The sequence below is a fragment of the Bubalus kerabau genome, chromosome 10 (genome assembly GCF_029407905.1).
Source record: "Bubalus kerabau isolate K-KA32 ecotype Philippines breed swamp buffalo chromosome 10, PCC_UOA_SB_1v2, whole genome shotgun sequence".
Taxonomy (NCBI): Eukaryota; Metazoa; Chordata; class Mammalia; order Artiodactyla; family Bovidae; genus Bubalus; species Bubalus kerabau.
This window is the reverse complement of record NC_073633.1, coordinates 90,776,670-91,032,547: the sequence shown is the minus strand read 5'-3', so window position 1 is coordinate 91,032,547 and position 255,878 is coordinate 90,776,670. Positions and strand designations below refer to the sequence as shown.

Here is a 255,878-nt window from a genome sequence, read left to right as displayed (position 1 = left end):
AACACAGCCGGTGGGAGTGTAAATTGGGATGACCACTCTGAAATACTGTGGCACTATCTAGTAAAGCTGAGCAGCCCCAGAGCCTATGACCTGGGAATCCCACTCCAACAAAGCATATAACCAACAGAAATGCAGCAAACACTACTTGTAATGACTGAAAACTGGAGAGCAACACAAATGTCCACCTGCACTAGAATAGATAATCAAATTTGTATATTTTACAAGGAAATACAAAACACCAAAGAAAGAATGATCCAAAACTACATGAAACAAACTCAAATGAATCTCACAATGTTGAGCAAAAGCAGCTAGACAGAAAAGAATATATACTGTATGTTTGCACATATATACATTCAAAAATAGGTAAAACTGATATATAGTGTTGGAATTTAGGACAGTGGAGGGACAGTGACTGAAGGGGGCAGAAAGGGACTTGCTGATGCTGATTCTTCATCTGGGTGCTGGTTGCATATCTAGGCTGGGTTTATGAGCAATTCATCTATACTATTTTTTATTTGAACACTTCACTGTTTGTATAATTCAATAATGTACCTCCAGGAAGACTGTGAAAGACAGAAGTTCCAAAGAATATTTACTGTAAAATTGACTTTACAGATTGTTCAAAAATAGGCAAAATGAAATCGTAATGTTGAAGTGAAGATAGTGCCTTTGGGGAGAAGGATAATGTTAGTGACTGGGATGGGTCACAAATAGGGTTTTTTATTTTGTATTTAATATTTACTTATTTATTTGGCTGTATCTGGTTTTAGGGTCAGCAGGTGGGATCTTCCTTGCTGCATGCAGAATCTTTTTGTTGCAGTATGTGGGCTTCTCCAGTTGCAGGGTGACTTATGGGATCTTGTTCCCCAACCAGGGATCAAACCCACGTCCCCTGCATTGGAAGCATTGGAAGGTAACCACTGGACTGCCAGGGAAGTCCCATAGGTAGGGCTTTAAAGGGCTAACAATGTTCTAATTCTTGAACCAAGTGGTAATTATGCAAATATTTCCTTGTTAAAACTTACTGAGCTGTAAATTTATCCTTTGCCGCTTTCTGATTGTGTGTTTTATACCTCACAAGTTTTAAGTTTTTAAAAGAGTGGGAAGGAGAAGAAAAGTGATGATAGTGGTAAACTGAGAAAGATGAGATTAGATGGCGAAAGGTGGAAACCTTTCTCTTGGCCTTTTCCTTTCCTACCTGGCATGGTAGATTCTTGGTCAGGCCATCTATCCAGAACCCCTCCCTCAACAGGGGTCTTTCATCTCTTCCACAAGGGGAAACAGCACTGATGTTTAAAACAGGTCCTTCCACATTTCAACCTCATTGTTTTGAGATAAATTTCAGCATTGTTCTAGATGCTAAAGGAAATCTTATCCCCTACATTCTTACTCTGGGGGAACTAACATACAGTTGGCCATTCCAGTCTTGTAGCTTGCGCAATTAATTTTCAGAAGTCACAGCAATCTTCATTATACAGAACTCCTGTCTCCAGAAAATTCTTTAAAGGAAGCCTCATTGTTTGTGTGATACTCTTCTCATGATGTTTTAATAACATTGATTTCACATTATATGACCTACCTCAAGCCCATTTTTTAGAGACTAGTTTTACTAATCTAGAATGCAAAGAGTAAAGAACAATAAAAACGTGGTGGTGGTGGTTTAGTTGCTAGGTCGTGTCCAACTCTTATGACCCCATGGGCTGTAGCCCGCCAGGCTCCTCTGTCCAGGGGATTTTTCAGGCAAGAATGTTGGAGTGGGTTGCTATTTCCTTCTCCAGGGGATCTTCCTGACCCAGAGATTGACCCATAGCCTCCTGCAATCCAACCCCAAGCCCGTTTTTTAGAGACTCATTTTTCTAATCTACATACAAAACCTAAAGACCCATATTGCCAACATCTGCTGGATCATCAAAAAAGCAAGAGAGTTCCAGAAAAACATCTATTTCTGCTTTATTGACTATGCCAAAGCCTTTGACTGTGTGGATCAAAATAAATTGTGGAAAATTCTGAAAGAGATGGGAATACCAGACCACCTGACCTGCCTCTTGAGAAACCTATATGCAGGTCAGGAAGCAACAGTTACAACTGGACATGGAACAACAGACTGGTTCCAAATAGAAAAAGGAGTACATCAAGGCTGTATATTGTCACCCTGCTTATTTAGCTTATATGCAGAGTACATCATAAGAAACACTGGGCTGGAGGAAGCACAAGCTGGAATCAAGATTGCTGGGAGAAATATCAGTAACCTCAGATATGCAGGTGACACCACCCTTATGGCAGAAAGTGAAGAAGAACTAAAGAGCCTCTTGATGAAAGTGAAAGAGGAGAGTGAAAAAGTTGGCTTAAAGCTCAACATTCAGAAAACTAAGATCATGGCATCTGGTCCCATCACTTCATGGCAAATAGATGGGGAAACAGTGGAAATAGTGACAGACTTGATTTTTTGGAGCTCCAAAGTCACTGCAGATGGTGACTGCAGCCATGAAATTAAAAGACGCTTACTCCTTGGAAGGAAAGTTAACGACCAACCTAGACAGCATATTCAAAAGCAGAGACATTACTTTGCCAACAAAGGTCCGTCTAGTCAAGGCTACAGTTTTTCAGTGGTCATGTATGGATGTGAGAGTTGGACTATAAAGGAAGCTGAGCACCAAAGAATTGATGCTTTTGCACTGTGGTGTTGGAGAAGACTCTTGAGAGTCCCTTGGACTGCAAGGAGATCCAACCAGTCCATCCTAAAGGAGATCAGTCCTGGGTGTTCGTTGTAAGGACTGATGTTGAAGCTGAAGCTGCAATACTTCAGCCACCTGATGCGAAGAGCTGACTCATTGGAAAAGACCCTGATGCTGGGAAAGATTGAGGGCAGGAGGAGAAGAGGACGAAAAGAGGATGAGATGGTTGAATGGCATCACCGACTCGATGGACATGGGTTTGGATGACTCTGGGAGTTGGTAAGGAACAGGGAGGCCTGGTGTGCAGCGGTTCATGAGGTCGCAAAGAGTCAGACACGACTGAGCGACTGAACTGAACTGAACTGAAAAGAGCCATAAAACCATAATCTTATTCAAAATGAAGTAAGGGATGAGTTAAAGCACAAATCACATGGGAGGTTCTGTGTGGGAGATTCTAGAGGAAGTCAGCTGTTAATTGCCAAGGCTGTCAAAATCAACACGAGTCTTCTCTGGCTTAGGTTTATAATCCAGCTGCACTTCTCTCCTTATGTTTCATTCTTGCTGTTACTAGGGTGAGGGCTGGGATGAGAAGATAACATTTGATTGGTTAGTGGTTTGAAGCTGTATTCTGATTGGCTAGTGACTTGCATATTATTTTGTGGAATAGAAATCCCTGCTACCCTCTTAGCAGTTTGTACTATTCTAAACAGGATCTAAAAGCAAATTATCTGCTATTGGATCTATGCACCCTTAAGACTTGGGAAGGATAGTGTGTATACTCAGGTTAACCTGGTCATACATAACCTTGACAATATGAGTACTTCTTCCCCTTCTTATAACCATGATGTTATGCTTTCACTTTATTCTAAAAAAAAACCCCATAGGTGTTCATGTGTGCGTGCTTCAGTCATGTCTGACTCTTTGCCTGCCAGGGTCCTCTGTCCGTGGGATTCTCCAGGCAAGAATACTGGAGTGGGCTGCCAGGCCCTCCTCCAGGGGATCTTCCCAACCCAGGGATCGAACCCCTGTCTCTTATGTCTCCTACCTTGACAGGCAGGTTCTTTACCACTAGTGCCACCTGGCAAGCCCCATAACTGTTCATAAATAGTCTCAATTGCATGTGGTCAGTCCTCCATTTCCAATAGATCTGCACAGTTTAGGAGAGCCTGTTACCTGTATCTGTTACAGTTCTTTGGATGTTGTCCATAACAGCAGCTAAAACTTTAAAAGAAATGTGTTTGGAAAGATATTGTAGAAGGCACAGAATAGACAAGAAGGCCATTACAACTAGGCCTAGGAGCAAAAAGCCAAGCCAGGAGCTATCCACCTATTAAAGCACTGGATATTGTACAGAACAAGGTTAAACTCTATTATTTTCCCCGTTCAGCAACTCAATGCCTGCTCAGATCTGTGGGGGTGGTGAAAGGAAGGATCTGGAAGAAGGAGCCTCCAGTTCTCTCTTCAGCCTCTATGGTGAAAAGATTGGGCTTTCTGATATAAATCCTAATACAACTGCACACAATTTGGGAAAGTGTTAATACCCCAAGAAAAAAAGTCTAGGTACAGTTAGGAGGAGTGGATATGAGCAAACAAAAGCAAGAAATACCCACTCCCCTGGGGGAAGGGCCTCCATTTTCAGGCAAATGGACTCAAAGTCCAGGCAAAAAAAAAAAGATATTAGCATTATCAATCAAATGCAAAAAGAACACCACCAAAAAGATCTTCAGAGAGAATAAACTCAGGCTTTCTGAGCAAGGGTAAACCAGGAATGATTTTTAAATATGTATAATATTAATATATTAATTAAGAAGTAGTCTAAACTCCTGTAGCAATGAGAAACTGAAGTACCGTAGGTTAAACCAAAGTTCATTTTCACTCATAGAACAATTCAGAGGTAAGCAGTCCATAGTTGTCATCTTCAGCATAAAGCTTCCATGTCTGGGTTCAAAGTGGCTGCTCTGGCTCCTGGCAGCAAATCTGCCTCTAGTCCATGGGGAGGTAGAATGGGTTAGGGGTGCATACCTTTAAGGAGCTTGCCTTTTAAGGTCATAATCCAGAAGAGATACTTAGACCTAGCTGTCACTCCCTCAGCATTAGTAAGTTCTTGATCACTTCTTATCCCAGGACTTTGCCATCTTGCTACTCTTGTGGCAAGTGTATCCCTGCTTGTGTTTATGTACGATTTCTAATCTTGCCATAGCTGTTCAACTCTCCATGTCTTGAGATCTAAGTTCCCCAAAGACAGTCTCTGTTTCCTTAACCACCAATCTCTATGTTAGATGTTTGTGGGTAAGATGCCCTACCCTTGGCTCAATTAATAGTAGTTGAGTTTGCTGATTATTGCCGTGGTCCATGTGTGGGTTGGAAGAGAATTTCCAGACACCAGGCAGAGTGAGAGGAGAATAAAGTTTATTAGAGGGGGAGAGCCAAACCCTCTTGCAGGCTAGCAGCCGACTTTTATAGCCTCAAGACAGAGAAAATTCCTACTGGAATGGTGGCATTAGGTGATTAGTTAGGATGCTATAAGGTGGATAATAGGGTGGGTATTTTACATAGTATGGGATCAGGAAATGGGCTAGTTTAGATCCAAAGGATCATGGCAATAGTTGCTATGGGGCTTGGTCTGTTCCAGAGATTTTTATTGTGTGACCTTGGTACAGGGCTCCACACCTGTGACCTTGGTGTAGAGCTCCACCATCATGAAGTACCAATCTGGCAATTAATATTGAAGGTGATTGCTCTGTAGGTTTATTATTCATGCTAGCTTTCTGTTCAATACACAGATGGATAACCCACTGAACAATTTAGGCTCAAAGTTCTTTTACCATGTCAGTCTCAAAATCTTTATCACAATCGGTACCCATAATACAGGATTAGTCCTTATCTTTGCTGGAATAGTTCCACTTCTACTATCTTATATTCTAATTACCTATCTCAATCTTTTATTTATATAGCCCTCTCATTTCCTAATTTTTAATATATCTGTTCACCAACCGTCTTGAGCCTCCTGTCCCTTGGCTGATTCCCCTTTTCGCAATCAACACTCTTCTCACAGTTTCACTTTCCTATTAATTCTTTTTTAAAAATAATTTTAAAATTTATTTAGCTTTGACTGTGCTGGGTCTTCGCTGCTGTGCACGGGCCTTCCCTAGTTGCAGTGAGCGAGGGCTACTTCTCTGGTGGCGATGCTCAGGCCTCTCGCTGCAGTGGCTTCTCTTGTTGCCAGGCACAGGCTCTAGGATGTGTAGGCTTCGGTAGCTGCAGCATGTGGGCTCAGTAGCTGTGACTCCTGGGCTCTGGAGCACAGGCTCAACAGTTGTGGTGCACTGGCTTAGATGCTCAGCCGCATGTGGGATCCTCCCTGACCAGGGATCGAACCCATGTCTCCCTCACTGGCAGGCAGACTCTTTACCACTGAGCCCCCAGGGAAGCCCCCTGTCAATTCTGGAACCTGTGTTATATCCATTCAACCTCTCTTGCATGCATCCTCAACTCTTTTTTCTACTGTCATGCTTGCCCTGTAAACTCTCAAGTGTAGTAGTTCATTCCACCCATCCAGAAGGATTTTGTTAAATACGTCTGTGGAAACTACAAAACACACAGTTGGCACCACTACTAATCCAGGTTCTGCAGTTCTGCCTGGGTATTCAACATTACTTTGCCATTTATGCGTCATTGGCATCTCTCATTTACCGCATGGCTATTTCAATCCTTCACCACTACCCCAAGCTTTGTCCCTCAATAAGTGGCCATGTTTTCAACATCACAGAGTTGAGATCAACATGATCAACGTGATGTTTTCAACATCACATAGTGGAGAAAGTTGAGATCAGTAGGCACAAACTCCTACTTCTTCTCACACACACTAATTTTTCCTGCCTCCTAGCCTCTAGTTTCAGAGTGGCTCTTCTGTCCCAAGTTAATCCTGGCCTTTATGCTCTAGATCCCATCTCTTGACCCTACTTTGTCAATTATCTTTTTCTCTCTACTATATTTTTCACTTATTTTTTTCACCAAATTTTTTATTTTCAAAAATGCCAACCCTGTGGAAAACTTGTCAGAATAAGTAAATACGGTAACTCTCTGGTAATCCAGTGGTTAGGACTCCACGCTTCCACTACGAGGTCACAAGTTTGATCCATGGCCAGGGAACTAAGAGCCTGCAAGCTTCAAGGTACAGCCAAAAAAAAAAAGCACCCTATACCCTTCATCTAGGCATAACATTTGTTGATGTTTCACTGCATTCTGTCTCTCCCTCCCTCTTTCATCTATCTATCTGCTTTTCCCCAAACCATTAAACAGTTACTTGAAGATATTGTGACCCTTCACAGCTAAACGTTCAGTGTATTTCCTAGGATGGAGGCTATCCTCACATGCAATTACCACAGGGCTTCCCTGGTGGCTCAGACAGGAAAGAATCCACCTGCAATGCAGGGACCTGTGTTCGATCCTTGGATTGGGAGGATCACATGGAGAAGGGATAGGCTACCCAATCCAGTATTCTTGCATGGAGAATTCCATGGACAGAGGAACTTGGCAGGCCACAGTTCATGGGGTTGCAAAGAGTCACGACTTAGTGACTAAGCACTCACGAAATTCTACAGGCAAGAATACTGGAGAGGGTTGCTATTCCCTTCTCCAGGGTACCTTCCTGACCCAGGGAGCAAACCCACAGCTCTTGCATCTCCTGCACTGGCAGGCGGGTTCTTTACCACTAGTGCCACCTGGGAAGCCCCAACATAATATTCATGCTAAAGAAATTTAACACAAATGCAATTACATTATCTAACAATCAGCCCATTATTTAAATTTCCTTAATTGTCCCAATAATATCCTTTACAGTTTCTTATTAAATTCAGACTGTAATCAAGGATCACACACTGCATTTAGTTGTCATGCCTACTTAGTCCTTTTAATATAAAACCGTTCTCTAGCCTTTTTTTTTTTCTTTCATGACACTGACATTTTTTAAGACTCCAAGCCAACTGTTTGACAGAATGTACCTCAATTTTGGGTTTCACAGTTTCCTCACAGTTAGGTTTCTTTTTTTAACTTGGGTGTGGAAATACACATAATTAATGTATCCTTCTGTACCTCACATCATGATGTACATTATATCAATTTGTCCCATCAGTAATGATATCAAGTTTGATCATTTGGGTAAAGAAGTGTTTGTCAAATTTCTCTATTGTAAAGTTTCCTATAATAATCTATGGGGTAATACTTTGAAGATCTGAAAATACCTTGTTCCCTACAGTTTTTCACTAGTGGTTCTGGCATCCACTGATGATTCTTGCCTGAATCAATTATAATAGTGGTGATTGTAAATTATTTTATATTTCTATCATCCCTTCTACATTTATTAGTTGTAAAATTCCTATTCAAAAAAACTCCTCTATCTCTTCCATTTTCTTTATTTATTCTAGTATCTTATGGACACGTGGATTCCTTATTAAAAATCAATGTATCATACACCTTACATTTATACAAGGTTATACATCAAATATATATCAATAAAATTAAAAATAGTCATGATAATCCACTACTATCATTATTTTGATCCTTAAATTGTCTTGAATTTGGCCAGCATGAGCCTTTTCAAGCTGGTTCCTATTTCTTTTGGCAAGTCCCCATTAGTTTTTGAGTATTTCCTTGCATTTTTCTATAATTAAAAATTTTCTTTATTATGAAGAGGGACAAAGAGAGTGATAGAAGGCTCCTGAACTTCCTTCCTTCCTTGGACACACAGAATGTACAACCACACACAGAGCAATTCCCTCTGAGAAAAATCCAGAAACTAGCCCAGTGACTTCTGCACACTGAGTAGATAATACCTCAAAATGAGTAGGAAAGGCTGGGATACACTCTACCATAAATCTCACTCTCAGCCCAGTGCCATATAGTTGAGAGGAACCCCCAACTCCCAGCTTCTGCCTGAGGAGTGAAGGGTTTGGATCCACATCTAGTACGCCAACTTTTAAACAATTCCCTGGGATGGGTCCCTAAAACACCTAGCTCTGAAAGCCAGCAGGGCTTGGGTCCATGAGTCCCACAGGACCGTAGCAAACAAAGAAACAGTTCTTAATGGGCATGTGACTTCATTTGATCATTAAACTTTCTTTTCTCACTGAGCATTGCTTTGATCTTATGATTTTTTTGTTATTGTAGTAAAAGTTGTATCACATTACATTTGCCATCTTTATAATTTTTAAGTGGATATTTCAGTTGCTTCCACTTCTTCGTTATTGTGATAATGCTGCAATGAACATAGGTATGCACATCTCTCTCTGAGATTCTGCTTTGAATTCTATTGCACACACACAGAAGTAAGATCGCCAAAGTGAAAGTGAAAGTGAAGTCGCTCAGTCGTGTCCGACTCTTTGTGACCCTGTGGACGGTAGCCTACCAGGCTTCTCTGTCCATGGGATTCTCCAGGCAAGAATATTGGAGTGGGTTACCATTTCCTTCTCCAGGGGATCTTCCCGACCCAGGGATCAAACCCGGGTCTCCTGCATTGGAGGCAGGCGCTTTAACCTCTGAGGCACCAGGGAAGCAAGACTACCAAATCATACAGTAATTCTATACTTTTTTTGGAAAAACTACTATTTCCCATAGCAGCTGTACCATTTTACATTTCTAGTGCAAAGTGTTCCAGTTAATAAGTTGTTGGCCATGTCCTCACCAAAGTTTGTTCCCTTTCTGTTCTTTTGACAGTGACTATCCTAATGGGATATATAATACCTCTTTGTGGTTTTGATTTGCATTTCTCTCATGATCAATGACGTCAAGCATCTTGTTCATGTGCTTGTTGGCTATATGTGTATCTTCAGAGAATGGTCTGTTCAAGCCTTTTATCCATTTTAAAAATCAGGTTGTTTTTTATTGTTGTTGAGTAATGGGAGTTCCTTATAAATTCTGGGTATTAATCCCTAATCAGATATATGATTTCCACATATTTTATCCATTTCCATAGATTGCTTTTCACTCTCTTCGTTTCGATATACAAAAACTTTTTTAAGTTTGATGTAGCCCCATTTATCTAGTTTTGCTTTTGCCGTCTATACTTTTGGTGTCACATCCAATAAATCATTGTTAAATCCAATTTTCTGAAGTGTTTTCCCTATGTCTTCTAGTTTTATAGTGTAGATCTTTAATCCACTTTGAGTTAATTTTTGTGTTGAGCATAAGGTAAGAGTCTAAATTCATTCTTTTCCATGTGGTTATTCAGTTTTCTGAATACCATCTGTTGAAGAGACTGTCCTCTTCCCATGTGTGGTCTTGGTACCCTTGTGGAGTATCACCTGGCAATATGGTCAGCCCTCCACATCTGAAGGTATTGTACCTATGGATTCAAATAATCGGGGATAAAAATATTTGGGAGAAAAAAGTCCCAGAAAATTTCAGTAAGTAAAATTTGAATTTGCCAAGCACTGACAACCGTGAACAGAGAAGCCTCATGTGCTGCAGTCCATGGAGTCACAGAGTCAGATACGACTGAGTGACTGAACTGAACTGACAACTATTTACATAGCATTTATGTTGCATTAGGTATTATAAGTAATCTAGAGATGATCTGAAGTATACAGGAAGATGTGTGTAGGTTGTACACAGATCACCCGTTTATATAAGGGACTTGAGCATCCACAGATTTGGGCGTCTGAGGGGTCCTGGAACTAATCTCCTGCTAATATGGAGGGATGGCTGGCATGTGTGTGGGTTTATTTCTGGGCTCTTTATTGCTCCATTGGTCTATATATCTGTCTTTATGTCAGTACAAAACTGTCTTGATTACTTCTTGGCTTTGTAGTATGTTTTGAAATCAGTAAGCCTGAGGCCTCCAAATTTGTTCTCCTTTTCCAAGATTGTTTTGGTGGTTTGGGATCCCTTGAGATTCCATATCAGTTTTAGCATTTTTTTCCTTTCTGTTTCTGCCAACAAATGTCATTGGGATTTTTTTTAAGATTGCATTGAATTGCTCTGGGTGGTATGGACATTTTATTGCTATTGAGTCTTCCCATTCCTTTGTATCTTCTCTGATTTCTTTTAGCAATATTTTGTAATTTTCAGTGTACAAGCCTTTCACCCCCTTAGTTAGGTTTACTCCTAGGTATTTTATTCTTTTTGATGTTATAGCAAATTGGATTGTTTCCTTAGTTTCATTCTTTCTTTGATTCTTCTTTTTTTTTTGGATTGGTCTTTGCTAGTGTACTGAAATGCAACTGATTTTTCCATGTTGATTTTGCATCCTGAAACTTTGCTGAAATCATTAATTAGTTGTTAACACATTTTACAAATGGTTTCTTTAGGGTTTTCTACCAATAAGATCATGTCGTGTAAAGTGAGATAATTTTACTTCTTCTTTTCCAATTTGAATGCCTTTCTTTTTCTTTTCCAACTGTTCTACCCCAGACTTTTCAACATGTGCTTTATCAGTTGGTGTAGGCTAAGTTATGCTGGAGTAAAAAACAAACAAACAAAAAACCAACCCAAATCTCAGTGGCTAAAAGAACAAATGCTTATTTATCATTTACCCTAGTGTTCCCATCATTTGGTTCAGATGTTCTGTGGGACCCAGGCAAAGCAAGGTTGCATAGCTCAACCCATAGTGATCTTTTCAAAAAAATGTTACTTTCTAGTATGAGCCTCTGATCACACGTGAGGCTTCAATAATTTATGTTTTTACTGTACTGGATTTCTGTTGCTGTGCAGGCTGTCCTCTCTTTGCAGCAAGAGGGGTCTACTCTCCAGTTGTATGTGCGCTTCTCATTGTGGTGGCTTCTCTTGTTGCTGAGCTTGGGCTCTCGGGTCTGTGGGCTTCAGTGGTTGTGGCTCGAGGGCTCAGTAGTTGTGGTTCCTGGGCTCCAGAGCACAGGTTCAATAGTTGTGGCGCAGGGGCTTAGTTGCTGTGAGGCATGTGGGATATTCCTGGATAAGGGATCGAACCTGTGTCTCCGGCGCTGGCAGGGTGGATTCTCCAGCACTGAGCCACTGAGGAAGCCCCACATAATGACTTTTAAAACTTCTACCTAAATGACATATGCCATCTTCACTCACTTTGCCACACTTCACTTCAAAGGTGGTGGAGAAACGCCTTCCTACCCTGGGTTCATAAATAGCAGAAAGCCAGAAATATTCGGTGAACAGCACAAACAACTGCTACACTCTGCCCTTCTAGTTACCAAATGTTGATCTCACTTTATCTTCCACAAGTCAGGTATACACCATAGAACCCCCTCCCCCGCACAGACACTCTCACAGTCCTGTCCAATCACAACATCATGTTCAAAGTCCAGGATATCGAGGTGCATGTGGCACAGCAGTCTCTACAGCAAGGGGTGCATGTAGTAGTAACAGAATTGGGAGCTGTGGCTTGTTTTGATCAAGAGATTTCTGTACCCAGAAGGCAAATTATCTGCCTCCATACTCCAAATATGGGCTTCCCTGATGGCTCAGGTGATAAAGAATCCACCTGTGATGTGGGAGACCTGGGTTCAATCCCAAGATTGGGAAGTTCCCCTGGAGGAGGGCATGGCAACCCACTCCAGTATTCTTGCCTAGAGAATCCCCATGGACAGAGGAGCCTGGCGGGTTATAGTCCATGGGGTCACAAAGAGTCGAATATGACTAAGCGACTGAGCACATATACCAAATATACAGTTGGTGAAATACGACAACCACAGTGAACACTCCTATTCAGAAAAGGAAACAAAAGAAAACACACAGAAGTGACTAGTCTCTAGCAATTCTGACTACAAGATGAACCATGCAAGGGCACCTTTAGCTTTTTTGGAAAAGCTAAACATAGAAAGACAGGCAGAAGTATATAGGCATACAAAATAAAAAGTTTTAAAACAATAAAATAAAAAATTTTAAAGTATATAAGGCAAATGCATTACAAAAAAGAAAAAGCAAAAATCCTGTTCTTATTAATATTAGAAAGAATAGAATTCTGGCTAAAGAGCATTAAATGAGACTAAAAGGTTACACTATAATGCTAAAGGCTACAATTTACAAAAAAGTATATTAGTAACTAGTATACATGCACAAAACAACACAGTAGCAATTTCCAACAAGTGGAAACTCTAAGAAGTGGAAGGAGAAATAGACAAAATATATTAATATTAGAAAACATTTTTTCTCAGTGTGAGACAGATCAAAGAGTTAAAAACAAATATAAAGATACTGAAGACTAAAACAATCAGGTTAATCTTATGGGTAAATATCAAACCTTTTACCCTGATAACACCAGGTAATACAGAATACATCTCATTTTCAGGTGTACATGGAATTTTCATGAAATTGACGTTAGGCTACAAAGAAAACCTTATTATTTTCCATATTGTATATTTAAGCAGCATATTGTTTTTGCATAACTTTTCCCATCTTTTAATTTACTGAGGTGTAATTTACAAATAGAGTTCCTGCTGACGGTGACTGTAGCCATGAAATTAAAGGACACTTGCTCCTTGGAAGGAAAGCTATGACAAACCTCAGTTCAGTTCAGTTCAGTTCAGTCACTCAGTCGTGTCCGACTCTTTGCCACCCCATGAATCGCAGCACACCAGGCCTCCCTGTCCATCACCAATTCCCGGAATTCACTCAAACTCACGTCCATCGAGTCAGTGATGCCATCCAGCCATCTCATCCTGTCGTCCCCTTCTCCTCCCGCCCCCAATCCCTCCCAGCATCAGAGTCTTTTCCAATGAGTCAACTCTTTGCATAAGGTGGCCAAAGTACTGGAGTTTCAGCTTTAGCATCATTCCTTCCAAAGAACACCCAGGACTGATCTCCTTTAGAATGGACTGGTTGGATCTCCTTGCAGTCCAAGGGACTCTCAAGAGTCTTCTCCAACACCACAGTTCAAAAGCATCAATTCTTTGGCACTCAGCCTTCTTCACAGTCCAACTCTCACATCCATACATGACTACTGGAAAAACCATAGCCTTGACTAGACGGACCTTTGTTGGCAAAGTAATGGCTCTGCTTTTGAATATGCTATCTAGGTTGGTCATAACTTTCCTTCCAAGGAGTAAGCGTCTTTTAATTTCATGGCTGCAATCACCATCTACAGTGATTTTGGAGCCCCCAAAAATAAAGTCTGACACTGTTTCCCCATCTATTTGCCATGAAATGATGGGACCAGATGCCATGATCTTAGTTTTCTGAATGTTGAGCTTTAAGCCAACTTTTTCACTCTCCTCTTTCACTTTCAAGAAGCTCTTTTGTTCTTCTTCACTTTCTGCCATAAGGGTGGTGTCATCTGCATATCTGAGGTTATTGATATTTCTCCCGGCAACCTTGATTGCAGCTTGTGCTTCCTCCAGCCCAGCATTTCTCATGATGTACTCTGCATATAAGTTAAATTAGTAGGGTGACAATATACAGCCTTGACGTACTCCTTTTCTTATTTGGAAAAGGAGTTATTGTTCCATGTCCAGTTCTAACTGTTGCTTCCTGACCTGCATATAGGTTTCTCAAGAGGCAGGTCAGGTGGTCTAGTATTCCCATCTCTTTCAGAATTTTCCACAGTTTATTGTGATCCACACAGTCAAAGACTTTGGCATAGTCAATAAAGCAGAAATAGATGTTTTTCTGGAACTCTCTTGCTTTTTCGATGATCCAGCGGATGTTGGTCATTTGATCTCTGGTTCATCTGCCTTTTCTAAAACCAGCTTGAACATCTGGAAGTTCATGGTTCACGTACTGCTGAAGCCTAGCTTGGAGAATTTTGACAAACCTAGACAGTGTATTAAAAAGCAAAGACGTCACTCTGCCAACAAAGGTCCATATAGTCCTAGGAATGGAGTTATTGGGTTGTGTGCAAAGTGTATTTTCTAATTAATTCCAACAATTTTGTGTCATTCTGATTTAGGCACATCTTGTAAATACTATATAGCCACAAGATTTTAAAAACATCCAATCTGAGTATTTGTCTTTAATAAGGGAACTTTAGTCACATTCATCATGGGTACTGTTTGGACTCCTTCCTACCAACTTTTGTTTTCTATTTACCGTTGTTTCTTCTTCTCTGATTCTGCATTTCCTTTTAAAACTTACATATAGTGAAATATACAGATCTCTAGTGGTGTATTCTGCTTTTTTTTTTAATCTATTTATTTGGCTGATCAAATGTTAGTTGTGGCATGTGAGATTTTAGTGCCCTGACCAGGGATGAAACCTTTATCTCCTACATTGCAGGGTGTAGGGGACCACTAGGGAAGTCCCAGAATTTCCTTCCTTTTTAAAACTGCATACTTTCCATTGTGTGTATATACCACATTTTGTTTATTCATTCATCTGTTGAGGACACTGGCATTGCTTTGTCCTCTTGACTACTGTGAATAGTGATGCTAATGAACATGGGTATACAAATATCTCTTTCAGATCCTGCTTTCAATATTTTTGTATATATAACCCAAAGTGGAATTGCTGGATTATATGGTAGTTCTATATAAAATTTTTTTAGGAACTGTTACTATTTTTCATAGCAACTGTACCATTTTACATTTCCATCAACAGTACACAATAGTTCCAGTTTCCCCATATCCTTGTCAACACTTGTTATTTAGTTATTCTTAACCGCAGCCATCCTAATAGGTATGAGGTGGTAACTTACTGTGATTTTGATTTGCAATTCCCTAACGATTAGTGATATCGAACATCTTTTCATGTGCTTTTCGGCCATCTGTATGTCTTCTCCAGAGAACTGTCTATTCAAGTCCTTTGTCTTACTTTTAAATCTATCTCGTTGTTTTTAAGTGCTTATGACATTCCATGGTATAAATGTAACAGTTAAAACTTTCAGATGGATATTTACATTCTTTTCAATTTTTCTGTTATAGTGGTGCAGTAAACCTCTTTCTATGCACTTCCTTGTACACACATGTGAAATTTACATTTATCATGCATTTATCTCACACTGATGATGTATTTTAAAGGAAATCACCCATATGATACCTATAAACTAAAAGACAGAATTAGGCTCACATGACATCTGTCATTTTTATTTTAATGGATCCTAGTGAAGTGAAAGTCAGTCAGTCATGTCCGACTCTTTGCGACTCCATGGACTATACAGTCCATACAATTCTCTAGGCCAGAATACTGGAGTGGGTAGCTTTTCCCTTCTCCAGGGGATCTTCCCAACTCAGGGATCGAATCCAGGTCTCCCACATTGCAGGTGGATTCTTCACCAGCTGAGCCACAAGAGAAGCCCAAGAACACTGGAGTGGGTAGCCTATCCCTTCTCCAGGGGATCTTCCCAATTCAGGAATTGAACCAGGATCTCCTGCATTGCAGGTGGATTCTTTACCAACTGAACTACCAGGGAAGCCCAAAGGATCCTAACTGCTGTCCAAAATGGTTTTCCTTATTTGCCTTCTTGTCAGCACTACAGGACTACCCATGTCCTTACACCCTTATTATATACATTGGAAAATTTTGTCAGTCATTTGTCTTAATTTTGGGGGAGATTCTTTTTTGCAGATAAATCTAATTTTAATGTATCCACACTTATTTTTTCTTTTATGGCTTTTACATTCTTCTTCAAGAATTTTGCTGCTAAATCACTTCAGTGACACGACTTCAAACAGTCATGTCCAACTCTTCAACCCCATGGACTGTAGCCTGCCAGGCTCCTTTGTCCATAGGATTCTCCAGGCAAGAATACTGGAGTGGATTGCCATGCCTTCCTCCAGGGGATCTTCCGAGCCCAGGGATTGAACCTGCGTCTCTTACGTCTCCTGCCCTGGCACGCGGGTTCTTTACCACTAGTGCCACCAGGAAGCCCTCTTTAAGAATTCTACTCAGAGCTTATATACATTTTCCTTTTTCTTTTCCTAATACTTCCATGTTGGATGGTATCATCGATTTGATGGACATGAGTCTGAGTGAGCTCTGGGAGTTGGTGATGGACAGGGAAGCCTGGAGTACTGCAGTCCATGGGGTTGCAAAGAGTCGGACAAGACTGAGTGAACTGAGTTGAATGCTTCCACACTTCCCTGGTGGCTCAGACAGTAAAGCATCTGCCTGCAATGTGGGAGACCTGGGTTTGATTCCTAGGTCGGGAAGATCCCCTGGAGAAGGAAATGGCAATCCACTCCAGCACTCTTGCCTGGAAAATCCCATGGACGGAGGAGCCTGATAGGCTATAGTCCATGGGGTCACAAAGAGTCGGACACGACTGAGCGGCTTCACTTCACTTCACTTCATGGCTTAAAAAATATTTAGACTTTGATCCACTTGAAGGATATGAGGATCTCATGAAGGATATGAGGTAGAAATATAAACTTTTTTTCAAGTGGATAGTCAACTTGTTATTATAATACAGTCATCACTAACATTTACTGAATAACACTTCTGCCGGGTACTATTCAATTTAATACTATCTTTTTGGGGTTGTTTTGAGGCTTAAATAAAACATTTTATTTTTTCTATTTTTTGGCTATCCCTGGTGCCGGGGTCCAGCCCCGGCTGATCCAGGGTCTTCGAAGGAGAGACGGCTAGGCGGCCTATTCAAATGTTAATTAGATATAATAAAGAGGAATAGAATGAGGATAGCTCAGTAGGAAAATTCAGTGGAGAAAAGAAGCTGAGTGGCTTGGTTTACGCGGAAAATCAATATAACCCGTGACACCAGGTTAGCTCTGACCACGGAGGCCGCAGGCGCCCTCTCGAATAGCGGAAGGTGCCCCACCTTAGACACCTTCTCGAGTGGGTCTTAGAAGCCCAGGCAAATAAATGGTCGCAGAGGACATCCACGCTCCAGATGGACACTCAGCTAGAAGTTAAAGGGAAGAATGACATGGGGAGACCAAGCGTTGGTGAGCAAGGCCCATAGCTTTATTTTCAACAGGGGCTTTTATACCCTAAGTTACACATAGAGGACAATAGGGGATGCAAAATCAGCAGTCTTTGATGCTTATCAAAAACCAGGGTTTCTTTCCTGCAGATTTATCGTATACAAATGGTTTAGGTGATTTACATCATCTTCTGGCCAGAGGCCTATTAACATTTTATGACTCTTGACAAGGACTTATCAACAAAGACTTATTTTCTCTAAGAGTAATTATTTTAAGGTTTGGCGCCATCCTCCGAAGATAAGATTACGTTCCTATAGGGTGGATGTGTAATGGGTTTACAAAGGAAAGAATTTACTACCTTAAGGGTCTAAAGTTACTAACACCAAGGCCACTACTTATTTTTTCTACATACCAACTATATTAATTAATGCACATTCAAGGATACAATTCAAGGGATGTGAAAACTTGGCAACAAACATTGGCTCATCAATGAAATCTTTTACTAGCTTTATTCTGACAGTTTCTAATTCTCTGAGAGGCTCTAAGCTATTTGAATATCTTAAGCTTCCCGTGCCTCTGGAGGCTGGGAGACTGTAAACAATCGTATGCATAGCTGTAGGTGTCCGGGTAAACTTGTCAGGCGAGTTAGAGAGCCATCTGAGGGGTTTGGATTTAAACACTCCTAATTGCCCAGGAACTTTATTAATTGGAGCTATAAGTTAACTCTTTGACAGAGAGAGTGAGATGGTGGTGGGGGACAGCCCCCAGTAAAGTCAGAGGTGAGAGCACAAAGCAATAAAGTAGGCAGACTCTGGTTTTTGGGGGGTAGATGCTCGAGAATATCCGGGGGCACTCCCGAGGCTCGATCCCGCCTTTGCGTATGCCGAGCCCCCTTCCTCATGACCTTTGTCACGAGTGGAATGTCTCTCGCCGGCTCCCAGCACCCTGGCATACAAGATCTTAGTTCCTCAACCAGGGATTGAACCCAGGCCCCCTGCAGTGAAAGTGCAATGTCTTAACTACTGGACTGCCAGGCAAGTCCCTAAATAAAACATTTAAAGGGAAGCAAGGAAAGCATCAAATGCTTATGTAATTTGCCCAATTCATACAGATATTAACTGCTGAAGTCAGGATCCTAACCCTAGTGGGATAATCCCACAATATTTGGCCTTCTAATGCAATTTCCTTTTCCCACAGATTTTTAAATTTTTTAATACCAGCTTTATAACATACTAAATTACCATAAATACTATTTATGGTACTTTTAAATAAATAGGTCTATTTATGGACTTTGTAGTCTGTTTCAATGATCTATTTGTTTGTTCTTATACTGTCTTGTGATCATGTAAAACATCTAATCTGATCATGTTATCCATCCTAATTAAAAATTTAATGACTCCCGGTTGACCTCAGGATTAAGTCCAAACCCTTCAGCCTGTCATATAAAGCCCCCTCCCTCCCACCTCCTACCTCTGGAGTCTCAGATGTGAGCACAGCCTCCTCCCCTCTATGTTCTCGCTCTCTTCAAGATTAACTCAAACATAACTGCCTTCAGTCCTTCTTCTCTCCCTATCCCAACCAAGGAGAAAGAAATCATTCTTTCTACCTATTTGTCTACTCCCTCATACTTTTATCCTAGCATCATTATTTTACTGTATTTTTTCATCTACATGTCTTTCTTTTACCATAATATGAATATCTTGAGGATAAGAGCACATGTTATTAAATGCTTAGCATGACCTTAAGAGTTGGACACGACTGAGCGACTTCACTTTCACTTTTCACTTTCATGCATTGGAGAAGGAAATGGCAACCCACTCCAGTGTTCTTGCCTGGAGAATCCCAGGGACGGGGGAGCCTGGTGGCTGCCGTCTATGGGGTCACACAGAGTCGGACACGACTGAAGTGACTTAGCAGCAGCAGCAAATCAATATAAAATGACCATCATATCATGTGAGAAATTTTCTGATTTATAAAAAGATGCGGCAAATTTTAAAATGACACAAAATATAATTTTAAAAACATTAAAAAGTGAGTATATTTAACTATAACTCAGCTCATTATAGAGCAAGTGGGTGAGTGCAATAGTAATTCACACTATAGCATGTTTAATGAACTTGCATAAGAGAAAACAGGTCAAAGGAAGGTGGAGAAAGTTTCCCTTTTCATTAGAACCGAGGGGCTCCGTAATCATCTGGCATCCGCTCGATGTTGTACCTGATGAGGACAAAAAATTAACACTGGTTAGAAACGTGTGTCCAGAACCCACCTTAAAAGCCCATCCTTACTGATTATATCACTCTCACCTCCTGCTGTGAATCCTTTTTGTCAGTGGGAACATTTTAAAGGCCTATCATAATGAATGATTTACAGCAAAATGCTGACTATATTATCTTTATTCTTCAAAGTGGAGAAACAAGTTGGAGAGCCAGGTATGGAGTCCAGGTGTGCCCAAGCCCCTCACCCATATTCTTCCCATTTTGCTGTGTTTGTCCCGGGATAAAAAGTTGGCCAATAACAGTCTGAGGACTGACACAGGAATATCAAAGAAGGATAAAAAGCAGCTTTTGTTTTCTTTTTTTTTTAAATAAACTTTCAGTTTCCCAAATAAGATGCTAATCACCTGCACTAGGTTTTCAAAAAAAAAAAGTATTTCTAGCCAAAAAAATAAGCTTAAGTTACTGCTCTGTATCAATATTTAAGGCCACACATTTCCCTATTCCTGCTAGTGATCTTACTGTAGCAATGTGAATTTCTGCCTCATTCCTAAATCCTAGCTTTATCTTTTGTCTGTGTTCTTGTCATTAACACTTTGTCTCATTTATTCAAATAGAACTATGTAAACATTTGATACATCAAATTTTTTTTCTCCAAATCCTTCTATATCTTGACATCAACTATATACAGTTAATCACTTTTCTAAGAGAAACTTCTCACCTATGGTTAGAAATGTACATGATGGGAACTCCAGGGATCTTCCGGATTCTTCGTTTAAGGTCCCGGTCAACTGTGGCCACAATGTAACACTTGTGCTGGAAAAGACAGGGTTGGATGTTCCACAGAGCTCACCAAGTGATGCTGGATACAATCACTGGTCAGTCTGAAGAATCACTAATTTTTACAGTAAACAGGAAAGGAAAGGCTAAAACAAATTGGTGAGTAGTTTCTAGATTGAGGAGCTCATATTTATCACATAAAACATAACAAGTTGCCTGGGCTGATTGTAGCTCTAAGAATCTTGAGGGGGAGAAGATAGAAAAACTAGTCAAAAGCTGCAAATTGTTTTTCTGTCTCATAAGTGGAAGGGATTTTCATATCTAGGGCAGACAATTCCTTGGTTTTCGGAAAACACCCTTAGAAAGACAATGTAAAGGCAGAGTTACAGCCTTAGATCCGAAGGCACAGCTTTTGCTTTTAGAAGGATCTCCGGGGAAAATCCCGTGGATGGAGGAGCCTGGTGGGCTGCAGTCCCTGGGGTCGCGACTGAGCGACTTCACTTTCACGCATTGGAGAAGTAAATGGCAACCCACTCCAGTGTTCTTGCCTGGAGAATCCCAGGGATGGGGGAGCCTGGTGGGCTGCCGTCTATGAGGTTACACAGAGTCAGACACAATTGAAGTGAGTTAGCAGCCGGGGCTGGTCCTACTCTGGAGGCCTCCCCGTGGTGGAGGTAGGCTATCTCCTGGGTTCTGAAGCCAGAACAGGAAGATCTCCAGGACAAGGCGGAGTCAAACAGCTCTGAAAGCACTAATATTTAGCAACCCATCTGGAACTAATTTGTATTATATTGATACTTTACTTCCATCCTACCCAAATCTCTTGCTGAGTTTTATAAAGAGTTGTAGATTGGGGCCAGCCATGTTATGGGGAATTAAGGGAAATGCTGGCCCCACTCAAGGGATGAAGTGGCTCAAGGGATGGCAGTGTGGTCACTACATAGAGATGATTCTTTTCAGCAGAGACAGGCTTTTTAAGGTCAATCAGCAATAGAAGTTCTTGCAGTGTTTGACAAGGAAGAACAGATGAATCAAAAACCTACTTATTCTAGGGTATGTGTGAAATAGCACCCTGGGAGACTCAGATGTAACAAAATTCCTACATAGGGAATAAATGGAACTTTACTCAATTATTTATTTTTTGGCCGCACTGCATGGCATGTGGGATCTTAGTTCCTCCATCAGGGATCCAACCTGTGCCCCCTGCATTGGAAGTGCATAGTCAACCACTAGACCATCAGGCAAGTCCCTGGAACCTTCTTTTAGATTCACAGGGAGACAGAACCTGATATATTAGTATGTCTGCACTCACCTACTTAAACCATATTACAGAGGAGATTTGTGGAATAAAGAATCAATAAATGCTCCAAATTACACCTCCAATACATGCAGATGCCAAGATCTGAAACCATGTCTCCTCCCCAAACCCATGATCTTTCCATTATGGTTACAGTATACACTTCCATTCCACTCTCTCAAGTAAATGAGGACACCGACACTTCCCATGAAGGGATTCTATATAAATTTCTTTTTTATCATTTATTTTCCTAGATACTTTACATGAACATTCAGGAAATAATAGCTTATCTTTTTTTTTTAATAGCACAGAGTAAATATTAAAAAATGATGATACCTGAGTTACTCTTTGTACTAAGCAGTCATCTGCATAGGTTCCTTTGTGTGTACACGGTAATCGTTCAAATCTTGGATCCTTGGCAATCCTATACGGATTATAGGATTATAAAAGTAGATTAATAAAGGCATTCAAGCAACTGAGTAACTTTACAACCTTCAATCAGTGAAATAAGAGTAATGTGATCTATGTGGAGATTTCAAGACACTGTTCTCCCCTTGAAGCTTATCTCCTATAATAATTGGAAAGACAATTTATAGAAAAGGGAATTAAAGCTTACTGACTGAGAGCTGCCAAGCCTTACATCATGTACTTGTTACAGAAATCTGAATTATTCTATTTCCGTTTTACAGATAAAGTAGAAGATTCAGAGAGTTTGATTAATTTGTTCAAAGCTACACAGCTGGGAAAAGTCAGGATTCAAAACTACATCAAATTAAACCTAACCATTTTGCTTTTAGGAAGTTGTTTTACACAAATACACAAGAATACAGGTGCAAGGATGGTCACTACAAAATGGTTTACAGCAGTGGAAAACTGGAGATAATCTGAATATCCATCAGCAAGGTAAAAGTTAAATACATTTTGGTCCTTCTAGCCTATTTTAAAAAATGAGGTAGAGCTGTATGTACCAACGTGGGAGGACATATAATAAACAAAGCAGACACAGACACATACACGTATATAACATTAAAAAAACCACATTCATCAATGTTTTCACTGGTCTCAATAGAAAGGTCCTTAGCATTAGGAATGTGATTAGCTTATGATTTTCCCTAACTCAAAATCAGTGTCTGTCAGTTGTTCTTCACATGAAAATGGTATTTCATGAAAAAGCAGCTCATTCAGCTCACAAATGCTTCCCTTTGAGACATTGTTCATCCTTTGCTCTGTTTCCCGTCTCCTTCCAGTTTTACTGAGATGGAAGTGACATACAGCGCTGTGTGAGTTGAAGGTCCACGGCACGGTGACTTGGTTTACACATGTTATGAAATGACCACTGTGGAAAGGTGAAAGGCGCGCCCACCAGCAGAAATGCTCTGTGTGCACTTCTCACTGCACCACAAGGAACACTGATGTGTATTCCAGGGTTGAGATTTAACACTTTAATGAATTTTACTGTTCTATTAAGGATATTCTTAAGTGACTCCAGTATTAAAAAAAACCAAAAACCTGCCAGTGAAGAATAAAAAAAACTACTAGTATTATCTGGGCCCAATGTCTTGATTTGTACTGAGGTAATGCCATTTTTTTGCATTCAGTGCAAATGTCAGTACAGTGACAAAGGCAACACTTTGGTATTATTAAGAAAATAGTTTTGCAAACTCCCTGCAAAGGTCTCTGGGACTCCGGGGGTGGAGGAGGGTTGCCACACTTTGGGAATCACTAAACTGAAAGGCACTTTCTAAACTCAAAACTTCTTGTAGTAAACTGAAAACTGTTTAAGTGTGAGAGTCTGAAGAAGATAGCCAGATAACAAACTAATAGAAAGACGCTTTCTAAGTGAAAATCCAGAGGAACATACAAGGAGGCCCAGGAGACCTGTGTGACTAAGGAAGTTTAGTTCAAAAAGCTTCAGCTGGAAAACTCTAACCTTCAAATGTCTGCTTTCTAAGTCATGCATAGTTAACTAGTTTTGTACGATTTCTATTTAAACTAACCAGACAAGAAACCTTTGGAGCAAACAGAAGAAGTGGGGGTCAAAGAATCCTCAGTGCACCAAACAAATCTAGATCAGCTCATCCTACCTTAAAGCCACTCTATATTTCTGCCCCAATTTCTCAATTTCAGCCATTACGCAGTCAGTTATACAAGGGATACCTGCCAGGAAAAATAAAATTAGTAACAAACTTGTGAAGGAACTGATTTTACTCTCTGAATTATATCCTGTTGAAAGTCTTACCACTGGACCACCAGGAAATTCCCTGAATTATACACTTTAAATGAGTGACTTATATGGTATATGGATTGAATCTTAAAGATGTTAAATAGCATGAAGATGAAAAAGTAAATAATGCATGATCTATTCTTATTCATGAACAAAAATAACCTCACAGAATGAGGTTATTTATTATGAACAAAATTACCCCATAGAAACTGCATATGAACTTTTTAAAACTGCCCCTTTCTGAGGAAAGGCATAACAGGGAACTTTCATTTTCTTCATGCTAGAGTATTAATTTTTTTCACAAGTATACTAACACTCTTGAGAACAAAGTTAAGACATCTTAAACTAAAATACAATGCCAAGAAGAAAAAGCAGTTGTAAAATGGAGGGAAGAAGATAGGAGGAGCAGATAGTCATGGAATTCGAGGGCAATACATGCCTTAAAAGGGTCGATTTCAGGGCCATGCAGCACTGAAACAAAAGCTTGCGTCTGGAGCAGGGAAATGGGTTCAGGAAGATCACTACAAAGAGGACTCTCAGTAGAAAAGAAAGCCCATAGGTAGCTAACCGTCCTCCTCTGTTGGAGTGTCAAACAGGGGCCAAGAGCTATGCAAAGGTCAAAGGGGCAGCTCCAAGCCAAAAGGAAGATAAAGGCCTTCTTTTATGAATATACCAAGTAAAAAAAAATAAGCAGAGCTTAAAACAGTTGAGGAATCTCCTAGGTAACTGAACTTGTAATGCACTTGAATGTTTCTTCTGCCTTTGCTCTGAGATCACACAGAAAAGTGTCACACAGAAAAGTGGCATTTTACTTAGTAAGTTTTTTCTTTCAGAAAAGGCACTGTGAGAGCAATTCACTGTATGCATTATAGCTGTACGCTATGGTATCCACAACTGGAGAAAGACCTAACTATAAGGCCAACGCTATCCCAAACAATCATCTTTTTTTTTTGGCCATGCCACGCAGCTTATAGGATTTTAGTTCTTCAACCAGGGATTGAATCTGCATCCTTGGCAGTGAAAGTGCCGAGTCCTAACCACTAGACCACCATGGACTTCCCCTGAACCATTTAGATAATAGTAGTGGAGCTAGAGAGCCAAGAAAGCAATGAAAGGGGCCATGCTTAAACCCTCCATCCATTTCGTTCATAAATAGGTCACAGCATTCCTGGAGAAGCAGCTAAGACAACTATAAGAAACACTATGGGAATAGAAGAAGTCCACCAAGATCAGTTTCTTCCCTCATACAGGCCACCTTAGTCCACTTTTAGGCATGGTCATGCTCCAACTTCAGACAACTCTTTATTATTCCTAAGAGACTTAAGAAATTTTTTTTCTAAGTATTACAAGTACATAGCTTTAAAAAAATACAAAAAGGCCTATATGACAAAATAATGATCCCTTGATCTTTTCCCATTCCACCAATTCTGAGAGTTGGACTATAAAGAAGGCTGAGCACTGAAGAATTGATGCTTTCAAATTGTGGTGCTGGAGAAGATTCTTGAGAGTCGCCTGGACAGCAAGGAGATTAAACCAGTCAATCCTAAAGGAATCAACCCTGAATATCATTGGAAGAACTGATGCTGAAACCGAAGCTCCAAAACTCTGGTCATATGGTGGAAGAGCCAACTCATTGGAAAAGACCCTGATGGGAAAGGCTGAGGGTAGGAGAAGGGGGAGACAGAGGATGAGATGGTTGGATGGCATCACTGACTCAATGGACATGAGTTTGAGCAAACTCTGGGAAATAGTGAAGGACACGAAAGCCTGGTGTGTGGCAGTATGTGGGGTAGCAAAGACTCAGACATGACTGAGTGACTGAACAAATTCTGATCCTTAGAGATGACTATTTTAATTTCATTGGCTGTTTTTCTCACTTGGTGGTTACATGCATAACTTGATATAATAAACTTATGCAGTTAATTTTTATATTAATTTTAGGCATTTAAAGAATTGACCTCTCTTACCTATCACACATCCCTTATCCCATCTTGCTAATTTTAATAAATCAATAAACAGCAGTCACATTACTATCACTCTGTAAATGTTCACTATGTAGTATCTTTTATATATATTAAAGGAGGTATGAAGTTTTTCCTTTGATTCCAATAATTTATTCTTTATGGCAAAGTGTAAGTTTAATTTTCATTTGTACCTTTTACTAGATGACTGGAAAATGTGTGAATATAAACCCACCACAAAATATAACAGATCTCACTATTAGGAAGTTACTCCCCTGTACTTGTCCTAAACTATCTTTTTCCTCCTCATGGTAGGAAAAGAAGACCATTTGAAGGAGGAGACACCCAAACATACAAGGAAATCTGTTAATGGTAAACTACATGTCTAGGTGTAAATAAACTACCTCAGATCCTTTGTGGTACAAATAAACACCAGACTGAATAAACTCAGGAATAGTTCCCCATAATCATTTCTAGTTCTGTGATTGTAAATGGCAAAATGTCTTATTTAGCTTTTCCACACTGAAGTGGACAGGAGAATGTTTCCTTCCTACTTAATGTAAATAATATATATAGTGAGAAATGAAATAAATTTTCATTTATCCAGAATTTTAAAATCCAAAATCCTAAAACAGAAAATTCCCCATCTATTTTCTAAGTTGATGTCTGTAACGATGGTCAAAATATACTAAGTGTTTTCTCAACTGTGAAAGTTTAATTATTCCCAGTCAAGTTTGCATTATATTTCAATTCATTGAAAAGGGTCCTTGCTATAGTGAGCAAATTAAATGGCCAGCAATTCAGTAAACTAAAACCCCATTTCCCTCTTTTTATGTACTTGGGTAAGTATGATTACTCTTTACAAATGTCAGAGAAATGGAAAAGTCTGATACTCACACTTGGCATACAAACAGTCCATCATTGACTGCACTAAGTCCAGTTTGGCCTTAATGGAAAAGTTGATAAAGTTGGTATCGACCAGGATGTGGTAAGGTGGGCCCAGCTGTGTGTTATATTGGAAGAATAAGCAGGAAGGGTGTTGGGGGCTGGAAGAAAAAGAAAAAATACACGAAGTAATGTCTACACTGATATTCTGGTATAAACAAACAAATAAGAAGTCTCTGCGTGGAATAGTTTGTTCCTTTCCCCCCTGTTAATTCAAAGTAAATCCTGTGATGATATATCCATCACCAATCTAGGGCAAAATGAGAAAAATAAGAAAAATGGGATGAGGTTTCATAAAGTTAAATGTACTTACTTAAAAGGAATAACCTTTATCCTGAAACTATGCCTTTACTACTTTTTGGTGATATGCCGTCTCTTTTATGAAATGCGGGTATGTTAAAACAATTAACAATCTTCAATTTTATTTTGAAAGTTCCTTGGCCAAAAAAAAAAAAAAAATGATACTAGATTTAATCCCCAGGATTTTAGGGAAACTTTTACTGCTCCATGAAGTCCAAAAACCTTTGAACCATTAGAATTGGTTTGTGCTCATCAATATCACTTCATTTGCACAGCTATGCCAGACTTACAAATGACTGAGCAAATCAGTTCAGGGGATGCCTGAATTTCTCAGAGGTCTATAGTTTTAGAATCTTTCTTTTAGTTTTAAAGGAAAACTTGAAATTTTTGATTACTCACACTTCTCTTTCCTTGAGTGCACTGGGATCTTTCTTTTCTTTCTTTTTCGGTTTTAATCTATCCTTTTCTTTACTAGAAAAAAAAAAGAAAATTCAATGTAGGAGAGAAAAAATCCACAGCAGTAATGATAATTAAAAGTTTCTTCTTTTTTGTCTACAAAGGAAATCCTATTTTGTGAGATCATCATATTAATATCAGCATAGGCTTCTTGTGCATAAATAACTGCGAAGGAAGTACCCTGGAATTAACACAGTTAATCAGTAAAACCTAATTAAATTTTAAAATCATTAGCTAATAATCCATATAAATTATTAGTGGATAAGTAAATGTTGGTTATATTATTTCTTTCTTTGTCAGAAGCTCTCATATCAAGGATAAAAATCCACTTCCAAGCAGTGGATGAACAGGCTGACATTTATCCTCTGAAGACTCAGATGCTTCAACAGCAGGAAGAAAAGGGTTCTCCCACATGTCTCTTATAAAAGGCTAAAATGTGACTATATATATATACACAGAATTTAACCTTAACTAGAAACAAAATATTATTAGTGGGCCAAATTTCCTTAAAATTACATAATAAATACATACTAAAAGTCAAGAATACAATTTAACCACAATGAAGGCTCTAAGGACTACTTTGTACTGAGACTCTAAAACACAATGAACCCCAGTCTTTATTTAATAACTCCATCCATTCTTAACCAAGCTGGCAAGCTGTTTAGTTTCTCGTTATACTAGGGAGTATCATTCTACTCTCTTCCTCCACAGTCATAAATCTTGTAAGATTTATCAAATGGAGACACCTAGGTGTTTTCCCCAGAGAAGGCAGTGGCACCCCACTCCAGTACTCTTGCCTGGAAAATCCCATGGATGGAGGAGCCTGGTAGGCTGCAGTCCATGGGGTCGCTAAGACTTAGCGACTTCACTTTCACTTTTCACTTTTCTGCATTGGAGAAGGAAATGGCAACCCACTCCAGTGTTCTTGCCTGGAGAATCCCAGGACTGGGGAGCCTGGTGGGCTGCCATCTATGGGGTTGCACAGAGTCAGACATGACTGAAGCGACTTAGCAGCAGCAGCAGCAGCAGGTGTTTTCCCATTTTTTCTTTCAAAAATACTTGAGTTATCAGGTGCTCGTACACAAGACAATGATAATCTCTGTCTTTCAAAAATTAAAACAAATCCCCCCACCCCACCCCTCCCGGGGAATGTAGCAGTGTAATGACAAAAACTTAAAGAAAATCCTACCTACCTCACAGAACAGTCAGGAGGCTTCAAAGTGATATGGCACACACAGTATATAGAAACAGTGATACAAATTGAACACTTAAGAGATGCTGAATTCCCAACCCATTCACCAGTGTACCTGCTCAGCAGCTAAGCCACTGTTGTACCTTATTACCCTATAATAATCCAAGACATAACACCAAAAGTAAACAAAACAACAAAAATAACAACACAAACTTTTACTACTTATCCCCTCGTGATTTCTATAGCTCTGGGCAGTCTAGGAACCCAGGTGATTCCAGACACTCACAGCCTCTGATCTCTGAGACTAAGCATTCGCTTCATGGTCGCATACTTCCGTGTTTTCTTTTGCTTCCCCTTGAAACAAAAATTTTAGAGTTAAAAGGAGTTGGAAACACACCGCATATTCCTGAGTTCCTTTTCTTTTGTCCACATCCTTCTTCCCTCAAATACCCAATTCCTCCTATCTGCCTCAACCAGACTTTATTTTCTTGGGCTCCAAAATCACTGCAGATGGTGACTGCAGCCATGAAATTAAAAGACGCTTGCTCCTTGGAAGAAAAGTTACGACCAACCTAGACAGCATATTAAAAAGCAGAAACATTACTTTGCCAACAAAGTTTCCTCTAGTCAAAGCTATGGACCCAGTAGGGTCACGTATGGCGTTGGACTAGCGCGCAAGAATTGATGCTTTTGAACTGTGGTGTTGGAGAAGACTCTTGAGAGTCCACTGGACTGCAAGGAGACCCAAACAGTCCATCCTAAAGGAAATCAGTCCTGAATATTCATTGGAAGGACTGATGCTGAAGCTGAAACTCCAATACTATGGGAAGAACTAACTCATTTGAAAAGACCCTGATGCTGGGAAAGATTGAAGGCAGGAGGAGAAGGGGACGACAGAGGATGAGATGGTTGGATGGCATCACTGACTAGATGGACGTGAGTTTGAATAAACTCCGGGAGTTGGTGATGGACAGGGAGGCCTGGCGTGCTGCAGTCCATGGGGTCGCAGACCCGGACACGACTGAGCGACTGAAGTAAACTGCCTCAACCCATCCTCCCAACTCGCTAAAACATAAGCAGTTTAAAAGGTGAGATCGGAATGAAAATAAGCAAGGAGACTTTCGTGGAAGTTTGGCCAAAGGCCACTCCCTCAATCTCCTCCCAGACGTGGTCTGACAATGCCAGTTCTCGGACTCCCCGGGGCCTCACCATGTTCACGCCGCGCTCTTGTTTCTTCCGGAATTACCGGCGGCGCGGCTCGTTTGCATCATCCGTACGCCACTTCCGGCAAAGGCTAGCCCGGAAGCGGAAGCCGTTTTGGGAAACGGAAAAGCCCAGCAGCGGGTTCCCTGCCGCCGGGCTGGGCAATCTGTACTGGGTACTCTTGAGTGGGAGGGTCTAGGGCCGTATTTTCTGTTGGTGTTGCCGCCGCCTCCCAGGGTAGCAGAGCTGCGACTTCGCCGTGCTGCACCCCCAGTTTGGGTAATGTTTCCCTCTTGCATCACTCCAGCACGAGGCAGAGCTCAGAGGACCTGCCTGCATTATATAGAGTTCTAGAGAGAGGGAGGACCAGGGTAGAGGGGACGACATTCTGGATTGCCCAGTAGGTTTGGGGAAAACACGTTCTCCTCATCCTTCAGCGGCGGGCATCAGGTCTTTATCGTGTTTCGCGGAGGCTCTGGTTCCTCCTTGGTTCTCCCAACCGGCATTGTGCTTGGGGTAGCCGAGTGGACGATTCTCGTGATTTCCCCCGAGTGCATACCGTGTATTCGTCTTGGTGAAGCCAAGAGGGATGAGGGAAGGGAGGGATGAGGGATGGAGCAGCATTTGAGGGCTTTGAGGGCTTTCTTTGGACTGTCTCTAGAAAAATCGAGGCAGACACTTGCCTGTGTTACTAGTTACCAAGCTAGTAAAATGTTGGGAAATAATTAGCATTGTATTCTGAAGCCTTGGTGTGTTATCTTTCATGGGAAAGATGAGAGTTTTTGAGAACAAGAAGGGTAAGATAACTTACTTTTTTTTTTTTTTTTTGAGTACCTTTTTAGGTACTCTGGTGGTTCTTAACCTTTCGAAGATCCAGGGACAGTTCTTTAATAAATGGGTACACGTTGCAATATTTGTCACACGATTATGAGACTGGTGACCTCAAAGCCTGTCTGAACGCTCTAGGTCTGCGCTTGACGTTAAGAACCCCGATTCTATATATGGTATTAGGCATTTTAACTGTATTACCTTCTTTGACCTTCACAGTGATTTCAATACCCCCATTTTACATAATGGGAAGCTGAAGCCTAGACTTTGTTCAGGGGTTTGTTTGGGTCTAATTCCACAGTCTGTCCTTACTTCACAAAGCTGTCCTGATGTTTGAAATCCAAAAAGGTTATGAGGTTAAAGAAAAAAAAGCTGACCATAGCAGCATAAGCCTTATTATGAAACATAGTGTATTAAAATGGACTTTGGAGTCTGACTGATGGGGTTTTAAAAATCCCTGTACTGCCCTCTAATTACTTGTATGTTATTGGGTGATTTTATCTGTGCTTCAGTATATTTGTAAAATGAATAGTATCTATCTTACAGGAATGTCTGTCAGTAATCAGGACTAAGTGAGTTAAAGCATGAAGTTCCTAGAAGAGTGTTCACCATGAGTAAACCCTATTAAACTATTTTCTGTTATTGTGTGTCTTCTGTCAAAGTATGCCAATGATATTTTAATATAGTTGTTCAGTTTTGGAACTTGAGTGTGTTATAACTTCAAGAACTTGATTACATTTTCAGTTCTTGAAAAGCTCCTTTGCAGGATGATTTCTTGAGTTGATTTGAGTACACAATTTTCTTCCTGCTTTCCCTTTGAGGCATGCATGCATGTAGCTAGCTTTGTAGGGCACATATTTGACTTTGTAGGCTCTGAATTTTTGACATTGAAATAATTTTGTTATGGAAGCATCTACAGATCCTGTGTATGCCTCCTGCTTTACCCCATTTGTGGTTTACTAGAAGTTCCTAATCTTTAGGGAACAGCCTTTCTGCCAAGCTGTCATGGTAACATGATAGCCACAACTTTTTTGATGCATTAGAACCTCATGGTGATTAGGCAATAAGCTTTTTAAGTAAACATGATCGGTGTGTTTATTTTGAACATTTGGAGACTGATTAGTATTATATATAGGTTTAGAGAGAAAATTGCATATAATTAAATAGTAATTTGCATTTAAATCCAGGCACCGACAGAAAAACACTCTCTTGGTAATGTGTACCCTGAATTTTGAATTCCATGAACAATAACAAATTAAAAAAAACAAGCAGTGTGTAATATCTCTTCTGGGACTTTTCTGATTTCCTTGATTGTTAAAGCTTAGTAGGGAGCTAAATTAGTGTGGGAACACTATGGAGGATGAGAACATACTTAGGAAAATATGGTTTTGTTTTGTTTTGTTTTTTGCTTTGTAATTTTGTTCCAATCCAAGATTCTTATGTTCTAAGATTCATAAAGTACCAGGATATCCTATAGCATATTTTGGTAGTTATGGGAGGGACAGATGGTGTTGCTTTGTGTTGGGTGGGAGCAGAAAGTAATCGATTTTGATTACATACTTGTGAGAAAAATAAGTGATTTTAGTCCTTCTCAGCAGTCAAGAGGGTTGTTTGGTTCTCTTCTGCAGTCTTGAAGAGAAAGAATTGCTCAAGGCATTTGACCCACAGTTTGAACACATAATTGGGCTTGGATTTCATTCCATTCACTAATTGGCCTAACTTACTAATGTAAGTTGTTAACAAATTGCTTTTTAAAATTTTGGAGGATGAATCTTGTAGGTCAGTGTTAGAAAGTTCGATGTGTATTCACTTTGTGGCCATTAAGGAAAAAAAATCACATATATTTTCTTCCGTTTCAAGTTAGTTTTTACACTTTTTAAAGAAGATGTCTCTCTTTCTTTACTTACTTATTTGACTACCTCAGGTCTTAGTTGTGGCATTCAGGGTCTTCGTCATGTCGTGTGAGATCTTTTGTTGCAGAGAACAGACTTTCTAGTTGAGCTGTGAGGGCTTAGTTGCTCCAAAGCATGTGGGATCTTAGTTTCCTGAGCAAGGATTGAACCTGTGTCCCATGCGTTGCAAGGTGGCTTCTTAGCCACTGGACCACTAGGAAAGTCCCTTTACACTAACTTTTATGTCTCATGAGATAGGAGTTTTTCCCCCAACAAACATTAGTTGCTGTTAGTTATTTTTCAGTTAGCTCGACTACATCTAAATGTGGTAGCATGGTATGTGTACAGCAGTCCCTGTTTGTAAGATATCGATATTGAACTGGTTTGTCAGGATACCTGAGAAGTACGTTACTGCTGCATGTTCATTCATTCAGAGGCATTTATTGGAGGGCCTGTTCTGCTGCAGCAAATGTGCTGGTTATTCTTCAAGAACTCAGGCCTGTATTAGAGAAAGAGTTGTGAACAGGTAAATTATGGTAGGTGGTTGAACCAAGGTATGCAAATTGAAATACTTTATTTTTTTAAACTATAAAACTTTTTATTAAAAATTTTTTTTTTATTTTGTATTGGGGGTAGCGAATTGAAATATTTTAGAGAATTTATTCTACCTGTTCTTCTTTCCGGAAATGGACCAGGTCAGAGTACTGTCGTGTAATATTTATTTAGTGCTATAACATATAACAGATTGGATTTTATGACTATAATGGATTCTAGTATGTCAGTTTATCTTTTAAATGACTTTAGTCATTAAATAGTTTAGATGTAAATTTCAGTTATCTTTCTTTTGTTTCTTCGTTTACGCTTCACTAAAGCATCTGCTTACAATGCGAGAGACCGGGGTTCAGTCCCTGGGTTGGGAAGATCCCCTGGAGAAGGCAGTGGCAACCCACTCCAGTACTCTTGCCTGGAAAATCCCATGGACTGAGAAGCCTGGTAGGCTACAGTTCATGGGGTCGCAAAGAGTCGGACACGACTGAGTGACTTCACTTCACTTTTCCAAAGTTCTGAGGTTGTTTAACCTTATTGTAGCGTGTGTATATGTGAGCATGCCTGAGTCTTGATACAGTGTCATGTCTCTATGACATTTTCCTGATGGGACTCTTGAAGCCTATACTACAAAATGTGCTTTAACAGAGGGAGATACATATTTATCTGGTTATTAGAAACCAAACAGTTATGGTAGGTATATGGCTTGCCATTTAGCCTGAATTGGAACAGTATCATATGATTTTAATATGTATTTTTGTTACCTTGAGAAGTTGAGGAATTTGTACCATGTTTTTTAGAGCTTTTAGCTGAAGCATCCATTTCACTGCAGTTTGCATTTTGGTGTTGAGATGCTAATTGTCAACATCTGTTCATTGTATTTTTTAAAGTACTGACACAATACATTTTACTAAAAGATTAAATGGTCTAGTGTATTCACTCAACTAATGGTTTTGAGATTCCTTCTCACTTAGGTACTTTTAAGATCTTATACGGTGTTCCTGTGTGATTCCTACCTTCTCTTCCCAATGCATATCCATCTATTTTTATCCTTTAACAAATAGTTCTTCTTTTTGGACTAGCCTTAAAAACAAAGAATGAAATAAAACACTTTAAAAAGCATTTAAAATACATTTCTACCATGAAAAATTGGGATTGACTTAACTAGATGACTTGTCTTTATGCTTCTGTATGTCTTCAAGGCCATCTGATTCCACCTGAACCATTCAAGGAACCTGAATTTGGTGCGCCACACATCCTACCCACCAGACACGAAGCCCACTACTCTTAGATATCTACCAGCCATGCTTCTGGTTTGTTTGTTTGTTTGCACTTGTATAAGCTCCCTTGTCCACCCCAAGAACTTTGACTAAGAGAAAATACACGTGCTAGCAAAAGTAATCTCATTGTAAAAGTTGCTTTTACATTTAAAATTCCTCAATTGCTAGCTTACTGTGATTATAAAGTGCAGAGGATTCTTTTTGTTGATTTCTCCACCTCCCTACCCCTAGCATCCATTTCCTCCCAACAGATTTTCCCCCATGTATTCTCTCTCCTCTCTTGCAGCCATGTGCTTCAGGGGAAGCCAGCCACATCTTCATGCCAAAGAATGGGCCTGGTTGGCTAAGAATAATTCCATCCATCTTTACCAGTGTCTAATTTAGGAGAAGAAATGTGATTCAATTTTGGTCAATGAGAGATTTAAGTTTGCTCTTGGCTTCTTTAAAAGTCCTTCCTCATGCTTTCATTGTGTTTTCTATTCATTATTCTTTTTGGTCAGAGATTAGGTAAAGGTAACTTATTAATACACAACATTTACTATTGTGTCCCTCCCTTTGTTTTTATCCAGAGATCTAGCCCAGGTTATTTAAAACCCCTGGCTTGTCCACTTAGGGAAGTTTAACTCCAAGGATTGTTGTTGTTGAGTTGCTAAGTCATGTCTGACTCTTTGTGACCCCATGGACTGCAGCACACTAGGCTTCTCTGTCCTTCAGTAGCTCTTGGTGTTTTGCTCAAACACATGGTCATTGAGTCAGTGCTGCTATCTAACCATCTGATCCTCTGCCGCCCTCTTCTCCTTTTGCCTTCAGTCTTGCGCAGCATCAGTCTTTCCCAGTGAGTTGGCTCTTTGCATCAGGTGGCCAAGGTATTGGAGCTTCAGCTTCAGCATCAGTCCTTCCAATGAATATTCAGGGTTGATTTCTTTTAGGATTGACTTTGTTTGCTCTCCTTGCTGTCCAAGGCACTCGTAAGAGTCTTTTCCAACACCATAATTTGAGAGCATCAATTCTTCAGCGCTTAGCCTTCTTCATGGTCCAACTCACATCTGTACATGACTACTGGAAAAACCATAGCTTTGACTCTAAGGATCTTTATCGTCACAGTGATGCCTCTTTGCTTTTTAATACGCTGTCTGGGTTTGTCATAACTTTGCTTCCAAGGAGCAAGTGTCTTTTAATTTCATGGCTGCCAGTCACCATCCTCAGTGAATTTGGAGCCCGAGAAAAGAAAATTTGTCACTGCTTCTACATTTTCCTCTTCTAGCCATGAAGTGATGGGACCAGATGCCACGATCTTAGTTTTTTTAATGTTGAGCTTCAAGCCAGCTTTTTCACTCTCTTCTTTCACCCTCATCAAAGGCTCTTTAGTTCTTCTTCACTTTATGCCATTAGACTGATATCATCTGCATATCTGAGGTTGTTGATATTTCTCCCGACAGTCTTGATTCCAGCCTGTGATTCATCCAGCACAGCATTTCGCATGATATACTCTGCATATAAGTTAAATAAACAGGGTAACAACATGCAGCCTTGTCTTACTTCTGTCCCAATTTTGAACCAGTCAGTCATTCCACATAAGTTCTATCTGTTGCTTCTTGACCTGCATACAGATTTCTCAGGAGGCAGGTAAGGTGGTCTGGTATTCCCATCTCTTTAAGAATTTTCCACAGCTTGTGATCCACACAGTCAAAGGCTTTAGTGTAGCCAGTGAAGCAGAAGTAGATGTTTTTCTGGAATTCTGTTGCTTTCTCTGTGATCCAGAGAATTTGTCGTTAGTTTGATCTCTGGTTCCTCTGCCTTCTCTAAACCCAGCTTGTACATCTGGAAGTTCTTCGTTCATGTACTGCTGAAGCCTAGCTTGCAGGATTAGCTCCAAGGATACCCCTTGGTGTATGTGGTAGAACTTAGGAAAACAGTTAAAACTTTCCAAGTGTGATTTGGTTTTTCATATCCTGGTGAAGAAGGAAACCTGGCTGGGCTACATAAATGGTTTATAGAAAACCATTTAAACAGATAAGGTTTTGAAAAACGTTTTAAGCAAGCATTACCTGAATTGGAGCAATGACTTGGGAGGCATGATCAGAATCCTAAGGGGGAGTGTGAATGGAAAGTGGGGAGCCATATGTACTTTTTTTAAACCCAGATTTTGTTTTGGAATCATTTTAGGTTTATAAAAAAGAAGCAGAATAGTACAAGGAGTTTCTGTTGTACCTTTTACCCAGATCTCTCCCTAATGTTAATGTCTTACATAATCGTGGTAACATTTTGTCACATCTAAGAAGTTAACATTGGTATGAATTGAACTGCAGACTTTATTTGGATTTCACAAAACTTTTCCACCAATATCCTTTTTCGGTTCCAGGATACCACACTGCATTTAGATAATGTATGATTTTGATAAATAGATTGGGGTTTTCAGTGAGCTTTTTCTGTGCCATGTATGTGGTCCAGTAATCCTCTCTGACCAGTGCTGAGGAAAGTCATTGACCTTGAGAATAAACAGTACCACATAGGTGGTTTTTGTAGCCTTTGATGCTCAAAGCACTGTTAAGCCAGTGGAAGAGTTGGCTTTGCTCCCAGGAGGGTGGTGTGACGTTTCCTGAGAAGCTTAAGAGCTGATCCTGATTGTGGGTCCCTTCTTAGCTTCTACTAAAACCGTGTGTATACCTCATAGATTTTACTACATGGAACTATCCCCAATTATTTCTTGTCTTCCTCTTTACTAAATTGTGTGTCTCCAAGGGGTCAGGAACTATCTTACTTATTTTGGAATCTAGGAGGCCTGGCCTGCTGCAGTCTGTAGGATCGCAAAGAGTCAGTCACGACTTGGCAACTGAACAAGAAGAAGCATCCAGCATATTGCTTGGCATGTAGTAAGGTCTTAATACACATTTGAAATTAATAAGTCCTCGTTTGGTAACATTGATTAGTTATTAGGTCAACAGAAGTTATGTTTTGAATGCCATGTGTTGAGTTTCTCCAAATTGAGCCCTCTTAAGTGGCCATTTCTGTGCCTAGTTGAGTTTTTCTTCCCAGAATTTTAATCAGAGAAGTATAAAATACTCATTTAAGGTTGCTCTTTCTTCTGATTATATAAACAATTTATTTCCCTTAAAAAAATAAGAGTAGGATTGAAAGTAATAGCAGTGTATGTGTGTGTGTATGTATGTGTGCGTGTGCGTGTATGCATGTGCTAAGTCACTCAATGTGTCTAACTCTTTGTGACCCCACGGATTGTAGCCCACCAATCCTCTGTCTATGGGATTTCCCAGGCGGGAATACTGGAGTGGGTTGCCACTTCCTTCTCCAGGGGATCTTCCCGACCCAGGGATCAAACCCATGTCTCTTGGTCTCCTGCATTGACAGGTGGATTCTGCACCACTGCGCCACCTTGGAAGCCCAATAGATGGTAGTAGAGGTAGAAACTGGGTTAGCTTTTGAGTATATGTGTGATGGTTGCAGTTTCACCCCACTGGGCTGTAGATCTGGCCGTTTGCCTGCCATTTCATGCACAGTTAATGAAATAAAAACTTCCTAGACTTATTGAGGGAGACGGCTTGTCAGATTCAGAGAATTAGTTTAAAATTTTTCCTGTTACAACCAAGATTCGGTGGCCCAGGGTCACCTAAGCATAAAAGCTGCCATGGTATGGGAACACAGGGGTCTGTTCTAAATCTGTGGATCGGGTACAGTAGATCAACTTGGTAAATAGGAAAAAAACATCAGGGTAAGAGGGAGTTGTAAATCAGAGCTGCTGTTTTCTTGATTTAAAGTCTGTGACAGGGGCCTTGATGAGCCAGTTTTCTATTTTGTTTCTCTCCAGATGTTCTGTGAAGTTAGGAAATGAGCAATGATAACTTCTCATTTCATTTCTCCGTTTTAGTCACGTTAGCTTTGTGTACCTTTTTCCTCCTTTCTATGAACTATATTTTATTCCAAGGGGCATAGAATAGAAATTCGTATACCCTGTTCATTTAATTTTGAGTCTGAAGAACTCTGGCTTATTTTAAAGAGACTGATGTAATGGAATCCAAGTTGAATTAAGAAATGTAAAGTTACTTTTAAGAACCAACGTCAGGGGTTCAGAAGTTTTATGTCAATTTGAAGAGACCCGAGGGACTAAAATCTTGCCTACATTTAGAAATGCCATTTATTAGATTGAAGAAGGGGAACATCTGTTAAAAGATAAAAATCTTTCCAATTCTGAAATAGACTATAACTTCAATAGTGCTTGGTAATGTGGGAAGTTGATTTTAAAAGAAACAAAGGGAGAATAAAATTGTGTGACTAATTATGAGATAAATGGAATGCAGGCGTTTTAAAGAAAAGTCTTGTTAAAAACTTTGACGAGGTTTTCTTAGATGAAGCTTTTAGATAAAATTTCTAGAAGAAAATCTTTGTGACCTTGAGTTAGGCAAAGATTTTTAAAGAATTTTTTAAGATAGGAGAAAGGACAAACTGTAGAAGGAAGAAAAAATGTATAAGTTAGATCTCATCAAGTTAGGAAAGTTAGGAGCTTTTACTCATTAAACAGCATTAAACAGCACCGTTAAGAGAGTGAAAACGCAAGTCACAGCAAATACTTGCTGAGTGTGCATCTAATAAAGGACTTGTATTCATAACTTAAAAGAACTTTTACAACACGACAGTAAGAAGGCAGCTCAGTTTTTAAAAATGACAGAAGATTTGGATACCAGAGAAGCTTTATAAATAGCCAACAGGCCCAGGGAAAGATGCTCAGTATTGTTAGTCCTCGGGGACTTTAAAACCACAGTGAGATACCACTTCACACCTATTAGAATGGGTAAAATTTAAAAGATTGATAATACCAAGCATAGGTAGATACAGTAACTGGAGCTCTCATACATTGCTGGTGGAGATGCAAGGTAGTACAGCCACTTTGGAAAACAGTTTGCCAGTTTCTTATAAATTAAATGTATACTTATTACATGACTTGGCAGTCCCACTTTTAGCTGTTTATCCAAGAAAAATGAAAACGTATGTCCACATTACACTTGTATTTGAATGTTTACCCATAATAGCCCCGCCCTGGATAGAATCCAAATGTCCTTTCCTGGGGAATGGATAAACAAACTGTATGCCCGCATCATGGGTGACTACTACAAAGGGGAATGAACCACCAATACAAATAACAGCATGTATGGAGCTCAAAAGTGTTGTATCACACACGAAAGACTGTATTTTCTATGTGATGTCATTTATAGGCATTTTGCAAAAGGCAAAACTATAGCAAAGTAAAGTACATCAGTGGTTGTGTAGGAGGGTAAAGGACTGCAAAGGGTCTTGAGGAACTTTGGGGGGTTATGAAATGCTCTGGATCATGATTGTATTTTACCTGTATCATTACCTTATACAGTTGTCAAAACTCTTAACTGTATGCTTTAAATTGGTGACTTACTACATGCAAATAACACTTTAGGGAAACTGATTTTGACAAGAGATTGGACAAAGGTTTTTTTTTTTACTAGTGATTTATATATTTGGAGAAGGCAATTGCACCCCACTCCAGTACTCCTGCCTGGAAAATCCCATGGACGGAGGAGCCTGGTAGGCTGCAGTCCATGGGGTCGCTCAGAGTCGGACAGAACTGAGCAACTTCACTTTCACTTTTCACTTTCATGCATTGGAGAAGGAAATGGCAGCCCACTCTAGTGTTCTTGCCTGGAGAATCCTGGGGACGGCGGAGCCTGGTGGGCTGCCGCCTATGGAGTCGCACAGAGTCAGACACGACTGAAGCGACTTAGCAGCAGTAGCAGTAATTTATATAGGATTAAAGAATGCTTTAAAGTTTGCATCTGAATTTGTTATAGACATTAAAATAATTTTGAAATAATAATATCACTGAACTGAGTTGCAAAGAGCTTACTAGTTATGTTAGGTCAAGTTTAAATTAATATTATTTGTAAAAATAGATAGAGATAAAATATAAATTTTACATGAAGAAGTTGCTGTATCAGAGAATGAGAGTTCCATATAAGGAAAAAAAATGTGAGGGCTGATTTTGAATTCCCCACTCTGGCCTAAATCTTTACTTGGTCTAATACAATTCACCATCACTTTGGAGGAATAGTCACTTCCTTTTGCCTCCAATAAATTACTTAAAAATTTTTTCTCCTCTGAGTTTCTTCTCAGTTTGATTTGCTAGCTCCTCTGAGGAAGCAAGGGCAGGATATATCTAAAGTTGGTCCCCTCTAGCAGTCTCTCCCCATTCCCCATGTCTTTTGACTGCCCTCCAGATCCTGGTGTCTCTAGCTTCAGATGCTGATTTCCACTTGTCTTGTGGATTTTCTCATCTGGATATGTTCTGTCTATGTGCCTGCTCAGTTGCTCAATCGTGTCCGACCCTGGGACCCCATGGACTAAAGGCCGCCAGACTCCTCTGTCCATGGGATTCTCCAGGTAAGAATACTGGAGTGGGTTGCCATTTCCTCCTCCAGGGGATCTTCCCAACCCAGGGATCAAGCCCACGTCTCCTGCATTGACAGGGGATATCCTGTAGACGCTTTAAATTTAAGTTCACTTCTGCACTCATTACCTTCCCTCCATATCTGCTCTGCCTCCTTAATTCTCTGTCATTATTCATCCAGGCTCCCAAGCATAGAAAATCCTGACTTGTCTTTGGCTTCTTGCTCCCCTTGGGCTTTTTGTCTCGAAGATCACTGATCCTGTTGCTTCTAACAGAAACAAAGCACACTCTAGTCTCTTCCTGTCTAGTTATGACCAGTGCCTAGAAGCTTCCTTGGACAGTATCCTCTTGTCTCTCAGCCATTGATCTTTATCTTCGGAGTCTCTTTCACATTGCCCCCAGAGTTACTTCTCTTTAAATGTGTGATCCTGTTACTCCCTTAGTTAAAGAACTTCTCTTGTGGCTTTGTTGCTGTTTAGAGTCTAATCAAATGAAGTCATATTCCTTTAAAGTTCCAAATTAAATACTTCTGAGCTCTCTTTCTTCCTATTCCAAGAATGTCTCTCCCTCCCCAACCCTTTTGGAGGTTCTTGATGCATCAGTATTCCTGGATAAGAAGGTAGGCTCTGGGATCACATTGCCTGGTTCCTTCAGTTGTCAACTTAGTGACCACAGACATGTTATTTTAGCTGTCTGTACCTCCGTTTCCTAATCTATAAAATAGGCATCATAATACAGTTACCTTATACGGTTGCTGAGAGAATTAAATGAGATGATCCATGAAATACTTCACACAGTGCTGGCACATAGTAAGTTCTCAGTAGAGGTGGATTCTTGTTTTTATCATCATACTGGAAAAAGAATTCAGAAAACTTAGTGTTTTGGATTGTTGCTGTCATTGGTTCAAAATGAGATTTCTCTGGATCTCTGCATCTTTCCTGATGAGGAGAGAACAGAAATGAAAGCTGTGTAACTTGGCTGAACCAGATTCCCTCAGGTACACTCAGTGCTGTCTTCCTCATTTATTTGGGTTGGGTGGCTTGGGCACAAACCGCCATCATAACCTGGCAGGCCCGAAGCCTGGGTAGCACATCAAGCCATATCCCCTGGGGCTCTCCTGTGGTGCCAAGTCACCTGGGCCTAGTTTCCAGTCTCAACCGGTCTTCCCTTCCCTTATAGTCCAAGTCTTGCTCCCCAAGGGCAGCTGAATTCCTTCCTTTTCTCAGTGCATTTCCATGTTATACCCGAGGCAACAGAAGAGAAGCTAAATAGCTTGTTCAGGATCACTTAATTGTAAAATTCATGCTCTTAACCACTGCACTGTGCTGTACTTAGTATCAGGCACCCTGGTTTAGCCCCATGGTTTTCCAAACACTTTGCTTTCATAATGCTTTTCATTACTCTCTCTTGACTCAGTACTTTTACTTAGGCTGTTCCTTCTACCTAGGATACTGGTTGTTGTTGTTGTTGTTGTTTCCCTGCCTTGCAAATGGCCTACTCATTGTTAGGTAACAGCCCCACTCAGGCAAGATAACCTCTCTCCTTCCTTTGCCTTCCACACATTGTTTTTCTCCTCTTTTGTACACCTGCTACGTTGTATTATCTACCTCCCACATTGGACAGGGTTAATGGAGGTTGAGAAAAGACTTTGTCTTACTTATCCTTGTGACCTTAGCTTTTAGCACACAGTCTTAAAAAATGAAATGAATGAAGAATGAATGATACAGAAGAACCTAAAGATGTTAGTTTGCCAATAAAGGTCCAGCTAGTCAAGGCTATGGTTTTTCCAGTAGTCATGTATGGATGTGAGAGTTGGACTGTAAAGAAAGCTGAGCGCCAAAAAATTGATGCTTTTGAACTGTGGTGTTGGAGAAGACTCTTGAGAGTCCCTTGGACTGCAAGGAGATCCAACCAGTCCATCCTAAGGGAGATCAGTCCTGGGTGTTCATTGGAAGGACTGATGTTGAAGCTGAAACTCCAATACTTTGGCCACCTAATACAAAGAGCTGACTCATTTGAAAAGACCCTGATGCTGGGAAAGATTGAGGGCAGGAGGAGAAGGGGGCGACAGAGGATGAGATGGTTGGATGACATCACCGACTCAGTGGATATGAGTTTGGGTAAACTCTGGGAGTTGGTGATGGACAGGGAGGCCTGGTGTGCTGCAGTCCATGGGGTCTCGAAGAGTCGGATACAACTGAATGACTAAACTGAACTGAACTGAGAGATATTAGTAGTGAATTTGCTAAAACTGCGTTTAAGGTAAGAGAAAATACAGATGTCTAGGGATGGAGGAACATAGAAAAAATGTGAGTATATGAAATGAGTGGTAATGGGTAGTATACCAGTAAGTTGAATGGGGGTTGTAGTGCTTTTCAGAATTTTCAGCTCAGGTACCTCTAATGGTAGAGGACAGTGGGTGTGTAACCCTTTGGGGGCTGGGAACAGAGCCTGAAGTCGCCTTTCTGCCTCAGTGACAAAAAGCATATGAATGTTTTGAACATGTCCATGTTCGTGTCCATGTTTTATCTTTAGAAATTCATGCATGTTTTGCATTCTATTTTACTATCTAAATGAGTTTGTTATAACATGAAAATACTTTTTTCTCCCCATCCACCTCATCCTCTGATAGCTGGATGCAAGTGGGAATGTGTCCATTTATCCTCTGTCTCCTACCACATTCTGGCATGACCCAGTGCCCAGATCAAGGAAGCACGGAATGGGTTATAGTCTAATACAGCAACGTTCTAGCTTTCTGTTTGGGGGGATCGTCTGCTTGGGAGTATTATGTCATGGAACCGAGGAGGGTGAGCTCACCCTGTTCTGACTAATGAGGCTGTTCCTGGAGGGCTGCAGTCATTTGGAGGCACCTCATTACCAGATCGCTGGGGAGCAGCTGGAGAGAGTTCACAGAAGACCCACAGGAATGATTAAGAGACTGGAGGGGCTGATGGATGAGGAAAGAATACAAATGAAAACTATAACTTGGCTGAACCAATGTCACAGGAATACACAACTGTATAAATATCTCAAGAGTATAAACTTGACGGGGGAGGGTGGTCTTTTATGGTGGGATTTAGTGGTGGGGAGAATAAACCAAGGGTGAAATTTAAGCAAAGGAAAAGGTAAACTAATATTCTCAAGTGTCTGATAGCGCACTTTATTTCTTGGAACATCCTCAGTTGGGCCACTCTAACTTGTGGGCCTTTGGCTAATTGAATGATCTGTGTTTTTTATTCGACTTCCGTGGACTTGAGGTCGTCACTTCTCTGTGTAGAGAATGCCGGAGACTAACATCTTACAAAGCACACATCTTTCTCTTGTCCCGACTCATTCTGTGGGACTCAGTGGTTATTATTTGGTACTCCTATGTGCTGCCTATCTCTTTATCCCTTTATGTACCAGAATTCTGAAGTGGACTTTCACATACTTTTTTTAAATTAATTTTTTATTGGATTATAGTTGATTTACAATATTGTGTTAGTTTCAGGTGTACGGCAGAGTGGATCAGTTATACATGTACATCTATCCACTGTTTTAGATTTTTTCCCCATGTAGGTCATTACTGAGTCCTGAGTATAGAGTTCCCTGTGCTATACAGGGATCACAGCTTTTTAGAACAGCACTTTAAAAGTAGCGACAGAGTCAGTATGTGTGGCGATAATTTTAGAAACCCAGGTACAGTATTTGGTCCCTGAGGTACTCGTTGGTTTTAGGAAATTGTAGCCTTGATGAAATCTAAGCATGATTGTATGAAGCACATACTTTGGGAAATGGTTGTATAAAATGCCTATTTGGGGTATGGAAGGCATAAAACTTTTAAATGACAGTTGAAATTAGCCAGGAGACATATTTGCATAAAATCGCCAGTTTTATAGCTGTTTTCTTAAGTAGGGACAGTAGAACTGGAAGGTGATTTTTATGCCTTTTTTGATACATAAAAATGAGTTTATTAATACTACACATTTATGTAACTTTAAAACTAAGTCGTCTATACCAGAAGTGGATAAACTTTTTTTGTAGACAGTCAGATAGGAAAGCTTTGTAGACCATACATCTCTGCTGCAACTACTCAACTCTGTGTTGTAGTTCAAAGGCAGTCAAAGATAGAATGTAAACGAAGGAACTTGGCTGCATTCATTCTTTCTGACAAAACTTTTTTTTTTTTTTTAAACAAAACCCAGTGACTGTCTGGATTCGGCCTGCAAGCTGTAGTTTGCCAGCTCCTCCTGCTGTAGACCCTTGCTGCTCCTGAAAGCATGGTCTGCAGACCAGCAGCATCAGCATCACCTGTGAACCTCATAGAGAGGTGCAGAATAGTAGGTGCCTTCTCAGGCTGGCTGCTCTAGAGTTGAGGCCATGCTTCCTGAATTTTAACACACATAGGAATCACCTGGGGAACTTGTAAAAGTATGGACTCTGAGATGACTTTGAATACCATGTTAGTCACTGGGAGGCAAAGATGAGTAAGACCCAGTAAGTGTCCTCAGGGAGTCTACAGTTCATTAGGAGAGACTACTGTATAAACAAATAATTACAATACAGACTAATAAATGCTTCAGTAGAGGTATCTTCAGCATAGGAGTATCACAAATGAGGAAGTGATTGGTTCTGCCTGGTGTGGGGAGTCCTCAGAGGGTCTTAGGAATTGGACCAGGAAAGGGGCTGGGGGCTTGAATTGAGTCTTGAAGCTCACTAGAAGCACTGAAGCATGGGGAACAGAGGTAAGTGTGGCAGTTCATTGTTGGGCACCATAAAGATGATATAAGATCTAGGAGTTACATGATTTAATAATCGAATAGCTGATCACAGGGTTGGAGACCCACTGAGATCATTATGAGTAGAAATAAAAGTTCAGTACATTCTATTATATTTAACTAGTTTTAAAATACTGTTTCCTTGGTTGAAAAATAAAGATCTCTTGCCTGTTCTCTCCCTTTTTTAGAAGAACAAAACAAAACACAGTATTTGTTCAGAAATAGAAACTTCTTATATATTTTCCTATCATTAAGAATTTGGGGGACTTCCCTGGCAGTCCAGTGGTTAGGACTCTGCTTCTACTGCAGGGGACACGGATTCAATCCATCCCACATGCCTCATGGTGAGACCAAAAAAAAAAAGAGAATTTGGAAAACACTAAAAGGTACAGTTAGAAAAAAATGTCTGTAATTCCAGACACCAAAAAATGACCACTATGAACATTTTTATGTTGCTCTTCCCAGTCTTCTTTATATAATGTAATATTTTAACAATTGGACTCATGTAAATAATTTTGTGTTTGCTTTTTCATTTAACATTTTATTTGTGAGTGATTCACTGGGTTGTTATTCCTTCAAAGTATCATTTTTTAAATGCTTATATTACATTCTGATGGATCTCTTATAGTTTATGTAATTCTTGTTTGTGGCTCGTTTGAACTGGTTCCAGTTGCTAGTTGACCCAGGTTTTGGCTGATGTACTTGGCAAGTCTGTCACCATATTTTAAAATAATAACACATGCTTATTTATTTTTAATTATAAGAGTTTGCCAACTTGTTTGATCTGGTGGCTTTCACCCATTCTGTTCTTTGGCTCTTGTTAGCATTTTTTAATTTTGTTTCTTTGTTTCCCATTATAAAAAGGCAGCAGAGTGGTCATCCAAAGCATGGCATCTGAGTCCAGGTTGTCTGGGTTTGACTCAAGTCTACTATGTACTGTGGTGATCTTGAGAAAGTTCCTTGAGAAAATGCCTCAATTTCCTAATTTGTAGAATAGAGATAGTTGTATCTGTGTCTGAGGGTTGTGAATTAATACACGTGAAGGACTCAGAACAGCTTCTGCCACGTGGAGAGGTCCTGTCTCTTCACTTAGTGATCAGTAGTTTCTTGTTGTACGGTGGCTGTTCTTGCTAGAACCCCCTTTCTGCTATATTTAGTTCATGAATATCTTTGGTCAGTAAAGATTGACTTTACTCAACTTTATTACTCAGTGTCTTTATCTTGAATGTTCACAGAAAACTTCCCCTCACCTGTAGTAGCAAATTTTAGTAAAATTTTAAAGTCAGTACTAAAAGTAAACATAAAGTCAGTATTGTTTAACCCTGTCTTGGAAATGCATACATAGGCACAAAGGGAGCAAACTGTATATAGGCTGACTGATCAGGTTATTTTTTAATTTACTTTTTAGTTGGATGATTAGGTTTTCAAGCTCTTGGGTGGTTTCCCCTTTCCAGCTGAGTGTTCCCTTGGTTCCTTTTTCATGGCTTATAAGGCCCGCTGCAACCCAGCCCCACTGTCGTCTCCTTTCATTTCTCTTCACCTTGTTCCCTGTCCCATTAAAGTGAAACTGGTTGTGTGGTTGGGAGGAGACTCAGTCTTAAGTCTGTGCTCTGGTTTGCTTCTCCTGAAGGGTTGGAATCAACTGAAGTGCCAGAGCTCCTTTCTGGGAAGTGACCAGCTAAGGCGGTGAGATCGCCTCTTGGCTTTTCTCGTGATTTTAATTGGGAAAAGCTTGGTCAGAGGTTCACCTGCCTTTGGTTATTTTTGGTGCCACAGGGTTTCCACTGCCTATTCTGTGCCTCTTGTTTGTTGTTTGCTGGGAGTTCTCTTTGAGAAATGAAAACCTATCCCACTGACTCCTTTTTTTCTTTGTAGGATAGGATCCTAAGACAGCAGACCCGATGCACCCTTCTGCAGCTGACTGCACCCTGCATTAGAAAGAGGTCCAGAGATGATGTATTTGAGGATTATGTTTCTCTACCCAGGAATTCAGGCAGTTCATTCCAGAAACACTGACCCTCTGCTTGTGTGACACACCCTTCCTAAAGATCTGATGGACACTTTCTGTTGACCTTGCAGCTGTTTTTTCACGTGGAAGTTGGAAGACAAGGTGAAAGTGGCCGAAAGGTACCTGCTTTGGTGAATAGACGTGCTCCCCTCGGTTCTTAGAACATGGGACCTCGTTTAAAGGTAAGGTGATAGGCTAGTTAAGGTTCACTTCTTATTAGGATGGAGAATATGGACTCAGTGACCAGTTTCTGAGTTCTCTCAGCAAGGCCTAGCTGGCATTGACATGCGCAGTTGCAGTCAGAATTGACTTTATTCCCAGCAGGGCATATTCAAGTATGAAGAAATCAATTCTCCATTTCTGGGAATTGACTTTTTCACACTGGATCTTCAATGTTAGGGCTAAAATTTATTTGATACTGTAATTATAAATCTTTGTACTAAAAAAAGGCAAAGAGTTTTAGAATATGTGTCAGTCAACTTTCTAACATTCCCCTGAGACAAACAGCTTCAAGTATTTCCCCTTTCCCTCTTTTGTAGATAATGTGAGCCAAAGTGCTGTAGTATTAAGCAGCTTGCCCGGGATCTTTTAGTAAGCAAGCGATATTTCTGCATTAGATAATCGGTACTGCATTCCATTTTCCTTTGTAATGCTTTATTTTTATTTCAAAAGATTAAAAAGGAGGCCATAAACATTTATCTTTCTAATTTTAGCCTTGGTAAGATTGGGTAATGTTTTTCATACTTCTTTTACCTGTTTTCTTAAATCTTTTCTCTCCCCAAATACTTCACTAGTCGTATGACTCCACTCTTTTTTCGTGATTCATGATTCACAGTTACATGAGGTTAAGAACATTGGGCTTCAGAGTTAGACATGGGCTTGAGTCACTTATCCTGCTGGGAGATGTTCAGCAAGTCAACTTTTCCAACCCTAGCTTTTTTTTTTCAAGTCTTTAAAATGAGAATAATAATGCTTATTTTGCCAAGTTGTATTGGTGACAATTATTTAGGCTAACTTGTGAAACACTTAGTACACTGTTGGCCTGTGGTAATGACTCAGTAAGGGGAGTTGCAACCTATGGGTTTACTGCTGTGAGGTGGGACGGGAGGGGAGATGGGGCAGAGAGCACACCAGAGGTACAGTAAGAGGACAGAACTGCCACAGAAGAAGTGAATCTGGAATAAAAGTGATTTGAGGGGTCACCCTAAAAGGAAACCCTGTATCCAAAGGCATGGAGGCTTTGTGACAGCATCCAGAGGGAGAAGATGCAGAAGGCAAGTTTAGAATGTGACCATGGAATAAAATTTAAAAAAAAAAAAAAAATTATTTTAAAATAAAATATAAAAATATTTCAAAAAAAAAAAAAAAAAAAAGAATGTGACCATGGGCAAAATTGAGAGCTGGGTAAAGTATTGTTGGGGGGGGGTGGTTTTGGAATGGGATTGTCGAGAAGTGGGATAGTTCATAAAGATCACATTAATGAGTGATGAATTGACAGAGCTAATTCCCTGGTCACAAGGTGGCTTCATGGAAAAGAGAGTTTAAAAAAAAAAATTGGTATGCTGAGTTTTAAATAATAGAGGAAATTGGAATAGAAAAGTAGAATTGATGTATTAGAAAAGGTGTAGGTGATCTAGATCAGTGGTGGTGATGATTTGGTTGAGCAATAAGTGAATGGGGAGAAGATGGACAAGGTTTTAACAAAGTCAAGTTTATTATCATCAGCCATGAGGACTGAGACTATGGCTGTTGTATACCATTCCCCCAGTATCTGGCGTATGAAGTAGGTACTCACTATTTGTTGGATGAATTATTTTAGTATGAATTTTTTTAAACTCTTGATTATAAAAGTTTTCAAACATGAAATTAGAACAGTATAAAGAATGCCAGTGTAGGCAGAGGATTTAAGTATGATTAGGAAGGCTTAAGGAAGCCTTTCTTTTTGTAGTTCTGATGCGTTTCTCGTTGAATGAAGTGTGACCCTATAGAGGAGTTCCCTCAGTTTCTTATTGGCTCTGAAGCAAAGAAGCAGTGATGCTGCTACTACTGTTGATAATAGTTATAGTAATAGTTTTAAAACTGAGAACTCACTGGCCCCATTCTAGGTTGTTTACAAGTATTAACCCTTTACACGTATTAACCCTTTTCATCCTCACAGTACCCCAATGAAGTACACACAAATATTAGCCCCATTTGATAGATAAGGAAACTGGCAAATTATAGAGAAATTAAATAAGTTGTGAGTGGCAGAGAATGGATTTGAATGCAGGTAGTCTACCTTTAGTCTAGGTATACCCTCATTCTCTGTATTATTTTTTTTTGCTATACTTTTTAAGAGTCTTGATAGTTGTGGAGAGTTATATGGAAGTCCTATCACACTAAAGGAGATGGTACCATAGGAATTATTAAACCTCAACCCTTTTTACAGCAATGTGAACTCCGAAGCTTAGACAGGTCATACAATTGCAGCCTGGAACTGGTCTCTTGGCTCTGACTTACTGCTTGTCAGCTGCCTGTCACAGAAATGTTGTAGTTGTCAGAGAGATAGTACATAGGAATTTCCCCAGCCCTCATAATGTGTGCCATAAATTTAGTGTTGCTTTTATTCCTCCAGGGAGTAAGAGACTTAAGACACAAGTCTGTAGCATCACCTACATACACTTCATTTTCTACTGAGTGCTGTAACTTTGCTGAGGACTAAATGTTCACATCCAGGATCAGATTGAATGACATCCAACTGAGAGAGTGTCTGAGACAATTAAACTGCTGGTTTTGGTTCCACCAAGTTGCCTGGTACATCCTGTAAGGCACAGACAGATGCTTTTAGAGAGATGATAACAGCTTTTCAGCCTCGGAGATGAGATATTTGTTTGGAAAGGAGACTCCCTAGCTGTGATCTCAAATTTTGAGTTAGTGTATTGTCTCTGTAGACCCTTTGGAGAGCAGTGTAACCCATGTGTATTGATACCGCTAATGTTCCATATGTAGATTTCTTTTCTGATGGGACTTGAGACACCAGTCTCAATAGTGATTTCTAAGAAAATTGACATGGTCACTCCTCAGATTACCTACTCCTTATGGTCTCCATTGGATATATTGTTATCAAAGGATCTAATGGCCATTTTCAGCCACTCTTTCTCCTAAATTTTCCCAGCACAATTAGACATCAAAGCACAAGCTGTTCAAAAAAAAAGTGATTTGGTTCGTCTCAAATCTGAGCATAGAAATTTTCATATGTCTTATCTCTAAGTTATATATTAGTGGTGACGAAAGGTGCTGGCTTGAGATCACATTGATAACCTTAATATCTATTGACTTTAAAGAGTGACTTTAGTGCACTGTGAACTGGAGAGCACGTATAGCCTGCTAAGGTCAGAACTCAGGGGTGAGATAGGAATGTCAGTGTGCATTGCATTTTTCCTTGGCAGTACCTTGGGTGGTTCAAATGAGTAAGAAGATTGAAGTCTTACTCTGGAATAACTCTACTAATAGTGAAAGTTTCCCCTCAGACTCTGGCCCCTGTCTGAATTGTTCTGACCTTGGCAGACATCACTTGGGATGAGAAGTCCAGTCTCCTCCTCTGGTTCCTCTCCTTGGCCTCTGCTGGGCTCATCTTTCACAAGGCCCATTAGTTTGTCTGATTGGTAACAGCAAAAAAAAAAAAAAAAAAAAAAGCCAGCTTCTCTTACATGCCCACCGCTTATTATTGAGATGACCCAGAGTTCATTTTAATTACATAATGCCAACATGATGATAATAATCCTTGCTTTAAAAAAAAAATCCACATTTTATATAGCTATTTCTACTTAGATGAATTACTTCCAGAAGGCAAATGTAAGGGGAAAGTGACTCCATTATCCTCTTTGCTTGTGTTAATTAGCACTACTTTGCATGGGGGAGGGAAACTGTCTTGGGGCTTCCAGGAAGATGAAAGCCATGTTACTGCATTTCGTAATTAGAAGTGGCTGTTTGTGGTATTCCTAGGGTGGTCGGTAGATTGGAAATTTTTCGGGGCAATGATGCAGTCTGTTTCTCTGCAGTGTTGTAGGGCACCTGTCAAGCTAGAGAGAGAGCAGGGACAGGAAGGCCAGAGATGGTTGGCTCAAGCCACATGCTCTGCTTTGTCTCTCCCTGAGACGGCTGCAGGGAAGAGTCAGGAAAAACTCAACACGTTTTCTTTTGCAGCTGCAGCTGTGATCCTCGGCTGTCTGTTGGCACTGAAGGGACCTGATGTTTTACGTTATTGGTACGTCACGGAGAGAGCCCTCTCTCATTTTTTTGGTTAGGGTTGCTTATATCCTTTTCTGCTTCCCTCTTTGTCCTTGAAAAGAGACTTAGAAATATTTCTAATCATGCCAGAATGTACCTTCACAGAGTTAGCAGCGGAATTCATTCACTTGAGAAATATTTATTGAGTAATTATAGCCAGTGCCAGACACTGTTTCCTGTCGAGTCAAAGTCAAATAAGGCAAAAATCGGCCTCCATGAAGTTCGTAACACAAAGGGGAGAAACGTTGAGTAGATGAATCAATGTACAGGAGTTTGAGGGAGCCCAGAAGGAACCCCTGACTGTGGGGGGGCTTTTGCCAAGTGGACAAGGAAGGGGAGGGCTTCCAACTGGAGAGAGCAGAACACCCATTCTTTTTACTACTCTTGTCAGGGCCCAGCACGGGCAGGGAGCTTGTGGGTAGGCATTGTATATGGTCCATGGTATAGAACAAGGGTTGGCAGACTTCTTCTGTGAAGGGCCAAAGAGTAAATATTTTCAGCTTCCCAGGCCATACACTCTGTGTCCCCACTGCTGAACTCTGTGGTTTTAGGGCAAAACCAGCCCTAGACAATCGTAAATGAGTGGGTGGGGCTGTGTTTTAGTGGAATTTTATTTGCAAAAACGGGTAGTGGGTGGAATTTGGCCCAAGGACCTTCGTTTTTGACCCTGGTACGGAAGGAAGTTCCTGTCTTCACCCACAGAGGTGGTGACCCAGTAGAGTGGGTCTTTGGACTTCTCCCCTGACTGATGGCTGGCCTGTTCCATAAGGAGAAGCTGTAATGTGTAACTGGAAGGTGGTGTGTGTTCTCTCTTTCACATAGGTGGCATCACAGTGTCTGTGGTTGCATTCTTCTTCACAATTAAGTTCCTCTTTGAGCTTGCCGCACGAGTAGTCAGCTTCCTTCAGAATGAGGACCGCGAACGCCGAGGGGACCGGACTATATATGACTACGTGCGGGGAAATTACCTGGATCCCCGGTCTTGCAAAGTCTCCTGGGATTGGAAGGACCCCTATGAGGTGGGCCACAGCATGGCCTTCCGAGTGCATGTAAGGGAATGTTTCTGTCTCTGTATGCACTGGGGTTTCTGAGTCAGTTGCCTTCCAGAGCCCAGTCCGGTCTGGCCTGGACTGTTAGTATTTTCCCTTGTTTTTCAATTCCCCCCATCTCGCCCCCCTACTCCCACCAGGAACTTGGGAATTGTTAACATCTAAAGAGTCAATTTTTCTATCATTTGGCTTTAATAGGTACTCAGCTTAGAAGAAGTATAAAGCTTAATGTTACATTTTCACAATGAGAAAAATGTTACTGAAGAGGGTAGGTGTTGTAGATTAGGGGTTGGCAAACCATGGCCCAAGGGTTAAATCAGGCTCACTTCCTGCTTCTATAAATACAGGCTTATTGGAACACATTCGCACCTATTCATCTTCCTGTGCTGCCTATAGATGCTGTCACATTTGAGACGTTAATCACAGCTGAGTAACTATGTACGACCTGCTAACTAACAGTATTACTCTCTGGCCTTTTGCAGAAAGTTTGCTGCCTCTGCAGTGACTTCTGCACTGCAGCCTTCTTCTTAGTTTCATAGTCCGAAACCCCCAGCCTTGCCTAGAGCTTCTGTTTACTCAGTGCCAGTGATACCCACTGACTTCCCCTTATGTTTGAGCTAGCAGTGATAAATGTAAGAAAAAAGGGTGAGTAAGACAGGGGAGGCGGCCTCTGTGGTTCATTAAGTGTCAAGTTGAAGTGGATTCAATAGTATATTTCACCCCTTTCCTCTGAAATGGTTAAGAATCTGTCTGTGATTAATGGTTTTCTTCGAAGCATGGAGAGAACTTGTTTCTCCTTGTGTGAGCAGGACTGTAGGATTAGGTGGGTGTGGGGATTTACCAGCCACCCCCTCCCACCCCACACACTCTCAAGTTGCACAGCTGTTATCCCCCTGCTCACCAATGGGTGTCCCTCTTCTCCCCACCACAGTTATTCTATAAGAACGGGCAGCCCTTCCCTGCACACCGGCCTGTGGGACTAAGAGTCCACATCTCTCATGTTGAGCTGGCAGTGGACATTCCAGTGACCCAGGAGGTCCTCCAGGAGCCCAGTTCCAATGTGGTCAAGGTGGCTTTCACTGTGCGCAGAGCTGGGCGGTATGAAATCTCAGTGAAGCTCGGTGGGTTAAACGTGGCCTATAGTCCCTACTACAAGATTTTTCAGCCTGGTAGGTTTTTTGTTTCTCTCTCCCTCCATTCCTTCCTTCCTTTTTCTTTTCCTTTTTTCTCCTTTGCTTTTTAAATAGTGCCTTTATTGAAATTTAATTCACATGCTTTATAATTCATTCATTTAAAATACACAATTTAATGGTTTAAAAATGTATTGCTGGGTGGTATTATTGCCTGGTGTGAGTATACCATACTCGATTTAATCTTTCACCAGTTAAAGAACATCTGGGTTGTTTTCCAGTTTGTGGCCATTATGAATAGTGGTTTTAGTCTGCATGTCCCTAGTGGTTAACAGTGTCGAACATCTTTTCATGTGCTTATTTGCCATCTGTGTGTCCTTTTCGATGAAATGTCTTTTGTCTGTTTTCTAATGGGATTTTTTGTTTTTTACTATTGAATTTTGAGAGTTCTTTAAGTCCTTTGTTACAGATGTGGTTTGCAAATATTTTCTCTCAATCTTTAGCTTTTCTTTTCATCTCCTTAATGGGGTCTCTCACAAAACAAGTTTTAATTTTGATGAAGTCAATTTATTAATTTTTCATTTTATGGATCATGTTTTGGTGTCTGAGAACTCTCTGACTAGTCCTAGGTTCTGAAGATATTCTCCTGTGGTTTTTTTTTTTGTAAAATTTTCCAGTTTTAGTATTTAAGATTGTAATCCATTTTTAGTTAGCTTTTGTAATTTAGGTCCGTATTTTTCTTATAAATGTCTAGTTGCCCCAGTGTCGTTTATTGGAAAGGCTATCTTTCCCCTAGTACATTGGTTTTGCGCCTTTGTCAGGGCTCTATTGGGCATATTTGTGGTGACCTATTTCTGGGTTCTCGTTCTGTTCCTTTGGTGTAAGTGTCAGTCCTTCCACCAATACCAGAGTCTTAATGATGCAGCTATGTAGTAAGTCTTGAAACTGGGTAAACTGACTCTCCACTTTTCTCTTTTAGAATTGTTTTAGCTTTTCCAGAACTTTTGCCTTTCTATATAAATTTTATTTTATTTTTTAGTTCTCAACCTGTTTAATGTGTAAAAGGGGAAAAAAGAGGAGGTAGGCAAAGTTTTGGTCTGAATACATTCTCGGAATGCTGGCCAACCAGAGCATCATTCTGAACAGCTGATTATCTTCTGTGACTCAAGAGTTTCCGTTTCGAAAAGACCTAATTCCATGGAATTATGGTGACTCATTTATCATAAGAATTAAATACAGAAATTTAAAGGCTCTGAGCAAACAGCAGGGGTGGGACTAATATGACAGTAATAGATGGAGTTGATGGGGCAAGAGGCAACCAATCATAAAATTACTTTTCCTTTGTAACAAAGGGTTCACACTTTTAACATGAATTATACATTCATTATGGTTTTTAAAAACAGTCAAGCCTAAATTCTTCATACCATCGAGAAAAGATACACACACTGAAAACCTGCTTAAGTACAGAACTTTTCATTTGACAGCTCTTGGCCAGGGCCACGCACATTTTATAGGGAGCTTTTGCTTCTCAAGCTTAGTAAAAGTCTGACAATCATTTTGTATAAAAATAAGACTTAAATTTAAAACCTCACCAAACTAGGAATCTGATGTAGAAAATCAGTGACACCGGAACGGCTAAAGCTGGTAGTTCTCAGACTTCAGCCCTTGTCCCAGTGACCTGTGAGGCCCCGCCCCACGTGTCCGAGGCCTGGGCGGGCCCAAGTCCCTGAAGGGCCAGCGGGTTCCCCCGAGGGGAGCTGCGCTGCTGCTCCAGGAACCCTGGCTCAGAACCTCTGCTCACCGCAGACCGTGTCCACACTCTCGTCAGCCGTGGTTCCTCTGCGGGCGACAGCAGGAGGCAGCGCTCTGGAGTGACACCACCGCCCGCTGCTTTATGGTCAGAAGAGAGAGGTCCCGGGCTTGCGGTCAGGTTGCATGGAGTGCTGCTCTGCCAGCATGTGATGCGGTTTACAACTAAAGCCACAGACGATGTGTTTGAGCGTCTGGCACTCAGTCACGTCTGATTCTGTGACTACGTGGACGGTGGCCCGCCAAGGCTCCTCTGTCCATGGGGGTTCTCCAAGGCAAGAATACTGGAATGGGTTGCCATTCCCTTCTCCAGGAGATCTTCCTGACCCAGGGATTGAACCCAGGTCTCCTGCATTGCAGCTGGGTTCTTTACCATCTGAGTCACCAGGGAAGCCCCCAATATACTTGAAGTGTATATTTAATGCTGGAAATTCACCCCATGGGACAGACAGAAGGCTGTGAAAGGAAAAGGCACCATAACTAAGCTGTCCTTGGAAATACTGAGGTGTTTTTTTTTTCTTTTCTGTCTCAAATACCTTCCCTTTAATGTAACTTCAAGCCCAACACTCTGGGAGGTAAACAGTCTGGTAATTACGAGGGATGAGAGGCAGCATGAGCCCCAGGACGACAGGAGGAGCACTGGGGTCTGGCCACTCCACTAACTCTACAGCAGGGCCTTGACACGAGAGCCCTGGGCAGCTGGAAGACACACGACTCCTCAGGTTCCCACCCGTCATGAAAGGGTGCCCCTGAGAGCCGCTCTGAACTGGGCTGGGCAGAGCCACGCCATAGTCTGGCTCAAAACGGCGACCCAGAGAAACGGTGCCCATGCCTCGAGGCCACAGGGGTCCCTCTCGCCTAGCCCAGCGCCTGACACCACACAAGACAAGACATGTGGCCAGTCTCAGAGAAAGAGGGGCTTGCCACTGGGGTGAGAACCCTGGAAGGAGCTGACCCCAAACCCAGAACTCTCAACTCGGGAAGTTTATTTAAAATGAGTTATTCCAAGTAAAACGCACGGCCAAATTCTAAGTGCAGCAAGAAGCAGCCTCAGGGGAGGAGGCTCCGGGTTCTGCCAGTCTGCACTGGGCCCCAGGTCCCCCCTCCCTGCCCCAGGCCCTGCAGTGAGCTCCCGGTGGCCGGACTGGGGGGGCTACGGCCTCCAAGTGCCACTGCCAGCCATCGTGGGGAAGCTCAGTTTGGCCAAACTGTTCAACACCAGATTCCTTCCGGCAAGTCCCTATGGATGCCCATCCCACTCTTCCCCAGCCTCTTCTCCTGCCCAGCCCAGCGCCCTCCACCTAAAGTGCCACCTGCCTGACACTGAGGGCAGCTGCGGCAGAGCTCAGGTCATGGGGGTGAGCCGGCAGCTGGCAGGGAAGGGCTCCTTTCTGCCCATCTCACAGTCCTGTACCATTGGGAAGAAACAAAAAGAAATGCAGATTTCCTGATCTCATCATCATATGCTCCAAACTGAACACTTAAAGGCAAATCATCATCTTAAAGTACTACATTTAGTGATTCAGTTACAATATACACGTGTTTTGTCTTCCCCTTGATCCAACTGTTGCTATTGCTTCTTCAGTTCAGTTCAGTTGCTCAGTCGTGTCCGACTCTTTGTGACACCATGAATTTGCAGCACGCGAGGCCTCCCTGTCCATCACCAACTCCCGGAATTAACTCAAACTCATGTCCATCGAGTCGGTGATGCCATCCAGCCATCTCATCTTCTGTCGTCCCCTTCTCCTCCTGCCGCCAAATCCCTCCCAGCATCAGAGTCTTTTCCAATGAGTCAGTTCTTCGCATGAGGTGGCCAAAGTATTGGAGTTACAGCTTTAGCATCAGTCCTTCCAAAGAACACCCAGGACTGATCTCCTTTAGAATGGACTGGTTGGATCTCCTTGCAGTCCAAGGGACTCTCAAGAGTCTTCTCCAGCACCACAGTTCAACAGCATCGATTCTTCAGCACTCAGCCTTCTTCACAGTCCAACTGTCACATCCATACATGACCACTGGAAAAACCATAGCCTTGACCAGACGGACCTTTGTTGGCAAAGTAATGTCTCTGCTTTTGAATATGCTATCTAGGTTGGTCATAACTTTCCTTCCAAGGAATAAGTGTCTTTTAATTTCATAGCTGCAATCACCATCTGCATTGATTTTGGAGCTCCAAAAAATAAAGTCTGACACTGTTTCCCCTGTTTCCCCATTTATTAATAGGACCTTAAAAAGAATTGATACCCTAAAAAAAGAACTCGATTTGTTTAAAAAGAAGTGCAACAACGTGGGATCGGGGTGGGGGTGGGGGGCCGGAAAAGCGTTTACTCTTCCCCTCCCGCCCACCCCCTTTTCGTTTTGGCTCACAAAGCTTTTTTTCACCCCCCCCCCCCTTCGCTGTGGTGGAGCTTCAGGGTGGCGGGCTTCAGGAGGCGTCCCTGGATATCCACCTGCTTTCAGTGAGGAAGTTCAGGATCCTCTTCTTGAGGACTTTGTCCAGATAGCTGGGCAGGCGGCTCTCGGAGGGGATGCCCTCGCGCTTCTGCAGGTGGTCCTTGATGATGATGGTCTTCACGGCCACGTAGCGCGCGGGGCTCAGGTTCAGCGTGCTGCATAGCACCTTCTTGTGGTCCAACAGGAGCTCGAAGCCTGGCAGGTGCTGGATGGCCGTGAACTCGCCGTTCCAGCCGTCCTCCTTGCCGCGCTTGGCGCTCCCCGCTGCTGCTGCCGCCCTGTGTTTCTTGCGCTTGTGTTTCTCGCGCTTGAGGCCGACTCCTCCATCCTGGTGATGCTGTTGAGCCGGTCCGCTCGCGGATCTTGGCATGCAGCATCTTGTGCATGTTCTTGAACAGGTCCTTGAACTCCTTGCACGACATGAACTGGTAGAGCGGCCGCAGCTCCTTCTCCTCCTTGGTGACCTTGCGCCACGCCACCTGCTCCTTCTCCTAGTCCTTGCCCAGGAAGGCGGGCACCAGGTTGTAGTCGCGCACGATGTTCTTGCGCCGCTTCTGCTTGCGGAGCTTTCGCAGTACATGTCCGTGTGCGCGCGTTTCAGCTCGATCTCCCCAGCGTTGTCATCATAGTTGACCGAGAGCCCGATGATGAGCCTCTCGGTGTCCTGGTTGTACTCGATCTCTTAGTCGTCCCGCAGTGGCATGTAGCCCAGCTGCTGCTGCTGCTCGGCCACCGAGGTGTCTAGGGGAGGCAAGTGGGTAATGAGGCTGGGAGAGAGGGGGCCCCCACTGGGGCAGGTGGGGATGGTGTTGGGGATGCAGACCTTCCCCAGGTTTCCGTGGATGTACATGCTTATTTAATGCTCCATCACTTCCTGGGGGTTCCGGGAAGCGCCGACCTGAGCTGCCGTGTCCTCAGCCAGGCAGTACACGCAGTACTTCTTGCAGAGCTCCACCATCTTCCGCCGCCGAGGCCCCGCCACCCCGTGCTCCAGTGAAACCGCCGCGGCCGCCGCCGCAGCCACCCCCCTAGATAAATTTTAGAATAATACTGCCTAAACTTACCAAAAAATCTTAATGAGATTTTGATAAGAACTGTGTTAAACCTCATGCGAAGAGTTGACTCATTGGAAAAGACCCTGATGCTGGGAGGGAATGGGAGCAGGAGAAGGGGACGACAGAGGATGCGATGGCTGGATGACATCACCAACTCGATGGACATGAGTTTGGGTGAACTCCGGGAGTTGGTGATGGACAGGGAGGCCTGCGTGATGGACAGGGTGCTGCGATTCATGGGGTCGCAAAGAGTCGGACACAACTGAGCGACTGAACTGAACTGAACTGTGTTAAACCTAGAAACAAAGAACGGTGTTAAACCTCATATCATTTGGGGAGAATTGGCATCTTTACTATGTTGAGTCTCTGAATTCATAAACATGGTATGCCTCTGAACTTATTTCTTTAATCAGCATTTTGTAGTTTTCAATATACAAGTCTTCCATGGGTTTTGTTAGATTTGCCCCTAAATATTTAAAATTTGTTTGTGTTACAGTTATTCACTTATTTTTAAGGCCAGTTTCACTTGTAGGTTCCCAGTGGGATTCTAGGCACTATATCTGTAACTCTCACTTCTGTTTCCTCCAATTTATTCTCTCATGTGGTTAGTGCTTGGAGTGGATAGGAATTTGTAAAAATGAGTTCCCAAAAGTTCATTTGAGTTAATCTCTCTGTTTTCTTTCTTTCTCTCTGGCTCATAATGGTATTGTTTATCCCTAGGAATTGGGCGGGCACCCAGCTTTCTCGGACTCACTGACTGAGTAGATCTCTGTGTCCTGAAAATCACCTCTCTGACGTTACCTTCCTTTGTCTTTATTCCAGGAATGGTGGTTCCTTCCAAGACCAAAATTGTGTGCCATTTTTCTACCCTGGTGTTGACCTGTGGGCAGCCGCACACCCTTCAAATAGTGCCCCGAGATGAGTATGACAACCCTACCAACAATTCCACATCCTTGAGAGATGAGCACAACTACAGCCTGTCCATTCATGAGGTGAGCAGGCTCCCATCTAGGTCACTTCAATCCATCTCCTTCTCCCTGACCCTGGTGCCGGCCTTCTGAGACTCAGATTAGCTCAAAGTAGGAAAGTTCTTTGTAAATTTCTGCGCAAGCAGGGAAAATTATATGTGGTTGGTGATGGCTTCGTTTTCCTCCTGTAGCTTGGTCCTCCGGAAGAGGAGAGTACCGGTGTCTCATTTGAGAAGTCAGTGACATCCAACCGGCAGACCTGCCAGGTATTCCTGCGGCTCACCCTGCATTCTCGAGGCTGCTTCCATGCCTGCATCTCATACCAAAACCAGCCAATCAACAATGGTGAATTTGACATCATTGTCCTAAGTGGTGAGTTGAGAGGAGAGCTGTGAATTAGTCCTCTTCCCAAGCCACTTGTCCTTTGCACATCTGCAGTCATCTAACCCCCCCCACCCCAAATATTTGGTATTTGGACCAAAACTTGGTTTAGAGACCTGTGGACTGAAGGTCTGGTGATGGGCAGTTTCCTCTCCTGTCATGCACTTTAAACCTTATTCCTTGTTGCACTTCAGAGAATGAGAGGAATATTGTTGAACGCAACGTGTCCACCTCAGGAGTGAGCATTTACTTTGAAGCTTATCTGTATAATGCTGCCAGCTGCACCAGCACGCCGTGGCACCTCCCGCCCATGCACACGAGCTCTGCCCAGCGCCGGCCCTCCACAGCTCTGGAGGAGGAAGATGAAGACTCGCCCTCTGAGTGTCACACCCCTGAGAAGGTGAAGAAACCGAAGAAGGTGTACTGCTACGTGTCACCCAAGGTTGGCACTCCCACTCTTGTCCCCTGCCCGAGCCTGCTCATATTTGGTAACAAAGCCCACCCAGCAATGGTCTGAGAATCAGGGTGCAATCATCACCTTGTGGGGGTTCAGGGATACTAAGAGACGGCTTTCCATTGAGCAAAAGGCTGTACCGCCTCTTCTGCCTGTTTCAGGCTTGGACTGAATTACACCTCTGTCCAGAGAGTCTGTGCCTTGGTACTTTCGAGCACCTCGGGCGTTCTGCTGTTTGATCGCTCCTGGGAAGATTTTTCAAGGCACGGCTCTAGAGTTTTAAAGAAAACTACTTTTAACCATTAATAATTTCTCACTAGGGTAAAATTACTGTTGGCCCTTTGTGCCGTTTGGGAACAATTTGATCTTTCATGCTGTGATTTGTGAAACCGCAAGAGATGTCATCATCGGGGTACAGGGTTAGAATACAGAAATTTTGGCAGAGACAAGGGAGGTGAACTTCCCAAGGCCCCTGAGTTGAGAGACGCTTTGTGTTAGGGAGTTTCTTTTTTAGTGTTTGTATTTTGCTTATTTATACAGACCTCAGAAAAACGAGACTCGAACCATCCCATTACACTCCTTTAATCTCATAGCAGAAACTGAGTTCTAATTCTGTTCTACTTCAGAACGTTTCACTGTGTACCATTCATCATTTAAACATCTAGCCCTCATTTGTCCTGGAGAATGGCAATGAGGGAAATGGTAAGGTAGAGATGAAGTGAGATTGGCTATGAATTGATTATTGTTGAAGCTGGTGATAATTTATTGTACTGTTTTCTTTAGTATGTGTTTGAAATGTTCTTTAATGAAGAATTTTTTTAAAAATCAAGAAAAAAACCTGACCTACTGTTTGTTCAGATAACAGAGGGGTCTTTTTAGATTAAAAAGTTATTGCATTGTCTTTTCTTTTTTTTGAATGGCAAGAGACTTCTTTTTATTCTTACATATAGGTTTTGTGAACTCTTCTGTATGCGACTCCCCCCACCCCCCGACACCATCATCCCCAGCACATCCTTGCTGGCATTCTGATAGGGATAAAGCAGTGGGCAGGGGCCACTGGTGTTCCCAGTCCACTGATTTGGAAGAAGTCTCTCTGAGAAGTATCTGGCTAAACAGGAGGAGAGTCTGATTGTAGTGAAATGAAATGTTGATTTTGAAATGTTCTCTACTTGTAAAGTGAAAACCTGATCTCAGATATTTGGAAATGGTAGTAAGACCTGAGTATTAAGGTTATGAGACATCTTTGTGAAATTGCAGTGTGACAACAATATTTTAAATTTGCCTGTTTTAAGGTGGAATTGATGTTTTCTATTTGATTTCAGTCCTGACTAAATTATCCTCCTTGTTTAGAGAGGAAAAGGGCTATCATGGAAAATACAGATGGGGACAGGTATTTGAAATACAATACCCAAACAGAACCTCTTAGTCATTCATTTCATTTTCTGTATGTTGGTCCTCCAGCAATTCTCAGTGAAGGAGTTCTACCTGAAAATCATTCCCTGGCGCCTTTACACCTTCCGGGTATGCCCTGGAACCAAAGTAAGTTAAACCTTACATCCGGTTCATGTAGAACAGGCTTCAGCCTCCAACATCTCAACCTTTCATTTTTTCCCAGAAGGGCTTTTGGTGTCTCTGGAAATTCTCATTGTGCACACAGGATTCATTGCCAAATAAAGAAGCAGATGCTACCTCCTCATGAAGGCAATAGTTGTAGGAGGACACATGCCTACAGAAACAGTAGTTAGTAGAAGTCAAAATACTTCAACAGTTCTCTCTTGCCCCTAAGACTAAGCTAATGGAGAGGGTATTGGAGCTCTGACCTGAACTTGGCTTCCTAATGTGCCAAAACTAACTGTTTCAGCACCAGTAGTCGCATCTATTAGAAAAAAAAATTTTTTTTTTTTTTTTTAAATTTCTGAGCTTTTGAAATCTACTGGCAAATCATTTTCCTCCAGCCAGTTTGCCCAACCTATTCAGGTATTCATTTGCTGTTTTACATATCCTTACGGCTTTCACACTTCTTATATTTTATGTTTGAAAGTCTGTAGTATTACCTGTGTTCCTTACTTACCTTGCCTGTGATCCTTACAGGTGGTCTCTATGACTCAGTTTAAAATAAAATCTGAATCATAGCTCATGCTCCATCACTCAGTTGTGTCTGACTCTTTGTGACCCCACGGACTCTAGCCCATCAGGCTCCTCTGTCCATGAACTTTTCCAGGCAAGAATACTGAAGTGGGTTGCCATTTCCTTCTCCAGGGGATCATCCCAGGCCAGGGATCGAGCCCCCGTCTTTTGTATCTCCTGCATTGGCAGGCGGGTTCTTTACCACTGGCACAGTGGTAGAGGACAAAGTCTCAAAATGGAATCAATGCCTGGAGGTTCCGGGGATGAAACCCAGGCCTCATACATGCAATGCATGTGCTCTACCACAGAGCTGAGTGAAAAACAAGGAAACGTACTCCTGGTAGGTACTTACTTGGATAAAATAGGCTTAACTTGTTTTTGTTGGTTGGTGCAGAAGGGTAGGGATGTGAAGGATTTTTGGTGGATTTGAGGGCTTCATAGAGTAATTCTTTCTTTTTTTTTCCCTTTTGTTAGTTTTCATACCTTGGCCCTGACCCTGTCCATAAGCTGCTCACCCTTGTGGTGGATGACGGCATTCAGCCTCCTGTGGAGCTCAGCTGTAAGGAGAGGAACATCTTAGCAGCCACGTTTATCCGCTCGCTCCACAAGAACATAGGTGAGGTTGGACAGGGAGTCTGATGGGGAAGGCAGCGACCCCAGATACCCTGAGTACATGAGGGTGTTGGGGTGGCCTGCACAGGGGACTTGTAAGGAGGCTGTAATTATGATGGATCTTGCTGCTCCTCAGGAGGCTCCGAGACCTTTCAGGACAAGGTGAATTTTTTCCATCGAGAGCTTCGGCAGGTACATATGAAAAGACCACATTCTAAAGTCACCCTGAAGGTCAGCAGACATGCCTTGTTGGAATCGGTGAGTAAAGTTTCTTTCATGTCAGCAGTTGAACAGTTATCAAAATTTTCCAGCTAGAAACCTCTGTGCTATTTGGTTATATCCTGCAGGTTATTGTTTTTATGAAACACACATCTTTGTCTTCTTTAAACATGTTAAGTGCTGTCCTTTGTGTTTGGCTATACTGAATTTGAGGCAGATTTGTTGGAGGTATGTTAATTGAGGGGAGAGACTAGTTGACACATTGGCTGTAAAATCTGTTCTTGACTAGTTCCCGAACAATCTCATGGACTTCCTATGGAAGGCAGGTATTAAGTTGTTGTTATAGAAGAAAGTTCCTGTTATTGAATCCCAGGATTAAGAAGAGCTCTTATGAGATTAAAAGGAAATGATTTTTGTTGTCAGTCTGGTCTGATGGAAAAGGACACCTGATGTGTTTCTGTCTCCACTACACAGACACTGGCATAGTTCTCACATTCCTTGACAATGAGAAGGCTTTGGTCCCTGTCCAGAAAGTGTTTGTGATGTTTGGCTCTGGCAGGTGTGACTGGAAACCCCTTTTCTCAGCCACTTTCTCCTTGTGGCATGGCTCCCTGTCTGAACCTAGCCTTGTGGATTAAGATGTCTAGTGGGTAGACTGTACTTTACTGAAAACCAAGACTTCTTGGTTCTCTTGCTGACAGCTTACTGATTTGAGCCATTTTTCTTTCTTTTAAGAGTTTTCTCATTAATAAAATGAGGACTGTTAAGAAATAAAGTTTCAACTTTACAGTCAGGCAATAGTATAAATATGAATTTGATTTTTTTTATCTTAAATTTCTTCTGGAGATACGTGCATTTTAAATTTAAGATGGTATTATTAAAGCTTATTTTTGAGTAACATATTGCTTCCAAATACTTCTGACTATTAAATGGACAGTGGTAATGTTCTTGTGTTTTTGTCTTTAACACCCAAGAGGCACTGGCCAGTGTTCTGACAATTTCTTTTCTTTTACTGCTTTTCAGTCTCTGAAAGCCACTCGGAATTTTTCCATCTCAGATTGGAGCAAGAACTTTGAAGTGGTTTTTCAGGATGAAGAAGGTCAGTTTTGAAATTTCCCACTCATCTTTTTTAACTCTCCTTCCCACTCCTCCCTATCTCCTTACACGACATCCACAGAAACTGAAAACAACCCTCCTACACATGCTGCCACCCCTGTTCCAGCTTCTTTTTCCCTGGGAAAAAGAAGTCATGAGTCAAGATCAAAAGGGTGGTGTTTACTGGCTAGATGGCTTGGTTGAGCTTGTAGAACACAGACGGACAAGGATTTGGAAGGTGAGCTCTTATGAGTTTGAAGCAGAAGGGCAGAGTAATCTTTGTAGTACCAAGAGAAGCAGCAGTTCCTGGGATCTCTGATCTGTGTTTCCATGCTAGAGCGCATCAGCTTAGTGATCAGAATACCTTTAATCCTACAGAATGAGGTGGGATTTCAAAAAAAAATGTCCACAGTTAAGGTGGGTTGGAATATTGGACACCAAGGTGGTGGAATGGAGGGAGGAAGGATCAGGGAGTATAAAATAATGAATAAATGAACAAAAATGATAAAAGGTGATAAGCCAGCATCACTTTTTATTTTTATTGTACTTTCCAGCTCTGGACTGGGGAGGGCCTCGTCGGGAATGGTTTGAGTTAATCTGCAAAGCACTATTTGACACCACCAATCAGCTCTTCACCCGATTCAGTGACACCAACCAAGCATTAGTGAGTCTGTGACTTCCCCGGGGGTGGGAGCAAAGTGTGGATTGTGTTATGATGGAGAGACTAGTAAGAATTTGAACTAATCAGATTACCTCCCTCCTCTTTGTCTTCCTTATTTCATCTCTAAGAGAAAATGCAGACAGGTGAATAAAAAGCATTATAGTGCAGAGGCTGTTCTACTCCTTAGTATTTTAATAATTAAGCCACTTTTTTCAGAACATCCCTGAAGCAATTGAACTCTGTACAAGGTCTTTGACTAGGGGAGTAGAGAAGTAGACTCTGGCTGAAAGAGGTTCTGGTTTAGGGAAGAGGCATTATATCATCCACTGATTGACTTCTGTTTGTAGCCAGGGACCACAAAATCAGTAGAAGATTCTTCAGTTTATTGTAAGTCCATATTTGCCCTTTATCCTCCAGTCACTTTGAATTACTCAGTGGTGGCTACCAAAAATGCCATTTGGATGGGCTCCTTGATCCCAACACTGAAATTCTTGTTTCCTTGGGATAGAGTTATGGAGGGAGAATCTTTCCAGAACTAGGCTTGAAGAAAAACGATCCAGGACCTTTTATCTCTCTTTGACAGGTGCACCCTAACCCTAATCGCCCCACTCATCTGCGCCTAAAGATGTATGAGTTTGCAGGGCGCCTGGTGGGCAAGTGTCTCTATGAGTCCGCTCTAGGAGGAGCCTACAAGCAGTTGGTCCGAGCTCGCTTCACCCGTTCTTTCTTGGCCCAAATCATAGGACTACGTATGCATTACAAGGTAAGGTCTTGGATGTGTGTTTCCTGCTAAGTCCCCTGGCCATTAACTCTGGAATCTCTCCACCCTCTGTTTATTATTTTTGAGGTTTGAAGGGGTAAGTGGTTCCAGGCAGTTACAAATTTTATTTCTGGGTGATAGTGGTCATGTTGTGTTCTGTGTCTTTCTGTCTCCTCAGTACTTTGAAACAGATGACCCAGAATTCTACAAATCTAAAGTTTGTTTCATCCTCAACAATGACATGAGTGAGATGGAGCTGGTCTTTGCAGAAGAGAAATATAATAAATCAGGTCAATTGGATAAGGTGAGACAGAGAACTGAAGCCTGTGGGTCCCATTTCTCAGCCTCCTCTGTATCAGGGCTGTCTAGTAGAGCTTTCGCAATGATGAAAGTGATCTCTCTTTGTACTTTTGAACACCCAAAATGTGTCTGGTATGACCAAATACCTGAATTTCTAAATTAACTACCTGTGACTAGTGACAGCTGTATCGGACAGTGTAGCTCTGGGGCACTGTATCCCACATTGTATGGCCTTGGCCTGTTTAAATGGAACCAGAGACACATATACCATCCATCCCCCTAATCCCTCCTTTCCAGTAGAAAAAGAACGAAGTGATAGTGAAGTGTCACTGCACAGGCAGTTTTGGAAGGGATGACAGTGTCTGTCTCAACATTAGGGGCAGGGAGGTAATTGACTTCCATTTTAACACTGTGCCTGTTTATTTTTAAGGATTTTATTAGAAAACAGCCAAAAGTATTTCTGATGCACATGTGATTTTGTTTGCATTCTGGGGTTAAATAATATCAAATGATCATGGCAAACCTGAAATTGCAGTTATAAATAATTGAAACCAAAATAGCAATGACTGAAAGTTTGTGATCACTGATAGCACTGAACTGATAGTCAGATACCCTTGTGAGCCCTGTGAGGGTCTTAGCTGCTGGCCTTCACACCTGTATGAGTGGAGCCTGTTTTCTTGACCCAGCGCTGCAAGGCATCTCGAGTCAGTAGAAGACTGAATTAGGGTCTGCAGGCCTAGGGCAGTACTGATTTTAATTGGATTTGATATGAATACTAAATCTTAGTCATTTACTACTTAGGCTAATAGTTAGAAGTGCTTGCTACTGCTGCTGCTGCTAAGTCACTTCAGTTGTGTCTGACTCTCTGTGATCCCATAGATGGCAGCCCACCAGGCTCCCCCATCCCCGGGATTCTCCAGGCAAGAACACTGGAGTGGGTTGCCATTTCCTTCTCCAATGCATGAAAGTGAAAAGTGAAAGTGAAGTCGCTCAGTTGTGTCCGACTCTTTGCGACCCCATGGACTGCAGCCTATCAGGCTTCTCCGCCCATGGGATTTTCCAGGCAAGAGTACTGGAGTGGAGTGCCATAGAAGTGCTTACACACGTAAAATAAAAATAACCGGAACTGTGCACAATAATAGAAAAAGTCTTACATGTTTAGATCCATTGAGAATCTTTGCTCTGGACCAAAGTTCTGTCCCTCCCATGCCATGGTCAGGACCTTAAAATCTGATTTTGTAACTAAATGGAGGCCTTCACTCACCTCTGAAGACAATCTTGCTCGTTGGGCACAGGTTTTCCAGGGTGGCTTTAAACTGTGTTTCAGGGCTTCCTCAAAGCTCCCTTAGGAGTTGCTTATTGGAGGAGGGTGCCAGTTCTATTTGAAAATCATACAGTTCAGCCTTTTCTTCGCAGATAGAAAAACCGGGAGTCCAAATAGCTAAGTGACTGAAACCCCATAGCAAGTTAGTCTCCAAGTATCAAGCCATGGCTTTTTCTATTGCCTCACGTTAGAAATAGAGGAGTGTAGAGAAACATCTGTGCACGTCTTGGGATTTCTGAGATTATGCTTCTTTACTACTTATCTGGCTTTATAGAGAGCCTCAGTTGTCTCAAGGGTTTAAGAGAAGAGGTCAGTAATGGTTTAATTTTGGACCAGAGGAATGTTAAAGTGTTGCTAACAAGGGAACATACATATCTTCCTGTTGCATCACCACTATTTGACTAGGTCGGAGAAGACTCCCTGAGAGACCCGCTTCAGAAACAGTAGTGAGTAGAATACAGCAATAGTGGTAGGAACCCTGACGTTTAGTTACTGAGTAAAACCAAGTGTGTTGAAAACCTGAATGCAGAGCAGGAGCGTGTGACCGCAGTGCAGTTCAGCAATGTGCTGTTTGTGGGACATGCCGGGTCGCTGTCGTCTTTTAAACTCCCATCCACACGCTCTCCCTGTCTTTTGCTTCTTCTTTCAGGTTGTAGAGCTTATGACAGGTGGAGCTCAAACTCCCGTCACCAATGCGAATAAAATCTTCTATTTAAATTTGCTGGCCCAGTATCGACTGGCCAGCCAAGTGAAAGAGGAGGTGGAACATTTCCTAAAAGGTGGGATTCTGTTGACTCTTGGCTTTGAGGTGTAAATACCTGTATCACATGGTGTGGATATAGCTTTAACTTGGATATTTTGTTTCAGGCCTGAATGAGTTAGTCCCTGAAAACCTCTTGGCTATTTTTGATGAGAATGAGCTTGAGGTAAGTGCTTACAATTGGAACTCCCTGTCCCTGGCTTGCTATTTTATTATGCCCATAGGAAGCAGCTTCCTGCACCTTCTGTTATGAGATGCAGTAGGAAAGCCCTTTGGGAGTTGGTTTCACTTTTGTTACTGTTCCATGCATTGACCCTTTCTCCAGCTTTAAAAAAATTCGAATGTGGAATAACTATTGATGAATAGTAATAATGACTATTTACTCATCAAATATTATTGATACTGGTTGAATGTTGGTATCTTGTACAGTCTTTGTAACTCCTGTGACCTTTTAAGTTGATTTAAGGCGTTAGAAGCATTTATTTGTTCAGAGACTATTTATATCGAGTGCCTCCTATATGGCATGTGCTTTTGAGGAACTGGGGGGCTCATGGAGCCACATTCTCGTGAAGGAGACAATCCAAAGGATGTGAGGCCTGTCATAGCTTTGGGTGACAACACTACAGAGTTAATATATTCCTCCTTTAGATCCTGTGACAACCAGAGTGCACTGCAAGATGGTAAATACCTTGCTATAATGAGCAGACTTGAAGTTCCATGAACTTTGGGTGTAGGCCAAAAGTAAAACCGGTTTGTTTTTACCTGCTGCTCACACATGATACATGTAATGCAGGTTATTAGCTTTAACGTCCCATAGCCTTTATTAAAGTTTCTCTAAACTGTTTGCTACAGTGAGGAAGTTCTTTAAAATTGGGGAGACAGGGGACTTCCTTGGTGGTCTAGTGGTTACGACTCTGCACTCCCAAGGCAGGCGGCATGGATTTGATCCCTGGTTGGGGATCTAAGATCCCACATGGAGGCCATGAAGTATGCCCCCTCCCCCTCTACCCCCCAAAAAAGGAAACAGGAGTTTGAGTTTCAGGTGGTCTTGCACCATTTTTATTCTTATTAACCGAACTGGCTTTGAGAACAAGAATCAACGTCTTACATAATTTTCAACACATTTTGTACCTTTAGGTATAAAATCCAAATAATGCAGTCCCAAAGTTTCCGGCAGACCTGTTACCTAGTGCCAGCATTTTCTGGGCTGAGAAACAGCTACTGGTGGATTTTATCCTGAAGCAAAATGTTTGTTAACAATTGGTAAAGTGTGTAGGAGGAAGTCGCAGCCTCTCAGGATTGCTCCCCTTCCTGCTCTTAGTTACTTGTTAGCAAGTTCTTTTTGAAGAAACCAAGCTTCTCAGGCTTCATTTGGGCTTCTCTTGTCTCTTGATTAGGACTGCCTTTACAGCTATTGGATGAGTACTCACAGTCTGCTAAGTAACTTGCTGGATCCTGAACCAAATTAGGACATCAACAAGAAGTTTAGGGCTCTGATGTCATTCATGTTCTCATTTTTTGGCATTCTTTTTCATTTATCTGATCAAGTAGAGGTAGAGCTAAAGGGACAGTAGTAAAAGTTCAGTCCATAAAAGAAAGGGTGGATTTGGGGGAAAGGAAGGGCCACCTAACAAATTCGTAAATGGGGCTGGGGTCTTCATCGAAGGGGAAGGGCCCACTTTCCCCCCTGGTATTCCCAGGCCACATCCAGAGCAGTCAGTAAACACTTGCTTCCCTTTTTGACCTTTGTTTCATCAAAACAATATATATAGCAGCAATTCTTAATGAGGGGTGCCCATCAGAAACACCTGGGAGACTTTTTCAACATTTGTAACCTGTCCCTAGAGATTCTGATTCACTAGGTTTGGGGTAAGGCCACAGGCATCTTATCTATCTCTATATTTTAAAGCTCTGTGAGTTTTACTGCACTGGTTAGGAACCATTGACCTATTATAATTGATTTTCCTAAAGTAGTCTTCTTGGATTATGACCTCACCATACATCTTTTTATTGATGTTTCTGTAGTCCACATTTTTCATGTTAACATATTTTGACCTTATGATGGGACTTCACCCCTCTGACTGTCCCAGTAAACACCTGACTGTCTTCTCCAGCTGCTGATGTGTGGGACTGGGGACATCAGTGTGTCTGACTTCAAAGCCCACGCAGTGGTCATTGGTGGCTCTTGGCATTTCAGAGAAAAGGTAAGTGAGCCAAAATTCTTTCAGTTGAATTTGTACCATATTATACAGAAGAAGTTTCAGAGGGAAAAAGCTGAGAAGCAGACATGTCAACTGGGAAAAAGCGATACATGGCGGGGAATGGCAGATGGTCATCCAGACAGATGGGAACCCTCGTCCTTAAGGGCTATTCATGCTGCATCCACAGAGGCAATAATGTTGAAAAGGCGGACAGAGAGAACCGAGCAGTCAGGGACCGCCCTGCTAGCTGGGTGTCTGCATCACTCCCTTTTAAGTTGATTCTAGCTGCGTGCAAATAAACCCACCTCCCACTTCAGAGCATCTGTTCCTTCCCCCAGGCGTCAGATCCGCAGCAACACCTGGGTGTGACCCCAGCCTCGTGCTCTTCCCACAGGTCATGAGGTGGTTTTGGACCGTGGTTTCCAGTCTGACGCAGGAAGAGTTGGCTCGGCTACTGCAGTTCACCACAGGCTCCTCTCAGCTGCCACCCGGAGGCTTTGCTGCCCTCTGTCCCTCCTTCCAGATTATCGCGGCCCCGACCCACAGCACGCTCCCAACTGCACACACGTGGTGGGTATCCGATGGCCTGGCGCAGGCTGTCACAGGGTTATCTTTGCAGCCCTCGCTGGCATGGTCTGCTCGTGTAAGTTAATCACTCCCCTCCCCTCGGCCTTGCAGTTTCAACCAGCTGTGCCTCCCTACGTATGACTCCTACGAAGAGGTGCACAGGATGCTGCAGCTGGCCATCAGCGAGGGCTGCGAGGGCTTCGGCATGTTCTGACCACTCTCCCTGCCATCTGCTTGGCTCCCGTGGCTTCCCGGAGCCTCCAGGCGGCGCGCGCCACAGACGCGACCGCTGACCCTGACACAGAACCATCAGCCAGAAGCTGCCGTGTGACCCCCTGCAGTGTGTGGAGGAGTCGGTCACCCCCCAGCTTCGTCCTTCCCTCGCCCCCTCCCTTCCCCCCAACAGCCCCCTTTGGCAGGCCCCTACCCTGAGCAGCTCGCTCAGTCGCAGAGGAGGGTGGGGCCCGCTGCGCTCGCCCTCGGTTCTCAGAGGAGCTCAGAGGTGGGAGCTGCCCCAGCCACTGAGGGGAGGCGACACGGAGGCTCGGCCTTTCTGGGAGCGCTGCGATCCTCGCCTCGCCCAGCCTCCTCTGCCAACGCTCTGCAGGGGTTCCCTCCGTGTCCCCTTGACCCAGGGTCTGTGAGTCCCTCTCAGGAACAGGTGACTGTGTCTGCTCGCCAGGAGAACAGACCGGAGGTGGCCCACAGTGACAGACAGCCTTGAGTTTTGTCTGTCTGCACAACGGCCGGTGCAGGCAGGGGACTAGCTCACGTGATTACTGATAGCACCGAAGGGTCCTTTTTTTCTGTGGCGTCAGAACTGGAAAATGAGCTTTTCCATGCAAGCGTTTCTGGAAATGATCATATCGTTCATAAAGAAGAACTCCCTAGTAAACTTTTTTTTTTTTTTTTGAGTATAATAAACCTGTGAGACAGACCTAAGAATGTGAAAGCTTAGCTGGGCTGCGGCTTCCAGTGCTGAAGGCGATTCTCCTTTAGGGTTGTGGGGCATTTCTTGGCATATGACTGGCTTGAAGACTACTGATGCTTGTCCCTGAGTTTGTTCTTTACACTGAGATGTGGCTGGCCCTGGCTCCTTACCTCCAACTTGTGCTGTCTGCTAAGAGCTGGGCGTTCTTTATGTTTCCACTGAAGAAAATTTTGGAGCAAGAAATTAGGACAGTTCGATAGCATGCCACTGGTCCCTGGTTCTCTCTGCTTGGTGTTCCCTGGCAGCACTAAGGCAAGGGAGAAGGGATCAGTAATTTAATTGCTTCTCAGAGGTCCTTAGGGTCAGGACACAAGGAACACACATCGAGGAGCTGTGTCAGACGATAAACGCCTTGCTGTCCCAGTGACTTCCTGTCACTCCCTCAGTTACCAGCAAGGGCACCTCAGGAGGGAGGAAGACAACTAGGTTCACTGTGGCCTGACTGAAGAGAGCCTGCAGCCGTTGCTTGGAAGATGGCGACAGCATTTTCCATTAACGATTTGAATGAAGACATTTTCGAGACTCAGAATCTCATCGATTTCCGAAGTTTCTGTTTCTAAGAAGGCTTTGCTGCAAGCGACCATTCCCAATGGGGCATTCGACTCTGAGAATATTAACAAGCCATCTTTATAGCCAAAACCAGCAAGTACAAAGAGTCCAGAGATGAGGCAGGACTTGAGGCCATGCCTTGGCCTGCTGGAAGCACGTCTGAGCCCTCCTGTTCCCAGGGATCATGAGGAACATGCCTTCCTGAGCTGCTACAATTCCTGCCTGACCTCACTCCTTCGCAATTGTCATTTGTCCTTGGCATGGGTGCTGACCTCACTCACCCTTGGGGTCCAGGGTCCAGCATTGGGGCCCTCTGTACCCCAGGGTCCTCCACGCCACACGGTCACTGCTCTCCTCAGGGACCAGGACAAGGTGCTGCCCTGTGGGATTCGTACAGGCAAGTGTCATCATCCCCCTGGGAAGCACAATGCCGCCCTTTGGGCCCAGAGAGGGATTCCAGCTAGGGGCACGTGGGCTGGCTCTGCTGTCTTTGGCCGTTGTTCCTCTTCCAAATCCTGTGTCCCCCGTCCCCTCCCCCCCTTGCCCCTCCAGAGACTGATGCTGGAGCGTGAGTTGATTTTCTTGGCTCGATCTGTCCTTTCTGAGCTCTAGTCATAGCACTTTTCAGAGCATCCTGGGTACCATGGCAGCGCAGCTGCAGCCTGCGGTGGTCCTTAGCCCCAGGGTCTTTGTTTCACAAAACCCTTTGGTACTGTTGTGGTTTTGTATTCTTCTAGAGTTCTCTCTCTCTGTCTCTCCTAACTATTCAAAAGTATCTTTGCTCTTTTGCCCTTTCCTTTGACCTTCTGTTCTAATCCTGCTTTGGAATTAGCCGGTGTGGGGAGAGGTACACCATGTCGGAGAGAAGAAAGAGTGCCTGTTACTGGAAGTGTTTCCTTTTCACGTTTCTTATTTTGCTCAGTTCTTTTTATTTATGCCCTTGTGGCCCAGGTACTTGGGCAGCCAGCTAACCTCCTGGCTAGTGAAGGAGACCAGGCACAAAGTGAACACCAAGGAAAGTGTCGTGTGTTTCTAGAACTCCAGCAGAGACCAAGCCCTGCTGCAAATTTGTCAGGCCAGACCAAAGGGCCACACAGTTGCTCAGTAGTGTAAATATTTTGTACAGTGAATAAATGAATGTTTAAAAGGACTAAGAAGCAAGTGACTGCTTTATGTGATGATTCAGGGCTTAAATTGGAGGTGGGGAAGGAAAAGAAAAATGTAGAAATGTTTTTGCATTTCCCCAGTAACCCTTCAGAAGCAGTCAACTTGGGGTAGAATGGACTCCCGGAGCCCTGGCCTGGTCCAGACCTGCTTGCCTTCTCACCCTTCCCTGATTGCTGTCCGTGGTGCCAGGCAGGACCTCGGTGCCTCCTTGCACAGAGAGCTAACAGCTGGGACAAGTGCTTGTACTCAGCTCCAGAGGGAGAGACCAGTTTGGCAAAAACAGGATGTCTGTTCTCATCAGTCTATTAAATGTTAAGTCCTTATTGTTTTACTACACAAGAAACTCAGTGTAGAAAATTTGGAAATTAAAAAAAAAAAGTACAAGAAAATAAGTTACTTGCCATCCAGAGGGAAGAACACTTTGGTGGGTGGTCTTATTTGCATATGGCACATGTATTTCTCAATGTCCTCTCAACCCTTGACTCTCCCACAAGTGCTTTGAGTATGGGGGAAAAAAACCATAAAACCTGCTCCTCAAGAATTTTGGGGTAGCAGGTAGGATGAATTCTTTTTCCAACCATAGATAAGCTTGGCAGAGAAAACCAGACCTCTGATACAGGCCTTACAGGAGAACCCTGGCTTTCTTGAGGAAGTTAGTTTGTTTTCTTTGACATTGGTTCCCATTCTGGAAAATCAAAACAAATTCCCCTTTGTAATTGTGTTTTGTTGTGCTTTCGTCATGTTTTGCTTGTTTTGTCTTTTTGGCCACGCCGCATACCTTGCAGCTTCTTAGTTACTCAAGCAGGGATTGAACCCAAGACCCAGCAGTGAAAGCACCAAAGCTTAACCACTGGACTGCTGGGGAATTCCCCTGTAATTGTTTTTAAAAAAAAAGATTTTTTTTTTCCCTTTCTGCCCCCACCTCCCAGACTCAGCAAATTGGAATCTTAACTTGAAAATTACTCTTTTAGAGTGCATTCAATCCACTCCCACCTCATCAAGCTCTCTTGAGTGGTATGAGATGTGTTAAACACACAAAACAAAATTCTCTCCCTCTAGCTTTACACTTTCAGGTTATCTAACGGTCTTGAGTCTTTTACACTTGCTGCTCTTATGCTTTGACTGGGTCACTATGAACATTCACCACCGAGGGACTTCGTCCCCTCGTGAAGTTACTCATACGACTGAAGAGGCTGGTAGAATTGTTCTTGAATTAACACGATAAAATGCTGCCTTCAGCTTCTCATGGTGTTACCTCTGAGCCACAGCAGCTCAAGCTCTGAGATCTCTGCCCAGCCACACTTCTCTTAAACAGGGGAGGTTCTCCAGCAGGTGGCTTGACCAGAGGGCTCCTTACCTCTGCTTTGATTTCACTCAGACCCTCAAGCATAACAGACCAGCTCCAGGTATCCTGTAATATACTTTCATTTAAATAATTCCTCTTTTATTTGGAGGTGAACATATATACCAAAAAGGCATGCAGCATATACACTTGAACAAATAATTACAAGGGAAGTGCATATGCAACCATCATCCAGGAAAGAAAGAAAGAAAGTGTATTACAGCACTGCAGAGCAATTACCTCACCCTTCTGGAGGTAACTGTTTTCCTGACTTTTAGGATACTTTTTTCACCAATTCCCTTTTCAATGAGCCTGTCCCAAAAATCACAGTGGAGAGGAGGGTGGGAAATGAGTCCATGTGGTCTCTTAATAAGATGCTAACTAAGGTCAATTTCTCCACAGTTCGTTTCAAAAGTCATCTGAAACCATCACTGTCCCATGAGAATCTAGTTCAGATCAGATGATGCTGAATCTGATGAATCAGTCGTATTCAAAGGCTATCGGTTCAGTTCAGTCGCTCAGTTGTGTCCGACTCTTTAAGGACCCCATGGACTGCAGCATGCCAGGCTTCCCTGTCCATCACCAACTCTTAGAGTTTACTCAGCTTATGTCCATTGAGTCGATGATGCCATCCAACCATCTCATCCTCTGTCCCCTTCTCCCGCCTTCAATCTTTCCCAGCATCAGGGTCTTTTCAAATGAGTCAGTTCTTCACATCAGGTGGCCAAAGTATTGGAAAAGACATCTGGAAAAGACCCATTTTCATTCCATCTGACCATCCAAATTTCCAGATACAATGCATCAATTCTTCAGCACTCAGCTTTCTTTATAGTCCAACTCTCACATCCATACATGACAACTGGAAAAACCATAGCTTTGACTAGACGGATCTTTGTTGGCAAAGTAATGTCTCTGCTTTTGAATATGCTGTCTAGGTTGGTCATAACTTTTCTTCCAAGGAACAAGTGTCTTTTAATTTCATGGCTGCAGTCACCATCTGCAGTGATTTTGGAGCCCCCCAAAATCAAGTCTGTCACCGTTTCCATTGTTTCCCCATCTACTTGCTGTGAAGTGATGGGACCAGATGCCATGATCTTAGTTTTCTGAATGCTGAGTTTTAAGCCAACTTTTTTACTCTCCTCTTTCACTTTCATCAAGAGGTTCTTTAGTTCTTCGCTTTCTGCCATAAGAGTGGTATCATCTGTATATCTGAGGTTATTGATATGTCTCCCAGCAATTTTAATCCAGCTTGTGCTTCATCCAGCCCAGCATTTCTCATGATGTATTCTGCATAGAAGTTAAATAAGCAGGGTAACAATATACAGCCTTCATGTATTTCTTTCCCGATTTGGAACCAGTCTGTTGTTCCATGCCCGGTTCTAACTTGCTTCTTGACCTCCATATAGATTTCTCAGGAGTCAGGTCAGATGGTCTGGTATTCCTACCTCATGAAGAATTTTCCACAGCTTGTGATCCACACAATCAAAGGCTTTGGCATAGTCAGTAAAGCAGAAATAGAAGTTTTTCTGGAACTATCTTGCTTTTTCGATGTGTCAGCAGATGTTGGCAATTTGATCTCTGGTTTCTCTGCCTTTTCTAAATCCAGCTTGAACATCTGGAAATTCATGGTTCATGTACTGTTGAAGCCTGGCTTGGAGAGTTTTGAGCATTACTTTGCTAGCGTGTGAGATGAGTGCAATTGTGCGGTAGTTTGAGCATTCTTTGGCATTGCCTTTATTTGGGATTGGAATGAAAACTGACCGTTTCTAGATATTTGACCATCCAAATTTCCAGAAATTTGACCATTTCAGAGACCATCAAGTCTCTGCAAAGGTTCCTCCAGATATTCTAAATTGGATAATTTATTCAGGATGAAGCCTGTGTATGTAGTTGCTACTTCTTGGAGTCCCCAGTTAGCAGGCCAGTATGGCTTTTGTGGTCTTTGATGGCTGTGAATGCCTTAAACTATGTTCGGCTGGCCAACTAAGCAACTCTTTGAGTGAGCAAGGTCTTAGGACTTCATTTCTTAGGGGTGATCCTAGGAAGAAGTCAGTCTTGGACTACTCAAGAAGCTAGGCAAAGATACAAATTTCTTTTCTAAATGTTGTTGTATCCTAGACCAAGTGGCTCTTCCTGACGCTGGGAACCTACTTGTATTCTGTTTCTGACTCCAGCACTCCTGGGCCTCCAGCCTTCCCTATGGGAGAGGCCTCTCCTGTCATTTGGCCTTTTCTCAAAGAAGATGCCCATGAATCCTTTTGCATCAAGTGTGCAGAATGGAACCCTCAAAAGAATAGAGAGCCATGAATTGATTTTAACTCTCATGGTTCAACTTTGGGCAAGACAATCTTTTAACATTAGTTTTCTGACCTGCAAAATGATGCTGTTAACTAAAGGAAATTGGCTAATAACTTGGAGCCCTTGGAAAAAAGTTTTCCTACATAGGTGTGTGTGATAACCATATTGATTATAGCTCAGTTCAGTTGCTCAGTCACGTCTGACTCTTTGCGACCCCATGGACTGCAGCATGCCAGGCTTCCCTGTCCATCACCAACTCCCGGAGCTTGCTCAAACTCACGTCCATTGAGTTGGTGATGCCATCCAACCATCTCATCCTCCATCGTCCCCTTTTCCTTCTGCCTTCAAACTTTCCCAGCATCAGGGTCTTTTCCATTGAGTCAGTTCTTGGCATCAGGTGACCAAAGTATTGGAGTTTAGCTTCAGCATCAGTCCTTCCAATCAATATTCAGGATTGATTTCCTTTAGGATTGACTGGTTGAATCTCCTTGCCATCCAAGGGACTCTCAAGAGTCTTCTCCAAGACCACAGTTCAAAAGCATCAATTCTTCAGATTTGATTATAGCTCAGGGCCCTTGTAATTGCCAGAGTAGGAGGTGATACGGATCTGGGGGCAGCAGGGGATGCTAAAGTGGATGACTGGTATGGGATGGGGTTCTTTTCCCAACCTTGCCATGTCCAGGCAGGCCAAAGACAATGAGCATTCAGGGACGAAGACCCCGGGTCACAAGAGACCTCCTCTCTCTCCTTCAAATGAACCTCCAAAGGCCAGAGGAAGTATGTGAGGGGCCTGCATCTCAAACCACATTCTGTGGTAGGCAACCTAATCCCTTTGGCTTTCTTTAACTCTCTGATGACTGAATCATGAAGGCAGCATCCATATTTTTAGCTCTTCCCTGACACTCGGAGCTTTAACATATCTTGTCTCATGTTGACGATAACCCTGCAAGGTAAGTTGTTTTCTCCACTCTACGTGAAGCAGTTCAGGCTCAGAGAAGACAAGCAGCTGCCAGGGTTCCTTAGTAAGTGGCAGAGCGGTATTTGAACATGGGTCTTTCACATCAAAGCCCAAACTCTTTCCACATGGCTGGTTTGTGTCAAGCTTACACTAAGGTTAGCTTAGACTGAGAAACAACCCAGGCACCTGGGCCACCTGTGTTCACTGATTCTGTCTCACATACACTTGGTGACACTGTGTGACAGATGAACACTTTGTTTACTTGTCAGTTGTTTGAGGATTTGGGATTTCTGAGGAGAAGGCCTATTGATTGAGCAGAACTTCTAAGAGATTCAGCTATTGGCAGTAGCTTTAAAATCTTTTGTGTTTGAAAGTTCCATAGAATACCAACTAATGACTTGAGTGAATTGACGTCCAAGTTTAAATGAATCTTGCATAAAGTGTACATGACACTCATGAGGCTATAACTGAAGAAGAAAAGCCTCAAGTTTTAATATCCCCACTTTGGATGAAAATCCATCGATTGCACGCAAATGAAATGTTAGAATGAGGTCAGACATGGTGTACAATACCCTGATGTTTATCTCTTGGTAACAAAGTCTGCAAAAAAAGACTCATTTAAATCTTTTGTCTCTAAACTCCCCTTATATGAAACACAGCACTGTTCAGCAAAGGCCAAATCTCTGGTGGTTATCTTGCTGAGGAAGCAAGCATTTTCAAGAATGCCAGAGTTAAAGGGAGACACACACCTCAAATAAGACTGATTCTATTGGGACTATAAGTATAGTATCTTCTGCAGGGTGAGGGGTCCTGTACCTCTAGGGTGAGGTCACTGTTTCAACCACTGCCACTTCATCTGCATTATGGATTTGCACACAGAGAAGTTTCTGAATCTTCTCATCTTTTGATGGAACCACAATCAATGCTCGCTCTATACTCAGAACTCCCACTCCAAAGAGTTGCCAAGACATTCTTCTATTTGCCCATAGAAGAATGTCTTGGGACAGAGTCAGGGATAACAGTATCTGCAAGCCAGCTGGAGATCCTTTGATGGTTTTTATGTTATGTTGAAAACAAAATGCTGTGTTATTGTATGAGAGGAAGATTATGTGTGTCATCATTTTGTGCTAGTTCTCATAAATCCTGGGTCTCATTCTACTCTTGTCACTTCATTTCCTTTAAATGTGCCTCCCTTGCTGCCACGATCAAAAACAAATCTGATGTTTCTGTTCCTTCCCTGGTTTTATAGCTTTGCTTTTCCCTTCAGTACTTTGCATCTCTGCATTTCAGTAAACATCTGTGGATCAGGCACTGGGCAGGGAGCTAGGGACACACACAACAGAATGTGATCATTGCTTCTGAACAGCTCACAGTCTCGGAGGGGAGACAGACATATAAACAATTCGTTTTCCTGAGAGTTTCCATCCCTCAAGGCTTAAGTGCCCCAAACCATCACCACCCACTCCCATAGTTTCTGTCATTCCTGTTTAATTTAAGTGGGGAGGGGGGATATTTCTGCTTATGCATTTGGAGGTCTTACTTTAAGTGTCGAGTAACAGCTGTAAGTGAAATTTGTTGGGTATGGGTAGGGAGGGAAGTTCATCTCCCTGTTGATTTTCAAAAAAGCAAGAATCCTTGCAACATGGATTCCAAACTGAGAGCCAAGGAGCAAGACCCTCATTGTGCCATAAACAAGCCATCGCACCTGAGCAGATCCAGGGAAAGGCTGGGAAAGGGAAGTCCGTCATCTTGGGACCAGCTTCCCCTTTAACTTACTCTCCCAGACAAAGCAGACCTGAGGTGTTGATTTTGGCAGCCCAGGGCTGGCCTGCAGATCGGTGAATGAAATTAAAATCTTGAGTGAATGGGAAGAAGGATGTATCTCCAACACTAACAGCAATCAAAGGGTTCCCGCTGTTTTCAGAATAACTAGGGGGTGGCAGAGGAAAGACAGTTGTTATTTTCCAGGAACCCAGAGGCTTCACGAGTAGCCATGGAGTTGGCTGTGGCCACAACAGATGGAAACATGGCTTCACTCCGATTTCCCTTGATGCTTATCAAACCCAGGACATTGGAGTCCTTGGTCATCTCTTTGTAGGGAGCTGCAGCTGATGCTTAGTTCTTTCTGGGGTTTGGGCGGCTCTTAAAGTGGATCCCCCAAGCTTCTGGGCTGGATCACAGCTAGATGGGCCATTGCCTTGAGGAAAAATTTCAGCTCCTTTCCCCAGAGGGATTTCCCTGACACCTTGTCGTGATGATGCCAGCCCACGTCTCCTCAACAAGTCAAAGCTGCGGAAAGACCCTCAGATGTTCCCCTCCAGGTCTGACACTTGCTATCCCAGTCAAGGTAGACAGATGTTGCTGGATCTTGGCAGGATAATGTGTGCCTCTCTTGGAGATGGCCAGACTGGGTGTGGATACTACAGCCATGCATTTGCCTGCTCCATGAAGGCCTGGTTTTAACAATTCCGACTGAGATCCCCCTCCACCTTGAAAGTTCTATTGTTTTAGCATCCAAACTGTGTCTTCCAGACAGCCTCTCACACCTGGAAGCAGCATGAAACTCTTGTCAGATCGTATCTTGAGTTTGGGCTCCAAAAAATGTCATCCAACCATGAGAAGATGAAAAAATAAAAATAAAGCCAAACTCCAGTCCTGACTTTTGGGGGGTCAGACTGGGCTCAGGGGCTTGGTGTGGTGGGAAAAGGGGGCCAAGAGAGTGGTTGGCACAAGGTTATGGAGAACTCTGGAAGCAAAGCCAGAGACTGAGGATTGAGGCCCAGGAAAGTCTGGCAGCAATAGACACTGGGTATTTAACCAGGAACAGTCGTTCTATTTTTCTCAGCTTTGGCAGTAGGTCAGGGCAACAAGCAGTTCTAGCGGGGTCCACATCCTTCCTATTGTCTCCACCCCAGCCTCGCTCCTCGTCCCAGACATCTGCTTCAGATTTGGGCCCTTGCTTTCTCACCATTCCTGTACCAAACTGCGGGTGGCAGGGCCGAGGGGGCAGGTCTGCAGGTGTGGGGCGTGGCAGAAAAGGAGAACTCTGGGGAAAGCTGCTGAAAGGTTTTGCTTCAGGTGCCGCAGAAGGGTCTGACTTTTTTTTTTGTTTGTTTAATGTGCCTATGTATCACCAAAATCTAACCAGTTAGTTGTCTTCCTCTCGGGGTAGATGGAGCAACCCAGGGCAGGAATGAGGACCAGCTGGGGAAGTCTCCAGGCATCACATGGACAGTTTTCAAAGGTAGCTCCGAGTCACTCCAGAAGGAACAAGTGATTAGTGCCTACAATGAGCCGTGGGGAGGTGCTAACGAGGTATTAAACAGTTCAGCTAGCAGCGTGGATGACAGGCCGGGAACCAGAGCAGTGGGACCAGCAGCTTAGGACTGGAGGTGGCAGAAGAGGAGAAATGAGCCTGTGCTGGCAGCCGGCCCCAGCAGCCTCGGAACCACACTAGAAGGGATTTCAGTTTCTCTGGTATTTACCCTGAAATCCCAATCCATTTTAAGTGACAGAAACACCCCAAGAGAAAACGCTGGGGCATCTAGGGGAGTAATCTCAAAACTTATTAAAAAAATAATAATAGCCAGCATCTAACACTAGGCCTAGCCCTGCCTGCTATGCCTAAGCACTGCCTGTATTAACTCATTTAATCTTCACCTCAGTCTATAAGGTAAAGCCAATTACCATTCCCATTTTAGAGATGAGGAAACTAAGGCACAGAAAAAGACCCACCAAGGGTACATGTCCAGTGATGAGTCTAAGTTGTCAAGCAGGCCCTGACACCTTACATCACACAAGGTCAATGAAAATGGAGTTTGGGAGCAGGACAGTCAAATCCAGAGTGTTCTGTTCATCCTGCAAACCAGAGACAGAGTGTGCGGGCCTTTGACTTCTGGGGCCACAGGGAGCCTGTCTGGCAGGTCTTCTCCAGCCAGTGCTCCGCTTCCCCCCAGTTCTGGGCCCTCTCAGGCTTCTGCTGCCCTTGGAACCTTCACTCTCCACCTCTGCCTGCAAGGCAAGTGGCACTCTTCCACCTCCAGACCCAAACCAGCTGCAGGAGTTTCCTCCGGGAGTTGCCCGGGCTCCCGGCCCCTAGTATGGAGTAGAAGAGGAGCTACATACAGGGCAGGAGCTGGCCACCACCCGAGGACCAGGAGTCCCATTAAACTCCAAAGCCCTGGGGTGGGCGCCAGGCCCATTGCTTGACTGGAGAGTTCAGGGCCTCACTGAAATCCAGCTCGCCCTGGTAGGCCTCCGTTTTGCTTATGACAGGCCTCAGGCCTCTGCCAGCTGCTGAGCTGTCTGAGGAGGCCCACCTGACCAGGCTGGAGGCCCGAGGACAGTGGCTCTGCAGCCGTGGTAACTGGGGTCTGACCAGGCTCGGCTCACCCTGCTAGGCCAGTGGCAGGGATGAGGTCATCCTAAGGGGCAGGCGTGGTGCAGGCAGGGGGTTCAACCAGCGCCAAAGCCCCCCGAGAGCGAGACGCCAGAAGGTGGAATGGCAGTGCCAGCATTTGTAGCAGGTTCTGTGATTCACAAAATAGTGTTCACAGCCTTTATCTCATTTGAGGTTCACACTCCCTCTGTGGGGTGCACCGTGTGCTTGTTAGAACCTATCTTTTCAAGTTAAGAGAGATTGAGCAGTTTATCCAGAGTAGAAGTGGCAAGGTCAGAATTTGAACCCAGATCTTCCAAATTCAAATCTGCAATAAAGCCAAAGATAGCTGTGGAGCTCTGTTTACCATTGTTAATAATAACGATGATGTTGATGCCTCGCTGAATACGTGTCAGGCTGTGCTAGTGCTTTTCACAAATTTTCACGAAGCCTCACATTCTCTGACACAGGCGGGTTTGAAGGACAGGGACGCTGAGTGGGACGAGAAGGGTGGTAGTCCTCTTGGGGCCTAGCCTGGGGATGGCTAAGTCCCTTGGTCTTTCTAGTCAGCAAAAACAAGCATGGAATTTTTTTCAGAAGAAGCTTTGGTTTAAAAAAAGAAGGCGGTATATAGCTGATTCATTTTGCTGTTCAACAGAAACTAACACCACATTGTAAAACAACTGTACTCCAGTAAAGATTAATTTTAAAAAATGGAGGTAAATGAAACGAAGCAAATGCAAAAGAGGAGGAGTAAGTGGACTTACTAACATTGATGTCTCCTGCTATGAAGTCCTAACTCAGGGGTCAAATTCACTGTGAGCCCTGACCACAGGCCTCAACCTTGCCTGGCAGATTTAGCGTTGAGAGGCAGCAAAGAAAGGAGAGCCCAGAACAACAGCAGGCGAAGCTCCTCACACACACACACACTCGGGGTGGGGCTGAAACCCACAGACCTTACAGTGTTACAAGAGTCTGGCCACCAAGGCCAGATGTCCTGAGAAGCTAACGAGGCTTATACTTAGGGCCTCTCACTTATGAGTCCCTTCCAAGATTATGTAATTTTTCAAGGTCATAAATTTTTTAACGCTTGGAAAGTAAGGTTTTTATACTGTAGTAGGTTTAGACCATTGTCTGGACCCCAGGTTCTCATCTGTCACACCTCCCTTCACGTCAGGTGAGGGGATGTGGCTGTGGCATTTGGAGGTGTGACTAAGGGAATTTGAGTTGGGAATACATCCAGTTGGGTTCACTTGCATATACTCATTGGTTATGCTGGGAAAATATACATTTGGGTCATGTGTAATGCATTTATGTCGTGTAATGTATTTATTGCCAGCCAGTTTGGTTGGAAATGGCTTTCTTGGGGAGCTTGTCCTGCAGACCAGTGGTTAAGACTCTGCAGGGGGCACAAATTTGATCCTCAGTCAAGGAACTAAGATACTGCATGCCGCTCGGTGTGACCAAATAGAAGAAAGAAATGGCTTTTCTAGAATATTCCAATCACACACTGTGAGGACTCACCTGACGCAGTGACAGGAGCAGGGGCAGAACCTTATCACATCTGGCCCCAGAAGTGTGCAGGTGGAGGAACAAGGGTTGAGGTGGACGGGGCCAGGAGCCTGTCTGGGAGACATTCTTCCACGCGACAGATGGTCAGAGTGCATTGAGATTTTCTCTTGTCTGCAGCTTGTAAAATTTGAGGAGCCCACTTTAAGAAAAACAATAAAAAGTTAGGTACGAAGGAGAATATTTACTGAGACTAAGAAAAAAAAATCACAAGTCACAAAGTGTTAAGAAGCTAGCAAATACCACAAACCTCACAACGTCCAGAAAAATAATCCAGACCAGCATCTGGATCCGCCCCTGCCAGCACTGCATGTAGGTCTGCTGTTTCTCCTCTGATGGGATGTGAGCAGAGGGACAATAAGGATATTTAACTTCAGCAGGACTTCCCTGGTGGTCCAGTGGCTAAGATTCAGTGCTCCCCATGCAAGGGGGCCTGGGTTCCATCCCTGGGTTCCATCTGTTGAACTAGATCCCACATACCACAGCTAAAGATCCTGCATGCCACAGTGAAGACAGATGATCCTGTGGGCCTCAGCTAAGACCTGGTTCACCCAAATAAATTAAATAAACATTAAAAAAAAAAAAAAAGATCTAACTTCAGCTTACCCATTTGGAGTTCCCAGGAGAGAAATATGGCAATAATCAAATATGAATTTTAGCCATCTTTTGGCACCCTGTGCAGGCCCTGGGGGTGGACACAGATACTCCTGAAGTCAGCAGCTCAGACGGTTTCCTGAACTGAGGGCTAAGAGCTACAGGCACGCTTCCCATGGCCCTGGCCTTTGCTGAGCTCAAAGAGAGGGAGCAGAGATCGCCGCAGAGTCAGAAGGCTACTGGGACTGATCCTTAGGAACTCTGGAGGACCCCCTTGGGCCAGAGGGAGGCTCTTCAGGAAGACTGGCTCCCACAGTGCAGGGGACATCTCCTAATGTTTACTTGGCACTTGGGTGTTTACTGCACCCTGCTTCCCCAGATGCAGGCCCCGCAACAAGGATTTGTGTGAAAGTGGAATTCTTCGCGATCTTCCCAGGAGTGGGGGAGGGAGATTGAGAAGAGAGAGAGGCCGAGCTAGCAGGGATGGGAGGTCCAGCAAGAGGCCACAGGAGGTGGGAGGGGAGTGGCCCAGCGTGCAGGGAGCTTGGGAGACGGAGGTGTTTGTAGCCCTCACCACAGCTGGGGGTTAGGGGCTGCCCACAGGGACTGAGGGGCTTCCCAGATGGTAAAGAACCCACCTGCCAATGTAGGAGACACAAGAGACACGGGTTCAATCCTTGAGTCTGGAAGATCCCCTAGAGGAGGGCATGGCAACCCACTCCAGTATTCTTGCCTGGAGAATGCCACAGAGGAACCTGGTGGGCTACAGGCCATGGGATCACAAAGAGTCAGACACAACTGAAAAAGTTAGCACATGGCACACACAGACTGAGGAAAGCCACTTCCCAGGCACTTCCCTGACCTCCACGCAGGCAGCGGGGGACAGGTTGCAGCAGCCGGGGACAGGTGCTGACGGGGGTCCTGGAGTGACACGGGGCCCCCAGGACACGTGGACAGGGCGCTGACAGCGCATGCTCTGCCCCCGCCCCGTCTGCTGCTGCTAACCCCTCTAGCTGCCTGGTCCTTACTCGCGGTTTGTTATCACGACCAGTCACCATGTACTGATTATCTCAGACTCCTCAAAACAACTCCATATTCCCCCCATGTCATGGGTGAAGCAACTGAAGTCAGAGACCGCTGCGGTGACCCACCCCAGGCCCTTCCTGCCCACCACCTCGGGCCTCTCCGCCCCGTCTAGTTTCTCCCCGAGCCGAGGCACTCTGTCTGGGTTGCTCACTTCCCCTACCCACTGCCTAGCGCAGCATGGGCACAAAATAGACACCCAGTTCATAAAGGGTTCCAGAACTAAGGGCTCGGCCATCTCACTAAATGCCAGACCTCCGGGGACTGTGCCTCCTGATACGGCACTGTGGTGATGCCCCTCAGCACCAGCCCAGGGATGAGAGGGCACCCCTGCAAAAAAGTGAAGTTGCTCAGTCCCCTGAGCAGAGGCTTGGAGAGTGCTGGCGGTGGGGGGCTGGGGGGGGGAGGGGGACGGGCCCCAGCTGTATTCTGACAGCACCCTCATTCACATCCCATAGGAGCGTTTGTGAAATTGCCCTCTAACCATCCCGGTCTCCTGGGATCGACAGCAGCCTATTTGGGGATGATTTTCAACACATCCCTCCAGCTCCCTCCAAACCACATGTAGCATTCTCAGCCAGTATGTGAGTTTTTAACATCAGGGTAGGAGGTCACGAGCGGTCTCTGGAATGTTCCCCCAGTGGTCCCAAGGTCCTGCCTGCCTGAGAGCTCAGAGGGCTGTGGACGGCCCCATAAAGGAAAATGAGGCAGCTGGAGGTAGAGCCATAGCAATTGGATAAAGTATTTAGACGGCATACAAGCCAAAGGAAAAGCACATTGGCCTTTGGAGACTGTCTGAGGCCCTGCCGGGGTTGAGAGGGACGTGTTGCTCCCAGATCTTGGGAGGGCACTGACGGATACCAAGCCCACCCCATCTGGTCCTGCCTGCCCCTCACCTGGATCTGTGTCCTGGGTGGGGGGAAAGAGCGACCCTGGCACCTGGCTGTGCCACCTCTCAACTGCTGCTGGAGTTGGGGGCTGGGGGGGTCTGGGCCAGGAGGCAGAGGGAGATGTCACCCCGAAGGGGACCCCGAGCTGGGGAAGGGCCGCAGCCAAGCTGCGCTTGCAGCCTAGCTCCAGGCCGGTTGCCACCTGCCCTCCCCAACTCAGACTAAATATCCAGCCCTGCGGGTAAGTGAGAAATTCTTGGCCTCAGCCTGCCCAGGCCTCCCTGGCTTCAAATCGCTTTCCTTCATGGAACAGGGGCCGCAGTCTGCCCTTGGCCTGCTCTTCCTGTCCCTCACTCCAGGGGCCACCCTGACGGGCAGACTGGTCCAAGCAGGGAGGGCAGGGGCACTGGGGCCTTGGGAGGCAGCCAGGGAGTGGGTGGGAGGGCAAAGCAGAGCGAGGGCAGACATGGAGTCAGAGACTGTCTGAGAGCAAGACACGGGGAAAGGCAGGCCGTGAAATGAAGATGAAGGGATGGGATGAGAGAGACAGAGAAACTGGGGCACGCGGGGGGTGGGGGTGTGCAGAGAGAAAGAGAGGCAGAGGCAGGGAGAGGGACAGAGGAGAGGTGGGGAAACAGAGACATCTCATGGGGATGCCAAAGAAGGAGAAATGTGGGGGAAGGAGAGACAGAGGACGGGGCCCTGAGCTGAGGCTCCCACGTCTGAGTGCAGCCGCGCCCATCAGACCTCTGCAGGGAAAGGACCGAGCTCTCCAAGGTGGGCCTGAGGGGTGGGCGCGGCGACGGCACCATCTGCTTCCTGGCTGCACCCCACTCATGGCGGACGTGCACCCCCCAGGCCTTGTCTCCAGAGCCACAGTCCACTCCAGACAAACCTCAGCTCTGCATTGGGAGCTGTAAATCCACGCGGATGGCCCGTGGCTCTCGAGTTGTGTGCGCTCGCGTCCCGTAGGTTCTGGCAGTGCCACTGTGGAATCAGGTAAGAGCAGGGAGACGGTGGAGAAGGGGAGGAGAGACAGCACCTCCCTCCCTGGCTCTGAGCTGGAGAGGACTGGGAGTCTGTGTGAAAGGCTTCAGCAGGTACCCCCAGACCCCTGGACCTCCCAGGGCCCGACCACACTGTGGCCAGCTGTCCTCCCGACATCTTGGGGAGCGATGCGTGAGAGCGGAGCCCCCAGCAGTCCAGACTGGCCAGGGCAAAGCAAGAGGCAAAATGTTCTTGACAAACAACACTTATATGAGAAAAAAAAGAAAAAGTTTGGAAAGCTAATAAATGGGCTCTGTAAATGAGTCCAGGCCCAAGCCCGGCGTGTCTCCCTCCCACTATTCTTCTGTGGTAGCTACCCATCCTCTTTCGAGTCTCCTTGCTCTGCTTCTCCCCTCCCTGGGCCCAAGCCCCACCCTCTCTGTAGGAGTATTTTGATCCAGTCTTACCACTGCCTCTTCTTATTAGTCTATTCATTTAGTCATTCACTCACTCATTTCACCATCCATCCAATAATTCATGTATTCAGGACTTGCCTGGTGGTTCAGTGGTTAAGACTCTGCGCTCCCAGTTCAGTGGGCCTGGGTTTGATCCCCACTTGGGATCCCTGGTTAGGGAACTAAGATTCCACGCAGCTCTCAGCACAGTCAATAAATAAATAAATACAAATAATAATTTATGTATTCAACCACTGATTTCTTCATTCAGTGTTCCTTGAACAGTCCCCTAAGTTTACAGTCCAGTTGCTGCAGACCAGATGTTTGTGTCCCCCCAGAATTCATATTTTGGAGCCCTAATCCCCAGTTCGATGGTACTTGGAGGTGGGTTTGAGAGGTAGTTATGTTTAGATGAGGTCTTGGAAATGCGATAGAGGGGAGGTCACATGATGGAATCAGTGTCCTTCTAATAAGAAGAGGCCAGAGCTCGCTCACCCTCTCTCTCTGCCGTGAGGACACAGTAAGAAATCAGGAAGGGAGATCTCACCAGACCCTGGATCTGCTGGCCCTTGAGCCCTGACTTCGCCACCTCCAGGCTGTGAAAAATAGATTTCCATTGCTTGAGCCACCCAGTCCGTGGAATTTCATTACGGCAGCCCAAGCCGATCAAGACCCCAGTCAGTCAAAGAGGATGATAGACTGAAAGTTCACATGAGAGGGGTTAGAGGCCAGCACAGGAAAGGTGGTAGTCAAGGTATGATGAAGCAGTTTAGACAGCAAATTCCTGAGACTCTCGGAGAAGGGAGATGGAGATTTTCCCAAAGGAAGTGGAGGTTTGGGTTCCCCTCGTCTGCCCTTAGGATGTAGCTTCTACCAGGACTTGAAGGCAGGAGAGCTCTGATGCCCCCGAGTCGCAGGAAGACCCTGGGACAGATCAGGTGACGGAAGGGGAGGCTTCTAGGCTGTGAGCCTCAGTGTGACTCCGGAGGTGGCTGTGGCTCCCTCAGCCCTGCCCTCCGGGCAAAACTGAAGGCTGGGAATCCAGCCAGATGCTCCAAGGAGAGGCTTGGGTGGAAGAGTTTGGGGGATGGGAAGGTCTAGGTGAGCATGAGAGAGGGGCTCCAGCTCTGGAGGGAGGTGGAGGGGAGGCTGATTACTATCCTGGGGCGGGGGTCTCCTGGGGAGGAAGCAGATGTGAGCCAACCAGAGGTGGGAAGTAGGGTGGAGTGTGTGTGTGTGTGTGTGTGTATGTGTGTGTGTCAGGGTAGTGGTGGTGGCTTACACCTGGGGACGAGGCAGGAGATGAAGACGTGCTCAGACCAAGAGCAGAGGCTCAGAACAGCGTCCAGCTTTCTGCTTAGGCATCAGCTTTCTCAGGACTGAAGTAAACTCAGGACTTCCTCAGTAATGAGCAGTAAAAGGGAATGTGCTGGCTGCATGCCTGAAAAGTGCAGAACAGGACAGACTTAAGGTCCGTTCTCAACACCATCTGGACTTGGTCTCCCTCCACTCTTGGCTCCACCCTCAATTCAGTTCAGTTCAGTTTAGTCGCTCAGTCGTGTCTGACTCTTTGCGACCCCATGAAGTGCAGCACACCAGGCCTCCCTGTCCATCACCAACTCCCGGAGTTCACCCAGACTCACGTCCATCGAGTCAGTGATGCCATCCAGCCATCTCATCCTCTGTCGTCCCCTTCTCCTCCTGCCCCCAATCCCTCCCAGCATCACAGTCTTTTCCAATGAGTCAACTCTTTGCATGAGGTGGCCAAAATACTGGAGTTTCAGCTTTAGCATCATTCCTTCCAAAGAAATCCCAGGGCTGATCTCCTTCAGAATGGACTGGTTGGATCTCCTTGCAGTCCAAGGGACTCTCAAGAGTCTTCTCCAACACCACAGTGCAAAAGCATCAATTCTTCAGTGCTCAGCCTTCTTCACAGTCCAACTCTCACATCCATACATGACCACTGGAAAAACCATAGCCTTGACTAGACGGACCTTTGTTGGCAAAGTAATGTCTCTGCTTTTGAATATGCTATCTAGGTTGGTCATAACTTTCCTTCCAAGGAGTAAGCGTCTTTTAATTTCATGGCTGCAGTCACCATCTGCAGTGATTTTGGAGCCCCCAAAAATAAAGTCTGACACTGTTTCCACTGTTTCCCCATCTATTTCCCATGAAGTGATGGGACTGGATGCCATGATCTTCGTTTTCTGAATGTTGAGCTTAAGCCAACTTTTTCACTCTCCACTTTCTGCCCTCAATGGCAGTGGCTTATTCTCAGGCCAAGTCCTCTGCCCCACAGCTCTTTGCTCACAGGTTCTAACCATTAGGAGCCCCAGCATAAAAGCCTCTCTGGTGCTGAGGGGATGTATCCTGGCCTCAACTAATCCCTGTGGCTAAGACAATATAATGCTTTGATTGGCGTAGGTCTCCATCCCATGACACCACGAGGAAAATTACTTTCACCAGAAAAGTGTGAATGGTTTTGAAACACAGCTGTTTCCATCCGCCCACTACTGTCTTTAAAAAATATTGCGATCTTTATGTTGGGCTAGACTGTTTTTACTCCAGGAGAATGTAAGCTCCACGAGAACAGAGACAGGCACATTTGCTCAGTGATGGAAACCCAGCACAATAGTGCATACTGCAACGCTCAGTGCATAACTGCTGAATGAATTCAGCAGGCAGAGTTAATTGCTGGAAACCCCAGACTACTGGCCAGTGACTATTCACTGCTTAGTGTACCTTAGACCATTCTAAGCAGTTTAAACATTTTGAGTTATTTAGCCATTACGCAATTCCATGGCAAGTTACTGTTATCGCCTGATGGGGAAATTGAGGCACAGGGAAGCTACACAGCAAGAAGAAGCCCTAGGGTTCTGATCCAGGCATCTGGCTCCAGCACACGTGTTTGTAAGCACTACCTCATACAGCTCAGCAGACGTGGAAAGTCCACATGTTGGACTTTTAGGGCAGATGAATTTCCCAGACTCTAATTTCTATGGATACTGCTGCTTTTATCTTTAGGTTAAAAGTTCCTCCAGCTTTCCTCAACCCTCATAAGGGAGTAGAAGTAAGTGATTCTGTGGAACGTGGGAACAGCTCCTGTTGTTCCTCCCGGCTGCTCTGTGGTCACCTAAATGGAAAGGAAATCCAACAAAGAGAGGATATCAGTGTATCAGTGAAAACAGCTGATTCACTTCGCAGTACAGCAGAAACGAACACAACATTGTAAAGCAAAGATACTCCAATAAAAAAAGATGAATTGGATATAGCTTCCTCGTTGGGGAATCGCAGAGGGGCTGAGTTTCTATAAATGCACCTTTTTCCTTCTATCATTCAGTCATTCAAAAATATTTACTGAATCAGATGAGACGGAAACGTCTCGTGGTACTAGAAAAGAAGGAAGTCTTTGGGAAATGATGGGGCATGGCAGAACAAGAAGCCAACTTGTGGGAGCTTCCAGTGGGTGGGGCAATTTGAACAACAAAAGAAAATAATAACATTGGATTATAACCGATAGGATAAAATAAGTAGCCATGAGTTCCAACTGAAGTCTAAAAAATACTGAAAAAAATGAGGAAGAAGGAGCAGCTCCTTTTTTTATGGAAGAATTCCAATAAATATAGAAGTAATGAAGGAAATACAAAATCACCATTAGGCAAAAACAATAGTAATAATCGTTGGCAAGATCCACCAGTGATGGATGCTGTAATCAGTGGGAAAAAGTTTGAGGAGAATCAGGATATTTGCATAGTTTCAAAAATTCTCCCCCTACCAAGAAACTTACTAAGTACAAAGGGAAGGAGAACAGTAATTTTACAGTAGTGAAACCCAGTGGAGAAACCCAGCGAACATAAGCTTAACCAAGTGATCAAGTTTAATGTCATCAGTAAGGGACATGTTCTCACATGGTGAGGAGAATCCATCATTGCTCCCATGGCATTTTTACCCCAAATCCACAACCTCCATCACAGGAAAACATCAGACATACTCAAGTTGAGAGACAGACTAAAAAAATAACTAAGAGGCACTCATTGAAAGGGTCAAGGTTATGAAAAACAAGAACAGACTAAAGAACCATCACAGATTAGAGGAGACGGAAGAGAATCAACAGCTAAATGCCACAAAGGGCCCTAGAAGAGAAAGACATTAGGGGACAAACTGATGAATTTAGAAAGGGTCTGCGGTTCTGTTAATGGTCTCATAACTCTGTTAGTTTAGCCATGTTACTTTGGTCATTGTGCCTTAGCTACTTAAACTGTGACCATTATGGGAAGCTGGAAAGGGCATGTGTGAATATCCTAATATTTTTGCAACTTCTGCAACTTTTCTCTAAGTATGCTGCTGTTAAGTCACTTCAGTCGTGTCCAACTCTGTGCGATCCCATAGACGGCAGCCCACCAGGCTCCCCCATCTCTGGGATTCTCCAGGCAAGAACACTGGAGTGGGTTGCCATTTCCTTTTCCAATGCATGAAAGTGAAAAGTGAAAGTGAAGTCACTCAATCGTGTCCGACTCCTAGCGACCCTGTGGACTGCACCCTACCAGGCTCCTCCATCCATGGGATTTTCCAGGCAAAAGTACTGGAGTGGGGTGTCATTGCCTTCTCCTCTCTAAGTATAAGTCATTTCAAAACAAAAAGTTAAAACATATATTTATTGAGCACCTATTTACTGCTGAGCACCAGGGATAAAAAAAACTTGTTCAAAGACAACTCTGCTGGGGATAAACTCAAACTTCGATGTGCAGTCAGATCCCCGGGGACTTTGTTAGTAAGCACATTCTGCTCCAGTGTGTCCGTGATGAGAGTCTGCGTGCCTAACAAGCTCCCAGGGGATGCTGTTGCTCCTGGTTTATGGACCACACTTAGGGTGACCACGACTGGAAGTATAACAGGAGAGCAAAACATACACACGCTGGGCCACAACGAAAGCAAGAGCGTGCACTGCGTGGTGAGACCTGGAGGGCGCACAAGACGGGAGTCGTCGGCTTCTCATGTGAGTTCCTGCTCAGAGAAGGAGCCTCCAGACCATTCGCTCCAGGCTCTTCACTCCATCTGGCTTCAGCATGTTGCTCAGAAGTGTTGGCTGCTTCTTTCCAGGCTGCCTTAGGCTGCAGCCTTTCTGGGCCTGCACAGGCTGGAGTTCAGTGAGAAGGGACAGGTGTGGCGCTACTGACGCACTCAGAAATTCCATCAGGTCTGCGAGAGCCAGGCCTGGGATTGCACACATGTTCCCGTTCAGACCTCTGTTGGCCAGCACCGGCCTCACTTTCCCTGGAGCCATCCCTTTAACCAGCTCCTCGGCAAGGAAGCGCTGTGGGGCCCCCTGGATTAAATTCCACCCCCGTGCCTGCCCCAGCCCCACCATCTCTAGAGCTTAAGTGTGAAGTCTGAGCTTCTCCCTAAGGCTTCTGTGAAATCCTACAGGCCTGTAGGCCCACAGGCCCTTCTGCATTCATACCTGCTGGGGCAACCCTACCACAGTCATGGCAAAACAAAACCACTTTCTCAAAGCACACCAGTGGTCAGTATGGAGACGATCATGGCAGGGGTGATGATCAATCAGTGTGACTTAGGCCAACCTTCTGCCAAACTTCCCAGGGGATCTGTTGCCAGCCTTTCTCTCCATCCTGATGCTAGACGCTCCAGGAGGACCTCACAGGTTCCTACTTGTGCTCTGAGTCCTTTCTTGAACAGTCAAGTTTTCCAAATGACACTACTTCAGAGGGAAGAAGTCCCTTGTGTTCTAAGGATGGGGGACTTTCTGATGTCCCATTTTGGGGTCCCATGAGACTTCAGGGATCACCATCCAGCCTAAAACATGTCTCTCTCTCTCTTTTGAATTGAAGTAAAGTTAATTTGCAATGTTGTATTAGTTTCTGGTGTACAGCAAAGTGATCCAGTTACATATATACACTCACATAGAAATATATAATGTATATTCTTTTTCATATTCTTTTCCATTATAGTTTATTACAACATACTGCATACAGTTCCCTATGCTATATAGCAGGACCTTGTTCTTTACCTATATCATACATGGTAGTTTGTATCTGCTAATCCCAAACTCTTAATTTATCCCCCACCCCTTTCCCCTTTAGTACCCATAATTTTGTATTCTAAAACATGTCTCTCTTTTGCTTTATCCATCTTGTCCTTTCTTCAGGGTCCCCTAGAGCTCACAGCCTCCAGAAATCTTTCTCTGACCACCTCAGCACACAACGACATCTCCCTTCTCTCCCCTGTAATATAGTCTTATTGTCGGATGCATCATCAGAGGTATAGGGTTTAGAGGTTTTCTAGGCAGGTTCTGAACTTAGCTGTCTGGATTCAGATCTCAGCCCTGCCATCTGGGAGTTGTGTGACTGTGTTACTTAATATTTCCAGGCATCGGTTTCATCATCTGTAAAAGGGAAATAAAAATAATTCTTATCTCATTGAGTTGTTAGGAAGATTAAAAAGATACAATGTATGTAAGCGACCCAGACTGAAACCTGGCTGCAGTAACTACTCGGTGAACATTAGTCACTGATAGCTATTGGTATCAGTTATTCAATCAGTGCGTGTGTGCATGCCAGGTCAGACTCGTGTCTGACTCTTTGCAGCCCTATGGATTGTAGCCCGCCAGGCTCCCCATCCATGGGATTCTCCAGGCAACAATTCTGGAGTGGGTTGCCATGCCCTCCTCTAGGGGATCAGACTCAAGGATCGAACCCACGTCTCTTACATCTCCTGCATTGGCAGGTAGGTTCTTTACCACCTGGGAAGCCCATTCAATCAGTACCTAATTTTATATTGTTTTATATCAAGTGACTTCGAGGTGTAATCACAGGATGTAATCATGAGGCCTGGAGAAGGAAATGGCAACCCACTCCAGTATCCTTGTCGGAAAATCTCACGGACAGTTGGAGCCTGGTGGGCTGCAGTCCATGGGGTCGCAAAGAGTCGGCCATGACTGAGCAACTAACACACTATATCAAGTGACTTCAGGATGTAATCACAGGAAGCATTCTCTCAATAACGATAATCACAACAACAACATATCTAATGCTGATTATGTGCCCAGCACTGGGTTAAAAGCTTCACTCACAGTATCTCCAGACTTCAGGAAACATTGGTCCAACCATTAACCAATGGAATATTGCGGAAACCATAACATGTCATGAGGATAATTTGAAATGAAGGACAAGTACAAAGGTTTCAACATATTGGCTTATTTTTGATTCTGCTTTGTTTTGTTTTGGTCAAATAAGTTGGCACTAGAAAACAGAGAAATGAAAGGCACAGACTCGCCAAGGTTCTTCCATCCTTGTCTAGGAGGAAAAGTGTTATAATTCTTTCCTGAGCAAGAGTTGCAAATCAATCAGAGGAAACAGTGGGGCCAACCTGCAACCCTTCAGTATAGAGTTTGGGTAGCTTTGCCAAACACCTCCATGAGACCTAAACGAGGCCTGTTAGCTGCAAGAGTCATGCCCACCATGTTCATCTTCTTTGTTTAGGCGGTTAAGTGCAAAGTCTTATCTGGCTTCCAGCTCTGATGCTTATAAACTGTGTAACACGGACAAGTTGCTTAACCTCTCTGAGCGTCTGTTTCCATATTTGTGGAACATGGATAATAATAACTGTCTCATCGGTTGCCCTCGAGGATAAAAGAAAATAACATATATCAAGAGCATAGTATAGTGTCGGACACTTGGCACAATTAGTAGCCGTCATTACTTTCCTTATCTTGGAACGTGAAAACTGCTTTATAAACGCCTCTCTTTCCAGATTCTTGGCTTTGTACATTGTAATTTTGTTCTCTTTTCAAGTTTTCTAGATAAGCTCCTTTTGAAAAATGCTAGCCATGTCTTGGCTGAACTTTGGGAAAATGAACATGTCTAGCCCTAGAACAGTGGGTGAGGGCTGCCCTTTGAGCCTGGTCAGCATGGTGGCAGCTGGAAAGCTGGGGAAACTGAGGCAGGTGGTGATGGGAAGATGAGAAGCCGGCTACTCGGGTTGGCGGGGGACCATTTCAGATTCTGCTCTCTTCTCTCATGGGGACATGAACCCATAGTCTTGCCTCCCCAACAAATGATAAGCCCCTTTGGTTAAAATTCTTAAGTACCCTCTGCCTCCGTTTCTCCATCTGTACAATGGGTGTCAGCTACTTAGGGCTGTTATGGGGATTCAATGAGAGAATACACACAAGTGCTTTACCACAAAGCCTGGCAAATAGTGTGTACTCAAAACTATTTGCTTTTCCTCTTTTACAGCGTGGTGATGCTGAGCATCGCTGGGCATGGAGTGAGGCCCCCGCATCGTGGCTTCCATTCCCAGTCGTGTCTGCTCTGATTCCCTGCAGTCTGCCCTAAGTTCAGCCACTCACACCCCCAGCCTTGTTGATCCAGCTGGGAGGTGATGTTGAAAGCAGGTGATGCTGTCTGTTCGGAGACTCTGAACTGTTTCTGGACCTTGTGTCAGCAGTGTTAAGGGAGCCAGATTACAGTCACACTTAATGAGGAAAACAGGCGCTCAGTGCCTGCCAGAGGGCAACAGAGCGGAGAACACCAGCCCTTCCTCTGGGGGAGATGCTGTCTGCCTGGGCTCTTGGCTGGGGTGTGCTGTGAGGTCTGGCTTCCTTCTTTCTCTTTTCTTTTCCCAACCTCAGGCCCTCACCAGCCACCATCCAGTCCAGCCTCTCTAGCTTGGAGATGGGGTCTAAAACCATGGCTAACTAAATGATTGCTGAGGTCTTTCCCTTGTTCTCATTAAGTCATTCCTACAGTCCTATGAGGTAGGTCTCAATATTATTATCTTTTAATTAACTCTGCCTACTGGACACCTCAGTGGAGGGTTCCACTGGCATGTCATACTCTAGAAGTATTCGTCCCATTTTTACGGAAGGGAAAGTGGAGTCTCAGAGAGGTGGTTGTGATTGGTTGTGATCTTTGCTGCAGATCTTACAGCTAAAACGGGGAGCAGCAAATTCTTTCACCTTCAGAACCTTCTCATTGGCCTGACCTGCTTGTCCTTTGGCCCCTTGCAGGGCTGCAGAGGGCTCGGCCATGCCTGTGTGCTTGGACCCTTCTGGGGGCTTGGGGTACTGCTGCTGTCTCCAGGCTGGTGGCTGCCTTTGGCACCTGTCCCAGGAATTGCAAAGGTCAGCAAGGGTCTCAGAGAGGCCAGACTCCAGGCTTAATTAGATGAGGACCAACCGGATTGGGGCAGGAAAACCCCCACTTCGGCTCAGATCCCAGACAAGCACCCCATTTCCCATCACCAGGTTCTACTTCTACTTCCTCTCAGGCCCCTCCTCCCCAACCCTTTTTCGCTTGCAGCTCTTCTCCAAGAGCCAACTGACTGCTTTCTTCTCTAGCCCATCTTTGCTGGTAGCTGCCCTTCCAGCCCGGGGCAGTGACTGTACATGTCAGGAGGCGCCTCTGTTCCCCATGGCTTGGGAAAATACCCCACAGCTGACCCTGACCCCCGGGTGGAGAGGAATGTTGAGGCCGGAGCTTGATGGGGGATGAGTGATGGGGAGGGGTCTGGGAGGGGCAGGTCAGGGACTCTGGCAGCAAGCACAGGGGGAATCTTCTGAGAGCCCCAGGGGCAGGCAAGGGACAAGATGCCATTCTTGGAGCCCATTTCTCATGACAGACCCTGGACTGGCTCCTGAGGCTCATTCTTGAAGCATTGAGACGTGCAGTGTTCTGGGAGCCTGTCCCTAGATCACACCCGGCCAGCCTCCACTCCAGGGAGGCTGGGATAGGTGCCCAGAGTTAAGAGAGAGGATACTGGGGGAGCGGATGACTATCAAGACTCAACTCTTCTCATCTGAAAATGCCAAGTAGAGCTGGATCAGTGGTTTCCAAGCTGCTTCTGATAAGCTGTGTGGTTCCTCTAAGATGCCTCGGAGGCTACAAGGCAAGGGGATGAGTGTGTATTGGGGGGCAGGGAATCAGGGCTGGGCTGCTTTTCAGCTGGAGTGGCTCCCCAGTTTCAGTGTCATCACTGAGCTGGCCCATGAGGCCGTGGTGGTCCGGTGCCTACATCCCTTCATCTTCATCTGAGCTACCCTGCTTGCCTGGCTCCGCCACAATGATCTTCTACAACTTCCTCCAACACAAGCATTTTCTTGCCTCTGGGATTTTTCTTGTAATGTGCCTTGTCTGGACCATCTTCCCTCTAGCTCTTTGCTTATTTCCTACTTCTTTGGGGATGCCTTTCCCAATGTCTCTCAACTCTGTGATAGGCCACCTAGCTGCATACACCTTTTTCATAGCTCTACTTCAGCTGTGACTCATTATTGATCTACTCACCCAATTATTTGTTCAATGTCTGCCTCCCCCACTAGACTGTAAACTCAGGAGGTTTGTGAGTGTTGGGTCTGTGCTGCTACTGCCATGTTCCCTAGCACAGCGCCTGGCACACACTAGCCACTCAGTAAGTGTTTGCTGAATGCTGAAATACTGCACAAAGGTTCTTGCTACTTCCTGAAAAAGTTTGAGAAGCACGGACCTACAATCTCTAGGCCCTGTCCAGTGTTGCATTTATATCTTTAAAACTTAGGTGCTGTTACTTTCACCACCAAAACACAATATTTAATGGGCCCTTCCCATTAGAACCTTACCTGGCTTGTTCTTAACTTCCAGGGTACTCAGAAGGGAATGATGTGGACAGTAATGGGAAGAAAAATAAAAGAATCCCAAGAAAGGCAAGGTAAGAGCCCCCCCTCCCCTAAAACCAACACTGGAGAAGCAGGTGGGGTGGGGAGGACTGCCAGGTACAGGACCCAGTATTGAGTCCCAGGGCACACCTGCCCCATGTTCATCAAGCTGCCTGGTGGGGTAAGGATGGGTAGCCGTTCAAGCCATAATGACCACAGCTCTCAGGCCAGCTGTTTGCTTGCCTTTGAATTGGTGGCTGACCCTATGCTGTCCCCAGCCTGTTCCAGGCAGTTGGGGAGACTTCCAAGCATGTCTGTTGCAGGCCAGATGTGTGTCCACTGGCTGTGAATTCTTGCATGGGGAACAGGTGGGTGGTAATGATTCTAGCAGGAGAGCCGAGCGTGACTGGAAGCTAAGGAGACAATTCTATCAAGCTGTCAAGAACAGAAAAACAGCGTTCTTTCTCTGTGCTTGCTTATATGGGGGGATGGAGAAGGAGATGGAATCCAGGGCTGGAGAAAAAGAGCCTTGGCCCCCATGGCAGATTCTGGAGTCTCCTGCAATTTCCCATACCCCACCCCACTCATCTCCCTCCTCTGTAAATCGACATGCCATGTGTAGTGAACATCTGTTGCATGAATATGCCCAGCACTCCTTCTCCTTCCTTGGATAAAGGAAACTCAATTTTCCTTTAGGGAACTCTGCCTTGCCAATTCCAGGCATTCCTGGTGGGGCTGTCAGCCACGGGGACCCTCCCAACCATCCACCTCAAAGGGTGGGCACAGGATCCCAGACACATCCAACAAACTCTCTCCTAGGGAATTTGAATCTGGGATGGAGTCACTACTGACCACAGAAGGCAACTGGCTTAGAGCCACCCTGTAGAGCTGGCTTCTACAGCTGCCCTGGTCCCTGGCTTCCCAGGCCTCGTTGTTGAACACCTCCTTCAGAACCCTTCTCTTTTGACTAAATTCTTTTCCCCCCTTAGGTTTACTGGAGTCAGCCCCTAGAACTTACAGTCAAAGCTGATGTGTAGCCCATATGCTTGTATCCCCTGTTTTCTAGCCTCTCCCCTTCCTCTTGACCCACCAGCAGACCCATTTTCACTTTCCACACCCTGAAAACCTTAGTATTTCCAAACCATTTCTCCTATCCAGGTCTGCTCTCAGGAAAGAGTCTACACCCATCATTACACTTCAGAGTGAATGAAAACATTGTTTTCCTCTTCTAGGGGAAGATGGATTTCCAGCTCTGTGTCTAAATGTTCACTGAGTGCCTTTGTCTCTTGTTTCAGGAATGAGAGGTACTCATGAAGAGGTGGGAGAGACACTTTGGGGACAGAGTGGGCCTTCTCCCAACACTCTGAAATGGGTCCTGGCCACTCCCCACCCCACACACATCACTTGCATACGGTGGGCATGGCTTTCTCCAGCAGTTGCTTACATCTTGGTAACTGCGAAGCTGCTCTGATACTTGTTAAATTTCTTTCCCACTGCAGTTACCTGCTTCAAGCTGTAAGATCTTAATTCAGTGCAACTGAGCACTTAACAGTGTTCAAGACCCTCAACCGTTCGTATCCAGGATACAAACGTGCTTAGTTGATGTTCGCGGTCTTGTTGAGCAGACTCTACCCAACCATGTCTCCTACATGAGCTGAGTGCTGCTAGAGAGCTGAGTCAATTGCCCTGGGACAGCAGAGAGGAGGGTCCTGTCATCTAATCCACCCAACTTTTCTCTCTTGGTTTGTGTATAAATAGGATTCTTTGGTTGCAAGCAACAACAAGGACTCTGACTAATTTATACATTAAAAAAAAAAAAAGAATAGAGTTACCGGAAAGATTTTAGGAGTAAACAGAATAGAAGAACTGAACAGGTAAGTATCGAAAAGGTCAGGAATTCAGGCAGCAACACGGTTCTCATGCCCAGAAACTCCTTTGGAGTATGTCTGTTTGGGGAGCTGAGATTGAGTGTTCCAGTTATAAAGTGTGGATCTCTGGGTCAAATCATGAGAGAGAATATGATTGGCCAGTTTGGGTCATGTGACACATGGCAAGCATTGTGATTGGCTGCCCCATTGGAATGATCTATAGAAGGTGGAAGGACAGTTACCTAAAGGAAAATGGATGCTGATACCAGAATAAGAGAGAAGAGATGCTGGGTAGATGAAATGACAAAGCTCTCCTTAGTCATAAGCTAGAGGGTAATTGATACCTTCTCTGCTGGATCCACTGTTTGACTTGGATTGTTCCCATGACAACCACCAGCTGAGCAAAAGGCTATATAATCAATGAAAATCACTTTGCACAGAGCAGATGCAGTCTCTTCATGTTGCAGGTGGATAAACTGAGGTCTGGAGACAGGAAATGCCTCGACTGTAATTTGCAGCCAGTGCTGAACCAGGAGCACACAGAAAGTCAGCCTGGACCCCTAAGCTTCTGCCTCTGCTAGAAGTTTCCACACCAGCAATGGAGTAGGGGTGAAGGTCCCTGTGGATGCCATTGGGAAGGGTCCTAGGATCCTGTATGGGAAAGGCTAAGGTGGATGCTCCATGAGTATTTGTCCAACTGCCCTGGCCCCACCCTGGTGTTAGGAGGCAGAGTGGGCTCCCCCACTTCTAAATTGCATGCATGCTTAGTCGCTCAGTCGCTTCTGACTCTTTGCGACCCCATGGACTATAGACTGCCAGGCTACTCTATCCATTGGATTTTCCAGGCAAGAATACTGAAGTGGGTTGTCATTTCCTCCTCCAGGGGATCTTCCTGACCTAGGGATCAAACCCGCGTCTCTTGCATCCCCTGCATTGGCAGGTGGATCCTTTACCACTGAGCCACCTGGGAAGCCCATGTCCAGGGTTCAAACAGACATGCCAGTGTCGAGTCCCCCTATCCTGGATCCCTGCAAGATGGATCTGTCTGGGGCTGTGTCCAGCTTCTGGCTTTGGTGGGGCTTTCTGAGCTGGCCTTGGGGTTCCCAAAGCGACCCTTCATCCAGGGCCTCTGGACGGTCCACTGCAGAGAATGCCAGGCTCAGGCCTCTGTCCTGGCCTTGCCCCTCTCTACTCAGCCTCGCCAGGTCCTTGCAGACCCAGACAAGGCTGGTCCCCCTTGGTGTTTACAGTCTGTGAATACTTGTGGCCATTTCTGCCGCCCAGGAGGACTGGGAGGACTCATCCATCCTGACTGCCCTTATTAAGTCAGTCGACCGTCAGATTTGCCTCCGTTCAGCTACAGCTGACGACCGCCCTGGGGCCTCTTCCCTCCCCAGGGTTGGCAGGGTGCCTCTGCAGCCCCTTGGCTCTCTCTCCCCCTCATGCCCCCGCAGCTTGGCATCTTTCTAATCCCCTTTCCCCCAGGAGGTCTCATTTCAGCCTCTCCGATCTGCCTGCACCTCCTAAGTCCCTTCTCCTGGAAGTTCCAGGTTCCAGCTTGAGAATTCAGGGTGTGGAGAGGGGTTGGGCCCTGTGCCCACCCTGCTCGGCCCTCTCCCATCCAGCTGGCATGGGGAGGCCCTTCCCTTTGCTGGCCTTCACATGCTGGGCCATTTCCTCCTGCTTCCAGCTCATTAGCGCAGGTACGCCAGGAGCCAGACCTGTCTCCTGCCCAACCCTCGGCTTAGGGGTCTGCTCCTGCCTGGGCGGTTCCTTCCTGCTCCCCTGCCCCTGGGTTCCCACCCAGTCTGGAGCACTTGGCACTCGGTGTCCAGGCCTCTCCCCTCCCCCACCCCACAGTTTCTCTCTCTGGTTTTCCATGGCCTGGCTCTCTTTCCAGGGTCTGGAAATGGGGAAGCCTTTCTGTGGGGATCCTATGGATCCAGCCCAGTCTTCCTCAGCCAACATGGAAGCAGCGTGAAAGCCCAGGGGCAGGTTTTGTTGGGGTGAACGTAAGAGGTCATGACTCCTAGGGCTGCATGGGACTGCCTCCAGCCATCTAGCCCTTCCATTGTCTTCTGGAAAAAACATTAAACCATCCCAATCCCTTAGCACTTTGGGGCAGTTCTCCTTGTATTTCAGAATGAATAGACTGTGGGCTCTGGGAGGGGACCTGGCATGTAGAAGATGCCCCACAAATATTTTCTGGGCAAATAAATCACCTCTTGAGTGTCTGTTTTGGTGAGCAGGCAGTAACACAGCTTGTCATCTGCTCCAGGGGCTGTTAAGTAGGACTCCTTCCCCTTTGCAATGGAATCAGAGTTCATGCTGGAGTAATGCCAGCGGCTATGGTCATGGTCACCGGCAACGGGGGCCATACAGAAGCTCCATACAGATTTCCAAGTCCTTTGAAAATAAGGCTCTTCTAACTTCTGGGTGCTGGCTTTTTATTTCTATATCATGGTGGCCATTCCTGGTGGGTGACTAGGAGTATCAAACAAAGCCCTGATTAAGAAAGATTCATTCAATTCTTCTTGAGCCCACTCATATGATGGGTTCACTTTCTCCTTCCTGTATTTTACCTCTGGGGGTGTTGGATGACAGTGAGGCAGAGACACAAAGGCAACTGTGGGATTGGCCTTTTGGCACGTTTTAAAATGAGCACTGGTCCTTTCTGGCAGTTCAGCTTATCTCCCCTGGTCTCCCAGGATTACTCAGTTCTCTGAACTAGCTTTGGGGAAACCTGCTGTTGTATGACCACTGACCTCTGAGCACAAGGGAACTCTCAGTGGCTGAAGAACTCTTGGACAACAGCAGTTGGGTGCCTGGGGTTTCAAGAGTCAGAGCCACTTTCCAAAGTGGCTCTTCCCAAAGGTCAACTCTCAGTGTCTGAGATGAGGAGCCCAAGGCCAAGAGTGGAGAGGAGGCCTTGGGCAAAGAGAGGTGATGAAGTCTTCGGAATACCCTGGGTCTTTCAAACATGCTCCTTAGAAGTCTTCCTCTCATGTAGAAATCCTTCCTAAATGCCCATCCAGCCTCTCTCTGAATATTTCCACTGTCAGAGAGCACATCACTCAGCAATGGGATCTGCGCTGTTGTTAAACATCTCTAAAGGTTGCATTTACTGTTGAGTGGAAATCTGTTTCCCGTTTTCCATGTTCCTGTCTCTGGATCTGGAACAATACTGTGAACCCTACTATGATAGATAAGAGTCTCAACCTTCCATTGTATGTGATTTCTCAGTAGTTTTCACTAGAGTTGAACTAACCATGCTTTCCTTCTTTGAATCTTCTCTTCCCTTGGATTCTGTATCACTTCCTCCTTCCACTTTGAATAATCCTTTACTATTTCCCTTGTAGGATTATTCTCTTTCCCCCAACCTAAAAAATACTAAATCTTTAACTCAAAAAATAACATTATTGAGGCATATTTTGTCATCATGTAATTCACCGTGTTTAAGTTTACAATTCAATTGTTTTTTAGTAAATTTACCAAGTTGTACAACCATTACCATTAATCAAGTTTAGAACATTTTTATCTCCCCAGTAAAACCTCTTGTGCTCATTTACAGTTGATATCCTTCCGCCTACTCCCACTCCATCCCTTGAATCTACTGTCTCTATAGCCTTGTGCTTTTCAGATATTTCATATAAATGCAATCATAAAATATATCCTTTGTGACTTTGTGGCTTTGTGGCTTTGTGACTGGCTTCTTTCACTGAGCATAATGTGGTTGAAGTTTATCAATGCAGTAGTTGAAGTTCATCCATATATTGGTAATTCACTTCTGTTTATAGTATTTCTTTGTATGGATATACCAAATTTTGTCTGTCCATTCACCAGTCTGTGGGCATTTAGACAATAGGTAACCTTTGGGTTTTATGAATAATGCTGTTAGGTCTGTTTTATTCATGTGGTTGGGGTAGGGAATGGCAACCCACTCCAGTATTCTTGCCTGAAAAATTCCATGGACAGAGGAGTCTGGCAGGCTATAGTTCATGGGGTCGCAAAGAGTCGGACACGACTGAGCCACTGAGTACATTCATGTGTAAGTCTTTGTGTAAATATATTATAATCCTTAACTCTTCTCACTCCTAAGGTAGTCTCTTCCAAATCTACAATTCTAAAGCCCGCATCCACAGCCTTTTTCTCCTGGGCACACAGTTAGAATACATTTTCCAGCCTTCCTTGTTGTGGTAAGGTACCACCTTGTGATTGAGTTCTAGTCAATGAAATGTGAGCAGAATGATGTTTACTTTTTCCAGACACTACCTTTAGAAAACCTATGCTATCCTCTGCACTTTTCTCTCCTTTCATTTATTGGCTGAATGACAAGGAGGAAGAATCTCCATATTGGTGCTCCATGATGGAAGGATAGCCCTACATGACCATGTGGATTAGAGCCCCACTTCACATGGAATAACAGACTGGTTCCAAATAGGAAAAGGAGTTCGTCAAGGCTGTATATTGTCACACTGTTTATTTAACTTATATGCAGAGTACATCATGAGAAATGCTGGACTGGAAGAAACACAAGCTGGAATCAAGATTGCCGGGAGAAATATCAATAACCTCAGATATGCAGATGACATCACCCTTATGGCAGAAAGTGAAGAGGAACTCAAAAGCCTCTTGATGAAAGTGAAAGTGGAGAGTGAAAAAGTTGGCTTAAAGCTCAACATTCAGAAAACGCAGATCATGGCATCCGGTCCCATCACTTCATGGGAAATAGATGGGGAAACAGTGGAAACAGTGGCAGACTTTATTTTTCTGGGCTCCAAAATCACTGCAGATGGTGACTGCAGCCATGAAATTAAAAGACGCTTACTCTTTGGAAGGAAAGTTATGACCAACCTAGATAGCATATTCAAAAGCAGAGACATTACTTTGCCAACAAAGGTTCGTCTAGTCACGGCTATGGTTTTTCCAGTGGTCATGTATGGATGTGAGAGTTGGACTGTGAAGAAGGCTGAGCACCGAAGAATTGATGCTTTTGAACTGTGGTGTTGGAGAAGACTCTTGAGAGTCCCTTGGACTGCAAGGAGATCCAACCAGTCCATTCTGAAGGAGATCAGCCCTGGGATTTCTTTGGAAGGACTGATGCTAAAGCTGAAACTCCAGTACTTTGGCCACCTCATGCGATGAGTTGACTCATTGGAAAAGACTCTGATGCTTGGAGGGATTGGGGGCAGGAGGAGAAGGGGACGACAGAGGATGAGATGGCTGGATGGCATCGCTGACTTGATGGACATGAGTCTGAGTGAACTCCGGGAGTTGGTGATGGACAGGGAGGCCTGGCGTGCTGCAATTCATGGGGTCGCAAAGAGTCGGACATGACTGAGCGACTGATCTGATCTGATCACATGAATAAAAATAAACTTACTCTTCTGAGATTGTTTGTTATTGCAGTTAACCCGTTATGACTAATGCAAACAGAGAACAACTGAATCCCTCTCTTACCTGACAATCCTGCAACAGTTGAAGGTTGCCAGACTCTTCAACAAGATTTCTCTTCTCCAGTTTCTCAACTTTTCCTTCTAGGTTATTTTTATCTTCATTCAGGTCATCCTCTCCTAGATACATTTCAGGGCTGTAATAAGCCATTTAAGACATGGCAGAAGAATTAAGTACAAAACTGCCATTGTGTTATAATAGTTTGGAGTACACTGATACTCTTCCTGTACTGAGCCCTGGATTCTACCCAAGACGGCACTTGACCTTTTAGAAGTTTACATTGTTGGTTTATTTCAAACCAGTGGTAAACTAGGATATTCCTTTTCAACGGTCTCTGCCCATCTCCACCCGACCTCACCCCCCAAATAAAGTCATTTCACATGAACTGCTACTGAAACATCTCTGTTGTTCTCTAATTACTGCTTTTTTTGGACTAAGATGCAAGACTTTTTCACTTATCTCTATTAAATCTCAACTTATCTGTATCAGTATAAATCTTGCTTCTATCCTCCAGTTTTATCGTTTATTCTTCCAGTTCTTGTCACGTGATAATTTGATAAAAATGCTTTTTCTGACTTCATCCAAATTGTGAGAGGTCTCGTACAGGTCCCAGGCCTGTCTCATGTGCTACTGTAGAGCTCAAGGACCTCCCGTTCATTCTTCAATGTGGGGAATTATCGTTTCCCATATAACTGCCTTACTGGAGGCTCCATATTTTCCCCAACCTATCCACATTGAATAACTCTTGAATTTCATTTGACTATCATTCAGAAACCTGGCGAAATTTCTCTGATCAGGAACCTCATTGAAAAAGGAAATGGATTAGACTCTGATGTGGTTTAATTTTTGCAAACTTGACTCCGGTAACCATCACTGCGCTTCTTTCTCCCCGTCCTTTCCACCTGAGACTCGTCCTGTCTTACAGACCCTGCTCAGATAGAATCCTCTCTGGGAACTTCCCTGACCAACTGTCCCATATTTCCAGCCTGGGGTGCTTTGTCCTGGGTTCAATTGCTCTCTGAGATGATCGCAATCACAGCACTTACCATGATAGGTGTTTCTGCCTTTCCTACTACACTGGAAGCTCCTTGAGGATGGGGACTAAGCTTTATTCTTCTTGGTGATGCTGAGGCCTGACAAACAGGTGCTCAATAAAGGATGGCTGAAATGCACGGGGCACTCCCCAGCTATCTGCTTGTTATCAAACACATATGGCTTATCTCACTTTGGGGCAAAGCTATGAGGGAGACTGCAGGGTGGATGGGCTTGGATATATAGATTATGACACAGGCATATGATACAAGTTTAGCAACATGAGTTTGTGGGATTATAGGAAGGATCTGAGGCCAAGGAAGAGTAAGACTGAGGGACAGAAGCCCAACTTGGGGGCTGAGTCTCCAGGGGCCCAGAGAAAGCAGGGAATCAGACAGTAGAGGTACCTGATGAAAGGGCTGGCAAAATGGGACCCAGTCAGGTTGGTGGGTCATGGCATCAGAAGGCTGGGGACCAGGCTTCACCAGTTTTATAAGGGAGGAGCCATGTGGAGGGACAGACTAGTTGGAAGCAGGGCTGGGGACTGATTTTAAGCACAGCAAATTCACTGGCTTTATATAGACTGGTGATAATTTGGGATGACGTTGGATAGGTTGAAGGAGATTAAGAGCATGCCACTTCCTCCCCACACAAATGACTCCTTGCAATTGACCAGAAGGCATCTGTTTCAGAATTCCAGATAAATATTCTGTCCCCTTCAGGGCCACCCGGTGGTTTAGATGTGGGGAACACGTCTAGGCACGCCATTCATCGACCCCAGCCTTCCCCTCCAGCTTCATCTCCTACCTTTACTCCATTCCTATCCAAACTCCAGCCACCTAAGCTACTTGTAACTCCCTTCAATAGCTCAGGTTTTGTCTTCTATCCATGACTTTCCCTATGAAGTGCTTCTTTTGGGCATGTATGCCCAAAAATTTCACCCCGCTCCTATATGGTGAAATCATCCTTAGCCTTCAAGATTCAGGTCATGGGGTGGGAGGTGGGAGGAAGGTTCAGGAGGGAAGGGACATATGTATACCTACAGCTGATTCATGTTGATGTATGGCAGACACCAACACAATATTGTAAAGCAATTATCCTTCAATTAAAAATAAATAAATGTAAAAAATAGATTTAAGTCAAAGTCAGGGCTCTCTGAGAAATACTCCTGAGCCAACCCCAACTGCCTGGTCAGTGGTTTTTCTACAGTGTCCCCACCAGACTGGTAATTCCCATCTCACAGGCAATGAGGATGCCTACCCACCTCCAGTGCCTTACACAGTGCCTGGCATATACTAGGTGCTCAAAAAATGTCTGTGGAATGGGTGGGGGGCGCTCATGATGCCAGCCAAGTAGGCTAAGCATTAGAAAGTAGGCAGGAGGCAGCTCAGGCAGCAAAAAGAATTCCAGGTCCCACCAAATAGTACGCCTGAGAATGTCAGTATACATCGTTTTTTTGGTTTTTTTTTTTTTGAAGTATTTATTTGGCTTCACCAGATTTTAGTTGCAGCACCCAGGATCTTTTAGTTGCAGTGTACAAACTCTTAGCTGTGGCATGTGGGATCTAGTTCCCTGACCAGGGATCGAACCCGGGCCCCCTGCATTGAGAGTGCAGAGTGTTAGCCATTGGACCACCGGAGAAGTCCCCTCAGTACACATCCCAAGACTGAAGTTGCAGGTGGCAGAATGCAGCAGCTAAATAGGTGTGTGTGTGTGTGTGTGTGTGTGTGTGTGTGTGTGTATGAGAGAGTGAGCAAAGAGAGGGGCAGAGAGGGAGGCAAGTCCCCTGTGGAGCAACGGCTCATCAGAAGAGGGGACTGTTTCCCCTCACTCATCACGGACGTGTCAATGTTTCTTCCTGCCATCTGGAAGAAGGGAGATGCTGACAGATTATCTCCCATACGCCTTTCTGGCCCCCAGTCCCGTTCCTCCCCACCAGCGGCTTTGGCACGTGCACCTACCCTGTCAGAGATGTTCCCAGGCCCAGAGGCCCCGCTGCTGACATGTACAGCCATTCTTGGCTTCCCTGGCCCAGACGGCCAAAAGGCTCCCAGCTTCTTGGGGGAGTTGAAAGAGAAAGGGTTGAGAGGCCTGGGAGTCAGGAGACCCTGGTTCAAGTGCTGGCGCTGCCAGTAGCCAGTCATGTGACCTTGGACAAAGCTCTCTCCTGCTTTGGGTCTCAGTTTCTTCAACCGTAATTGAAGGAATCAGCTGGCTGATTTCTCGGGGAGGGCCCCTCCAGGGTTCACATTCTGTGGATCCTACCGCTTTTGGATCCACGCCCATCGCTTGTCTGTCTGCTCCTCAAATCAAACTCTTAGTGTTGACAGGGAATTTGAGTTCATCCAATAAAACCCTCTCTATCATACATGAGGAAACTGAATCTGGGAAGGGCCAAGGGCAGAACAGGGAGACACTGGGGGCAGAGGCAGGATGAGAATCAGAGTCTGTGCTCTCTGCTGTGACCTGACTTTTTCCTTTCAGGACTGCCTTGTTCCCAGGCTGCCCAGAACAGGTTGATGCCAGGCACGGAAGAGCCTTGGTCTTTTTCAGGCAGTCAGCTCAAGGCAGCTGCTTTCTGAGCCTGTCCCAGAGGCCCACCACCCTGGATCAAAGCCAGGTCTAGAGACCTGAGCATCGGCCCTCTCTGGGTTACTGACCCCGGGCAAATCACTACATCTCTTTGGCTTTATTGTTCTATGGTTATATGGACCCCTTTGGACTGTGAGCTCTCAGAAACGAGGACTTACCTGCTGTTTTAAGCCCAGGGCTTAACTTTCAAAGTCAAGTTGCTTAGTTCAGATTTTCAAGACAGAATCTTGTATGTCCAGTAACAACCCAGTGTATGCATTCAAATCAGACCACAAAAGTCTTAGGTCACTGATCAGCCAAGGAAAAGGCTGCCCCTGGGTCGCTTGTTCACCCCTGATCCAATCAGCTGTGGCCTGGAGGGCTGTGTTGGCGAACACAGTTGCTCTATCTAGAAGTGAAGCTGCTCGGTCATGTGCAACCCTTTGCGATTCTGTGGACTATAGCTTATCAGGCTCCTCCGTCGTCCATGGAATTTTCCAGGCAAGAGTACTGGAATGGGTTGCCATTTCCTTCTCTAGCTGATCTTCCCAACCTGGGGATGGAACCTGGGTCTCCCACGTTGCAGGTAGATGCTTTACCCTCTGAGCCATCAGGGAAGCCCAATGCTCCATCTAGGGGTGGCACTTTAAAGGACTTCTACTCCAATCTCCTGTTGGTGAGGAAACTGGCTCAGAGAGGCTGTCACTTTAGGGAAGGACACACAACTGGTGAACGATGGTGCTGCGGAGTGGTACTTCAAAGCCCCATGTGCTTTCCACTGCTCCTGACGGATAGCAAAGAGGGCAGAGTGAGATCCAGGGGTTCAGCTGAGGGAGTGAGCTTTTTCTGGACTTGGCAATGGTGTTCTGGGAAGGCTTCTTGAAAGAAGTGGGAGTTTTGAGATGGGCGTTAAAGGACAGGCAGGCAAGGGGTGAGAAGAACATGCCAGGTGAAGAAAATGGCCTGAGCTGAGGAACTGGGGTAAAGGGATGTGGGTGGGAAAGTGAGAGAGTTCTGAGTGGGACTGTGTTGAGTACTGGCAGACAAGAGGGGAAGGGGTATGAAACCCACTTGTGTGGAGGGCCCGGTAAAAAGTTTGAGCTGGATTTATGAGGTACTGGGGAGCCACTCACTGAAGATTGTTGAGCAGGTTTTTGGCCTCATCGGACCTGTGCAGCCAGAAAGAAAATACGTATGATTAGTTGTTTACACGTCTGCTTCTCCCTCACTGTTTTTTTTGGACAGAGATGGGGAGGAGTGGAGTGGAGCCCAGGAGGTGCTGGTGGCACCCGCTATCTTCAGGCCAGGACCTGAGGAGGAGTGAGAAGACAGTGAGTGGTGGCCTGGGCTTCACGACTGGAGGTGGAGGGTGAGGAGGAGTGGGAGGAGCCGGAGACGCCTCCCCTTCCTCCCTTGGCCATCAGCCTCCTCCTGCCTGAGGTCTGGTCTGGTGAGGCAGAGCACAGAGCATGCCTCTGCTGTCTGTGTGAGTTCCTGAGGAGTGAGATCTTTAATTTTTGTCTGCTGAGTCCCAGTGGGCGAGGGGCCAGCCTGTGTTACAACCTCCCAGAGGCCTCTGGGCCAAGGCACTCAGACCAAAGTGGACGGAAACAAGGAATGAGTCATGCAGACCGGCTGGGGCCCACTGGGATCTGGCTGCCCCTCCTCCGACCCCCCCAGCCTGGTGTCTGTACCCTGTCCTGGGGAGTTTAGGAGTCCAGGCCTGTCCCTAAGGGCTTGGGGTCCTAGAGAGAGGGTGGCAGGGGGGTGGGGCACCAGGGAAAACCTCATTGAGTATCTCGATCCTCAACATATAATCCAGAGGCAAAAGGGTATCTGAAGATGGTGGCAGAAGCTGTCATCCTTCTTTCTTTGTCTTGATGATGAACAAGTGAGCTGCTATAGACTTATTCTGGGAAAGACCCCACAGCAGCCCCTGTCCTCTGTCCGCCCAAGCTCCTATCCCTTGGGGTGTGACAGATGTCACTGTGCCCATCAGGAAACCAAGGTGGGGACAGGCTGGGAGACGCCGGCAACCTCTAAGGGCAGTTGCTTCCTGCTCAGCTTGCCTTCAAGTTCCTGCCCACCAGTCTGGAATCCAGGGCAGGGATGCGTTGTCCTTCAGCCCACAGGGATTCTCCCTGGGGATTTGAAGAAGATATACAGTGTGTGATCTATCCCTACCTGAACAACCCCCTGGCCCCCAGGAGAGTACTGAGGCCCCTGAGGTCTTACTGTTGTTCAGTCACTAAGTCGTGTCTGACTCTTTTCAACCTCATGGTCTGCAGCACACCAGGCTTCCCGGTCCCTCACTGTCTCTCAGAGTTTGCTCAAATTCAGGTCCATAATTCAGTGATGCCATCCAACTGTCTCATCTTCTCGTCATCCCCTTTTCCTCCCACCCTCAATCTTTCCCAGCATCAGGGTCTTTTCCAATGAGTTGGCTCTTCCCACCAGGTGGCCAAAGTATTGGAGCTTTAGTTTCAGCATCAGTTCTTCCAGGGAATATTCAGGGTTGATTTCCTTTACAGTTGACTGGTGGTCTTACTAGGGGGGAATTAAAAGGAGGATTTCCAGGCTGCTCACATCGTTTCATTCTCAGGTCTTCAGAGACTCTGCTTGGAGAGAAGTTATGCTTCAGCCTTCCAGGAGTTCTAGAGCAGAGGTACCCAACCCCTGGATCTCAGACTGGTACAGCCCACAGCCTGTTAGGAACCAGACCACATGGCAGGTGATCTGGAGGTGAGTAACAGGTGAGTGAGTGAAGCTTCATCTGTTGCTCCCCATGGCTCCCCACTGGTCACATTACTGCCTGAATCAGGCACCCCCTCCCAGCCCCTAGTCCATAGGTTGGGGACTGCTGTTCTAGAGGATTCCACTCCAGATAAATAGGAAATGTGGTCTGAACTTCAGCTAAATGCACAAAGCTTTCAGATCAGCCCACCCTTGTATCAGGGATTGGAAATGAAGGGAAATGGAGTGAACTCAGTTATTTTGAAGAGCTGCCCATTTCACATCATCGCAGGACATCCTGGAGCGAGTGCAGTGTGCTGTAGTGGAAACAGCATGGACTTTGGAGCCGGTCAGACGTTTTAGTTAAATCCTGGCTCGACTCTTGGCGGTATGACCTTGAGCGAGAGACTTCATCCCTCTGGGCTTGTGAAATGGGAGTTGCAATGCCTACCTCACTGGGCCATGTTGAGGCTCTGTGTCACTTCTCTTTTCTGAAGAGAAAAGCTGGGATGAGCCTTACTTAGCAATGGAAAACGACTTGATGTAGGGCAAGCTTATTTCCTTCCTTCTCCTTGGTGAGGAGGAATTGGATGTACCGAACCTCACCATGGTGACTTTGGTCTGCCCTTGGCCTAAAATAGACCCCGAGTTGTAAATAGGCCTGAGAAGGGTGGAATGGGCTTGATGGGGACCAGCTCGTGACAGCGACTTCATGTGACCATCAGCCCACACCCTTGTCCCCCACCACACCACAAACAGCTGTGAATGTTTCCGGTTCACAGAGAACTTCGATCGCCGGAGATGTGATTCCAGAGAACTGGTCCTCTGGAAGCTGGCATCTGTATAATATTCACCAGGAAAACCAGGAGGGACTCCTTGTGTAGCCACGTACTAGCTTTGTGATTCATTTTACCTCTCTGAGCCTGCATTTCCTCATCTGTTACATTAGGAAGTAACAGTACTTATTACCAGGATTAAAGGAGAAGGACTGGAAAACACTTAGCACAGTGCCTGGTACTTTTTAAGCACTCCAGAAATATCAGCTGGCAAAGGAAGGAGCAGTAATTGACTGCCTCCCATCCCAGGGTAGATAGGGCTGGTTATCTACTTTGCCCTGAAGGTGGGGATGGCAAGAAATGCAGCATTATCTCTATTTTCAGATGGGAAAATAGAAGCCAAGCATAGCTGAGCCCTGAGCTCACCGAAGGCAGAAACATTCACGTGCGCCCGGAGCGGGGACAGCTCTGGCAGACCAGAGCAGGGTGGTTATGAGTACTGGGAGGGGAGCCAGGTCATGGTGTCTGAAGTGGTATGGCCTTGGCAGCCCCTGTGGGCCTTGGAGGCCTCACGCAGGAGAGAGCTGGGGCCTTTGCATGCAGCCTCCACCTTCCAGACTGGAGGCCGAGGCTGCACAGTGCTGGGTTGCAGCTGTCCAGTCTCTGGACAAAGGCATCCGAGCCCAAGAGCTGCTCCCATCTGGAAGGCCGGGGGCCCAATCAACCTTACTTCAGCTGTTCCGCCCACTGATTAACCAGGAAATGTGTTATTTGTTCTGAGCAGGGGAACAAGCTCTCCTAGAGAGAGGAATTCAGGACTGGAGGTCCAGTCACTTCCAAGGAAGAAAAATCCCTGGAATTCTGTCGGGAGTCTGGGTCTCAGCCAAGGGAACAGAAATTCGGTCCTCGTTTTTGGTCTTTATTTACCAAATTAGTTCAGGTTCTGGTAGCTCTCTGGCTGCCAGCATTATTCCAACAAGAAGACACGGGGCAGCAATTCAGTTGCGCCGGTGACTAGCAGACTGCCATCACCCTTTGTGGCGCACGTGTGCCAGCAAACCTCTCCCCACTGGACTCTTTTTATTGACCCCTTTGGACTCTCTCTGCAGGGCTTCCCAGAGATGATTCCTTTCCCCAGACCCAAGAGATGGGTTAGTAGCCTTAGCATTGTTTTGTGCCTCTTTAGGGAGGAAGTGGGAATCAGGGATAAGGAAGCAGCACCCGGTTAGTCAGAGACCTTGCTGGAAACAGCTCCCCTTCTTTCACTGAACAGGGACGGTAGAAGACAGAAAATTCTGCTACCTCCACATCCCCTGGGAACTTAGTGGTAGGCTAGCTGGCAGGGAAGAGGCTGGGGGTGTGTGCAGTGGAGGGTCTTAGGTGGGCACTGCTGCAGAAATGACTGGGAAAAGTATCAGTCATTTCAGTAGTCAGGAGGACTCCTGAGGCTCAAACCCAGGGAGAAGGCAAGACGGTGCTGTCTTAAAAGCTTGAACTCGGGTGGTTGATAACCAAGATTGCAACCCTTCCTCTGCTACTTATCAGCTCTGTGATCGTGGGCAAGTCAGTACCTATTCCCAGCCTCAGTTTCCTCCTTTGCGTACCTGGAAATGACAACACCTCCATTCTTTTCTTCAATGAGTCAATTTATATGCATGCTTAGCACATTAATTTTGGCAGCTTCAAAAAGGAAAAACAAAGAAAAAACTCAACCATTTATGGGACTGGAGATTCTGAAGAGCTGTATCCACAGATTCCAGCAGTTACAAGGAAAGAGAGTGATGGGCAGTCAGTGGGAGGCAGGACAGGGGGATGGCGCTGGGATGGGGGAGTAGGAGATGCCAGTCTTTACAGCAGACTAGCCTGGCTGTGGGCCCCCAGGAGAACAAGGTGGGAATTTCCAAGGACCACTTGTCCTCACCAAGGAGTGGGAGGGGCGCCTAGTGGTGAGTGAAGTGTCTGCGCGAGGGTTTTGGCTGAGGCGGAGCAGCGAGAGGCTGAATGGGCGGCAGACTTCCAGAAGTGCAGACAGAGGAGACGGAGCAGTAATAATGGCTTGGACACATGGGAGGAAAAAATAGCTCAGGGACGAAGCGGGATGCCAAGGTTTCTGGCCTTGGGAGGCTCACGGGGACTTGAGGTGAGCACTGAGGGATGAAGAAGAGAGATCCTAAAGGAACTGGGCAGGTCGTGAGGTGAGGAAAGGAAGCCAGAGCTAAAGAACTGGGTGGATGATGGGGTAAGGAGAGGGAAGTGTGGAGCTGAGGCTTTCCCGTAGCTGCAAAGGAGCAGAGTCTCAGTGAGACAGTGGTGCTTTCTGGGAAGTGAGATGGCATTCATCCCAACACGCAAGTGCAGAATTCAAGGAGATCCTAAGGGCCAACCCTGCAGGCAGCAAGCACATGGACTTGGACCAGGAACCACCACCAGGAACTCAGCTATTCTCTCTGAAAATGGGTATAATGATACCAGCCCGCCCTTCTTGACGGGATTCTTCTGTGGTTCATTCAGTTAACCATCCACTGAACATGTAATTCCTGTCTGTCTATGAGAGGCAAGCCCTGTTCTAGGTTCCAAGGAAACAGTGGTGAGCCAGGCAGGCAAGGTATCTATTCCTTTAGAGCTATCACTGTGGCTTGGGAAGTCAGACCTACTTCCATAGGTTGTTGAACAGGACTTTTTTCTGTGGTCTTCAAACTTCTGCTGAAGCTGCAAAGGCTGGAACAATAAGATTAAATACTCTCACATGCCAAAGAGAAGTATTAGGCATCTTAGTAAAGGCAGAACCAGTTCAATAACTATCAGGACATAGCCCTGGATGTGCTGTGTGTTTAGTCACTCAGTCATGTCCAACTCTTTGCGACCCCACGGACTTTAGCCCACAAGGCTCCTCTGTCCATGGCATTTCCCAGGCAAGAATACTGGAGTGGGTTGCCATTTACTTCTGTACATCCTCGGATTCCAGTCTATAAATAAAAAGGGATTGAAGAAAGTCACTAAATCAGAGAACAGTTGCGTTGGTAAGCAGGGCTGAGATTTCCCCTGAGGGTACTCCCCAAGCTGACCAAGTGAGGAAAACCAGTCACAAAGATTTGGGGGCCTCCAAAGAAGCAGAAACTAGCTTGACTCCCCATAACTCTGCCTCTACTGATGCTAGCTGAGGTGCTAGAAGTTGCAAGCACCCCAATGCACCAAAGCACAGCAAGAAAGTTCTTGGGCGAACTCAGCCTATGTCTTCAGGAATTGGGGATGCACATAAAGGAAGTAAATTGTGTGCATCCCTTATCTAGAGAATTCTGCCTGTGGAGCCTGGCTGGAGTGGCTCTTGTAGCAGGATGAGATGCAGCCAACTCAGCACTGGTTTGTTGGCAGGGACAGGAAAGTCCCGTGGCAGATAGGAGACACAGGGAAGTTGTCCAGAGAGTGCTTTTTCTATGGTAGTGCAGGGCAGAGATCCTGCAGAGAGCTTCCAAAGAACCCACAAATGTGCCCATGAACAAGCCAGAGAGCTGGGCACCTGCTAGCTAAGGGCACCTGTCACGTAGAACTTCACCACTTTTCCTCTAACACCTCTCCCCCAACCCTGACACTTGGAGGAGCCACTGCAGAAAAGGAAGGTCAAAAAATCAGACCACACCCCACACTCCCCAGTACAGGATCTTGAGCCAGGGGACAGGCCCGTGGCAGGAGAGGAGGGGTATTAAATTGGATACAAGATTGATTAAATTGGATGAGGTTTTGATTTGGACAGGACCAGACATTTTAGTGCCTGAAAAATTGGTCTTAATTATAGAAACTGTTTTTGTGACTGGTGAGGATGGGCAGCCAAGGACTCTGCTTGAGATGTCATTAAGGGTGGAGAAGAGAAATTCACCACAGTATGAATTGTGGCAGTGAGGGGAGAAAAACAGAGCTGCATCCTGCTTGTCCCTCTTCAAGTTCAGCCCATTCAATAAATCAATTATTTAGGCAAACAAATAAATAATTTCAACTAGTCTAGAGCAATGAAGGTGAAACAGGGTGATGTATGAGAAAGCGATGACTTGGGAGGTGGTTGGGAAGATACCATGGAGAAGGAAATGGCTACCCACTCCCGTATTCTTGTCTGGAGAATTCCATGGACAGAGGAGCCTGGCGGGCTACAGTCCATGTGGCTGCAAAGAGTTGGATAGGACTGAGCGACTAACACTTCCACTTTTCAATTCACTGGGAGTGGGAGGGCTGCTGCTCTTAGGTTAGGGCGTCAGGGATGGCTGCTCCAGGAGGTGATGTTTGAGCTGAGAGGTGAAATGGTAAGGAGCTCATCCTGTAAAACATCTTGGAGTTGAGTGTTTCCGGGAGAGTAAAAGTGGACATTAACTTAGTCTGCTCAAGAAGCAGAGAGGAGACCAACATAGCTGCAGTGTGGTGAGGTCTCCAGGCCAAGGTGAGATACATCAGGGGGAGGGGGGCAGTCATGCAGGGATTTGGAGGCCAGGGTCAAGAGTTGAGGTTTATTTTCAACATTAGATATGTACTGGGTCTGTCCTTTGTGTGGGGTGGGATGTTATAAACCAGTGTCTTCCTGCCTGTTGGGTCTCTGCCTCTCAAGAAGCAGTGTGCTGTGTGTGTGCTCAGCCACCCAGTCGTATCTGACTTCTGGCGACCCTATGGACTGTAGCCGGCCAGGTTCCTCTGTCCATGGGATTCTCCAGGCAAGAATACTGGAGTGGGTTGCCATGCCCGCCTCCAGGGCATCTTGCCAACCTAGGGATCAAACCCAGGTCTTCCTCCCTTCAGGCAGATTCTTTACCATCTGAGCCACCAGGGAAAGCCCTAAGAAGCAGTAGGCTGCAGAAATGCAGGGGGTGGGAGCAGGGATGGTTGCCAGGCCTTTAGACTTTAGGGCAGGGGACCACGGGGGTGAGTGAGGAGCTGATGGCCGAGGGGTACTAAGATGGGTGGCCATTGGCATTCTAGCACCCCTGCCCTCTCCCTGCGAACGCAGAAGATGGGAGCACACACTGCATCAGTCAGAAGCAATCCTGAGGGAGGGAGAGGTGGAATGGGAGGCTAAGAGATGGGATCTGAACTCCAGGCTGCAGGACTAGATTTCATTCACCTCTCGCTCACACGCTGTCTCCTTAAGTGACCTTGTTCCAGATCCTCCATGTTTATTCCTCGGTGAAAAAAAAGGAGGACACCTCTTGCGGGATCCGCCGCCATCACCGCTTCGGGCTTGTAGGCTCGACCCTGACGCAGCAGGAAGGGGATTAAGATCAAGGAGCGAGGGCAGCCGGCAGCGGCAGGTCTGGACAAGCCGCAGGACAGCCAAGGACGCGGCCAGGTCCACCAGAGGGCGCCCGCCTCCAGACGACCCTCCCGCGAGCTCTCCCCGCGTCTCGCCGCGGCGGAGACAGGCGAGCTGCCCCGCGCTGCCCCGGCTCCAGCCGCAGCCCCGGGCCGAAGCCCCCAGTGGCTCGGGCGGGAAGCGAAGGGTCCGGAGCCCGTCCTTAGGGTCCGATCTGGCATGCCGTTCTTGGTACCTCTCCCGACCTCCTTCAGACCTTCGAGGCTGCAGCCTTAGTCTTCCAACCATGGAGTTTGTCCTTGAGGTCAGGGGCGGGAGATCAGTTCTGGACAGGTCAGCAGTTCAGCTTGCCCAGGACAGCAGAAAGGTGGCTCGGGTGCCCCTGTCCCGACAGTTGTCATCTCGCCTGCCAGCCCTCGCTCGGGTCGGCCCTGCGCCGCCCCCAGCTCCTCACGGGTTAACCCCCCTTGCCGCCCGCTCGCTTCCCGGTGCCAAAGTGGGTGTTGCTGGAATTCCTCTCTCTCCCTCTCCGTAATAAGGGGGCTGAACTGTCCCTCCGAGGAGGGGGCATGGTGTGGATAAAAGAGACGAAAAATCAGGGGGAGGTTTCCAAAAATAAAACCCTCCAGTTCTCCTTCCGAAGGCTACAGCGACCGGGAGAAGGCGCGAAGGTGCAACAGCGGTGCGCGCCCAGCTGGAGACGCAGCGCGGCCTCCAGGCTCGGTGCGCGCAGCCCCCGGCCGCTCCTGCCGCCTGGCTCCGGCTCCAGGGAGAGCCTAACCCGCAGTCTGACTCGGGGCCCCCTAGACGGGAAGAGGCGGGCCACCGGCAGGGGACCGGAGCGCAGCCAGCGGGCGACTGGCGCACCGACTGTGAGCCCCAGGGGCCGTTCCCCGCGCGCGTGCAGCTCCCCAGGCGCCCCGGCGCCATGAGGCCCGCAACCACCGCCCGCTGCCCTGGGCGCGTCCCGCGGAACCCCTGGAGGAGCTTCTGGCCGCTCACCCTGGCTCTCTTCGTGGGCATGGGTCAGGCTCAGAGGGACCCGGTGGGAAGATACGAGCCGGCTGGAAGAGACGCGAGTCGGCTGCGGCGCCCCGGGGGCAGCCCCGTAGCTGCTACAGCCAAGGTGTACAGTCTGTTCCGGGAGCAAGATGCGCCCGTCCGGGGTTCGCCGCCCGCGGAGCTGGTCCAGCCTAGCTGGGGGAGCCCCAGGAGGTCCACCGAGGTGGAAGCCAGGAGGCCGCCCCGCGCGCAGCAGCCTCGGCGAGTCCAGCCACCTGCGCAGACTTGGAGAAGCCGACCCTCGGGCCAGCAGCAGTCCGCACCCCGGGCCCGGGCCGCGCCGGCTCTCCCGCGTCTCGGGACGGTGCAGCGGCCGCGGGCTGCGCGAGGGCGCCTTACGGGGTGAGCGCTGGAGAGGGAAGGGTGGGGGCTTGAGGGAGCGAGGGTCGGTCTCCCGAACACTCGTTCATGGAGGGATGGGAATGTGTAGACGAGAGGACAGGGCGGGGGCTCTGCCTGTCTCCCCTCTGTCCTCAATACTGCGGGAAACAGACCGAGGTCCCCAAGCTGGGGCTCGGTCTGACCCGCTTTCAAAAAGTAGAGAGGAAAGAGAAACACCGTCCACACCCTTTTGTACCAGCTCTCGCCCAGATCCGACATTAAATCCTTTCCCAAGGCGGCAGTGCATTCGCCCGCGCTCCTCCCGTCTGCCTTAACCGATGTCTGCTGACGCCCGCTGCCCGCAGCGGTGCGGGGATCCGAAGGGGATCGCGGAGAGGGCATCGGAGTGGGTGTTCCAGGCGCTTGAGAACCGGGAGAAGCTGAGCGGCCTTAGTGCGCGGTGGGTGGACGATGTCGGGGGTGGGGGTGGGGGCTCCAGAGCGCGAGGGCTGATGCATCTCCAGGAACGAGGCTTCGACGCCTGCCATGGGAACAAAGCTGTGTGTTGGGGCACAGGCCGGCCTGGGTCCGCGGATGGCTGGACGAGGAAATGGGCGTGGACTCGGGGGCACTTTGGGCAGGAAACCTGTCCGCGGGTGTGGCTGTGACACCGTGGGACCATGGCGGAGTGGGTCTGTGTGTGCGCCTGTGCAGCTAGGTGTCAGCACGACTTTGCCCGACTAGGTCTCCCCTCAACCCTGCCATTTAGTCTCTCCCCCAGCACCCCGCTCCCGATGCAACACCCGCTGCCTGCCGAGGGCGCCCTCGCGGCGTAGGGGACGCTCCCCAGCCATCCCTACCCCCAGATGAGGATTCTCACGGCTGCGGGGCGCTGGGCCTGGCCGGAGTGGGACAAGTGTCTACAGAATGGAGGGCGGGCGACCCCGGGCACTACGGGTGCCCGGTATGGGGCACCATCGGGGAGGCTGAGAAGGAACCTGGCGGCCCTTCTGGGCCTGGGCCCGATTTGCCAGTTGGGTTCAGTCCCCCGGAGCATAGCATGAAGGGCGCTGCATCCCCAGGGCTACTCCTGAGGCTCTTCTTACTGCCTCTCCACTCCCTGTTTTCTTTGGCTGCAGCACTTTTCAGCAGGATTCTCTCTCTTCATTCAAATCTCTGTTTAGAGAGGCCCCACCCTCTCTCTTCACCCTGCTTTATGTTTCTTCATAGCACTAATTCCCATCTGACATATTATGTTTCTGCTTTTATGGTCTGGTCTCCCAGGGCACACTAATGTCAGCTCTAGGAAAAGAGAGGCTTTGTATTCTGCATTGCTGGGTCACCAATGCCTAGAACAGTGCTCGAGTTTAGTTGCAGCTTGCTAAGTACCTGTTGAATGGGTGAAGGAATGTCTCACTGTCCGTGCAAGGCCTGGCTTAAGGCAGATGCAGAGGAGACCTGGGCACTGTCAAGTAGCTTACACAGAGGATCAGTCAGCGAGCGGCAATGTCTGTGCAAGTGAACACGTGCTTCCTAAGAGCAAGTGTGCCAAGCTAGGGACAGGGGATGCGGCCCGAGACAAAGACATTGTTCCTGCCAGGAGAGCAGCTCAATTACTTCAAGTCAAATTGGAGAAATGAACACATATGCACCGGCCAACATGCTTTCTAGTACCAGAAGCTTCCTGTTAAATCATAAAGGAAAGGATGATTGGGGCTGAGGCACTCAGAGGAAAAAGAAGCCCTGTGAGCTCCAGCCCCTGGGGTTCATGTGGGGAAGAAGGTGGGGGTAGCAGGAGTAGGACCCTGAGATGTCGCACTGCCCGAGGACAGGGGCTCTTTTTTTTTTTTTTTTTTTACTGTGGGCAGTGGCTTAAGGACAGGTCTATACCTTGGTGTCGGGGAGCCACAGGGCTGAGGCTGGAGGCATAGATTTGGGCCAGATCATGGAGAGAGCTTACCCTGTCAGCATTCTGGTGGGAGTTGAGGGGAGGAGGAATAGTGGAGTGGGGGTGGGAGGGTGAACTATTAGCAGCTGTGAAAGGAGGTGGTGATGAGCAAAGCAGACTGTTACCAGGATACGGCTGCTAGATGTGCACAGGTGTGTAAGTACCTGGGCTGGATGCCACCCACAAGCACCTGCCAAACACAGGTGCACACATCACCCAGCACATGCTGGGTTTGACTCCTCCCCCAGGTTATTTTCTGCAGCTTTGATAAAGGGTGGGTTCCTCAGGCACTCCAGCTAGCCAGGGAGGGACTGAGTGGCAATCGTCCATCGACTTCTTCTCCCTAAGTCCATTCTGACTAATGGCTTATGGCCAGGCTGACCTCTCTGGCAATTGCCTTGAGAATTGCTCAGGGCCAACCAGGTGGTGCTAGAATTAAAGAACCTGCCTGCCAGTGCAGGAGGCACCAGAGACATGGTTTTGATCCTTGGGTCGGGAAGATCCCCTGGAGGAGGGCACCTTGGAGAATCCCAGTATTCTTGCCTGGAGAATTCCATGGACAGAGGAGCCTTGTGGGCTACAGTCAGTCCATGGGGTAGAATGGACTGAAGGGACTAAGCTTGCATGCATGCAAGGACTAAGTGCCACCTGCTGGTAAACCTTGGAATTGCATCACTACTACTGGGGATTCTTCATTCATTCAACAAGTATTTGGAAGGTCTCCGTATGCCAGGCACTCTGCTGGACCATGGGGATACAGCAGTGGCCAAGACAGCCTCTGTCTTCGTGGAGCTTGCCATGTAGTGGGGATTTATTGCACACAATGAAGATTTTAAGTGTGTGCCAGGCATAGCGCTAGGTGTCTGGGACACAGCGTAACCAAAGCAGAAACAATTCCTGCATTATTGAAATTTACAGTCCACACGGGAGTTTTTAAGCCATTGTTTTCCAGTATTCAGTGTTTATTAAGCTTAGCCTCACAGCATACCACTTTCATAATATTTTCCTCTTTTTTTTCTTGTTCTATTATTTTCTTTAAATTTATAAACTGTTAAAAATAACAGGATTTTGTGTTTTATTTATTTTCAAGTGTTTTATATTATGAAGTATTATACAAGCCTATAAACCTACAAAAAGTATTGGAAATAATACAACTAACAATCCAATTTTTTCAAACTTTAATATTTTGGCATAGTTTGCTTCTGATTTTTTTTAGTTGAAATATCTTCTGCAAGTTTGTCTCCCCTCTCCCCCGATGTTAACCACTACCTTGAATTTGCTAATGATGCCAACCTATGTTTTTATACCATTTATATGGATGCTGCAGATGTGTGCATCCATAGCTTATATAACATTGTTTTGCATATTTTTGGTAAGTGATACCATGCTGCATTATTCTTCTACAATTTGCTTTCTCCTCATTAGATTTTTGAGATTTAACTAAGTTAATATAATCAGCCCAAGTTTATTCATTTTAATTGTTGGATATTATGCCATTGTCTGAATATACCACAGTTTGTTTATCCATCCTTCTGTTTTTGGACAGTTAGATGAGTTACATATTTTGGTATTACAAACAGTGCGTGACTCATTTTTCTAAATAAATAAATCCATTTGCAAGGACACTTTGTATCACTATCCTAAGTTGAAGATGGTACCACTTGTCATAAAGAGAAGGTAACTGTAGGAAAATTGAAATGAAAAGAAAATGTTCTCCAAGTCTAGTCAGATACCATTATCATAGGAAGTTCAACCCTGTGGTGTGTTCTCCCTATTGGAAAGGGAGATTGGCAAGTGTTGGGGGGAGAGGACTTGGCACAAAAACCCAACCTCGGACAGAGATTTTTCCTCACTGATCTAATCAGACTAGAAACATCGCTAAAAATGGAATCACTTTCTCCCTGTGTGATTCAGCATTGCTGCAAGTTCTGAGTATGGAAACCTCAAATCCCCTTTTCTACCCTCAGTGTTGTTCATTCACCTTTTTGGGAAACACTGGATCCAGTAAAACAAAGAGGTATTAAAGGTGCACCACATGCCAGGCCCTGTGTTAGACTTTAGGGGCACAAACAGGAATAAGAAAGACCCCTTAAAGTACTTGACACATACACCAGCAGCCTGAGACGATCAGTACCACATGGTGTGGAGGCTGGAGAACAGGGAAGGCTGGGTAGACGTCAGGGGAGGGTCTACCTGAAAGAGGTGATGTTTGATCTGGAGCGTGCCAAGGATTTCAGTCGGCAAAGAAGAAAGGGAAGGCCATCTAGGCAGAGAGAGCAGCTTAAGCAAAGGCGTCAAACGGTGCCCAAGTGTAGTCCAGCAAGGGGACAGCAAACTTTGTGTCATGGCTTTGGTTGTGGGTGGCCATGGAGATAAGGGAGGGGTGATGGGGCAGTTAGACTCTATAGGCAGGTGGGGTCGGGTTGGCTTTGTAGAGGCCAGTGGAGGGCCTGGCGGCGGCTGTAACAAAGGACCAGTATGACCAGATTTGTTCCAGGTGGAACAGCAGCTGTCCTAGGCTGTTAGCCAGATGTGTTCCCAGGGGTTGGGCAGTGATGCTGGATATCGGGCTAATGTTTGCGGAGCAGTGCCGCCCCGAAGGCTGGGCTTATAAAAATCTCTGAGCGGTATCTTCCAGAGAGCCAGAACCCCTGAGTCATCTGCCCCAGCTAGTCAGTCTCATCTGCTCTCTCCAGCTAACTGGAGCCCACTGAACAGTCATCTCCCATCAGGCACCTCCCGGAGCTTGCACCCAAGACTCTGGCTGGTCTCCTAGATCTCTCTGGAAGGCCCTGTTAGCTGAGCGTGGCTCCTTTGCTTAGCAACTTTGATCCTGACCAGTTCTCCTGGTGGCCCTGGCGGCCTAGAAGGCTCTACCCTGGGCAGGCAGGGCAGGCCGAGCCACTGCCCTCCTACAGTCAGCTCTGTGGCCATCTTGAGGGCATCTAGGGTGACAGGCTCAGGGGGCCTCCTGGAGCCGGGCTCCACGCCACGACCTCTCGGCCGGGCAGCTTCATCGGTCTGTGCTCTCTGGGCTCCCCCGGACGCTAGACTTTAGAAAACTCCCAGGGCTTGCTGCCTGTTTTTCCTCTCAAAGACCTCCCAGGCCTCTCAGAGGCCTTGTCACCACCACCAGGGATAATGACTTACAAATGGGTGGGTCGTTCCCCCTCCCACTGGGGCACACAACTCAGAAGCTGTGGGTAGGAGGGCCAGCCCTTTCTGCAGAACCCAGTGACTGACTGAGATCCTGGTGGGGAGGAGGCCTTCAGGGAACCAGTAAACTGAGGGAAGCAGTCCAGAGAGGCTTCGAGGTGACCGAGATGGCACAGCCCTCGGCCGAGAGGACATTCTGTGAGCTCCCTGGGAGGCAGCTCCCCACAGCTTTGGGCCAAAGGGCCAGAAATGGGCCTCAGCATTTTCAAACGGCAGGGATTTATTTTGAACGTTTTGTAAGGTTTCAAAAACCACACCAGCTTTGGGGTCGACACAAACGTCAACCAAACTCTTAAGTGGGACCAGATGCCCCCATGCTGGCCAAAGAGGTCATGGGAGTGGCCTCCTGGTCAGCCCTTCATCCCGACTCTCGGACTCCATACCTCTGCCGCCCTGCTTACCCTGTGTTTCAGTGAGTGCTCGGTAGACAATTTCTAATGGAAACCACGGGATATGTGAGGCCAGAGCCCAGCCCAGTCTGAGCTGGGGAGGCAAGACCCCAGAGGTCTTCTCCAAGAAGATCCCTCTGGGGAAGTCACCTGGGTCTGGGCAAGTGGGTCTGTAGATCGACAGTCAGGGTGGGTGAAAGCTACTGGTGCTCTAGGGCTCCACTGGAGACCAGAGGGCAGAGTTTGGGTGGTCTGGGTGAATGGCCCTGGTGGCAGCTGCTGGTCAGTGTCTCCTGTGGGGTCAGTGTCCTTGGTGCTGGGGGAAGGACTATCCCCCCTTCAAGTAAGTTCCAGCAGCCTGCCCAAATAAAAAGTGTACTCGCCACGCAGAGTGGCTTACCCCGAGTCCCCAGCCCCATTGTCCCACCAGCCTGCCACCTCCTCAGCCCCTCTTAAAGGACATTCTGGAGCCTGGCTTTTTCCATCACCCTCCCAGTTGCTCGGTCTCACCCTGTACCAGCCTGCCCGAGGGCTAAGGCTCCTCCCAGTGTGCATTTGTTGGCAGGGGATACAGATGTAGGTCCTTAAGGCTGTTGTGTGTGTGTGTGTCTTCCAGCTTCCCTTGGATTATCAGCATTTGTTGGCAAGGGCCATGGTGATTATTTTTTGGTGAGAGGCCACGTGGACTTGGAGCGTGACTTCGAGTTGGGTCAACCTAGGTTGGAGTCTGGCTCTGACCCTTCTTGTTTAGTCTTGGCAAGGGACTGAGCTACTCTGAACTTGCTTTTTGGTTGTTTTCGTGATTCCCGTGCCAGTGGAGTGCCTTCTTATGTCAGGGGCTCTATATCCCTATCTTGTTGAATCCTCCCAATAACCCCATGAGGCAGTTATTATTATCTGCCTTGTACAGATGATGAGAGTGATGCTTCCCTAGGTCGTGCCGCCAGTGGCAAAATCAGGATTGTCTTAGTGCCTGCAACTGGGCCGTGCGGCCTCCCTCAAGAAGGGGGACAGTGCCCAGCCTTGCAGAGTTCCCCCAGGCCCTGCCTGTAAAGGGCAGGACCATCAGACAAGCTCTGTGAATAATCCTGCTCTGAGCATCCCACGCTGACCCTGTCTTGGTGGCCCTACAGGAGGAATGTCTGCGGGGGACAGTGCTGCCCGGGATGGACAACGGCAAACAGCACCAACCACTGTATCAAACGTGAGTGCCTCCACTCCATCCACCCTCTCCCCTTCTCTCTGTCCACTGAGCTGGGCCGGGCGTGGCATCTCTAGAACCTGGAGCAGGTGTCTTCCCCAATCCACCTCCTGAGCAGGCAGCCCCTGTCCAGCGGGAAGCAGTGGAAGGGAGGAGATGAAAAAGTGCCTCCAGGGAATTCCTCGGTAATCCAGTAGTTAGGACTCTGTGCTTTCACTGCCGAAAGGCCCGGTTTCAATCCTTGGTCGGGGAACTAAGCTCCCACAAGCTGCATGGCAAAAAAAAAAAAAAAAAAAGCCTCCTAATGACTGAACTGAAAATGACTTCTCAGATAAATCCCCACTCGTGTTTATAAAGCTTCCTGTATGCCTCTTCTGATGCCCCCCTGCGTTGGGGCTCACCCCTAGCTTGCCCTGGGGTCTGCAGAACACCCCTGGCCCCAGAGCCTCTGCATCGCACCTTCCGTGGGAAGAGGGCACTCACCGTGCGTGCTGTGGGGATCCACCTCTGCTCTGGCCCCTGGCCTCTGGGGCCATTCTACCAGCGTGGTCAGATGAGTCTCTGCTTCTGTGTCTGGAGCAGTCTTCCTCTGGACCTCTCCCAAGCCTGGCAGGCTGGCCCAGATTAGAAAAAGTACTGCCTACCGACTGCACCTTTACTCCCACCAGCACGACTGCCGTAAGTACCGTTGGTACCATCACTCCTCTGACTGCCCCCAGTACCGTCATTACTACCGCTGCTGCTCCGAGCGCTGTTGCTGCGCCGCCAACACCACCACCACTGATCTGCCACAGTGACGATGACTGTACTGCTGCGAGCTGGCCGCTGGGACTTACTGTATACCCGGCGCTGCGCTAAGCTCTTAACATACAGCGTCTTACTTGAGTCCCTCAGTCCTGTACTGTGAGTATTTACTGCTCATCGCAGTTACACTCTAGGACACTGAGGCTCAGCTTGGCTAAGAAACGTGCCCGAGGAGACAGTACTCTGAGTCTGGCTCAGAAGGCAGACTCTAGGCAGTCTGACCCAGAACCGCGTACTCTTACCTGTGGGGCTTTGCTTCCTCCCAATACTAACTGAGTTTAGGGCCTTCTGGACTCTGGGAGCACCGCAGGTGATGACTGGACAGTTTCAGAGAGCTTGGATCTTCCTCCCTCACACCCCGGGGCCCCTCTCGAGTCTTTATCAGCACTACACGCGCCCCCTCCAGTCTTTGTGGCAGTACCAGGAGCTCTGCCCAGCTGTTCCTCCTGGATCCGATTCCACCCTCTGCCCTAAGCCTGGCTGCAAAGCCCTAGTCTCACCAGCACCCCTTCCCGCCCAAGGACAAGCCCTAGACCCTTTCCAGTGTGACAGTTTCACAGCCAGTGGTCCAGCGGGGTGATGAAACCTATGGTGTTCCTGTCCCTGATGGATGCCCTCATTCCTGATCTCCTGATGCCTTCTGAGACGGGGATAGACAGGGATGCAATGGGGTTGCTTCCATTCCTACTGGGCCGGCTCACCAAGGTTCCAGTTCTGCCTCTGACCTCGTGGCCTTTACCCTCTCCCAGTCTGATGATGAAGCCTGGGCAGAATCTTAGGTCTCTCTGAGGATCTCCAGATAAAGAAGACAAAACTCCAAACTCAGAAACAAACAGCAACGCAGATTTCTACCTGAAAATTCTTTCCTTTTGGGGGAACCTGAATTAGTGGGGCTTGCAGAGGCTAGGTACGCAGTGACTAGGGGCACAGTTGGAGGAGGGACCCTTCTCCATAATTTGAAAGATAAGGACCGTGTGCCTCAGATGACTTGCTCAAGGTCACACAGCTCCTTAGTAGAAGATCTGGGACCTGAAATCGGTGACTCCCCTGGGCAGAGAAGCCAAGGATGTGGGTAGCCCAGTAAGTTTACAATCAGGAGAAGCTCTGGGGCTGGGGGCTGGACACTGGTATGTTATTAAAGTTCCGTAGGTGATTCTAGCCAGGGCTGAAGACTGCTAAGCAGAGTTTGGGGTCAATCATGGGAAGATCTGCTTTGGGGAGCCCTACTCAAATTTGAATGTTCCCACGAATCCTGTGTTGTTGTTCAGTCGCTCACTTGTGTCTGACTCTTGGTGACGCCATGGACTGCAGCACATCAGGCTTCCCTGTCCTTCACCAACTCCTGGACCTTGCTCAAATTCATGTCCATTGAGTCGCTGATATCATCCAACCATCTCATCCTCTGTCGCCCCCTTCTCCTCCTGCCCTCAGTCTTTCCCAGCATCAGAGTCTTTTCCAATGAGTCAGCTCTTTGCACCAGGTAGCCAAAGTATTGGAGCTTCAGCTTCAGCTTCAGTCCTTCCAATGAATATTCAGGACTGGACTGATTTCCTTTAGGATTGTCTGGTTTGATTTCCTTGCAGTCCAAGGGACTCTCAGGAGTCTTCTCCAGCACCGCAGTTCAAAAGTATCAGTTCTTTGGCACTCAGCCTTCTTTATGGTCCAACTCTTACATCCATACATGACTACTGGAAAAACCATGGCTTTGACTGTATGGACCTTTATCAACAAAGTGATGTCTCTGCTTTTTAATATGCTGTCTAAGTTTGTCATAGCTTTCCTTCCAAGGAGCAAACATCTCTTAATTTAAAGGCTGCAGTCACCATCTGCAGCAATTTTGGAGCCCAGGAAAATAAAATTTGTCACTTCTACTTTTTCCCCTTCTATTTGCCATTAAGTGATGGGGCTGGATACCATGATCTTAGTTTTTTTGAACGTTGAGTTTTGAGCCAACTTTTTCACTCTCCTCTGGGATCTTATTAAAGTGCAGACTGTGACTCAGCAGGTCTGGGGTGAGGCTGGAGAGTCTGTTTCTAACAGGCTCCTAGGGGATGCTGATGCTGCTGCTCCACGGACCACACTTTGAGTAGCAAGCCCTGGGGGGCGCCTCTGGAGGCCCGGGGAGGGATTTGGGGCTAGAGATGAGGAGGAGGGCTCGTAAGTTCTAGGGAGCTTAGCAGAGAGTGTTGCTGAGGTTTGAAGTTGGGAAGGCTGGCTTCAGAGTGGGTGGCCTTCTCCCTAGCTGCCCGAGGGTCTGGGCACAAGCCTTGCTCAGGCCTGAAGGCTCTCGATTTCCTGACTTGCTCATGACTTTCCAGCATCATTCTCTGCCAATCTGGAGTTTCAACACTGGAAACTCGAGGTTGGGTGAGTCTGCTGATGGTCAGAACTGACGTGTGTGCGCACCCTTGAGCCCGGAGCAGGGGGCGGCTGCTCCGGTGTGCCGTCAGTACCCACTCCACCCTGGGGGTCCTCAGCCCTGTTATTTCTCTCCCTGGTCTTCTGCTGCCCCTCTAGGTGTCTCTGGGATTCTGGCATGCAGGCTGGCAGCACTCCGGGAGGACTTTGCCAGTGGGTGTTAGCCTCTCCCACTGGAAGTCGACTTGCCCACTGAAGGTCTGTGTACTAATTAGCTGGGCCCAATGCTGTTTGCTTGTTGCTATTTTGCTGCTAATGAGCCTAATGAGAACCACGTGGATGGTGGGTGTTGGCCCTGGATGGCTGGTCTGAAGCTCTGTCAAGTATGGGCTCTTGCTTCCATGCCCTGTCAGCTGGCAGTCCTGCTTCCCCTGAGTGGTTTGCGTCTCCCTATCCCCTCCCCACGCTCTACTCCCCTGGCTGGAGCCAAGGCTGCCAGAACTGTGGAGTGCTCATGATTCTGGCCTAGAGGTTTCACAGATGTAGGGTGCCTCTCCTGGTCTGGCAAGGTTGGGGGTGACAGGGAGGGGTGTGGGACATTCCCCTAACTGCCAAGTCTAGTCTCAGAGGGTGCAGGGAGTCAATCCATCCTCTGGTCTCTTCCAGAGACCTGTGGGTCCAGCCCACTGGCCACGCACAGGGAGTGATGGCCTTTGTGCCCTGGGTCTCCCCCGACCCCCAGCTTGCCTCCTCTCATGGAATCCTTGGTTGCCGTAACATACTGGCCATCTCCCTGGCAGCCTCTCTGTCCATTTCTGTCCGGCCTCTGGGCCTCGGGGAGCCATGGTGTCTGCAGGTGTCTGTTGCTGGAAGCCTAGCTGCTCTCTGCAGCCTGGCGGGGTCTGGAGCTGGGCCCTCGCCTCCTCCTCTGGTCTCGGTCTCCTCCTTCCCTTCTGTGGCTTTGCCAGCCCTGCCACACAATTTATGTGTTTATGTATTTGTGCAGGCAGCTCGCTGGGGCCTGCCGGCCCACTCGGCTGAAGCGAAGGACTGCAGGGTGTGGGGAGGCTGGATCCTGTTTAGAGTTAGGGCTTTTGGAAGACTGTCCAGTCTTCCCAGACTGACTCACCCCAATACACACACAGCCTTTGCAGGGACTTCTAAAGGCTCATCCTGGGGAAGAGGATTTGAAGAATTCTCTGGCTTCTCCTTTTATCTCAGCGTAGATGCACAGGGGCTGGGGCTGTTCTGGGGAAGGCAGAGGCTCTCAGGGAAGGGGCTAGGAGGGCTACCACCCCCACGCCCCCACCAGGACTAAGGCACAGAGTGAGAACATGTACTTTAGATTCCGGTGCCAGATTCAAGGAGTCATGGCTTTGAATCCCGGCTCTGTGTCCTCAAGCAAGTGCCTGGCCCTCTCCCAGCCCCAGAGCCTCACCCAGTGAGTATAACACCCAGTAAGTGAGGATAACACCTCACCCAGTAAGTGGGTATAACAGTCTCTATAGAGCTGCTTCTAATAATAATAACACACTCAAGATCTTACCAAGGGTCGGAACTTGATTATTAATTTTTAACCCTGACAACAACCCTCTTGTAAATCAGATTTGACCTTTATCCCCATTTACAGATGAGGTTAACTCTTTGTCCAAGTCATGAAGCTGGGAATCGGCAGAGCCTGGGTGTGAATTTAAGTAGCCTGGTCCAGAGGGCTAGGGCTTGACACCACGCTCCTGGGAAACGAGTGAGTGCATATAGAGAGCCTGGCATGGGGTAACTTTGGCTGTGATCTTACTCAATCCAGGAGGCTATGCTGCCTGCCTGGGTTTAAATACCGGCTCCATAGCTTAGCTGCAGGACCCTGGGCAAGATGTTTAAGCTCTCTGTGCCTCAATTTCTTTTTCCGTAAAATATGACTAATACTTGTCCCTGCCTCACAGAATTATAAGGAACAAAGAGATAGCTTAGGGCAAATGTTTAGTTCAAAGCCTGGCATGTTCTGGGTGTTCTATACATGTCTGGCCTTGATGGTGAGAGCAGGGACTGTATCTCATGGCCCCTGGGCCTGCAGCACAGTGCATGTGTTCATTGGATACAAGGAGCAAGGCTCACCAACAATGTGCTGAGCAACACAGGGCCTTTCCCAGGCCTGCGCAGAGAGGTCTCCTCCTGTTGCCCTGGGCTCATCAGCCTTTTCATAAAACTTCCCATGGTGCTCAGGAGACCCTGAAATGGCCTGGGCACTTGTTCTTGTGTTTTGGCCCCAAGCCTCTCTACATGTGGTGCCATTAAAACAGCATGACTTCTGGACCACATCTCAGTGCTGTGAGGATCCCCATCCCTTCTGATCTGAGCTTCTCCTGGGTTTCCCTGAAGGATCTCTTCTGGCCCACCCAGCCCAGCCCTGCAAATGACCCCACCCCAAAGGCCAAGACTCTGGCCAGATGGGGAAGAGCCCCAACTTTGGAGCCAGACTCTCTGAGTTCAAACTCTTGTTCCATCACTTACTTGCACAGGGATCTCAGACAAGTTTCTGGACTGCTCTAAGCCTCAGTTTGTCCATATGTCAAATGAGGGTCAGACTGGTACCAGTGGTTGTTGTGAGAATCTTCAGAGGAGATACTTGTAAGGAAATTGGCCCCAGAGTCTCATAATGGTAAGTGCTGAGCAAATGTTAAGGAAAAGGGTCAGGGCACGTGTGGGATTTGCAGGTTCATTACTGATTGTTTAGAAACCAGCAGGAACTAGAGGCTCGAGCCTACCTATAGCTCATCTCTAGGTGAATTGTCTGATGAGATTCAGTAGTTGGTGGGAGTGGTAGAAAGGAAAGTGAAAGGTGTTAAGGGGAGTTATCACACAACTGCAGTGGAGACCCAGCTAACACAAAGGGTACAGTCCTAGCAAGAAACATTGCCCATCTCTACCCCCTCCATGTGGGGGTACCTTAGATCTTCCTGTTGAGCAGGTGTGTGCCCTCAAGTCTTTTTGCTCAAAGGAGTATGTAGGAGATGCTCTTACCCAGGGCCTTCTCTGGAGGCTCAGATGGTAAAGAATATGCTTGCAATGCGGGAGACACCAAAGTCACAGGTTTGATCCCTGGGTTGGGAAGATCCCCTGGGGAAGGAAATGGCAACCCACTCCAATATTCTTGCCTAGAGAATTCCTTGGACAGAGGAGCCTGGTGGGTTACAGTCCATGGGGTCACAGAGTCAGACATGACTGAGCGACTAACACACATATGCATGGATGTACACACATGCATGCACACATATACACACACACAAATAATTCTATGGACAGAGGAGCCTGGTGGGTTACAGTCCTTGGATCACAAAGAGCTGGACACGGCTGAGCGACTAACACTTTCATTTTCATTTCCCCAGGGGGTCCTGAAGCCAGGGGCCGTGTTCTGTCGATGCCAGTGGGGTGCCTACTTGGTACATGTGTATTAAAGGACTGAGTGGGTGAATGATTACTTGGGTGACCTGACAGTTTCCTTCTGCCATCCCCAGCTGCCTCTTCTCATCTCCTCAGCTTTGCCTTTCCTACTCAACATCTTAATGTTGGGCTACCTTTAACATTCTCCAGATCTTCCAAATCCTCCTCCCAGAGAGGGGGGACCGTGTGAAGCAAATCCAGCATTAGTTGCCCCCCACCCATCATTGAGTGCCAGTAGGCACTGTGCCAGACAATTAAAACACAATAATAATAAGAGTGGCAGTACTCGCTCTGTGCCAGGGACCACACTAAACCCTTCAGCACCCCCTGCCCTGTGAGCGGCCACCACGTCGATCTCTGTACCGGCTCCTCCCATGTCCCTTGGTTGCTGCTTCTCCTCTGCCCAGCAACTAAACATTGGACTGAGTTCTGGGCCCTCTTCTTTTCTTTTTCACTGCCCCGTCCTGGAGTGATCTAATGCATTCCCATGGATGTGAGCATCGTCTCTGGGCTGATGACGCCCAGATTTATGTGCATCTTCAGCCAGACCTCTCCTCCAACCTCCAGACTCCTTTCATCCTGCTGCCTCCTCAACATCTTGATGCTCTTGATGCCTCCAGACAACCCCCACCCCAGCTTTACCAAAGCGAGCTCATGGTTTCACTCCCTCTGAGCCAATGTCCCTGACCAGGTCTTACCCATCCTGTTAAAAGGCAGCCTGTCTATCCGAATGTTCACGCTGCACTCTTGGGACCATTTAGGACACCTTCCTCTTGCTCCGGTTTTTGTCCAGTCCTTCCCTGAGCCCTGTGTGCTTCACTTCCTAAATCTCTTGGGAGCCTCTCTACTTCTCACTCTCCCACCCCTCACCCCACAACCAATGCTTCTCCAGTCTGTGGTCTCAGGCAACAGCGCATCCTCCTAGGAGACCACTGCAGCTGGCTGACTGCTCCCACTGTCCCCCTTACCCTCCGGTTCCATCTCGTAAATTCGATAATCACACGTGCGTGTGTGTTAAGTCGCTTCAGTCTTGTCTGACTCTTCGAGACCCTATGGACACTAGTCCGCCAGGCTCCTCTGTCCATGGGATTCTCCAGGCAAGAATACTGGGGTGGGTTGCCATTTCCTTCTCCAGGGGATCTTCTCAACCCAGGGACGGAACTCGCATCTCTTATGTCTCCTGCACTGGCAGGCGTGTTCTTTACCACTAGCGCCACCTGGGAAGTCCAGATATTCACACATTGCTGGACAAACCTTCCTGTGGCAGCGTGTCCAGCCTCGTGTGTCAGCCCCTCGCACACCAAATCCAGTCTGGGTTCCTGGGATGTGCCGCCTCCAGGCTGTTCCACGAGATTTCTCTCGTCTCTGTAGGTGGCTACCTCCTCATCCTCCTTCCGGTCTCTGTTTCCAGCTCCCCCCTCCCCGCTCTGTGGAGAGTTGCCCCCAGCAGCCTTGTTTTTTTGGATCTCAGCCCCTCGACTGTTTCCTCCATCCTTCATATCCTGACTTCTCTTCCTCTGCTTGTTTGTTTACTCATTTTATGAGTCTTGCTGAGCTGGAGGTTCTGTGAAGAAAAGAATCTTTTTCTCTTCGAAAAAAAAAGTACGGTACTGTCCTAGGCAAAGAGTAAATGTTGGATGCATGACTATTTTCTAGAGAAAATGAGACTGGCAGAGGTGATGAAACTTGGCTGAGGTCACCAGGTTGGAATTCAAATGCAGGTCTCTTTGACTGTAAGGCTGCCCTCTCCTCCACATGTCTGCCCTGGCCTTGGCTGAGTTATAAGTGGGAATGGTGTACTCCTTCCCTCTCGACCTTTGTGGGTCCTGGGCATGGAGCTGCTGTGTCTGCAGAAGGGCTTGGATGGCTCCATGTCAGCCACAGACCTGTCCTCCGTGTCCTGGAGCGGCTCCCCTGGAAAAGACAGGGTCCCTGGGCATGTCCCCGAGGAGGGCTGCTTCAAGATTCCATCCCATCTCCAGGGGCCCTCTTTAAATCCCTGCCTCCTCTAGACAGAGCCCTCGAGGCTGTGAAGGGGGTGGACCAGTGAGCTTCTGCTTTAGGGCAGGAGCTTGCGGCGAACCTGGGCCTCAGCCCCGGGCCTCCGAGTCCTACCCAGTGGTCCCTTCCTCATGCCTGCTGGAGCTGATGGGAATTGAGGCTGCTCTCTGCCCCAGCCCCTGGCCCCCAAACTGGCCCAGCATCTCGGCATTTGTTAATGCAATTAGCAGGGCGGTCCATGCTGAGGGGCTGGGGGCCAAGGTCTGACTCACACCTCCCTTTCCTCCCCTCCAGCCGCCAAACGGTAGAGGCCCACTCGGCCTGCCAGACGACGACGTCTGCAGAGCGCGCGCGAGGGGCCAAGAACGGCATCTTTCTCTCATTAGAGGCTTTTATGTGAACACAACTGCTATTTTGGAGCCGGGCGCTTGGCTGGCCCCTGAGCCCCAGGGCTGCTTCCAGCCCTCCTGAGCTGCCACCCCAGCCCAGCTGTGGTGGGAACAGCCGAGTCCTTAAGGACCTGACTTCTCCCACAGCCTGGCAGTTCGGGGCCGAGTCAGGGTCTGGGGGTGGACACAGCCCCTGGGCAGAGTTTGGGTGTGGAGAGGATGAGTCCCCCGTGGATTCTGAGAGTGTATGAAGGCCAGTGAGGGGTTTCCTGGCCCTGGGGCAGGGGCGGGGCTCTGACATCAGGGTCCCCTTTCTTTGGGAACCAGAGGTCAAGGCTGTGGAGAAACAGCTCAGGGCCACAGTTACCGCCGCCCCCCGCGCCCCCCACCCCCCCCCACCACCCAGTGAGGTGAATTGCGAAGGCAAACTGAGGCTCCAGGTAGGAGTCTAAGGTGGGGTGCGAGGGAAGCACAGTCTTGAGGGTGGTAGGAAACTGTCCTGCCTGCAAAGGCCTCCAGGTATGGAAGAGACAGGGCCCTGTCCTGAGGGAGGGACCGGGTACTCAGTGGGGGAGATCCTAGTGTTCCACTGAGGCAGAGTTTAGGAAAGATGGCGGTTTAATCTGAGAGGCTGCTGAGGAGCCTCAGGTGTGCGGGTGCTGGGCCCAGAGTCTAATCTGGAAGCTAGATTTATCTCCCAGACAAGACAGCGTGTGGGGGGCCTGGAGGCCTCGGAGGAGGGTGCAGGCTTAAGCCGCCCACCCTGAAGTCAGTGCCTCACCTAATGGACAACTGATGGAGGGAGAAGGCATCTCTAAGTCCCAGGAGAGAGAGCTGATGACAAGAGGCCTGCATGATGAGGGTGGGTGGTGGGGAGGAGGCCGGTGTGTTCAGCACCTGAGAAGCAGCCCTACCGCTGCCCCCCAGTGTGTGTTGCATCTGTAACTAGGGCTCACGTTGTCATTGCCTTTTCCTGGGAAAAAGGTCATGGCAGAGAAATCCAGAAGCCCTCTTGCATCCATCCCTGGGGGTGTGGGTTTTTTTTTTTTTTTTAAAGCTTTCTTTTTATTTTTAAAAGCTTTGCAAAATGCTGTCCAATACAACTTCCTGTGGAAACTTTCTGTGGAAATGCTCGGTATCCTGCCATCTAACATGGTAGCCATGAGCCTCTTTTAGCTGTTGAACCCTTGACATGTGGCTAGTGCAACTGAATTTTAAATTTTATTTAATCAGTTTCACTGTCAATAGCCCTGTGTTGCTCATGGCTACAGGCTTCCCTGGTGGCTCAGAAGGTAAAGAACCTGCTTGCAATGCAGGAGACCTGGGTTCGATCCCTGGGTTGGGAAGATTCCCTGGAGGAGGGTATGGAGACCCACTCCAGTATTCCTGCCTGGAGAATCCCCAGGGGGAGAGGCACCTGACAGGCTACAGCCCATGGGGTCGTAAGAGCCGGACATGACTAAGCACAGCACAGCACGGCTCATGGCTACAGCATTAGACAGCACTGGACAGCACAGCCTCAGAAAGTGCAAGCACTTCCACGTCCCTGATTTCTGCTGAGGCTCACACAACTCTTTGAGGCAGCAATTGTCAGACCCATTTGATGGACAAGACAACTGAGGCATAGGTTGAGGCATCTCAGTGAGACAAGATGTGCCCAAGGGCACACAGGTGGGGTGTGGCTGAGCGAGGGGTCAAACCAGATCTTCCTGACTCAACCCAAGGTCCTTTTGCTACCAAGCCACTGTTCACAGAGGATCTGAGCAGATGGCAGAAGCAGCCTGCCTGGTGGGAGCTCTTTCCAGACTCTCCCCCGCCCCAAGCCTGCCCATTCTGAATTGGGTCTCCTCCCAAATGGAGGGGTTTTGTGTGGAAAATCTGAGCAAACCTCTTCTCGACTGTACTGGATCTGAGTGAAGGTGGAAGGGGGCACAGCCAGGAGTCGGGGGAGGGGGCGTGGTGGAGAGAATGATACTTTCTATTTCTTACTTTCAAAGCAGTTTCGGGAGTTTTCTTTTTATTCCCTCTCTTTTGGCATCCTGCTAACTTCACAGAGCTGAACTCCCCAAGCTGAAACTTTCCACATGTCCAATCCTCAGTGAGAAAGAGAGTGCCAGGAATGTGGAGAAGCAAGGGTTCAGGAGCCCAAATTATGAATGGCTAATGGCTGGCATTGGTGAGCGGGTATGGGAATCCAGGAGCAGGATCACCTCCAGGTTCTGAGGATGCTGGTCCTCGACAGGGAGGGGCTGGATATGTCTTCAGTGGCTAGACATGGGAATCGTGGCATCATGCTTGATAACCCGTCACCAACAATCAACAAAGACTCGTTAAAGCCATATACCCGCTCTGGGTCGATTTCTCAAGTATAAGCCATGACCTCTGCTCTTATGGGAAAATGGGAGAAATGAGGATCCAAGCATGAAACGTGAAGACAGCCCAGCCTGCCACGCTGGGAATTTTCTCTCTTAAACTTCCCACAATGCCACATGAAACTGCCTCCCTGGGGGTGCCGTAGCATTTCCTTTTTCGCTTTATGCAATCGCCCCTGCCATGGGCGATTCTGCAATGGCTGAGCACTAGATACTTCAGTTTTGAAATCTGTGCTCATTTGGCTTAGGAATGCTTTTCACGGTCTCCTTTAAACAAAAGGCACATGACCACTATGGCCCCCTCCTTCCCCAAGGGTTCCAAACTTTTGCATTTCACGCACCAGTAAATATTCAAAAACATCTTATGTACCAAAGTACAGTAGCCAGCTTTTCATTTTGCCAAGTGAGGATATTAGAAACACCATTTGCCATCACCTTTAGCCACTTCAAAGAACATTTTAACACCAGAAAAGGAGGCAAGATATAATCTTAAAAGGCACTTAATTTTCTTTTTTTATTGGAGTATAGTTGCTTTACAGTGTTGTTAGTTTCTGCTGTACAGCAAAGTGAATCAGCTATCCATATACATCTCCCCCGGCTTTTTTGGATTTCTTTCCCATTTAGGTCACCACAGAGCACTGAGTAGAGTTCCCTGTGCTGTATAGCAGGTTTTTACTACTTATTTATTTTATACATAGTATCAATAGTGTATATATGTCAACCTCAATCTCCCAGTTCATCCAACCGCCAACTTTCCCTTTGGGTATCTATATGTTTGTCCTCTGCATCTGAAAGACACTTTTTCAATGGGGAAGAAAATAGCGTTATAAGAAACACAAGAAACTGTTTTGTTTTTCTTGTTTTATGGCAGGCTGGTAAAAACTGACCTGACTGTTCCTCTTCATGGACAGGCACTTGGAACCATCATTTGGGACCAATTGGGAGTGGTTTTGGGGGGAGGGGGGAGGGAGGAGAGGAGTTTATGCTCCAATCCCATAATGCAGATGCTCAGCTCAGAGCAAAACACCATAGTGAGGGAATCACTACCTGCTGAGACTTGAGAAGACAACGAAGAGAAGGATGCAAATGAAGTTGGTGAGAGCTGGCTCACAACCTCTGAAATCACAGCACTTGTTTCAGGAGGACCTTTCTTAGCCGACCTGGCCTCTGTGCTGTTTCAGAAATGTCTGGTCCAGAAAGGTTATCTTTCCAAACGGGTTTTTTCTGCCAACACGTCTGGCTGGTTTGCAAGCCTTTTAGAACTTTTATCGACCACAATATTACATACATATATACATGCCAGTTTTATAGTTTCCCTTAGCCACCCGCTTACCATAAGCTGTTTGTTCATCACACCAACCAAAGTTTGCCAAGCCTGGTCCTCAATGAAGATCTAACTGCCTGGTGGCAAGGGGCTTCCGTGGTTTTGAGAACCCACCACGGGCCGGGCTTCCTCCATACAGGGAGCAGTCTTGTTGTCTTTGTATCCCTGGCACCCGATCTGACCCAGAGAGGGTGTTCACTAAATGTCTGCGGATGTATTGGTGAATGAGGCAGAACCAGGGACAGGTGAGTCACAGGGAAGTACAGGCTCAAACTGCAGGATGTGGGGCGTTGGATTTTTAGAGAGTGAAAGGTCTTATTGTTAGAGTCAAGGACGGGCCATCCTTGCAGCCCAGGAGGGGAAGGACAGAAGCTAGACTGGTTTCGAAAGCCTCTCTTAAGGGCAAAGACCACCCACGAGGAGGTGGAATGGAAACGGAGGCTGGGAGGGGCTGTGTGACCTTTCCCTCCCCCATGCCAGGCTTGGCCATCAGAGAGCTATGGGTGGATCTGAGGGGCTAGGAGTAATGTAGCATCTGTGGTCCACATGGGAAACCACTCAAGCCCTCCCTTTCTACTCCATCCCCAAGATAAACCAGGGCTGACACTTGTCCTGCGCAAACCTGCTCTCGCAATGTTCTCTGGTCCTGGTTTGGCTCCAGGCAGCCTGTGTCTCTGGTGGTGGTGGTGACAAGGGCTTGGCGGGTGGTCAGGTGGGGGCTCGTTCCACTTGGGCAGGTGGAGGGGCAGCCAGGTGATAGGCCAAAATCCTGCTAAGGTGGCAGTTTGTGTTTGGGGAAGTGCTCAGGGTTACAATTCTCTCGCAGAGACTGCTTACCTGGAGGTCTGGGGCCTACCAGGAACAGATGCCCAGGCATTGAGGAAAATGATCTTGCCTTAGGATCTAGCTCATGATTGGGATCCTACAGTGAGACCTAATATTTCCTTACTTGCTCCTGAGTAGGCAAGCTGCCCTTGGTTTACACTATGCTATGCTAAGTCGCTTCAGTCGTGGCGACTCTGTGCGACTCCATAGACGGCAGCCCACCAGGCTCCCCCGTCCCTGGGATTCTCCAGGCAAGAACACTGGAGTGGGTTGCCATTTCCTTCTCCAGTACATGAAACTGAAAAGTGAAAGTGAAGTCGCTCAGTCGTGTCCGACTCTTAGCGACCCCATGGACTGCAACCTACCAGGCTCCTCCATGCATGGGATTTTCCAGGCAACAGTACTGGAGTGGGGTGCCATTGCCTTCTCCTATGCCCAATCTATTCACCCTTTCTGTCTCTGGTCAGCGTCACCACCTCCAGGAAGCCTTCCCTGACTTTCACGTCTTGCCTCAGGCTAGGTTAGAGGCTCTGGTCAACACTTATCACATGCCCTATGTCCTGGCTTCTACATGAGACAGGACACTCCCTGAGAGAGGGAGCCTCTTTACCACTGGCCTCACACCTAGTGAGTGCTCGGTGAATGTTCACTGAGTGAATGCATGAGCTGCTAAACATCCTCCCTCTATCTCAGATTGACTGTGTGGGCTTTGGAGAGGGATGGCTCTAATGGTCTGAGGTCTCTACCACCAGAGCTGACCTGGGATGCACAGCGTCCCGGGGCAGGGCTCCCAAGGATGCATTCAGTAGCTGACTTAAGGCCAACAGATCCCTTTTGTTGTTTCATCATTAGCTCTGGGCCAAGGTTCAGAGGTGGGTCAGCCCTGCTGGGAGGCAGTGGGGGTGGATGGAGCCTGGGCTTTTCAGTCAAACGCTCCTGGATTGGGTCCTCCATCCAATACCGCCTGGCTGGGTGACCTCTGCACGTCTTTTAATCTCTCTGAGCTTCAGAGGCATTATTTGTAAAATGAGAATCACAATCCCACTTGCTGTATAGGATTGTTTTAGGCTTAAATGAGACAGTGTATCGGAGAAGGCAATGGCACCCCGCTCCAGTACTCTTGCCTGGAAAATCCCATGGATGGAGGAGCCTGGTGGGCTATGGTCCATGGGGTCGCTAGGAGTCAGACATGACTGAGTGACTTCACTTTCACTTTTCAGTTGCATACATTGGAGAAGGAAATGGCAACCCACTCCATTGTTCTTGCCCGGAGAATCCTAGGGACAGGGGAGCCTGGTGGAGTGTCGTCTGTGGGGTCGTACAGAGTTGGGCACGACTGAAGCGACTTAGCAGCAGCAGCAGCAGCTGCCATAATTAAAGAGCTTCCCAGGTGGCTCAGGGCGTAAGGAATCTGCCTGCAATGCAGGAGATGCAGTAATTATGGGTTTGACCCCAGGCTTGGGGAGATCCCCTGGAGGAGGGTATGGCAGCCCACTCTTGCCTGGAGAATCTCATGGACAAAGGAGTGTGGTGGACTACAGTCCATGGGGTCACAGAGAGTCAGACATGACTGAAGCGACTGAGCACGCACACACACTGTAATAAAAATAATATCGATAGTGATGTAATGAAATATATGCTAGGAGTTAAGGAGGAAAAGAGGTGTAAGGGACAGTCACTGCACCTGGGGGTGCTGGTCATATTATTTAGGGAGTTGAGACACATCCGTAAAGAATCTATCACACTGATGGTGGGCGGGGCTTCCCTGATGGTTCAGTGGGTAAAGAATTTGCCTGCAATGCAGGAGACACAGGAGATGCGGGCTCAATCCCTGGGTCGGGAAGATCCCCTGGAGGAGGAAATGGCAACCCTGACAGGCTACTGCCCAAAGGGTCGCAAAGAGCTGGACACAACTGAGCACGAGCCCAGATGGACAGACCGACAGTGGCCCGTCGGGCATGAGTGCTGTGCACCGTGGTTCAGAGGAGGGAGCAGTACCTGGAGGCAGGTCATCTGGGATGGGGGCAGGGAGGCCTTGAGGGAACAGCAGGACTTAGTGGAGAGGAACAGGAGAGAGCCCCAGGAGGGGACACAGCACACACAGAGGCTGAGAGGAGAGAAGAGGAAACCACGCCCGCAGGCCAGTCCCCAGCTGGACAGACCACGCACAGGGAGCGCTAAGCGTGTGTAGAACACGGTGTCGGGGGTGCGGCCGGTCACGCAGTCTTTGACCGGTGGTCTGAACACGGCTGGGCGGCCCTCACCCTCTCCCTGTCTCCGCAGCCGTGTGCCAGCCACCCTGCCAGAACCGGGGCTCCTGCAGCCGGCCCCAGCTCTGCGTGTGCCGCTCAGGCTTCCGTGGAGCCCGCTGCGAAGAGGTCATTCCTGAGGAGGAATTCGACCCCCAGAACTCCAGGCCAGCACCCCGACGCTCGGCCGAGGGACCCCCCAGCCTGCGCAGGAGCAGTGTGGCCAGAGAAAGCACCACGGCCAGAGTGCGCCCCCCAGTGGCACAGCTGCAGCGGGCCAGGTAAGTCCCCTTCCTCAGCAGGCTCTCCCTTCTTTGGGGGGAGGGTGTGCAGCTTCTCTGGGGGGGGGCTTCTGCCTTCCGCCTGTTTGGTGAACACCTTGGTGGAGACGGCCAGAGGGACTCTCCTCCCCTCCCCCGGCCCCGCCGGAGGGGTGGCAAGCAGGTCTGCAGGTTTCAGGGTTGGCACAGGCTCTGGCAGACTGGACTGCACGGTGGCGGTGGGAGGGGAGCTGCTACCCTCCAGGTCCTGGGAGAAAGACGAGGAGGGCATGTGCCTGGACCCGGGCTCTCTGCTTTCAAATCCTGGTTGCCACTTCCTAGGTGGGTGACCTTGGGCAAGTTACTTACCTCTCTGATTCCTCATCAGTAAGGTGGGGACAATGACGATGATGATAACCATGGAATTGTAAGGATTAAATTCATTAATAAGAAGAAAGTGTTTAGAAGGGTGCCTGGCACAGAGAAAACTCTATAAATGTTTCTCCTCCACTTCCTTCTTTTCTACCTGTGGTCCATGCAATGCGGGAAGGACTCCTCTACCAGAAAAAAAAAAAAACCCTTCCAGGACTTCCCTGGTGGTCCAGTGGTTAAGACTCTGCTTGACTGCCACGAGTTCGATCCCTGGTCGGGGAACTAAGATGCCATATGCTGTGCCGCCAAAAAAAATAATAAAAAATAAAAAGTTTTTAAAAAGCCATTTCAGCTCTCTTGCCATCGGTGCTAGCAGCCTCTCTCCTTGGAGCCGCCTGCAGGAACATGTAGTGGAAGGCAGAAGGCTAAGAAGTGGGAAGGGGGTGTTCTCGGGCAGAAGTCCCTGGCCTACTTGCCAGCCAACCTGGCCAGACATTTCCTAGCTCAGGACAGGGAGTCTGAACTTTGGTAAACTGGTCCATTTCTGGGGGCTGTGTTTTCTTTTTGGTTTTTCAGGTTAGTTTTTCCATTTGCTTCCTACTAAGGAAGTTCTTTCTGAAATGTTTGACCCTTGTCTTGCTGAACTCAGGGGAAAAAAAGGATTTGCCCTCCCGGAGGAGGCTGACAGAACCAGCAGGAGGAGGCTGACCTCGAGGCCAGGTCCCCAGTGGGAAAGCTCAGGAGAGAAAGGAAAGGAGCTTGAGGTTGTCCAGCCACTCTGAAGGAGGAGAGCGGGGACAGACCAGGGTCTTGGTAGGGGTGTTTCACCACCCAAGCGAGCACGTGGTTTTTGAGGGCAGCCAGGAGCAGAAAAAAGCAGAAGGGTGAACTTGGGTCAAGGCCTAGGGAGCACCAAAGTCAAAGCCAGAAGAGCCCAACTCTTTGGCCAAGGCCTTGGGACGCCAGAGCAGAGAGAGAGGCAGAGCTAAGGGCCAGGTGGGCAAGGCAGGGGGCACGGTGAACCGCCTGGCCCTGGCTGTGACCAGCTGGGCAGGGCCTGAATCTTGTTCTAATGGGTCCCAGCTCTGAGTCCAAGGTGGGCGGGCCTGGTGCAAAGGCACTTGGAGGAGCCCCAGGGGTGGCAGCTCCAGGGCCGGTCCTGGAAGCAGGATGGAAGCAGAATCCTTCTAGCTGGGCTTCCCCCTGCCCCTCTCCCCGAAGCTTCTTTTGGCTTGTGGGATTTGTTCATTTTATAGTGCATTTATCCCTCTGTGTTGGTGCTTGCTTGGCAGGTCATTCTGTCCCCTTGGATCCTTGAATTGGAACTGTTTGACATCCCCTGCCCTGTCTTCCCAGCCTCTCCAGCTCCTCTTTTTCAAAGCCCAGTCCCACTTCCTCCAGAAAGCATCCCCTCTGTCGTGTCTGCCCAGCTCTGACCTCCTGCAGCACATGCTTGGCCCACATCCCTGGAGTCTGTGCCCTGTGTCTGCAATCAGCCTGTACGGCCTGCACCCTGGAAGTCAGCGCCTGTCTCAGGCTGGATGTCCCCACAACGCCGCCTTGCAGAAATCACTCCATCTGCATGGCTTTCTGTCGCTTGATCCCAACTTAAGAGTGACCTCACAAAGGGCCCGCTTGGCCCTGAGCCCTCACTTTGCCCGGGAACCAAGGGCACCCCCGCCCCCGCTGCCGTGAGGAGGGGGCCACGGCTCCCGGGTGCCGCACTTCTTACTTGGCCTCAGGATGGTCTGTTCATTTGCTCCCTGGACCAGGAGCTCCCTGAGGGCAGGGACCACCGCGTCCTCCTCGTTCATGGACGTGTCTGGTGCCTCACATTACCCCCGGCACTCTGTAGTCAACACAAGCTGAAGGAGAACATGGATGAGGCGCGATGCTGGGGAGAGGAGGAGGCCGGGAGGGGAGGAAGACGAACTCTGTGAGGCTTTGGTCCCTGGGGAGGGTCCCGCATAAGTGGGAGGCAGTGGAGGACGAAGGCCCGGGGTGAGGTCTCCGGCCCCACAGCAGGGCTGTCCTTTCTGAGCTTCACAGGCTCCCTGGCCAGGGACTACTGTGATGTTTTTAATGAGCTACAGCCTCCAGGCCAGCACGGTCTCTCTCTCTCTGCCCTGGCGCCTCAATGCCATGAAATCTGGGAAAGTCCGAGCAGCCCGCTGTCGGCCCAGCTGTGTTTTGCTTTGGGAGGCCAAGTCCCACTTGCCTGGTGGTGTCAGACGTTTCCTGTGAGCCTGGCCAGCTTTCCCAAGCAGCCTCTGGCCTCTCTCCTGATGGCAACTTGGACAGGCCTTTGGTGTCCAGATAAAGGGGGTGACATAAATGCAGTGGGCACTCGAGGAGGGTGGGGTGCAAAATGAGCAGGGCGGGGAGACACTGCAGGGGCTGGTGACGGCCAGAGGCTACCTTCAGGACAGCACTAGACAGAGGCCAGGGACTTGTGTCTCAGAAGGAAGATGCGAGGGGGCGGTGGTGGGGGGCGCATGGGAGAGCCTCGGGCAGCAGGCAGCACGCCCTACGAGAGCCAGACGTGGACTGATGTTGTCCAGCTGCAGCCTGGGCTGGCTGCAGAGGCCCGGAGACTCCCTCTGAGACTCAGGTTCAGACTTCTTCCCCAGGCTGGGCAGAGAGCCTGCCGCACCTGGGGAGCAGGAGCCAGGCAGCTGGGAAAGAGCCTCAGGAGACTGGGGGAAGGAGGTGGTTAGGACAACCTAGGACGAGCAGGCCTGGAAAACAGTGCTTCACACCCCTGCTTCTCAGCCTGCAGTGACGTGTGACTCATGTTAACTTGTTAACATGGGAACTTGTTAACATGCAGCGTCTGATTTGGCAGGTCTGGGGTCAGCCTCTCTATTATGATCTCAGGTGATGCTGATGCTGCTGGTCCATGGACCCCCTCCCACCTTGATGTGTGAGGGTCTAAGACTGTAGTTTGGATTCAGAGACTCCTGGAGTCCAGTTCTGGATTTACCAGCTAGCTGTGTGGCATCTGCTGTGCTCAATCACTCCGTTGTGTCCAGCTCTTTGCGACCTATGGGCTGTAGCCTGCCAGGCTTCTCTGTCCATGGGATTCTCCAGGCAAGAATACTAGACTGAGTTGCAGTGCCCTTCTCCAGTGGGATCTTCCCCACCCAGGTATCAAACCTATATCTCCAGCATCTCCTGCACTGCAGGCAGGTTTTTTACCCACTGAGCCACCCTGGAAGCCCTGGTAGCTCAGATGGTAAAGCATCTGCCTGCAGTGCAGGAGACCCGGGTTTGATCCCTGGGTTGAGAAGATCCCCTGGAGACAGACACAGAAACTCACTCCAGTATTCTTGCCTGGAGAATCCCCATGGACAGACCACGGGGTCACAAAGAGTCAGACACAACTGAGTGACTAACACTTTTGTGTGACATCAGACAAATATCCCAACCTCTCTGAGTCAATATCTCCTCCTAATGGGATTGCAGAGGGGAGGAAATGAGACCATGTGAGTAGAGCATTTAGTACGGTGCCTAATGTGAGCACTAATAAGATACGGGTTAGTGTTCAGTATGTGTTAACCATCAGTGGACGAGTTCTCTTTGCTATGGGGACCTGAGTGGCAAAAAGCAGGCCAACAACTGGGATGCCTTGTGTGTGTGCGTGTGCCGACCTGCTCCGGGGAGAAACCAGAGCCCAGCCTCAGGGGTGGTGTGATCCAGCAGTGGCATCAGTAGTGGTTTCTGGCTGGCTTGGCTTCTCCACCAGGACCATTCTCACCAGCCCTATGGGGGAGTGGGGAGGGGAGGCATCACAACATTTCTCAGAATGGGAGGGACCTCCACTGGGGTTGCTTCTTAGTCTGGCCTGAGGATGTAGAGGCAGGGCCCTGGGGACATCCTCGGCGGGCTTGGTCAGCACTGCAGCAACAAGGGGGACAGTGTTGAGGAGGACTGGCGGGACCGGAGGAGAAATGTCTGGGAAGCTCTGAGCCCCATGGTGATGGCTCTCAGTAGACTGTTCCCTGAGAAGGCAGGCTTCTTTCCACTGTTCCTGTCCATCTCTCCCTCTCCTCCTCTATCTCTCCTCTTTGCACACCCTGCAAAGTTAGATGTTTAAAACAATGCTGCATATATGATCCTTCAGTTCTATAGGTCAGCATCTGACATGGGGCTCACCACACTAATGGCAAGGGGTCGGCAGGGCTGAGTTCCCAGAGGCTCCAGGGCGGGGGGCCGGGTGCGGAGGGAATCTGTTTTCTTGCTCATTCAGGTTGTTTGTTGGCACAGTTCACTTCCTTGCAGTTGTAGGACTAAGGTCCTCACTTCCTTGATGGTTGTCACTTGAGGGCCATCACATCTAGAAGCCGCCCACATTCCTTGGCTTGTTGCCACCTTCCTATCTTCAAAGCCAGCAACAGCGGGTGAACGCTTCATGTTTTAACTCTTCCTCTCTGCCTCCCTTTCCAGCTGAATCTCTCACTGACTCCTCTGCCTTCTTCTACCACTTTTAAGGGCATATATGATTACATGGGCCCCCTTGGATAAGCCAGGACACCCCCTATTTTAAGGTCAGCTAATTAGCAACTGTAATTCCACCTGCAAACTCGATTTCCTTTTGCCATTTCATGTAACATATTCAAAGGCATAACTTGAGGGGACAGAGACCATGGGGGCCAGCCACACCCACACACTGCAGCCATTCCAGCTGGGACCCTCCACCTGCAGGGTCACAGCTCCTCTGATCAAGGACATGCCACAAAGGCGGCCCTACATGAGTGATCTGGCCCCCAAACATCTCCAACACCAGCTGTTACCACTCACTTACTCTGCTTCTGCCAGATGGGCCAGTGGGTTTTCCCTGGAATATGCCAGAGATGCTCCCACCTCAGGGCCTTTGCACTTGCTGTACCCCCTCCCTGGAACACTGTGTTCCTTTCCTAGGGCTGCCATAAGGACAAACAGAGTGGCTTAAAATAACAGAAATGTATTCTCTTACAGTTCAGAAGGGAAGAGCCCAAAATTAAAGTCTTGGTAGGGCTGTTCCTTCTAGAAACTCTGAGGACAATCTGTTCCATGCTTTCCCCCAACATCTGAAGGCTGCCTGCAATCCTACAAGTCCCTTGGCTTGTAGTTGCCTCAGCCTAGTCTCTGCCTCTCAAAATACATGCTGTATTTTGTATGTGTGTGTTGGGGGGGGATTCTTATAAGAATACCAGTCACTGGATTTAGGGTCCACCTTAATCCAGTAGAATCTCATCTAACTCTAACTAATGACATTTGAACCACTCCCCCCCATAGCCAAATAAAGTTATATTCACAGGTTGGCAGTTAAGACCTCAACAGACCTTTTGTTGGGGCAGAGGAGCACCCAATTCAACCTACATCAAACCCTCTTCCCAGTCACATATGCACAGGGCTCACTTCCTTCCCACTCCAAGTCTTCCCTTCTCAGTGGGACTCTTGGACGCATTCACCTGATTTTATTTTACTTAAATTTTTTTTATTGGAGTGCAGTTGCTTTACACTGTTGTGTTGGTGTCTACTGTACATCAAAATGAATCAGCTATTGTTGTCGTTCGTTCAGTCACCAAGTCGTGTCTGACTCTTTGTGACCCCATGGACTGCAACTCTCCAGACCTCCCTGTCCCTCACCATCTCCCAGAGTTTGCCCAAGTTCATGTCCATTGAATCGATGATGCCATCCAACCACTGCATCCTCTATCAAAAGGTTTTAGGGGTCAGAATCAGCTATATGTATACATATATTCCCTCTTTTTTGGATTTCCTTCCCATTTAGGTCACCACAGAGCACTGAGTAGAGTTCCCTGAGCGATACAGTAGGTTCTCATTATTTACGGATTTTATGCTGCTGCTGCTGCTGCTGCTAAGTCGCTTCAGTCGTGTCCGACTCTGTGTGACCCCATAGACCGCAGCCCATCAGGCTCCTCTGTCCCTGGGATTCTCCAGGCAAGAATACTGGAGTGGGTTGCCATTTTCTTCTATGGATTTTATACATAGTAGTATATATATGGGGCTTCCCTGATGGCTCAGCAGTAAAGAATTTGCCTGCAATGCAGGAGACCCGGTTTGATCCCTGAGTCAGAAAGATCCCCTGGAGGAGAGCATGGCAAACCACTCTAGTACCCTTGCCTAGAGAAGCCCATGGACAGAGTAGCCCGGCAGGCTGCAGTCCATGGGGTCGCACAGAGTCAGACACAACTGAACGACTAAGCAGCAGAAGCAGTGGTGTATATATGGGCTCCTCTGGTGGCTCGGTGATAAAGAATCTGCCTGCCGATGCAGGAGACGTGGGTTTGATCCCCGGGTCGGGAAGATCTCCTGAAGAAGGGACTGGCAACCCACTCCAGTATTTGCATCTGGGAAATCCGGTGGACAGAGGAGCCTGTTGGGCTACAGTCCATGGGGGCACGAAAGAGTCGGACACGACTTAGCGACTACATGACAACAGTGTGTATGTGTCAGTCTCAGTCCCCCAGTTCATCCCAGTCCCCCCTCCCCTCTTGGTGTCCATACATTTATTCTCTTTGTCTGTGTCTCTGTTTCTCCTCTGATTTGAAACTGCACACCCCCAAACACTCCCTACCCCCTACCCAACTATTCTTTTTCTTACCTCAGTAAAATGTCAGGCCCAGGAGGACGGGGTTTTCTCTCTCTTCTCTGCAATGTGTCTCCAGCACCTTGAACACGACTGGCTTAGAACGGAGGGGAGCCAGCAGGGCTGAGGGCAGCTCGACTCTCTCCCCGTCATCTTCACTTCTCACAAACCCTGCGCTGGGTTCCCAAAGTCCCCGTCCTGCTAACAAGGCTCGGGGGGTGTGCCAGGCCTCTCGGGGCTCTCATCTGTGGGGAGAGGGAGGAAGGGCAGGGGCACTGGGGCAGCTCCTGACTCAGGCCTGGCTGTGCCACTGGGCACGTGTGGCTGTGTGTGCCTGCAGGGTGGGCAGGTGTAGAACTCGCCTCCTAGGGAGGACCCCTGGCGTCCTTCAGCCCCATGTCTCCACTCTGGCCCCTGGGGACTTCCTGATGTGTGACCTTTAACCTGCTCTGGCTGAGAGCGAGCCTGCAGACTTCCTGCAGGAGGTGCTGCCTCCCCTCGCGCCCAGGCCTCCTGCAGGGGCTGTAGGGACTCTGCCCCAAGGGGTGGTCCCTGCCAGTCTGCACCGTGAGCCACCACAGCGGGGACCCAGGCGTCCTTCCTAACAGAATAACAAGGCATTTGGCCAGGAGATCAATGACCTGGAATCAAACCAGGTCCCTGGGGACAGGGAAGCAGGTGCAAGGAGGCAACCCCGCTGTGTGTGTGCTGGGAAAGCACTGGGCTTTGGGGTCCGGCAGCATTTAAACCCTAGTGTCCTTGAAAACTATCATGCAAGTTGCTTTACCTCACTGCAACTCAAGTTCTTTGAAGTGGAAACAGTGATGCCCATCTCTTGGGGTGGCTGTGAGAATTCCTTGAAATAATGAACAGAGAGTGATTAGTGGGGTGTCCAGAAAAAAATCCCTTACCGTACCTGCCTACTTCTCATGTTTATGACAAATCAGTGAGATACCCATTTGCCAGAAGCAGTTTTTTTCTCCAACCCACAATCTGGGCTTACAGAAGGGGAAACTGAGGCAGGACAAAGATTGGCAGCTAGGTAGCGGGCCTGTCCCGGGACCCAGGAGATCCTGCCTCTGGGGCAGGCGGAAGGCTTGCCGGGGTCCTCCGAGCCTGGCTCCAGCTGAAGCCTCCTCCCTCCTACTGCCTTCTGCCGCTCTGGGCTCCAGCATCCTGCCACATCCTGCTCGCTCCTGCGGGCAACACGATCCCCTCTTGGACCTCTCTCCTTTTCATTCCAGTCCCTTGGGCCCAAGATTAGTCTCTGATACACCCAGGACCTGATGAGAGATGGACTCACGCTAGGAAACCTTGGAAAAGCCCTTCGTCCTCCCCAAGCCTCAGTTTCCATATTTGTAAATGAGAAGCAACAAGTGGATTTTCTCTGAGGTCAAGAGCTAGCGGTGTCAGACTCTGGCCGACAGCTTGGCCATTTTCTATCCCCGATAGTGAAATGTGCTTATTCTCCCTTTACCCACTCTCACGGTGGTGACAAGGATACGTCTTGCCTTTCATCTGCTACGGGCAGATCTTAGCTCTCCCTGACAGGAAGCTTCCAGTCCTCCTTTTCAAGGCTGCAGTGGGTTTCATCAGCCTGCATCTTTTATCCTGCATCACCTGGTCCCTCAAGGCCATCAAGCGGCGCCTCTCTGCTCTGTTGACTCAGCCCCACAATCCTGAGTGAGTCAAGTTTTCAGGACCTCCGGGGGTTGAACTCCTTCCTTCCTTTTCTTTTCTTTCTTTTTTAGTGTTTTTTTTTTTTTCCTTCCTGATTTGTTTTTATAACTCTGAGCCCCAGGCTTGCCCCCTAGGGATTTTCTGGAATTCCCCAACCCTTAGGATCTGACTATACTATTTTGAAAAGATTTAGAACCAGAGTATGCAATTTGACTTCCAAGCTAAGCCTCTAACTAGTCTTGGACCTTGGACAACCCACTTAACTTCACTGAGCCTCAATGTTTCTATTTGTAAAGTGGGAGGGATCTTTCTTTCCTTTCTGGAAGGTTGCGAAGATTAACTAAAATAATGTGGGTGAAAGATGGATGTGTGAACTGTAATGTGCCTTGCAAATGCTGATTACTGCTGTTATTTAGCAGTCCTGGCAGTGGGCTGGGTTATTTACTTATGCTCCCTATACATGCCTGAGTCGCATTCAGAAGCAGGTTGACTACCTCTGTAAAGTTTTAACCTTTTAAAATTAGCCTAAGCCACTGGACTCAACACTTGGGGATGTGCTTCATTATGGCCTCTGAGCCAGCGCACAATCTGCGCCACTGTGCATGGTGACCCTGAACCTGGCTCTTTCCCAAAGGGGAGATATCTCCTATTTTCTTACTATTTAATATCGTAAACCTCCAACTTGAGCATCCTCTCATCTGGTTTTTAATTTCCACATTACTTTCCATTTTCCACTTTCTAACAGAACATGTAAAATTTACTTGATATGTTTATTGTGTATTGTCTGTTTTTCCCCAAGTATAATGTGAGCTGTTTTGTTCAGTGGCATATCCCCAGCTCCTGGAACAGTACCTGGCATACAGTAAGCACTCAACAAATAAATAATATCTACTGAATGAACGTCTCTATCACCATGTATCTTCTGCTGCTGCCTGGAGCTAGGAAAGTTGGTCTCAGGTCCCTTCCCTTCCGAGCGGACCCTCAGCTCATCCCCTGGCACGTTGTTGATCAGAAAGGGGCTCTCCCAGTCCTCCCAGCAGGTGGGTACCTGCTCACCCTGTGCCCCTTGGCCTCAGGAGTCTGGAGCCAGGCAAGCGGAGAGCAATGCTTCTCTCCTAAGGGTGGCTGGAGCGCAGACAGAGTAGGGGTTAGCAGAGCCTTAGGAGTGCCAGGAGTCTGGTGGGTGCTGAGGCAGCTGTAAAGGGGTCTCCTCCCGGTTCCTTCTATCTCTTAGGCCTTACAAGAGTCCCATGAATGCTCTTCCCTGGGGCTGCAGGTTTGGAAGAGGGAGGGCTCAGAGGGGAGTCAGGGAGACGCTCCCTCGTGGGCCTCCGGCCAGAACAAATGGAAAGGGTTTTATTTTCCCAAGTCTGAAGTCACAGAAGCCCTGCTGCTGCTTTTTGAAGAGAGTAGAAGAGACCTGTGTCTCAGCTGAAAGCTTCCTTCACCTCCCTGTCCCCTCCTCCATGCTGTTTGCAGAGGGTTCTGGAAACATGGGCCACATTAAGGTTTCTGCATGGTCCCTTGGCACTCAACCCCTGCCAGCCCCACCTATCCCTGCCAGGCAGAAACTGCTTGGAGTACGGGGTGGGTCTGAAGTGCTCTGTTTCCACTGCAGAGAGAAGGGGCCAGGCTGTGTGTTCTGGATCTTCCAGCCCCTAGTCACACCCCAGATATCTGTCACATCATAGTCTCTATGACAGGTACTCCAAGAATTGTGCAGTGCACAGCCTGTGCAACTGTATGTGGTGACCCAGGACTTGGCTTCTTCCCAGGAGGAAAGTGACTCCCATTTACCCCATAAAAAGTGTTGCTTCAAGGCAGTCCTCTCCAGCTGGGTTTGACTGCTGAGGCCCCTCCTATATCTCTCCAAAAGTGAAGTGGACCTTTAGACTTTGTGGGGTCCAGACATGCACCTCCCCAACCCACACAAATACCCGAGGGCCACGGAGTTCAGGGCCATGGCTGGCCTTAGGGTACCTATGTGTGAAAACAAAAGGACACAGGCTCCAGGTGGACAGTCTTGCAAGGCTTTCGCTCTAGGCCAACGGGGTCCGACAGAGGTTGTGAGGAGGGCGGGGCTGGTGTGCCTTCTCTCCAAGCAGCAGAGCCTGCACGCCTGTTCCTTCCACCACGCTGGGCCCAGGGCAGACACTTCTGGGTTGATGAAGAGGCCAGGCTCCAGCCTCTGAGTGCTCAAAGAAGAAGGGGGCCTGGGGCCTTCTAATACCTCTTCATTCCCACCCAGAGCAAGTGGGCAGATTCAAGGAAAATGGTTTCTGCTTCCTGCACACTTCTCTTCCTCCCTCTCATACTGAAGCTTGAAGGCGGACATCTGACCTAAGGGGGCCCCGAAATCTCTGATGAAGGCTGCCTGAGCCCCTTTTCTAGGATTATCCCAGAGTCGAGGATTATCAGGACCCTCCCTAGGTTGGGTTTCAGAAAGGGTCTCCTACCTGGCCCAGCCCTGGCCCCAGCTCTCTGCAGATCTCTAAGATAGGAGCTGTTTACCTCCAATTTGCCCCAGAGCCTGCAGCCGAGTAATGGAGAAAGCATCTTCCTCCTCTAATTCTCCTTTCATCATCACCACCAGCAGGATCTACTGGCCCCTGCTCTGCTCCCGGCATTGTGTAGCTGAGCTACCTGCCTCTCCTGGTTCTCATCTCACCAAAGTCAGTGACACACGGGAAGTGGATGCTGCACAAATGTCCTTGTTGAGCCCAGTGAAGGGAGTACAGATGGATGGGGTGTGAGGTGTACCCGTCTCAGGCAAGCTCCCAGGCACAGAGGGGCAGGGAGGCTCCCCAGTGCTCCCCACAGCCCTCATCCTAGCCTCACCCTGAGTGGGTGTCTAGCTTTGTGGGTACAGTGAGGAATGTTTGGTTTCCGATTGAGTGGGGTGGAGAGTGGTCCCCAGGGGCAAGATCTCCAGCACCTTAACCAGTCCTCACAATGACCCACTGAGGAGGATACGCCCTGAGGAGGAAATTGACAGGAAGCCTGTGGTCGAGGTGAGGTTCTAGCTCACGATGGGGTGGTGGTTAGGTTGGATCAGGGTACGACTTTCGTGTGGTATTAGAATGCGGTTTCAACCTTTGTTCTGTGGTTAGGGTTGGGCTAGTGTTATGCTGGAGTAGAATTTAGGACTGTGGGTTTTCTGAGTGTGGCACGGTTGCTATTTTAACCTACCATTGACGGAGCCTTATTGAGTCAGCCAGCCCTACCGTGCAAAGCACTCTACAGGCACCACTTCAGTTAATACCCGTACGGCACAGAGGTTAAGAGCACGGGTCATGAGTCAGACCTCATGTCATCTGATTCTGTTGCTCACCAGCCATTTGATGTTGTGCAAATCTCTTCACCTCCGTGAGTCGAAGTGGATAAAGTGCTGAGTCACATAACTAAGTGCTCAATACATGAGAGCTGAGACTCTTGTCTGTAACAGTCAGGGTTCCAGCAGGAAACAGATGGCACACTCCAAGAGGGCAGTTTGATAAAGGGTCTATTTGCAAAGGCAGAAACAGGTCAGAGGAAACAACAAGGGAAGCAGAGTATCAGGAAACCCTGAGCCCTGCAGGTCTAAGGGGCAAGGGGTCAGTGGTTACCGGAACCCAGAGTAGCCACAGGCAGGGACCACAATAGGCCTCTGGCAGAGGAATAGAGCCCCCCACCCCACAGCCCACGCCCACAGTGGTCCATCAGGAGGGAACTAGAGGGTCAATACCTCCACTCCCTCTGCCCTCTTGCTGGGGTCCCATGTGGGCTGAGCAGGACTGGAAGACAGAGGGCAAAGGAGCCTCCTACAGCCCAGAGTGGGGTGAAGAGAAGTCCATAAGGGCAAGTGGGAGATACCCAGCCCCTTAGCCAATGCTCACAATGATCCTATGAGAAGGATACTCCACAAGGAAGAAACTGACAGGAAGGGGCATTTCAGCCCAACTCCAATCAAGACTGGATCTCGTGCTCATGGCCATTTTGCTAAATAACTCAAGAGCAGGTGAACTCAGGCAAGCGCAGAGCAGCCAGCTTGGTGTGGGAGCTGCTGAGGACTTGGCAAGGCATTTTGTGTTTTTTTCAGAAAATTCCAGAAAGCTGGCGAGAAAGCCTGGAGGAGATTGTTGGGGCCATTAAAACGTTTTAATATATGCAGTTTCCAGCATCTGACTTAAAAAAGTAGTAACAACAAACATTTCAAGCTTGTGGCTGTACTCATAGCATTTAACTGACCAAAGTCCTCTAGGATTTTTGTCTGAAAGGAAAGGTTAGGGAGGGATGAAGCCAGAAGGGAACTGGAAGACAGTCAGTTCTGTTTTTCACATGCCCCAGGGGAATGTCCTTCCCATCCGGTTGCTTTGTACGGAACTGTGGCTGCTCAGGGAATGTTGCCCTCTGATGTGGGTGTGTGTGTGTGAGAGAGAGAGAGAGAAAGGGAGAGACAGGGAGTGGGTGGAAAGCTGTACAGAGAGAACATGCCTCAAAAATCATAATGGAGATTTTTCAGGCCCTGTGAATTCTCCTTTTGAGCTCAAGGTTTTCAAATATATATCAGGTTTCACCTCTTGTCCGGGACTCAGAGGAAGTTTCTGATTTATGAGTCCAGTAGTTTTTCCAGTTATGCAATCTGTAAATCTGCCATCAGTTAATTAATTTGCCACTGTCAGAAAAGGCACTGTAAGCTTCCCAGGTGGAAATCACTTTACCAAAGTACAGCGCTATTATGATAACAGCAATAAAAAAGGGAGTCTGAAAATGTATACTTGTTTCCACTTGTGGAATTAACTGAATTGGTGTCTTAGCCTTCCCCCTCCAGTCACTGGCATGCACACACGTGTGTGTGTGTGTACGCGTGCACACACACACACCACACCCCACCTCTGGAGAGCAGCTAAGGAGGAAGATTTAAGCCTTGTAGGGTAATTTTCCAGAAAAGGATTAGAAAGGGAAAATGGGTGAAATGTAGTCATCCGATGACCGTGGTTGTACGACTGGCGACTTAGGACTCAGAGGGGTGTGTCTGTGCATCCGTCTGTCTGTCTGCAGATGACATAGCAAAGATTGCTAAATGATTTCCAATAACGAGATGTGAAAACACATAGTTTCTTTGTTAGCCACATAGCTGTGGTTTTGTGTCCGTGATTCATTGTGGAAGTGAGTAGCTGTGACAGGCATTTTGTGGGGTTTTTTCTTCTTCTTTTTTGTCCTAAAAAAATATTTGTGAAAGGTCTAAAATTCAAGGAAGTCCAGTGCTTTTTGAAAAAAAAAAAAAAAATCCCCATTCCTTGCAAAATGAAAATTGCAAATCAAAACCTCTGGAGCTACCATATTTCTGCTTCCAGTTGGTCGCCCTCACTGCGGTTTCCTCCTGGACCCTCAACTTCTCACTGCTACCTGACCTGTTCACCCAAGGGTGCACGCAGCCAGCAATGGGTGGGGGTCTTCTGAGGCCTCTGGAGAGCATCTGGTCCTCTGAGGGGTGGGGGCATCCTCTTGAGACCCTGGGCAAGCCACACCATTGGGCACCAAGCTGATTCCACATTGCTTTCTTTTTCTGAGGTCCTTGGGTCAAGGTCAGAGCCCATACAGCAGGCAATAACAGTGTGTGAGGGAGCAATCGTGACATAATTTATGCCTTATAGCTAGATAAGTCTGGGTTAGACTCTCAGCTCAGCCACTTAACAGTTATGCTGTCCAGAACAAGTGATTTGATCTCACAAGCCTTAGTTTTCTCATCTGTAAGATGGGGATACTCACCACTATAGAATTGTCAGGAAGAGTTACTAATATGCATAAATGAATCTGGCACCTTTTAAGTGTCCTATGAATGGCACTCATCTTATTTGTCCCCAAACTTTGGGGTTACTGAGACCTTTGTTTATAGCAACAGGAGTAACTGGAAACTCTTGAGAATTTGCCCAGACTACTTGAAGGTGTCTCTGGTCCCAGTGAGATTTCCCGTCATAGTCAAGGGTAAGCAGCAGGTTGGGGAATGCCATCCAGCAAAGGTCAAGCACTCAGGCTTTGAGACCCCATCCCAGCACCTCCCTGCTGTTGGTGAGAGTGGGCAAATAAACCGCTTCTCTCTCTGTGCCTCAGTTTTCTCTTCTGTAAAACAGAAAGTGATCGTTTTTATAACCTAGGATTGCACTAATTAAGTAGCTCTCAAGCATAAAGAGCCTAGTAAAATTTTTAAAATGAAGTGCCTCAAGCAGATGTCTCGCACATAATCAGTTGGTAGGTTTGGGATGAGCGAAGGCTTCTTCCCAGGTCTTTTAGAAATCTGGTCCCAGGGTGGAGTTCCAGACCCTGGTAGGGCAGGCTGGTTGCAGGCTGCCAAGACTTTGACCAGCCCCTGAGAAGTATATCCTTGACCCAGGCACCAGCTGCCTCTGTCTACAGCAAGCCTGTTCGGGCAGGTCCAGAAGTGGGTAAACTCATCTGAGGTTGCAGGCCTGTGTTTGCTGTCCAATTAGGCAGGCCAGCTAAGCTGTCTGTGTGTGTGTATGTGTGTGTGTATGCTGGGGGTGGGTATACATGGAAGGGAGAGATGGGTCCCGGAGACCACAGGCTGGGAGCTCCGGATTCAGGAGGTGGGTATCTCATGGCCAATTTGGTGGTGGTGAGAGGTCCGATTACCAAGTTCCTAAAGGCTTTGGGAAGAGGTCCAAGCTCAACCTCCCCACCCTAAAGGCCTCTCCTCCTCCTCTGATCTGTGCCCAAAGGCCCTGACTCATGTTTTCTTTCCTTCACCTCTTTACCTCCCCAGCTTCTTCCTTTTTTCTTGCACTTCTTTGGAATTCATACAACGCCAGCTTGTGGCGAGGGTGGAGGTGCAGTGGAGGGAGGAGCGCGAATGAGCTTTGGAGTCCAGTAGGCCTGGTTTGGATCCTGGGTTTTGCCACCCGTGAGACCCATGAGCTGGGGGCCAGCGACTTACCGCCTCCACAGCCAATGTGCCCCACAGGTGCTGGGGCGTGAGCCCTGCCTCCCAGGGCGCTGGGGGCCTTTCTCAGGTGATGTTTGTTCCGCTCCTGGGACGCCGTAAGCACAGCAGTTACTTGACCCAGGTGGGTGTGTGTGGAGTCCTGTGGCTCCAAGACTTCACCACCTCACCCCCGCCACCCCTGGGGGGAACCACAAATGCCCTAGGAGGTGGGGGTGGGGGAGGAGAGTGCTCTTGTCCAGGCAGGGTGGGCTCCAGGGAGGAGTCGTTGCAGGATTGCCTTCCTAAGAGACCATTTTTAATCTTGTTCCTCCCTGATAAAAACACTTGCCTTCCAGGCTTCCCTTTTGTACATGAGATTCAAAACATAAGGCCTGGACTTAGGCAGAGGTTTAGTGTACAGGCCCCGGGACCAGATGCAGAGGCAGGTCACCTGTGTCCGATGCCCAGCTCTATTAGTTATGGGCTGTGTGACCTTAGGCAAGATACCTAGCAACTCTGCCTCACCTGTAAAACAGGCATAATAATAATACCCACTTCCTCATATAATGACGATTAAATTCATTTATAAAGTGCTTAGAAAAGTACCTGGCAAATACAAGCGCTGTGTAGCTACTTGCTATTATGTATTGTCATCCTTGGGGCTTCCCTGGTGGCTCAGTGGTAAAGAATCTGCCTGCAATGCAGGAGATACAGGAGATGTTGGTTCAATCCCTGGGTTGGGAAGATTCCCTGCAGGAGGGCATGGCAACCCACTGTAGTATTCTTGCCTGGAGAATCCCATGGACAGAGGAGCCTGGTGGGCTATAGTCCACAAGGTCACAAAGAGTCGAACATGACTGAACGACTTAGCACACAAGCACAGCTGTGGGCCCAGCATTGTGAGGACTCCACGAAAGACATAAAGAGGGTATGATCCAGGCCCCTCCTCTCCCCCTGGGGGTCTGTGTCCCTGGCCACACCACAGCCCTTTGGATGGTCCTGTTGGACCAGAAGGAGGAAAAAAGGTGATTGCCTGGCAGGTCCCCACTTGGGCAAAACGACGTTTGTGTAGAAACTGAGGAGCATGTCCTGGGACCCTGGGCAGCCCCTCAGGGCGCCTTCTCCTCCCTGCTCTGCCCCCTTGAAGTGCCTGAGGTGTGATCTCTGGGCCTGGGCAGCCTCTCTGGCTTCCTGCCCAGCTGCCTGGCCCCTCCAGGAGAGGAAAAGGGTGATGCAGCCTCAAGAGTCGTGCGCTGCGCAGCTGGTGAGGCGGGCCGCCTGCTCAGCGGTAAAACGTCCACAGTTGACCGAGGCATCAGGGGTCCATGGAGTAGAGTGCAGTGAGTCTCAGAGAGGTTTCTGGACCACTGGGAGACTGAGGCAGCACCCACGTAAGGCTGCTCCAGCAGCGGGAGCCAGGCCTCAGTCTCCGGGTGTGCACAGCTCCATGCACAGCTCCGCCAGCCTCTGACTCTTGTCTGCCCGCAAGGAAGCAGGGCACTGCGTTCTCTCTCAAGCCGCAGGGAGCAGAGTTGGGTACAGTTCTGGGCAGGGAGGGTCCCCGAGTTCCGCCCCCTCCCTATCCGTCAGCCTGGCAGGGGCATCCCCTGGGTGCTTGTGCGCAAGCTTCAGACCTCTCGGACCTGGGTGTGACCTCAGAGAAAACTCCAGGCGCAGACCTCAGAGCAGGGGGAGGTGACTCACAGGCGGCCACCCGGGTGGGGCTGGGTGGGGCTGGGTAGGGACCTGAGGCTGACCAGTGGGCCCAAAGGAGTCAAGTGAGTGGGCACAGCAGGACCAGCAGCAGGGAAGGTCTGGAGATACGTGGGGGGACCTTTTGGGAGGGCAGCGAGGCATGGGGGTGCCAGTGTTGGCGAGGCAGCATCCTAGGGCCAGACAGCGGGGGCGGGGAAGGCCTGAGTCCCCCGGGATCAGCCCACTGACCACGTCACCTCCCTTGTCTCTCAAATGTCACGGGCCCAGAGCCCCATCCCGGGCGGGAATGCCTGCTGTTTCCTTTCTGGTATGGGAGGAGGGAGCTATTCGATTCCTGGGACAAGATGGTACTGTCTCTCCAGGGACCACCATGTCACTGGGGCAACCGTGGCTTTTTAGAGCCACGTCCTTCCTCAAGCCATGCTGAAACCTGCTCCCTGTGACATGATCCTGGGACCATGTCTTCTGGAAATCCCGTCTCTTTCCTGCCACATCCTCCTGCCATCTGATGACGGATAATACAGTGTGGAGGCAGGAGAGTAAGGTTTAGGAGGGTGCCGATTCCCCCAGGCCAGGCCCACCAGGGAACCCAAGCTCCCGGGAACAAAGAATGTAGTGAAGGTAGCCAGGGGAAACTTCTAACCACATGGCTCCAGGCCAGAGTAGATTTTGGGGGTTCCACTCCCAACTCCTCCACTTTCTACACTGCGCTGTCCAATACAGTAGCCATTAGCCATGAAGGGACTATTTAAATTTGTGCGTGTGTGCTAAGTCACTTCAGTCGTGTCCAACTGTGTGTGACCCTGTGGACTGTAGCACACCAGGCTCCTCTCTCCGTGGGATTCTCCAGACAAGAATACTGGAGTGGGTTGCCTTTCCCTTCTCCAGGAGATTTTCCCTACCCAGGGATTGAACCCGGGTCTCGTACGTCTCCTGCATTGGCAGGTGGGTTCTTTAACACTAGAACCACCTGGGAAGCCATCTTTAAATTTAATTTAATGTCAAACTCAGTTACTCAGTCACACTAATCGCATTTCCAAGTGCTTCAAAGCCACAAGAGGCTAGTAGTTAGCATATCGGAGGGCGCAGACTATAGAGCATTTCCACTGTCACAGGAAGTCCTATTGGATAGTGTGATTCCAGTTAAATGATCCTGGACAAGTCCTTAACCTCTCTGTGCCTCAGTTTCATTTTCTGAAAAATGGGTGAATAATAGTAGCTAGCCCCTAAAGTTGTTGTGAAGATTAGATGACATAGTGCAAATATAACAATTAGTACACAGCACAACCAATGTTCATTATTATTGTCTAGGACAAGTGGAACAGAGTTCAAGTTCTCCCCTCCTTACCGTGACACCTGGGAACCCACCAACTCTGGCAACTGTGATACCCAGAGGCTGGGGAGTGGCCGCTGTCTTAGCCAAGCCTAGGCCTCACCTGCTTGGCCTCCCAGACAAAACATCGCCATGAATCAGCAGGCTCCTGGCTCTGTGACAAGGCCATAGTGTCCCCTCTTCTTCGCCCCCTAGAGCTGGGTGTCCCCTTGTTCTCTGTGGAGGCAGGGTAGATTTGCAGCAGAGGGCTAGAGTGTGATGTCTGGAAGCACTCCCTTGGGTCTCTGGGGATTTGCCACAAGGGTCATCTGATTGTGAACTGGGTGTGAGGCCTGCTTGGCCACCGAGGAGGAGAGAGGGAGCAAAGTATTGTGAGGGCTTCCCCACTGCCTCCCCAGGACCCAGATTCTCAGGGGAGACTGAGCCCCTTGGGAGGTGCCAAGGCGTGTTCACCTGTAAGAGCAGGCTTGCAGTCCCAGGAAGGCCAGAAGCATGCCTCCAAGCAGAAGGCCATGAGTTGGAGCCACGCCCTCCTGTCTTGGTGTTCCCTTCTCTGCCCTTCTACCTCTTCAATGCCAGCATTGTTGATTCCCAGGCCCCTCCTCTGCCCGCCTTTATTTTCTCTTTTACTCCCGTGTTTCTCGAAGGGTTTCCATGTCAGAGGACCTGGCAGTCATAAGCAATACCATGAACGATCAATGCAATCAATTCCATGAATAGGGCTGGGGACAGTTTTATTAGCAGAAACTATGACTGTCGTCTGTGTGCGCTAGATAAAAAACCGGCTCTAGGCTCATGCACGGAGCCCTGAAAAGAGCAAGCCGTCGAGTGAAGTACAATGGGTTGTTGCCACATTTTCCCGTCAGTATTCCTTTACTGCTTGTTCATTGGCTTTATCGTGTGCTAGCAGACAAGCAGTAGCAGACGCCAAAGTTTGGAGGCAAATTGATGGAAGCAAAACCCAACACTGAGACTCGTCTGTTCATTAACATATTTCCCTCTTTGAAACTGAGACGTGGAAGCAGACGCAATGCCTCAGTCCAGCAGCGGAACTCTGGACTGGTTTGTTATACATACTCTATTGGAATGATATCATCCCTGAACCTCCAGCTCTCCACCGGGACTCCCTTGACTGTGTCTGCAGCCCCAGCCTCTCTCCTGAGTGCTGCAGCCCAGGTGTTTCCATTGGAACATCCATCCTAAGACACTAGCACTCATCAGGTCCCAAACTGAGCCACTTCTTGGCTCTCTCCTTGAGATCTTGGCTCTTGGATCACCCTCCACCCATTCGTCTGAGCCACAGCTGGGAACTCTTTATGTATGAAATATCCTCTGAATCTATGCCCTCTTCTTGGTCCCGTCCTTGGTCCCTACTAGCCTAGACCATAGCCAAAGACTTCCAGCTGGCCTCCAGCCCTCCCCTCTCTGGTCTATCCACCAGCAGGCAATCTTTCATCAGAATAATAAACATTCAAAAAGCCCATCCCATCATGTCCCAGCCCTGCTTGAAGACCACTAGCATCTCAAGGCTGGTATATGGCTCCCCCTGTACCCTCACACCTTTGCTGGAGTGCTGATTCCCTTGCTCAGTCTCCACTGGGGCAGAGGGCAAGACAGTCTTTGCCATCCTTGGACCTGGATGCCTGGCACGTGGCAGGCATTCAGTAAGTTCTTCTTGAATGAGTGAAAGGGGGTGGGCTGCTCCAAAATCTCTAGGGACTCCCCCTGACCCATGCAATGCAGCCCAGACACCTCCCTGATATTTCAGGCCCTTGACCATATGAACCCAAACCTATTCTCACAGCCTCAGTGAAATGGCAATGGAGAAATGATAAGTGGTAGGGCAGCTTGAGCATAAACTTACCTGGTTTGTTAACCTGGCTTCAGTACTCACGAGTTCTGCGATCTTCAGAACTTCCCTGCCCTCTGTTTTCTTGACTGTAAAATGGGGATAATGAGTAACTCTTAGGATTATGGAGAGGGTTTCGTGAGATAATGCATGTGACATGCACTGTTGGCACACAGCCTGGCACAGAGCAAGCATTCATTAAATTGTAGCACTCATTTATCCCCCTACCACCCACTTCCCACTCCCCACCTCAACACTCACACACACACACGCATACACACAGAGGAAACCACTTATTAATTCCCAGGGTATCCTTCCAAGGTTGCTTTAGGAATATGCAAATAAATTCAACATGTATCCTTATTTTCTCTATTTTTACACAAAAGTTTACATGCCCCACAGCAGGAGTCAGCAAACTTCTTCCATAAAAAGCCAGATAGTAAATATTTTAGGCTTTGTGCAACATATGGTGTCTGCAACTACTCAGCTCTGCCATCGTAGAGCAAAAGCAGTTGTAGACAATGAGTGTGGCTGGGTTCCAATTAAAATGTATTTATGGAAACTTAAATTTGAATTTCGTATCTCTTTCTCATGTCATGAAATATTCTTCTGATTTTTTCCAACCATTAGAAATATAAAAAACGATTGTTAAGTCACAGTTTGTACAAAAACAGTCGGTGGGCCAGATTTAGGCTTTTTTTTTTTTCATTTTTCTATGTATCTTGGAGAGCTTTTCCTATGGATGTAGAAGGGCTGTGTCCTGTTTTGAGGGCATAGGACTCCATCCCATGGATGTCTCTTAGTTTGTTTAACCAGCCTCCTACTGAGGGAGACTTACATTGTATCTATTCTTTACAAAATATTTTGCTCTTAGGAAACAGGGCTTCTGTGAACGATCTTGTTCATCCATCACTGTGGACATTTACAAGTGTCTTAGGGCAGATTCCCCTAGAGGTGGAGCTGGAACATCAATTGAGGTGTGTGCTTTTGTGGGGAGAGGGAAACAAAATGGGAAGTTGGACAGAGCCAAGCAAGGACTGGTTCTGGGAAAATCAAGCCGAGGCCTAACTGAGGGTGGAGCTTGGAGAGTTGTCCCGCCTTGAGGCGAGGGGGTGGGGCTTTTAAACTTCCGGTTCCGGCAGTCATTAGTTTCGTGGTCATGGTGGTGGGAGGAGCCTGTGAGTTGGTGGCCTTCCGTCCAAGAGAAGCCAGTGTGGGGTGCACCGGCCACGGAGTGGGAGGGACAGGGCGGCTGCAGGCAGACCTGCAGGGGCAAAGCATCGATGCACTGGGGTGTGGATCAGTTCAGTTTAGTTCAGTCCAGTTGCTCAGTCGTGTCCGCTCTTTGCGACCCCATGGACTGCAGCATGCCAGGCTTCCCTGTCCATCACCAACTCCCGGAGTTTACCCAAACTCATGTCCATTGAGTTGGTGATGCCATCCAAACGTCTCATCCTCTGCCGTCCCCTTCTCCTCCTGGCTTCAGTCTTTCCCAGAATCAGGGTCTTTTCCAATGAGTCAGTTCTTCGCCTCAGGTGGCTATCAGGTGGGGTGTGGATGGGCGTTGCCAAATTGCTCTCGATATCGGCTGTATCGATGAACATTTCTACCAGCAGCATCTGAGATTACCTGTTTCTGCAGGATCTCACCAAATTAATCTGTTATTAAACTTTTGGACTTCTTGCTCATCTTATGGATTGAAAAAGGCTACCTGAGTTGTTTCCATTTGCACATCTCAGAATGAGAAAAGTTGAGCATATTTTCACATATTGAAGAAATTTATGGGTCTTCCCTCCCCACCCCCCCATGAACTGTTCATATTCCTTTGCTGATTTTTCTTCTACGGCTATTGGTCTGTCTTTTCTGTTTCTAGGAGCTCTTTAAATCTTATGAAAATTGGTTCTTTGTATATAAAAACATGATATAAATTGCACATGTTTTTCCCATTTTGTCATTTGTCTTTTTACTTTGTTTAAAGCAGTTTTGGCGAAGTAGAGATTTTTTGATCATAGGGTTGTCTGGACAAGTAAATTATATGTTATGTAAAACAGCTAGAATGATGTCTGCTACCTGGTAGGCATTGAAAGGACGTTTTTTCCTTCCCTCCCCTCCATTCTGTGCTTTATCCAACTGTGCTCATTATCCTTCCTTAAATATGACCCGTGCTTCCTGCCTTCATGTATTTTCTTATGTGGAATGTCTTCCTCTTCATTTTTGTCTGTGAAAATCCTACTCAACTCTTAAGCCCTAGCTCAAATGTCATGGTCTTTCTTACATCTGAACTCCTATACATCTGTAAGTCATCAGAGTTCACCTTGGATCCTAGTAATATGCACACATTTATCATGCTTTTCCTGAGCCTCAATTTCCTTTTCTATAAATTGGAGTTGCTGGGGGAAAAGACTGATTTGTTTTTATTACAAAATAATACATGTTTACTGTAAAATTGTAAAAACAATTTTTTTTTACTGAAAGACAGCTAAAAATATGGAAACATAAAGTTTACACATATACAGGCACTCTCATCTCCAAGGGGTAGCCACTGTTTACAGATCCTTCCAGACCTTTCCTATCCCCTTATAAATATCTGTAGGGGAGAAAGAGAATATTTTTTTTTTCAAACAAAAACCTGGAAGTATACTGTCCATATTATTCTGAAACTTACTTTCTTCATTCAATAAAATAACATGGGATACCCTGGTGGCTCAGACGGTAAAGTGTCTGCCTGCAATGTGGGAGACCAGGGTTCGATCCCTGGGTTGGGAAGATCCCCTGGAGAAGAAAATGGCAACCCACTCCAGTACTCTTGCCTAGAAAATTCCATGGATGGAGGAGCCTGGTGGGTTACATTCTGCAACTTACTTTCTTCATTCAGTAAGATAACATAAGGTGACGCGTTTAAAGCACCTGGCTCAGTGCTTTATCCATGGCAGCTATAACTATTCAATGCACCATGTAGTGGTGTTTTAAGCTTTCTTTTGGCAGCAGAACATTTAGTAAACAAAATAGTATATGTGCGTTAGTCGCTCAGTCATGTCCAACTCTTTGTGACCCCATACGCTGTAGCTCACAGGCTCTTCTGTCCATGGGATTTCCCAGGCTCAAGATAATGGAGTGAGTAGCCATTCCATGCTCCAGGAGATCTTCCTGACCCAGGGTTTGAACCCAGGTCTCCTGCGTTACAGACAGATTCTGGTCTGAGCCACCAGAGTGGAAGCCCCTTTGTAGAGTGGAGCCAAGCGTCCGGTGACAGTGGGTCAAGTGGAGGGCACAGGGTCCCTCACCCACTCGCCTCTCCATCACTGTTAGGAAGCCAGTGTGCTGGGTAGAACGTGAGTGCACCATGTTTACTGAGTGGCATTATTTTGGGTGTACACTGTCCAGGGAGTTCTCACTCAGCTCGGAAGATCCCAGCCAGCTGGAATTGGAAGGTTTTCTTCCCAAATAGGTTGAAAGAGCTCGAGCGTTCTCAGGCTGGAGCAAATCTTGGTGAATCATGTAGCCCAGTGGTTCCTGCTTGGTTCCATGCTGGTCTGTGATGGAGACCAGCATGTGTTTTTGTTGGTTCATGAAGAAATGAAAAAAAGCCAATGAGGTGAGATGTCCATGAAGTTAAGCTTATTCCCTGGAGAAGGGAAAGGCTACCCACTCCAGTATTCTGGCCTGGAGAATTCTGTGGCCTATACAGTCCATGGTCGCAAAGAGTTGGACACGACTGAGTGACTTTCACTTTCAAGCTTATTCAAATATTTCTTATTGCCATTGAAGTATATTTTCTTTCATAAAATTCAGTTCAGTTCAGTCACTCAGTCGTGTCCGACTCTTTGCGACCCCATGAATCGCAGCACACCAGGCCTCCCTGTCCATCACCAACTCCCGGAGTTCACTCAGACTCACGTCCATCGAGTCAGTGATGCCATCCAGCCATCTCATCCTCTGTCGTCCCCTTCTCCTCCTGCCCCCAATCCCTCCCAGCATCAGTCTTTTCCAATGAGTCAACTCTTTGCATGAGGTGGCCAAAGTACTGGAGTTTCAGCTTTAACATCATTCCTTCCAAAGAAATCCCAGGGGTGATCTCCTTCAGAATGGACTGGTTGGGTCTCCTTGCAGTCCAAGGGACTCTCCTGAGTCTTCTCCAACACCACAGTTCAAAAGCATCAATTCTTTGGTGCTCAGCCTTCTTCACAGTCCAACTCTCACATCCATACATGACCACAGGAAAAACCATAGCCTTGACTAGACGGACCTTTGTTGGCAAAGTAATGTCTCTGCTTTTGAATATGCTATCTAGGTTGGACAGAACTTTCCTTCCAAGAAGTAAGTGTCTTTATGGCTGCAGTCACCATCTGCAGTGATTTTGGAGCCCCCCAAAATAAAGTCTGCCACTGTTTCCACTGTTTCCCCATCTATTTGCCATGAAGTGATGGGACCGGATGCCATGATCTTCATTTTCTGAATGTTGAGCTTTAAGCCAACTTTTTCACTCTCCTCTTTCATTTTCATCAAGAGGCTTTTTAGTTCCTCTTCACTTTCTGCCATAAGGGTGGTGTCATCTGCATATCTGAGGTTATTGATATTTCTCCTGGCAATCTTGATTCCAGCTTGTGTTTCTTCCAGTCCAGCGTTTCTCATGATGTACTCTGCATATAAGTTAAATAAGCAGGGTGACAATATACAGCCTTGACGTACTCCTTTTCCTGTTTGGAACCAGTCTGTTGTTCCATGTCCAGTTCTAACTGTTGCTTCCTGACCTGCATATAGGTTTCTCAAGAGGGAGGTCAGGTGGTCTGGTATTCCCATCTCTTTCAGAATTTCCCACAGTTTACTGTGATCCACACATTCAAAGTCTTTGGCATAGTCAATAAAGCAGAAAGAGATGTTTTTCTGGAACTCTATTGCTTTTTCCATGATCCAGCGGATGTTGGCAATTTGATGTCTGGTTCCTCTGCCTCTTCTAAAACCAGCTTGAACATTGGGAAGCTCACGGTTCACATATTGCTGAAGCCTGGCTTGGAGAATTTTGAGCTTCACTTTACTAGCATGTGAGATGAGTGCAACTGTGCGGTAGTTTGAGCATTCTTTGGCATTGCCTTTCTTTGGGATTGGAATGAAAATTGACCTTTTCCAGTCCTGTGGCCACTGCTGAGTCTTCCAAATTTGCTGGCATATTGAGTGCAGCACTTTCACAGCATCATCTTTCAGGATTTGAAATAGCTCAACTGGAATTCCATCACTTCCACTAGCTTTGTTCATAGTGATGCTTTCTAAGGCCCACTCGACTTCACATTCCAGGATGTCTGGCTCTAGGTCAGTGATCACACCATCGTGATTATCTGGGTTGTAAAGATCTTTTTTGTACAGTTCTTCTGTGTATTCTTGCCACCTCTTCTTGATATCTTCTGCTTCTGTTAGGTCCATACCATTTCTGCCCTTTATCGAGCCCATCTTTGCTGGTGGTAATAATTAGTAGTTGTGTGTGTGTTTTAATGTCTTACCTAAATAAAAAGTTGGCCAATTTATGTCGGTCCCCTGAATTTGTTTCAAAATTTTACTGATCCATGGAGTTCTGAAGTCCAGAGAGAGCTGTTTCAGACCATCGTGGCAACTTTGCCAGGACCTCCCTAGAGCAATCCCAGACAGACAGTCTTGTGCCAGGCAAGTCTGAGAACCACTATCCTATGATGAAATTGCAGCAGCTCTTCCAGGGCTGAGAGTGCACAGAACCACACCCTGCACAGCTGAGAGTGCCCAGTCCCCCCATCCTGGGGACTGTAGTCTAAGGAAGTCCCTTTCTCAGTAACATTCTCACTTGCCTCATTGCCACCACTCTCTGGGAGCCAGAGTTGAACTGAGAACTCAGACTTATTGTTGTTTAGTTGCTAAGTCACGTGCGACTCTTTGTGACCCCACGGACTGCAGCACGCCAGACTTCTCTGTCCTCCACTGTCTCCTAGAGTTTGCTCAAATTCGTGTCTATTGAGTCAGTGATGATATCTAACCATCTCATCTTCTGCTGCTTCCTTCTCCTTTTGCCTTCAATCTTTCCCAGCACTAGGATTTCTTTTTCCAATGAGTCAGTACTTTGCATCAGGTGGCCAAAGTTGGAGCTTCAGCTTCAGCATCAGTCCTTCCAATGAATATTTAGGGTTGATTTCCTTTAGGATTGGCAGGTTTGATCTCCTTGAAGTTCAAGGGACTTTCAAGAGCCTTCTCCAGCACGATGGTTTGAAGGAATCAATTCTTCAGCGCTCAGCCTTCTTTATGGCCCAATTCTCACATCCATACATGACTACTGGAAAAACCATATCTTTGACTATACGGACCTTTGTCGGCAAAGTGATTTTTCTGCTTTTTAATATGCTGTCAAGGTTCGTCATAGCTTTCCTTCCAAGGAATAGGTGCCTCTGAATTTCATGGCTGCAGTCACCATCCGCAATGATTTTCAAGCCCAAGAAAAGAAAACATGTCACTGTTTCCACTTTTTCTCTTTCTATTTGCCGTGTAGTGATGGGACTGGATGCGATGATCTTAGTTTTTTTAATGTTGAATTTCAAGCCAACTTTTTCATTCTCCTCTTTCACCCTCATCAAGAGGCTCTTTAGTTCCTCTTCACTTTCTGCCATTAGAGAGGTATCATCTGCATATCTGAGGTTGTTGATCTTTCTCCCAGGTCGCCTCCCTCCCTGCCCACCTCCACAGGCTGGGCTGGGGCTTATGAAGGGAGATCATGGTCTCCTTCTAGGGGTGCTTTCAGCATAAGACATAGGACCTATGAAAGAACCAAGGCTTCCTCCTTGGCTGTGAGCCTCTCAGAAGACTTTGATTTCTGTCATTTAACTCAAAGTTCCCATCACAGCAGTAGATGACAATAGATTGAGCTCAGAAGGCTGTGGTTGTTAAAAATGTGTTGTCACCAGATTAGTCGCTTGGCCCTTTGTGTGTAAGAATGCTTGGACAGTGTAACAAGATGTTTGGGGTGTCTTTTATTCCCCTTAGATGGAGAAGAATTTTTGGTGGTTTGGGGAGAGATATTTTGTCTGAACTGTAGCTAGCCCTTTTTTTTCTTTGTTCATGTGAGAATTCTGACATAGTTTTCAACTTGTGACCACTTATTTATATTTACAAAATAATCACATGGTCTCAGCGTTTCTCTTGGTCCTCACCACAGCCCGCTGAGGTGGGTGTCACCCTTCTTGTTTTAGTGACCGCTCACGTGGGAGGCGGAACTGACATCTGCCTAGCCCAAATCCTATCCTCTCTCCTCTGTATAGACAGGTCTTTCTATGACTAGGGAATTTTTTTTTTTTTCCTCCCGTCTCTGCAAAGTTGAACCATTGGCCCTGAAGGGATTTGAACTCAGGATTCTTGGGGTCATTAGCATTGAGTTCCAATTAGAGAAACAAGTGATGGCCACAATAGCAACGGTGACCGCAAACCTCCAAGAAAGGACCCTTTGAGTTTCCACCTCGACCAGATTGGAGAGCTCTCTGTCAGCAGCATCAAGTTCAGAAATGTCCCAGGCGGGCTGGGCAGAACCTGAACCACTGCGTCCGCTTCCCGGGGTGCTCTGCGGTGCTGACACTTTGTTGAGCTGCGGCACCAGCCTAGTGCCACAAGGAGGAGACTCCCGCTGACCCAGCAGCCCACTTACCTCTCACTCTTCAGTGAACTCTTATAAGCCACTGGAAGGCTTGTGTTTTCTGCTGCAGTTAACTGTGCTGACTTTCTCCTGCGAGTGAAGAGCAGGTACTCCCAGTTCTGGTCTATGACAGCTTCCAGAGCTTCCGGGGCCCTCTCTCCCATCCCAGCTCTCAAACCCGGGGAGCAGGCTGAGGCCTGATCAGGCCTCTCAGCGTGAGGACGGCGGTTGGTCGCCCTGAGGAAGAGCAGCACTGAAGCTCACGGGAGCCAAGTCCTGGACCAACAGGGCAGGGGGAGGGCTGGAAGCTGTCAGATTCTGAGCCCTGTCCTGGTAGGGCGTCAGCCAGGAAAGGAGGAGAGGGGGATTGCTCATGGCCTGGACTCCTGGGGCCAACACAGCTGGAGTTGGGACGGTGGAGGGAGAGGGTCCCAGGACCTTATGCTGCTTGGGCAGGGAATCCAGTGGAAAGCCTAGGGGTGGGACCTGCTGGAGGAAAGAGCACCACCGAGGCGAGTGCAGAGGCTCCTTGGCTGAGCTTCTGTTGTGGTCTGGGCTGCCTTATTGGGTAGTACAGGGGTCTAGCTGCCCTGGGTTGGAGTCCTGGGGTCTGATTTACTGTTGTATAATCTTGGGCAGGTAATTACTCTCTTAGCTTCAGTGTCTACAATGCGCTTATACCCACCACAGTCCAGACACTGTGGTGTATACAGTGGTTCATATACATTGTGACAGTGACGGAGTAGTGACCACGGAGGCTGCCTTGTAGAATGGCCTGCCTGATGATAGATACGTAAAGAACACGCTCAGATTTATGAGCCCAACAGCTCAAATTCCTCAGATACCAAAGACACGAGCAGAAAATTTTCACAAGTGTTAAATTGATGTGTGAAAAAATTCAACCTCAGAAATTACAAAAAGGGAGCTAAGGTAACACTGAAGTGTCATTTACAATGATTATTACTGATTTATGAAAAATTAATAATATGTTATTAGGCTGCAGTCCAAATGGTACATTTATACATTTTGATGCAGCTTTTTGGGAGCACTATCTCCAGTGTATACCTAGAGCTATAAATGTTTCTAATTTTTGGAATTAATTGCATTCCAATCTGTGGAATTAAGCCTAAAATAATCAGATCAGATCAGTCACTCAGTCGTGTTCCCCTCTTTGCGACCCCATGAATTGCAGCACACCAGGCCTCCCTGTCCATCACCAACTCCCGGAGTTCACTCAGACTCACGTCCATCGAGTCAGTGATGCCATCCAGCCATCTCATCCTCTGTCGTCCCCCTCTCCTCTTGCCCCCGATCCCTCCTAGCATCAGAGTCTTTTCCAATGAGTCAACTCTTCGCATGAGGTGGCCAAAGTACTGGAGTTTCAGCTTTAGCATCATTCCTTCCAAAGAAATCCCAGGGGTAATCTCCTTCAGAATGGACTGGTTGGATCTCCTTGCAGTCCAAGGGACTCTCAAGAGTCTTCTCCAACACCACAGTTCAAAAGCATCAATTCTTCGGTGTTCAGCCTTCTTCACAGTCCAACTCTCACATCCATACATGACCACAGGAAAAACCATAGCCTAAAATAATAATCATTTTCCAAAATATTTCTTATGAGAAATGTTCAAACATACAGAATAAAAATTAGTTTAATGAACCCCCATACTAAAAGAATATTTTTAATATTTATTTATTTGGCTGTGCCAAGTCTTAGTTGCAGCATGTGGAATCTTCATTGCCACATGCAGTATCTAATTCCCTGACCAAGGATTGAACCCAGGCCCCCTACATTGGGAGCATGGAGTCTTAACCACTGGACCAACAGGAAGTCCCCTAAAAGAATATGTTAACTGAAGGAAAAAAGCCATATGAGTCAGGATGTCCACAGTTGAAAATGTAAAACAAAATAGGTAATAGAATGAATGCATTGTGATTCATCTTCATATAGACTATCATGTAGCAATTAAGACGATAAATGTGAAAACTGTAGAATTGTATCAAGTACCACCTAATATTAATCAGAGTTTAAATGATCTCTACAGATAATGACAATAACATTTAAAGGCTATCTACATACAATGACAATAGGTGGGGAGCCTCCCTCTCCCCACCGTTGCTTCCCCACTTCACTCTCACAATGACAATGATATCTACAGATAATGACAATATACTTGAGGAGAGGTTGATAGGAAATATGCCAAAGTATTTTCTGTGTTGAGGTGGAGGGTGATGAATTCAATTCTTTCTCCTTGAATATTGTTGTTATATTAGTTTAACAATAATCAGGGGGATAGTCAGGTTTTATTCCGTGAATCAATCTGTGAACATGTATTTGCTGGGCACCTATTCCACAAGCAATTTGTAAGCATGATAGGTTGTATTAATAAGAGATAAGGAGGGGCTTCCCTGGCAGTCCGATGGTTAAGATCCTGCACTTCCACTGCAGGGAGCACGGGTTTGCTACTTGGTTGGGGAGCTAAGATCCCACATGTCGCATGGTGTGGCTAAAATAAATAAATAAAATATAACAGTTTATGTGTTGAGGTTCATCGCTCATCATTCTTAAAAAAAAAAGAAAAAAGATGCGGCGAGGGACAGGCACTGGACTCGGTTTTAGGGCGGAGGCTGGTCCGTAGGAGTCTCAAACTTCTACAAATGTCAGAGCTACATGAGACCAGTCTAACACCTTCATTTTGCAGTCAAGGGCCTTGAGGCCCAGGGAGGCTAAGTGACTTGTCCAGAATACCCAGCCAAAGCCTGGCAGTCCCACACAAAGGTGGGCATTCCCACTGAACCAGCCAGCTGGCCTGGACCCTTTCTTCCTGTCTCGGGGCACCTCCATTTTCCTGGAGTTGGTGAGAAGGCAGCCAAGTAGAGAACACTCTCCCAGTGAGGAGGCAGGGGCTGGATGTCCTGAACTGGAAGGGCACAGGGATGCTGCCCCCGGGATGCCAACCTCATGCCTTGCTTGTCTCCCCAGGACCCTGAGTGGGCTCAGCCAGACCCACTCCTCCCAGCAGCATGTGGGGCTGTCCCAGACCGCCCGACTTTATCCAGCCCCTGCGGCCAGTGGCCAGCTGACCTCCAATGCCCTGCCCATGGGGCCAGGTCCCGAGCGGAGGGATGGTGCCCCACAGGCAGCATATCTGGACCACCCGTCATCCTCCTGGGGTAAGGATGCCCTGTCTCCGGGTCCTGATAGAGCCTCCTTCTCCCCACCACTGCTTCCTCGCTTCACTCTCTCAGAAAGGCTGAGTTGTCACCCTGTCCCTCATCCTTTCAGCCAATGAACAGTTGTCAAGCACCTGCTTTGTGCCAGGCTCCAGGGGTCCCAAGCCAGCTGTTAGAGAGACTGTGCCCCCTTGAGACACTTAGACCTTAACTTGTCCTTTTCCGCTCCATCTATCACCTGTCCTGCCTTTGCGTTCTTCGTATCCAGCTGTGAACCTCACCTCCCCTTCCCCGGTCCTTCCCTTTCATCCTTTCTGCAAAGCCCAAGCCTCCTGGACCAATCTGACCAGTTGCTTCCTTAGCACCTACAGCGGGACCTCTGCTTCCCAGAGGAGAGAACCGAGCGCCCCTGAGGATTCCACCTTCGCACATTCTTGGTCGTTGCTCAGCAATGCTTCCTGGGGTGCCTGGACACTTTGTCTCTCTCATTCCTCAGAGCAGCCTCTCCAAGAGGCCCCCACCTTCCCCAGCCCCATCCCACGGCCATGCTTCTTACTCCCCAGAGTCCTCACCTTCCTGCCCCCATATGCGCCCCCCCATGCCATGCACGTCATTCCCTTGCCTAAACCCGTGCCTGAGCTGACTGCCTTTCTTTGTTTCCCATTTTTAAAGTTGAGGGGAAATTCACATAATGTAACATTACCATTTTAAAGGGTACACCCCCATGGCTTTCAGGATATCCACAATTTTATGCAGCCACCACCACCACTGTCTAATTACAGAACATTGCCATAACTCCAGAAAGAAGCCCCGTGCCCGTTAAGCAGTCACTCTCTTCCCCCACCCCCACCCCCTCGCTGTCCTTAAAGATTTGCCAACCATGGGCATTTTGTGTAAACAGGATCTTTTCGTGTGGCCTTTTGTGTCTGGCTCCATCAGTTGGTATAGCGTTTTCAAGGCGGATCCGTGTTGCAGACAACATGCATGAGTGATCTTTCTTGCTGTCTTGAAAAGGAAGCGCCCCTCCTCTTGTCTAAGGCATATGCCACTGTTTCTTGACTCCTCTGGACCTCTAGGCTGTCACTTGGCCTCCCCCCACCCTGGTTGTCCTCCCCCTTCGAACTGGACCACCCTCAGCCCTTCCCCTGCAGCATATACAGTTGCTTATAAATCTCCCATTCTTTCTCTCTCTCATAAACACACACACACACACAAGGTTATTTTCCTCTGTCACAGTCAAGTCTATACAGACCTTTTATAGTTCCCTTCTCAGCCCCTCTGCCTCCTGGCTTCCCTCCCCGGCCCCCAGGATGGAATGAATACCCTTGCTTTGTACACCCGCTGTCACCACTCACGTTGAATGAAGCACCCTCCTCTTACTCTGCCACAGTGACCTCCCAATCGCTCATCCTGCCTCCCCAATCACCTGTGCATCCCAGCTGGGAGGACATAACACCCCCACTCCCCTTTGACCTCTCCCTGAAAACTGTCAATGATTTCCCACCACGAGCTGGATAAAGTGCCCTATGCTCGTTCTGGCCCTTAGGGCCTCCAAAACCTGACTCTCATCGTTCTTTCAGGCATTCTCTTGGAAAACTGTCTATGCTGGCAAGTCTGAGCTACATTCTGTTCTCTGCACTGGGGTTCAGAGCCCAGCTGCCTCCCTTGCCAGCTGTGTGACATGGGATACAATCCATCCCTCACTGAGCCTCAGTTTCCTTACCTGTCAGATGGGAATGCTAAGTGGGATCTAGGAACATGGCCAATATTCAACCACCTTAACCTACAAAGATGGCAATTTCTAATGGTTCTACCTAAAATAAGACTCCAGAGGGTTGAGAGTGGCTGTGCATGAAGCCCGAACTCAGTTGCTGGCCTGTCGGCATCACTCAGGAGATGTCGGACCATGAGCTGTTACCCTGCCCACACTCTGAGACCTTGCATCCAGGAGGGACTTAGCAAATGCCCTTGGGATGGGTTCAAGCCAGTCCCGTGTGGGCCTTTCTAGCCAGCCTCTGGAGGTCACAGCTGTGCCTCTCAGCCCTGCCCCCTGGACCCAAGCCCTCTCTCTGCAGGGCTGAATCTCACGGAGAAAATCAAGAAGATCAAGATCGTCTTCACACCCACCATCTGCAAGCAGACCTGTGCCCGTGGGCGCTGTGCCAACAGCTGCGAGCGTGGCGACACCACTACCCTGTACAGCCAGAGCGGCCACGGGCATGACCCCAAGTCTGGATTCCGCATCTGTGAGTCCATGCCCAGCTCAGAAGGTTCCTGGCTGGCCCTGGGGGCGGGTGTGGGGGTGGGTGCCGGGGTGGGGGTTTGTGGAGAGGCAGTTGGTCAGAGGGACCGGCCTGCCTTGGCCTGGAGCCCAGATCTTCTGCAGGAAGGAAGTCCGGAGCTCTCCTACTGTGGCTCTCGTGAGCTGTCTGGGATCACACAATGCTGAGTCCTCACCCAGCTCTGTCACGTGTGACTCGGCAGGTCACACAACCTCTCTGAGTCCCAGTTTCCTCATAGAAGGCGAAGGAGTAAATAGGGCCACTCCCCTCACCATCCTCCTGGTCACCGTGGGGCTCAGGAAAGGCAAGGCCTAGTTATTATCCATCCTCCTTCACTCCCAGGCCTCTTGGAAAGTCCCTGCATTTCCGAGGGGACCGGGTTCCGGAAGCCATCAGACTTGGGGGCCCGGTCACCCCCCTCCCCCAACCCCGCTGGCCCACATAGTAGGTGCTGCTGTACGCTTCCGCCGCCAGTCACCCTGAGGTCGGTGTTGTAGATTTTTGCCAGATCCCCTGCCTGAATGGGGGCCGCTGCATCGGCAGGGACGAGTGCTGGTGCCCCGCCAACTCTACCGGGAAGTTCTGCCACCTGCCCGCCCCTAGGCTGGACCAGGAGCCTCCAGAGAGGGGCGCCCGCCACAGGGCCCCGCTGGAGGGCCCCTTGAAGCAGTCCACCTTCACACTGCCTCTCTCCAACCAGCTGGGTGAGTGTGGGGCTGGGGAACCACGTGGGGTGGGTGCTGGCATCCTGATAGAGGAGATGGGAAACTGAGTCTCCAGCACTTCCTTCTCCATCCTCAGGGCCCAGTTTCATTCCTTAAATTTTTCTTTGCCTTTCCTTCTGAGTTCATCAATTTATTTATTTATATATTTTTTGCCCTTACCCTCTACTGGGTGCTATGAGTAAGACAAGAGAGTCTAAGGGTAGGATCCTGACTTTAAGGAACCCATGGGTCCTGGACAGGAGAGGGAAGATGCCTCTATTATTAGGTGCCAAATAAAGGGTACCAAAAAATACAGAATTTTGTAGATCAGGAGAGAGACCCGAGAGTGTTCTGGGAAGGCTGCCTGGAGGAGGTGGACTTCATTTAGGCCTTAAACAATGGGTTGCTTTTGGTTAAGCAGAGGGGAGTGGGAGGGCTTCCAGGGCAGAGGGCCTAGTCTGAACAAAGGCATGGGGTGGGGACCACGCAGGGTTGGTTGGGCTGGAGCCCAAAGGCTGTGCAGGATCGTGGGAGGAGGTGGAATCAGGAAGGTACTTTGGAAGTTGGTAACGAAGGTTCTTCATAGGAAGGTGTGGAATGAAGGAGTCTGCGCTTTGTCCTGTCCTCCCTGAGAAATTCTTCTGGGGTTTGGGTAGAGAGTGAAGAAACGGAGGAGAGATTTGGGGAGACACACAGGGGCCCACCTGGCCTGATAGTGGGCTGATGCCACTCCTTAGAGGGTGGGGCCCTGTGTCCCCACCTCTGACCCCAGCTCCTGTGCCCAGCCTCAGTGAACCCCTCCTTGGTGAAAGTGCACATCCGCCACCCGCCTGAGGCCTCGGTGCAGATCCACCAGGTGGCTCGGGTGCGAGGCGAGGCCGAGGAGGCCCCGGAGGAGAACAGCGTGGAGACCAGGCCCTCGCTTCGGCTCCCTGCTGGCCCCGGCCACAGCCACTGGGACAGCAACCGCATCCCCGCCCGGTCCAGAGAAGCTGCCCGGCTACCTCCCCCAGTGGTGCCCAGGACTCCGGCCCTTCTGGGCCGCTGCTACCTGAGCACTTTAAACGGACAGGTGAGATCACAGCTCCAGCCCCAGCCCCGGGGGCTTTGAGACAGTAACTGCTCCCCGCAGTGCCCCTCCTCCTTCTCTCTCCTGCTTGTTCTTAGAGAATGTGGGAGTCTGCAGGGTCTCCCATTTCCCAGATGGGAAAACTCAGAGCATAAAATTGCCATGAGTGTTGAGAGGTTGGGCAAGCCAACCCGGGCTCCACTGGGTACCTGTCAGTGTCAGGCACATAGAAGAGGACCCAAGAGAGGCCCCCTCTGCAGGGGAATCGGGGTCCTTGGGTCCCAGCAAATCCTGAGCTCTGCTGGAGCTGAGTATAGGACCCGCGGGGCGTGGATAGAGGGGCTGTTAGATCTGGCAAGGAGTTTGGAGAGTTGAGTCACAGAGATGTAAAATCAGCAAATGCAGGTTAAACCCCAAAGCCTTGGGCATGTGAAGATAAAAGACAATTCCCTCTTTCGCTGACGAGATCCACAGTTAGTGATGGGAAATCAAGTGAGCTTTTCTGAGTCCAGGCACCTAAAGATAGGGGCTAAGCCAGACTCAGGATGGTTTTCCCTAGGGTTGCAGTTTGGCATTTCCAGAAACCCCTCCCAAGGTTAGGGAGCTGGAGCAGGTGGGGAGTAGCTCAAGAATAGGATCCTGGGTCCCTGGAGCTTCTCAACTGCAGTGTCGCTGAGCATGGGCCCTGCTCGTGGGAGGTGGTCCTGGTATTCTCTGGAGTTTGATGGAGGAAAGCCCATCCTTCAGGACCCCTGTGTCTTTGGACTGGGGGCATGGATGGGGGGCAGTTTGCAGACCTCACAGAGAAGATCTTGTCTGGGTGTGCCACTGCCACCCCGTCCCCTAAGTTTAGTGTCTGGCAGGGTGGATCTCGGGTTTCTCTACTTCCTTCTGGGACAGCGCCTCCCCTCCCCTCCCTTGGGTGGGGGCATTCTCTGGCAGTATGTGAGGGGTGAACTCATGACTCAGGCTCTCCTGGGACATCTCTGTGTGGGAGAGGGAAGCAGGTGACAAGTGCCCATGGTCCTTTTTTTTCCAGTGTGCCAATCCCCTGCCGGAGCTGACGGCCCAAGAGGACTGCTGCGGCAGTGTGGGGGCCTTCTGGGGGGTGACCTCCTGTGCCCCGTGTCCACCCAGACCAGGTGAGTGCTGGGTGCCAGGCTCCAGGGTTATGAACAAAGCTCTCCCAGGGCCTGGCCTCTGCAGCAGACACCGCCCCCCCCCCAACACACACACCCCGCCCTGCGTCTCCCACCAGGGTCTCAGAGGCCAGGCCCGTAGAAAAGGCTGGTAAACTGGGCAGGCTCTCCAGGTCTGCTTCCAACTGGTGGCAGAAGCTCCTGACAGCTCAGACCTGCAGCCGGGTGCAGCGTGGCCTGCCTGCTCCATCTAATGGCCTGAAAGAGGTTACTGCCTTTCACCAGTTGTTCTCACTTAGATTTTAGGAATCCCATCCCAGGCTGGGCCCCCTGGTATACCCCTCAACCCCTTCCCCAGAGGCCCCAAGGTTTTTGATTTAGAGACTCAATGTTTCCTTCATTCTCTCCTCCTCACCTCCTGCTTCTTACCTCCCAGTCTTTAAATCTTGGGTTGGGTACCTGCCCCAGAATATCCTGGGCCTTGGGGTATGGGAAACTCCGCTTCCGACCCTCTTTCCAATGATGAGAAAGTCTAACGTATTCATTCATTCATTCAGTCAGTCAGTCAGTCAGCAAATACTCACCAGGTGCCTCGTGTACTCTGAGCCCTGAGAATTCAGGAATGCTGCTCTCATAGGCATTGCTCTTAAAGTTGGGAGGCGGGTGACAAGGTTCCTGTGCCTGACTATGGCTCCTGCCCACTCAGCCTGTCTTCCCCTCCCCGCCCCATGCAGGTCTCCCTCCTAGGTCTGGGCCCAGGCCTGGCAGGTATTTCTTTTGCCTGTCAGCAGTCGACTTGGTGAGTCAGATTTGTGGGGGGCCTGGCCCAGAGCCCGAAGGTGGGAGCGGCAGGACTGTTCCTTACTTCAGACTCTCCTGTGGAGCAGTGATCATATTTTCCAGACTAAAAAAAAATGTGGACAGTTTGACAGTGTGATAAACTCTTTGGTGAAGCAGCACAGGGTAGTATTTAGCTTTCAGGCCTGAGTGTCCAACACACGATGGATACCAGTCCCAGCTCTTACCTGCTGAGCTCTCTCTGCCTCGTCTCCGATCTGTGAAGTGGAGACAGGAACAGTGCCAGCCTCATGGGGCCACTGTCAAGAGTCAGTGAGATGGTGCCTGTACCTACCATTAGGGCATTTCATGGTGCAGTTGCTCAGTCATGTCCGACTCTTTGTGACTCCATAGACTGGGGCCTACCAGGCTCCTCTGTCCATGGGATTTTCCAGGCAATAGTACTGGAGTGGATTGCCATTTCCTTCTCCAGGGGATCTTCCTAACCCAGGGCTCGAACCCAGGTCTCCTGCATTGTAGACAGACGCTTTACTGTCTGAGCCACCAGGGAAGTCAAACTGTTAGAAAGTATCCCTCCAAAAAGGGTAAAGGGACTGGCCCCATCGCTTGGTGGGGAAGTGTATGGAACTGCTCAGCATCTCCCCCTGCAGGCCAGAGATGTTTTCACCACTTTTCTTCCTCCTGGTCAGACCCACCCTTGAGACTTCCTCATACCACACTCTATTCAGCCAACACTGATGAAGTACCCACAGTGTGCAGCCCTGACCAAACAGTGAAGAACAGGTAGAAACAGTGCCGCCCCTCTCAAGTGTACAGTCTGGTGGTGGAGCGGGGTTGCAGACAGCAGAGCTGGGGCCATGGATAGCTCCTTAGCACTTTTGTGCAAATGAGTGAAAGGTGCCCCTTCCACATGTTCAAAATAGTCTTTATAATTAGACAAGTGCAGGATGCCAATGATTCTGTCAGATGGCATCCTTCTGTGCAGTGTGCAGCCTGCACATCCGTACACTGTGGGCTAGGAGGTCCTTCCTCAAACTGGTGGATCAGGGAAGGCCTTTGTAGGAGGTGACATCCAGGATGAGATCTAAAGAATTATTAGAGTAAGCCAAAGAGGTGGGGAAGTGCCTAATAACCCAAGAAAATTGCATAGGCCGGCGAGATCAAGCGCATGAGAACATTTCCTGGAGCAGAACACGCCCAGGGCTGAGGCCTCACCCCCTCCCTGCACCAGGTGGTGCCTCCGAACACCACCTCCCTGACTGTGTTCAGCACATCTCAGCAAGCTGGGCACCAGGGTGCAGACCCTGGAATGTTAAGCATTCCCCATACTGAGCAAGAAATTACAAAGACAGGGCAATGTCAACATTTAAAATGTGGTAAAGTGCAGTTGGGCATTGTGGAGAGAAGGGGCAGGACGCTGGGGAACCTTGTTTGTATTGACAGGGTGCCAGACAGCTCCACGCCCGAGCCTGGAGAGCCGGGGTGAGGAGTGTTTCTTTAAGTAGGCAAGACAGGCAAACTACTGTGCAAGACTCAGGAAAAAGAAGGTGAGCGGCTGGGGTGGGTTTGGGAATGGTTGGCAAGACAGGCATGACTCCTGTGTTCTAGAATGTTCTCAGCCCTGGTGGCTTTGCCCCTCTGAACCTCTACTTCTCTTCTGATAAAAACACTACTGTACCCTTCAGGGAAGGGCTTTGTTGCTCCCAACAAGGTAGTCTAATAGAATCAGGGGGTGAGGGAAGTAATAAAGCCAGAAGCTGGGGTGGGGGAGGAGTCACTTGTGAATTCATAGCTTTCCCTAAATCACCTTTGACTCCTGAGGCTGTACAGGATGGTTGAAGAAGGTCCCTGCAGAATGCTGCTATTTGTGACATGGAAAAGGACTGCCTTGATGTCTCAGTTACATGGCTCAGACAAATCTCTTTTCTTCCAAAAAAAAAAAATTCCTCAATGCCTTCTTTCTCAAGGAAGCAGCTCAGGGAGTCAATCGAGGCCAGCCTCTGGTCCCCCCATCCTTTCTCCCTTCACTCTGAGTGGCAGATGCAGCTGACCTGCCAGGACCTGGCCTGAGCCACATCTTCCTGACCCCTGGGCAGTTATCAGAGGTCCTGGCTCAAAAGCTGCGGCCGTGCCCCTACCAGGGTCTGGAGAGCACACAGCCCTCAAAAGCCACTTTGATTGAGGCCACATTTTTGAGTTTTCACCCGAGAAAGACAGACATCTGGGTTGACTGGAAAGTTGGCTGCTGCCCCATCTGGCTTGGCACTGGCCGTGTCAACCCTGAGGCCCCTTTGCTGCGGCAGGCGGGGCTGGCACACGGCGCGCGGCCTGCAGTGGTGGGCCCCAGCTGTTTGCCACGAGACCATCTCTTCATCTGCCTGGCGTGGGATGAGTTCACCTCGGAACCCAGGCCCCTCCCTGTATCTCCAGGGAGAGCGGATTCTCTTGCTCTGCCCCTTCAAGGAATTATACGACTTTCCCTCTGAAAAAGCAATCATAGCTGCCAGTTTCTGAATTTTTACACTATGCTGTGCTTTCACGTGCGTTATCTCACTTCACTGTCATGACCACCTGCAAGCTAAGGATCTTTATCCCCATTTGTTGGGGGAGAAAATGTAGCTCAGAGAGGGCTAAAGAGCTTGTCCAAGGTCACATAGCTAGGACCAAGGAGCTATATTTCAAATCGCACTGTGTCTAATGCTTAACTGATCAGGATCTCCATAATCAGTGAGGTGGGTGAGGGGACTAGTGAAATTCACTCAGTCATGCCCGACTCTTTGCGACCCCATGAACCATACAGTCCATGAAATTCTCCAGGCCAGAATACTGGAGTGGGTAGCCTTTCCCTTCTCTGGGGGATCTTCCTAACCCAGGGATTGAACCCAGGTCTCCCTCATTGCAGGCGGATTCTTTACCAGCCAAGCCACCAGGGAAGCCCAAGAATACTGGAATGGGTAGCCTATCCCTTCTCCAGCAGATCTTCCTGACCCAGGAATAGAACTGGGGTCTCCTGCATTGCAGGCAGATTCTTTACCAACTGAGCTATCAGGGAAGCCCTGGGACTGCCTGATCCGTAATCAGCAAGGGGTGGGGTGGTGGTGTTGGGACTGCCTAAAGACAACACCAGTCAGGATACTAGACCAAGATTTTAGCCAAGAGGGTGCATCCCAGGACTGTATTCCAGGTGTACATGAAAGCCAGCATCCAGCCAGAAGACTGGATTGAACAGACAGGCAAGGCACCAGCCTGGAGCACTGGTCTGAGTTAAGGGCGATGTGTTGAAAAAACATGGGGTGGGGGGAGGAGCAGGTAAGCTTGTGCTGTGTGGTTTGGTGAGGGGGAAGAAACAGATGTATGGAAGTTTCTAGTAGGCAGAGCTCAATTGGAAGCTGAGCAGTAGGGAGAACTTATTAAAAACTGCAGCTGTCTAGCTCTATAGTGGGATGTTTCCAGGAGTCCTCAGCCCCCCACCACGAAGAGTGTGCCTACCAAGAACTAGTGAGTGGAAGGAGTGGGAGAAGAAACTTGATTTTCAAGGGGATGGAGGTTTATGTAGATGTCTGGAAATTGATTTGAAACTCTCAGTAGAAGGAAAGCCTTCGTTTGGGTTGGTTTTGCCATGATCCTTGCCCACAAGGGGTGTTCCGGCTGTCGGTCTGTGATGTCAGCCCCTGGGGAGAATGGGCCTGTGAAGGTGATGTCTGATGGGGCTGGGGCAGAGAATCCTAGTGTGAGTCATGGCAGAATCACCCCATCACGTCCTCCTGTGTGTGTGTGTGTGTGTGTGTGTGTGTTAGTCGCCCAGTCGTGTCCAACTCTGTCCCACCAGGCTCCTCCGGCCATAGAATTCTCCGGGCAAGAATACTGAAGTGTGTATCCATTCCCTTCTCCAGGGAATCGTCCTGACTTAGGGATCGAACCTGGGTCTCCTGCATTGCAGGCGGATTCTTTACCATATGTGCCACCAGGGAAGCCCCTCATCCTCTTTAGATGCTCTTAATTCAGAAGGTGTGATATGAGCCGGGCACCATGCTTGTTCTCCTTTCGTTGCATGCTAACCACACCTCTAGGTGGTGTTACTATCTTCATTTTATAGATGAAACTGGCCCTGAAGCTCCAGGTCTGTGTGACCGCAGCCCCCTAGTTCTAATTGCTCTGTAATCTGCTTCCCCTGCCTCTTGGCTTGAGCATTCGCTGAACTAGAGGACCTGGGCCGGGGGAATAGCTGTGCCGGGGTGGGGCTCCTGTTCCCTGCGACTCTGGGTCAGACGCCCAGTCTCCTGCCCTAAAGAAATGAGATTTTCCGAATTGCAGTTTGTTGGGCTGAAAAAAGTCATGACTCTTTGGCTCAGGGTTGTTCTGAGAGCTTCCAAGGGACTCAGAGCCTCCTGGGAAATGTGTCTCGGCTCATGTTCACACCCTTCCTACCCCCGCAGGGGTGTCACTGACACGTGGCATCTCTGGCCTGGAGAGCCCCAGGGAGCGGTGGGGTCGGGGTGGCTGGTGTGGTACCCATTTGAGCCAGGTGTCTGACCAGACCCCTCCTTACCTCATGGTTCATAGTGACCGAGACACCCATTTTGACTTCAGATTCACCCTGAAGAAGCAGTCAGAGCCCATCTTTGGGTGGGATTTCTGCATCACTGGTAGCAGGGAGGGTGATCCATTAGGACTTCACCACCAGAATAATGGACATTATGATAATAATCAGTATGTGACAAGCCTCACGCTCAGACATTTTCTTGCTTGTTTAGTGTTCACAATAATGCCCTGAGAAAAGAATGGTCATCTTCATTTTACTGATAAGAAAACCAAGGCTCAGAGAGTTACTTGCCCAAGTCTCTCCAGCCAGTAAGGAGCAGCCAGCCAGCTTGTTGTCCTTAAAACTGTGTTGCTGGAAGGGAGGGAGGGAGAGAGGGAAGGAGGGAGGGGGGAGGTCTAGGGGAGCATCTCCAGGGACTGTGCCAGGCCCTGAGCTAGCTTTATTCTGATGTTGATCGTTTCAGTAAAGTTAATCCTCACAACAACCCATAAACTGAGTTTCTATCCCCACTTCTACATGGGAAAAAAATTAAAGCCTTGAGGGAGGTTAAGAAGTGTGCCCCAAGTCACACAGCTAGTCAGAGTGGAGCCAGGAATTAGATGTGAGCCTGCCTGCCCCAGCACCCACACCCTTTCCGCTGCCCCAGGGGAGTCGAAGTTTTCTTTCCAGTTTACCCGCCAGAGTTTGCAAATCAGGACTGAAGCTTCAGCCTGTACATGTGCCCGTGTGTATCGAGCTTAGCCTCGTCCAGTGTGTGTGTGTGTTCTCTGGACCCTCCACATCTCCCTGCTACAACCATCTGTCATCACAGACTGAGATCAGCATGGCTTGTAAACAGCTCCGTAGCCAGACATATGTCTCCCCCCATCTCCTCCCCGAGCTCTGTCAACAGAGTCAGGGCCAAAACTGTCTCCAGCAATTAGTTTGCCCTTGTTGAGGCCTCTTTGGGGATTCCAGCAGCTGAGGGTAAGAATCAGCAGGGCAGGGGCAGGCTGCAGCCAGTGGCCCTTCTGCTTCCTTCTGAGAGCAATGGAGGGTTGGCAGTGAGTGGACAGGGCCCGAGGCCAGGGCCAGAAGACCTGAGCTCCAGGCCCACGTGGCCCAGCTTTCCTGACCAGGAAAGTCACACACATCTGCCCGACCTGCTTCCCAAGCATCTGGGGGTGTTCAGACTCCTTGGACTTCAGGTTGAGTCCAGCTGACCCCTCAGCAGCTGCTTTGGCTTCTCAGGTCAAGGTCCCGACTGCAAGGCCACTCTGCAAGAGCCTCTTTGAAACACCCACGGGAATCCCAGCTCAGCACTCTGTCTTTCCAGATCCACAAGTCCTCTGCTCTCCGACCCTGGTTTTATCTTGATCTGGCTGAGGGGCCACAGGAGGAGTAGAGGGTCTTCACTGTTTCCTTTATCAATTCTATATGATTCTCCTATTGTACGCATTGTGGAGCATTTGCCAAGGATCTGATTAATTCCCCAGCATCTGATGAATTCCTCTGACCTCCTTCAGGATGACTCCACCTTTTTTTCTCATTCATTCTCTTGATCCCTTGTTCTTAAAGAGGAGGAGGTCCCAGGAAGAGTGATACGTCTCCTTCTGGGCAGGTATCACCCTATGGCCTCTGGACCCTAGGAATTCTTGTCCTAGACAACTCCTAAGGCTTGTCATGAATTCATGAATTCATTCATTCATTTGTAGTTAGTAGAGGGATGGTTCAGAATTTGTCTTCTGGAGGCAGATTCATAATCCCAGTTCCATCTACCAGCTGGGTGACCTTGGACATGTGTCTTAACCTCTTTATGCCTCAGTTTGCTCATCTGGGCATTGGGGATAAGATTAGTATCTCCAAGGGCTGTTATGAGGATTAAATAAGTTATTACCTGTAAAGCTTTTATAAAAGGGCCTAGCCCATAGTACAAGATATTTTGCTGTGCTATGTCAGTCATGTCCGACTCTTTGCAACCCCATGGGCTGTAGTCCACCAGGCTCCTCTGTCCATAGGGATTCTCCAGGCAAGAATCCTGGAGCGGGTTGCCATGCCCTCCTCCAGGGGGTCGTCCCAACTCAGGGGTCAAACCCAGGTCTCCCACATTGCAGGCAGTTTCTTTACCGACTAAGCCATCAGGGAAGCCCAAGACTACTGGAGTGGGTAGCCTATCCCTTCTCCAGGGGATCTTCCCGACCCAGGAATTGAACCAGGGTATCCTGCATTGCATGCAGATTCTTTACCAGCTGAGCTACCAGGGAAGCCCACGAGCCTTTTTAATGCTCGCTACTGCATTATTCATTCCATTTTGACTGAGTGCCTGTATTGTTCCGTGTGCTGGGCGTGTTTCCAGAGACATAGCAATGACAGCGAAGGTAAGGTTCCTGTCCTCACAGAGCTTACACTTTGTCAGGGGAGCTTGATAAAGAGCTTACAGTTTATCAGGGGAGATGGACAAGCAAACAGGCAGCCACAGCACGTTTAATCACTATGATGAGGAGGCCTATGTGCGTTGGGAGCACTTGAGAGATGTGCCTGGTGATACCCGCTCTACCCCATCAATGCCAAAATCTCACCCAGAGCTGTGGATGGGTGCTGAGTTCTCATCCTAAGCCAGGGTCTCTCCCTTCCACATGGTCATCTGAACTTTGGTTTTCTTTCCCTCAAAGAGATATAAGCAGATTTTTCTGGATCGGATGCTGTACTTGTCCTTACAGAAGCTAGGAAGGAGCCCCTTATAGATGACATGGCCTCTGTGAGGTGTGAGGAGAGGCACTGAGGGTCCTGCTAAAGTGGGCATTTCACCAGGAACACTGGCTTTGGCATTTCTCTCTAGAAGCCTGCCCCTGCCAAGTGTTGTCCAATCAACGGTTTCTCCTCAGGCCAGTGAGAGGGCAGAGTCCTCTCTGGAGGAAGGCGTTTTACAGGAAAAGCATGTGTTTCCAGACTCACGAGAGAGCCCAGCTGCTCTCAGTTCACACGTTCCCTGGTTCGCAGGGTTTCCTGTGGGTGCCACAGCTGGGTCCACCCTTCCTCTGAGCCCAGCTCTCTGCCACCCCTCTCCTGTTTGTTAAAGAAGCAAAAAGTTTGTGGCATATATGTATACATATGTATATACATATTCGGAGAAGGCAATGGCACCCCACTCCAGTACTCTTGCTTGGAAAATCCCATGGACGGAAGAGCCTGTTAGGCTGCAATCCATGGGGTCGCTAAGAGTCGGACACGACTGAGCGACTTCACTTTCGCTTTTCACTTTCATGCATTGGAGAAGGAAATGGCAACCCACTCCAGTGTTCTTGCCTGGAGAATCCCAGGGACGGGGGAGCCTGGTGGGCTGCCGTCTATGGGGTCTCACAGAGTCGGACACAACTGAAGTGATTTAGCATAGCATAGCATAGCATAAGTATTACAACTTCAATTTACAATCCTTTGTTAAAGTTCTGCCTAATTTCTCCCTCGGGGCACCAGCTTACTGCCCTGGCCTCCTGGCTCCCCGCTTCCTCCTCTCGGGGTGGGGGAAGCACCCTTCACAGCCAGCCAGAAGCTTGGTTGCAACCCTGACTCAGCCCTTTCTGAGCTTCACCGTCCTTCCTAATCTGTTAACTGGGGATAATGACCCCTGCCTCGCGGGGTTATTGTGAGAGACGGGACCATATGCGCCCAAGGGCTCCAGCCTCCGTCGCGCCGTCTAGATGTTCCCGGCCCCCTGGCATCCGCCTCGCGCCATTCCTTCCCACCTTCTGCTCCTCATAAATCAGCTTGCTTTTTGAGTTTCCCCAAACAGCTTCCCCTCGTGCTTTTCCTCCTCCCTGTCCTCAGTTCTTGCCACCAGGCGCCAGGCCAGACACTCACATTTCCCTTCCTCACCCCCATCCATCTTCTCAATGTCGGCAGCGTTTCCAGATCCCTTGCTTATCTCTGCACTGCGGCCTTTTAGGCTGTTTTCCCCCATGTGGATGACGACATGCAAACCCTGGGGAAGACCGTTTGCGGAAAATATGTATAAATATGTATACATATGTAGTTGGTGATGGACAGGGAGGCCTGGCGCTGCGATTCATTGGGTCGCAAAGAGTCGGACACGACTGAGCGACTGAACTGAACTGATACATATTACAACTTCAATTTACAATCCTTTGACCTTAAAAATAAAAAATGAAAATGAAGTTTTACTAATTTACGGCTTCACTTGATCTCTGTGTCAGGCAGTTCCAAGCATCCTCAGGCGAGAGTGAGCCTTCCAGGGAAACACAGCGCCTCCTCATGTTTGTCTTCGGTATCACAACACGGACCGCACGACAGTGTTCCGCTTGTGGGTTTTTTCAGTTAGGTGGTCTGCTGTTAACTAAAGCAACCCTCACCAAATGGAGAAGTGACTCTAAAACATTCTTGCAAAGAAACAGGATTTAAAATAATACGAATAATTGCAATCATTTAAAAATGCAAGGCTAACGATTCTCCTCTGACAGGTCATTAGATATATTCCAAGGTAAAAGTAACAATGGCCTCTCACATGCGACCCAAAATGGACCCCAGGAGTCAGATGATCAAGAAGGTTATATGAAAATACAGCTTATATCTAGCATCATTAATACCAAACCCCACCTTCAGTGTGTAATGTGCCCAGAGATAACAGCTAATGATGAACTAAAATCTATCTTGATTAGAAAAAACATTTTAAAACACCAGGGGACTTCTCTGGTAGTCCAGTGGTTGCAACTTTGAGCTCTCAGTGCAGGGGCATGGGTTTGATCCCTGGTCAGGAAACTAAGATCCCACATACCAAAAACAAAAACAAAAACAACAAGTGAGTGCATACTTTGCTGTACAATTGGATGAAGGTATCTTGGACTGCAAGGAGATCCAACCAGTCCATCCTAAAGGAGATCAGTCCTGGGTGTTCACTGGAAGGACTGATGCTGAAGCTGAAACTCCAATACTTTGGCCACCTCATGCAAAGAGTTGACTCATTGGAAAAGACTCTGATGCTGGGAGGGATTGGGGGCAGGAGGAGAAGGGGATGACAGAGGATGAGATGGCTGGATGGCATCACCGACTCGATGGACATGAGTTTGAATGAACTCCGGGAGTTGGTGATGGACAGGGAGGCCTGGTGTGCTGCAATTCATGGGGTCGCAAAGAGTCGGACACGACTAAGTGACTGAACTGAACTGAACTGAACTGAATAGGTATTCCTAATGCCTCTCTTGGTACTTGCAAGAATCTATTTCAACAATAAATATATGAAGAACTATCTATTGTGTAAGTCACTAAAGGCTGAATCTATATGGAAGATAGAAGAACTATATTCTCAACAATATATGACTTCTTGAATAAAGATAAGATTTACCCAATAACTCTATAATCTCAGTTGATGTTAGGACTGGCAAGGTAATGGAACTGAAGAAGACTGTAATGTCCCCTCACCAGAACCTTCATAGGCAAGCTATTGCCACAAAACAGTCAGAGCTAGGAGAAGATATGTTGCCACAGGAAGTCATCACACTGTTAACTTTATAAAACAAGACATTAGAAGTATGATGATATCTTTACAGAACTTCATGTTGCAATAGTATCTGTAGAATCCCTGTACCCTTCAGAATTAGTGGCTACGACTTGACAAGGAAATTATCAAACTGAAACATGAGTTCTTCTTTTTTTTTTTTAAACAAAAAGATAGATGCTCCACATTTGTTGCCTTTACCTTTGATGACAGGTAGCTGTCAGCAGTATACCATCTGCTAGTGCTTTTGAAGAAAAAAAATATTTAAATAAACACATCTTCAAAGGACTTCTTTGGAGGTTGACATATAAATCTGTCCCTCCAAGGTAGTGGAGATGTTTTCTCTGTTTCTATTAGATGTCAATTGTGGTTTTTTAATGCACACTTCTTTTCTCTCTCTCTTTAAAGTAAAGGGGAATGTTGTGAAATCAAGATAGGAGTTATCAGCACCAAAGTACTGAAAGTTATTGCCTGGTTGGTCCATCTGGACTCAGACTGCTGCCCAGTTTTGTTCACTATAATCTTCAAGCAGGGATGCTTTCCAAGCAAGTCGTGATGGGAGAGAGCGTTTTGAAAATGGATGCTGGAAACAATCCCATCATCGTGTGATTTGTTGCTGTAAATCCACCCATTTGCATACCTGAAAAACTTGAGAACAGGTTTTCTAACTTTTTTGAATTTGTCAGCATAACTAACTGACCTTAGGGAACATGAAACTCTACTAACCAAATGTCAACATGGTTGAAATTGCATCACACAGTTGGTGAGTGTGAATGAATGAGTATCATTGTTTTATAAGCGCAACCAGCAGTGAGCGTCTTCCATCTCTATCTGAGATTCTTTGTCTCAGATAATGCTGTCTATGGCAGCATTAAAATTAAACATCAAAAGAAACCAAACTTAGAACCTGACTGTGAATTGTCATATCCAGATGTTTAAACACTAACAAAATAACTAGTTGTGTAAGATGCAGCCATTAGGAGAAGGTGGGTGATGGACGCAGGGCACCTCTGTACTATCTTTTGCAACTTCCTGCAACTCTATAATTACTTCACAAACAGAAAGTAAAAATTGAATAAAACTTATTCAATCACATGTTTTACAACATTGATATCGTATAATATAAACTGTATCTAAATATTATAACTATATACAAGATATATAATCACTTAGTATCATTTTTAGTCATAGCAAGGTGCACTGAGAGTAGCCTGGTGAGAGCCAGGGAAAGGATTTTGGCCAAGGAGGCACAGCTGCCCAGGGTGATGGCTTGGGGGGCTGAGGCCTCATAGCTGCAGGGTGGGCTGGACATCCAGACTGCGCCCCACTTCCCAGCATGGGTGACAGAGGAGCCCAGGGCCCTCCACTGAGACCTGTCTGTATCTTCACTCCTTAGCCTCCCCGGTGATTGAAAATGGCCAGCTGGAGTGTCCCCAGGGGTACAAGAGACTGAACCTCACTCACTGCGAAGGTAAGGATGACCCGGCCCAGGGCTGGGCTTGGGGAGCCAAGATGACAGAGGTACGATAATGCAGAGAGATGCCCCCCCGTGACAGATGTAGCGGCTGCCGCTGTCTGAGTGGTCTTCGCTGGGCCAGTAAGCCCCAGCTTGGGGCAGGGGGGTTGGGGGGGGTGGCTGCCAGCTTCAGGGCCTAAGGGAGTCAGAAGGTAGTGATGGTACAAGCTGAGCAAGGGCCTGGGAGCCAAACTGTCCCCTCTGCCACTTCTCCCCCGGCCCCCACCCAGATCTAGAGCTGTGTGGTGCAGCAACTCAGGGTGCTCTCCCCGCATATCCACTCCCCTCCTGGGCTGCTCTCCCTGGAACAGGAGGACTTCGGACTCCAGGGTGGGAGATCAAGTCAGTCTGCAAAGATGGGATCTCTGTGGACTTTTCCCAGCAAAGCCCCTCAGCTTCTCAGGCCTCCTTCCTGGAGTGGGGCAGGCACAGGCAGAGTTGGGGCCGGGGAAGGAGACCCTGAAGCACAGTCCCCGGGCCGGGCTGGCCTGGCTGGCAGGCTCTGTGAAGCCAGTGAGGCCTGGATGCTCTGCATTAGAGACCCCCCCCCCCAGAGGGACAAGGCCCAGGGGCACCTCAGGACCAAAGAATGGGAAGGGGGCCGCTCAGCCATGGCTCTGAGCAGGGAGCCCTTGTTGGCGGTGGACCTGGCAAGAGGTATGATGTGAGCTGGGCCTGCCAGCCCCTGGGAGGCTCCTGGGGTTGAGACAGATGCCCTTTGGGGAACTGGACAAATCGCTGTCTGTATGGTTTGCTTTGGGTGAACCCAGATTAGAGGCAGGAGACAGATGGCCTCCTAGGTCCCCTCCCCTGGAGCCTTCTTCAGGAGAGAGGAGTCGGCTATCTCTGCCTGTGGGGATTTCCAGCCCATGGATAAGAACTGGTGCCTGGACCAGGCAAAAGGAGAGGCCTCTGATCCAGCCCAGCCCGGGGGATCTGCCTCCCTCAGGGGCAATGAAGCAAGGACCTCATGGCTAGTGGGTGTGCAGAGAAGTTAGTATTTTTGCCCTTAGAGAATGTAGTGGGGCTGCTCGTATCTAAACCGTCCCCAGTGGCCTCTCTGCCTGGCAGGTCTCCCAGTCTGCAGGATTAAAGGGATTCCCAGGATCTCAGATGGGCTCTCCACCTTCCTTTTGCTGAGCTGCCGAGGGGCCCTCCCCCGGAGACCCTGCCCCTAAAACCTCCTCCTACCCATGTCTGTGGCTGCAATCTCCCTGTCTGGGATGCGACCCCGCATCTCTGCACCTGTAGGAACCGTCCCTATTGTCTCCATCCTTGTCACCTACTTCCGCAGGCTAATCTGGGGGTATTGCTATAAGCTACAGGCTAATCTGGGGGTATTGCTATAAGCTGCATGCATTGCTCTAGGTATTAGTTCACAGTGATGGACGAGACACAGCTGCTGTCCCAGGTGAAGGCAGATGCCGTAACAACTTCACACAATGAGAGAAGTGCTCTCGAGAGGAGGAGGCTCTGGGTGCTTTGGCATCCTTTCCAGAGTGGAAGATCAGGGAAGGCTCCAGGTGATACTGGGCTTCCCTGATAGCTCACTTGGTAAAGAATCTGCCTGTAATGCAGGAGATTTGATTTGATTCCTAGGTTGGGAAGATCCTCTGGAGAAAGGATAGGCTACCCACTCCAGTATTTTTGGGCTTCCCTCGTAGCTCAGCTGGTAAAGAAACTGCCTGCAATGCGGTGATATCTGACCTAGACTTTAAAAACGAGCGTGCTCTGCTGTGTGCTAAGTCTCTTCAGTCGTGTCTGACTCTTTGCAACCTGGTGAACAGTAGCTCTCCAGGTTTCTCTGTCCATGGGATTCTCCGGGCAAGAATACTGGAGTGGATTGCCATTTCCTCCTTCAGTGGATCTGCCTGACCCGGGGATGGAACCTGCATCTCTTGGGTCTCCTGCATTGGCAGGCAGATTCTTTACTACTAGCGCCACCTGGGAAGTAGAGTAGGCTTGGCCAACTAAAAAGGGACATGGGGATTCTAGGCCGAGGGACCAGCATGAGCCAAGAAGCAGTTTGGGCTAGCTGGAGTACCGCCAGTGTATCCACAGGAGATTACACAGGCATCCCAGGGTCTTATCAGAGCCACCGATTCAGCCACAGGCTTTTGGAAAATGGTGGAGAGCCTTGGATACCAGGTGAGAGTTTAGAGGCTCCCTCTAGGAGGTGATGGGGAGCCCAGAAGCTTCTCAAGCAGACGGGAGGCAACTCAGATTTGTGTTTAGATGTCACTCTGTCCGCAGTCTGGAGGCAAACGCATCAGTTCCCTTCTTATCTCTCCCTCCCCCAATAGAACATCCAGCAAGGAGTAGCTCCCCTTGGTGCCCAAGCTGGGTTGTCTTTCAGCATCTTTATTCCTGTGCCCAGTGCCTACTCCCCCAAAAGCCTGTGGGCAAGCAGGTGGCTCTGGGCTGCCAAGTGTTACCTGCAGGTCCCAGAGCTGGGTGCCCATCACAGATCATCCATGTTCACCATCATCAACAAAGGTGCCATCACCAGGAGGGCTTCTGACGTCTTGGAGTGTGAGGGTTGGGATTTCCCCTGCCCTCCTCCCAGTGCCTACCTCCAGCCTCTCACCTCATCTTCCTTGCTGAGGTCTCCCATCCTACAGCTTCTCACTATGGACACGACCCTTGGATCTTGGGTCCAGCAGAGATGCCTCGGGGTCTGTCCAGAAAGACTGAATAGGAGGCACTGGGCACCATTCTCCAGCCTCCAAGCCACCTCTCCCCTTATCTGCTCCTTGTTACTTCCCAGGATGCCACTTACTAGCTGAGTGACTTTGGGCAAGTCACTCCTGGAGCCTCAATTTCCTCACTTGTAAAATGAGGCCATGTGGACCTACTTGATAAAATTGTGAGAAGTAAATAAGATATCATATGCAAGGGCTTCCCAGATGGCACAGTAGTAAACACTCTGCCTGCCAATGCAGGAGACGCGGGTTTGATCCTTGGGTCAGCAAGATCCGCTGGAGTAGGAAATGGCAACCCACTCCAGTATTCTTGCCTGGAGAATCCCAGGGACAGAGGAGCCTGGTGGGTTCCAATCCATGGGGTCACAAAAAGCCAGACACAACTGATCAACTGAGCACGTACACACACACACACACACACACACACACACATCATATGCAAACCAGCTGGTGTGGTCCCTGGCATGCTAGGCACTCAATGAACACTAACATTAACATTATGACCATAATCACCAGTTCCTGGACCCAGTGATTTGCAATGTTTATCTAATTTTATCCCCCTAATGGGACTACATGGTGGTTACTACTATTATCCCCACTTTACAAATGAGAAATTGAGGCCCAGCGAGAGGGATCACACTGAGTAAACAGCTCTCTTATTGCTGTTCTTCTACTTGGAGAATCGTAGCAGAGCTCTGCCTGGGTTCCTCCAAATGGGTGGTGGGGGGCGGGTCCCTGGTCATCTCCCTGCTCCCTGCAGATGTCAACGAGTGCCTGACGCTGGGCCTGTGCGAGGACTCAGAGTGCGTGAACACGAGGGGCAGCTACCTGTGTACCTGCAGACCCGGCCTCCTGCTGGATCCGTCCAGGAGCCGCTGTGTGTGTGAGTGCAGGGAGGGGCCGGGGTGGGGTGCTGGGGGGCGAGATGGGACCCTGGGGGTCCACAGGCCAGCTGAGAGCAAAAATGCCCCTAGACCCCAGGCAGCTTCTCCACCTAGGACTGGGCCCCAACAAACCCCCTCTGCTTCATCCTACTGGGATGGAGACAGTCACTGCTTCTCTTTTGGCTTCAGGCATTTCTTTGAAGGCTTTGCAGTTTGGGATTTTCTACCTCCTCTGTTTCTCTCTCATCATTGCTGTCCCATCTGTTGCCTCATCTGCTCTGGGGGGATGTGCATTGCTGTGATATCTCGCTGAGCTGCGGCTGCCTCTTCCAGCGCCTGAGCCCAGCTGCCTGGGCGCTTTGCTGCAGACCTTTCTTAAAGAGCCTGCCATCCCCAGGGCCTTTCCATAAATCCCGTGGTCCCCGTGTCTGAACGTGCTCTGTGTCCGTGAGCACAGACGTGTCACTAGTCATCTCAGCATCCTGTCTATGTGTGTGCTTGTGTGTACACTCAGGCAGCTGTTTCCAGGGACCTCTGTGGTTTCCAGCTGGGAGAGGCCCAGGCTAGCAGTCGCTTGCCCATGGCCCCCGCCCCCCTCCACCTCCCACCCCTGTTTGCCACTCCCCATGGCAGAACTGACATCACAGCCCAGACCAGGGAGGCCTGACCAGGACTGAATAAAACCAGTCTCAACTGGACTCTGCAAAGTAGCAACTCAGCTCAGGTCGGCCACCCAAGGCTCAACAAAGCTCCCTGTGGCTGGCCAAGCCTTCAGTCTGTGAACTGCCAAGTCCTGGGTCTGGGAGACCACAAGACAAACTGACTCGAGCACCACCCTCACAAGAGGGAGCACCCTTGCAAGGGAGAGACTGGACCCAGCGTCCCCAGTGTCCCCAGAGGAGATAGTAAGAGGAGACAGCAAAGGATGAGGGGATAGAGAGTGGGGAGAACATGTCAGGAAGAGTTCACGGTCACTAATTTATTAATGCTGGAAAGAGACCCTCCAGGCAGGGAGGCAGAGATGGCCCCGGCTGTTATTCTCTAAGCCCAGTGTGGCTCACGTTCACTGCAGTCCACGGGATTTTGATTCATGGATCTAGCCCTCCATCCATCCATCAGCGAGCATTGACTGAGCACCCGCATGAACCAGACACTACCCCAGTTGCCTGGGCTGCGAAGATGGCCAAGGCAGGGCCCCTGTCCTCAAAGCTCCCCACCAGCCCGGTGGTTCTCACCTTGACTCATCCGCCCAGGGAGACCCTGGGGCCCTCAGGGCACACTGCTCCCACATAGGCCCCCCAGGATGGCTTTTGACAACACCGTGGACTGAGAATCTGAGACAAGCAAGCACATCCCTTTCCCTGCTCTCAGCTCTCCCATGTGAGGCTGGGTGTCCAGGCCCCTCAAACAGATAACCTGAGGAGGGGCTGAAGCATCCCTGCAGCCACTCTTCCTCGTGTTCTGTGAGCACTTTCAGGGCCCCAACTTCTAGACCGAGACACAGGCCTGGCCGATCTGAGCCTGCGTAGCCAGCCACTGCACCATCCTCTGCCTCTCTCCTCCCGCTGGCTAACTGCCCACCCTCACCTGCCCCCCATCACCTGCCCCCCCCACCTGCTGACATACCCAGTGACCCAGCCCCTCCTGCCCACCCTCACCTGCCGCTGTGCCCGTTGCAGCGGACAAGGCCGTCTCCATGCAGCAGGGGCTGTGCTACCGGCTGCTGGGGCCCGGCACCTGTGCCCTGCCTTTGGCCCAGCGGATCACCAAGCAGATATGCTGCTGCAGCCGAGTGGGCAAAGCCTGGGGCAGCCTGTGTGAGAAATGCCCCCTGCCTGGCACAGGTAACCCTCTGTTCCCTTCTTGGCCCCAGCCACTGAGCTGCTTCCTCCATGCCAGTGGCCGCTGTCCCCCTACCCTGGACCTAACCTAAGGCCAGAGACCCTGAGTCCTCCTCCCTGACCAATTCCTTAACCCAACCTGGGGCCTCTCCCTTCTTGCTGCCACATTGTCTTGCCCCCCAGGAGGGAGGGAAAGGAGGACCCTGGATTCTTGCAGGAACAGCACCCCCTCAGCTGGTCCTCTGACCCTTGAACTTGCAGAGGCCTTCAGGGAGATCTGCCCTGCGGGCCATGGCTACACCTACTCGAGCTCAGACATCCGCCTGTCCATGAGGAAAGCTGAGGAGGAGGAACTGGCCCGGCCCTCGAGGGAGCACGGCCCGAAGCGCAACGGGACCCTGCCCGGGCCAGCAGAGAGGCAGCCACTGCGGGCGGCCACCGGCACCTGGGTGGAGGCCGAGACCATCCCCGACAAGGGTATCTGGTTTGGGGAGGAGGTCTGAGGGCTTCCCCACCCGCTCAGGTTACAGCACCTCAGAGAGAAGTGGGGTGTTTACCCTGGGCCCATGGCATCCCACCTCAGGGGCATTAGGAAAGGGAGCTGGAAACGCAGCTTGGCCTTGGGAACCTGCTCTCATGGGGTCCTCCTTTGAGAGGAGGCATCCTCCTCTCATGCCTCCTCCTTTGGGGTCAAGAGGTGCCCATGTCCCAGAGAGCTGCTGGTGGGTGCTCCATAGCACCACCCCCCCAACCACCGCTGACCCTGCCTTTCCATCCCCTGCCCCTGTTGCACGGCTTCTGGGGCTGGTGCTGGCATCCTAGGGAATCTAGGGGCTTCAGATCCCCTCCCATGGCCTTAGAGTCAGAGCACTGGCTAGAGCTCAACTGCCTTGGGCCCAGGAGGCGTGGGGGCTGGAAAGATATGGGGCTTGAGGACCCCTGGCAGGTGCCCTGGGAAACCATGCAGAAGGCACACCTGGGCTACTGGTAGCATGGAGTCCAAGGATGCATTAGAACAGGGAGAACTATGTGATGAACAAAGTGCTCTGCAAACCAGGAACAGACTGACAGGGCAGTCAGGCAGAGCCCCAGTCACCATGGTAACTGGGCGCTGGCCAGGAGCAATCCCGCTTCCTAGAACTGTTGCCTTGCCCTGGAGCCTGGAGCAACCCTGCGTGGCTGGGAGGCTTGCAGTGAGGACCAAAAGTGCTGACTGGCCCAGAGCGGCTGGGACGCCTGTCGCCAGGAGCATTCAAGGAAAGCCAGAGGTGTCCTCTCGCCAACTGACCACCTTGTAGGCCCCCCAGCCCGGGGATCCTGGGATCTGGGCTGGCCAGTCCTGGAAGGGTGGCAGGGGCAGGTAAGATGAGTTAGAGCTGTCTCTGCCACCGGGCCTGCTATGGACAAAGTAGGGAGGTCACAGAGTGAACCAGCCCTGGCCGTGGGGGGCGGGAGCAGGCAGCCATACGTGTCCTCCCTGAGCTCACGCTCTCCCCTTTCCTCCCCAGGCGACTCTCAGGCCAGCCAGGTAAGTGAGTCATCCCACCAAGGAGCTGGGCAAATGTGGCAGAGACCGGGACCTGGTAGCCCTGAGGCTGCAGGGCAGTGTCACATGAGGGAGGGAAGGGAGAACGATCCAGTGTACGCAGGATTTTACTAACAGAGAAGCCAAGGTGGGAGAGTTGATCCCAAGACCCACTTGTACCCTGAAAGAAGTAATAATCGCAGCTCTGGTTTTTCCGGCAGCTACAGTGCAAGTTCTGTCATTTGAGAAGGTCAGCGGGGCGGCCCCTTCAGAAAGAGAGCAGGAATGTGTCCTTTAGTCCTGGCTGTTGCTCAGACTTTCGTCACAGCATATGAGGTCTAGAACTGCGTGCTAAGTCACTTCAGTCATGTGACCCCATGGACTGTAGCCCACCAGGCTCCTCCGTCCATGGGATTCTCCAGGCAGTGAGACGCCTTCTCCCGTTTCTGTGCAGGTGACAACCAGTGTTATCCAGCTATCCACCTGGGTCCCAGGTGAGTGCCTCCTCCTAGTGGCGCCCAGGAAACAAAAGGAAGGGAGGAAAGACTTTAACTAGGAGTAGCGATAGTACGCGTGAGCTGATGCCAGAGGCTCGGATCAGGTGAGGTTGCGGGTGATGTCAGAGGTGAACGCTTTTCCTGGGAGCTCTGTACACCTAAGGTGTTAGAAGGTCACTGAAAGACGCTGCTATGCCTTGTGAATACCTCCCCAGCTGCAGCACTCGGTCTGCCCTTCGTGGTGCTGAGACCAAAAGGAACCACAGAGGAATAAAAGAAACCAAAGAGGAAGAGCTGGCTGAAGCGGGGGCAGGTCAGGTCCAGAAGGCTCTGCTCCCAGGCCTGCCTTCCCTCAGGAGATGGTTAGAGCTTTGCAGAGCCCATCAGGAGATGATTAGAGCTCCAAAGAGCCCAGCTGTCTGGCTGGGGACAGGACACTGTTCAGAAGTCAGCTTCAGCTTCCTCTGCTGTGAGGTGGACACGAATGCCTGCCCCGCTGCCTCTTAAGGCAGGTGAGATGTTAGTGTTTGAGGCAGAGCTCTGTAACTCTAAAGTGTTTTGCAAGCAGAAGGAGAAAGCTGAAGTAGGCCTGGGCTTCGGCTTGTCTCCAAGAAGCTAGCAGCGTGGACTAGTGGCTGTTCCCGCAAGCCTCCACCTCCTCCCCTGTGAAGCGGAGGGTGAGACTAGATGCGCTCTTAGAGTCTCTACTGTTTGGAGCCAAGTGGAGTTTCAGGAAACTAGGAGGCAGAGGGGATGACCCGCCCAGGCTCCAGCCCTTGTTCTAGGAGCCTGACGGCAGAGGGGAGGGAAGGGCGCTGCCTGGCATCTCTGGAGGGAATGCTGTCCAGGAGGTAGGAAAGTGGGCAGCCCAGGGGCCAAGGCCCACTTGCATCCCCACCCCTCTTCCCTCCACAGGAGGTGCCCTGGGAACACCAACACCATCAGTGCCTGAACAGGGGATCCCGGAGGCCAGGGAAGAAGCACAAGTGACTGCCCCCACCGATGTGCTGGTGACCCCGGCGCCCTCAGGTATGTGCAGCAGCCCCTCAAGGTGCTCCCGGCTCTCCCCCAAGACGCACAGTGCTCAGTGGAGTCCTGCCGGGGTCAGCACCCCTGGCTGCATCCCACAGAGGGCACGGGGTGCCCCTAGTGACCGGAGGAGTCCTGTCTGGAGCACCAGTCAAGCCAGGCAGGAGAAAGAGAAGGGAGAGTTCGCCTTCTAGGAGAACCCGGGGGGACCCTCTCCAGGAAGGGGCATCCGTGGGGCCTCCAGGATCCCGACTCTTCCAGGCTGTTGACCCCGAGTTGGCTGAGTGCCCTGGTGGCGGGCAGTCTGCTGCCCACGGGGAGGGCCGACTTTCAGGAGGGAAAGTGGTTCTATGTCTAAAGTTGTTTGGCTGCCCAGGAGCTTGTGTCCCCGGCTCTGGCCGCTGCTGCGGTGAGGGGGTGTGGTGCGGGGGAGAGCCCTGGCATACCCACCTTGCTCTGGAATGCACCCTCCTCAAAGCCTCCTTGTCTGGGGACTTGGTTCCAGAGAAGCAGGGACGGTGCTGGCACAGCTGCTCCCTGCTCATGTGTGTGCTCACATGTGTGTGTGTGCTCACGTATGCATGTGTGCTCACGTATGCATATGTGCTCGTGTGTGTGCTCGCGTGTGTGTATGTGCTCACGTGTGTGTATGTGCTCACGTGTGTGTTTGTGTGTGTGCTCATGTAAGTGTATGTGCTCACGTGTGTGCTCATGCATTTGTGCCCACATGTGTGTGTGCTTGTGCTTGTGTGTGCACTCATGTGTGTGTGCTCATGCGTGTGTTCACATATGTGTGTGTGCTCGTGTGTGCACTCACATGTGTATGTGCTCATGTGTGTTATCACACGTGTGTGCTCACATGTACATGTGTGCTCGTGTGTGTCTGCTCACGTGTGTGCTCACATATGTGTGCTCACTTGTGTGCTCATATGTGTGTATGTGCTCACATGTGTGTATGTCCACGTGTGTGCTCACATGTGTACCCCCATGAGTGCCCTCGTCAGGGCCTTGCTGCTTTTAACCTCATAGACTGAGGTCACCTTGGGGTGAGCGGTATTTCCTTCAGCAAAGGGAGAGACCCTGCCGGTTGAGGGAACAGTCCAGAGAGTGATTGGGCTGGGAGTTTGGCCTTCCTAGGCCTGAACCGGGACATCCCTGCTGCCCCCCTCCAGGACCCCTCTTCTCTGGGCTCAGTGCACTGCTCCAGGGAGTGTCCTAGGCCCCCCGCCGCTCAGCAGGCAAGATGAGCTGGGTTCAGGGGCAGAGCTGGGGCGTCAGCTTTGTGAGGACACAACCCCGCACACACACACAGTCCAGAACCTTTCTCCTGGTCCCTTCCCCCCTCGCCATCCCCAGCCTTAACTCTTGGGGAGGACATGTAGCTCCTGGCTAGGGGTCCTCCTGAGCCCCCAGGCTGACACAAATTCGGAGCCAGGCCAGGGGCAGGGTAGCCTCACACATAGGCCAGTGTGGGCATTCAGTTCTGTTCAACCTTGCAAACACTGTGAAGCCCTGTTATGCACTAACACAGACCTGTCCCGGCCCATTCCCTGGGGTCTCCAGGGGTTTCCTCAGTGCTGTGGGGCCAGGCGGGGACCCTGGGTGTGTAGGCTTCGGGCTAAGACTTACCGTGAAAGCCTCTCTCGTTCATTCAGTCATCTGTTCATTCAGCAATGCTTTAAGTGCCGGGTACTTTTCTAGTGTTAAGGACACAGGTTCAAACAAGCTATAATCTCTGCCCTCCATGCAGCCTCAGCCCTGAGTCCTGGCGAGTCTCCAAACTGTTTCTGAATTCAGTATCTGCTTCCACTTTCTACCCCATCACCAGCACCCAGGGCAGGCCTTGTTTAATTCATTTTGGTGGGTTTCTAGGGGCCCCTGTGCTTCCCCTCCCACCCCCATCCATCTGCCACCTTCCTGCCTTTCTGATCAAGGCGTTATATGAGAGATGTAGTCTTCCTGAGATAGCTCTGATTGTACCCCGACTCCCATGACCCTCTTTCTTACCAGCTTGTCTCAGTGTGGAATTCAAGGCCCTGCTTTGCTGGCCCCAGCCCACCTCTACCCTCATCACCTGGCAGTTTTCCCAAGACCCTACTCACCAGATCTGTCTGCCTGTCTGGGAGAAACTGGGCAAGGCAAGGTGTACCAGGGGAGGGAAGCCCTCACTCTGGGTGAGAACTGACCCTGTATTCAGGGTGTGGTCAGCCTGGGGGCCTCAGGGGCGGAAGCCCTTTGCTGGGATGTAGGACACAGGTTACTGGAACCCCTGGGTCTCAGTCAGAAGGATGCGCTACTGCACGCTCCATCCTGGTAGGGCTCGGGTTCCTGGGAAGAGGGGCCGTGCATGGGGTCTTATACAATGCCTTGCTATACGTGGATGTGGTAGGGCCCAGCCAAGGCTGGGGTGAGGCTCCTGTCCTTGCGTGCCCTGCCCCCACCCTCCCCCATCCCAGTCCACTGCCCTCACCCGTCCCCACCCCGCCACAGCCTCAGCTGTGCTGTCTCCCACAGGCATAGACAGATGTGCTGCTGGGGCCACCAACATCTGTGGCCCGGGCACCTGTGTGAACCTCCCGGATGGATACAGATGCATCTGCAGCCCCGGCTACCGGCTGCACCCCAGCCAGGCCTACTGCACAGGTGTCCATGCAGGCGGCCGGGACTCGCTCGGTGGCTGGGGTGGGTGGGGGCAGGGCTGGGGGCCAGTCCAGAGGCCAAGGCAACCAAAAGTCCAAGCAGCACTGTGTGGTTGATGGGCAGAGGAGCCACAGTCCCTGTGGACAAAGCTAACCTTAACCTTGGGGAGGCTGGTCTCTGGAAGGACCATCTGAAGAGTCTTCAGAAGAGTGGGAAGCCACCCCTGGGCCTTGGAGCCCAGAAAAAGAACACCTTTTACTTGGTGCCCTTGGCTCTGAGATCAACCCATCCCTCAGACTGGTCATCTCACTGTCTGCATAGCAGACCGAAGCCTGATCTGCTGTCTCCACCACAGCCATCCCTGGGGAAGAAGTTTGGAGGCACAACACATAAATCATCCAGTGTGGGCCTGATCCACTCCCCCAGTTTTTTATACAAGGGAGACACATCTCCTGTGCCTTGAAGGAGAAAGGAAATGATCACGGGCCCCCGGGAACGGGGACACGGGGCAGAGAGGGGGTGCAGGGCCACTGCCCCAGGCCCTTGGTTCCTGAATGAGCCGATGGATGGACTTCAAGGTCCCCAGGGTCAGAGATTTTTCGTCTCCCCAGTCTCCTCTGCTCCCTCAACCCCTCCTTGCCCCCACAGCACCATCCCCTATCCAGCCCTTAGCATGGCAAGTGGCTCACAGCTACCCAGAGAAGGGCCCCCCTGACTGCCCTCCCCATCTCCCTCTGCTCAGATGACAATGAGTGTCTGAGGGACCCCTGCAAAGGAAGGGGACGCTGTGTCAACCGTGTGGGCTCCTACTCCTGCTTCTGCTACCCTGGCTACAAGCTGGCCGCCTCGGGGGCCACACAGGAATGCCAAGGTAAGCTGAGCTGCCCTTGCCCCTGGGAGGGGTACAGGACCCCACAGGTGGTGTTTGGGTGGAGGAGGATCCAGGCATCTGCAGCACCTAGTTACAGCACTGCAGTGTGCGGAATGGGGGGGAACCGCAGGAACCGAGACCAGGGCTCAGACTTGGACCTGGGAGGAAGCAGCCTACACTGAGGCTGAGGTTGCTGAGACCAGATGGAGGGGTGTGAATCTGAAAGGCAGCAAAATATTCACCACCACTCCAAGGAACTGTGACGGGAGCCGAGAGTATGAGGGGAAACCTGGGGACATTGCTAGAGATGAAGACGAGCAGCCAGGTCCCCAAATTCTGAGTGACAAGGAGTTTCTTTCCTATTGGGTACAGAGGGTGACCTGTGAGGACACCAACTGGGACTCTGGGCAGCCTGGGGAGCTGGGCGCCTTTGCTGGGAGATGCCTACAAGCTTTAAGCTTCCCTGGGAACCTCTGCGTGGGGTCGCTGGACAAAGACACCTCCAACAAAGGCCCTTTAATATGCAGCATTTATACCACATGTGAAACACTCCGCTTACATTTTTACTAACGAGTTTACAGAGAATAGGACGCGGTGGTTTCCAAGCAGTGCCGCAAGACTCATAACCCAGTCGGAATCCTTCACCTGGAGAATGGCCCTGCTGTTCTCAGGACTCACGTTTCTGGTTCTGGCCACTGCAGTGAGTAAGGCGTGGACTCTGGCACTGTGGAATGAAGACGCACTGGTTCCATGGAAGAAAGTGCGAAGGTTTCCCACAGGGATGTTTGAGTGGGGCCAGAATAATAACAGCTACCATTTAATGAGCTGTTCTCATGTGCCAGAGCCATCGAGAGCCCTTTATTTTGTGACGCTCATCATCCCACCCAACCCCATGCAGTAGAAACCCTTATCCCCATTTCACAGTTTAACAAACTGAGGCTCAGAGAGGTGAATTGAAACACCCAGAGACCTCACACCTAGAGCCGTGGCTGAGCTGGAAGCAGAATCAAAATCGACCTGGCCCCAAAGCATGGTTTGCTTCCAACACCCTCCCTCACACACAGACACACAGACACACAGACACACACACACACACGGTGAAGGAAAAGAGGAAGCTGAGGGTATTTCAGGGGAAGGGAAGCGTTTTTGCAGAGGGCAGAGCCATGAACAAGCCTGGCGCGCTCTGGGAATAACGATAAATCCAGAGTGACGGGAGTGCCCGGTATGTGGAGGAAGTGGCGGGAACCCACGCCAGTTTGCTGTGTCTTGAGCGCCAGGCTGAAGTGCTTGGTCGCCGTCCCACAGACAGTGGCAGCCAGCAGAGGTCTGCGAGCAGAGGGCGGCGGTGCGGTCAGCCGGCTCTCAGGGAGGTGACTCAGGCAGCAGTGCTCAGAACAGCCTGGAGTTATCGAGGGCAGAGGCCTGGGGGCTAAGGGGCTTCTCTGGTGGGCTTTGCAGCCTTGGCAAGTGCTGCGGGCCGAGGCACTGCTCCCTGCAGGCCCAGCCCAAGGTGCTGGCCCGGGACAGGCAGTGGCTGCTGCAGAGAAGGGTGTCCCCAGGTCTGACCCAGACAATGGGTCCTGCCGCGTGCCAGCCCGGGTGTCTGGATGTCTCTGCCAGCCTGCCAGCTGGGGGAGGAGGCCGGAGGCTCAAGGTCAGCTCTCAGAGCTTCTCCAACAGGGCGTGGCTGCCACTTGATGAGGCCTCATCCAATAACATTCATTTTCTAAATGTTGCTGCTCTCGTAAAAGAGTATCCTCCTTATTTTAAATATTTTTAGTTATAAATTATTTCATTAATTTATCTAATTAATAGAAACCACTACAATTTCGAGAACAAATTATTTGACTGTTAAATATTTGAGCTTCCCCAATGGCTGAGCGGTAAAGAATCCGCCTGCAGTGCAGGAGACCCAGGTTCAATTCCTGGGACAGGACGATTCCCCCCGAGGAGGAAATGGCAACCCACTCCAGCATTTCTGCCTTAAGAATCCCATGAACAGAGGAGCCTGGTGGGCTACAGTCCATAGGGTAACAAAGAGTCAGACATGACTGAGCAATAATTATTATTAAATAATAATTTAAATTAAATATTTAAAATAACATTTGCTTTACTAGTAAATATGAGCATCTCTTCATATGTTAGCCATTGGGTTTCCTTACCTGGAAATTGCTTGTCGTCATCTTTTGCTCAGTTCAGTGGTCATTCCTGTTTTTCCTTGTGGCTGTTTAGGAGTTCCTTATATATTCCAGATACTTGCCTGGGTTTAGATATGATAATTCTTACCTCTTGTCCTCTGCCCATTGACGTTATCCACGTATCCTTCTTTGAACAGAAATTCTTAGTTCTGGTGTACAGAAATTTACCTTTTTTGCTTTATTTTTATGCTTTGAGGGATTTATGTAAAAATTCCTTCCCCACTATAAGTCACAAATATATTCTACACCTTCCTTTATTACAGTTACAGTTTTGCCTTTCATGACATGTTCTTTTTATTTATTTAGTTATGTATTTTATTTATTTGGCTGTGCTGGGTCTTAGTTGTGGTGTGTGGGATCTAGTTCCCGGATCAGGGACCCAACCCCGGCCTCTCACTTTGGGATTGCGAAGTCTTAGCTGCTGGATCTCCAGGGAAGTCCCTTACAACATGTTTTAATCCATCTGGAGTCCATCCTTGTATGCGTGTTAAGACTGAGTTTTTTCCACCTCCATTTTTTTCCATAAAACAAGTCCGTTTTCCCAGCCTTATTCATCCAGCAGTCATCCTGGCCCCAGCAGTTAGTGAGTCCTTTAGCAAGTTTCCTTTCCTCTTCCACTGGGAATAGAGCTTCCCAAAGTGAGGACCAGTTATTTCAGAATTGCTTGGAGAGCTATTAAAATGCAGGTTCCTAGGCCCACCCCAGTACTACTGGGTCAGAATCTCTGGACATGGGCCTCGGAGTGCCCGTTTTACACACTCTGCTAGTGACTCCAGTCTGCACTGAAGTGTTATGAGGTATTGCTCAGATGAAAACACTGTCTGAAAACAAATGCTTATAATCCCACTCATGCATTAGGTACTTTGGGGGTTCTGGGCTAGGCACTAAGGGCCTGGGAATAATAGGCACATTCTCAGAAGTCATGGGGGTGCGGGGAAGCAGTTACTCATCCCTACTCATCCCTAAGGGAACCCTGGGAAAGGCCATGTGGGTTGGAAGGGCGAGGGCAGCCTCACTGAGAGATGGAAAGGAGACAGCCAAGCTGGTGGGTGTGAAGCCACTCCAGGCAAGGAGGCAGAGCAGGCAGAAGCCCAGAAGCAGGTTCCATGTGGCTGTTGAGGCTAGGAGGCGTGTGGGAGGCAGGAACCACGGTGAGAGAACCAGGCAGGGGCCAGGTCATGAGAGATCTCACATGCCAGGCAGAGGGGCTTGGGTTTTACAAAGTAGGTTTAGTGCTGGAATAATAATAATAATAATAATTGGAGAAGGAAATGGCAACCCACTCCAGTATTCTTGCCTAGAGAATCCCATGGACAGAGGAGCCCATGGACGGGCCACAGTCCACAGGGTCGCAGAGAGTTGGACACGACTTGGAGACTGAGCACAGTAATAATAATTCAGTGCTTACCTCATGCCAGGCAGGTGCTGTGCTAAGCCCTTCACCTGGATGACCTCATCTCATCTGCACAGAGCCTCTGTGAAGTGTTGAACCATTGCTGGGAGTGGGAGTGGGGGGAAAAGACGAGTCCTCTATTAATTTGGCTGTGGTGGGCAGAGAATGGGGGGGTGGCCAGAGCCATCTAGAGTTGATAAATTGAACCCATCCTTGAAATGGGAGCAAGTTTCTGCTGGCCATCAAACCAAGCAGAGGCATTTGTGTGAACAAAGGCTTAGAGGCTAGACCAGTGGGGACCGGCAAACACAGCAAGGCTGGGGTGAGGCCTTGTGAAGCAGCCTAAGCAGCAGGGAACCCTGGTAGGGCCTTAACAGAGGAGGGCACGACCAGGCTTGGGCTTTCAAGCCATTATAGGGCCCCATTATGCTTTGGGACAATAGAAAAAACCACGGGAACAGATCCACAGCTGCCTAAGATACTGTCTCTCACTGGCTGCTTAATTCCTAACCTTTTTTTTTTTTGGCTACTCCACACAGCTTGCAGGATCTTAGCTCCCCAACCAGGGATTGAACCTAGGCCCCTGGCAGTGAGAGGACCAAGTCCTAACCACTGGATCACCAGGGATCACCAGGGAATCCCAATCCCTAACCTTTAATCCCTAGCTTTGGGATTCCCTGGTGGCTCAGACGGTAAAGCGTCTGCCTGCAATGCAGGAGACCTGGGTTCAATCCCTGGGTTGGGAAGATCCCCTGGAGAAGGAAAAGGCAACCCACTCCAGTACTCTTGCCTGGAAAATCCCATAGATGGAGGAGCCTAGTCGGCTACAGTCCATGGGGTCGCAAAGAGTTGGACACAACTGAACAACTTCACTAACCTTTAAGAAGGCCCCTAAGAACTCTAGGAGCAGAGCTCTGGGGGATGTATTGGGGTCATGAGGGGGACTTTGGTGGCCTCCTCGGAGAGTGGCATATCCACTGCCACCTGACTTCAAGACCAGCCCTTACACTGGAGTGAGCAGACAGCTGTGAGGGTCTCCAAGGGCCCCCAAAGTAGCCACCTTCCCTGGGAGAAGGAAACTCACGAGTTTGCAGAGGCCTGAGCTAGGTTAGTCTGACTTGGCCTCGGAGCCCCTGCCATTCATGGCTCTGGCAAGGACGTCTTCCCTGTCTGGGCCTCATCATGCACATCCTTGACCTTGGCCTCTGAGGGGATGCCCCAGGACCCCCTGCAGGCCTGGCCCCAACTCAGGACTTTTCTTTGTGTTCACAGATATAGATGAGTGTGAGCAGCCAGGAGTGTGCAACCGGGGTCGGTGCACCAACACGGAGGGTTCCTACCACTGTGAGTGTGACCAGGGCTACATCATGGTCAGGAAAGGACATTGCCAAGGTAAGGAATGGGGTGCCGGCCCCATCATCTCCTGGCTCCTCCCCACCATCTGCTGCCCCTCCCCATCATCTCCTGGCTCCTCCCCATCATCTCCTGGTCCCTTTCCACCATCTGTTGTCCCTCCCGATCATCTCCTTATCCCTCCCCACCATCTCCTGGTCCCTCCCCATCATCTCCTATCCCTCCCCATCATCTCCTGGCTCCTCCCCATCATCTCCTATCCCTCCCCATCATCTCCTATCCCTCCCCATCATCTCCTTATCCCTCCCCACCATCTCCTGTCCCTCTCCATCATCCCTTGGATCCTCCCCACCATCTCCTGATCCCTCCCCATCATTTCCTTGTCCCTCCCCCTGCACTGCCCACCACCAGCTCCCCTTCCAGCTTATGCCTGACTGTTCTCCTTGATGCTGAGCCCACTCCTGTGCACAGAGAGACCTGTCTAAGGATTCCAGGAGCCTCTCTGTTCCCTTAGTGGGATTTTGGCATCCTGTCTGCCCTGACAGCATGGGAGCACAGTAACTTTGCATACATGAGATCCCAGGGGCTCCCCTCTGTGCACCTCTGCCCACCACTTGAGTTGCATGGTAGAGGGAAGGTTGATATCTGGGAGGTGCCTCAGGCATCAAGCTTGATCTACTGGCTAAAGCTTGTTAGGCTGTAAGCTGGACCGTATCCTTAGATGACCGTGTGTGGACACCTGACAAATGTTCATGTGTTGGACCAATACATGCTAGTTGAAAAACATGAATGAATGAGCCCTCATCCCAGCCCCCTTTCTCAGTGTCACAAGTTGGCTGTGACATTGCCCACTGATGTCCTCACAGACTGGCTTGAACCTGCCACCATCATGCCAGCTCCCGGCAGCCCTGCCACTTTCACCTCCCTGCCAGGCTGGGGTGTCAAAGGCTCACAAAAGGCCTGGGTCATGTGCTCCCAACTGGCTGAGACAAGAATGGGTGAGGGTAAATCAAGGTTCTTTCTGGAAGGAAGTCCTGCCCTTAATCCAAAGATAGGTGCAGACTCCTCTCTGCCTCCAGGCTTCCCACAGCCAGGGCTTGCCTGGATTCAGAAGATCCTGGAGGTGAGAGATGAGCCTGTGTGTCTGGTGAAGGGAGACCACCCCCGCTTCCCAATGCCGCTACTACAGAAGCAGAGTCACTAGGTGGTGAAGGACAGACAAATCCCTGTCTGAATCCCCAGCATCTCACCTTCCCCTCCCAATGCCTCCCCCTTTAAAGTCAGGCCCACTATGATCAAAGCCAGACCCAACTCCCCTTGTCCTCATGAGCTTGCTGAACCACAGTCTGGCATTTTCCAGGACAAGGGAGAGTGAAGGGAGTTGGCATTTGATGGGTGCCTGCTATATGTGCCAGGTGCTGGACTAGGGACTCAATAGATTGCCTCATTTAAGCATCCAACATTGTTCATTTGGCATGAAACCTGATTAAAAAGTAAAACCAAAGGAAATGAACTAGGAAAATCCAAGGACATCTAAAGTCTCAAATTTATACTAACCAGCCCACATTGAGGGCACAGGCTCTGGTGGAGACAGATATGGGTTTGGCTTATTGTCTCAGTGTCTGAAGATGGAAACCATAATGCTCATCGCAGGGGCTCTGGTTAACCTGCCGAACAACCATGCAAAGGGCACAGGCAGCCCTGCCACAAGTAGGGGAGCCCGTTCTCTCTCATGTCTTGTCTCCCCCCAGTGCCCGAGCCCGTGCCTCTGGATCACCTCCTTCCCTTCCGGAGGAAAGGGCCCAGACACACACAGCTTGGCTGGGAGGTCAGGCTGAGTTCCTGGCCCAGGAAAGACACTCTTGAGTCTGTTGAAAGAAAGACTAATGTAGCCTGCACGCTCCTCCAGATTTCCACCCGTAACCACAGCCCCGGCCCATCACCCCGGGAGCCCAGTCAATTTCCCCCTCCCTCTTTCTTCTTCCTCCAGCTAAGAAACCACTCTCTCTCCATTTAAACTCAGAGTCTCTGGTGAAGGGCCTGAGTGGTCTGGACAGCAGCCCGTCCAAAGTCTCCATGGCATTTCCGTCGTCCCGCGACTCTGGGTTCCCACGGAGAGGGGCTAGGTTCCCCTGCAGACTGCCAGGGCCCCGCTGTCCTCCACCTACCTCCAAGGTCACCCGTGGGTCCAGCCCCTGCGGGAGCACCCTCCCCACCATGTGCTCTCACAGCACCCTTCCCTCTCCTCAAGCAGAGACTTCAGTGCTGGTTAGAGAAGCCCCACCATCTGCCCGGTATACAGACAGCAGGCTGGCAAGCTGGTCCCTGGGGTGCCTGTTTCCTGGGGTCTTCTGGGGTCTTTCCTGCAGCCTCATGCCAAGAAGATATGAAGCTTTAGTGAATCACATGGTCTCATTCTTTGGTCAGCAAACGTTTCTTGAGCGCCAGCTGTGTCCCAGCCATGGGCCAGGAATACAGCCATAAAAAAGACAGACAGCGCCTGCCCCCCGACGACCAGGGTAAAACCTTTACCAAAACATACCATAATCTTAGGTTAAAATTTAAACCCTAGACTAGGCAAAAAACATCTGGCTCTCGTCCAGGCACTGAAAGGTTGGTGGGACAGCCTCGGGATATCTGGTGACTTCAGAGCCTGTGCTTTTAACAGGGATTCATCCATGGCTTGGCTAGTGGCTCTGATATATCGGCCCCCATTTAGAAGAGGCCCACCTGGTTCAGGTAGAGACTGGGGGCTGCTCTGACCCTCTGCCCCCTCCACCCCCACCTCCCAGGCATGAACATCACTGGCTGGGGCTCTGGCCTGAGGAAGGAAGCCCGTGGCAGTGTGCCCGGATAGGCCGGGTTATGCTGCACTAACAACCAGCCTCAGTCTTAGTGTCATGTAGGACATAGCAGACTTGATATCTGACCAAAGCCGCATATCCATCATGGGTCTGCCAGGGGTCCTGGTCCACATCTTCTCATCCTTGAACCAGACTAAAAGAAGAGCATCTTGAATGTGGCCACTGTCCATGGAAGAAAGAAAGAGCACTCTGCAGGGTTGCACATAAATAAGTGTTTGGGCCCATAAATTACACATGTGATATCCACTCAAAGCTACTGGCCAGCACTAGTCCTCCTGCCCCACCCAACCACAAGGGACCAGGAGGCACAAGCCCACCACGGCCCAAAAAGTGAGAGCTGGACTTCTCAGTGAAGCAGCATTTGTCCCGCAGGTCTCCTAATGCCCAACATGACGCACTTCCGGCACCACCTCCGCAGGTGTGCCCAGAACACTTGGGGCAGGGCGGAGCTCAGAGCCCTTTGCTCCCTCTAAGTCTAATCTTCCGATGTTGCCTGACCCTGCAGGAGAGGTTCCAAGACTCCGTTTTTCCTCGGTGTGGTCTTAGAGGAGGATCCTTGCCTCCATCTCTTTCTCTTCATCCCCGAGTCTCGCATCCCTGAAGCAGACTTGCGGCTCATTCCCAATGGCTTTGCCCATCTTGCTTCCGGTATCTCAGCCAGGACTGGCAGGCCAGGGTACTGGCCAAAGCTGGTGGCCCTAGAACCTTCATTTCTTCCACCTCCGCCTTGTTCTCTCCAGTTCTGTTTTTACAGAAGCTTCTAGAATAGTTTAGCCTGGTATCACCACAGCCCAACTAGGGGTTCTTGGCTGCCCTCTTTCCTGAGATGAGCCTTATCTAAGTGTCCCTGAGATTACCCAGGAGTTCTGGATATCTCCTAGCACACACACCCCTGAAACACCCTCTGCTCTGTGTATGTCTTCCTCATGTGGACCCGTAGCGTGAAGTTTTGGCCGTGAGAGGTGACCGGTTCCCTGGGCTCTGATGGACCCGGTCTTCTGCAGACCAAACCACCTCAGAAGAGATTCATTTTCACCCTCCATTTCCGGCCCATGTCCTGTTTTATCATGACAGCTGCTCCTTAAGTCCTCTTGCAGGAAGCCTGTGTTCTGACCCTTGGCCCTGCCTCCTGCCTTTCTCTTCTCCCTGGGTGCTGACCAGGTCTTCCTCCTAGTCAGTAGGGCCTCTGAATCTCCATGAATGAGCAGGTGGACTTCCTGCGGGAGGGCGACAATTACCCATGCAGGGAAGGTGACCTGTCCTGTTTCCTTCGGAGCTCAGTCAGTCTGTCTGCAGTGAAGAGTGACTGGGAGCCTGCACACTGGGCCAGAGGAGCTGAACGTCTTCCTGCCATCCTGACCCAGAGTTCAGTCCCCGGGTTCTGACCTCCCCAACTCGGCCCAGGTATCTGGGGTGCCTTGGAGGCTGGACTCCCCAGCATGCCGGCTTCACATTGGGCAGAGCCCTGTGTGCCGTCCAGGGAGCAAGCTCGCCTTCCGCGCCTTTGTTCTCATCCCCCAGGACTGGCTCCTCTCCCTCTATGGCTCACCCCTCCCCCTGCTTGTCTGATCGGTTCTCAGACTCATCCTTTCGGGCTGGCTTTCCTGAATCTCACCAGAGTGGGTGTGGGAGTCCTACGTGATTCTCAGCTGGAAGAAAATTCCCCTCTCCAGCAGCCTTCCTAGCCTCTGCATCAGCCTCACTCTGCATCAGCCTCAGGGCTGGTCTTGGCCACGTCAAAGATTGGGGGAGTCATCCTTTGTCCTCGTTTCCGGGTGCCAGGAAGCCTGTTTTGCCGTCATTGCACAGCTAGGATCTATCCTGGGGTCTCTGGGGCCTTCTGTGCCAAGCACGTCCAATCCCATCATCGTCACCCTTGTAGATGAACAAGGGAGAGACGAAGGCCCTTCCCAAGAGTCCAGCTCACGACTTCGAGCCCTCTCACCCTCCCCAAGCTACTGAGAGCACAGCCTCCTGTAGCAGGGCTTCTCCCTTCCTCAAGGTCTTCCATCTTTCTTTTGTCCAGGACAGTGGGTGGGAGGTGGGGCTGGGAACACAGGAGAGCACTCACATTTTCCTGGTTTCCATCTGTACAGAAACTGACATCGCTCCTTCTCCCCGACCGACGGCAGGGTCAAGGATGTGCTCCTTCACAGCCCACCCGTGGGTCGTGGTTCCCAGAGATGACCAAGGCAGGGGTTGTTATTTTTGCAGATATCAACGAATGCCGTCACCCTGGCACCTGCCCTGATGGGAAATGCGTCAACTCCCCCGGCTCCTACACTTGCCTGCCCTGCGAGGAGGGCTACAGGGGCCAGGGCGGGAGCTGTGTAGGTGAGGGCTGCCTGCCAAGGCACGGAGGGGGCTGTTTGGCCTGGGGACCCTGGGTTGAGCCCACACATGGTGGCGGGGGGCGGGGAGAGGTGTGGGCAGAGGGAAATGGCTTGGAGGCTATTGTCTTTCGTGACCCAGCTGGGTTTCCAGATGACGCTGGGGATGAGGTGGGTGTGCTTCAGTTACTGGTGCTCTGCCCCCTGAATCAGCCAGGGTGGGGGGGACCCTTAGGCTCCTTGGCCATATCCGTCCAGGAGCTACATACAACCGAAGGTTCCAGAGGCTTCTGTGGCTGGATTCTGCTAGGTAGGCTGAAGGTGCCATGTGTCTTTTGGAAGAGGCTGATGCCAGTGGTGTGGAGGAGGGGTCTTCTGCCCTCCTGGACCTCAAGAGCAACCTCTAACACCAATGCCTAAGAGAACGGCGGGAGCTCTTCTCTGGAGGTCGGGGTGGGGGGTGGGTTGCATGTCAGCCATAGGAGGAATGCGCTTTCCCTCAGCCCCCGCAGGAAAAAGGGCCCAGGGCTGGGGATGCCAGGAGGGACTGAGTCGTGAATAGAGACTTTGAGGCTCTGAGAGGGCAGGCATTTCCCAGGCCCTTGGGACTGCCGCTCAACCGCCCAGGCAGAACTTGGCCTCTCTCTGTGTTACCCACTCGCCCGCTGAAGCTGGTGGGTGGGCTGAGAACTTGGGGTCATACCCATTTGGTTGGCGGGGAGGAGACCAGAGAGGTTCAGACTCACTCTAAGGTGAGGCAGAAGGCTTAGACACTTGCCTCCAGGTGTCCTCAGATGGGCCAAACCAATCCCAGGACTGGGTGGGGAACCTGGCCCCCCCCTTTTCTAGGAACTTGCAGGGTGCTCTATGTCACTGGATGGAGCTGAAGTCAGCTCAGGGATGGAAGTTAGTTCGGCGGGGGAACAGCACCCAGCCGAGGTAGATGGGTCCAGGAGCAGGAATGACCTCTGGTCCTTCCCAGGGTGCTAGGGCCCCTCGGAATGCTGGTTCCCCGGCCTCGAAATGGAGACACTCTCAGCCTGATGCTGGAGGCTGCGCGAGGGATAGGAGGCCAGCTTGGACTTCTCTCCCACAGATGTGAATGAGTGTCTGACCCCTGGGGTCTGCACCCACGGAACGTGCATCAACCTGGAGGGCTCCTTTAGATGCTCCTGTGAGCAGGGCTACGAAGTCACCCCAGATGAGAAGGGCTGCCAAGGTACAAGGATCCAAAGCGCCCTTTGTCCATCCATGACACATCCGCCTGCAGCTCCTTCCCTCTGGCGCACATCCCTGAGCTGACCCAACACAGCGCTGCTGCATAGACTGTCTTTCCCTGACACCCCCCAACCCCACCCCACTCCTCCCTGTCAACCTCCGGCTAGCCTGGCATGTCTGTCCTGCAGAGAGCCCCACACAGAGCTCAATGGCCTGTTTCAGATGTCGACGAGTGTGCCATCCGGGCCTCGTGCCCCACGGGCCTCTGTCTCAACACGGAGGGCTCCTTCACCTGCTCGGCCTGTGAGAGTGGGTACTGGGTGAATGAGGATGGCACCGCCTGCGAAGGTAACCCTGGGAAGGGGGGTGGCCAAGGGTGACTGAGAACATAGGCCCTAGGACCTCCCAAAGAACCCTCCGTTTGTCCCCTGGTTTGGGGTTGATGCTGGGGGTCTCCAGACTAGGCGAGAGGACTCTGTGAATGGACTTGAGCTTCTGTTTTCTCCATGAGGACAGAAAGAGAAGGGAGTCACACAGACAAGAGGGAAGGAAGCTCTTGGCCGAGCCACCCCAGAAGCATCCCCGGGGAGAGGGTGCGGGGGTGGCCCTGTAAGAGGCCCAGAGCCAGGGGCTCCCCTTCCCCGGGGGGCCCACAGAGTCCAACAAGCTCAGAGAGGGAACCAGAGGTGCGGGGTGGTTCTGGCCTGGCCAGGTGGAGGGAGGCATCCCCGGGCCCCCCGGGTGACTGACTGGCTGACTGTCTGCCCTAGACCTAGACGAGTGCGCCTTTCCTGGAGTCTGCCCGTCCGGAGTCTGCACCAACACCGCCGGCTCCTTCTCCTGCAGGGACTGCGAGGCGGGCTACCAGCCCAGCGCCCTGGGCCACACCTGTGAAGGTGAGGGCCCCCGACAGGGAGCAGGAGACTAACCCTTCACCCTCAGAGAAGCGAGTTCGCCTCAGATGGTGGGCTAGTGGGGCAAGCCTATTCTCGCCCTCCCTCCCTAAACAGGCGTCAGAAAGGCGACTGCAGATCTGGGTCTAGGGAGCCAATGAGCCACTGGACCAAAGCTTCAGTGCTTGTCACAATCACGGGGAGTTTGTTCGATCGACATGTGGCTTCCAGGCCTTGTCAGACCGGCTAAGTCTGTCTGTTGGGGGTGGGGGTCTTGAGATCTGTTATCTAACAGGCTCTTCAAGAGTTCCTTATAAAGGTGGGTGCTGCAACATTATCCTAAAGACCCTGGCCGGTACTGGGCCATCTGTGAAAGAAAGCGAAAGTGTTAGCTGATCAGTCATGTCTGACTCTTTGTAACCCCATGGACTGTATGGACTGTAGCCCGCCAGGCTCCTGTCCATGGGATTCTCCAGGCAAGACTACTGAAGTGGGTTGCCATTTCCTTCTCCAGGGGATCTTCCCACCCAGGGATCAAACCCAGGTCTCCTGCATTGGCAGCCGGATTCTTTACCAGGGAAAAGAATCTGAGCCACCAGGGAAGTCCCAGGGCAATCTATAGGCCAATTTAAATAATCCACTTTCTGTTACCTCCTCAGGTTCTCTGTATCCGCTTCCTTGGCTTATTTCTCAGTTGTTTTCCTGTTGTTTCTGTAAAATCTCAGCCATGATGAGGGCAGTAGAGTTTGGCCACCTTAGGCCAGGGTTGCTGCTGGAAGGGACCAGGTGTCCCCCGGGCGGGCACAGTGTGGGCAGCGGGAGGCCAGGGGAGCCTGCCAGGCTGGGCTGGGGCAGGATGGAGGGAGCTGCAGCCATCCTGCTCCCCAAAGGCTCCCTCGCCAGCTTCTCCCAGCTGTGCCAGTTTACAAGGGGATGGTGCGCCTGTGGGTCCAATCTCCTCTGGCAGACCTCCAGGTCCTCTGGAGACCTCCCTGTTGATCCTTGCCCTTGGGAGGTCTTCCCATCAGTTCCACCTCCCCACCCCACCCCTCCGTACTACCATCTCCTCGTGTGGCCCTGCAGATGTGGACGAGTGTGAAGACCCCCAGAGCAGCTGCCTGGGAGGCGAGTGCAAGAACACGGCTGGCTCCTACCAGTGCCTCTGTCCCCCGGGCTTCCAGCTGGCCAATGGCACAGTGTGTGAGGGTGAGTGGCTCAGGTCTCCCCGGCCGGGGACGGGGTGGGGCGGAGGGTTTCCCTACACCGTGTGCTCCCCGGGGAACATCGCCCCCGTCCCGGGGGAGACACCACCTGCTCTTCTGCCCGCAGATGTGGATGAGTGTGTGGGCGAGGAGTACTGCGCACCACGTGGCGAGTGCCTCAACAGCCACGGGTCCTTCTTCTGTCTCTGTGCCGACGGCTTCGTCAGCGCAGACGGGGGCACCAGCTGCCAAGGTGAGAAGCCGGCAGCAGGGGCCGTTAGGGGTCATCCCGCGTACTGACAAAACGCTCAGGGTCCACCTGGGGTGGGAAGATGGGAGGCTGAGGGATGAGGTTGGGAGCCAGGTGTCAGGGAGTGTCTCTGGAGCCCTCCTCCAGGGCCTGTCCACGATGCATACAGCAGGTGCCTTCGCCCTCTGCCCTGCCTGGTTCCAGGGCTCCACGCCCAACGGTGCCTCTGGCTTCCAGCTCTGGTCTCTCGCTCAGATCTTCCAGCCCTTTTCTACTTCGAGCCACTCCCTGGCCCTCCTCTGGGCGAAACTGCCCAGGGCCCTGGGGACCCATGGCTGGCCCTGCTGACAAATGTCTCTATTCTAGATGTGGACGAGTGTGCAGTCACTGACCGGTGTCTCGGGGGCCACTGTGTCAACACCGACGGCTCCTTCAACTGTGTGTGTGAGACTGGCTTCCAGCCCTCCCCAGAGAGCGGGGAGTGTGTGGGTAAGGGCTCCAGGGGGTAAGCAGACAGGGCTCTGCCCCATGTCGACAGACAGACACCTCCACCCTGCCAGCTCCTCAGCTCCCTGGGGCCAGGAACCCCAGCTTCGAGCACTTTCCATAGATTAATCATCCCATGGATAATGTCTTCATTCAGCCTCTTCTGACTCAGGGATTGCCCCCAGGATGTCCTTGTGCTGTAGCAGAGCACACAATCTAGTTTTTTAAGAGCCAAATGGATGCGATAGACATTTACACCACCTGGGTTCAGTGCCTTTTGCTGGGACAAATAGACAGTTATGGATAATCTTGAAACTAAGCAAGGGAGACATATGAAGACAGCTCTCCATAATACACTTTGGGAAAGGTTTTATATATAGAGAGGTCAACACTGCTCTGCTGTGGAGGGCAGGGTGCAGGGGGAAAGGAGTGTCACAGAGGCTGAGAGCTCTCCTGGACAATCAGGCCTGCAGCTCAGGGGAAAGGGTCCTGAACTTGATGTTTGGGGGTTGAAATGAGCATAGTGGTTTGGAACCAATCAAGAACCTCAGAAGTTGAGGGGCACGACCTTGTCATGCCAGAGAGATGGGGTCGGAGTAGTGACCTGGCCACTTCTGTCCCCTCTCCTGGCCCTGGGGACAGACATTGACGAGTGCGAGGACCTCGGAGAACCGATATGCGGGGCCTGGAGGTGTGAGAACAGCCCTGGCTCCTACCGCTGTGTCCTGGGCTGCCAGCCTGGCTTCCACATGGCCCCGACGGGAGACTGCATTGGTGAGTGGGGAGGGGGCGTGCGGGCTGGGAGGCCTAGGACAACATCTACTTTTCACGTACCTGGCTAGAAACGATTTTTGCAGCTGTTTGTGTGTTTTCCACGGAGCAGCGCTTACACAAAAATTGAGGAGGACTGTTTAGTTTTCTCACCCTGCGTTCAGAAGTTAGTGTTCAGAGACCTTGGTGTTAATGAGCCAGATAAATAAGTATTGCCAGCGAGTAGAGAGCACAGCCTACACTGTGGCCCGCCCTGTCCCGCAGACATAGACGAGTGTGCCAACGACACCGTGTGTGGGAGCCATGGCTTCTGCGACAACACCGAGGGCTCCTTCCGCTGCCTCTGTGACCAGGGCTTCGAGACCTCGCCCTCCGGCTGGGACTGCGTTGGTGAGAAGCCTGTGGCCTAGCCAGCTCTGAGCCAGGGACGGGAAGGCTCTCGGGCCCTTGACCCCGTCTCCACAGATCTTGGCTGCCCTGCATAGAGGGGCCCTAGGGCCCCCCTCCTGAAAGGTTCAGGGTCACGTGGGCTCCACGTGGAGCCCTCAACACAGAGTGACAAGGAAGGGGGATTTCAGCTCCCCCGACAGAGGATGAGTTGGTTGGATGGCATCCACCGACTCAACGGACGTGAGTTGGAATAAAACTCCGGGAGTTGGTGATGGACAGGGAGGCCTGGCGTGCTGCAGTCCATGGGGTCGCAGAGAGTCGGACACGACTGAGTGACTGAACTGAACTGAACTACAGGGGCACCTTGGGCTTCCCAGGTGGCTCAGTGGTAAAGACTGCATCTGCCAATGCAGGAGATGTAGGAGATGTGGGTCCGATTCCTGGGTTGGGAAGACCCCTTGGAGTAGGAAATGGCAACTCACTCCAGTATTCTTGCCTGGAGGATTCCCATGGATAGCGGAGCCTGGCGGGCCTCAGTCCATGGGGTCACAAAGAGTGGCACCCGATTGCCCAGTGGAGCACACACACACACACCCATTGGGGCACCGTGGCCAGGTTGATCAGGGAAGCGAGGCCGCCCTTCTACCAGCAGGGGGAGCAAGCACACTAGTGAAGGCGCCACCCTTCCCCAGAGACTCAAGGGTTCAAGAGGCACGTTTGGGGAACGTGCAGAAGGAGGAACCCTTCCTCTTTGTCCATTTATGGGCCCTTTTCTGCCAACTTTCTCCTTCTCCCTCCCTTCCCATTCCCTCTGCTCACCTGGTCCTCCTTTCTTCGAAGTCATACCCACTTCCCGCTCTTCCCCAGGCCCTAGCCTGTTTCTTTGGGGGTTGGGCGGAGGGGTGGCGAGGATGAGATGGGGATCTGCCCGCGGGGCTGGAGGCAGGGGCAGGGGCCTGGGCCTCTCCCTCGCCCGCGAGCCGGTCCTCCTGTCTGGCAGACGTGAACGAGTGTGAGCTCATGCTGGCGGTGTGTGGGGCGGCGCTCTGCGAGAACGTGGAGGGCTCCTTCCTGTGCCTCTGCGCCAGCGACCTGGAGGAGTACGATGCTCAGGAGGGGCGCTGCCGCCCGCGGGGGGCTGGAGGTGAGCCCTGCGCCCCGCCCTCCCGGTGCACTCACCCCTCCCCCCCCCCCTACTCCTCGCTGTATGGCGTACACAGTGCTTCCGCTGCTCCAGCTGCAGGGCTGCGACGACCCTACAGGAGGCTCTAGAAGCTCTAATGCCAACTGGGGGGGAGGGGGCAGGGAGCTCGGAGCTCAGATTGAGCCTTGGTTGTTACTGTTCAGTTGCCAAGTCTGGGGTCACTCTTCATGACCCCATGGACTGCAGCACACCAGGCTTCCCTGTCCCTCACCATCTGAGCCTTGGAGGGACCCTCAGTCAAACCCCAGGAAGCTCTTGGGTGAGGGAGGCCCAGGAACTGAGCTAAGCTCCACTCTCCCGTCCCACTCCACTCCAGAGCTGCCGGTTTCAGCCTCTCAGCCCAGGACTAGGATTCAGCTGGCCTTCTCTGACTTGGAGGAAAGCAAGCAAGACCTGGAACAAGGAAGGGTGGGAGGGGCAGGGGAACAGTGTGACACAGAGGAATGGAACGGTGTACCATACCATGCCTGTATGGTGTGATGTGCCGGGGACTGGGGCCACCTCACTGCAGGGGAGGAAGGCAGGATGGTATCTTGGAAAGAGCAGGGGTGTGGCACCAGAGGAACTGGGGTCACTTCCCTGCTCTGCCACTAGGTGGCCCCTGCAAGTCACCTAGCTTCTCTAAACCTCAACTGCCTCTTCTATAAAAGAAAGCTGATGATAATAAGCTCTTCATAAGGCTTATCAAGTGAGATAATAAAAGTACACTGTACCATATAAATGTTTAAAATTTAAATAAATTCAAAGGCCAGGGTGCCCCAGGGGGCCATGAACAGACGTTAACAAGGGGCGTCTGTCACACACAGGTCCGAGTGTCCCTGAGGCCCGGCCAGGGGCACACCCACCAGGCCCCGTCCGCATGGAATGCTACTCTGGACAGAAGGACCAGACGCCCTGCTCCAGCCTTCTGGGCCGGAACACCACGCAGGCCGAGTGCTGCTGCACCCAGGGCACCGGCTGGGGAGATGCCTGTGACCTGTGCCCAGATGAGGACTCAGGTAAGGCCCCCAAGGGTCCCAGGTCCTCTCAGAGTCGGCTCTGCAGGGCGACACAGAACGAAGTGGGGGGGGGGCGGTGTGCAGAGTCTCTCTCTCTGAGCTTGGATGCCTCCCTGCACAGTCGAGTTCAGCGAGATCTGCCCTAGTGGGAAAGGCTACATCCCTGTGGAAGGAGCCTGGATGTTTGGACAGACCACGTACACAGGTAACCTCCCCAAGACCCTCCTCCCCAAACGCCACTCACCTCAGTGGGCCTGGCCTGGTCCCCCAGGAGGCCTCTGCATGCAGGTTTCACCTCTCGGGTTGCTTCTAACCTTCCTGTCCCAAGGCTACAGATCTACAGATCTTTAGCTGGAAGTTCTGACCTGAGCTCCTCCTGGATTGTCCCGGCAACCCCACTTTGGTTTCTCTGCTCCCCAGAAGGCTGAGTTCTCCAGGAACAAGCTATGATGCCTTGACTAACCCACTCCCAGGGCACAGGGACAGAGGCCAGAGGCAGCTGCTGATCTCCCTGGCCCCACTTACAGAGCCAGAAACTTTGGGGAACTCATCCTCAGAAAGGGTGGTTTGGGTATGGACTTATACCTGAAACTGGAAAAGGAAACAGCAGAAATGGAAATGGTTCTCCTTGAGTGCTTATTATGTGCCAAGCACTATTTTAAGCACCTCACATGTATTAACATCTCAACCCTCATAACAACTCTACAAGGTTAAGGAATAGGAGCCACATTTTCTAGGTAGGGAACTGAAGCAAGGGACAACCTAAATTGGCCCAATGTCACCCGCCTCATCAAGTGGCAAGGCTGGGATTTGGCCCCAGTCTGGCTTTTGGAGAAGGCAATGGCACCCCACTCCAGTACTCTTGCCTGGAAAATCCCATGGATGGAGGAGCCTGGTAGGCTGCAGTCCATGGGGTCGCTAAGTCAGACACGACTGAGCGACTTCACTTTCACTTTTCACTTTCATGCATTGGAGAAGGAAATGGCAACCCACTCCAGTATTCTTGCCTGGAGAATCCCAGGGACGGGGGAGCCTGGTGGGCTGCCATGTATGGGGTCGCACAGAGTCGGACATGACTGAAGCGACTTAGCAGCAGCAGCAACAGTCTGGCTTTGGAGCCCCTAGATCTAAGGACTGCCTCATCCCGCGTCTCGCCTTGCCCTCACTCAGCTCTGCCCTCCCGCAGATGCTGACGAGTGCATGATGTTCGGGCCCGGGCTCTGCCGGAACGGCCGGTGTCTCAACACGGTGCCTGGCTACATCTGCCTGTGCAACCCTGGCTACCACTACAATGCCGCCCGCAGGAAGTGTGAGGGTGAGGACGCCCGCCACCCTTCCCCACCCCGGGGCCCACAGCTGAATGCTCCCCCACCCCCCTGCCAGGCAGCCCAGTTCTGGCTGGAAGTGTCCCCCTTCCCCAGGGAGGACGCCTGCTGCAGCGGGGGGCGGGGAGGGGGGCGCCTAATGGCAAGCCATCCTTGGGCTGGGGCCTCCCAGGCTGGGCGGGAGGTGGGGGGGCGTCATCAGTTACAAGAAACCCCCCTTCCCTGAAGGCGGCGGTGGGTGGGCACAGCGCGTGGGCACTGCCCCCGACGTTCCTCCCCGTCTCCCTGCCTCCCAGATCACGACGAGTGCCAGGACATGGCCTGTGAGAATGGGGAGTGTGTGAACACGGAAGGCTCCTTCCACTGCTTCTGCAGCCCGCCCCTCACCCTGGACCTCAGCCAGCAGCGCTGTGTGAACAGCACCAGTGGTGTGGGTCAGTGGGGGTGGGGGTGGGGGGGCAGCAGGGGGAGCAGACTGGGGCTGGGGAGGCTCACGTGCCCTGTGCCCCCAGAGGACCTGCCTGACCACGACATCCACATGGACATCTGCTGGAAGAGAGTCACCAATTACGTGTGCAGCCATCCCCTGCACGGCCGCCGCACCACCTACACCGAGTGCTGCTGTCAGGACGGCGAGGCCTGGAGCCAGCAGTGTGCTCTGTGCCCCCCCAGGAGCTCCGGTGAGAAGGCGGGGACGCCGCAGGCTGGGCCCCCAGGGTAGGGGATATCCTCACCTTGGAAAGGGGCAGGGGACTTCAGAAAGGAGTAGGGCAAGTCACGGGCCTGCCTTCCCTCCGTCTGGTTTGGGGATGGATGCTGTGGGGCAGAGCAGGGTGGGGGAGAGGAACTCGGGGCAGTGGTCCCAGCACCTCCCTCTGTTCTTGAGTCGGAAAATAGCACCCCGGGTCTCAGCTCCCAAGAGCCTGGGCCCAGCTTCCTCTCTCCCTCCTGCTCCTGACAGAGGTCTACGCTCAGCTCTGCAACGTGGCCCGGATCGAAGCCGAGCGGGAGGCCGGGATCCACTTCCGGCCCGGCTATGAGTACGGCCCGGGGCCCGATGACCTGCACTATAGCCTCTACGGCCCAGATGGGGTCCCCTTCTACAACTACCTGGGCCCTGAGGACGCCATCCCCGAGCCACTCTTCCCCAGCACGGCTGGCCGCCCAGGGGACCACATACCGCTCCCTGAGCCTCCCCTGCAGCCCTCAGAACTCCAGCCCCACTATGTGGCCAGCCACCCAGGTCTGTGTTGCTGCAAAAACGGGGAAGAGGTGGGCTCTGAAGCAGTTTCACTTCCATCTTCTCCATCTGCTCATCACTGTCAGCAGGGTGAGGACAGGAAAGGGAAAAACCCACCCAGCCCTTTCACGGGTCACCCAAGGGACAGGTGCGAACAACCCCCTCTGACAGACTAACTAACACAGGGGACACTAAGACGTACAGGACACCATCCCAACCTCAAAGCTGCTCGTGGGAGCTGAGAGAGGGGCCAGCAGCACACTCCTCCCACACCACGTACAGTCTGCAGAACACCCTGCTCTACAGGTTCAAACCTGTGACCCGAAGTGGGAATTGTTGTTCAGTCACTAAGTCATCTCTGGCTCTTTGTGACCCCATGGACTGCAGCACACCAGGCTTCCCTGTCTTTCATTATCTCCCTGAGTTTGCTCAAACTCATGTCCATTGAGTCGGTGATGGCATCCAACCATCTCATCCTCTGCCATCCCCTTCTCCTCCTGCCTTCAATCTTTTCCCAGCATCAGGGTCTTTTTCCAGTGAGTCAAGCTCTTCGCATCAGGTGGCCAAAGTATTGGAGCTTCAGCTTCAGCATCAGTTCTTCCAATGAATATTCAGGGTTGATTTCCTGTAGGATTGACTGGTTTGATCTCCTTGCTACCCAAGGGACTCTCAAGAGTCTTCTCCAGCACCACAGTTTGAAATGGGAATTAAGGATTTCTAACCCCTTTAAAGGCCCACTGTGGTGACCTGGTTTGTAAGTGGCAATGACCCCAGCACTCAGGACTTGGATTCTAATAAGGAAGTCGGGCTTGGCATCTGTGCAGTGGTGCTTGCCACGGGCACAGCCACTGTATCAGACTGATCAAAACTACACTGAGGTTAGGAGGAGGGTCTTTTCCAGGGGAGGCGAGTTACTTAGAGAAAAAAGAGGGTTAGGCAGAACTAGGAGCAGTTTTGCTTTATGGTGAGCGAGGGTTGTCCCTTTTGCTACCAGTCCTGTCCACCCCCAAAAAGGTATGTGAAGATTTTACCATAACATCCTGCCACTAACCAGAACAAAATCAAAACTATACAGAGATACCGAAGTGCTTAGGATCCCTGGTGTTGTGAAAGCAGTGAGTCCCTACCACCCCAGAACCTCATTTAAAGCAAGCACGTTTCCCCATCTAAAAATGACACATACTTATTTTTTAGGGGTATTGCCTTTTGTCTCACCATCTTTCTGTGACAGTGTTATTACCCTCCCCACCCTGACCCCAGGAGTTCATTAGGCTCCTCTGAGCAGAGGGCAAGGGCCCCAGGGTGGGGTACGAGACCTCAGCCCTCCTGGCTCTCTGACTCCCTCCTCCCAGAGCACCAGGCCGGCTTCGAAGGGCTCCAGGCAGAGGAGTGCGGCATCCTGAATGGCTGTGAGAATGGCCGCTGCGTGCGCGTGCGCGAGGGCTACACCTGTGACTGCTTCGAGGGCTTCCAGCTGGACACGGCCCACATGGCCTGTGTGGGTAGGTCTGGAATCAAGAGTGCCAATGCCCAGGGGGCAGGACGGCCCTGCTGGCTCCATGTGGAATAGTCAGATTGGCCCACTGCTCACTTAGGGATGCATGACTTCGCCTAGGTGGCAGACCCACTGCTGCCCTCTAGTGGGCCTTCTGGGCACCAAGCCAGGTGGTGAGAGCTCCAAAGGTCTATCACTGTGATTAGAAAGCCCTTTCCATGGAGGTTCCTAGATAGAAGAAAGGCAGGGGTGAGACAGCATGGTCGCAGTATGGGCTCACGACCCCTGGCTTGGGTCTGTGAGCTGCTTCCTTTGGGGCGTCCTTTGGCTCCACACGGACGATTCTGTTGCGAGGCAGCACTCAGGGCTTACTGACCAGAGGGGCACCGGGGGCAGCAGCCCATAGGCACGTGGGCTCCCTACAGCTCTCTCCTCCCTCTCCTCCTCTTAGATGTGAATGAGTGTGATGACCTGAATGGGCCTGCTGCGCTCTGTGTCCATGGTCACTGCGAGAACACGGAGGGCTCCTACCGCTGCCACTGCCTCCCGGGTTATGTGGCTGAGGCAGGCCCCCCACACTGCACCGCTAAGGAGTAGCAGAGATGGGTCGAGTGTGGGCAGTTACCTGGAAATGGGCCCTGGCCACAGGCGGAGCCTTGAGGAAGCTTTCCTAGCTGGGGAGATGCCGTGAAGACACCGGCCGGAGGCCCTGTGGCCCAGCTCCCAGCCAGCCTCACCTGCTTTTCATCTACCCCAGCTTCGGCTCTTGCTGTGTGAGCATCTGTCACGGCCTCCACACCACCATGCCCTTGCTTGGCTCAAACACCACCAAGTGCTTTAATGCTTCAACCACTGGCCACGAGGCCCAGTCTGCCATCTGTCCTGGCCTTGCCATGGGATGCTGATCAAAGGATGGCCCTCAACCAGCCCCTCAAGCTGTGCAAACGTGCAAGGTCCTTCGGCCTCACGCTGCACATACCCCTTCTCTAGATATGACCCACATATCATCCTGATGCTTCTACACCTGGATCGGAGGCCACACCTGCCCTGGAATGGCCCTTCAGAATCTATCAAGCGAAAAAGGATGGGGCGGGGCGCGGGAGAGGAGTTTGGGGAGTGATTGTCACCACTCAGCCAGTGTGGTTGGGCCAGATTTAGCCACGTCTCCACCCTGTTGCCAGTTTTGTGGCCCTGGAGAGGGGCAGAAGATGCCCTCATCTCAGAGAAGCAAGACTGATACTAGCTTGCTAGTAAGAGACGCACACGAAGTGGGGCAAGGAGCCTGAGAGCGCGGCAACGGGACATTTAAAAAAAAAAAAAAAAAAACGGAGTTGATGAGGAAGGGGGCACCATGGCTTTATACAGATCTAAAGAAAATAATCAGTAGCTTCAGGTAAATAACCATTCAGTCTACCCAGCGATAGCTCCTGTGCACCACAGCAAGGGCTGCCCTGAGACAAGGTGCCTATCTCCAAAGACCTCCATTAAATACATACTGCTTCTTATAGGACACAAGTCTCTCCTGGGTTCTCCTTTTGTGGACACCTGTTGGATGTGCTAAAAATAAAGAGGTCCGTTTTCGAGCTTCTGAAATACAGTATAATCCTGTTTAGGAGAAGCCAGTTTCCCTGTGTTGTTCCCTCTCTCTACTCAGAGTCGTCTGCCCTCTTTCCCCTTCATACAATGGCTGGCTGGCATCCCACTGAGTTTACAAGTAGAGACTCACTCCAGCCTGGGCTAGCAGGGAGTTTAGAACCACGGTGGAATAAAGAAATGTACATTTATGGGCTATTCTGGTTTTGTTTTTATTTCATATTAAACCAAATTTCTTTACCACGTTGACTGAGTCTGAACGTTAGAGATGAGACTGTGCTTACCCCCTCATCAGCTCTGCCAACATGACTGGGTTCCAACAGGAGAAGCTTCTTTCCCCTTCTGAGGCAAGGCAAGATCTGACTTTGCATTTCTTTGATGAATGGCGATGTAAATAAACAAGGCTCCGTGTGCCTGAAGATGTAGGGATGAATCCTCTTTTCTTAATTGAATCTGTCCTGTCCTACTTGCTGCTGATTGTCAGCCATCACATGATAACTTATTGAACGCTTGCTATGTGCCAGGCCTGTGTTGAACGCTGTACACAAATTTCATTTAATCATCCAACAATCCTTACGATTTTGATTCCCAGTTTACAGATGGGGAACTTGGACTTACAAAGCTTAAATAATCTGCTCTAGGTCACTACACTAGTTGAGATGTTTTCAGCAGACAAAAATATATAGTTCTTAAACATATGAAAATATTCTGATCTTCATGCATAATAAAAAGAAATGCAAGTGAAAACTATACGGAGACACTTTTTTAAACTATTAGGTTGGTAAAAATTTAAACGTTTGTTAAAACGTTGAGTTGGCAAGCATCTATGGGAAAGCGGTACACTCACACACATAGCTGACAGGAATATATTGATACAACTTCTGAAGAGGATGGCAATGTCTTTCAAAATTATAAAAGCACTTATTCTTTAAATCAGTCATTCCACTTCTCGGAATTTAAATTTAACCTTCAGATATAGTCTCACCAAATGTAAAATGACGTATGTAAGGGGTTATTTTAGCATTATTTGTAATAACAAAAGGTTAGAAACAATGCATTGCCATGGAGCCCCCCCCCCCAAAAAAAAAACGGGGGTGGGTGCTCTAAATGCCTGGATAAGATATCCAAAGCAGATTAAGGGAAGAGGAAGGTAGCACAGCAAAGTGAAACATATGCTGCTATTGCCGTCTGTCTAAAGAGGGAGAAGAGAAGCGGGTATGTGCTAGCCTCATCTCCGCCACTCCACCTCACACGTTTCAGAGAGCTCACCCTTCCTCGGTGTACCCTTCAGGCACTGCATCTTAACTGCTGCTCCCACGGCCCTACCTCCCAAGCCCCACACTCCTGTCACCCTTCCAGGGATGTTTCCATGCTGGCACACATATTTCCTTGTGTTAGAAACACAAATATTAATAGCACACCATGCGTGCTGTTCTGCACTTTTCTGCTTCTTTTCACATCATACGTACTTGCACATAAAGGACTGCCTCAGTCTATTTTATAACTGTATACTTCTCCATTGAATAGACAAATCATAATTTATTTAATCAGCCTATTAATGGGTGTTTCCATTGTTTTATATCTTTTGCTATTATAAATAATGCTACGATGAATATTCCTGTGCATATGTTATTTCATATTGTATCTATGGGGTTATATCTGTGGGGTAAATTCTTAGAAACAATGGTAGTTGGTGGGAAGGGCAACAGGTGGATGCGCACAGGACTGGGAGACTCTTCACTGTATCCCCATTTGTGTCTTTTCGAATTTTGTACTGTGTCTTACCTATTCAAAAATAAAAATATTTTTAAATACAGCTGCTGGACATAAGACTGCTTAAATGTTCCCTCTCTTTATATATTTATCTATGTTTTACAATTAAAGCCAGATGATAACTGTTTCAACACTTGTTAAATCAAATTTCCTTTAAACATCCTGGTGGCATTTCTCTGGAGAAATGGCAAACACGGATTTTAAAAGGCAATCATAAACATCGATGATAGATACCTAAAAAAGTGGGAGTTTCCTGCTTTTGAGACAGACATGCAAGGCCATGTTGCAAGGGACACTTAGACCCCGCCTACCGCAGGGTGTCAGTTCAGGGCCCTGAGTTCAGGAGAGGATTACCCCTCCCAGCACTGACCATCAGTGCTGCCCACTTCCCCATAAAGGATGTCCCAGCTAAACTTTGACCCTTTGCTTATGCTTTACAACGAAAGACCAAAAGAATGGGGCGCACTTCTCGGAAGAAAGAGAAAGAAGAGTATCTTCTTGGACACCTACTTCAGTAGTCCTTCCTACTCTCTTATCCCAGAATCCCCTGTAACTGGTCAACATTCCCACACAGAGACTAAGGGCAGGTGGGACACCTACAGTTAAGAGCCAACAACATGAAGACTCACAACATAAAACAAGGGAGGGTCTCATGCCTTCAGTTCCTGCTCAATTGTTTGGCTACAACAACAGTGGGGCACGCTGCCCCAGGCATCAGTAGCTCACGAAGGTAAATAAAACCAATTCTGCAATAAACGGGGTCTTGATAACCTCCCCTCAAAGTAATGGGGAGGCAAAAAATCTTCCAATTGATCCTGGAAAAGTGTAACGTTTACCTAAATGAACTGCACAGTGAACAAAACTTGTGAAAATGTCTGCTGGCTTTTACAGCCTGCCAGGAAGAGGGCATCTGGTCAGAAAGGCCTGCAGAAGATCCTAAACCTATTTTACCATCACTGTTTATTTCAAGCCAATTGCCCACTGTCCCCTTGATGCAATTATCTCCTCATGCCCTGTGTTAAAATTTCTACATCACCCTCCTCCAGTGGAGACCTCTTGTCACCACCTCAGGCTTCCCTACGAAGCTTTCCCAATGTGATGAAGTAAGCTGATTTCTCCCAAACCCACTTTTTCTAAACACAAAATTCAATTCTTCTATTCATAGGAGGTATTTATACATAGTCTTTGGAAGAGATCCTGTTCTTGCCTAACTGACCACTGGAACTTAATGGCTTATGGAATAACTAATGCTTAGCTATGTTTGTGCTAAACTCATCATTATGTTTGTGCTAACCCACAAAAATATCAGAGAAGAGGTTTAACACTTAAAATGTAACAAAACCTCTTCTCAAAGAGGATGAAAGGACTTAGTCTGTGCTGAAAACCTTATTAGGCCCAGGTATTGGCAGCCACTTTCAATGGCTTAGTAAAGTGAACACACAGATGCTTCCACACACTGCTTTCTGACTTTTTCCATGGCAATTTGCTAAGAAAAAAACCTGGTCAGGTTTCTGAGTGACCTTTTGTGTCTGTATACACTGCAGACACACGATAGGTTTGTTCTAAGTCCTAGGTTTTCCCACATTGAAAATGTAAGTAAGTTTCTGTCTCAGATTCTGTATTTCTATTTTTCTTATGGATAATTTTTTTTATTGAATGACCTTAATTAAGTCTAGAAAAGTTTCAATCCATTCCAGAATGCAAAATTTGCTGATATGAACTTTTAGGCTCTCGAAGAAAAGATGAGTTTAACCAGTAGTCCTTACAGAGTCAGCTTGGTTGTGGTTTCCCCAACGTTAGCAGTCGTTAATCATTTGTCGTGGTGGTGCTTTTTACCTCTTCCTTTAGTTGTCTGTTGCCATGCAGTTCTGGCTGCCCAACATGGTCACATACATACTATGGTTGTTTCTAGCTCCTTAGGCTATTTAAGTACTATACCCAAACAAGTACTTTAAAATTCATTGGAATTTGTGGCTAAAAAGCTCTTCTTTCAGAGACTCTAAAGGAAGGTTACCAAATTTAACAAATAAAAATACACGATACCCAATTAAATCTGAATTTCAGATAAACAACAAATAATTTTTACTATTTGCAGAGACATACTTATACTAAAAATTATTTGCTGTTTGTCTAAAATTCAAATTTAAATGGGCCCCCTGCATTTTATAGTCCAAACTGAAAAAAAAAAAAAAAAAATCCAAGTATCTATTATCTATATCAACAAAGGGACAACTTCCAGCTATACAATGAGACCAGAAACATTTCACACCATAAGATAAATAAAGCAACATTTTCTAAAAAGATTCAGTCACTAAATCAGCAAAGAATCACGAAATGTCTTGTGTGAATATGGAGTATGGAGCTTATTTTCAAACTTATGATTCAAGTATCAGTGAGGTTTAGGTCCAAGTTTTTCTGGGTGATGGGTTATTGGTTTTGTGAGTCTAACACATTCCTAAGTCCGAGAAGAAAATGTATCTGCTGTAACAAATGGGAAGTGAAGAACGGGGTGCACAGAAAATAACGGTAAGTAAACCAGCACATTAAGGGAAGGTGAGATGAAAAAGATAACATTTCAGACAACAAGGTCCTACTGTACAGCACAGGGGAACTGTGTTCAATATCCTGTGATAAGCCATAATGGAAGAGAAAATACAAAGGAAAGTATACACGTATATGACTGAGCCACTTTGCTGTACAGCAGAGACTAGCACAATACTGCAAATCAACTATACCTCAATAAAAGCAAGTAAGTAAATAAATAAATAGCAAAACAAAGATAACATTTCATTTGGCTTTCTTATCCTCTCTGGTCTAGTAACACAGTGTTCAAGCTATGCAATCTGTGATTCTGATCCGTAACACAAATAAATAAGGACTTTCTTTAAAACGAAGCTTTTATACATAGCTATACACATTTGTACAAGTAGCTCTGAAGGCCGGAGAAGTAACTCCTAGAACCTTGGAGGCGCTACAGATGATACTGGTTTCAACCAGTTACTAAATCTTAGGTAACAGCATCCACAGGCTTGGCCTTACAACTGTGTAGGAGAAATTAAATCAAGAGTAAAAGTTTCACATTCTGAAAATAGTGGTGAAACAACATCCTCGATTAAAGGAAAATAAAATTGAGAGAGGGTCATGATGGGAAGGAAACTTCTAGAATTGTTCTAATCCCAGGTTCCTCAAATCAGTCAGATGATAGCAATCTCCGGGTCACTTGTCATCACATCAAAGTTTGACAGAGAAGGATGATCCACAGGAGCAACCTTGCTGTGCTTGAGGATTGTTCAACACTTGAAATGAGCTTCGGATCAGCTCTTGGCTGAAGTCCACATGGGCCCCTTTGACGAAGGCCAAGCTATCAGAGTCAACCACCACTCTTGCCCCACCCTTTTCAAACACCCTGAAAAGAAGGGAGGAAGGCATTAATGAACATCATAAACAACAGAAACATAACACCCTCTGAGCCCAGAGATGCCCATCCTGTTTTCTAAAATACGGAGGAAGCTTCCCTTATGACCTCTAACAGGTGCTGATTTTCTCTGAGGCAAAAAGATTTAATGGAAAGAATACTGGGAATGTATAGAAATTTAGGCCTGGAAACTTTCTAGTCCATCCTGACTCTCTACCAATGACCCTATGGACTTAGGCCAATTTTCCTCCTATGACATAAGTTATTTTGAATCAAGGCAACAAATCTTCATTGTATCTCCACTGTGTGAGAAGGGTGATGCGATGTTATCCTTAGCAGAAGTTTTAAATGTGGAATAAAAGTGCATCTTAAATTGGAGACACTTTTATCCCTTCTGCACATTCTCGGAGGACCCACCCCTTTCTCCTTGCCTGTCGTCGGGGTTGATAACTGTATCCAGTGAAAATTTGTACTGGAATCCGGAGCATCCACCTCCCTCCACCTCCAGCCTGAGGAATTCAGACCCTTCGGTGATTTCCAGAAGCCTCTGAAATGCAGGAAGAAGGGTCAAGAATGCCAGGCAAGGAGAGAAAGAAGGGTGAGCCAAAAGGAAGTCATCCCCCTCCCCTCCCCCCACCACCCCTGCCCCGCGACCGGTTTCTCACCTGGACGCAGCTGTCGGTGAGGTGGATCTGCCCTTCGCCAGCTTCCGGGCTAGAGGACGACACTTCCCGAAGCGCCCGGGGTCCGCGGGAGGCCGCGAGGAGCCTGCTGCGCAAGGGAGGAGGGTGAGACTAGGAGCAGAAGAGAACCTAGAACCCTCCACCTAGACAGCCCCACGCCAAACCTGAAGTCCCCCAACCCGGACAGCCCCACGCCAAACTTGAAGTCCCCCCGCCTGGACAGCCTCACGCCAAACCTGAAGTCCCCCCGCCTGGACAGCCCCACGCCAAACCTGAAGTCCCCCAACCCGGACAGCCCCACGCCAAACCTGAAGTCCCCGCGCCTGGACAGCCTCACGCCAAACCTGAAGTCCCCCCACCCGGACAGCCTCACGCCAAACCTGAAGTGCCCCCGCCTGGAGAGCCTCACGCCAAACCTGAAGTCTCCCCACCTGGACAGCCTCAAGCCAAACCTGAAGTGCCCCCGCCTGGACAGCCTCACGCCAAACCTGAAGTCTCCCCACCCGGACAGCCTCACGCCAAACCTGAAGTCTCCCCGCCTGGACAGTTCAAGCCAAACCTGAACTCCCTCCACCTGACAGCCTCACGCCAAACCTTCACCTCCCCCGCGAGCCTTAGTTTCTCCTGAGTCCTGGAGGGGCAAACCAGGTGCTTTTCTAGGCTTGGTTACCTGCTCCTTTGCCAGGGAGTCACCACTCTCAGGGCCGCAGTTGTTAGCCCTCGGACGGCCGCCATTTTCTTCTGTAAGCTCCGCCCCCTCACATTTCCCCAATCGCCTTCCGCTCCTGGGCCTCGGGAGGTGGGATCCACAGAAACCCCGCCCCCAAGCACATCTATTGGGAGATGAGGAAGGAGAAGGGATTTGATTGGGTAGAAATGCTCCCATTGCGGAAACGGGGACGCACTCACAAAGCCCAGGCGGAGCGCTGGCGAGAGGAGGCGTGCCGGATAATGATGGATCCCGCTTGCCCTGCGGCTGAGCGGAGCGGATGGGCGGAGTTTGCGAGAGTCCCGGACCCCTCGTCTGGCTCCGTGGACCCGGGGCGGGGCGGGGACAGGCCTCGGCCCCGCTGGCCAGTGACCAGTCGCCTGACTGGGCTCCTCCCCCGGCCCGGCCCATCCCTGAAGACTTTATCTTGTGACCGAGACAGCTGGCTCTCCCTTCCTTGAGCTTGGAGCTTCAGCAGCGATGCGTTTCTTGGCCGTCGCGTTCCTGTTCCTGGCACTCAGTGCCTCCGCCCTGGCCGAGCCGGTGAAATTCAAGGACTGCGGTGAGCCCCGGGGCCAGTCCGAAGTTCCCGCGCCCTCTGCGGGAGCCCCTGACAGAATCTGATGCTAAGACTGCTGGGCTGGGTTTGGCGGGTCCTGCGAGCAGCCAGGCTCAGCCTCGGACCCTTCGTGGAGTGGGCTGGAGTCGGTTGGGGTAGGGGACAAGGTGCTGGCCTGGATAAAACGCGACCTCTCACAACTTTATCTCATCAACCCATGTTTGGGTCCCAGCACATTCCTGGAGGTGGGCTTTTTGCTGAAGTTTTCCAAAGTGTGTGGGGCAAACAGCCGAAGGTTCACTTGCCGCTCGGGGCGTCAGGGGTGCGGTGCAAAACTTCTCTTTATTTATGCCTTGTGTCTTGGGTGACCGCTCAGTCCCCACTCCTTTTGCTTTTCTTTTACATTTCCCTTTTGATGACACATCAAAAGTCAATTCTCCTTTCATGAGCTATTCCTTTAGGGCTTCCTTTTGGGCTATGACACTTTTAATTCTTTCCAGTTTTCTCCTCCTATTTATAAAACTCTTGTTTCTGGTCGCAACTTGTGATGCATAACCCTCTCTTGCAGCTGTGGTTGGAATCTTTGGTGAGAAATACAACGGGGTAGAAATTGTGAGTTCCTTCAGTCAAATCTATCCAAATTAAATGTTTGAGCAGAGCTTTTCTGAAGTGGAGAGGTGTAATGATAAATGAAAGAGAAATGAAACTGACTTTATAAAATTTGTGAGCTGGAAGGAAACTTGGAGATCCTATAATCAATCATGGGCTTCCCAGGTGGCACTAGTGGTAAAGAACTTGCCTGCCAATGCAGGAGATGCAAGAGAGGAGGTTTGATCCCTGAGTCGGGAAGATCCCCTGGAGGAGGAAATGGCAACTCATTCTAATATTCTTGCATGGGAAATCCCATGGACAGAGGAGCCTCACGGGCTACAGTCCATGAGGCCGCAAAGCGTCAGACATGACTGAGCACACACGCACATACACAGTCAATCATTGAGTTTCAGAGATGTTAAGTAACTCACCCAATCACACCGCATTATGACAACCAGAGTAAATGTGCTTCTTTACACCCAGTGCCCAGGTAATAGTAACTGCCCAATAAATATTTGTTGGAAAAGTAAATGAGGGAATAAATACTCTTTCCACTATATTTCCAAAATTCATGTTGAGGCAAGAGCAGAATTGGGGGCTAGGGCTAGGAGTGATCAAGAAATAAAAATTGTGGGCCTATTAATGCTTAACAAATGCTGCTCCACTGAACTAGGAGACTGGCATTTGAAAGATGGTATTATCACCTCACATTACTGCCTTTACCTCTATTAAACTTAGTGGCCAACTTTGGATGAAAACACTGTGTTATCTTTATCAACTCATTCAACTCTCGCAGTCTGAAACCGTCACATAAAGTAACTTGCCCAAGCTCTTACAGCTCATAAGCAGTAGGAAACTAGTGAGTGTTTGTCAGCCTGGATTTCAACAGTAGCATTAACATTAAAAAAAAAAAACAAAAACCAAGGAAACTGAATCCTGAGATTGGTCTGCTCATGTGAAAAAACCAGGTGTACACCTATGGCAAGAACTTCTTAAGGGAAGGAGAGTTTCAGTCCCCGACTTTCAATTTACTTTTGAATTGGGAAATACAATGGAAAAACTTCAGTGCCCACATCAAAAGGTTTTTTGAGTCCCACTTTGCCTCCTTTCTCCTAAAGTGGTTATTTCCTCAAGTCAGAAATGGGGCTGAGCAAACTAGTTTTGCAATTTTTGAGAGTTAGGACTGAGAAATCTGCTCTGTTGACACTGGAAAGCCGAGAACCTCTTGTCAAGAAAAAGAAAAAAAACTGAATGAAGTAGCTAAGTGCTACCCTCCAGATCAGTAGAGGGTACTGAGAGTATTCAGTACCTCCTAGATCATGTGAGCCAGCCTTGATAGAAACTAGAAGTTGAAAGCTTCAGCATAAGCACTGGTTTTTTAATAAGTTGTTGACTAAGGTTCTGGATATTTTTTTTTCCTGGTCCTAGAAGATAGGACAGAGTGGAAGAGAGTGCTTAGAGAAAAGAATCTTGTATTTGTGTTTTGAGGACTTTGCCAGGATGGAGAAGCAAGTTGGGATAGGGGACAGCAAAGTATGGTTTACAGAACTAGCTGGAGCAGTGTTAGTCAAAACAAGGAAACTGTTCCACTCAAGATAACGCTCTCAACCTGCCATTTTCCTTGTCTTCATACACTGTACTTTTGAGACAGTCCATTCTATTGTCTAGATCCAGAATTTCTACCCACAAAGTAAATTTGAGGTGAGAGGCTCACCTTTTGTGTCAAAGGGGAACTTGCTAACCCACCCAGGAGCAGCTGCTCTAGATTGAATTCATGGACTAAATGCCAATATGATGGTGATGATATGTGTGTGTGTGTTCACGCTCAGTTGTGTCCGACTCTGTGACCCCATGGACTGTAGCCCACCAGGCTCCTCTGTCCATGGAATTTTCCATGCAAGAAGACTGGAGTGGGTTGCCATTTCCTCCTTCAGGGGATCTTCCTGACCCAGGGATGAAACCCATGTCTCTTGTGTCTCCTGCCTTGGCAGGTGGATTCTTTAGAACTCGAGCCACCTGGGAATTGCCCCAGTATAATGATAGTAATGGTGAATACCTGTATAGCCTTACTATGTTCTAAGCACTTATTAAGAGTTATAATGTATTAGCTCACCTACCCTCTGAGGTAGGTACTGTTATTAGCCCCAGGGAGGCTAAGTATCTTGCCTTAAGTTTCCACAGTACTTAATGGAGCCAGTGAGCTCATGGCCAGGTGTCAGATCCGAGTCTAGCTCTCAGCAATGGCATATGAGTGGCAGAGCTTAAACTCACCCAGCTGTTTACTTCTGTTCTCTCCCATTCAGCTGTCTGGTTTCAGGGGCCTGGATGGAGTAAGAAGATTCTTAAAGATTTGTGCTTAACTTTTCTTGGTCAGAGTATTTTTATCCTTATTTAGACTGGCGGGGGAAAAAAGTCACACTCCCTGCCTCCAACCACTTATTTTGAAGAACGTGGGTTCCAGAGTAGAGTGTACACCTCTGCTCTGTGTATCTCAAATGTGTGCTTGAAACTATTCTCATCGGTAGCAGTATTCAAACCTCAGAGGCCATGAGTTGGATAGCCACCAGGGCAGGATTGAAAGACCTGGGGTGGGTGGGGGTGGGAAGGACAGTTAAGAGAGCAGCCAGTCTCAAGATTACAACTGGAAACAGTAGCCTTAGATCCAAGTGGAAACGGTGGCTGTGTGTCTTGAGTCATCACTTAAGCCGTGTGTGCCACTTTCAGACCCTGTGTCAGGAAGGAGGGGTGGGGATGGTTTTCCCTGGTGGAGCCCTCCCAGCTTGTAGAGCAAGGGAGCTGGCTGTGTATACGCGATCATTTCCTAATTCCCCTCCACCTGTCAAATATGAGCAGTTTCTGCTGGTCCCAGTGGTCTCATTGGGAAGGCAGAGCACCTTCCCATTAGGTAGGAGACAGCCGAGGTGATTTTTTTTCCCTCCCATCCAAACAAATTGTTCTTCTTTTGCAGGTTCTTGGGTCGGAGTTATAAAGGAAGTGAATGTGAGCCCATGTCCCACCCAGCCCTGCAAACTGCACAGAGGACAGTCTTACAGTGTTAATGTCACGTTCACCAGTAGTAAGTAAAAGTGGTTTTTACCTTCAAATTCATCTTAAAGCGTGACATCAATCTAAGAATTGGAGTGAGCGTGGGAAGGTGAGGAGGAGGGAATTGCAGTCAGGAATTCCTTGACCTCCCTCTCAGTGGACACCATGCTTTCACACACCCTTCTCATACTGGGTCCCCCATGCCTGTTTCTTGGAGTCCGTAGTTGCCAGACTCCCTTTAAGCAAAGGGGATTTCCATGTGTTCACAGGTCAGAGAAGACAGCTTGTCTTATTGTGCTCCATATTACACAGCAGATTTTATGGGAAGGTCAACTCTTCAGCTACAGACTGCAGAGTGTTAGTACCAACCCCAACTCTGCAAACTTTAGAACTGTTCCAAAATGTTATTTCAAGCAATATATCTTCCAGTTATTGAGTCTATATTCTGTCTGAAAATATAGGAGCAATTAATACTTAGCCTCTGTAAGGTTTGGGGAACTTACTCTTGACCCAAGAAACAACCAAGAAATCCAAGGTTTCTTCTTCAACTTGAAGAAATGTTATTGGAACTTGTTTATTTCTTCTTTATTCATCTCCTTCAGATTCCCAGGAATCTAGACAAATGTAAAATCTCTGTTTCTAAAAAGGGCAGCTGCTCTGAATCTTCCCCTCATTTTCTATCCTTTGGAACTAGACAAATAAAAAAATCTCAGAGTTCCTATCATCTCTTGTTCATAAGCCTAAAGACAGCTCTAAGTCCTAGAGTTATTATCTCTCCTGGAGAAATACCCCATCCCCTCTATTGTTCCAAATCAAAAAGTGTATCTTCTCAATAAAAGCAATCCCCAGCTGGGAGACAGAAAGAAACAGAGCCAATACTCTGGATCTCCAGAAGAATCTAATAGCTCATAACTCCAATTGCCCTAATTTTATTACGTTTATTCCTCCTGCCTTTTGTTTTGGAGGGTAAAGGTGAGCAAGAAATGTACCTTTCTCTTACCCAGTTTCTAAAGAGTTACTGCTTTCGCCTCTGTTACAGGCCATGGCATTTCTGTGGAGACTTCTAGTCTCTCTTTCTGTATTGTCTCTCCACTTTATTCTTAATTTTTATTGGAATCCTTAGGACAGAGTATTTGAGAATTCAGAGACCACACTCTTTAAGATGCACAATACACTTTGACAGAATCTGATGCATATAGTAAACAGAAAATTGGCTGCCAAAAATCAGTTAGCTTGTTCCTTAAAGTTATTTATCCAGATAGCTCTGATTCTTCTAAGAAACTGAAAGGCAATGAAGAGCAAGGTGGGGTTAAGAGCAAAGAAAACAGCCCCCACTGATTATTTTTATTTATGTATAATTCAGTAATTTTTCAAGTTTCCGAGTGATTACTCTCTGCATAGCATTCATGGAAGTACTAAGTATAACTGCAAAGAGAAATAGACCCTAGGAATTAAGAGGTTCATTCTTCGGTCTGCCATCACAGCAATGCCATTGCTTGAGACTGTGCCTGAATTCTTTATTTAGAGTTTGGAACTAGGCTATTTCCTTCGCTATCCGATTCTCTTTTTTTTCTTTCTCCCTCTTAGATACTCAGTCTCAAAGTAGCAAGGCTGTGGTACATGGCATTGTGATGGGCATCCCAGTTCCCTTTCCCATTCCTGAGTCTGATGGTTGTAAGTCTGGAATCAGATGCCCCATCGAAAAAGATAAGACCTATAACTACGTGAACAAACTACCCGTGAAGAGTGAATACCCCTCCGTAAGTAAAATTGTGGTTGAGAACACTGAAAGTCCTGTGACTGGTTTGGAAATTGGAGGAGAGGGGGCAGGAAGAAAAGATTAGAACAGGAATCCTTCATCTCTATGAGGAAGAAGCGAATGTCTAAGGGAAAGGAGTATGGGAATCGCGAGGTGCAGAGTTCTCACTGTGTCCCTTTGTTCTTTGTCTCTTGACTAATGGTTGAAAAGTGAGAGTGTTAGTCGCTCAGTCATAATCAGCTCTTTCCGACCCCATGGACTGTAGCCTGCCAAGCTCCTCTATCCATGGAATTCTCCAGGCAAGAATACTGGAGCGGGTTGCCAGTTCCTTCTCCAGGGGACCCTTCCCTCTCCAGAACTTGAACCCATGCGTCCTGTATAGGCAGGCAGACTCTTTACCACTAAGCCAACCAGGGAAGCCCTACAAAATTTTAGCTAGGTATCAGATAGTTCAAGATTTCAAGTAGTCATCCCATTGTCACCAGAAAAACCTGGTCTCTCCATTAATCTCTTAACAAGAGAGCAGTCATGTGTGAGGTCCATAGCAGAGTGGTAGCTTTTTCCTCTCTGCTTTCTCTCCTCCACCCCACCCCCACCCTCACCTCTGACTGCTACACCTGCCTCTTCATATGAGGAGTAGGTGAGCTAGAGCCTGCTAGAATGGCCCTGTGTTAACGATTATGAATCTTGGTAAGAATGGAGGAAGTAAAGGGACTACTCTTTTCAATGAAGAAAAAGAGCTGCATTTCTTAAAAGGAGATCGAGTCAACCAGGAGCAGTCTGGCCATTTTTTCCATAGAAACAGCCAGTAATTAAGGAACATTCTAAAAAGACTCAAATATAAGGAGTCTGCGCTTACCCCGCACGTGTGCTTAGTCACTAAGTTGCGTTCAACTCTTTGCCACCCCATGGACTGGAGCCCGCCAGGCTCCTTTGTCCATCGGATTCTCCAGGCAAGAATACTAGAGTGGGTTGCCATGCCCTCCTCCAGGGGATCTTCCCAACCGAGGGATTAAACATAGGTCTCCTGCACTGCAGGCAGATTCTTTACCATCCGAGTCACTAGGGAAGCCCTTAGGGAGTCTGTGTTTGAGAGATATCAGAGGCGCTAAAGGCCAGGGACAGATTTGCAGATTAATTTGCAGACCAGCCGTGTAATCATGGGCATATCTGAGCCTCAGTAACTTAAATCAAGTCTAGTTAGGACCCGATACAGAGTAGGCACTTAATATATGGTAGTTATTGTTGAGTGACATTTCATTTGTTTTTTGTTTGTTTTTGTTTTGTTGCTCTGCAGAGCTTAAGTGGCATTTCATTTGAAAACCAGCTCAAACTATGTTAATGTGTGCAGTCAGTGGAACAGTAGTTAATGTGTACTAGTCTTGAAAAACTTACCAAACAAGTTTCAAAGCTGGGTATCACTGTTATCCAAATGTTGCATTCTGAAGAAACATTTTGAGTACAAAAGAGAGGTTGTAACTAAAAGCAAGTAAGCTAAAGTCCACATAAGAAAGAACTGGCCAAGGTGCCAGTGATGTATTAAGAATTAGAAGGATCACTTCTCGGCCTTTTGGCTAAGATCAAGTATAGTACCTGTTCTTATCAGTTTAATATCTGATACATTCTCTATCCAAGGACAATATATTAAATGAATTTTTGGAGCAGGAAGTTGGAATAGGAGCTTGCTCCGTCCACTTCGCGCATCGACCTGGTATTGCAATACTTCCAGGAACAGTGCATCCCCCTCCCCCAGCCTTGGGGGAAATTAAAAAAAAAAAAAAAAAAAGGAGACAGCTCCTATGTAACCAGTCAAGGCAGAGATCTCTATAGCGGTATAATGTCAAAAAACGGCTTCAGGACATTAATCAAAGCTATATTGCCACAAAGGTCATTGTCCCTGAAAGTATTCATACAACCCTAAACTTCTTTGGACATCATTTGTGCTTTGACATTTCTTTTTTCAGCTAATAAGTAAGTTTCCTGAGACCTAGAAATCGAACTATTTACTCTCTGCTCTTCATAGTTAAAGTTGGGAGAAGCTGGATCATGTTGTCGAAATGCATGTGAAATTGTTTAACTTTAAAATTCTTTGTCATGGGTGCCTTCATTTATGTATCATTGATCTAAGAGGAAAAAGAATGCTTTAGAAATTTTACTTAAGAAGCTAACTAGACTAGGATGTTGTACTACTAACACTAAATCCTAGGTGGAACTTGGTTTACCCTTCTAAGCTTAAGGACACAGGCTGTGCCTGCATCCCACCCAAACAACCTTCATGAGGGCATGATTTAAGAAGAAAAGTGTGAGGAATAGACAGTTTGTTACAATTTCCGTCTAGGATTCATAGTTAAAATTCATAGGTAAACCCATTCTGGATTGAGGTGAGGTCCTAACTTCATTTTTCTTGATTCTTTTTCTTTCTCCAGATAAAAGTGGTGGTGGAGTGGGAACTCACAGATGACAAAAACCAACGTTTCTTCTGCTGGCAGATCCCAATAGAGGTTGAAGCCTAGAGCTGTTCAATGCCAGTGTGTCCATCTGGGGGTGAGAGGGCATGGGCGGAGGGAGGGGAGGAGAAATCAAGTCTAAACTCAATCAGTGCCATGAGATGAAAGGAATTTTCAGACTGCCGTTTTGTGCCTCTCAACCTCCAAAAGCGTCTAAGACCCTGTTCCTGAGAGCTTGGAACTGTCGCCCTTGTATTATCCTTTGTAAAAGGGTTGGATTATCCAACTTTTCTTTCCAAGAGAAAGTGAGACTGCAGGGATTGATTCAGTTGTCTTTAGGTTTCGGAGGATTTTTGTTGGTTTTGGCGGGGTTTGGTTTTGGTTTGGATTTTTTTTTTGTCTTGTTGTTTTGCTTTTGGAATAAGGAGGGTGTCACCAGACAGAACCTGAATGAAGCTGCTTGGGGGATACTGGATAACTTGCCCTAGGGCTGCCAGCCCTTGCAGCAGAGGATGGGTTCCAAACCACGTCCGTCTACCTGGAATCACACCTGCAAGTTCCTTGTCTCCATGTGCCTCGTTGAGCTCAGTGCATCTGGCCAGTGAGCTTCCTCACCACTAGCTCCAACTGTTTCTCTGGCCGTGACTTGCTCTGCAGCGGCGTCACCGAAATTTCTCTGCGATTAGCTCATGTCTCCTTTTCTATCTTAGGTCGTTTTCATTAATTGCAGCCTTTGATTAGCAGGTGTTTTGATTTTTTTTTTAACAATACTAACTTGGGACCTCTTTATGCATGTCTTTTTGAATAAACAAACACTTGGCAATCTTCTTCTGCATTTGGGCTGTGGACAACTTCTTTTACCCAGTGTGTTACCCCAGATCCATGGGAGGTGAACATCCAGTCCCGTGATCCCCAAGTACAGTAAAGATATGACTTTCAAAAACTGCTGTTTCTCCCTTTCCACAGGACTCATCTCTCTGTCTGACATAAAATGACCTTGTTTGCTTCATTTTGCACAATCTTATACCACCAAGGGTGCTGGAAAGAAACAGTGAAGGCAAGCCTCCCCTAGTGGAATAGCAGCATCGCAAGGTCAAGGGAACTGAATTTGGGGTGGGAGCGGGAAGTAAGAAGTTATAAATTGGCATAAGCATAGTAATCTTCAGGAACCTTCCGCCATGGAGAAAGTCCAGAAGCTTAAAGATGAAATGAGAAGTTGTAGCAAGTACTGGCTTAATTATTTAAATCTTGGAGTGTCCTGCTCTTGAAGTACAAGTACAATCATGGGCATATTTTGCTGTTTTGAGTCAGTGTACTATCTATCAGCTTTTAGCTCTCACAGGGACTAAACCCCATTCACAAAGGAGTCGGTAATGTGGCCCTTGGAAGGTCATCTCTTTTAGGCTGGACTGCTTAGGCAGCAAATAAATCATTTAGTCTGGTTCTTTTCATCCTATTTTCACTAGATTTCTTCAGCTTGTGAGTTTCCCAGGAAAACCACCAGGGGACAGCCATACATTGGGAATAAAGTTATCAGCAGCCAAGATTTCCCAGTTAATTCCCAGAGCCATTCAATCATTGTACTCTAGCTAGGATGCTTTGTGTATTCTATCACATTGTGCCTAAAGGGACAGCCCACTCTGTCTTCCTGTGCTGGACCCTGGGTTTATCAGACTTAAATGGATTCCAAAGGTGCTGTGCCTTCAGACTGCTGGTAGTTGGATCCTGGCTTCATCAATCAGTAGGATTACCAGTGTGTGCTTAGTCACTCCGTTGTGTCCAACTCTGACCCTATGGACTGTAGCCTGCCAGGCTCCTCTGTCCATGGAGATTCTCCAGGCAAGAATATTAGAGTAGGTTGCCATGCCCTCTTCCAGGGGATCTTCCCAATCCAGGGATTGAACCCAGGTGTCCTGCGTTGCAGGTGGATTCTTTGCCATCTGAGCCACCCAGGAGCCAAGGATTACCAGTAGGATCTTAAAATCCCTTAATCTTTGTGTACTTCAGTTTCCTTATGTGTTAACTAGAAATATTAACAGTAAAGCTGTGAGGATTAAATGAGATGTTACATATAAAACATTAGAATGACCCTGACACATAGTATACAATCAGGAAATATCAGCTGCTATTCTAAGAGACATAGACACTGTCCCTCATCTAGACAGAGCCGGAAAATCAGAAGGTTCAATCTGCTGTGTGATGACACGTCCCCTCAAAGACGAGGCAATCCTCTGTACAGGAGAAGAGCTCAGTTCTCCTGTGTATCTGCTCTCTCTCCTTCCCCAAAGACTCTCATATCATTGGGCTCCTTTGAGGCTAACTGCTCCCTGCCCTGCATTTTATACTTCTGCCCTCACGCTGAAAGAAGACAGAAGAAAAGCAGTTCCACTAGTGTATATCCTTCGGTCAGAGCAGAACGGTCACTCAACAGCTTAGAACTGTTTACCGGCCATTGTGAGGGTACATGGAGCCTGCAGCAGAGAGCTGGGTAGGGCTCCTGTGGGGGGATTAGTTTGAAAGGTCATCTTCCTTAAAGAGGGCTCATAGGCGCCCCCCTCAAAAAGGTCATGCTGTTTCCAATAATGCTCTCACTTTTCTAGTCCACTGAGCAAGCCATGGAGGCTTAGACAGCTCCTCTTCTGCATGAATTCCAGGGTAGAGAAACCCCAGACTTCAGTGAATAAAAAAAATATGATGGTGGGTCTTCCCTGGTGGTGCAGTGATAAAGAATCCCCTGCTAATGCAGGAGACAGGAGTTTAGTCTCTGATCCCACATGCTTTGGAGCAACTAAGCACATGAGCCAGAACTATTGAGACTCTGTTCTAGGGCCTGCGAGCCACAACTACTGAAGCCTCTGTGCCCACGAGCCTGTACTCCACAAGAGAACCCACCACAATGAGAAGCCCACACTCACTGCAAGTAGAGAAAAGCCTGCGCAGCAATGAAGACCCAGAAGAGTCAAAAATAAATAAAATCCAGTTCAGTTCAGTTGCTCAGTCGTGTCTGACTCTTTGCCATCCCATGGACTGCAGCGCGCCAGGCCTCCCTGTCCATCACCAACTCCCGGAGTTTACTCAAACTCAGGTCCATTGAATTGGTGATGCGAGCCAACCATCTCATCCTCTATTGTGCTCTTCTCCTCCCACCTTCAATCTTTCCCAGCATCGGGGGTTTTTCCCAATGAGTCAGTTCTTTTCCAATGAGTCAGTTCTTCACATCAGGTGGCCAAAGTATTGGAGCCTCAGTTTTAGCATCAGTCCTTCCAATGAATATTCAGGACTGATCTCCTTTAGGATGGACTGGTTTGATCTCCTTGCAGTCCAAGGGACTCTCAAGAGTCTTTTCTAACCCCACAGTTCAAAAACATCAGTTCTTCAGTGCTCAGCTTTCTTTATGGTCCAACTCTCACATCCATACAAGACTACTAGTAAAACCATAGCTTTGACTAGATGGACCTTTGTCAGCAAAGTAATGTCTCTGCTTTTTAATATGCTATATAGGTTGGTCATAGTTTTTCTTCTGAGGAGTGAGCGTCTTTTAATTTTACGGATGCAGTCACCATCCACAAAGGGAATTCAATACCTAGTATCCCGAGTTTGGAAGAGTATTAGGTGGGAGGCCTGGCATTTAGTCAAATTTTTAGAGTAATGAAAAGTAACGAGCATGGAATAATTTCTAATCTCTTATGTTTGGTTTTGAAATTTTAGTTGACTTTTAAAAAGAAACAGATTGATCTTAACCATGTTTTGCAAAGGTTGGTAAAACAGTCTGTGCTCTAGGAACACCCACAGACATAAGAAAGTGACTTGCCACAGGTAAGGTCTGGGCTAGGGGATGATGATCTGGATTAGCCATTCACATCAGTCAATCTGAAAAGCAAATATTGCTTAAATGACTGGGTTAGCGTGAGAACAGGGTCATGGTACATAGGAAGAGTGCTGACACAGAGGAAAGTGTTGTGTGTGAAAAATGTCTTGGAGGATGTCCCCAAGGGTCCTTGGGAAGGAGACATAATAGGATATAGAACTTGGGGGATTTAAAGGCCTGAGATACTCAGTTGAGGGGAGAGAGAGAGAGAGAGAGTGTGTGTGTGTGTGTGTGTGTGTGTGTGTCTTGTGTGACTTCCGGTAGAAAGTTGTGCTGAATCTCCATGGATGTTACCTAAAAAGTCTTTAGAAGAGTTGAATCATTTTGGGGTGGTTGTGTTTTCTTCTACAAAGAGACTCCTCTGGCCTATCCCTCTGATTCGAAACTGAATCCTATTCACTTACAGCTGTCAGTTGACTAGCAACTAAATGGTCTGGGTGTTGGTTGCCATGGAAACAGCTAAAAGGCCCATTGCTATGGGAACCTACCATCCTTCCCAAAGAGAGGTTTGGTTCCTACAAAGGAGTGGAGGGGGGTAGAGATGGGGCCCAGGAGCTGAGCTGCAGAGGTGTTTTGAGGGTCCTTGGAGAAGGTGGGCAAAGTGATGAGCAGGCCTGGCTGGCTCCTTATGATTGGGGCCAAAGAGGAGCAGTGGCATCTCCCACTTGCTGTGGGCATTCCCCGCCTGCTGTCTGTTCCTTGCCCCATGGTGCCAAAAGAGTGCAGCTGTTGGCAGTCCTAAACGGAGAGCAAAGGCATGAGACCCTGGGGGCAGACCCAGCCCTTCAGCACTGCTCCTCTCACCTGCTGGGGCCCTGAGAGGAAAAGTCCTGGCCCCTCTCTGCCTGGAAGCCTGTTCTCTACACATCATGTGTCCCAGATAAGCAGCCAGCAGGTGAAAGGATGAGCTTAGCTCTGCCTGCCAGTGGGTCAAGCCGATAAGGAGCCTGGCAGACAAAATGGATGGCTGCTGGCCATGAATATGGCAGAAATGGTGGGGGTTCCAGGTGAGGAAGCAGGACTTCTGTTCTCAGCCTTAGAGAAATGTGTTACTTTGCTCTCCACCCCCTTCCCTACCCACAGGCCTCTACCACAAAAAGCAATACTGCAGGTGGAGCAAAATCTTAAAAAGTGGGGTTTCACAGAGGTTTTCAGGAGATGCACACAACAGTTATGAGATTCTTTCCTGGGTTTTGCAAGCAAGGGAAACAGCTTTTAGTGTTTAGTGGTAAGCTGACCTTTTACTGAAACAAAGACAAAACATCCCAGTGGCTCTGCCATTAATTACTGTCAATGTGTAATGTAAAAATGGAAGGGATTGGGCTAGATAACCTCTAATGTCTGTCAGAACTAACAGCTTATGATTCATTGAGACACTGAGAGCAAGCTCAAGCACCAGGGGCCGGCGGATGCAGACTGGTCACACCTGTGAGAGCGAGGCCAATTCCTGGAGTCCCGGGGGACTTAGGACAGAGATTACGGCCAAAATCTTTGATTTAGAGACCATTTCAGATAGGGGTTCCCTGGTGGCTCAGAGGGTGAAGAATCTGCCTGCAATGCAGGAGACCTGGGTTTGATTCCCTAGGTCGGGAAGATCTAGAGAAGGAAATGGCTACCCACTCCAGTATTCTTGCCTGGAGCATTCCATGGACACAGGAGCCTGGTGGACTACAGTCCATGGGGTCGCAAACAGTCAGACATGACTGGACGACTAACAATTTAAGGTAGATTTGGCCCAAGGAACTTGTAGCTGATTGTCCAGAATTCTGAGATGCAGTTTTGATCTTCTCATCTTGCCTTCTCCCGTATGGTCTTGGTTCCTCCTAGGGAGCTTTAGAGTCCAGGAGCCAACACCTGAGGTGATACCACTGCAAGCTGAACCACTCCACAGGACCACTGAGCGTTTCCCTAGGGCTGTAGGGAGGTTTTCACTTTTGGAACACGGTAGTTTACAGGTTTTCTTTTTTAATATTTATTTATTTGGCTGCACCAGGTCTTAGTTTTGGCATATGGGATCTGGTTCCCTGACCAGGGATTGAACCTGGGCCCCCTGCATTGGGAGCACGGAGTCTTAGTCACTGGACCACCAGGGAAGTCCTGATTGTAGATTTCTATACAGTTTAAAATTTAAAATATATCCTGGGTTTCTATCCCAGTTCCAACTCTTTCCCCAGCCAATTGCCTTGGAATGAGTTATTTTTCTTAATTCCCCAGTGGCTGAGATGGTCAGGAATCCACCTGCAATGCGGAAGACCTGGATTCAATCCCTGGGTTGGGAAGATCCCTTGGGGGAGGGCATGGCAACCCGCTTCAGTATTCTTGCCTGGAGAATCCCCATGGATAGAGGAGCCTGGTGGGCTATAATCCATGGGGTTGCAAAGAGTTGGACACAACTGAGTGACTAAGAACAGCACAGTGCAAGGCCTCAGTTTCCTCAGCTGTAAAACAGGAGGATAAGCAGACCCCCCTGAGGGTGGTTCCCATGAAGACCCAAGGTGGTGTGTCAGAGTGCTCATCAAAGCGCCTGGCGCTGGCTCTGACAAGGACTGGAAGATTATTATCCTCCTAGATAAGAAAGGAAGGTTGCATCCATGGAAACTGCTCAGTGGCCCAGAATCACGGGCATTTGCCATGGATTTGTCTTCCAGATTTCGTTTCGGGCACCATTCAAGACCAGTGGCCTCCTCATGGCCTCCTGTGGTTTGGCTCCATTAAGGCAGGTTCTAATCCTCTTTCTATGACACTTAGCCACTTTGTTTTTTACGTGTAGTTTTTGTGTGTCAGCTTACTTTTCTGCTAAACTGTAAACATCTTGAGAATTGAGACTGCTGTTTCCTCTTGAAGTAAATGCCGAAAACTCAGCACTCAGCGATTATTTATTTATGTTGCCCCTCTACATGGCTTGCAGAATCTTAGTTCCCCAGTCACGGATTAGTTTGACTTGGGTCACTACAGTGAAAGCGCTGAGCCCTAACCACTGGACCACCAGGGAATTCCCATCTAGCAAATTGTTTTAATGTGGAAAACAAACGTCCTGATTCTTTAGGTTTTGAATCTGACCGTTTAACCCTCCAGTCGCCTTGGTCTCCAAAAAGCTGGGGAGAGAAACAGTTGATTTGGTTTCATTCTCTGGAAGAAGGGCAAGATAGTGCCCTATCCTGGGTGGGTGGCTCTACAGCAGGACTCGGGCTCCCATTTTGTGGAAGCCAGCTGTCATCTGTGTCCAGGGCTCATTGACAACACTGGTTTGTCTCCAGCCCGCAGGTTCCCTGGCCTTGGGCTCAGGAGGAAACGACTCCCCGCCTCCCCTCCTGGCGGTTATCTGTCTTCAGTTCTGTTCCCCCAACCTCCCAGCTGTTCTTGGCTGCTCACCCCACTTCTGGGTCACGATGCCTGCTCTGTAGCTGCGTGTTGTATCAGGTTGCCTCTGAGAGTTCTAGAGAAAGCGGATCTGGCTTATCCAACTCTCCCCTCTCTGGTTCGCTGAATCTCTGCAGCCCCTCTGCTTCCCTCCAGAGTTTGCCAGGTCTTGGCTGGATGGAAACGAGGCCCACAGAGCTATCTGGAGCATCTCCCAGCCTGTGGCTGCTAAAAAGCACCTCCTTTCAAGGTGAGTAAAGAAAGCACTGGGGAAGGGAAGGCAGTGGCAGATGGATGTAGGAGAAAAGAGTCTAGGAATATTGTGGGCTAGTGGAGATGACTGGCAATTCATCCTGTGGATTTTTCTGCTTAGTTTCTATTGACTTGATGAGCTGGACACACTCACAGAAAACAAGGTCTTGGATTTGATCGTTCTAAGAACAAATTTAAAATTTTGCCACCAAACCAGATGTCAAGGCAGATGGTACTCCGGAAATATTTGCTCTTAGTCCTGAGGGTATGCATGGCTTAGGCAACTGCTCACTTTCATTACCCTGATCCCCTTGTGGAATTTATATGAGAGGACACTGCACTCCTTCAAGCAAGGAGCACTTGTTGTATGCCAGGCATTCTGCTGGGCCCTGGGGGTGAAAAAGTGAGAAGGGCCAGGTCCCTGCCTCCAAGGAGCTGCGAGTCTAGTGGTAAAGGTAAGTGGCAACCCATCAAGGCCATACAGCGGGATCATGCCGTGACTGTCACCGTGCAGCAAGCCATAGCATCCAGAGGGAAGAGCACTGAAGGCTGAGCATTTTGGCCTGAAAGAGGCAGAGCCAGGTCAGGCTTCTGCTGGGAGCATGTCTGCAAATGGAGATGGCTAATGCAGTAGCAGGTCTTTATTCATCCATCGTTTATCCTTCCTTCATTCAACAAACATGTCCCTGCCCTTTGTATTCTGAGGGTGTTTTGTGTTTTTTTTTTTTTTAATATTTATTTTAGTGAATTTACCTTTCCTGAACTTCTGGTCTTGGTGAATTTGTTTTTACTTAAGGTTCCCCCTCCTTTGTTTATTCTGGAACTAAATAAGCATATTTGGTTATGTCCTGACTGTGTATCCAGTGTTTATGTATGTATCTCTAGCTAAAATTAGCGATTTGGATTTTACAATTCTGGCTCCCATCTGACTCACTTCTCTTTTCTCTGACTATGCTCTGGCCACACTGGTCTCCTTTCAGTTCCTCAAGTTGGCTGTGCTCCCCTCCCCTAGCCACGGGACTCTTACACATGCTGACCCCTCTGACTGGAATGCCCCCCTCATTTAGTTAGCTGTCATTTAGCTAACTCTTACTCATCCTCCCCATTTATGCTGGAATGTCTCTTTCTCAAGGACGCCTTCCAGCACCACCTCACCTGGATCAGATCAAGTCCCTACTTTGCTCTAGTGTTCTTATAGCCCCTCATGTCCATCCTTCCTGGCACAGCTCACAATTACATACTGATAGGATTAGTTGGGAGAAGGCAATGGCACCCCACTCCAGTACTCTTGCCTGGAAAATCCCATGGACGGAGGAGCCTGGTGGGCTGCAGTCCACGGGGCCACTAAGAGTCAGGCACCACTGAGCAGCTTTACTTTCACTTTTCACTTTCATGCTTTGGAGAAAGAAATGGCAACCCACTCCAGTATTCTTGCCTGGAGAATCCCAGGGACAGAGGAGCCTAGTGAGCTGCCATCTATGGGGTCGCACAGAGTTGGACACGACTGAAGTGACTTAGCAACAGCAGCAGCAGCAGCAGCAGCAGGATTAGTTGATTAATGTCATCTTTCTCAATAACTTGTAACCATGACCAGGGTAGAAAATACTTCTATTTTTCTCATCACCATATTCAGCACTTCATCTGAGCAGCAGGTAGCCAATACATATTTTTTGAAAGAATTAATTAATTAAATGATTGATGACTTTTTTGCCACTATTTGCCTTGACCCTGAATGACTGTGTGTCCAAAACCAAAAACAATACAAAATGTAAAAAGAAGAACCGGCACTGAACAGGGAGCCTCCTTGGAGAGAGGCACAGGAAGAAGGTAAGCCAGGGGCAAAATGTCCCAGAGCTAGGAGACTCTGGGCTTGTCGCAGTGGAGAGCCAAGGTAGAAAAAATGGAGGGTCTGGAGCTCCTGGCAGGGTCAGACCTAGGAGGTAGGCTGGGAAGGAGGGAGAATCAATAGATAGGGATTGAGCTGTTACCCTGATCCTCGGAGGGTACCTGTGTCCCTTGGGTGTAAGATAATGTGCTGGGGTACAAAAGACAGGATAAGTGTCCCATTTTCCTTTGGCTTCAGTTATAACTAGACCTTGAGGAATGAGGGGGAGGAAGATCATTTTATATTAAAACCAATACTGATACAGAGCAGAATGTAAATTCTATGTAATTATAAAAAGTCACAAGATTTTAAAGACGTCAGTGCTATGTCTGAAGTGGTAGTTCAGTGAAAGAGTCTGAAAAGCATTAATGCCTCAGAGTACTATATTCCAAAGAATTTCATATGATTGAAGTTTTATAAATCAGATAATACTAGAAATGCATGAAGAACCTGCTCTTTCGAGGCAAAACTTTTCTTTTTAATTTTTGTACCACTCACCCCTCCCTTGAAGACCTAGCACAACAGTAGCTGTGCATAAAGTGTTGAGCTGAACCCACAGCAAACCACTCACTCTTAGTCTGGTCTGGAAATTGTTCACTGGATTTTATTATCAAGATTGCTCTGCCTACCCACCCCTCTAGAAAGAAAGGGGCCGCTTCTATGTCATTCTGGAGAGGAGCTAAATAAAGAGGCTTCATGGAATGTTATGTCCAAACCAGTGATCCCCAACATTTTTGTCACCAGGGACCAGTTTTGCAGAAGACAATTTTTCCACAGACCAGGGAATGGTTTGGGGATGATTCAAGCTCATTACAATAGATGTGTACTTTATTTCTGTTGTTATTACATAAGCTCCACCTCATGGCAAATAGATGGGGAAACAATGGAAACAGTGTCAGACTTTATTTTTCAGGGCTCCAAAATCACTGCAGATGGTGACTGCAACCATGAAATCAAAAGACTCTTGCTCCTTGGAAGAAAAGTTATGACCAACCTCGACAGTATATTAAAAAGCAGCGACATTACTTTGCCAACAAAGGTCTGTCTAGTCAAGGCTATGGTTTTTCCAGTAGTCGTGTGTGGATGTGAGAGTTGGACTATAAAGAAAGCTAAGCGCCAAAGAATTGATGCTTTTGAACTGTGTGTGAAGAAGACTCTTGAGAGTCCCTTGAATTGCAAGGAGATCCAACCAATCAGTCCTGAATATTCATTGGAAAGACTGATGCTGAAGCTGATTTGAAGAACTGACTCATTAGAAAAGTCTCTGATGCTGAAAAAGATTGAAGGCAGGAGGAGAAGGGGAAGACAGAGGATGAGATGGTTGGATGGCATCACCGACTCAATGGACATGAGTTTGAGTAAACTCCGGGAGTTGGTTATGGACAGGGAGGCCTGGCGTGCTGCAGTCCATGGGGTCAAGAAGAGTTGGACATGACTGAGCGACTGAACTAACTGAAGTTCCACCTCATATCATTAGCCATTAGCTTCTGGAGAGCCCTGGCCCAAACTATTCCAGGAAGAACTGTAGGGAAGACAATGGAGGGGTAGCAAGAGCGAGATGCAAGCAGAAAAGTGGGAAGAGGATTTAATAACTTCCTGCTATGCCTGGAAGGAAGTTATTTTCTAGTTCTCTGTGTGCTTTCATTGTTTTCTGTGTTTATCTTGACTCCGAAGAGAAACTGTGAGCTGTTTGAAGTTAGGGCTGTGTCTGCTTTTCACACAAAGTACTTGGAAACCATGTATAATAAATACTCGACCACAATCCAATCTAAGGAATCACCAGGACTGGAGTGGATGAAATCTTGGCAAAGATTACCATCCAAACTGCAAAACCACAGAGAGCAAAGTCCTCAAATGTAGGTGGTAGGAAGCAGGAAGTTGGTAGAGTAGGTGTGTCAGGAAGGCTGGTGGGTCCTTGCCAGTGAGCTGAGCCTCAGAGAGCAGCGATGGGCATGGGAGGGGTGATTACTGGGATGGATTCTCAGCAGGGGCTGAGATGAAGGAGACAATGTTCCCAGACTTAATCGTTGCTTTTAACTCCCCCAGCATAATCTCTAATGGTCCCTGGCTGGTGCCACTCAGAGCCTCCACCCCCAGACCCTCCACTCTGCCTACCTGAGCAAACTCTTTCCAGCTCCTCAGCAACTCTGTATCTCAAATCTATGCCTGCCGGCTCCTTTTCCAATGCATCTCATCCATGCACCTATTTATTCAGCCTTCAGGGAAGGGGAAGGAGTGAGGCCAAATCTCCAGTCTGGATACCGTTTCTGCTGCTGCTGCTGCTGCTAAGTCATTTCAGTCGTGTCCGACCCTGTGCAACCCCATAGACCGCAGCCCACCCCTGTCCCTGGGATTCTCCAGGCAAGAATACTGGAGTGGGTTGCCATTTCCTTCTCCAATGCATGAAAGTGAAAAGTGAAAGTAGTCTCTCAGTCGCGTCCGACCTTCACGACCCCATGGACTGCAGCCTACCAGGCTCCTCTGTCCATGGGATTTGCCCGGCAAGAGTACTGGAGTGGGGTGCCATTCTAGAGTGTATCAAACCAACTACTCCCAAAGCAGCAGTCTGATGAAGGGACCCTTGGGTAAGGGCAAGGCAAGGGAGGAATCAGCAGCCAGTGATGCCGTCTGGAAGCAGGGGAGCCAGGCTGCACCCTTGTCAGCAAAGGGTTGAAAATGAGCCAAGTAGAACAGAATGGAAAAACAAGAATCATCTGTGGTTGAAAAAAAAGAAAAGGTTGGGGTTGGGGGAGGAAACCTCGAGTCAAGGAAGTTGGGGATGAGGACAAGAGCTAGGCAACACGTTTCTCCTCTCTCCTGACTGCATTTTCTCCTTTTCTCATAACCTTCATGATGAATCACCTGTAAATTATAACCTCGCAAGCGGCACCCATTTGAAATTGCAATCTGGCAGCCCTAAGATTGGCATTCAGGGACTGTCTTTGTCACAAAAAGCAGAATTCTTGTTTATTTTGGTAAATTAATTGCTGGCAAAGAGGGCTTTTCATTTTCCAACCCGAATGATATGAAAAGAGACTGTAGGGTTGGAAAGCACCAAAAGGGTATTCCGGGTTAAATCGCCTGCCCGACCAACAAACACGTCCTGTCCTTGGCATCTCTGGATTTAAATCCACAAAATAGGCTGGGACTGTGTGCTGAAACTGATGTGTGCACATAAGTAGCCCCTGAGTCTTCACCCCTTAGCAAAGTGCAGGCAACCCACCATCCTGGGGAAGGGGACGATGTCTGCGCCATGTCGACAACCCCTGCCACAGGGGATGGGGGCTTCCCTTGTGGCTCAGCAGTAAAGAATCCACCTGCCAATGCAGGAGACATGGGTTCAATCCCTGGGTTGGGAAGATGCCCTGAAGAAGGAAATGGCAACCCACTCCAGCATTCTTGCCTGGACAATTCCATGGACAGAGGAGCCTGGCAGGCTATAGTCCATGCGGTCATGAAGGAGTTGGACGTGACTGAGTGACTAAACAATAATACAGGAGATGAGTGGCATTGGAGGAGGACGCGTCTTAGTGAAAAGGCCCTGGGAAGTCTCAGTGTCATAAAGGTCCTTGTGGCCTCTGCCTGTGATGCTGTCCTGCCGTCTTCGCCAACACCAGATTTGACCTGGTCATCCTCCTATGTAATGAGTCTGCCAGTTGGTCAGCTGTCTGTACCAGTCCCACCATGGGGAACAACTGGGTGTGGTGCCTTTGGGAAGGATGTCTGTCACAGAACTTACCAGGACCCACAGACC

The 255,878-nt window shown here is 48.4% G+C and overlaps 5 protein-coding genes, 1 non-coding gene and 1 pseudogene across 12 annotated transcripts; 4 read left to right on the top strand and 3 right to left on the bottom strand.

Moving 5' to 3' along the window:
• Window positions 1-19,425: 19,425 nt before the first annotated feature.
• On the bottom strand, window positions 19,426-30,189 carry FCF1 (FCF1 rRNA-processing protein). Its single transcript, XM_055538665.1, has 8 exons — window positions 30,057-30,189; window positions 29,134-29,201; window positions 27,599-27,670; window positions 26,852-27,000; window positions 23,854-23,926; window positions 22,106-22,193; window positions 20,414-20,508; window positions 19,426-19,693 (listed from the first exon to the last, which is right to left on the bottom strand). The coding sequence occupies exons 1-8, from the start codon at window positions 30,057-30,059 to the stop codon at window positions 19,645-19,647; spliced, it is 597 nt and encodes a 198-aa protein (XP_055394640.1). The 5' UTR covers window positions 30,060-30,189; the 3' UTR covers window positions 19,426-19,644.
• Window position 30,190: 1 nt separating this feature from the next.
• AREL1 (apoptosis resistant E3 ubiquitin protein ligase 1) lies at window positions 30,191-74,670 on the top strand. Of its 6 annotated transcripts, none has more exons than XM_055538661.1 (20): window positions 30,191-30,329; window positions 47,860-47,970; window positions 51,974-52,034; window positions 52,880-53,076; window positions 54,038-54,275; window positions 60,374-60,543; window positions 60,711-60,891; window positions 61,095-61,342; window positions 62,816-62,893; window positions 63,956-64,097; window positions 64,230-64,351; window positions 65,336-65,411; window positions 65,962-66,071; window positions 66,652-66,831; window positions 67,007-67,132; window positions 69,102-69,231; window positions 69,320-69,378; window positions 71,327-71,416; window positions 71,808-71,983; window positions 72,092-74,670. In XM_055538661.1, exons 3-20 carry the CDS (start codon window positions 52,019-52,021, stop codon window positions 72,192-72,194), a joined length of 2,442 nt encoding a protein of 813 aa, XP_055394636.1. In that variant the 5' UTR covers window positions 30,191-30,329; window positions 47,860-47,970; window positions 51,974-52,018; the 3' UTR covers window positions 72,195-74,670. The 6 variants fall into 6 exon arrangements, with proteins under 6 accessions (XP_055394636.1, XP_055394634.1, XP_055394637.1 ...); XM_055538659.1 differs by having other exon boundaries at window positions 52,880-53,106; XM_055538660.1 differs by lacking the exon at window positions 30,191-30,329 and adding an exon at window positions 44,175-45,747 and having other exon boundaries at window positions 52,880-53,106.
• Window positions 58,468-59,454, bottom strand: LOC129620721 (transcriptional adapter 2-beta-like; annotated as a pseudogene).
• A 45,512-nt stretch (window positions 74,671-120,182) lies between the features above and the next one.
• LTBP2 (latent transforming growth factor beta binding protein 2) lies at window positions 120,183-229,773 on the top strand. The gene is given in 37 exon segments (XM_055538655.1): window positions 120,183-120,513; window positions 120,516-121,017; window positions 127,683-127,753; window positions 143,545-143,791; window positions 174,857-175,047; window positions 177,123-177,293; window positions 177,827-178,033; window positions 178,819-179,105; window positions 180,142-180,244; window positions 192,467-192,541; window positions 196,049-196,171; window positions 197,852-198,016; window positions 198,275-198,490; window positions 199,522-199,541; window positions 199,993-200,032; window positions 200,951-201,064; window positions 203,579-203,707; window positions 204,447-204,575; window positions 209,439-209,558; window positions 214,598-214,717; window positions 215,810-215,932; window positions 216,154-216,279; window positions 216,702-216,827; window positions 217,908-218,030; window positions 218,154-218,279; window positions 218,643-218,765; window positions 219,405-219,536; window positions 219,798-219,923; window positions 220,924-221,067; window positions 221,934-222,125; window positions 222,247-222,330; window positions 223,312-223,440; window positions 223,747-223,884; window positions 223,963-224,130; window positions 224,412-224,693; window positions 226,043-226,192; window positions 226,637-229,773. Coding segments are annotated over 37 exon segments (5,799 nt in total). The 3' UTR covers window positions 226,783-229,773.
• Window positions 229,774-232,333: 2,560 nt separating this feature from the next.
• ISCA2 (iron-sulfur cluster assembly 2) lies at window positions 232,334-234,457 on the bottom strand. 2 transcript variants are annotated; one of them, XM_055538657.1, is made up of 4 exons: window positions 234,320-234,457; window positions 233,632-233,734; window positions 233,398-233,513; window positions 232,334-232,957 (listed from the first exon to the last, which is right to left on the bottom strand). In XM_055538657.1, the coding sequence occupies exons 1-4, from the start codon at window positions 234,382-234,384 to the stop codon at window positions 232,783-232,785; spliced, it is 459 nt and encodes a 152-aa protein (XP_055394632.1). In that variant the 5' UTR covers window positions 234,385-234,457; the 3' UTR covers window positions 232,334-232,782. The 2 variants fall into 2 exon arrangements, with proteins under 2 accessions (XP_055394632.1, XP_055394631.1); XM_055538656.1 differs by having other exon boundaries at window positions 233,632-233,737; window positions 234,320-234,420.
• Window positions 234,458-234,658: 201 nt separating this feature from the next.
• Window positions 234,659-243,594, top strand: NPC2 (NPC intracellular cholesterol transporter 2). Its single transcript, XM_055538658.1, has 4 exons — window positions 234,659-234,920; window positions 238,477-238,584; window positions 240,141-240,313; window positions 242,739-243,594. Exons 1-4 carry the CDS (start codon window positions 234,839-234,841, stop codon window positions 242,823-242,825), a joined length of 450 nt encoding a protein of 149 aa, XP_055394633.1. The 5' UTR covers window positions 234,659-234,838; the 3' UTR covers window positions 242,826-243,594.
• On the top strand, window positions 241,867-242,057 carry LOC129622194 (U2 spliceosomal RNA). Its single transcript, XR_008699870.1, has one exon. It is a non-coding gene; the product is annotated as a U2 spliceosomal RNA (small nuclear RNA).
• Window positions 243,595-255,878: the final 12,284 nt, after the last annotated feature.

Coding starts and splice junctions, on each gene's coding strand:
- FCF1 (XM_055538665.1), bottom strand. Junction 27,001..27,598: donor GCACTCAAGGAAAGAGAAGT/GTGAGTAATCAA, acceptor TTTTTCTTCCAG/CCCCCAACACCCTTCCTGCT. Junction 22,194..23,853: donor AAATATAGAGTGGCTTTAAG/GTAGGATGAGCT, acceptor TAATCCGTATAG/GATTGCCAAGGATCCAAGAT.
- AREL1 (XM_055538659.1), top strand. Junction 66,832..67,006: donor GACTACGTATGCATTACAAG/GTAAGGTCTTGG, acceptor CTGTCTCCTCAG/TACTTTGAAACAGATGACCC. Junction 71,417..71,807: donor CTTGGCATTTCAGAGAAAAG/GTAAGTGAGCCA, acceptor CTCTTCCCACAG/GTCATGAGGTGGTTTTGGAC.
- ISCA2 (XM_055538656.1), bottom strand. CDS start 234,384: ATGGCGGCCGTCCGAGGGCTAACAACTGCGGCCCTGAGAGTGGTGACT. Junction 233,738..234,319: donor ACTCCCTGGCAAAGGAGCAG/GTAACCAAGCCT, acceptor TCCCTTGCGCAG/CAGGCTCCTCGCGGCCTCCC. Junction 233,514..233,631: donor TCACCGACAGCTGCGTCCAG/GTGAGAAACCGG, acceptor CCTGCATTTCAG/AGGCTTCTGGAAATCACCGA.
- NPC2 (XM_055538658.1), top strand. CDS start 234,839: ATGCGTTTCTTGGCCGTCGCGTTCCTGTTCCTGGCACTCAGTGCCTCC. Junction 234,921..238,476: donor GGTGAAATTCAAGGACTGCG/GTGAGCCCCGGG, acceptor CTTCTTTTGCAG/GTTCTTGGGTCGGAGTTATA. Junction 240,314..242,738: donor TGAAGAGTGAATACCCCTCC/GTAAGTAAAATT, acceptor TTCTTTCTCCAG/ATAAAAGTGGTGGTGGAGTG.